We start from the raw sequence: 288358 nt of genomic DNA, 5'->3' as shown, positions 1-288358 counted from the left end.
TCAGCAAGCTTTTCCATTCTGGACACATCCAGCCGCATTACAGCAATGTCAAATATTAACAAGGCTGTGATTGGCCAGGAAAATCACTGTAATAAAAATAAAAATGTCATGGCTCCCGCCCTATTTTAATGGCCAGCATGGGTAAAACAACAGCTACAGGATGCGGCCTCCACCAGTGAGCTTTATCATGGTTGGATATCAAAATAAAGGGAACCCTCCAACTTTTTTTATAAAAAATATTTAAATATTTTTTAAAAAAGGCATAGTGTCCCCCCATTTTTGATAACTAACCACAGTAAAGCAAACAGGTGGGCAATAGTATTATCTGGATGTGAGGAGCCATGAATTTTGGCCCCCTCAGCCTAAAAATACCAGCCCGCAGATGCCCAGAATTGGCACATCACATTAGATGTGCCAAACCTGGTGCTTTACCCAGCTCATGCAATTGCTCTGCAGTTGCAATCAGAGTAATATATGGGGTTAATGACAGCTGTAATTTGTTGAAAAATCACAGCTGGAAACAAGCCCTGAATTAGTAATGGGAGGCATTTATGAGATACCCCCATTACTAATCCTCCAAGTGAAAAGAAATAACACACAAAACAATCGAAGAAAAGATCAGCTGTTGGTGTTGGAGATCAAGCTGAAATGCCGATATGCGAGTGGGATTTCTGAGACCTGGTGCTGCCACAGCAGCTGTGCAAATATGACTGCAGGTAATCGCCATTCATGTAACTGTATTTTTATTATTATATAAATGTATCATTGATTGCCTTACAGCTTGATCTCTAGCAGTAACAGATGATTAAGGCTATGTGCACACACTGCGTTTTTTTGACGCTGCGTTTTTGTGCGTTTTTTAGCGCTAAAAATGCACAGAAACGCAGCATCTTTAAAAAACGCATGAAAAAAGCGTGCGTTTTTACCGCGTTTTGGTGCGTTTTTGGCTGCGTTTTGCTGCGTTTTTGCTCACTGCGTTTTTTCATCAGTGAACACTGCCATTAAAGATTGTTGAAAAAAAAAAAAAAAGGTCTGATGTCATTTCCATCTTACATATGTTCTTCATTCTCCACTAGTGTATGCAGGAGAGCAGACAGCTGCAGAACTACAAGACTCAACATGCTCCATCCAGGACTGTATGCTGGAGGGAGAGTCAGGGGAGCAGACCTACAAGGCTCAGCATACTCCATCCACTAGTGGATGCAGGAGAGCAGACAGCAGCTGCAGAACTACAAGGCTCAGCATCCTCCTTCCAATAGTGTATGCAGGAGAGCAGACAGCAGCTGTCAAACTGCAAGGCTCAGCATCCTCCTTCCAGGACTGTATGCAGGATTTCTTTGCCCCCCCCCCAAACAAAAAAAATGATGTGGGCTTCGTCATATTTTTGTATGCTAGCCAGGTACAGCAGGCAGGTACGGGCTGCCCCCAACCCCCAGCTGCCTATTTGTACCCGGCTGGGAACCAAAAATATAGAAAAGCCCTTTTTTTTATTATTTCATGAATTTCATGAAACAAAAAAAAAAATGATGTGAGCTTCGCCTAATTTTTATGTCCAGCCGGGTACAACTAGGCAGCTGTGGATTGGAATCCACAGTGCAGGGTGCCCATGCTTTCTGGGTTTCTGGGCACCCCCGCTGCGAATTGCAGTCCGCAGCCACCCCAAAAAATGGTGCTTTCATAGAAGCGCCATCTTCTGGCACTGTATCCAACTCTTCAGCTGCCCTGATGCCAGGTGGCTCACTGGGTAATAATGGGGTTAGGGCTAGCTGTATATTATCAGCTGGCCCTAAGCCCGAAATTCATGGTGTCACGCCAATATTAGGCATGGCCACCATGAATTTCTAGTAAAGATAAAAAAACCACAACACACAGAAAAATATTTTTATTAGAAATAAAACACAACACAATTAGTGACTCCATCTTTATTGAAATAATGAACCCCCTCCGCAGTAATCCTGGGTCAAGGGTCCCGCGCCGTTCAATCCGGATCCAATATCATCTGATTGGTTTGCTGGAAGGAAAAGCGATCAGATGATGTGTCAGGTTCAAGTGCCTGAATCACATCACACAGCGGCTGATTGTATAAAAGCCGTTTATACAATCAGCAGATGCATCGGTGCAAAAAAAAAAAAAAACCTCACTTATGTGCTGAATACCGGCAGCTCCTGGAGCGAGTCTGATCCCGTCCGATCGCTGCAGGAGCTGCCGGTAATCAGGGATGAAGTCTCCTGATGCATCCGCTGATAGGTTAAACCGGCCGGCCGCTGGCGTCACCCCGAGACTTACGATCAGCTGATGCGTTAGGTGACTGCATTAGGTGATCCATCGCCAGGTCCAGCATCCTGCAGGCATACGTACCCGGGGAGACTGCACACACCCGGAGTGGCGGTACCGGGAGGAGGAGCTGGGAGCGGGCATGGCACCGGGACCCTGCAGACAGGTGAGTATGACATTTTTTTTTCTACTGTTCACTTTTGTTTTCGCAGCCGCTTCCACCTCCTGCCCGTACATGACGCCGCACGGCAGCAGACATGCACAGGACTGGAGGTGGAAGCGGCGGTGACGGTACCGGGAGGATTTACGCTTCTGTGTTTACTGACAGAAGGAATCCTCTTCCTGTACACGTCACTTTACTACCCACCTCCTGCATTTATAGCTGCGTTTTAGGTCTTAGAAACGCACCAAAACGCACCTATTTGAGTTTCTCATTGCGTCTTTCAACATCCCATTGCACTCAATGGATGAAAAGCGCAGTGAAAAACGCGGGAATAATTGACATGCTGCGTTTTTGTGACACCAAAAACAAAAATGCAGTTGAAAAAAAATGCTGTGTGCAGACAGCAAAAATGAAAACTCATAGACTTTGCTGGGGAAGCAAAGTCATGCAGTTTTCTGAGCAAAAACGCACCCGAAAACTGCGCAAAAACGCTGCGAAAAACGCACTGTGTGAACTTACTTTTAGAGTGATCTATACATGCCCCTTGGCTACACATTGTTTGCACTTTGCACTTTGGTAGTCTTTTGCATATCTGCACTTTGGGTGTTTTGTTTAGATTTTAGGATTTCTTCTTGCAGCTTTTATATATGCCCTTTGACTACATACTGTTTGCACTTTTGCACTTTGTTAAATTCTAGAGCTGCTCAGACTGGCAAAAAAATGGGTCCGGCGGATCACTGCTCAAAAAATCCCCACGATCCGCTCTGGAATCCGGTGCCCTTATAAATCAATGGGTACCAGAATACGGAGAATAAAAATGTTTGTGGGAGGGATAAAGGGTAGGATCACACGCAATATACCCACCTAGGCTGTGTCATGGCGGCAAGCTGCTTTTGGGTCACTGTTTTCCCACCCACCGGCACATTTGATTAGTTGCAGTTAGATACGCGCCCACACTGAGTGGCAGCATGTCAGCTTACTGCAACCAATCACAGGCGCTAGGACGGCCAATGGGCAGGGAAAGTAGTGCAAGTGTCTGCGGGTCAGTATGGTGAGTGTGCATGTAGACAGAAACACATGCAGCCTGCTCCTGTCAGAAGAGTGTAAAGCTGTGTCAGTTATGTAACATCAGACTAGTGCGAATCTGGCATGATATTAGCCAGCACAGCGTGCTGCTCTCTGAACATGAGAGTGCATGTACCTAGAAACACATGCACGCTCCTCTCAGAGTGTGCGGCTGTACCAGTGATGTGATGTCAGACTCGTACAAGTCTTGCATGACATCACACGGCACGGCCTACCGCGCTCTGAACATGAGCGTGCATGTACCTAGAAACACATGCACGCTCCTGTCAGAAGAGTGTGCAGCTATGCTGATGATGCAATGTCAGACTCGTGGAAGTCCCTTGAAAGTGTGACTTTTTTAAATAAATAATTAAAAAAAACTACGTGCAGTCCCCCCTATTTTATGATACCCAGCCAAGATAAAGCTGGCTGGGGTCTGGTGTTCTTAGCCCGCAGCCACCCGGTATTGCCGCATCCATTAGATGTGACAATCCCGGTGCTTTACTGCCACTTCCCAGTGCCCTGGTTCAGTGACAATTGGGGTAATAAGGGGGTAATAACAGCACACAGCTGCTACTAAGCCTTAGGTTAGTGATAGCACAGGCGTCTATGAGATATATGAGATACCTGCATCACTAATCTATAAGTGCCAGTAAATAAACACAAACACTGAGAAAAAATTCTTTATTAGGAAAAAAATACAAAAACAAACCCTACTTCACCACTTTATTAACCCCCAACACCTTGCAGATCCGACGTAATCCACACGATGTCCCATGACGACGCATCCAGCTCTGCTCTATTTCACAGCAAGCAGCCATAGAGAACGACCGCTGGCTGTGAGTGTAGCCTGTGACTGAGCCGTGATGAGCAATGACTGCAGGCCGATGCTGTCATAGGCTGGGGGAGAGTCTGACTGCAACCAATCACAGACGACAGGATGGCCATTGAGCGGTGAAAGCACGGAAAGCTGCAGGAAGTGAATGTGCGGCCCGGAAGAAGTTTGGCACCATGACACCAAGTCTCCGTAAGTATGAAACTCTCACTTAACTCCTGTTTTCTTTATGTTTCAATAAATTTCCCCAGTGCCATATCCAAATCTTGTACCTGATATCCCGGGCCTGTGTCTGGACTCGGGCATTTTTGAAACCGCGCAGATCCCGACTTTTACAGAATTTACTAAATTCTCATGTAATTGCTTTCAGGATATTTTGTTTACTTTTCCAATAGACTATACATTATATACTCTAGTGTTGGTTTATCATTAATATGTATAATTATGCTTAATGATTTCTTGCTGTGCCAGACCCATATCCCATTGTGTTGTCATTATCTCTTGCTCTATATATTTTTAATTTATTAAAGTTAATACTTTATTATTTTTGTTGTGGCTATTTCTTGTAAATTGGTTTCATCATTGGTACTTAATAGCCTTCCATACATACTTAGGGTGATTTATTTCTTGAATTGAGTAATTTACTATGTATACTTTTATATACACCCTTTTTATTGGCAAAAATCGGTTTAAAGCCTGTAGATGTAGCAGAGCTTAGGATCGTCTTTGAATTTCATATGGATTCCATCGTATCTGCAATGGTGCTGGGGGGTTAATAAAGGGGTAAAAGAGGGTGTGTGTATTTAATTTCAAATAAGGGATTTTTTCAGTGTTTGTGTTTCATTGCTTTTCACTTACTACCATAGTAATAAAGGTTTCTCATAGACGCCTCCCATTACTAATTAGGACTTGATGGCAGCTGTGATTTTTTTGACAAATCACATATGTCTTTAACTTCTTATATTACCCCAATTGCCACTGAACCAGGGCAATTGGGTTGAGCTAGGTAAAGCCCTAGGATTGGCACAGCTAATGTAAAGTACCGATTCTGGGCAGCTGCGGGCTTGTAATCTTGGGCTGCAGGCCCAAAATTCATGGCTCCTCCTATCCTGACATTAGAAATGGGGGGATTTTACGCCTTTTTTAAAATTACTTATTTAAATAATACAAAAAATTTAAGGACATGGACAGTGTTTGTGATTCAAACCAATCAGAGACCCTTTCTCAGAGGGTAGTGGTGTGGTCTAACGGCAGCCAATTAGAGATGCCAGTGGAAGGGGAAAGCAGTGAATGTGGATGAGAGATGATTATCGGACCTGGAAGTAGCACTTCAGCTGTGGGGACTCGGTAAGTATGCACTCCTTTAACCCTTCTTTATTTTCTTTCTTTTACAGCTCCACCTACACCATTTTACAACACTTTGGCCTCCCATTGAATTTAATGGATTTGGCTAGAATCGACAATCAGATTGCCTAGGATTGACAATCCAATTGACAATCTCAGGTGGGCTTGACGATCCTGAACGGATCCGATCCTTGGCAGGATCACTCATCTTTACCGAGCACGCTCTGTCATCAATTGTTCCTACATTCAGATTTCTTTTTCACATATAAGTCAGGTTGTATGGATAATATAATTACTAATAATGCTGTTTTCTAGAAAAACCAATAATGATTTCTGTTAGCAGATAGCTGTACACTAAAATACTTACTTTTTAAAAACTGTTCTAACTTCTTGTTTACACAGCAGTATTCAACAGTTTAGTATAACAATGAATATTATGGGTCAAAAACATGCCAAAAGGGCATCATTATAGAACGTGTTTGGTTCTTCTTTTCTTGTAAACAGGCAGATTGTTCTATTGTAAAATAAATAAATATATATATTTCACCAAAGTAGAATAGATGCGTAAAAGAAGAATCAAAGATGACAATGAGCTTCAGGTTTCTTTGAGCTGTAATTGACTAAATAATCTCATTATACTAGCTAGAGATAGTAAACAATAAAGTTGCATGTAGTATATAAACTATAAAATACATTTTCTCTAATAATTCAGTTTTTCCACTAATTGTTTTCTGCAGTTGAGCTCAGGTTTCATTATTAGAATATAACATTTTGGGAAGAAAATGCAGACTAATATTCCAGCACATGAGGTCAGTATGGCGAATATCTCCACAGCCACCATGTATTTCCCCTTGGTGCTCAGATAAGCCGGGATCATGGCAATCCAGACGCTGCAGAACACCAGCATGCTGAAGGTGATGTACTTGGCCTCATTAAAGCTGTCCGGTAATGTCCTCACCATGAAAGCCAGAACAAAGCTCACAGCCGCCAGGAGCCCCAAATAACCCAACATGGAGTAGAACCAGATATCTGAGCCTTCATTACACTCAATTATAATCTTCCCAAGATAAGAGTAGAGATCAGCGTCCTGGTATGGAGGGGATACAAGAAGCCATAAAACACAGATCAGGACTTGGATGGAGGAACATGTCACAATAACATAATAGGAGTATTTGGCTTCCATCCACTTTTTCCAGGAGCTTCCAGGTCTTGTGGCTCTGAATACGATGCAGACCATGATGGTCTTGGCCAAAACAGAAGAGACAGAAACAGAAAAGAAAAATCCAAACGATATTTGTCTCAGTAAACACGTTACATCCACCGGACGACCAAGGAACAAGAAGACACAGAGGAAGCTCAGCAAGATGGAGACCAGGAGGGTGAAGCTCACAATCCGGTTATTGGCCTTAACGAGAGGAGTGTCCCAAAAGAAAATGAATGTTCTTAAAATAATGAGAGTTATAACAGAGAAAAATAAAGAGATGGAAGAAAACACAGAGGTGAGAATGTCTGTCGTATAGGAGAGGAACTCAACCGATTTAGGAATGCACCTCACTTTCTTCTCATCTGGCCATTCATCGTCTGGACACTTGTAGCAATGTTCACTGTCTAAACACGAAAAAAAGTTACAAGGGGCAAGCATAATGAAAGAAACGAAAGTATGGGATAATACATGATAAAATCATTCAGCTTAGTACAGTAATCGGATGGTTCAATAGCTAGAATGCCTGATAAATATCTTACAGCCACAAGCACTTTTGTAATTTGTAGTGCAGGGACTTGCAGTGAAGGAAATGTTGTGTGGCACAAATCGGCATTTCATCATCTAGTTATTGCTAATTGTGTGCTCCAGCTAAAAATTGCTTTTTCATAATCTGAGTTGTCATTTTTGTCTCCATCTAAAAAAATTCTATTTCATTATCTAAATATTGCAAAATCTGTGCTCCAGCTCTAAATTGTCATTTAATCATCTAAATAGCGATTGTTAATTTAGGGATAAGTGACTGACAGGTGTGGGACTAGAGTTGTGAAACAGCAAGTTAAAAGAGGGAAAGAGTACATCGGACATGAGTGGTAAATCCCATGGTCATGGTGGAAGGAGGAACAAGCGTGGTATTCGAGGTGTACGTGTGGTAGGTGCTAAGGTTCCTGAAAGATCTACTGAAAAAACACCGGCTCATCCTAGCCAGAGACAACTCACAACTTTTGATATTGGACGGGTTATTCCACTCTTTTTCTTTAGCCACTGCACAGCTGTACGACTTGTAGATGAGGGCTAGAAAGAGCATGTGCTACAGCGGATGGGAAGCACTGCATCAAGTAGCCTCATTTTCTCTTCCTCCACCTCAACTTCATACGCAGTACAGAACTCAGAGGTGGCATCCCGATTACCCTGTTATCTCCCATGTCATAACTCACCAACTGCCAGATGATCGAGTCTGCAGAGCTTTTCCCACATTCTATTCCATGAGTATCTGAGGTCTTCGCTAACGTTTCCCTGACTCAAGAGGAGGAAAGCATCAGCAGCACCAATGCCCAAAATCTTTATCAGTTGGATCCCAGGTCAGACAAAGTAGTGTCCAAGAAGAATGCAGACACTCATCATAAGACGTTAAGCCCCAGGGGTGGAGGTGATGATGATGAGACTCAGATACCTGAGGAGCATGCATCCTGTACTGTGGTGTCAGGGCAGGAAGAGGAGGAGGGTGACTGTCAGGGGAAGGAATGGGATGATAGAATGGATAATGATGAGGTTGAAGATCCCACTTGGTGTAAACCAAGAGGCACACAGCTGAGTAGCTCCACAGAGAAAGTAGATGAGGATTAGCAAGAAGACAAGGAGGTTATGTTGTTTCTTCCAGCACAAAAACATTGTGATGAAACCATGACAAGCACTCCATTCTCATCTACAACTCTGGCTGTGACCAGCAGATTTTGCGGGTCTGCAGTTCACAGGGGTGGGAAGGACTGCCTAGCCTGGGCCTTTTTTGAGACCGAAAGGATGATCCAATTTATGTTATCTGCCAAATTTGTAAACAACAACGCAGTAGAGCACAAAATTCCAATAATTTGATTACTACATGCATAAACCCGGCATATGTGCAAGAAATGTGTTTCCCTGAGAATCTTACTGCCCTAAAATGCAGCATAGCGGCCCTCACCAACCACCATCCACGTCATCAACCATGTCTGCTGCTTCTTCCTCCTCCATCACCATAGATAGTGTTCTCACACAGGTCTCCAGCCGCAGAACCTCCACTTGTTTACCTGCCACAGTCATGGTGAGTGTGAGCCGTGATCTGTTACAGAAGTGGATACGCCTGGTGTTTTTGCCAAATTTCAGACACTTAAGGCAGCGTTACATGCTATGATTTATCTGACGATATGTCGTCGGGGTCACGGATTCCGTGACGCACATCCATCATTGTTAGCGACGTCGTTGCGTGTGACACATACGAGCGACTCCGAATGATCGCAAATAGGTTGAAAATAGTTGATTGTCGACAAGTCGTTAACTTTCAGAATATTGTTCATCGTTTGGATTGCAGCAGACATATTAGTACGTTTGACACCCTGGCAACGACGAACAACATTAAAGCCATCCGCCTTGATCAAACAATATATCGCTGATCACTGTTGCGTCATTTTTTAGATCATTACGCGTGACCGCTAATAAACGACTTATGTGCGATCTCAGCAAATTGTAACTACGATCTGGGCATGTCACGTCACTCATGAGATCGTCAGATAAATCGTAGCTTGTAACGCCGCCTTTAAGGGGGCTTTACATGCAGCGACATCCCTAGCGATGTCGCTCGTGAAAGCACCCACCCCCGTCATTTGTAAGTCACGGGCAAATCGCTGCCCCTGGGGCACAATATCGCAAGGACCCGTCACACTATACTTACCTTCCTAGCGACGTCGCTATGGGTGGCGAACAGCCTCTTTTCTAAGGTGGCGTTTCGTGCGGCGTCACAGCGACGTCATAGCGACGTCACATGGCAGGCATCCAATAGAAGCAGAGGGGCGGAGAACAGCCGTATGAAAGTCACGCCCACCTCGTTGCTGGAGGATGCAGGTACAGTGTTGTTCGTCGTTCCTGGGGTGTCACACAAAGCAATGCGTGCTACCTCAGGAACGACGAACAACCTGCGTCCTCAACAATCCTATCAGCAATATTTGGGATTTGAACTACGTGGCAACAATCAACGATTAGGTGAGTATTTGTGATTGTTAGCGGTCATTCGTACTTATCACACGCAATGACGTCGCTAACGAGGACGGATGTGCGTCACGAATTCCGTGACCCCAATGACATCTCGTTACCGATGTCGTTGCGTATAACGGGGCCTTTAGTACATCACATCTTTCTCAATCTACCATAACATCTACACCTACACCTCCCCCACAGTCCACCAGTTTGTTGCGTACAACCATCTTATTTCTCGCTGCAAAATGCAAATACATTTATATAATTTATACAATGTCATTTTCTGGATTTTATTTTGGATATTCTATCTCTCACTGTTAAAATTAACCTACCCTTAAAGGGAACCAATCATCAGGATTTTCGTATATAAGCTAAAGCCAGGCGAATTCTCTACATACCTTTAGTGGTCAGCTCAGATGTTTAGGCTTTCAAATCCAAGAAAGTGAAGTTGATAAAATCAACAGCTTCTTGATTGTCATTTGCAACTGAGCAGATAATACATAGGTGGGTAATCAGAAGGATTTCCACCACTCTGCCTGCTGTTCCTCCCTCTCTGTTCACTATGGTATTATACAAACATATCACTTTGCTTAAGGACCTGTGGTGAAGTCATTCCCATGTGACCAGAAGGGGCAGGGCCTCAGCCAACAAAGCTAGATACTAGGTCACATGGGTATGACCTCACACAGGTCCTTCAACAAAGGGAGTAGTTTGTATAATACCATAAAGAATAGAGAGGGAGGAACAACAGGCAGAGGGGCGGGAATCCATCTGAATATCCACCAGAGATTATCTGCTCAGTTGCAAATGCCAATCAAGAAGTTGCTGATTTTTTAAACTTTACTTTCTTGGATTTGAAAACCTAAACATCCGAGCTGACCACTAACTGAATGTAGATAATCTGCCTGATAGTGCCAGTATAGCACTGGCTTTAGCTTACATACGAAAATCCTGGTGATTGGTTCCCGTTAAAATTATAGACTGTTCATGTCTTTGTCAGTGGACAAACTTACAAAATCAGAAGGGATCAATAATTATTTCCTTCACTGTAGCTGAGGTGACAGAACTAATAGTGCCAAGTATATTCATTCATCACTAATCATCTTCCTGATCTGTGACTCCTCAGCAGTGTGTGAAATGGCACAGACATTTCTATTTGCGGGGAGGATGGCGCACTGCATAAAAAGATGTGCAGATTGTTACAATTTGCCAGAATCTTTGACTTTCAGGATATTTAATTTAAATTCAAGTCTCTGTGGATGGATCTGCTCATCTTTATCCTGTACTGATTTGGAGCTTTATCCTATTACATATTTACAAAATGTCTAAATGCCACTAACTACATAATAATAGTAAGACAGATCTTGTATCATAATAATAAGAACGTCTCTAAATACAAACATTTTTAGTTTACTTAAGTGAAATTATTTATTCATGTTAATCTTTTTAGTTATGATATTATTGACCTACCTGAAACATTGGATATTTCTCCTGCAGAACACTGGGCGCAGTCGTTGCAGCAGAATTGGATATGTTTTGGGTAAGCTTTCCGGTATCCAGTAGGACACGCTTCAGTACATTGAGATTGTGGGATCTTTAATAGAGAATGATGCATTATTGAGGCTTATACTGTTGTCTGGATTTAGGATACAAGCCATAAGTAATTCCACATGACTGCAGACTTGTGAATACTTACACCCCATGAATTGTGCACTGTGAGGATTTTTCAGGAGCAAGTGGTCATGTGATAGCAAATATGTGATCTACACACATCTGGCCACATTTTGACTAGATGTATTGGCCTTGCTGATTACATTGAGTGAGGCTGCACACATCTATTTGGCATGTAACCGCATGAAAGCAAGTCCCGTGTGGCCGGCACCGGAGAATGCTCACAGTGAGCGGTGTGCATAGTGTGAGTATTCACAAGTCTGCAGTCACATAGAGTGAATTCAGACTTGAACCCTAAATTCTGGACAATTCCTTTAATAACTGAACAGGAGATAGAATTAATACCTACAAAACTGACCCAGGTTAACTTATAAGATCTGGTTAGTGCTGGAGAATTCACAATTCAATGGTAATATTATCTCCCTTTTCTTGTTTAGTAAAAGAATGGGTAACCAATAATGATGAACAAACCTGTGTATGTTCGAATTCGCTGGGTTTGGCCAGGCTTTAAAAAAAAGTTCACTTTGGGAACCGAATTTGACCCTCACTTGACCCTTGACACCGAACCCCAATATAAGTCAATGGAGACCTGAACTTGTGTACTGTGGTAGGACTGTAAAATGGTCGTAGTAAGGGCTAGGGGGCTGAAAAATGAAGCAATTAGCCTTCAATTAAATGTAGAATAAATAAAAAAATATGACATAGGCTCTAACCAATTTTCAAAAGTCAGCTTGGGTAAAGCAGCAGCTGCAGGAGGAAACCTCAACTATAAGCCTTACCTTGGCTAGTTATCAAAAATAGAGGAGATCCCACAATGTTTTCTTTTTTAATTATTTAAATAAATATTATTAAAAAGGGTGTGGGTTTTATTCTATTGTTGAAAACCAGCCATGGCAAAGTAGAAAGCTGGGGCTGGTATTATAAAGCTTGGAGGGCCCATGGTTATTTGGCCCCTCCCAGAATAAAAAAAATCAGCCCGCAGCCACCACAGAAGTGGCACATATTTTAGATGCTCCAATTCTGGTGCTTTGCCCGGCTTTCTTGATGGTCCTGATGGGGTGGTACACATGTACTGTAAAATCATTGGGGCAGTAGTATTAAATCAATACCCTTTAATTCTCCCAGAATGTAAAGTAAAGGGAAATATGTTAGCAGTATTTCACCCCCGCATCTATTTACATGGGAACTTACTGAGTAATCACCATTTTAATTGATATGCAAATGAGGTTGAATCCTTTGTCATATCAAAGCTGCCTTCTCCAACTTGACTGACAACTGCTATGCTCTGTGTTAGGGAAAAGGAGCTGTCAATCAAGCAGGAAAAGGCAGCTCTGGGTTGGGAACAGAGTGAGAGTGACAAAAGATTCAAATGTACAGTCTCATTTGCATAACAATTGAAAAACACTTTTTTCACAGGAGAGGAGGAACAAACATTAAAGGATTAATTTCCTAAACAATATTCTAACTCAAGGTACAAATTCAAGAGAGTTCTTACAAATCACCCATGAGCGACATCTCTGTCGGTGCAACCCGAAGCAAAGTTCAAACTCATGTATTGGGTTAGAGGATGGAAACCAGGGAGCTCCTGGGTCTCATATCTGTCCAATTGTATCATCGCGCAAAAAGATCTCATTTCTAGGGATGGGCGAACCCCCCGATGTTTGGTGTTCGAGAGACTCGCCAAAAAGTTTTGTAAAGTTCGCGTTCGGGTTCTGATATAACGCAAACTTGTGTCCAAACCCCAAACTTGGACTTTACACTTATGGAATGGGGTGAGGGGGCTGTAAAATAAAGAATTTAGTTAACAATAAACATTGTCATTATACTTACAGGTCCCGCGACGTGTCCTGCAGACTCTGTCTCCCGCCGCTTCTCCTTCTGAGTACGATCATCGCTGTGCCGCCCGGTAACCAAAGGACCTTCCGTGACGTCATAGCATGTGAACAGTCACGTGTGAATTTTGTATTTTCTCATTAGCTACAGACTGCTCACATGGCTATGATGTCATACTAGGTCTTGTTAGTGCATCTCGCCGGGACGCGGTGTTCGCCCAAGCATCACAATTCTTGGTATACTCGTCTAGTGCCGTGTACCGGCAAGATGCTCGGGCACATGCTCGGCTCCCCATTCCTGCATGTCGGCGCTCTTTACAGAGTCAGCCCACATGCAGAGATTGGCTGCCACAGGCGGTGAATCAGGTGATCGGAGATCACTGTTGCTATAGTAACCTGCCAGTCAGGTTACTATGGCAACTGGCAACGGTGGCAGCAGTGACATCACCGCTTACCAACCCGCAGCTTCTGCCCACTCATTGAGTGATTACACAGCATGGGGTAGCAGATGCGTCTTCCTCCCCTTGTGCTGTCTGATATAGCTGTGCTGCATGGGTTGAAGGAGAAAGAAGACAAAAGACAAGGATCGTGGAGGGGTGAGGTAGAGTAATAAACATGGAGTCCCTGAGAGTGTCTGTGTATTTTTTTCTAATAAAGTATTTTTTCTCTGTGTGGTGTCTTTGTTTTAACACTTTATTGGAGATTGCCTGACATTAAGAATCTCTGGCTTAATACCAGCTGGTAAAACAAATCTGGTATTGACCCCTTATTACCCAGCATGCCACCCGGCACCAGGGCCGCTGGAGAGTTGGATACATGGCCAGAAGATGGCGCTTCTATGAACGTGCCATTTTCTGGGGCGGCCCAGAAAGCTTGGGCCTACCTGTGCTGCGGATTTCAATCTCCAGCTGCCTAGTTGTACCTGGCTGGACACAATGTAGCACATGTAGTTTTTTTTTAATTATTTAATGAAATTCATGAAATAATTAAAAAAAGGGCTTCCCTATATTTTTGGTTCTTAGCCGGGTACAAATTGGCAGCTGGGGGTTGGGGGCAGCCGTACCTACCTGCTGTACCTGGCTAGCATACAAAAAGATGGTGAAGCCCACGTCATTTTTTTTTTATATTTTTGGCAAAAAAAAAATTAAAAAAAAGGCTTCCCTGGATTTTCCATTGCCAGTGAAGGTAACACCAATCAGTGGGGGATAGTAGCCAGTAGCTGCTTGGCTTACCCTTAGCTAGCAATACAAAAAAATGCAGCGGGAGCCCACACATTTTTTTTTAATTATTTATTTAAATAAAAAAAATGGGCTTCCCTGTATTTTGATTGTCTGATATCAAAAGACCATGAAGATATAAATAAGGGGGCAATTGAATAAAAAACCTTAAAGAAAAACCCCTAAAACATCATTTTAATATTTACTTAAAAAACAGCATCCCCACAAGTAACAAAACACACAACAGGACAATAATCGCCAATAGTTAACACTTGGCCACTGAAGGAGAGATTCCTCTACCTCCACAAAATGAATGACAATGGGAGGGAACAGGAACGTCTCGGTGGCCTAAGTAAGGCAGAAAATTGTCCAATAATCAATTAACACAGCCCTTCATACATGTCTGATAAAGTATATATGTGTATACTAATATTAGCAGTGCAACAAGGGTATGGTCAATTGGTTACCTAGTCTGGCCCTACCTGGCCGCGAAGGTCGGCACCCTATAACCAGACGCCAATGGCGCCCCCGCTCAACGAAGACTCACCCTTCTTTCCCTCCGCTGTTCTCAGGTGCAGCTGGACTGGGAGAGGGGGGAGTGTGGGGAGGTTGCACTGCAGAAATAATCAAACACAAACAGACACTCAGTATTTAAGGCAAATAGCAAAGAGTAGTAAGAAATTGCTTCACGTTAATCGTTAATCAGGACGATGGGTCACTGGACCCCTGTTTAGACTTCTAATGGAAGCTAAGTGTCACTATGATAATTATGAGTGTGTCGCCCTGGGCAAGCCAGGGGACACAGATAACAACACCACTACACCCCACACTCCAGGTAGGCACATCTGCTAACCAGAAACCCTTGTTGCCTCCCTCCAAGAGTCTGTTGATGCACACCAGGGGGTGGGCCAGGCGGTTGGCTCTGCCCACCAAGGAGCTCACAACTCTGGAGGTAGGAAGTAACCAGGCAGAAAGCTCAGGGAGGAGCTGGAGTGAACATCGAGATAGCCCCGGGCAGGGGAAGAGTGCAGTCTAGCTGAGGGCTAGAGTAAACAACAAGAAGTGAAAGTAAGGAAAGGAAAGTGGAAAAAGGAGGAAAGCAAGAAGTGGAGACAGCGCAGGGAGTGTGCAAAGCCTGAGAGCCCAGCTGTGTGTAGGGCTAGAACAGCAAGGTCAGCGACGGCGGTGACTGTCCGGAGGGGGACCGTTTGGAAGTTCCTGGAAGGACCCCGTTGGCTGTGTGCCCGGTGGTCTGGAGCAGTGTTCCGAAGGACAGTCAGCACCAGGGCAGGGGCCTCTCGGACCCCGGCAAGGCTAGGAGTCGCCCAATTTGCCGAATCCGTCAGTGAAGGGGACGCAGATCCCCCAGCAACAAAGTCCCGATTGACGGCAACAGCCCGACCATTACCGGGGAGACACCGCCACCGCCAAGGCACCAGTTTCCCCAGGGCCAGCGCCTGCGGGCAAAGTGTAGAGCTCCTCCGGCCCAGATTGCAGTCGGGGAGCGGGTAACCGGAGGGAATCCACCGCTACCATCAGTCAAACAGGTGCAAGGAAGAGAGACGTCACCGTCACCTACCGGGAGTGCAGGTGCAGCCGTCTGTGGGACCGTCCTACCAGCCGTTGGTTTACCGTACAAACTGTGTCCGTGTCTCAGGCTGAGTGAGTACCACAGTGCCGCAAGGCACAGCGCTGCCCCCGCGTCCCTGCGCCCTCCAGGCCCTACACTTTACATCTCTTCACCGGGCCCCGGGATCACCAACCCCTACCCACGGAGGGGCAACACAACACCTGGCTGCTCCCATCACCATCCCCGGGACCCCCACACTGAGCAGCGGTGGTGCCATCACCACAACCGTGGGTGGCGTCACGAACTATAATCCCAACAAACACCCCCCTTTCACTCACGGGCGAGGAGTGTCGCTCGAGACACCCCGGGATCCGGCCCGCAGCTCGAGCCACCAGGAGCAACTGCCGGACCCGAGCAGAAGGGGTGAGCGCGGTGTGCTGACACCCTCCTCCCCGCCCGCGACATGAGCACTTGATAATAACTTAATGTGGTTAAATGGACCATGCCTTTTTCATCCTCATTGGTTGCCCCAATTTCTATTTGCCTTCTGTGAAGTGTATGCATTATATCTTCTGTGAAGCAATTTCTTACTACTCTCTTGATACCATGAACTATATGGGCATATCTCGATGTCAGTCCTTATGATTGTGTGGGGTAACTTGTTTACTGCCTTTGGCCCATTTCTATGAGTGTCATTGAGAACTGTGGACAATTGGTGATTTATCTCCTCTAGTCCCCTATGGGAGTATCCTGTTATTCTGATTGAGGATTTTTTGGTGGGATAACGATCCTCTGATACTTTGTATTAATGAATTGTTAATGCACTTCGTGGATGAAATTGGAGTACTGTGTGGTATTGAATTCTATACCATATATATTGAATGACACTGTCCTTTGAGGTATATTATATAACTACATGGTCCATTCAGAACACCATTTTTAACTTAATTTATTGCCTTAAATACTGAGTGTCTGTTTGTGTTTAATTATTTCTGCAGTGCAACCTCCCCACACTCCCCCCTCTCCCAGTCCAGCTGCACCTGAGAACAGCGGAGGGAAAGAAGGGTGAGACTTCGTTGAGCGGGGGCGCCATTGGCGTCTGGTTATAGGGTGCCGACTTTCGCGGCCAGGTAGGGCCAGACTAGGTAACCAATTGACCATACCCTTGTTGCACTGCTAATATTAGTATACACATATATACTTTATCAGACATGTATGAAGGGCTGTGTTAATTGATTATTGGATGATTTTCTGCCTTACTTAGGCCACCGAGACGTTCCTGTTCCCTCCCATTGTCATTCATTTTGTGGAAGTAGAGGAATCTCTCCTTCAGTGGCCAAGTGTTAACTATTGGCGATTATTGTCCTGTTGTGTGTTTTGTTACTTGTGGGGATCCTGTTTTTTAAGTAAATATTAAAATGATGTTTTAGGGGTTTTTCTTTAGGGTTTTTGCTTGTCTGATATCACAGTACTGTAAAAATAAATAAATCATTAAAAAAAATTACATAGCGCTCCGCGGTATTTTTAATTTTCAGCACAGATAAAGCAGATGGCTAGGGGCTGCCACCCCCATCTGCCTGGCGTTAACTTCGCTGGCAATCAAAATGCAGGGAAGCGAATTATTTTTTTTTATTTAAAAGAAATAATTAAAAAAAAAATGTGTGGGCTCCTGCCATATTTTGATCACCAGTCAGGTAAAGCCAAGCAGCTGGGGACTGGGATTCCCGGCAGCCCCTGGAAATGGCGCATTGTTTCTTAGCGCCATTTCCAGGTGCTTTACCCGGATCGTCCAGTGGCCGTGATGACGGTGGCTCGCTGGGTATTAAAGGGCTTAATACCAGCTTTGTATTCTCAGATGGTACTAAGCCCGAAATTCATGGTGTCACGCCAAATTAGACATGGCCACCTCAAACTTTTAGGAAACAGTAAAAAAAACACAACACAGAGAATTTTTTTTATTAGAAATAAAACAAAAAAACATTTAGAGACTCCATCTTTATTCTAAAAAAATCTTTAGTCCGACGTAATCCACAGGGACCTCCATGTCAGCTTCATCACTCTGTACAGTCTTTACACAGTGAGAAGAGCGCAAAGTCAACTCTGCTTCATCTTGTGCACAGACAGTCTATACACAGTTAGAAACAAAACGCAATGTCAACTCTGCTTCATCTTGTGCACAGACAGTGTCTATACAGTGAGAAGCACAGAGAGCCCTGTCAAGTCTGCTGCATCATTCTGCACAGAGCGATGTAGCAGAGCTTACAGTGAGGGGATGATTGCACTTGCGTCTCACATTGCATCACCCCACTCTACTGACAGCAGCACCTCAGCTGTGGAAATACCCGCTGACCCGCTGCCATCGGGCGATTGTGCGCCATGATGTGATGACACTCGCATCACGGCGCACCAGGATCTTTGATGACATCATACTCACGTGACCAGTCTGTAGCCAATGAGATAATACAACATTCACACGTGACTGGTCCCATGGGTATGACATCATGGTTACGGCGGGTCCTTTTAGCCAGAGGTGCTTACCGGGGGGAACAGCAATGATTGGTCAGAAGTGATCGGTCAGACGCAGAAGCACTGGGAGGCGGAGTCTGCAGGACGCGTCGCGGGACCTGTAAGTATGATCATAATATTTTTTTAATGACGTGCTTTTTTTAAACAGCCCCTGGACCCGAGCTGTAAGACAAACGTCCCAGAAAGCTCGTGCTCAGGGTCGTGTGCATGAACACCATGTGTTTGGTACAGACCGCAAACTTTACAGTTTGGGTTTGCCCATCCCTACTCATTTCACATTAATAAATTGAGCTCTCACACCAATTTGACAAAAAAAATAAATAAAAAAAAGTAAATGATTAAAAGAAATACATTTCTTGTTTGGATAAAATTTAGGCTGACCTATACTTGGATGATAGGTCTGTCTTTGACAGTGAGCAGTAAATACACTTACCTTACCTGTCTTCCATTGTATTTTATCATCAAAAACAATTACGAACACTTGTTTTTCATCCAATTGAACATATCCAACATCAACTGTCCGGAATGTATATCCAGATGCTTCTTTCTTGTATATCCAGTTGAGTAGGTAAATAGGAAGAGACAATCCTCCATTCTTATTAAATGTGATATCTTGTCCTGTGTGATCGATGTAACTAACCTTCCTTAGAAATCTCTGTAACTGAGAAAACAAAAAATGTCACAACTCAGGATTATTTACATAAAGGATTTTTTCACAATTGCCTATCACTGTATAGATGCAAAGTGTTAGGGCTCAATCACGCGAGCATATGACACGGGCAAGTGCTGCCCAAAGTTTTACTGGAGACTAGAGATGAGTGAACCTCTCAAGATTCGGTTCGTCAAGCCCACCCGTACAAATGATACGTTTGTTGAACCGAATCTGAATTGCTATCAAACCTTACAGAAATCCATTGGCTTGATTAGGAGGGCAAACCTAAAGAAGAGAAAACACCTTTAGGGGGACAAAAACCTTCCAAAACAACAAAAATATGTTTTACAGTGCAGTACCACTATTTTGACATATCCATTAGCTTCCTAGACTATTGAGATAAGATAAATAGAGATGGATGAGAGACAGGTGTAGGGCTGGTGCTGCCATACCCCTGCCAGTATAGAAAATACACAACTTTGAGACCCAACTTGGAGTCTTAACATTTAGAAAACTTTCAAACAGACAGTAGTACAGTAACTTCAATTACCCCTCCCCATAGTGTCTTTGCACAGAAGGGAGGTACTGTCCATGCAAGACACAGATTGTAGCCCGGAATTCTGCAGCAGCGCATCCAGGATATAGCAGTGCCCTAAAAATTGCTGTTCAACAAGGTTGATCCATGAGAGTGCATATGTAACGTCGCCCAGGTGTGGTGCCACTGTGCTGCCCCGGCGCAGACCGGGTTGCTCGGATCTAGGGTGGTTGTGGCTCAAAGGGACCGGACCCAGGCTCGGCAGACACTCGGATCCTTGAAAGGGGATTATTTACAGGGGAGAATTTTGTGACGCCACCTGCGGGTTGCGGCAATGGGAGTACCATCGCTGCTGGAAGGAGTACCGGGACAGATGGTGAGGAGCAGCAAGGTGTCAGTCCCTCAACAGGTAGGGAAGGCTCTGGCCTCTGGGGTTTTGGTGGATATTTGGGAGCGCAGGGTGCAGGGGAACCAGGGTACTCACTGTGGGTAGTCGTGGTGCAGAATGAGGATTATAAAGCAGACACTCACACTGAGCATAAGCCAAAGACTCTGTGCATCACAGCCTCTACAGGGGAGCCCGTCCAGGTGTCCACTCCCACCGGTGTCACTTGGTAATCCGGAGCCACCTCCGTGCACAAGTTAGTTCACTGTTGTGGCCACGTGGCTTGAAGCTATTGGGGCCCCGCTCACTATATTTTAGTGTAGCTGTGCTCTTGATGGCTGGCACTTGGGATTTTAGTAGGCCGTGTTACTGGAAAGCCATATTTCCCGTGGTGTGCAGTTGCCTTCAATCTCTGAGCTCTTAGGGAAGTTCATAAAGAGACTATCCCTCCCAGGTTAATTACCAGGACGGTGAACCGGCTCCTGACGTAGGGTCATGTACCCCATCATGCTCGGTACCGGTCATTTCTTTTGGGTTTCTGATGCCGACAGTCCTCCTAGACAATGTCCATCACACCCACCCAATGTCACAGCCACCGGTCCCTGACTCCTCTGGTCCCGGACCACCGTCTGTGACCCAACCTTGGTCTAGCTCCCCGGGAGCTACTACTCCAGCTCCTCGCTCTTTGAGGGCTCTCACTACTCTCCTACTTCTTCCCTCCCACCAGTCTGCCTGACCCCTAGGTGGGTAGCCTTAATCTGCTCAACCAACCCACTGGTGTGCCTGACAGGTCATGATGTGAGGTGTGATTGGGATTTGTGCTGATGGTAGTGACACCCATTTCTTAGGAACCTGGAACCACGGGGGGTAGGCTCTGCACCCTGGGTAAGGATCTCAGTACCCTGTGGCACCCTGATATATTCAGGGGCGCCACACCATCACTAGGTTTTCACATTATTGCACATAGCCTTCCCTGGCTCCAGGTTCAGTGGAGGCAGCCATTTATCAAACTCGGCCTGGAAAGTGTTTCACAACTCTGCAGCTATGTCACTGCATTCTCCCATGCATATTAACTTAAGTACTGCCTAATTGTGCTGACTTATACACAGGCCTGGCATTTAAATTTTAAAATTCAACAGATGCATGAGTGACAGCCGTGAACCTCTTGCTCCCAGCAGTCTGTGTTTACTGAGGAAATCATCCAGCCCTTTTTTTTAAAGCTTTTATAGTGTCTGCCATCACTACCTCTTGGGGTAGGGAATTCCACAGTCTGACTGCTCTAACTGTAAAGAACTCTTTCCTATTTAGCTGCCGGACTCACTTTTCTTCCATTCCCAGTGTATGCCCCGTGGTCCTTAGTACAGTCTTTTGAAGAAATAAGTCATGTGCGAGTCCTTTATATTGACCACACATGTATTTATACATATAAAGTACAGACCAAACGTTTGGACATACCTTGATACAAGTAAAATATATCTTTGTACCGTGTTAGCCAGTAGACATACCTTCTCATTCAAAGAGTTTTCTTTATTTTCATGACTCTGAAAATTGTAGATTCACATTGAAGGCATCAAAACTATGAATTAACACATGTGGAATGAAATACTTAACAAAATAGTGTGAAACAATTGAAAATATTTCTTATATTCTAGGTTTTTCAGAGTAGCTACCTTTTGCTTTGATTACTGCTTTGCACACTCTTGTCATTCTCTTGATGAACTTCAAGAGGTAGTCACCGGAAATTGTCTTCCAACAGTCTTGAAGGAGTTCCCAGAGATGCTTAGCACTTGTTGGCCTTTTTGCCTTCACTCTGCGGTCCAGCTCACCCCAAACCATCTCGATTGGGTTCCGGTCTGGTGACTGTGGAGACCAGGTCATCTGGCATAGCACCCCATAACTCTCCTTCTTGGTCAAATAGCCCTTACACAGCCTGGAGCTTTGTTTGGGGTCATTGTCCTGTTGAAAAATAAATGATGGTCCAACTAAACGCAAACCGGATGGAATAACATGCCGCTGCAAGATGCTGTGGTAGTCATGCTGGTTCAGTATGCCTTCGATTTTTAATAAATCCCCAACAGTGTCACAAGCAAAGCACTCTCACACCATCACACCTCCTCCTCCATGCTTCACGGTGGGAACCAGGCATGTAGAGTCCATCCATTCACCTTTTCTGCATCACACAAACACACGGTGGTTGGATCCAAAGATCTCAAATTTGAACTCATGAGACCAAAGCACAGATTTCGACTGGTTTAATATCCATTCCTTGTGTTCTTTAGCCCAAAACAAGTCTCTTCGGCTTGTTGCCTGTCCTTAGCAGTGGTTTCCTAGCAGCTATTTTACCATGAAGGCCTGCTGCACAAAGTCTCCTCTTAACAATTGTTCTAGAGATGTGTCTGCTGCTAGAACTCTGTGTGGCATTGACCTGGTCTCTAACTGAGCTTCTGTTAACCTGCAATTTCTGAGGCTGGTGACTAGGATAAACTTATCCTCCGCAGCAGATCTTCCTTTCCTGGGGCGGTCCTCATGTGAGCCAGTTTCTTTGTAGCGTTTGATGGTTTTTACCACTGCACTTGGGGACACTATCAAAGTTTTCCCAATTTTTCGGCCTGACTGATCTTCATTTCTTAAAGTAATGATGGCCACTCGTTTTACTTTACTTAGCTGCTTTTTTCTTGCCATAACACAAATTTTAACATTCTAATCAGTAGGACTATCAGCTGTGTATCTTTTCTGCACAACACAACTGATGGTCCCAACCCCATTTATAAGGCAAGAAATCCACCTTATTAAACCTGACAGGGCACACCTGTGAAGTGAAAACCATTTCCGGTGACTACCTCTTGAAGCTCATCAAGAGAATGCCAAAAATGTGCAAAGCAGTAAAGAAAGCAAAAGGTGGCTACTTTGAAGAACCTAGAATATAAGATATATTTTCATTTAATTCACATTTTTGTTAAGTATTTCATTCCACATGTGTTAATTCATAGTTTTGAAGTCCTCAATGTGAATCTACAGTTTTCAGAGCCATGAAAATAAAGAAAACGCTTTGAATGAGGTGTGTCCAAATTTTTGGTCTGTACTGTAAATGAGATCTCCTCTGAGATGTATTTTTTCTAAGCTAAACATATCTAACTTTTTCAATCTCTGATCATATGTGAGGCCTTCCATTCCTTGTAGTAATCTAGTTGAGCATCTTTGAACTGATCTAACTTCTAAATGTCCATTTTAAAATATGGAGCCAAAAACTGGATCCCATATTCCAGATGTGGCCTTACAAGTGATTTATAGAGGGGTAACAATACGTTGGGATCACGGGATCTAATCTCTCTTTTTATACATCCTAGAATCTTGTTTGCTTTAGCAGCTGCTGCCTGACATTGAGTGCTGCTGCTCAACTTATTTTTAATAAGAATACCCAAGTCCTTCTTCTATTCTGTAGTCCCGAGTTTACTTCCATTTAATGTATACGCAGCTATAGGATTACTCCGCCCTAGATGCATTACTTTACATTTATCAACATTAAGTCTCATTTTCCAAGTATCTGCCCATTCTGATATCTTATCCAGATCTTTTTGTAATATTGTACTATCAAGGTCAGTTTTTAAAATCCTACATAGTTTGGTGTCATCAGCAAAGACTGACACTTTACTATCAATCCCATCCACAAAGTCATTAATAAAGAAATTAAACAGAATTGGTCCTAGCACAGATCCCTGCGGCACCCCACTGCTGACTATAGCTTACTAAGAGAATGTACCATTTATAACTACTCTTTGTTTTCTATCTTTTAGCCAATTCCTTACCCAGTTGCATATTGTGTCCCCTAGTCCTTGCTTCTGGAGCTTTAGTATAAAGCTATTATGTGGTACAGTATCAAATGCTTTTGCAAAGTCCAAATAAATCACATCAGCTGCATTACGAATATCCAGATTTGCACTTTTCCCCTCATAGAACCCCAACAGATTGGTTAGACATGACTTATCTTTCATGAATCCATGCTGTCTGTCAGTTATTATATTATTTTCTGCAATATATTTTTGCATGTCATCTCTTAAAATGCCCTCAAAAACTTTGGATACTACTGATGTCAGGCTTACTGGACGGTAGTTGCCTGCATCCACCCTTCTACCTTTCTTAAATATTGGTACAACATCAGCAATCCTCCAATCGTGAGGCACCAACCCTGTTACAACCGAGTCTAAAAAGTTGAGATACAGTGGTCTGTCGATTACGGAGCTCAATTCCCTCAATATTCGTGGATGAATGCCATCTGGCACGGGGGATTTGTCAATGTTTAACTTACTCAGACACAGGCGTACTTCTTGTGTTAAATTAATTATATCAGGTGGTGAACTTTGATTTTTCACTTGTTGAATGATCCCTGGAACAGTCAGTTCCTTTGTGAAAACTGATAAGAAGTGCCTATTTAATATCTCAGTCTTTTGTTTGTCCTGCATAACTAACTTGTTAATATATGTTTAGGGGCCGATACTATCCTTTGTTTTCCTTTTGGCATTAATGTATTTATAAAAGATTTTGGGATTTATATTAATGTCATTGGCGATTTTTGTTTCAGTAGCTAGTTTTCCTTGATTGATTTCTTTTTTGCATTTCCTATTGATATCTTTATACTTCTAAAATGCTATTTCTGTATTCTCAGCCGACCCTGACCTTCCCCACCTCCACCCTCCTCCATAGCACTGGCCTTAGCCAGAAAAAGGTCAGGGAGCTCTAAACTCCTCTCCAGGTTTGCAATGCCCCTGAGTGTTGCAAGCTGCATATTTAGATTAGTTACCTTGGCTTCCAAATATGCAACATGCTTGCATCAAGTGCAAACATATTCACCCTCGAACTGCTGCTCAAGGCATGCATACATCTGATCTGACAAGATACACACCTGGTAGCATTGTCCATGGAGCCCCTATTAAATGGGGATAAACAATACAGAAAAAAGTAGAAAAACAAAGAATAAACAATGATAAACTTATAGGGATAACTTCAATCATTTCGATTGTGTCAAACTATGATTTTGTGCTAAACTATGCATTTACCTGCAATCCCCGCACTTCACTGCAGAACCTTGCATGCTCTGCAACCTTGCTTCCTTTGACTGCAATATATAGTTCCACAAGAACTACCAGTAGTTTCCAGAAGTTTCTAGAAACAGGTGTGGCTGCTACTACTAATTAAATCCCGAGACACTTTTTTTTTCTTCACAGTATCACAGAAAAACAGACACCCAATTCCCTAATGAAATTAAACACTTACACAGTTATCACAACTATGATCTTGTGCTAAAACTATGCACTTCCCTGCATACTTCTTCCTCCATTTGTTCCTTGGCTCCTTCACTACCAGTTTGTCTGTTACAATGAACCCGCCTCAGTCGACAGAGTCCATCCTCCCGTGACATCGTCTATGCAACCACTGTCCAGACCTTACAGGAAATGTTAGCCTTTCCTCATCCTAATTTGCCTTCTCCTCTTCCTCTGGAATTATCTCCTCCTCCCGCAGACAATTCAAAGTGTGCTCCAACAGGTAGATGAGAGGAATAGTGATGCTGATGATGGCATCGTCAGTACCAACCATCTTTATAGCCATTTCAAAACTTTGCAGGAGAGTGCAGAGGTCCTTCATCTGTGCCCACGCCACAATTGTGATTTGCCTCACATCCGGACTGTGGTGTCTTAGGCTATGTGTCATGACGTAGTGCACCAGCATTTGCTGCTGTTGCCACAGTCACTGCAACATGTGCAGAGTGGAATTCCAACGTGTCATCACATCTCATATCAGGCGGTTAACCAGAAGGCTGCGTTGGAGTTAGTCTGTTGTTTTTTTCCCCATCTGTCTTACCTTCCCTTGGTGTGTTGTTTTAGTGCAGCAGTGGGAATAGTGATGCTTACCTTGTCACTCACTAGCCATGGTCTCTCAGGGCTTTAGGTTCCTGCTCAGCAACAGGTTTGAAACCTGTGTAGGGACTGTCTAGGAGTACAGGGTACAGCAACCCCTCTGTTTGTTGTGCTTTTACCTCACACCAGACCTTCCCTAAGTCCATGCCATGACATAATAGCCAGCCAAATACATTTTTTGCTGAGCCCACTTGGCTCAGATGGCTGCATTGTCACTCCTGTTGCTGACTCTTTCACAAGAGGTGGTGGAGATGCAATATTACGTGGTGCATCACCTGCAGCATGTGGTGGGCCTGCTAAAGATGGCCTAGTCATAGTCTGAATCAAAGATCATCGTCCCAGACAGGTTTTTTAGGGGGTGTGACAGGTTCAGGATATTTGAGATGCTTGTAAGCTACACTTTAAGCTTCGACCTTGTTTCTCAGGGAGTGAGAAACAGTGAGTGGGGATTTTAGTCTCCCTTTTGCAGGGAGATACCCAGTTTTGGGCATTCTCTCCGCCAACCGATTCTTTGGTGTTATGGTGGGTGGATGAGTTTTTTACGACTCTTGCCCAGGTCTATGGTGATCCTGATGGCATTCCCCTTGCAGAATCTAATCTCCGTAGTCTCCAGCAGGGGGTGCGGCCATCAGAGGAGTATTGCTCAAAGTACTGGACATGGGCCACAGACACCTTATGGAATGATCTGGCTCTCAGGAGTCAGTTTTTCCAGGGTTTCTTTGACTGGCTGAGAGATTCTCTGGTCCAGTATGCTGCTCCAAAGTCATACAAGACCAGTTTGTCCCTAGCTATAAGGGTGGACAGACGACTCAGGGAGAGACCAACTAGGACCCATTTCCCCATAGTTTTCCCTCAGGAGGTACTACAGGTGCATCTGGATAAATTCATGCAGGTTGGGAATGTCTACCCTCATATTAGACAAAACAATCACTGATTGCTCCCACCTGGCCAGAATCATACTCCATACTGATGAGGGGCAATACCCCAAAACAGCTGTCTGTGGATGGATACCTGGCCTTGGTAATTCCCTTGTTATATCTTTAAACTTGTAAAAGAGTTGGATATTGACTAAAAGGACCACTTAATATGGTGGTTATGGTGGTTTCCTAAAAAGAGCCACTTCTTTGCTAGGTCCTTCCTAGAGGGGTATCTGGCTAGTTTTCTGTGTTGAGACTCCTAACAGAGGCTCCACAGACTTTTTTGATTTACCCTCATATTAGGACACTTGGGGTTGCCGTAGGATGGGGTCATGCTTTTACTTTGATTTTAACACTAGAAGTCCCAGAAATTTCGAGCTCCCCCCTGAAGTCCCGAAAGAGGGTCAAATGACCCTTAGTCCAAACTGAATAGAACTATCTAGAAACTAAATGGCTAAACTCAATGGAAAACAACAACCTCCTGTGGTGCGACAGTAATGGTCTTAATTACAGAACAAAAGACGGTGATTATAGGATGTTAGCTAAAATCCTTCAGGTCATTCAACCCGTCTCTGGGTTCCAAAGGTAGAAATGTTAAATGACCCCTCTCTGGGACTTCTAGTGTTAAGGGTCATTATAGAGGGGCTTGTCCATCTATCCCTAAACATGTAACATCTGTAAAAAAGCCGCATTTTCCCTGGTCATAATGAGGAAGGAAACCAGTGTGTGTATGTTTCCTCCATTTTCACCTCTCTACTGGCTAATGTTTTTTGGGTTATAGAGAGGATACCCTTCTGTCATGGGGTTCTTTTCTGATGTCACATGTGGGAGATGGGTGAACAATCCAAAGAACCTTTATTCTATGCAATCCAGAAGGTCAGTAAAATAATCCACCACACAGAGGGTGATGTATTCCATTAATGGGATAAATCTCCAAGTCTCTCTGGGGTACGGACCGTAGCCCCAGCATCACCCACAGATGATAAATTGTCCTGCTCGTCTCTTGTACTCAGACAGACTGAATAATCTCCCAGGTAAGCAGAGAGGTTGTGTGGATTCAAGAACCCCCCCCCCCAGACCTACCCCCCCCCCAGACCTAGATACAGAAACACTGTGCAGGGGTGATTAAACTGCAGACAGGACAATGTACACACAAGGCAACACTCCCAGTATCTGAACATAAACAAACTCACCATATTCCACCATCACAACCTCTCCCCACTTCTGAATAAGTGAGTGCGCCATGAGGTCTACACAGACCTCTGGCCACCTCACTTAACTCCATGTTGCTCAGCTGTTGATAGTCTATGGTTGTTCTATTATGGGCAGTGGTTGCAGAGGTACCTTATGTTGAGCTCCTGGATGCCGCATTCACTGGCACACATCGCAGGTGCAGCGATAATGGGCTACCGACCCTGAGATGCCAGGCCAGTAAAACCTTTGAGTGAGTCTCTTTTCAGTCCTTTTCCTTCCGTGATGCCCAGCCAAGGGGATGTCATGGGCCAGTTGGAGTAGCTGTGCCCTGTACTTCTGGAAGTTGCCTGTTCACCTTGTCTTGGATGTCATTGCCATTGATCTTCATTACAAGATAATATAATCCCTTTTCTCGGGTAAAGCTATCTCCATTATCTACCACATGCCCAGTTTCTGCTCTTAGGGGTGCTTCACACACAGCGAGATCGCTGCCGAGATCGCTGCTGAGTCACGCTTTTTGTGACGCAGCAGTGACCTCATTAGCGATCTCGCTGTGTGTGACACTGAGCAGCAATCTGGCCCCTGCTGCGAGATCGCTGCTCGTTACACACAGCCCTGGTTCGTTTTCTTCAAAGGCGCTCTCCCACTGTGACACACAGATCGCTGTGTGTGACAGCGAGAGAGCGACAAATGAAGCAAGCAGGGAGCAGGAGCCGGCGTCTGACAGCTGAGGTAAGCTGTAACCAGGGTAAACATCGGGTAACCAAGGTGGTTACCCGATATTTACCTTAGTTACCAGCCTCCGCAGCTCTCACGCTCCCTGTGCTGCCGGCTCCGGCTCTCTGCACATGTAGCTGCTGTACACATCGGGTTAATTAACCCGATGTGTACAGCAGCTAGGAGAGCAAGGAGCCAGCGCTAAGCAGTGTGCGCGGCTCCTTGCTCTCTGCACATGTAGCTGCATTACACATCGGGTTAATTAACTCGATGTGTACAGCAGCTAGGAGAGCAAGGAGCCAGCGCTTAGTGTGCGCGGCTCCTTGCTCCCTGCACACACAGCTAAGCGGTGTGCGCTGGTAACTAATGTAAACATCGGGTAACCATACCCGATGTTTACCTTAGTTACCAGTCTCCGCAGCTTCCAGACGGCGGCTCCGTGCAAGCGCAGCGTCGCTTGCACGTCGCTGCTGGCTGGGGGCTGTTCACTGGTCGCTGGTGAGATCTGCCTGTTTGACAGCTCACCAGCGACCATGTAGCGATGCAGCAGCGATCCTGACCAGGTCAGATCGCTGGTCGGATCGCTGCTGCATCGCTAAGTGAGAAGGTACCCTTAGCCTAAGGAATGCCAAGGTAGTGTTACCCTTTGTTTCTCTTTTAAACTCCTCTCTGTCCAAAGACTGTCCGAATTTAGTAGCAGGGGACGGATTGCTTACCCACTCTGATGGGGGTTATGGCAGTTGCTCCCCGGTGAAGTCCTGATGTTGTCGTGCTTGCATGGCTTATAGTCATGTGTGACGGCTCCCACACAATGGCACTGTAACTCTCCAATATTGTTTCTTAGGAGAATATCAGCAGGCAGCCTTCCCTTAACTCCAATCCAGCACAGTTTTTTCCCATAAACATAATCCAAATGCACAGAAGCTTGCGGTATATACAGTATTTTCAAGTCCCTCCCACCAGGACAATGGGGAGCCCAGGGCCCTGGAGTATTGCCTTGGGTCGAACTACACGAGGGTCAGCGACAGTTAGGAATGCCCCTGTGTCTCTAAATCCCAAAACTTTGTATCCATTGTCTAAGACATCCTGCAGGTGGCATTGCTGTTGCCCTGGGTAGCTTGGGGACAAAATGCTGGAGGCCGTATACTCCAGAAGGGGTATCTATGGTGTAGGGGTTGGCGATTCACTCCAGTTAAGGTAGTGGTAGCTCTTCCTCAGAGGAGATGGAGTGCACGAGATGCACCGAACGAGGTGAAGGTGCATTGGGCTCCCTTTGAGTCCTTGCAGGACAATCTGATTGCAGGAGTCCAGGTTGCCCACATCCATAACATCTCCTCTAGTTAATTCCTCCAGGTCATGATTGGAACTGTTGGGACCCAGGATTGTGAGGAATGGTTTTCATCTGCCTGCGGCTGGCTGGAGGGGCAGATATAACTGAAGCAGGTCAGGGTGCAGGAGCAGGCTGTGGTTTATTGTCCAGAAGCCTCATCAATTGTGGTCGGATAGTGAGAGCCTCATCAGCCAGAGCTGCAAACTGTATCCAAGGCACGGCATGTGTTCTCTGACCCAATCCCAAATTTCTGAGGGGCACTTGTAAAGATATTGTTCTATAAGAAATACCTGTATAACATCTTCCACAATGAAGGCATTTTCCGCTTCCAGCCTTCTCCGACATGCCTGGGACATCTTATAAGCATGCATTCTAAACGATCCCTCTGTGGTGCATGGGAGGTCTTTGAACTGTGCCCTATGTGAGTCTGGGGTGATGGCATGGTAATCCAGGATAGTCCGCCTTACAATGTTGTAATCCCGGCCATGCTTCTGTTCAGGAGTCCCAATTACAAACACATCCAGTCAGAGGGGGGAACCTCCATCACTCCATACTGTTGCTCAAAGTCCTTGAAGAAGCCTTCCACATCTCCTGAAGCCTCACCAAATGGCTTGAAGTCTGCCCGGGTAATCCGTACAGGCTCCTGGATTGCTGGGTTTAAACTCCAACTCACATTACTCCCCCTGTAGGACTCTACTGCTTATTGTCTCTGCTGTGCTCGGCGAGCAACCTCCTCTTTATACTCTGTGATACACCTGGGCTCAGAACTGCCATCTCTTATTTGAACCACACTAAATACTGGCTTTTTGGGAAAGGGATCCCCGTCTCCAGTGTTTGTCCATTAAACATCTGGGAGGAAGTGGACTGGCTCGCACCCACCAGTAGATTAATTAAGGCCTCTTTAGTCAGTCCCTGATAGTTCAGGCCCAGATCTCTGACTCTCTCTTGTAGACTGTATGCGGTCCAGTTTCTGTATTCACTCTGTTTGTGGTTCTCCATTAGGCTGCACTCTGCAGATCCCACTAATGGCACCAGTTGTCACGGGCTCCTTCTCCGATATCACACAATCAACAGAGATGGGTGAACAATCCAAAGAACCTTTATTCCATGCAATCCAGAAGGTCGATAAAATAATCCACCACACAGATGGTAAAGTAGTCCAGTAATAGGATAAATGTCCAAATCTCTCTGGGGTGCGGACCGTAGGCCCAGCTTCACCCACAGAGGATAAGTCTTCCTGCTTGTCCCTTGTCCCCAGACAGACTGAATAATCTCCGAGGTAAGCAGAGAGGTTGGGTTAATTCAAGGACCCCCTCCTCCAGACCTAGCAACAGTAACACTGCAGGGGGTGATTAACCTGCAGACAGGATAACACAGAAGGCAACACTCCCAGCATCTGAACATACACAACCCACCAAATCCCACCATCACATCTTCTCACTCCTCAGGTTTACCCTGAGTGTAAGGTCAAAAAGTTTTTTTTTCCATGTTTACCCCTGCGTGTTATTTCATCTAAAAAACTGCCTTCACCTGGCTGTGTGGAGGATGACAATCTGGGTGTACACATTTCTTCCATTACACCGGTCTTATTTTCTGTGGCCCCTGAGCCTAAATCGGAGTTAAGCAGTGTTAGTCTTCCCACTTCTTAGGTCAATCTCAGGCCTTGGTGTCCCCCCTGGAGAGGTGGTGTGAGGAGGGCGGCTGTGATTCCTGAGTGTATGGCTATGCATTTGGGAGATGTTATCTCTGTTGTGGGTCCTTCGGTGAGATTGCCAGTTTCTAAAAATGTGCATTGAAATAAACGTGTGTGTGAATAACCTAGCATGGATGTCCACTGATAACATTATGTGGAAGTGTGCGCCCGGGTCTTGGGGCTCTAGGAGGCTGGGTCCATATAATAAATCTCATATAGGAAAATAGTGTTAAACAAGCAAATGCAAAACAAATATAACTAAGGAAAACCCCAAGAAATATAGTAACACTTAGGATAAATAAATCAAATTTTTATTACAAGAAATTGACATACGAAAAGCAAAAAAGACCCTTAAATTAAATGTAGCACCAAACAAGGTGCTGGAGTGCAAGTAGTGGACTAATTAATAGATAATAATATAAGGCTGTATTCACATTGCTCTGCGGCTGCTTCTGCGTAAAATGAGAAAAACCTTCAATTAAGTGCAGTACCACATAAGTTACTAGATGTCATGTAAAACTCTTGAAGGGTCCTTACCCCCCTGCTTTGCCATCAGCCACAGATCGTCATGACGATTATCTGATCGTCCTGAAAGTTTAGGTATTTATGATTTTGGGTGATGGTAGAGCTGCAGCCAAAGGATGCATAGAAAAGACATCGCTTTGTTCTGTTGGAGGGAAAAACTTCTAAAATAGTTTTTAAGCGCTACGTTAATGCTAGAAAAATTAAAAGCATATTGCCAGAATCCCTGTGGAGCGCTGAACCAAGCGCACCGTTTAACTTCACTGGAAGATCGCTGGTAGCGCAACAAATGAGTATTGGCCAGAAAAATCATGCTAGATGCGTTGTGTTTGGTATCCATGTAAATGTAAAATCGAGAGATAAAATATGACGCTAATATCTTTCACCTGTGTGGCCCAGGGGCAAAGATATGTGAAAAGCTAGAATTTAGGAACTTTGTGACAATCTGGGCACAGCCCACAAGAGACTGTAAAATGAGGTCCCAGAGAGGGGGGTTACCTGAGGGCATAAAAGCAATTAGCTCCTGGATGGGGGGTCAGTGCTGGAAGGCATCAGTAAGTGGTGATGCTGGCCGTCTCTCTACCATCTTCTTCTCTTGGAGACCTTCCCTCCCTAAATTCGGACGTCACATCTATGGCATGAGTTTAGTAAGTTTCACGTTTATACCTTTTATTTTTATGTAACTGTCTATACTGTATTTGTATTGTTCCCTTTTGTAAATTCTTGTATATTTTTATAAACACTGTCTTCTATTTTGGATTAAATATATAAAATTTAATAGCTTCTTTCCTCATGCTTTATATACGAATCCAAAAACCCAAAGGGCCTTATGCTATCTGTAACGGGTGTCCGGACTGCCTGTGAAACGTCCGGTGGTGGCAGCATAATTATTATTGCATAAAATTATTGGAGTACTATCATTAAGGGTACCAAGGTATATATATATTCCATTAGCGGGAATCGGTGATATACTGTATACATTTACCCTTGCTGCGAGACCTCCAATATTTGGCATTTTTAGCTTAGCAGCCTCATTCTGTTCATTGTCCTGCAGTACCAAAAGTGGCCTGCCGGCAAGAAAGGGCGCTAGAGAGTTGTCGTGTTTGTGACAAATCAGCGAACAGCTGCGGAATATCTGAGTGACTCCCCCGGCTGTTCATGACAAATTGGTGGCAGCGGTGTGATATCTGAGTGACTCCCTCGGCTGTTCATGACACTAGAGGGCAATTAGTAGAACAATAAATAGATAATATAAGGCTGAATTCCCATAAGGCCTGTTGCAGATGTCAGTGATTCTGGAACGTATGTGACAGTTTTTAAACGTACCAGAATCACTGACATATGCAGACCCTTTATAATCAATGGGTCTGCGCATACATCGGTGATTTTTCACTGGTCGTGTCTCCGTGCAGCGTACATGCGTCTCCATGTGCTCTTTGTGTCTCACGGATCACACAATGGTGTGATCTGTGAAACACTTACCAGAAAAACACGGATATTGAAAATAAAAAGTATTTTATACTAACCTTCTCCAGCAACGCTTTCTCCGGGCTCTGCTAGCTGCTGCTTCAGAGCCGGCTAATTACTGACATGCATATCCATGTGTGCAGGCACAGCCGACCTGGAAGCAGCTGCAGCTGGGGCAAAACACAGCAGAGCCAAAGAGTTCAGCACCATGGACAGCAGGAGCGTGAGTTTATCTACATGTCCAATAACGTATCTCATTGTATGGATCACTGATTGTACATGGACAACCCATGTGTGCCATGAATCACGGTACATGTAGGGACATATGCATTTTTAACACGTCAGTGAAAAACGTGGCGCACAAAGTCGTTAAACCCCCGTCACACGTACTTACCTTCCGGACGACGTCGCTGTGGGCGATGAACATCCTCTTCCTGAAAGGAGAGGGACGTTTGGCGTCACAGCGATGTCACACAGCGGCCGGCCAATAGAAGCGGAGGGGTGCAGATGAGTGGGACGTAAACATCCCGCCCACCTCCGTCCTTCCGCATTGCCGCTGGGATGCAAGTAAGCTGTGTTCATTGTTCCCGGGGTGTCACACGGAGCGATGTGTGCTACCCCGGGTATGATCAACAACCAACGTAAAGTAGAATAAACGATTTTTTAAAAATGAGTGATGTGTAAACGATTCGCGATTTATAACCGATTTGCGATCGTTTACAGATGCTCGTAGGTGTCACACAGGACGACGTCGCAAACGATGCCGGATGTGCGTCATGAAAACCGTGACCCCAATGACATATCGCACGACAGATCGTCTCGTGAGACGTTCGTATTACTCTGCAGCTGCTACTGCAAAAACATTCAATTAAATGTAGCAACAAACAAGGCGCTAGAGTGCTCACAGGATACTACACAAACTGCCCTTCCGTGCAGTATTCCAAGTCCCTCATGGTTCTGAGTCCCTATCTTATGGTGTTGCCTCCAACAGCAAATCAAATCCTAGATACACACTGCACCACACCCACCAGGCACACCAGTAGACGGCTTGAGTGGAATTGAGTTGCCCACCTGGGGGGGTCAGGGTGGGGAGGTGAGGAGTCTAGTCAGAGTTAGATAGTAATTGGTCAGTGAGAGGAGGTTGGGAGTGATGGCTCCCAAGAGAAGCTGTCTAGGTTGCAGACAGTGGTCTGGACCTAGAGGAGTCGGACTCCCGGTCGTAGGGGATTGCGGCTAGGTGCCTGGAATTGTCAAAGAGGATGGTCTGCAGCAAGGCACTCTCACCGGTCTGAGGAGAACGGAGCCTTTATGATCTGTTCCCACTCATTCCAGAATCGGGGCACTAGGGTTACGAGGGGGATAGGGCCTTCAAAATAAACAACCCAGAAGATCCCAAGCGTGAGCCCTGAGGGCAGGCTCCCACACTTAGCCACAGTGGGGAGCGGGGTCTGGCAAGTTTCAGACTACTGGGCCACCACTTTGATCTTAAACTTAGTGCCGGGAGACAGGTCACGGATCACCAGGCACCACTATTGGGAACGGGACCCGGACCCAGACGAGCTCCCTCAAGCGGCAGCGTACCCTGAGATTTGGTTTACCCGGTTTTCAGCGTCTGCTTATTGACTGAGTGAGTACCTGAATGACCCCTGCATCCCACGGCATCCCACCAAGTCCCAGGGCCTTCCCTTACCCATGGAGGGCAACAACACCTTGCTGCTCCACTCCATCACCCTGTGAACTCGCAACGGCAGCGGCGGTATCCCTTCCTTACCGTACACAACGGGTGGTGTCACGAACTATACCTCCCCTGTAAATAACTTCCCTCCTTTACGTTTAGAAGTGGTCCCGAGCCCCCGGATCCGGAGACCCTCGAGCCACAAGTCATCGCACGGATCCAAGCGGTTCAATCCACTGCAGGGGCGACACAAATATCACTACTACAACCTTCTACAAGAGTAATCCAGTGCCCAGTCAGCAAGATAAAATGCCCCTAGCAATGCTTGCTCGTTAGTGTTGAGCGAGTATGCTTGTCACTACTCGGTACTCGCACGAGTATCACTGTACTCGGGCTACTCGGCGGGGACCGAGTAATCTCGCGATACTCGTGCTGTACTCGTGGTCTTCATCCCTGCATGTTGGCGCTCTTTTGAGAGCCAGCCCTCATGCAGGAATTCAAAGCAAGAAGGCCTGCGGAGACACCATCACATGTTTCTCAACGCTGGCAGGAAACTAGCCAGGTCTTTCACCGGGAAGGAACAACCACGGGAAGGGCAGTCTCCAGTCAAGGAGACCACCTATGCCAAACATGGTATCCATCCACAGACAGCCGTTTCGGGGTATTTGCCCCTCATCAGTGTGGAGTAGGAATCTGGCTAGTGAACGCATTGCCTAGTAAAAGACTATGTGCGCAAGGATGGTTGACCTTAGGGAGATCAACATCCACCACTGCGGAGACACCATCACGTGTTTCTCAACGCAGTGATTCTAGAGCAATGCCCCCTAGGAAATATTCAAAGAAAGAAGGCCTGCGGAGGCACCATCACATGTTTCTCAATGCTGGCAGGAAACTAGCCAGGTCTTTCACCGGGAAGGAACAACCACGGGAAGGGCAGTCTCCAGTCAAGGAGACCACCTATGCCAAACATGGTATCCATCCACAGACAGCCGTTTCGGGGTATTTGCCCCTCATCAGTGTGGAGTAGGAATCTGGCTAGTGGGAGCATTGCCTAGTAAAAGACTATGTGAGCAAGGATGGTTGACCTTAGGGAGATCAACATCCACCACTGCAGAGACACCATCACGTGTTTCTCAACGCAGTGACCGGGAAGGAACAACCACGGGATGGTGTCTCCACAGGCCTTCTTGCTTTGAATATTTCCCAGGGGGCATTGCTCTAGAATCACTGCGTTGAGAAACACGTGATGGTGTCTCCGCAGTGGTGGATGTTGATCTCCCTAAGGTCAACCATCCTTTCTCACTCATGCATGGATTGGCTGGCAGACCACTGCAATGCCACAGCCCTGTTAGTTGTGGCATTGCAGTGATTGGCCGGCCCGTACAGCGTGACCGAGCCTTTATACCGGCGGGCGCGCTGTGCTCTGCACACAGCCATCCAGACAGTCAGTGCAGGGAGAGTGTTGCTGCTTCAGGGAAAGGTTTGCGGCCCTTTATAGCTATTTCCGTAGCAGGGCTGCAAACAGTGTGACCAGAAGTCCTTCATAGGACTATTGTAGTTGTATACAGGCAGGCAGGGTATAGCCAGGTCGGAGTACAGAAGCAGAGTCCTTCTCAGGACTATTGTAGTTGTATACAGGCAGGCAGGGTATAGCCAGGTCGGAGTACAGGAGCAGAGTCCTTCTCAGGACTATTGTTGCTGTATACAGGCAGGGCAGGCAGGATATAGCCAGGTCGGAATACAGGCTAGTGACCAGAAGAGTCCTTCTCAGGACTATTGTAGCTGTATACAGGCAGGCAGGCAGGCAGGGTATATAGCCATTCCTAGTGGTGACCGTATACCAGCCTTCATCACCATATCTGGGGCTGGTGTACACAGTCTAAAACAGTCCTGTTAGTGTCAGACTTCTCAGTAATTGTCGCTCTTAAAAAGCTGTTAGGTTCTTAGTGCGTCCGTGCTTGCATTTAAAAACCGCACGTGTGTGCCTGTCGGTGGCAGCGTACAGGTGCACTTGTGTGTGTTTTGCACAAACTTGGATATAACGCACAAGTCTAGTGAATATAATACACGTCAGTCAGCAGTGTCTGATAGTGTCAAACTTCTCAGTAATTGTCGCTCCTAAAAACCTGTTAGGTTCTTAGTGCGTCCGTGCTTGCATTTAAAAACCGCACGTGTGTGCCTGTCGGTGGCAGCGTACAGGTGCACTTGTGTGCGTTTTGCACAAACTTGGATATAACGCACAAGTCTAGTGAATATAATACACGTCAGTCAGCAGTGTCTGATAGTGTCAAACTTCTCAGTAATTGTCGCTCCTAAAAACCTGTTAGGTTCTTAGTGCGTCCGTGCTTGCATTTAAAAACCGCACGTGTGTGCCTGTCGGTGGCAGCGTACAGGTGCACTTGTGTGCGTTTTGCACAAACTTGGATATAACGCACAAGTCTAGTGAATACACGTCAGCACAGCATTGCAAAATGCGCAAGGGCGTTGGCAAGGAAAAAGGAAGTGGACGTGATGGTGGTGCAGGCAGAGGCCGAGGTCGTGAGCAAGCCCTAATTTCGCCACAACAAAGGGCCCCATCTACTCGCTCGCACGTCCTGTCCCAAATTCTTGGGGACCGCAGCAGTACACCGCTCTTGAACCAAGACCAGTGTCAACAGGTTGTTAGTTGGATAGCGGATAATGCTTCCAGTCAGATTGGCACCACCACAAACACTCTGTCTTCCACACGGTGAAGTGTCAGTAGCCGTGATACTGCACCGCACATTTCAGAACCTGATCCTCCTTCCTACCACCAGGCTGAGTACACGTCCACGGACATTACTGATCCCACACTTGGACACTCGGAAGAGCTGTTCACGTTTCCATTCGCACATTCTGGCCTCTCGCCAGCTCCTGTTGAAGTGGGTCATGAGGAGATCGTATGTACAGATGCCCAAATATTTGAGCAGCCACGTTCTCACGAAGTTGGCAATGTGTCTCAACAAGGGGTGGACGATGATGAGACACAATTGTCAGGAAGTCAGGAGGAGGAGCAGGGTGCGGAAGAGGAAGACGACGTGGTGGATGATCCAGTAACTGACCCAACCTGGCAGGAGGATATGCAGAGCGAGGACAGCAGTGCACAGGGGGGGGAGGCGTAGCATCCCAACAGGCAGTAAGAAGCAGGGTGGTGGCCCCAGGCAGAAGTCAGGCAACCGTTCCCCGGAACAACAACACGACACAAGGTGCCTGTACAAATGTTAGGTCTTCCCGAGTCTGGCAGTTTTTTAAGTTGGCTCCAGATGATTCTTAAAAGGCCATTTGCAACACCTGCCGTGCCAGCATCAGCAGGGGTACCAAAACTAGCAGCCTGACCACCACCAGCATGATTAGGCACATGTCAGCCAAGCACCCGACTTTGTGGGAGGTACAACAGAGTCAAGGAGCAGTGCTTGCTGATGTCACTGCTACATCTTCGCTTGTTGTGCATGCGAGCCAATCCCCTGTCCATGCTGCCTGCGAACAAGCCTCCTCCGGCCCTGCACCTGAAGTTGCCCACGCAGAAATAACACCATCATCAAGCACGTCCTTGTCCCAGCGTAGCGTTCAGTTATCCATTCAGCAAACCTTTGAACGCAGGCGCAAATACACTGCCAACGCCCCACATGCCACAGTTCTAAATGCTAACATTTCGCGACTGCTTGCGCTGGAAATGTTGCCTTTTAGGCTGGTGGAGACAGAAGCATTCCGCGACCTGATGGCGGCAGCTGTCCCACGTTACTCGGTCCCCAGCCGCCACTATTTCTCCCGGTGTGCCGTCCCCGCATTGCATAACCACGTGTCACAAAACATCACACATGCCCTGAACAACGCTGTTTCAGCCAAAGTCCACCTAACCACAGACACGTGGACAAGTGCTTGTGGGCAAGGCCGCTACATCTCGTTGACGGCACACTGGGTTAATATTGTGGAAGCTGGGACCCAGTCTGAGCGAGGGACGGAACACGTCCTTCCCACACCAAGGTTTGCAGGCCCTACCTCAGTCAGGGTTTCACCCACACTCTACAGCTCCGGAATGTCATGCTCCTCAGCCTCATCCTCCTCCTGCGCATCCTCATCCACTTTACCCTCCACACCAGTCCCAAGCTGGAAGCACTGCAGCACTGCCTCGGCGAAGCGGCAACAGGCTGTGCTGAAGCTAATCAGCATAGGTGACAAACCCCACAATGCAGAAGAGGTGTGGACAGCTCTGAAACAGCAGGCAGATCACTGACTCACACCTCTGAACCTAAAGCCAGGAAAGGTCGTGTGTGACAATGGCCGGAACCTGGTGACGGCTTTGAGGCGAGGCCAGCTGACACATGTTTCATGCGTGGCCCATGTGCTCAACCTCGTGGTTCAGCGGTTTCTAAAGTCATACCCAGAGCTGTCTGATCTGCTGGTAAAAGTTCGCCGCCTGTCTGCACATTTTCAAAAGTCACCTACTGCTTCAGCCGGCCTTGCCGGCTTTCAGCGCCGTTTGCATCTTCCGGCTCACAGACTGGTGTGTGATGTCCCCACGCATTGGAATTCAACTCTGCACTTGTTGGTCAGGATATGTGAGCAGAAGAGGGCAGTTGTTGAGTACCTGCATCACCTAAGCCGTCGGGAAATGGGTCAAACTCCACACATAACACCTGAGGAGTGGAGATGGATGTCCGACCTATGTACCATCCTCCAAAACTTTGAGGACTCCACCAAGATGGTGAGTGGGGATGACGCCATTTTTAGCATCACCATACCGCTTCTCTGCCTTCTAAAACGGTCTCTGCTCAAAAACAAACATGATGCATTGCAGGCGGAGCGCGATGAGTTGGAGCAAGAAACAGTAGTGGGTGTGGGTGATAACACACAGCCGAGCCTCGTCTCATCACAATGTGCAGTGGAGGACTATGACGAGGAGGAGGATGAAGACATGGAGCAACTCTCCGGCCAAATTGAGGATATGACATGCACACCAGTCATATCCTCGGTTCAGCGTGGCTGGCCAGAGGACAGGGTAGATGAGGAGGAGGAGGACAGCATGTTCAGTCATCGTGTTGCTGAGGATACTGAAGTACTGACTGTTAAGAGTCTGGCGCACATGGTTGACTTTATGGTAAGCTGCCTGTCTCGTGACCCTCGCGTTAAGAACATCTTGGCCGACAATCATTACTGGTTGGTAACACTGTTAGACCCACGCTACAAGGAGAACTTTATGTCTCTTATTCCCGAGGCGGAGAGGTCAGCCAAAATGCAGCAGTTCCGGATGGCCATAGTCACGGAAGTAGGCAAAGCATTCCCCTCACAAAACGCTAGCGGCATAGGTCAGGAATCAGTGGACAACCAAGGCGCACAGCCGAGAGGGGCACAAGTCCAATCTGCCAGAGGTAGGGGAACAGTCTTTAAGATGTGGGACAGTTTTCTCAGCCCCTCACGTACCACAGCCCCTGAGGTGCGGGGTAGTGCCACAAGAAATCCTAAGTTTGCCCAGATGCTCAAGGAGTACCTTGCAGATCGAACAACTGTACTCCGACATTCATCTGTGCCTTACAATTATTGGGTATCCAAGCTGGACACGTGGCATGAATTGGCTCTCTACGCCTTGGAAGTCCTGGCCTGCCCTGCCGCTAGCGTTTTGTCAGAGCGTGTTTTTAGTGCCGCAGGTGGAATCATTACAGATAAACGCACCCGCCTGTCAACTGAAAATGCTGACAGGCTGACTCTGATCAAGATGAACAAGGGTTGGATTGGGCCAGACTTCACCACACCACCAGCAAATGAGAGCAGAATTTAAAGTTTGTAACGGGAATTTGCCATGTACCTCCACTCACCCATGGGTACACACTTCTGGACTTTGGATAATCGTTGGACTGCTCCTCCTTCTCCTCATGCGCCACCATGATGACCGTTACAATAGTTAGACCGTTGTTTCAGGTATACCCCCAGTGGTAAATTTTTTCGCCCATTCTTTCAGAATGGACATTACAACGACAGGAGACCTCCTTTGCAATGGAAACAATGTTTTGAGGCCCTCATGCACATCTCTATCCAGGGACAATGTGGAGCCTCCCAATTTTTGGCTGTCCTGCCAAAGGGCTATACTACAATAGACCCACTTCCTTACAATGGGCACTTCAGGTTTACAGGCCCTCATGCACGTCTCTATCCAGGGACAATGTGGAGCCTCCCAATTTTTGGCTGTCCTGCCAAAGGGCTATACTACAATAGACCCACTTCCTTACAATGGGCACTTCTGGTTTACAGGCCCTCATGCACGTCTCTATCCAGGGACAATGTGGAGCCTCCCAATTTTTGGCTGTCCTGCCAAAGGGCTATACTACAATAGACCCACTTCCTTACAATGGGCACTTCAGGTTTACAGGCCCTCATGCACGTCTCTATCCAGGGACAATGTGGAGCCTCCCAATTTTTGGCTGCCCTGCCAAAGGGCTATACTACAATAGACCCACTTCCTTACAATGGGCACTTCAGATATACAGGCCCTCATGCACGTCTGTATGCAGGGGCATTGGTGAACCTCACAATTTTGGACTGCCCTGGCAAAGGAAAATACTACAAAGACTCACTTCCTCAAAATGGGCACATTAGACTCAAGAGGCCTTCATGTACGTCTCTTCTCAGGGAGATCGGAGTGCCACACAATGTTTCACGTAAAATCTTTCATGTAATCTCCAAAAGTAACATACACCAGCTCTATCTCACTATTGGGTATGTGCCCTTAACATTTCCGCCATGAAAATTCATTTTGGTGTCATTTTTGAAGGTTTTCTGGTGAGTCCGTAAAAATGGCGTAAAACGCGGACAAAATTGTTCACAGCTGTGACTTTTGAGTGATAAATGCTTCAAAGGGTCTTCCCCATGCTGTTGCCATGTCATTTGAGCACTCTTCTGAGACTTTTGTGACATTTTTAGGGTTTCTACATGCTGCCGGGGGTCATTTCATAAAAATACTCGGGTCTCCCATAGGATAACATTGGGCTCGGTGCTCGGGCCGACTACACGAGTATCTTGGGATGCTCGGCCTGAGCCTCGAGCACCCGAGCTTTTTAGTACTCGCTCATCACTATTGCTCGTCCATGTGTCAGTGGTGAAATGCACCCTGGGAAACACAGAGTTTTCAAAGGAAAAGGTAAATGTAGTCTGTGACAAGATGGTTAGCGCAGCCACAGCTTTATTAGAGAAGTAATGGTGACTGGGCAACTGGTACTGAGGGACTGGAGTGGCAATCAGCTTTCGCAAACCCTCTGTATCCCCCAGTTGGAAAGACAGCACTTCATTGGCCAACAGATTGGATATTGGGAAGTTCAATCTCATAGCTTTGGCATTTCCAGGAAGATACAATCTTTTCTGTGACCATAACTGTGATACCGCTGGCTGGTGTGCTGAGAGAGGGTGGAGTAGGTTATACATGAAAAATTGGGCTATTGCAAGGGAGGTGAAGGCTGAGATGTTATGGTGGATTGCAAAACATGTGATGTGCTCGGTCTGCAAGATTGTTCAAAATTCACTGGCATGTCCACTTCTGTAACAACCAACGGGCTCTCACTCACCCCAATTGTAGTTGCTAAACAAGTACAGGTTCTGCAAGGAACCTGGGTGAGAAATGTTTTGAGGATGACGGAGGAGGAGGAAGCATCATATGTGGTTGATGGGGCATCAGGTGGTTTGGGACACCCACCAGGCCATATGTTAGCATAGTAAGATTCCCAGACAAACATATGTTGCTTGGTCATGTGACGGTTCATGCATTTTGTAGACAAATTATATGAATTTCTTCCTTTACTGAGTTGTTTTTCATAAGGTTTACAGACAATGTGAGTTGGGTCATAAATTCCGGTCGCAAAATGGCCCAAGCTGGGCAACCCTTGCCCCCCATGAGAAATGTAGATCTGCCACCACTGCTGGACACAGGTGAAGAAGCAGTGGTTGCCCTGCTTGCATCACTCCTTGTCTTCCTCCTCCACCTCCTCCTCAGATCCCCACTGTTCCCCCTGTTGATTATACAGCATTAAAATCCTATCCAAAAGCATCATATTTTATTAAAAAAGCATTTTGGAAAAATAAAATAGTCAATCATTACTAGATTTTCCCAAAAATGTTCATGTACATGACCAAGAACACGATAGGAAATGCTAGTACTGAACTTGAAATTGGCAAAAACGAACCGATCAAGTTCACTCATCTTTAGTGTGGAGTCCATTATACTATGAGGAAAATTGTGTTGGGGCCACTAACCTGTGTGAAGTGTTGTATGATGGCCGTTATACTGTTTGGAGGTCTTTTGGGGCCATTATAAAGTGTAAAGCATTGTTTAGGAGACGCTATACTTTAAAAAGGGCCACTATGCTGTAGGGAAAGCAGTGCCAGTGACATATTACACAGGCCTACAAAAAAAATATTGTTTGTAATCATCGCAGGTGACTTTGTCCTTCTTGGAATCAAATTTTTGTCCTGAATTCAAAAATATACACCACGTGCAGAATTATTAAGCACGTTGTGTTTTAGAGCTTTTTTTTTATTATTGATCAACAACTATGTTCTCAATCAACCCAAAAGACTCATAAATATCAAAGCTTAATATTTTTGGCAGTTGGAGTCGGGTTTTTTTTAGATTTGGCTATCTTAGGAGGATCTGTTTGTGCAGGTAACTATTACTGTGCAGAATTATTAGACAACGTAATAAAAACCAAATATATTCTCATCTCACTTGTTTATTTTCACAAGGTAAACCAATATAACTGCACAACATTTAGAAATAAACATTTCTGAAATGCAAAAATAAAATTTTCATCCCAAAGAATGAATAACCAATATAGCCACCTTTCTTTATAATGACATTCAACAGCCTACTATCCATAGATTCTGTCAGTTGCTTGATCTGTTTACGATCAACATTGCGTGCAGCAGCCACCACAGCCTCCAGACACTGTTCCCAGAGGTGAACTGTTTTCCCTCCCTGTAGACCTCACATTTTATGAGGGACCACAGGTTCTCCATGGGGTTCAGGTCAGGTGACCAAGGAAGCCATGTCAATATTTTTTCATCTTTTAGACCTTTACTGGCCAGCCACGCTGTGGAGTAGTTGGATGCATGTGATGGAGCATTGTCCTGCATGAAAATCATATTTTTCTTGAACAATACCGACTTCTTCCTGTACCACTGCTTGAAGAAGTTGTCTTTCAAAAACTGGCAGTAGGTCTGGGAGTAGAGCTTCACTTAATCCTTAACCCAAAAAGGTCCCACAAGTTCATCTTTGATGATACCAGACCATACCAGTACCCACCTCCACCTTGCTGGCGGCTGAGTCGGAGTGGAGCTCTCTGCCGTTTACTGATCCAGCCTCTGGCCCATCAAGAGCCACTCTCATTTCATCAGTCCATAAAACCTTTGAAAAATCAGTCTTAAGTTATTTCTTGGCCGAGTCTTGACGTTTTATCCTATGTTTCTTGTTCAAAGGTGGTGGTTTTTTAGCCTTCCTTACCTTGGCCATGTCCCTGAGTATAGCAAACCTTGTGCTTTTTGATACTCCAGTAACGTTGCAGCTCTGAAATATGGCCAAACTGGTGGCAAATGGCACCTTGGCAGCTTCATGCTTGATTTTCCTCAATTCATGGGCAGTTATTTTGCGCCTTTTTTGCCCAGCACGCTTCTTGCGACCCTGTTGGCTATTTTTCATGAAACGCTTGATTGTTCGGTGATCAGGCTTGAAAAGTTTGGCAATCTCAAGACTGCTGCATCCCTCTGCAAGACATCTCATAATTTTGGACTTTTCAGAGCCTGTCAAATCTCTCTTCTGACCCATTTTGCCAAAGGAAATGAAGTTGCCTAATAATTAAGCACCCCTTATATAGGGTGTTGATGTCATTACACCGCACCCCTCCTCATTACAGAGATGCACATTACCTGAGTTACTTCATTGGTAGTTGGCTCTCGGCCTATACAGCTTCGAGTAGGACAACATGTATAAAAAGTATCATGGGATCAAAATACTCAGTTGCCTAATAATTCTGCACACTGTGTATAAAGTTTTTATGTACGTAGCACATATGCTTCAATGGAGCAGCATCATTATTATAAGGTATAGGAAATATACTGGCGACATTAATAGAACAATAATATAGATATACATATCAGAAAAATATACTTCACCTTACAAAACAGTTTCTACTTAAAATAATTTCACATGCAAAATAGAAACCAAAATATGAGCAGAAATGAAAAGTGTTTTACATTAAACTTACGTTAATACGATTTTTTAGGGTTGTCCCTATACTGTATAACATCCAGCAGTAATCTGCCATCATTTAGTCATTGCTCCATTTCTGTAATGTCCTGATGAAACCACTCGCCTTGTTCATCACTTACATCCCCAAGATTTTGAGGAAAGAAATCTAAATGTAAATGCAAAAAGTGCATTTTCAGAGACATGCGACATCCAAGACACTGGTTGCATTTAGCAGTTCCTCAACATCTTCAACATATTCTGGAGATTTATTTTTTCCTAAGAAATTCTCACAGATTCACTTGAAGCTTTTCCAAGATCTCAATTCCTTATCATTTAGCGTTCCTTCAACCACGTCATCTCTCATCAGCTCTCTGATCTGAGGACCAACAAAGATCCCTTCCTTCAGTTTTGCTGGTGAAATGCTGGAGAATTTCTGTGAAATGTACTGGAACCCTTGTGAATTTGTTGTTGGCTTTCACAAAGTTTTTAATCAATCCCAACTTTTTTATGTAGTGGAGGAAGAAAGATATTTGTTGGAGCAGCTAAAGGATTATGCAGAACATTGTCTGTACCTGGAGTATAGATGTTTCTCTGTCCCCAATCACGAAGAACATAATGCTCTACTGTATTTCTACTGTCCCATAAAGACAAGAAGCAACAATATTTTGTGAAACCTCCTTGCATTCCTATTAGCAGAACAATCACTTTCAAATCTCCACAGATATTACATTAATGATGCTTATAGTGTATAGCATCAAAAACTGCTGACAGATGTTCATAACTTTCCTTTAGATGACATGAGTGAGCAATAGGGTGTTACGAATCGGTGCCGCCATAGCCACAAGCAGCCTGCTGCGGTTCCTGTTGTGCCCAGCCATCGGCTGCCACTTTTGTCTGTGCCTCGGGTCGTCCAGCAGGCTGCTTCCTCCTCCAAGTCTAAGTGTGGAGAGGTGGCTAGTGCACATGTGCATGCTGATTTACCCCAGCCACAGCCTAAGTCCAGTATTTTGCCTAGTGAGCATGCTAAGTCCTCAGTTCAGGCAATTGAGCATGCTCAGGTACTTAGTGCACCAGAGGCTAGGTCTGGTAAGGACCTCACTGGGCATGTCCGTGAGGTGGCAGGCTCTGATAGGCCGACACACATCCGGTGTCCTGATGATGTGGCCACTCCGGACTGGCTCGCGGAGGCCTGCCCCATGACACGGTACCTCACCATTGGTCGTCAGACGATGACTGGTGAGGTATTTGGGGCGTGGCAGCCATGAGATCATCAGTGACGTGGCGGTTCCGGATTGGCCGCTGGTGATGTTGATGATGACATGGCACTCCGCTATTAGACCCTGGAGGTTCCATTGTGGTCCACCTTGGGTTTGGGGCGGACCCAGGTTATAAAAGAGGCTGCAGACAATATGGAGGTGCGCAGTCTTCTCATATGCTTGTTGTGAGCACACCTCCATGTATAGAACCTATTGCGGCATAAGCCTTTAATTGGAAGCAGTAGGTAGGGTTAGGCGTCCGGTGCTTTTCACGCCAAGACACTCATGGCTCAGCACGTTAGGGTCAGGTGCCAGGCTTCCACCTCCTACAATCCAGTACTGATAGTGCAGCCCAGTGGAGTTAACTGGGCTGCGGCTGCTGGGCCACCTGTCCGGTTGCGCCCCCTACGCACATAGACAGCGTACCCTAGGACATCTGTGGCATGAACAGGGAGTTCCTGGGCTGGGTGTGCGCACCCTGTTCCCCTCGTATTGGCTTCCCATGACCACCTGGCCTGACGTGTCCTGCTCACACATGGCCAGTCGAGAGGTGACCAGAAACACTAAGTGGGGGACCGCTTGGTCTGATGTGTCCTACACATATGGCCAACAGGGCGCTTTCGCGGCGGTCTTCCGGTCAATGCTACCTGGTCACCACCTGGCCTGACATGTTCCCTGCACACGTGGTTGGTGTAGCACCAGGTACACTAAAACGCTAACTAGGTTGTCGTCCGGTCTGACATGTCCCTACACACGTGACCAGTTATCTCAGAGCCACCCATCTCTGTATTCTCCGCCTAACCTTCGGGTGGGGTTGCCAGCAGCTCCTTTGTCATCAGGAGCACGGTGGGCCCCGACTGGCGATTGGGATATTTACCACCTTATCCTGATCTGCCAGTCCACCCATAACATAGGGATTGATGGTTTCTTATTTCCATTGTGAAGCAACACTGCTTTCAAACTTGTCTGGGTTGAATCAATAAACAAGCGCCAATCTGCAACAAAATACTCTTGATTCAGTTCTTCAAAGAGGCCATTCACATTGTTACAGTACACCATTGGTCCATCAACTGTGAAAAATTGTGCTAAAGTGTTACTTCTGTTTCTGTAATAACACACTTTGACATCATCATGAAGAAGTTTCTTCTGTTTCAACCTAGATGTAAGAAGTTCAGCTTAATCTTTTAACAATGTAAGGTCTCTGATGAGCTCATTTAATTCATGTGGAGTAAAGCATTCTGGCTGCTCCATCAGGTACATACTCATCTTGACTTGAGGTCTCCATGTCTTCGCCAGTAGCTTCAGCTCCATAGTCTTCATATTCTACTTCATTTTCATACAATTCAGACAATGGTGGTACAGGAACTGGCAAGGTGCCATCATGCGGAACTGGCCGAATCGCAGATTCAAGTTCAGGGAAATTCATCTTGTTTGTTCTTTGTAGAAAAGCCCCTCAGTTTGACAAAACAAAAGTAGCAGTCATCACTATGATTTTTGGGTTCTCTACAAATCATGGGAACAGCAAATGGCATATCCACTTACCTCATATTCAACCAGTCACGAAGGCCATTTGAACAACTTGAGCATATCACATGAGGAGCCCAGCATATAATCTGAGGGGCCCAGCAAATCCCATGAGGAGCTCAGAATACATTAAAAATGCAGAAATAAAGTACAGTCATATGAAAAAGTTTGGTCACCCCTATTTATGTTAACCTTTTTTCTTTATAACAATTTGGGTTTTTGCAACAGCTATTTCAGTTTCATATATCTAATAACTGATGGACTGAGTAATATTTCTGAATTGAAATGAGGTTTATTGTACTAACAGAAAATGTGCAATCCGCATTTAAACACTTGCTAAACACCGGGAATCTTGTTAAAGTTGAGGGTCGCATGGATTCAACTCAGTATCAGCAGATTCTTGACAATAATGTGCAAGAATCAGTGACGAAGTTGAAGTTACACAGGGGATGGATATTTCAGCAAGACAATGATCCAAAACACCGCTCCAAATCTACTCAGGCATTCATGCAGAAGAACAATTACAATGTTCTGGAATGGCCATCCCAGTCCCCAGACCTGAATATCATTGAACATCTGTGGGATGATTTGAAGCGGCTGTCCATGCTCGGCGACCATCAAACTTAACTGAACTGGAATTATTTTGTAAACAGGAATGGTCAAATCTACCTTCATCCAGGATCCAGGAACTCATTAAAAGCTACAGGAAGCGACTAGAGGCTGTTATTTTTGCAAAAGGAGAATCTACAAAATATTAATGTCACTTTTATGTTGAGGTGCCCATACTTTTGCACCGGTCAAATTTAGTTTAAATGCAGATTGCACATTTTCTGTTAGTACAATAAACCTCATTTCAATCCAGAAATATTACTCAGTCCATCAGTTATTAGATATATGAAACTGAAATAGCTGTTGCAAAAACCCAAATTGTTATAAAGAAAAAAGGTTAACATTATTAGGGGTGCCCAAACTTTTTCATATGACTATACAAAAAAAAAATCACCTTTTTATCCAATTTATTAAGCCACCAAAGACTCAGGTCCGACATAATCCACACAATGTCCCACGACGATCCCAGCTCTGCTACATACTGAAGTCGCAGCACGCGAATACAGTACTCAATGGAACTGGTCACTACAGCTTCAGGCAAAGATTAATTGAGCTTCAGTTGTGAGTGGTGAATGTCACTAATTTTCTCTTCACTCACAGCTGGAGTTTGCCACAGCATACCAGCTGTGAACACAGATAAACTTACCTCAGGTGAACTGACTGAACTCAGGGACCTCCCCTCAGGTGAACTAAGTTTAAACAGACCTGCATCTCCAGGGAGAAAACTGCATTATTTTTGCCAAGAGATGCAGACTTGGTGCTGAAATTTATACACCAAATTCCTGCACTAATACTGCATCTCCTGGCATAAAACTGCATCAAAATGTGATGAGGTATTGATGCGATTTTTTGCAGGAAATGCTGATTTGGTAAAGGAATTTGGTGGAATTTGGTAAAGGAATTCTTCATAGGAGATTCAAATAGGAGAACAACTTGCAAGTGGCCACCTTAAATACCTTTTCTCATGATTGAATACACCTGCCTATGAAGTTCAAAGCTCAATGAGGTTACAAAACTAATTTAGTGCTTTAGTAAGTCAGTAAAAAGTAGTTAGGAGTATTCAACTCAAGAAATTGATAAGGGTGCCCATACTTTTGAACCGGTCAAATTTTGTTTAAACGCGGATTGCACATTTTCTGTTAGTACAATAAACCTCATTTCAATCCAGAAATAATAATAATAATAAAGTTTATTTACCTAGCGCCAACATATTCAACAGCACTTTACAATCCGGTGGGGGTTGTATAGACAAATACAAAACAAAATAGCACATAATTCAACACCTACAGTAGGAATGAGGGCCCTGCTCGAAAGTTTACAATCTATGGGGAAATGGGGGACACAAAAGGTGAAGGACACTTGTAGATCTGGCTGGCTATTGTTATGCTAGTTAATTAGTTACATATAAAGATGAATGATCTGGTCATTAGACAGTAACCTTTTGGGTGCCCTTATGTGCTATTGGTTGTATGTAGGATGTGAGGACAGAAATAGGAGAGAGAAGGTTATGAGTAGCATTTAGACGGTGGGACGAGGGACAGTTAGGTTAGTAAGTTATTATGATAAGCTTGTCTGAAGAGATGTGTTTTTAATGTACGCTTAAAAACTTGGGGCTGGATATTAGTCGCATTCTTTGGGGTAGTGCATTCCAGAAAACTGGCGTGGCATGAGAAAAGTCTTGGAGACAGAGGTGTAAGGTTCGTATTATGGAGGATGTTAGTCTAAGATCATTTGCGGAACGAAAGGGACGGGTAGGATGGTAGACAGAGATGAGGGATGAGATATATGGTGGTGCAGAGCTGTGGAGAGCTTTGTGGGTGAGGGATAGGAGTTTGTATTGTATTCTGTAGCTGATAGGTAGCCAGAGTAGTGACTGGCACAAGGTGGAGGCATCGGTGAAGCGGCTGGACAGGAATATGACTCTGGCAGCTGCATTCAAGATGGATTGGAGAGGGGAGAGTTTGGTCCGAGGGAGACCAATCAATAAAGAGTTGCAGTAATCTAGGCGGGAATGAATAAGAGTGACTGTAAGGGTTTTTGCAGTTTCCAAAGTAAGAAATGGTCGGATTCTGGAGATGTTTTTTAGATGTAAGCGACATGTGCGAGTGAGTGATTGTATACGGGGAATGAAGGAGAGTTGTGAGTCAAATATGACCCCAAGACAGCGAGCATGCTGATTGGGAATAATGATTGAATCATCGAAAGTAATTGAGATGTCGGGTGTAGATTGGTTGGTAGAGGGAGGAAACACAAGAAACTCAGTATTGGAGAGATTCAGTTTCAGATAGAGGGAGGACATGCTTTGAGAGACAGCAGACAGACAATCCCTGGTATTTTGTAACAAAGCAGGGGTGATGATTGGAGATGATGTATATAATTGGGTGTCATCAGCATAGAAATGGTATTGGAAACCGAATCGGCTGATGGTTTGTCCAATAGGGGCGGTGTATAGAGAAAAAAGAAGAGGGCCCAAGACTGAGCCTTGAGGAACCCCGAAGGTGAGGGGGAGAGGAGTGGAGTAAGAGCCAGCAAAGGAAACAGTGAAGGAGCGGTCAGAGAGATACAATTAGGTCCAGAAATATTTGGACAGTGACACAATTTTTGCGAGTTGGGCTCTGCATGCCACCACATTGGATTTGAAATGAAACCTCTACAACAGAATTCAAGTGCAGATTGTAACGTTTAATTTGAAGGTTTGAACAAAAATATCTGATAGAAATTGTAGGAATTGTACACATTTCTTTACAAACACTCCACATTTTAGGAGGTCAAAAGTAATTGGACAAATAAACCAAACCCAAACAAAATATTTTTATTTTCAATATTTTGTTGCGAATCCTTTGGAGGCAATCACTGCCTTAAGTCTGGAACCCATGGACATCACCAAACGCTGGGTTTCCTCCATCTTAATGCTTTGCCAGGCCTTTACAGCCGCAGCCTTCAGGTCTTGCTTGTTTGTGGGTCTTTCCGTCTTAAGTCTGGATTTGAGCAAGTGAAATGCATGCTCAATTGGGTTAAGATCTGGTGATTGACTTGGCCATTGCAGAATGTTCCACTTTTTTGCACTCATGAACTCCTGGGTAGCTTTGGCTGTATGTTTGGGGTCATTGTCCATCTGTACTATGAAGCGCCGTCCGATCAACTTTGCGGCATTTGGCTGAATCTGGGCTGAAAGTATATCCCGGTACACTTCAGAATTCATCCGGCTACTCTTGTCTGCTGTTATGTCATCAATAAACACAAGTGACCCAGTGCCATTGAAAGCCATGCATGCCCATGCCATCACGTTGCCTCCACCATGTTTTACAGAGGATGTGGTGTGCCTTGGATAATGTGCCGTTCCCTTTCTTCTCCAAACTTTTTTCTTCCCATCATTCTGGTACAGGTTGATCTTGGTCTCATCTGTCCATAGAATACTTTTCCAGAACTGAGCTGGCTTCATGAGGTGTTTTTCAGCAAATTTAACTCTGGCCTGTCTATTTTTGGAATTGATGAATGGTTTGCATCTAGATGTGAACCCTTTGTATTTACTTTCATGGAGTCTTCTCTTTACTGTTGACTTAGAGACAGATACACCTACTTCACTGAGAGTGTTCTGGACTTCAGTTGATGTTGTGAACGGGTTCTTCTTCACCAAAGAAAGTATGCGGCAATCATCCACCACTGTTGTCATCCGTGGACGCCCAGGCCTTTTTGAGTTCCCAAGCTCACCAGTCAATTCCTTTTTTCTCAGCATGTACCCGACTGTTGATTTTGCTACTCCAAGCATGTCTGCTATCTCTCTGATGGATTGTTTCTTTTTTTTCAGCCTCAGGATGTTCTGCTTCACCTCAATTGAGAGTTCCTTAGACCGCATGTTGTCTGGTCACAGCAACAGCTTCCAAATGCAAAACCACACACCTGTAATCAACCCCAGACCTTTTAACTACTTCATTGATTACAGGTTAACGAGGGAGACGCCTTCAGAGTTAATTGCAGCCCTTAGAGTCCCTTGTCCAATTACTTTTGGTCCCTTGAAAAAGAGGAGGCTATGCTTTACAGAGCTATGATTCCTAAACCCTTTCTCCGATTTGGATGTGAAAACTCTCATATTGCAGCTGGGAGTGTGCACTTTCAGCCCATATTATATATATAATTATATTTCTGAACATGTTTTTGTAAACAGCTAAAATAACAAAACTTGTGTCACTGTCCAAATATTTCTGGACCTAACTGTAGGAGGAGAACCAGGCGAGAGCCGTGTCCTTGAGGCAAATAGAGCAGAACATGGTGAGGAGAAGTTGGTGATCCACAGTGTCAAAAGCAGCTGAGAGATCCAAGAGAAGCAATAGGGAATAGTGGCCTTTAGATTTTGCTGTTAATAGATCATTTGAGACTTTGGTGAGGGCCGTTTCGGTGGAGTGTAAAGAGCGGAAACCAGATTGAGAGGGATCAAGAAGTGAGTTTTCAGATAAATAGTGGATTAGCCGAGAGTGGACCAAGCGTTGAAGAAGCTTAGAGATAAAGGGAAGGTTAGAGACTGGTCTGTAGTTAGCAGCACAGTTCTGATTGAGGGAAGATTTTTTTAAGTAGAGGGGTTATGATGGCATGTTTGAATGATGAAGAAAAGATACCTGATGAAAGAGAGAGGTTAAACATTTTGGGTAGATAGGTAGTGACAGCTGGGCAGAGAGCCTGAAGGAGATGTGAGGGAAGAGGGTCACTGGTGCATGTTGTTGGGCGGGAAGAGGCAAGGAGACGCGTCACTTATTCTTCTGTGACAGTCCATCAGTTATTAAATATATGAAACTGAAATAGCTGTTGCAAAAACCCAAATTGTTATAAAGAAAAAGGTTAACATTAATAGGGGTGCCCAAACGTTTTCATATAAAAATAGAGAACCCCGACACACAAAAATTGAAAGAGTCTTGTAAACTTGAAATTTTTATTTAATTTTATTTAACGTTTCGGCGAATGCCTTTTTCAAAACTAAATAAAGAGAAAATAAAGACATATGCAAATGTCAGTACCATAAATACATAAGATATTATAAGTCATATCCATATAACAATTATTTAAATTACATCATATATACCTAATTCAGCCGGAAACAGGAAAATTGTTTTATCCTGTGAAGTATATCATTGAACTTCGCTTAGAATTATCTAGAAAAGAGGCCCATATATTAGATACAGAAAAAGAAAAATTGCATAAATCCGCCAAAAAAAAGGAACATGCACTTGAAACATACCTAATCAAAATCTCCCCAAAAAGACTTTGTATAACGGGGTATAATGTTCACATATGTGATTTATCTATGGGACAAAAATATAACTTTTAAGCCACATATAGAAATGTAACAAAAAGAATGCATCTGCATGAATTTCCACTTTTGCCACTTGAGGTAACATAATGCGTTTATTGTTACATGCAGATGCATTCTTTTTGTTACATTTCTATATGTGGCTTAAAATTTATATTTTTGTCCCATAGATAAATCACATATGTGAACATTATACCCGTTATACAAAGTCTTTTTGGGGAGATTTTGATTAGGTATGTTTCAAGTGCATGTTCCTTTTTTTTGGCGGATTTATGCAATTTTTCTTTTTCTGTATCTAATATATGGGCCTCTTTTCTAGATAATTCTAAGCGAAGTTCAATGATATACTTCACAGGATAAAACAATTTTCCTGTTTCAGGCTGAATTAGGTATATATGATGTAATTTAAATAATTGTTATATGGATATGACTTATAATATCTTATGTATTTATGGTACTGACATTTGCATATGTCTTTATTTTCTCTTTATTTAGTTTTGAAAAAAGCATTCGCCGAAACGTTAAATAAAATTAAATAAAAATTTTAACTTTACAAGACTCTTTCAACTTTTGTGTGCCGGGGTTCTCTATTTTTATGTAATTGATGTTTTCCCCTGAGCACCTTACTCAGTGAGCCGGGCTTTCACTCAACTGTCCAAACTTTTTCATATGACTGTATTTTATTTCAAGTAAAGGATTTTTTCGGTGTTTGTGTTTTATTTTGCTTTACTTGCAGGGTTAGCAATGGGGGAGTCTCATAGGCGCCTCCTATCACTAATGTATGGCTCTATGGCAGCTGTCGTTTGTTGACAGATCATAGATATCAATGACCCCATTTATTACCTCACTTGCCACCGCACCTGACAATTCTCGGCGGCTGCAGGCAGATAGTTTTAGGCTGGGGACGGCAAATAACAATTGGCCTCCCCAGCCTGAGAAAACTAGCCCTCACCTGTCGGTTTCGTCTTGGCTAAGTATTTTATTTACACCACTGGACCCAGATAGAGTGTGTGATTCCAACCAATCACAGATGCTGGCACAAAGGGTTGGGGCGGGGTCTTTATTTATTTATTCATTCACTCCATTAGGGGACCCAGACAGCTTCTGTGATGGCAGCTAATCAGAGATGTTGGCACTCTGGTAGTCTTACTATTTATTGATAAGGCACCCCCGCTCACTGTAAACTCTCCCTAAAATACACCAATGATGCACGCACCTAGAGTTAATAAATAGGACTTTTTAAAAAAAAAAAAAAGTCATAGGAAAAAGTCCTTGCTCAATGATGCACACACATAGGGCTAATTTCTTAATACCATGTATTGCCCCCTCTATCATTAATGACAGCTTGAAGTCTTTTGTGGTAGTTGTGGATGAGGCTCTTTTTTGCAGATGGTAAAGCTGCCCATTCCTCTTGGCAAAAAGCCTCCAGTTCCTGTAAATTCCTGGGCTTTCTTGCATGAACTGCATGCTTGAGTTCTCCCCACAGAACTCTTTTCTATGACATGATATTTGATATTACCTCTAGCAACAAAAATATTTCCCAAGTTGTGAATGTGTATAAGATGTAATTAGCGGACTCGGAAGCAGTGTGACAGCCATAATTGCGGAGACTAGTAACTAATTCTCTCATCAAACATTTGTCAACCCCCCCCCGATCCTCCCACTCATCATACTTCACCACTATGCTAGTCAAAGTCAATAATGTAGAAGAAAAGCATTAGTGTAATCACGAACAGTTACCGAACATTGCAGATATTTTAATAAAATGTCCGGGCTTCCGAAAACAAATCTGAATGGACAAGACACATGCTTTTTTCAAACAAGTTTGCTACTGAAGACAAGCAAACTAAGGAAATGGATTACTGAAACTATGTTCTGTAGTCTGATGAGATCAAGATAAACTTATTTGGCTGAGATGGTGTCAAGCATCTAGAGTGGCAACCACGTGAGGAGGACAAAGACAAGTGTGTCCTGCCCACAGTCAGGCATGGTGAAGAGTGTCATAGTTTGGGACTGAATTAATGCTGCTTGGTGTGGTGAGCTCCAGTTCATTGAGGTAACCATAAATGCCATAATATCCTTTGACATAGTGAAGCAGAGCATGATCCTTTTATTTTATATTCTAACCTGATATCGATCCCAAACACCTCCAATATCACCATTGCCTCACTAAAGAAACTGAGGTTAAAGGTGGCAGACCTAAACCCTATATAGCATTTGTGGGGCCTCCTCAAATGTAAGGTGGAGGAGTGCAGGGTTTCTAACATCCAGCAGGTCCATGATATCATCATGGAGCTGGAAGAGGATCTGTTGCGCCCCTGAGGCTTCAGGCACCACAGGGTAATGCATCCCTATTAGTGTGTAGTACTTATCCCGGGTTCTGGGAAGGTCTCTACCGGTTTACACTAACACAAACATACAGTAACACTGGGTTGCCCTCCCCAATGGGAATTGGGCAAGGGTGAGATCACAGTAGGGAGTCACTACAGCGGTGGGTTTACAGGACACCTCCGCACCAGGGGCTCCCCAGATCCACTTGACTGTGGACTCAGGGTCAAGGAGGAGCAACCACCAGGGGGAGTCAGGAGCACACAGTGGGAAGAGCAGGTTGACCTAGTGAGAGAAGTAAACCAGCCGGTGGCAGAGGCTTGGGGCAGCAGCTTGGAACACACAACACAAAGGTAGAACAGCTCCAGACACAAAGCAGATTGGGCGTGCCACAGACGGCTCTGTGGGCCAAGGCGTTCAACACAGTAGTTAAGGAGAAGCAGGCGGCTGCTTTCACAGGACCGGCGCTGTCGGGATACAGAATCCTAGGGCAGATACACTTCAATTTGCCTACAAACTGTGAAAGGGTTGCAGGGAAAGGCTAAAACAGTCAACGGACCCTTCCCACGAGTCTGCAGCAAGTAGCATATAGGATCTGGGGTTGACGACTGGCCCCATAACAGAACCACGCTATCAGCATACAGAACAGGAAACTTTACTGACACCGGGACCCTCAAGTGCTTCACGCTACGGGGGTCCGATACTTAGCACATCAAAGGAAGAGAGGGCTCACAGGCTGACACACACACCGGACTTGACCTTTCATAGGTCCGGGATCTGGATGCTGGAGCCCATCGTGGCAGAGAATGATACCATGGGCAGCATCTGAAAGACTTGTGAGTAAAAAGACCTGAAACCACAGCCTCTTTCTCTGCCTCTCCTTTACCGGCGCCGTCGCCCAGCACCAAGGCGCCAATGGGGACTACCACCACTCCCGTCCTGCATCATCCTCCCCGGGGTAATCCCACTCTGCCTGTGGGGAGCGACATGATCCCGGCTGAACCTCAACACCTGCCCCAGCAAAAGTGACCCTGCAGCGGTGGTTCATCCCTGGCCACTTACCATAGGTGGCGTCATCATCATCCTAATAGACTTTCCTCACCATCACCCCCGTCCTCCACCACCGACTACAACCCTCATCCTCCATTTCTGCCTCCTGTCCACTGCCATATTTCCCTTCCTTTACACCTCGGGGGTAACAAAACTGGGTCGAGCCACCCCATGATGATACAGAGGATCTGCACCCCCAGACCGGCTATGAGTAGGCTAAAAACACCTGCCCCGTGGGGCGCTACAGATACAGTGGCTCCTGTGAAGCTCTAGTGAAGTCCATGCCCAAGAACGTTAAAACAAAAAATTCATACACTGTACACAATTTAGCCATTTTCACTTACAGCTGTACTCACTTTTGTTGTCAGTAGTTTAGACATTAATGAATGTGTGTTGGGTTATTTAGATGGCACACCAGATTTACACTGTTATACAAGATGTATACTGATTACTGTACATTGTGGCAAAGTGTCAGATCTTCAGTGTTGACCCGTGAAAAAATGTAAAATAGGGATGATCGATACCTCAAATATTCGGCTACGCCCATATTCGACGAATAGGTCGCTGCAATTCAACTATTTGTGAATATTCGATGCGCAATGTAAGTCTATTGGAAACCAAAATAGTTGCTATTCGGCAACTATTCGGGTTTCCCATAGACTTACATTGCGCATCGAATATTCACATAACGGCGACCTATTTGGCAAATATTCGCAAAGTCGAATATTGGCGAATATTTGTGATATTCGATCATCTTTAGTAAAAATATTTACAGAAATGTGAGGGGTGCACTCACTTTTGTGATATGCTGTTTCTCATGAACATTTTGACTGTTAACACTGGAAGTCCCAGAGAGGGGTCATTTAACATTTCCACCTTTGGAACCCAGAGATGGGTCGAATGAGCTGAAGGATTTTAGCCAACATCCTATAATCACCATATTTGGTGATTATTGGATGTTGGCCATCACCGTCTTATGGTGATGGCCACATGTACAAATGAAAGGATGCTAATTGGAGCCATCAGAGTTGTCAATTTGGACTAAGGGTCATTTGACCCTCTTTCGGGACTTCAGGGGTGAGCTCGAAATTTCTGGGACTTCTAGTGTTAAAGCCCCTTTATTATAATCACTCCAATATTTTTTTTCTCATTATGACTTACCTTTCCTCTAAATCCATTAGTTCTTTCTCCATTGTTTATCCCTTTTGTAGTGATCATCATTTCCCTTAGAGCATGGGCCAATATATAGACGGCTGTGTAGATTTGGTAAAAGGTTGGATTCGTTAATCTGGCTATTTGTGATGTGATGGGATAACTTCCTCCCGTACAGTTTCTGACTTCTATTGTATAGACCTTTTCAAACATAAATTGTTTGTTTTCATTTGGAATAAAACAGGCAAAATAAAAATACAGAATATCCTCCAGTATTGGGTCATTCGGACGGTTCGTTACATCTGTGGAGTCTAGAAAACTCTCCAGATCAGGAATGTATTGGCCTACATGTGTTAAGATCAAGCTGCAGTTAATTGCTTGCAAAATGTCAGCTCCCATATGAAACGCAGAAGACCAAGACTCATGCAGGATGAAGGTGATGTTTTCTCTAAGAAATGCCAAATTTTGTAAAAAACCATAATGTAAATGGAATTTACCGCAGATGATTATGACTCTGGCGTTAGAATTCTGAATGATATTTAGCTTTTCTGAATTAATGGACCAATCCGAGCTCAGCTGTATAATAAATGCAACACAGACTTTATGAACATTCAGTTGTCTTCTCAATTTTTCTGCTTCTGCTTCTCCACTGTTATCAAACGGTGTAAGAATCCCAACCCAGTCCCATTTGTAATGCACCATGAGACCTGAAATTGCCATATATCGAACATCTTCATGCTGAGTAGTTGTAAAAAATGTCCTGTAAAGGTCATTTGTCCTTGATAATTGATCAGGGTCATTGTAACTGATCTACACCAAAAAAAATGAAATGCAGAAAATGTAAAGACTGCAAATAACATGCATAATACGAGAGTTTCCAAGCAGTAAATGCACAAACATAGAGAAGACAACTTGGTAATTCGTCACCTGAGTTATAAACCATTACGGTACGGGCGCAGCACCACTGGTGGAATGTGTTGTCACTAAAGAGGGCTTTACACGCTGCGATATCGGTACCGATATCGCTAGCGAGCGTACCTGCCCCCGTCGGTTGTGCGTCACCGGCAAATTGCTGCCCATGGCGCACAACATTGCTTACACCCAGGGCCGTATTTGCCACTAGGCACCCGTGGTCCCGTGCCTAGGGCGGCACGTTGCGGGGGGCGGCACTTTCTGGCAGCAAAAAAAATATATAAATTTTTTTTTTTTTTTTTTTACATCCCCGCTCCCCATCCCTCCCTCCGTTACACTCGGCCGTGTTCGGGGGGGGGGGGGTTGAGAGGAGAGGCGCGCACTTCTGTCTATTTAAATACATGGCGGGCGCCAGGCATAGTGAGCTGATTAACCCCGGAAGTTCCATCGCCTGCACTTCCGGGGTCAGAGGCGCGCGGGCGCGACAATCAGCTCACTGCCCCGTGCTGCAGCGTCTAATGCTGCAGACGACACACGCCGCGGAGGAGGACGCGTCTGCAGCTGGAGCAAGCCAGAAGAGGATAATCACCAGAGCAGGGAAGCCGGCAGCGGAGCAGGTAAGGCAGAGCCTAGAATGTATGGGCACCTTAAAGGTTAGTTGATGATCGTTGCGATGCCTCTTTTTGTCCACTATAATCATGCAAGGGGAGGCTGGGGGGAGAGAGGCTGAGGCTGGGGGAGGCTGGGAAAAGAGGGAAGCTGGGAAGAGAGAGAGGCTGGGGGGAGGCTGGGAAGAGAGAGAGGCTGGGGGGAGGCTGGGAAGAGAGAGAGGCTGAGGCTGGAGGGAGGCTGGGAAGAGGGAGGCTGAGGCGGGGGGGAGGCTGGGAAGAGAGAGGCTGAGGCTGGGGGGAGGCTGGGAAGAGGGAGGTTGAGGCTGGGGGAGGCTGGGAAGAGAGAGGCTGAGGCTGGGGGGAGGCTGGGAAGAGAGAGGCTGAGGCTGGGGGGAGGCTGGGAAGAGAGAGGCTGAGGCTGGGGGGAGGCTGGGAAGGGAGAGGCTGAGGCTGGGGGGAGGCTGGGAAGAGAGAGGCTGAGGCTGGGGGGAGGCTGGGAAGAGAGAGGCTGAGGCTGGGGGGAGGCTGGGAAGAGAGAGGCTGAGGCTGGGGGGAGGCTGGGAAGAGAGAGGCTGAGGCTGGGGGGAGGCTGGGAAGAGAGAGGCTGAGGCTGGGAGGAGGCTGGGAAGAGAGAGGCTGAGGCTGGGGGAGGCTGGGAAGAGAGAGGCTAAGGCTGGGGGGAGGCTGGGAAAAGAGAGGCTGAGGCTGGGGGGAGGCTGGGAAGAGAGAGAGGCTGGGAAGAGAAAGACGCTGAAGCTGGGGGGTGGCTGGGAAGAGAGAGAGGCTGAGGCTGGGAAGAGAGAGAGGCTGAGGCTGGGGGGAGGCTGGGAAGAGAGAGAGGCTGAGGCTGGGGGGAGGCTGGGAAGAGATGCTGAGGCTGGGGGGAGAGGGGCTGAGGCTGGGGGAGAGAGAGGCTGGGGGGAAAGAGACGCTGAGGCTGGGGGGAGAGAGAGGCTGAGGCTGGGGGGAGAGAGGCTGAGGCTGGGGGGGAGGCTGGGGGGAGAGAGAGGCTGAGGCTGGGGGGAGAGAGAGGCTGAAGCTGGGGGGAGGCTGGGGGGAGAGAGAGGCTGAGGTTGGGGGGGAGGCTGGGGGGAGAGAGAGGCTGAGAGGAGAGAGGCTGATGCTGGGGGGAGAGGAAGGCTGGGGGGGAGGCTGGGGGGAGAGAGAGGCTGAGGCTGGGGGGAGGCTGGGGGGGAGAGAGAGAGGCTGGGAGGAGAGAGGCAGATGCTGGGGAGGCTGGGAGGGGGAGGCTGATGCTGAGGGAAGCTGATGCTGAGGGAGGCTGATGCTGGGGGAGGTTGGGAGGGGGAGGGTGAGGCTTGGAGGAGGGAAACTGATGCTGAGGGAGACTTGGAGGAGGGAGGCTGAGGGAGGAGGGAGGCTGATGCTGGGGGAGGCTGGGAGGAGGGAGGCTGATGCTGGGGGAGGCTAGAAGGAGGGAGGCTGATGCTGGGGGAGGCTGGGAGGAGGGAGGCTGATGCTGGGAGGAGGGAGGCTGATGCTGAGGGAGGTTGAGAGGAGGGAGGCTGATGCTGGGGGAGGCTGGGAGGAGGGAGGCTGAGGCTGGGGGAGGCTGGGAGGAGGGAGGCTGAGGCTGGGGGAGGCTGGGAGGAGGGAGGCTGAGGCTGGGGGAAGCTGATGCTGGGGGAGGCTGGGAGGAGAGAGGCTGATGCTGGGGGAGGCTGGGAGGGAGAAGGTGAGGCTTGGAGGAGGGAGGCTGATGCTGAGGGAGGCTGGGAGGAGGGAGGCTGATGCTGGGGGAAGCTGGGAGGGTGAGGCTTGGAGAAGGGAGGCTGATGCTGAGGGAGGCTGATGCTGAGGGAGGCTGATGCTGGGTGAGGCTGGGAGGAGGGAGGCTGATGCTGGGTGAGGCTGGGAGGAGGGAGGCTGATGCTGGGTGAGGCTGGGAGGAGGGAGGCTGATGCTGGGGGAGGCTGGGAGGAGGGAGGCTGATGCTGGGGGAGGCTTGGAGGAGGGAGGCTGATGCTGGGGGAGGCTGGGAGGAGAGAGGCTGATGCTGGGGGAGGCGGGAGGCTGATGCTGGGGGAGGCTGGGAGGGGGAGGGTGAGGCTTGGAGGAGAAAAACTGATGCTGAGGGAGGCTTGGAGGAGGCAGGCTGATGCTGAGGGAGGAGGGAGGCTGATGCTGGGGGAGGCTGGGAGGAGAGAGGCTGATGCTGGGGGAGGCTGGGAGGAGGGTGGCTGATGCTGGGGGAAGCTGATGCTGGGGGAGGCTGGGAAGAGGGAGGCTGATGCTGGGGGAGGCTGGGAAGAGGGAGGCTGATGCTGGGGGAGGCTGGGAAGAGGGAGGCTGATGCTGGGGGAGGCTGGGAGGAGGGAGGCTGATGTTGGGGGAGGCTGGGAGGAGAGAGGCTGATGCTGGGGGAGGCTGGGAGGGGGAGGCTGATGCTCAGGGAGGCTGGGAGGCTGATGCTGGGGGAGGCTTGGAGGAGGGGGGCTGGAGGCTGGGAGGAGGGAGGCTGATGCTGGGGGAGGCTGGGAGGAGGGAGGCTGATGCTGAGGGAGGCTGGGAGGAGAGAGGCTGATGCTGGGGGAAGCTGGGAGCAGGGAGACTGATGCTGGGGGAGGCTGGGAGGAGAGAGGCTGATGCTGGAGGAGGCTCATGCTGGGGGAGGCTGGGAGGAGAAAGGCTGATGCTGGAGGAGGCTCATGCTGGGGGAGGCTGGGAGGAGAGAGGCTGATGCTGGGGTAAGCTGGGAGCAGGGAGGCTGATGCTGAGGGAGGCTGGGGGGAGAGAGGCTGATGCTGGGGGAGTCTGGGGGGAGAGAGGCTGATGCTGGGGGAGAGGCTGCTGCTGGAGGCGGGGGGAGAGAGGCTGCTGCTGGGGGAATGGGAGAGAGGGGTTAATGCTAGAGACAGAGGACAAGTGTTGAGGGATAGAGCAATGACAATATCGATGGGGGGAGTGTAAGGACTCAGAATAAGAGGGGGGCAGCATTGGGAGCTCATTATGTAGAAGGGGCAGCATGTGTGGGCTCAGTATGGAGTGGAGCAATGTAGGGGAGTCAATATCAAGAGTGGGGTAGTGTGTGTGTGTGTGTGTGTGTGTGTGTGTGTGGGGGGGGGTCTCAGCATAAGCGCTAGTGTGGTGGTCTTAGTATGATGAGTGGGGAAGCATGGAGGTGTCATTATGGAAAAGAGGAAGGCAGCATTAGGAGCTCATGGAGAGGGGCAGCATGCACGGGACACTGTGAGGAGGGGGCAGCATGCATGGGACATTGTGAGGAGGGGGCAGCATGCATGGGACACTTGTCAGGAGGGGGCAGCATGCATGGGACACTGTCAGGAGGGGGCAGCATGCATGGGACACTGTGAGGAGGGGGCAGCATGCATGGGACATTGTGAGGAGGGGGCAGCATGCATGGGACATTGTGAGGAGGGGGCAGCATGCATGGGACACTGTGAGGAGGGGGCAGCATGCATGGGACACTGAGGAGGGGGCAGCATGCATGGGAGATTGTGAGGAGGGGGCAGCATGCATGGGACACTGTGAGGAGGGGGAAGCATGCATGGGACACTGTGAAGAGGGGGCAGCATGCATGGGACACTGTGAGGAGGGGGCAGCATACATGGGACACTGTGAGGAGGGGGCAGCATGCATGGGACACTGTCAGGAGGGGGCAGCATGCATGGGACACTGTGAGGAGGGGGCAGCATGCATGGGACACTGTGAGGAGGGGGCAGCATGCATGGGACACTGTGAGGAGGGGGCAGCATGCATGGGACACTGTGAGGAGGGGGCAGCATGCATGGGACACTGTGAGGAGGGGGCAGCATGCATGGGACACTGTGAGGAGGGGGCAGCATGCATGGGACACTGTGAGGAGGGGGCAGCATGCATGGGACACTGTGAGGAGAGGGCAGCATGCATGGGACACTGTGAGGAGGGGGCAGCATGCATGGGACATTGAGGAGGGGGCAGCATGCATGGGACATTGTGAGGAGGGGGCAGCATGCATGGTACATTGTGAGGAGGGGGCAGCATGCATGGGACATTTTGAGGAGGGGGCAGCATGCATGGGACACTGTGAGGAGGGGGCAGCATGCATGGGACACTGTGAGGAGGGGGCAGCATGCATGGGACACTGTGAGGAGGGGGCAGCATGCATGGGACACTGTGAGGAGGGGGCAGCATGCATGGGACACTGTGAGGAGGGGGCAGCATGATCTGAGGACAATGTGCAGATCATATTTCATAATCGAGGAAGGTGTGGTGAATATAATTTATAAGGGAGGGCAGTGTGACAGTCACAGTATATAAGTGGGGATGGTGGGAATATTTTATACTCATGCTATGTTTTGATGTGCCTGTGGTGATCCCCATTGGGGGGGGGTTAGTGCCCTTCATTTTTCATTGATACTTTTTAAAGTGTTTTACAGAGTAGATCTGCCTTAAACAGATGTCGTGTGCGAAAACTCAGTTTTACGTTGTCAATAAGGGGCGCGACCACTTAAAGTGCCTAGGGCAGCATGAAGGCAAAATACAGCCCTGCTAACACCCATCACACTACTTACCTGCTTAGCGACGTCGCTGTGACCGGCAAACCGCCTCCTTTCCGAGGGGGGCGGTTCGTTCGGCGTCATAGCAATGTCACTAAGTGGCCACTCAATAGCAGAAGAGGGGCGGAGATGAGCGGCCGGAATATGCCGCCCACTTCCTTCCTTCCTCATTGCCGGTGGATGCAGCTACGGTGAGTTTCCTCGTTCCTGCGGTGTCACACATAGCGGTGTGTGCTGCCGCAGAAACGACAAACAACCTCACTACTCACCTGTCAACGATTTTTAGTGTTGGAGCGACCTCTCCAATACCAACAATTTTTACTTCTTTTGCAATCTTTTTAGGTCGCTCAGAGGTGTTACATGCTACGATGTCGCTAACGACGCCGGATGTGCGTCACAAACACCGTGACCCCGACGATATATTGTTAGCAATGTCGCAGCGTGTAAAGCACCCTTAACATTAATCCTGTGCATTTACGGTAAACCTCATTAACTACTTTACCACTGCATCATTAAATGGACCACAGATGTAGGGGCCCCTTTCTGGTACACTAATTGTTGCCCTTGAAATTAACTTTGTGTTATCAATGGTTTCTGTTCCATCCAATGGCCTAACATATTCCATGGGTTTGCCATCTATGAAAACTTGTTATGCCATGCAATGGTCACTATAAGTCTAGAGTCACACGACTGTTTTCTCCACATCCAAGAATAATTAGTCCGATTATACTAATCAGACTCTCAACATCAATTTTTCTCAGAATTGGAGAAACAAAAAACTTTGAAAAGCTGTGAAAAGCAGACTACTCTTGGATGTCATCCTAGTGCAGTCTGATTTGTTTCACGGACCCATAGACTTCAATGTCCAAGTGCCATCCAATTCCTGAAGGCAAATTGTGCATGGTCCGAGAGATCTGAGGAAAACAATTGAATATGTGCACAACTGCATAAAATACCATGAGTATGAGTGCTAGCCATCAACACCACAGATAGCAATTGTCCAATTTATACAAGCATGAGCACAAAACCTAAGGACTGAGCTGAAGTAGCTGTGTAACAAAAACAGGCCAGTCACTATTATAAATGGTGTACATGACTAGTTGTATGTGCAGTACCATGTGGTGTTCCTCATAGTGAAGGAGTAAAGGATGTGCCCCTATATCCATGCTCTAATACTTTATACAAGGTTACCGCATGCTGTGATTTTTTTTTCACACAACCATGAGTAATCAAGAGTGTCACTTAACCTAAAAGTTGGAAGCTTTAAAAATATTATATACAAATAAAAAAAAAATGTCTGCTCCTTTTTCACCTTGCCTAAAAAATTAATATAAAGCGATAAAAAAAGTATATTGTCAGTGACATTATAAAAATGTCTCACCGCTGCCACCAATTTGTCATGACGATCACAAAAAGAATGGATACTTAAGGCATGAACCAACAGCAACTAATACTACTAGAAATGCTCCTCTATCACTGGTAAAAGGAGCGAGGAAGCCTTGGGGTCATGTGCTCATGGGCAATTCACAGCAACTCCTCTCTAGACAAAAAGGGCACTACCAGTTGTCATTTCCTCAGCCACTCCTGTTGGGGGTTACAAGGAACAGTGTCCCGGTATATCCTCTCTTAGTCCAAAAATACCCTCTCCCTGTTGAACTCATAGGTTGGCTTCTCTGTGAAGTTCCTCAACACTTCTAGACTGGCATCTGCATGTAGTGCAGCCTACAACTCCTGACTAGGGGTATCCAGAAGCAACATTAATGTGCCAATCTCACTGGAACCCTCTGGGACCCACTTTGGGTAAGGAACCTGTCCAGTTATTCCCCAGGATGATGTGGGCCCAGAAGCCAGAGTGTTACCTGTGTTCTGTGCATTTGAGGATGAGAGTGCCCATTTAGGCTGTCTCCCATGAGAATAACAACACTTTACCACCATCTTCACAGACTGTGGATAACACTTTACTTTCATCAAGTATTACTTCAGGAACAGTGCTAATCATGGAGCAGCCACCGCAAGCTGTGTCATAGACTTTCATGACACTGAAAATCTGCACATGACCACTTTTCTCAAGGTCCTTGTGCCTGTCCCTGTGACACCTTGGCCTATCAGGTCGTCACAGGGTATTGTGCAATCTGCCCTCCTGTACAATATCCACCTCCTTCTTGGTTATGGGCCCATAACCTTTGGTGTTGAAAATAACAAGTTAATCAAAATCCTAGGAATACTCTGCACCACACCCACCAGACACACCAGTGGCTGACCTGAAGGGAATAGGGTTACCCGCTTGGGGGGTTTGTTAAGGGGAGGTCAGGAGACAGTGAGTGTGTGAAGTGACTCAAGAGGAGAGGTCAGGAGCTAGGCTCCTTGAGACTACTAGGTGGCAGATGTTGGACTGGGCTTGGTAGGAGCTGGACCCCGTTCGCAGGGGATCATGACAAGGGGCACGGACTGTCGAGGAGGACAGCCGGCGGCCTTGTGCCATCACCGGGCAGGGGCCAGGGCACGACGGAGAAGTGGACCCTAAGTCAGGAAGGAGCTTCAGGCATCCTGGCAATTTACCCGACGAGGACGGAGCCTTCAAGGTCCGTGCTCCACTCGCTCCAAAATTGGCGTACTAGCGCAACGAGGGGGATAGGACTTTCCCCATACATAGTCCAGAAAATCCCAAGTGTGAATCCTGAGAGCAAGCTCATCCAGTTAGCCACACTGGTGAGCGGGACCCGATTAGTTCTATGCTAAAAGGACCAGTTAGAAGTAAGGTGCCACGGAAAAGGCCACAGGCTAACAAGCAACACCAATGGGCACAGGATCTAGGCGTGCTCCCTCCCTCCTGCAGCGATATCAAGAACTTTGGTTTACCACGGTTGCCGGTGTCAGCGTTATTGGATTGAGTGAGTGAACCCTTACCATCCCAACGGCATCTCCCTGTCACCTACACCGAGTCCTGCGGCATCCCCCTACCCGTGGAGGGGTTAAACATATGGCTGCCCACACCATCGCCATCGGGTATTCCCAATCCCAGCGGTGATACCCCATCTTACTACGCACCACGGGTGGCATCACAAACTGTCCATACATATCCCCTGTAAATAACCCCCTTTATTACGAGTGGCTGCGCAACCCCGACCCCCGGGTCCGGAGACCCCTCGAGTCACTGCGGATCCGAGCAGCAGCAGGCTGCTGTCTCGGGGGCGGCACATCCCTATCGCCCTTAGCACTGATTCTCACCTCTGGTTGAAAATCCTAAGCAACATCCACCTTAAGAGCGAAATCACTCCCCTGCACAATGAAACACATCATCATGATGCACAACATTGAAATCCACATGAACAACATTTGAATCACATGACTCACTAGATCTAGGAGGGTTTGTCAGGAACATATTGAACAACCAGCCATTCCAGATCAGTCTCCATCAAAACATTTTAGGGAGGTTCTCTGATTTCCACACTTTCCGCAATACCTTCCTGGTATCCCATTCTAGGAAAACCCAGGTCTACTGCAAAGGTCTGTGACATTCACAACCACATTAGGTGAGTGTATATATTTTTTATATACTACTCCTGTCATTTGGTATTACCCTATCAGCGCTTCTTTTTTCTAGTTTTATCATCAGAAGATCTTTCGGCATCCTCATTATAAAATTCAGTGTTACAAGTATGCAAAGGGACTTATATACAAGCCCATGCATTGTGGAAACAAGTCCTGTGAACAGATGAGATTAAAATAGAAGTCTTTGGCCAGAAAAAAGGGCACAGAATTTCAGGAAAAAAAATATCTCGCCAACCATTAGGCATGGGGATGGATCAATCACGTTTGATGCCAACATAACACCATCTGAAAAAAGCTGAAGTTGAAAACAGGATGGCTTCTACAAATGGATAATGATCCTAAACACATACCAAAATCCACAATAGACTACCTCAAATGGTGTCAAGCTGAAGGTTTTACATTGGCCTTCACAGTCCCCTGAACTGAACATCATTGAAAATCTGTGGCTAGACCTCAAAACAGCAGTGGATGGCATGCAAGACGTGCCAGGAATCCCATAGAACTGGAAGATTTTTCATAGGGTCGATGGATAAAAATCTCTCAAGCAAGAACTGAGAGACTCTTGGGTAGCTAAAAAAGCATTTGCAAACATTGATAATCCTCCAAAATGTACATTTTTCTTTCTATTATACTCATTTATTTAACAGATGTTTAACTTACTTTTGAGTAGCCATATATACCCAGTAATTGGGCCATCGAAAACATATCACCTATAAAGGCAGCGACTTCTCCATGTTTTCTGCAGGAATAGTTTGGAACCTCCAATTGTTGTCCAGTCATAATGCTGAGAACATTCTGCACAGATTGTATGGAGTCTCCACATGTATCATACAGATGATAGCCCAGGGTGATATTGGGTAGAAGATCTGATTTCTTGTTAATCTCATCAATAGCAAAGATGAGAGTCATCAGGGTTGCATAGTTCTTCACATTTGGACTGTGGGAATATTCACAGATTGATATATTAATTATGTTTTGTTTCAAATTCCATTGCTTAAAATTCATAGTAAAATTGTCATAATATTTTGGGTTACGTGATTGTTGGAGACTTCACTTAACTTCTTTTTGACCATCAATAAGCATTTAAACAACGATTGATAAAGGGCTTTATTCTTTTTGCCAGTCTAAGGAATAGATGAATAGCACCCCACCCCCTTAGGTGAAAATCCATGGGTGACAGCTGTATATGGAACTGATCGGGGCCAATTAACCACTTACTTACAACATTCAAGTAGTTAAAAGCGGATAAAAAGACCCCTTTGATAGGATCAACCACCCTTAATCACTGGTGCCAATCGCTGCCATGATACACTGAGCCTGTTAGACCCTGCTATGGGACACTGATAGGTCTCGGGATGAGACCAGCCATCAAACAAAAAACAATTGTGTTCTACAGTGAGGCTAAGTGAAAAAGTAAAAAAGTTAAAGAAAATATTTAAAAAAGTTAAAAAAGCAGCGCACAATAATCATAAAAACCTGTTTCATCACTAAAAATGCAGCATTTGTGTTAAAACATAAATGAGCAAAAAAAGCACAAATAATTGTTATTGCCACATCCAAAACAACCTTATATGTTAAACTGTCACACTATTTATCCCATACATCAAAGAATGGAAAAAAAAATTACATAACAAGGCGACATGGAAGAGTATCATTCCCTGCTCCCATCGGTGGAACCGTGACATCATTGCGGGGCACAGATGGGTTGGTATGGCTAAGATGAGGGAACTTGTTCAGTTCACATTAGCCAATTTCAAATTCAGGACAAACATTTCCCTATCTGTTTCTAGGTCGTGTGCCCGAGAACTTTTGGGAAAACCCGATAATGATCGACTATATTTGTTTTGCAGTGCTTTCTAATAACATATGATGATTTTGGATAGGATTGTGGTACTGTATAATGATTGGGGGATGTATTTAATGAATGGAGTGAGTGGGGAGAAATCAGAGGAGCTGCGTACTTTTTTTTTTTCTTAACTTTTTTTGTGGATGTTCCTGTAGCCAATTACGGTGCAGAAAAAATCCACAAGATTCAGACATAAGGGCATGTGTCATTGGCTGCCTACAGTAAGTCACATGTTCCTCTGCATATAAAATGCGGACATGTGTGTCAGTGCCATTTTGTGATGAGGGATGGTGCTGCTGCTGATGCTGCTAACCAGTGAGCTTAGCTTGGGGTTTAATCATAGGTAGTTGAGCTAGATGGGAGAGTGATAGTTTAGAATGAGGACATGCAGTGTAGGGAAAGGTTTGTTTCACATATCGGCATTTCATGATATAAATACTGTGAGGCTGCGCTCACTGAATGTATTGGGGGACACACACTTGGCTGCTATAACTGAAGCTCACAGGAAAACTTTTCTATTTAAAAGTCCAGTTGGTTTATTTAATGCCTCATAAACCACACTTGCAACTTAAAAACAAAAGCCTCTTCTGGCTTAAAGGAACATACACTGTATTATAGTCCATTTAACTAAGGTATCACAAACATTGATTTGGATACAGTCCCTCATATTAGCACATTAGCAACTGACCAGTATACACACATGCCTTTCAAGGTTGTTACCTTCTGTAAAGATTTCGATCAGCTTTTCAGGAGCTTGAGCAGGTCTCCCACAGATTCCTAGGAAGACTGCCCCTCTGAGATCACCAACCGGGAACTGTGACTTGCTCTCAGCCAGGGATGCCGCGGTCAGTCCAAATCCCAGGAGGGATCCAGCTCCCAAAGTGCAGAGCAACCACAGGTTCTATACACCTGGCCTCCAAGCCAGTGACATCATGGGAAACTGCAGCCGGTTCTAATCCACATCGACTCTTTCCAGGGTGCCTCTAGAAGTCAAGTCCTTCCAAGCACCCAGAGACCATGTGACCAAACAGTCTCTTAAATCAGACACCCACAGGTGGAGGTATGTGATTATCCAGACCTGTACAACACACTGGCTATTGTTAAAGGGAACCTGATCCTTAAATGCAGTACCAAGACTTTGTGGAACTACAGGTCCCAGAGTAACATTTTCAGTTTAATATTGCAGGGGACCTTCTCCATTGCGACACATAGTGACCATTTACAACATTTGTGGTCGATACCTCACATAACGTATTACTAAGTGTGAGTGTCTGCTAAAAATTTGCCAATTAACCATCTCAATAGGTACTGCTATTTTCGTAGTGCCTGCTAAAAATTTGCCAATGCAGCCATCTCAATAGGAATTGCTACTTTTTGTGCCTGCTAAAAAAATTTGCCAGTGAACCATCTCAGAAGGTATTGCTACTTTTTACTGCCTGCAAATAATTTGCCAATGAACCATCACAATAGGTATTGCTACTTTTTAGTGCCTGCTAAAAATTTGTCAGTGACTAGGGATGATCAAATACCCTATTATTCGCTCCGCCGAATATCCGACGAATACCTCACCGCTATTCAAGTATTCGCGAATATTCGGCCCCCAATGCAAGTCTATGGGAAAACAGAATAATTTTATGTTCGACCTGTCGGTGAGCTGGGGTGACTGAGGAAGAGACTGAAATGGATGGGAAAAGGCAGAAACATTATGGGCACAGCCTTTAGAAGGTGCTCACTGCATTTCTGTCCCCTCCCGATTCATCCAAGATGACAGGACGCACACTAATGTGCCACCCGCATTCACCCTCTTCCTCTGATTTCTGTCGCATGTGCCATGAGACATGCGACAGAAAACTACTCCCCGGGTCCAGCTAAGTGCCCGCATACACCCCCCGGTGTTTTCCGGTGTTCCCCCACAGTTTTTACCTTTTTGCAGTGCTGATCCCCCGCATCCCTCCTCCTTCACAATGAATGCCATGCGCATGCGTAAAGCGTGGCTGCCAGCTCAGCTCAGCTTCCTGTGTTCCGTGAGAACAGCTGTGGAGCTGCGCTGGCTTCACGCACTCTGCTGCTGTGACCCGGGGAGGGGAGGTGCAGATTCTTTGCACCCACACACCTCACATGGAGGGTCTGCACTCCTAGGAAATGGGGAACACGTTCCCTGAGCATGCCCCCCATATTATAGAAGGTCCAGAGTCGTCATTGGACTTCCAAAATTTGCTTGGACCTGTCCCGCCCACAGCCATGACTCAGTCATGGGTACGGGATTGAAATAGACCAGGTGAGTGCTGCTAAGAGCAGTTCTACTATTCATATGTGAGGCCGTATGGCACATTTTATAAAAATATTTTAGTGTAGGACTGCTTCAAATGAGATTTGCCGTGACGTGGCGAAGCAGCTCAAGAAATTGCAATTTTTTGCCAAAAATCTCAAAATTTTTAAAATAAGTACAGTTTGGAATGTTTAGTGCTGTAGTGCACATTTGGTGCTGCTTTTTTGTTTTTTCTTTATTGAATTGGTCGGTGGTTGACCTCCACCTTGCTTTGCACCCCAATTTGGGATGTATTCCATCTGTCTAGATTTTGGCGGTTGGTGACTGCTCACATTAAGTCATCAGGCTTTGTCCACAGGCTGTTTACTTCATGCAGCATTTGCTTGGACCTGTCCCGCCCACAGCCATGACTCAGTCATGGGTACGGGATTGAAATAGACCAGGTGAGTGCTGCTAAGAGCAGTTCTACTATTCATATGTGAGGCCGTATGGCACATTTTATAATAATATTTTAGTGTAGGACTGCTTCAAATGAGATTTGCCGTGACGTGGCGAGGCAGCTCAAGAAATTGCAATTTTTTGCCAAAAATCTCAAAATTTTTAAAATAAGTACAGTTTGGAATGTTTAGTGCTGTAGTGCACATTTGGTGCTGCTTTTTGTTTTTTCTTCATTGAATTGGTCGGTGGCTGACCTCCACCTTGCTTTGCACCCCAATTTGGGATGTATTCCATCTGTCTAGATTTTGGCGGTTGGTGACTGTTCACATTAAGTCATCAGGCTTTGTCCACAGGCTATTTACTTCATGCAGCATTTGCTTGGACCTGTCCCGCCCACAGCCATGACTCAGTCATGGGTACGGGATTGAAATAGACCAGGTGAGTGCTGCTAAGAGCAGTTCTACTATTCATATGTGAGGCCGTATGGCACATTTTATAAAAATATTTTAGTGTAGGACTGCTTCAAATGAGATTTGCCGTGACGTGGCGAAGCAGCTCAAGAAATTGCAATTTTTTGCCAAAAATCTCAAAATTTTTAAAATAAGTACAGTTTGGAATGTTTAATGCACATTTGGTGCTGCTTTTTTGTTTTTTCTTCAATACAGTACAGTGACAGCGCTCTAACTTCCGGGTCACATGCGCCGGTCACATGACAGCATGTGACCGGCGCTTGTTGCACTGTCACTGTACTGTAGTCACTGTATGGGAGAGCGCCGGATCCGGTAAACCGGCGAAAAGCCGGATGTGTGAAACCGGCCTTAATTAGACACCCACAGGTGGAAGTATGTGATTATCCAGACCTGTACAACACACTGGCTATTGTTAAAGGGAACCTGCTCCTTAAATGCAGTACCAAGACTTTGTGGAACTACAGGTCCCAGAGTAACATTTTCAGTTTAATATTGCAGGGGACCTTCTCCATTGCGACACATAGTGACCATTTACAACATTTGTGGTCGATACCTCACATAACGTATTACTAAGTGTGAGTGTCTGCTAAAAATTTGCCAATTAACCATCTCAAAAGGCACTGCTATTTTTGTAGTGCCTGCTAAAAATTTGCCAATGCAGCCATCTCAATAGGAATTGCTACTTTTTGTGCCTGCTAAAAAAATTTGCCAGTGAACCATCTCAGTAGGTATTGCTACTTTTTACTGCCTGCAAATAATTTGCCAATGAACCATCACAATAGGTATTGCTACTTTTTAGTGCCTGCTAAAAATTTGTCAGTGACTAGGGATGATCAAATACCCTATTATTCGCTCCGCCGAATATCCGACGAATACCTCACCGCTATTCAAGTATTCGCGAATATTCGGCCCCCAATGCAAGTCTATGGGAAAACAGAATAATTTTATGTCCGACCTGTCGGTGAGCTGGGGTGACTGAGGAAGAGACTGAAATGGATGGGAAAAGGCAGAAACATTATGGGCACAGCCTTTAGAAGGTGCTCACTGCATTTCTGTCCCCTCCCGATTCATCCAAGATGACAGGACGCACACTAATGTGCCACCCGCATTCACCCTCTTCCTCTGATTTCTGTCGCATGTGCCATGAGACATGCGACAGAAAACTACTCCCCGGGTCCAGCTAAGTGCCCGCATACACCCCCCGGTGTTTTCCGGTGTTCCCCCACAGTTTTTACCTTTTTGCAGTGCTGATCCCCCGCATCCCTCCTCCTTCACAATGAATGCCATGCGCATGCGTAAAGTGTGGCTGCCAGCTCAGCTCAGCTTCCTGTGTTCCGTGAGAACAGCTGTGGAGCTGCGCTGGCTTCACGCACTCTGCTGCTGTGACCCGGGGAGGGGAGGTGCAGATTCTTTGCACCCACACACCTCACATGGAGGGTCTGCACTCCTAGGAAATGGGGAACACGTTCCCTGAGCATGCCCCCCATATTATAGAAGGTCCAGAGTCGTCATTGGACTTCCAAAATGGATTACAGGAGATTTTTTTTTTCTTTACAATAAATTGGTGAAAGAATGAATGTTTTGGAGAGTGTTTTTTCAATTTTTTTTTTTTTGTCTATTTTTTTCTACTTTTATTACTGACAGAAGATGATGTCGGGTATCTGATAGACGCCATGACATCACAAACTGCTGGGATTGATGTCAGGTGACATTACACATCTGGTATCAACCCCATTTATTACCCCGTTTGCCACCGCATCAGGGCAACAGAATGAGCTGGGGCGAAGCGCCAGGATTGGCGCATATAATGGATGCGCCACTTCTGGGGTGGCTGCGGCCTGCTATTTTTAGGCTGGGAAGGGCCAATAACTATGGTCCTTCCAACCCTGAGAATACCAGACCACAGCTGTTCGCTTTACCTTGGCTGGTGAACCAATTTGGGGGGAACCCCATTTTTTTTTTTATTTAATTATAAATAATTATAAAAAAAGAACCTGGGGCCCCTCCAGATTGGATCCCCAACCAAGGTAAAGCTGCTTTTTCCTAGCTGGCTATCAAGAATGGGGGGGACCCCACGTTGCTTTTTTTTTTTTAAATTATATGTTTTTTTGGCTAAATACAAGGCTAGACACCTTTTAGTGCTACATGAAAGTCACTAAAGAGTGTCAGTTTAGAATATGCAGGGGGGTGGGACATTATGTATGTGTTTGACATCAGTCTGCCTGTATATCTATCTATCCATCTATCTATCATCTATCTATCTAGCTATATCTATCCATCTACCCATTATCTATTTATCTATCTATCTATAGGGTGCTTTACACACTGGAACATCGCTAGCGATGTCGTGCGCGATAACACCCGCCTCCGTCGTTCGTGCGACATTTGGTGATTGCTGCTGTAGCGAACATTATTGCTACGGCAGCGTCACATGCACATACCTTTTCAGCGACGTCGCTGTGACCGCCGAACAATCCCTCCTTCAAGGAGGAGGTGCGTTCGGCGTCATGGCAACATCACTACGGCGTCACTAAGCGGCCGCCCAATAGCAGAGGAGGGCGCGGAGATGAGCAGCCGGAATATCCCACCCATCTTCTTCGTTCCTCATTGCCGGTGGACGCAGGGAAGGAGATGATCGTCGTTCCCACGGCGTCACATACAGTCATATGAAAAAGTTTGGGCACCCCTATTAATGTTAACCTTTTTTCTTTATAACAATTTGGGTTTTTGCTATTTCAGTTTCATATATCTAATAAATGATGGACTGAGTAATTTTTCTGGATTGAAATGAGGTTTATTGTACTAACAGAAAATGTGCAATCCGCATTTAAACAAAATGTGACCGGTGCAAAAGTATGGGCACCCTTATCAATTTCTTGATTTGAACACTCCTAACTACTTTTTACTGACTTATTAAAGCACTAAATTGGTTTTGTAACCTCATTGAGCTTTGAACTTCATAGGCAGGTGTATCCAATAATGAGAAAAGGTATTTAAGGTGGCCACTTGCAAGTTGTTCTCCTATTTGAATCTCCTATGAAGAGTGGCATCATGGGCTCCTCAAAACAACTCTCAAATGATCTGAAAACAAAGATTATTCAACATAGTTGTTCAGGGGAAGGTACAAAAAGTTGTCTCAGAGATTTAAACTGTCAGTTTCCACTGTGAGGAATATAGTAAGGAAATGGAAGACCACAGGTACAGTTCTTGTTAAGCCCAGAAGTGGCAGGCCAAGACAAATATCAGAAAGGCAGAGAAAAAGAATGGTGAGAACAGTCAAAAACAATCCACAGACCACCTCCAAAGACCTGCAGCATCATCTTGCTGCGTATGGTGTCAATGTGCATCGGTCAACAATACAGCGCACGTTGCACAAGGAGAAGCTGTATGGGAGAGTGATGCGAAAGAAGCCATTTCTGCAAGCACGCCACCAACACAGTCGCCTGAGGTATGCAAAAGCACATTTGGACAAGCCAGTTACATTTTGGAAGAAGGTCCTGTGGACTGATGAAAGAAAGATTGAGTTGTTTGGTCACACAAAAAGACGTTATGCATGGAGGCAAAAAAACACGGCATTCCAAGAAAAGCACTTGCTACCCACAGTAAAATTTGGTGATGGTTCCATCATGCTTTGGGGCTGTGTGACCAATGCCGGCATCGGGAATCTTGTTAAAGTTGAGGGTCGCATGGATTCAACTCAGTATCAGCAGATTCTTGACAATAATGTGCAAGAATCATAGTTTCATAGTTTCATAGTTTCATAGTTTTTAAGGTTGAAGGGAGACTCTAAGTCCATCTAGTTCAACCCGTAGCCTAAAATGTTGATCCAGAGGAAGGCAAAAACTCCCCAATGTGTCAAATAAGCTCCAATGGGGAAAAAAATTCCTTCCTGACTCCACATCCGGCAATCAGACTAGTTCCCTGGATCAACACCCTGTCATAAAATCTAATATACATAACTGGTAATATTATATTTTTCAAGAAAGGCATCCAGGCTCTGCTTAAATGTTAGTAGTGAATCACTCATTACAACATCATGCGGCAGAGAGCTCCATAGTCTCACTGCTCGTACAGTAAAGAATCCTCGTCTGTTACCATGATTAAACCTTTTTTCCTCAAGACGTAGCGGATGCCCCCGTGTTCCAGTCGCAGGCCTAGGTGTAAAGAGATCTTTGGAAAGGTCTCTGTACTGTCCCCTCATATGTTTATACATTGTGATTAGATCCCCCCTAAGCCTTTGTTTTTCCAATCTAAATAACCCCAAGTTTAATAACCTGTCTTGGTATTGCAGCCCACCCATTCTTCTAATAATCTTGGTCGCTCTTCTATCTACCTGTAAGATTATGTTATTTATAACCTTCTATACTTTTGCTATCAAGAAAAGCATCCATTCCTCTCTTAAATTCATTCAGTGAGTGTCCATCACCACTTCCCCAGGAAAAGAGTTCCGGAGCCTCACTGCTCTTACCATGAAGAACCCTCTTCTATGCTGATGTAGGAATTTTCTTTCCTCCAATCGAAGAGAATGCCCTTGTTCTTGTCATAGTCCTTGGTACAAACAGATCATGGGAGAGATCTCTATATGGCCCTCTGATATATTTGTACATATTTATTAGGTCTCCCCTAAGTCTTCTCTTTTCTAGAGTAAATAGACCTAATTTTGATAACCTTTCCGTGTATTGTAATGCACCCACTCCATTTTTTATTTTAGTAGTCCGCCTCTGAACCCTTTCAAGTTCAGTAATGTCTTTCTTGAGCACTGGCGCCCAAAATTGCACACAATACTCCAAGTGTGGTCTGACGAGTGATTTGTACAGAGGGAGAATGATGTTTTCATCTCGTGCCCCCAGACCTCTTCTAATGCATCCCATCCCCTAATTGCTTTGGTGGCTGCTGCCTGACACTGGGCACTCCAATTTAGATTCTTATTGACTAAGATGCCTAAGTCTTTTTCCATGTCTGATTTCCCCAGCAGTTTTCCATTTAGTAAGTAATCGTAGCATCTGTTTCTCCTTCCCATGTGCATAACCTTACACTTATCTGTGTTAAACCTCGTTTGCCATTTTTCAGCCCAATTCTCCAATTTACTCAAATCCATCTGTAGTTGCAAACTGTCCTCCTTTGTGTTAACTACCTTACATAGTTTTGTATCATCTGGCCTGTCTATCACATTACTTAACTCCCTTAATACCCGAGGGTGAATGCCATCAGGGCCTGGTGATTTGTCAATTTTAATGTTACTAAGTCGGTTCTGCACTTCTTCCTGGGTTAGGCAGGTCATACTTAATGAAGCATTTACATGATCACTCTGCATTTCCCGTGGCATATGCTTTTCCTGTGTGAACACAGTTGAGAAAAAAGTATTTAAAACATTTGCTTTTCCCACATCGCTTTCTATGATTTTACCCTCATTATTCTTTAAAGGGCCAACACCATCAATTTTAATCTTTTTTCTGTTTATATAATTAAAGAATAGTTTGGGATTTGTTTTGCTTTCCTTAGCAGTGAGTCTCTCAGTTTCTACTTTTGCTAAATGTATTTGTTTTTTTACACATTTTATTTTTTTTCTCTATATCTTTTTAATGCTTCTTCGCTGCCTTCTTGTTTTAGCTTTTTAAATGCCTTTTTCTTATTATTCATTGCCCCTTTTACATCCTTATTTAGCCACATTGGATTTCTCCTGTTCCTAGCCCTCTTATTTCCGTATGGTATGGCTCGCTCGCAGTGGGTGTTTAATACCGATTTAAAAATTTCCCACTTATTTTCTGTGCTCCCATTTTTGAGGACATTGTCCCAATTAATTTGGCGAAGGTCTTCTCTAAGCTGATTAATTTTTGCTTTCCTGAAATTCAGCGTTTTTGTAACCCCCCTCCAAGGCACCTTACTGAAGGACAAGTGGAATTGTATTATATTGTGGTCACTATTCCCGAGGTGCCCATCCGTACGTCTGTTATTCTATCTGGCCTGCTGCTTAAAATTAAGTCCAGAAGGGCTGCCCCTCTATCCGGCCTCCAGAAGGGCTGCCCCTCTATCCGGCCTCCAGAAGGGCTGCCCCTCTATCCGGCCTCCAGAAGGGCTGCCCCTCTATCCGGCCTCCAGAAGGGCTGTCCCTCTATCCGGCCTCCAGAAGGGCTGCCCCTCTAGTTGGGCCCGGCACAAGTTGGGACAGATAATTATCCTTAGTTACTGACAGAAGCCGGTTTCCTTTCTGAGATACGCAGGTTTCAGTTTCCCAGTCTATATCGGGGTAGTTGAAGTCCCCCATAATAATCACCTCATTGTGATTTGCTGCTTTGTCTATTTGTTTCAATAATACATTTTCAGTAGTTTCTGTTATATTTGGTGGCTTATAACAAACCCCCATGAGGATTTTATTAGTTTTCCCTCCTTGTATCTCCACCCATAGAGACTCCACCTCTTCATATCCTTCTTGGATATCTTCTCTTAGTCTGGGCTTTAAACTGGACTTTATATATAGACATACTCCACCCACTGGACTTTATATATAGACAGACTCCACCCCCTGGACTTTATATATAGACAGACTCCACCCCCTTTCCTTTTTTTACGATCCCTCCTAAACAATTCATATCCTTGCAGGTTAGCCGCCCAGTCATAACTGTCATCTAACCATGTCTCAGTTATTCCTACTATGTCGTATTTTTCCTCATACATTACCAGCTCCAGTTCCTCCATCTTATTGGTCAGGCTTCTTGCTTTGGTCAGCATGCAGGAAAGAAGTGACGAAGTTGAAGTTACGCAGGGGATGAATATTTCAGCAAGACAATTATCCAAAACACCGCTCCAAATCTACTCGCGCATTTATGCAGAGGAACAATTACAATGTTCTGGAATGGCCATCCCAGTCCCCAGACCTGAATATCATTGAAAATCTGTGGGATGATGTGAAGCGGCTGTCCATGCTCGGCGACCATCAAACCTAACTGAACTGGAATTGTTTTGTAAACAGGAATTGTCAAATATACCTTCATCCAGGATCCAGGAACTCATTAAAAGCTACAGGAAGCGACTAGATGCTGTTATTTTTGCAAAAGGAGGATCTACAAAATATTAATGTCACTTTTGTGGTGAGGTGCCCATACTTTTGCTCCGGTCAAATTTTGTTTAAATGCAGATTGCACATTTTCTGTTAGTATAATAAACCTCATTTCAATCCAGAAATATTACTCAGTCCATCAGTTATTAGATATATGAAACTGAAATAGCAAAAACCCAAATTGTTATAAAGAAAAAAGGTTAACATTAATAGGGGTGCCCAAACTTTTTCATATGACTGTATAGCGATGTGTGACGCCGCAGGAACAACAAACAACCAGCGGAATGCACCACCAATGATATTATGAAAAGGAACGACGTGTCAACGATCAACGATGTTTGACGTTTTTGCGATCGTTGATCGCCGCTCCTTGGTGTCACACACTGCGATATCACTAACGGTGCCGGATGTGCGTCACTAACGATGTAACCCCGACGATATATCGTTAGCGATGTTGCAGCGTGTAAAGCACTCTTATCTATTAGAATGTAAGCCCGCAAGGGCAGGGCCCTCTTCCCTCTGTGCTAGTCTGTCTATTGTAACTTGTATATGTATTCTGTATGTAACCCAATTCTCATGTACAGCACCATGGAATCAATGGTGCTCTATAAATAAATAATAATAATAAATCTATCCATCTATCTATCCATCTATCTCTCTATCCCTTTATCTATCCATTATCCATCTATGTATCTATCCATCTCTCTATCCATCTCTCTATCCCTCTATCTATCCATTATCTATCTCTCTATCTATCTATCTATCCCTCTATTTTGTTGTGGTGTGGATGGAGGATGGTCCTACCTTTGGATGCTATGATCTCTGGATGCCAGTCTGGAGTCCTCCTGTTGTATGTAGTCTGTCCTTTAACAGTTTTTTCTTAAGTCCTTTAAATCCTCTATTTCCTCGTTTTTCATAAAATTAATCTTTAGTCCAGCTCAATTGAGCTCACTTTCCTCTTCCGCGGAGTTGAATTTTCCAGGTTTTCTCTTACTGTTTGCTCATTACAATGTATAAAGTGATGGAAAACTCAGGAGCTCATCTTCAATGCTGCTTACTCCTATGAATCTATCTATCTATCCCTTTATCCGATAGATAGATAGATAGATAGATAGATAGATAGATAGATAGAGTAATAGATAGAGGGATAGATGTATGAATGAATGGATAGATAATTAGATAGATGGATAGATAGATAATGGATACATACAGTTAGGTCCAGAAATCTTTGGACAGTGACACAATTTTGGCGAGTTGGGCTCTGCATGCCACCACATTGGATTTGAAATGAAACCTCTACAACAGAATTCAAGTGCAGATTGTAACGTTTAATTTGAAGTTTTGAACAAAAATATCTGATAGAAATTGTAGGAATTGTCACATTTCTTTACAAACACTCCACATTTTAGGAGGTCAAAAGTAATTGGACAAATAAACCAAACCCAAACAAAATATTTTTATTTTCAATATTTTGTTGCGAATCCTTTGGAGGCAATCACTGCCTTAAGTCTGGAACCCATGGACATCACCAAACGCTGGGTTTCCTCCTTCTTAATGCTTTGCCAGGCCTTTACAGCCGCAGCCTTCAGGTCTTGCTTGTTTGTGGGTCTTTCCGTCTTAAGTCTGGATTTGAGCAAGTGAAATGCATGCTCAATTGGGTTAAGATCTGGTGATTGACTTGGCCATTGCAGAATGTTCCACTTTTTTGCACTCATGAACTCCTGGGTAGCTTTGGCTGTATGCTTGGGGTCATTGTCCATCTGTACTATGAAGCGCCGTCCGATCAACTTTGCGGCATTTGGCTGAATCTGGGCTGAAAGTATATCCCGGTACACTTCAGAATTCATCCGGCTACTCTTGTCTGCTGTTATGTCATCAATAAACACAAGTGACCCAGTGCCATTGAAAACCATGCATGCCCATGCCATCACGTTGCCTCCACCATGTTTTACAGAGGATGTGGTGTGCCTTGGATCATGTGCCGTTCCCTTTCTTCTCCAAACTTTTTTCTTCCCATCATTCTGGTACAGGTTGATCTTTGTCTCATCTGTCCATAGAATACTTTTCCAGAACTGAGCTGGCTTCATGAGGTGTTTTTCAGCAAATTTAACTCTGGCCTGTCTATTTTTGGAATTGATGAATGGTTTGCATCTAGATGTGAACCCTTTGTATTTACTTTCATGGAGTCTTCTCTTTACTGTTGACTTAGAGACAGATACACCTACTTCACTGAGAGTGTTCTGGACTTCAGTTGATGTTGTGAACGGGTTCTTCTTCACCAAAGAAAGTATGCGGCGATCATCCACCACTGTTGTCATCCATGGACGCCCAGGCCTTTTTGAGTTCCCAAGCTCACCAGTCAATTCCTTTTTTCTCAGAATGTACCCGACTGTTGACTTTGCTACTCCAAGCATGTCTGCTATCTCTCTGATGGATTTTTTCTTTTTTTTCAGCCTCAGGATGTTCTGCTTCACCTCAATTGAGAGTTCCTTAGACCGCATGTTGTCTGGTCACAGCAACAGCTTCCAAATGCAAAACCACACACCTGTAATCAACCCCAGACCTTTTAACTATTTCATTGATTACAGGTTAACGAGGGAGACGCCTTCAGAGTTTATTGCAGCCCTTAGAGTCCCTTGTCCAATTACTTTTGGTCCCTTTAAAAAGAGGAGGCTATGCATTACAGAGCTATGATTCCTAAACCCTTTCTCCGATTTGGATGTGAAAACTCTCATATTGCAGCTGGGAGTGTGCACTTTCAGCCCATATTATATATATAATTGTATTTCTGAACATGTTTTTGTAAACAGCTAAAATAACAAAACTTGTGTCACTGTCCAAATATTTCTGGACCTAACTGTAGATAGAGGGATAAATGGATGGATTGATAGATAATGGATAAATAGATGGATAGATAGATTAGAGTTGAGCACGGTTCGAGTGATTTTGGGGGCTGTTCTAGATCGAACTAGAACTCGAGCTTTTTACTAAAAGTTCGTTAGAACCGTTCTTGAACGTAACTCGAGCTATCAGCAAAAAGCCTAGCTAATTACTAGCTGGCTTTTCACTGTAATCATGTGAGTCACTCCGTGACTCACACTATTATCAAATTTCAGCGTATAGTGTGCGGGACTGCGCGTTCAGATCACTGCTGTTGGGATAATGGTGATCGCAATTTTTTTTTTCTGTTCTTCTTTCCATAAGCACGTGTAGTGGGGCGGGCCAGCATGTCAGCCAATCCCAGACCCACACACAGCTAAGTGGACTTTTTGCCAGAGAAGCAAGGACATGTGTCATACGCTGTCCATGTCACATGTCCTTGCATTATAAAAACGGACATTTTGTTCCAGCACGGCATTATCTGCCTTCTGCGTCTGGGTGTCAGTCACCGCTCACGCAGCTCCTGTCACTGATCCTGCTGTGTACGCTATACACACAGCGTTCTGCAGAATAGGGACCGAAGTTTATTTCAGCCCTTTTAAGGGCTAATTACAGCTGGTTCCGAGCCATAGGTGACAGTCAGGTCCGTGGAAACGCTGTATACAGCTTCAGATAACAGCGTCTGTGTAGCTAAGCTCAGGGAATTCCTTGCTGCATTTCACCATTAGGAGGGATAGAAAGTGAGGCTTCCTTTCCTCTACACTGACCCACAACCCGGCCACTGTACCCTCCTGTCCTTTTTAGCAAAGCCATTTTAATTGCAGAGTGCTGCCAGTTAGTGCCATCCAAAGAGTGGCTGCTGTCCTCCATTATTGTGCCACTTGTGCCAAGCCAGTACCACCACATCTGCATTCTCCCCTCCTGCACATTTTTGCAAAGCCATTTTAACTGAAAAGAGTGCTGCCAGTTAGTGGCATCCAAAAAGTGTCTGTTGGACTTCATTAGTTTCCCACTGGTGCCAAGCAATTTCCAGCACCTCTGCATTGCACCCTCAAGCTCATTTTTATTAAGACATTATAATAGCCAACACTGAGGAAACTTAGTGTCATCCAAAAAGTGGCTGTTGGACTTCATTAGTGTCCCACTGGTGCCAAACTATTTCCAGCACCTCTGCATTGCACACTCAAGCTCATTTTTACTAAGCCATTATAATAGCAAACACTGAGGAAAATTAGGGGCATCCAAAAAGTGGCTGTTGAACTTCATTAGTGTCCCACTGGTGCCAAGCTATTTCCAGTACCTCTGCATTGCACCCTCAAGCTCATTTTTACTAAGCTATTATAATTGCAAACTGTGCTGCCAGTTTAAAGTGAACCTGTCATCAGAAATTTAGCTATAAACCTAAAAGTTCCCCCCTCTGCAGCTCCTGGGCTGCATTCTAGGAAGCTTCCTATAGTTCTTGTGGCCGCTTTTATACCAAAATAAACACTTTGTAAACTTGTACCTTTTCTTATGCAAATTTCGTAAATCGTCCATGGGGGCGGGCTGCCTGGTGTCCGTTGCTGTCCTCCTGACGATTTACGCTGCCCCCGAACGCTGAATTTCAAAGCTCAGGACGCCGCCCCTGGGTGCCCGTGGTCCCGCGCATGCGCTGTTCCACTGTAGCGGTGCCGTGCACTGTGTGCACGTGTGACCGCTGGTGATGCTTTGCGCGGGCACGAGGTTATGGGCGGCGCTGTGAGTGTCATCAGCAAGTGCCGCCCATAACCTCGTGACCGCACTTTCCCCTATTACTCCAGCGTTATGCGCAAGCGCACGCTGGCCAGATGACCGGACGTCACCTCTTTCCCATCCTGCTCAGCAGCAGGTGACGTCCGGTCATCTGGCCAGCGAGCGCTTGCGCATAACGCTGGAGTAATAGGGGAAAGTGCAGTCACGAGGTTATGGGCGGCACTTGTTGATGACACTCACAGCGCCGCCCATAACCTCGTGCCCGCGCAAAGCGTCACCAGCGGTCACACGTGCACACAGTGCACGGCACCGCTACAGTGGAACAGCGCATGCGCGGGACCACGGGCACCAAGGGGCGGCGTCCTGAGCTTTGAAATTCAGCTTTCGGGGGTGGCGTAAATCGGCAGGAGGACAGCAACGGACACCAGGCAGCCCGCCCCCATGGAAGATTTAAGAAATTTGCATAAGAAAAGGTACAAGTTTACAAAGTGTCTATTTTGGTATAAAAGCGGCCACAAGAACTATAGGAAGCTTCCTAGAATGCAGCCCAGGAGCTGCAGAGGGGGGAACTTTTAGCTTTATAGCTAAATTTCTGATGACCGGTTCCCTTTAAGGGCCGTAGTTGCATTGTCAGGGATAGTCTGTGTTGTTTCTTCTACTGCCAATATAGCTAGACAATCTCTGCAATCTACACCACCCCTCAATTTTTACTACCACATTTTAAGTGGACAATCTTGTCGCAATCAAAATGAGTGGCAAAATGACAGATGCTGGTGGAAAGGGGAACAGGCGTGTTGGAAAAGAAAAAAAGTTTGTGTCCGTGGGAAAGGTGGCAAAGCTCCATTAACATCTGCTGAAGATAGGCAATCTTCCATCAAAAGTAAGATGTCTACTACTTTCCGTGGACAATCCGACGTGCTCCCGTTATTACAGACACGAACAACTTAAACAAAGGTAGATGATGCCCAAAAAAAGAACATGCTTGAATGGATCTCAAGTGTTCCAACAAGTGCCCTCTCCTCCACCTCAACTACCGCATCCAAAAAAACACAGTCCTCTGAGTTGTCATCCCAATCACACTTGCTTTCTCCCAGCTCTCAAGTCTCCATCCGCCCTGCACAATATGGTGGAACAGAGATGGCTGAGTCTGCAGAACTGTTCAGGCACACTATAGCCTGGGAATCAGAGGTCTGCTCCCAAGCTACAGTGAGTACAGACCAGGAAATGGTCTGCAGTGATGCCTAGAACCTTTGTGACTCAGATTCAGGCTGTGATGACCAAGTTTCTGAGCATAATGTTGACCCTTTTTCACAAACTGTAACACCTGTTGTTATAAACAATGAGGAACATACTGATGACGATGAGACGCAGATACCAGATTGGGATGACAACTTAAATATTCGGTTAGGGCAGGAAGAGGCTCGTTCTGAGGGTGAGGGGAGTGCAATCACAACGCTTGATGAGGAAGTTCTAGATCCCACCTACTGTCAACCCACAGTCGGGCACTAGAGGAGCTCAACAGTGGCGGTGGAGGAGGATGCAACTGACGACGAAGTTACCTTGCACCTTCCTGGACAGAGGAGGAGTACTGGTTGCACGTCTACAACTGCATCCTCAGCCACCACTCTGCTTCTGAGCACTAGTCGGGGTGACTCAGCAGGTCACATGTCCTCTAAGCCTTGCCTAGCCTGGTCCTTTTTTGACCTTGCAAAGGATCGCCCAAATCATGTGATCTGTAAATTTTGTCGGGAATCTGTTAGTAGAGACAAAAACCTCAGCAGTTTGACAACTTCTTCCATGAATCGTCACATGACTAAATATCATATTTCCCAATGGGAAGCTCACTGTGCTACAATGCGGCCTAGCGGAGCGGACAATCCACCGCCTGCCCCTTCCAGTCTTCCAGTGCATCCGCGCGCTCTTCATCTTCTAGGACTGTGGAGACAGCTGTCACACCTGGTTTTCTATGCACAACTTCTCCCACTGTAACCGCAACAGGCAGTTTGCTTGGTAGGTCGTCAGTTGGTTTGGAAGGGGAAACAAGTGCGTGTGTACAGCTCTCTCAGACATCGATAGCACCAACGTTGGATGAAGGCAACATCATGTCTACGCCTGCACTTTCCTCACAAACCTGCATTTTTCCAGCGACACCCTACTCACCACCGTCTACACACAGCAGCCAGATCTCTGTCCCTCAGATGTGGACAAATAAAAGGCCATTTCCGGCGACCCATGACAAAGCTAAGAGGTTGACTTTATCCCTCTGTAAGCTCTTGGCTACCGAAATAATGCCTTTCTGCCTGGTGGACACACAGGATTTTAGAGACCTTATGTCTGTCGCTGTGCCCCAGTACCAGATGCCCAGTCACCACTACTTCTCTAAGAAAGGTGTGCCTGCGCTACACCAGCATGTCGCACACAACATCACCGCTTCCTTGAGAAACTCTGTGTGTGAACGGGTGCATTTCACCACAGATACTTGGACCAGTAAGCATGAACAGGGACATTACATGTCGCTGACTGGGCACTGGGTAACTATGGTGATAGATGGTGAAGGGTCTGCTGCACAAGTCTTGCCGTCCCCACGACTTGTGTGTCAATCCTCTGTCTGTCCAAGTTCCTCCTCTGCTTCTGCCTCCTCAACCTCGTCTGGGTCCTCCACCTCCGCCCCAAGCCTGCTTGGTCAGGTCACCAGCGTTGTAACTGTGCACAAGGAATCACACACCCCTCATTACTATGCTGGCAGCAGAGCGCAATGGCATCAGGCGGTCTTTATCTTGAAATGTCTTGGAAATAAGAGTCACACAGCATCTGAGTTGTGGGCAGCTCTGGAGACTGAGTTTGGTAAATGGTTGTCTCCACTCAACCTGCAGCCTAGTAAGGCCGTGTGCGACAATGCTGCAAACCTGGGTGCGGCCCTTCGCATGGGCAAGGTGACACACGTGCCTTGTATGCCTTGTTGTCCAGCAATTTTTAACACACTATCCCGGCCTAGATGGCCTTCTGAACAGGGCACGAAAACTGTCTGCTCACTTCCGCCGTTCAACCGCCGCAGCTGAGCGACTTGCATTGCTCCAGAAGTCTTTCGGCCTGCCAGTTCATCGCCTGAAATGCGATGTGCCGACACGCTGGAATTCTACTCTCCACATGTTACAGCGACTGTGGCAGCATCGCCGAGCACTGGTGCAATACGTCATGACGTGTAGCCTGGGGCAACGATATGCAGAGGTGGGGCAGATCACCCTCATGGAGTGGTCTCAGATCAAGGACCTATGCACCCTTCTGCACAGTTTCGACATGGCGACGAAATTGTATAGCGCTGACAATGCCATTATCAGCATGACACTTTCAGTCATTTACATGCTGGAGCACACGCTAAACACTATTCGGAGTCATGGGGTGGGACAACAGAAAGGGGAGGAACTACAGGAGGATTCATATGCACAAGGGACAACAACATCACCAAGGTCCAGACATTCATCATCACCAAGGCGGCAGGCATGGGACCATGGGGGACAGGGATCAACAAGGGTGCATCGTAGCAGGTGAAATGTTGAGGAAGGTGCAGGAGAACATGAAGAAATGAAGGACGAACTGTCCATGGACATGGAAAACTCAGCGGATGAGGGAGACCTTGGTCAAATTTCAGTTGAAAGAGGTTGGGGGGAGATGTCAGAGGAAGAAAGAACGGTTAGCACCTCTATGCCACAATCACAGCGTGGACTTGGTTCGCATGGCTGCGCAAGACACATGAGTGCCTTCTTGTTGCACAACCTCCAACATGACCCTCGTATTGTCAAAATTAGAAGTGATGATGACTACTGGCTTGCCACACTATTAGATCCCCGGTACAAGTCCAAATTTTGTGACATAATTCCAGCCATAGAAAGGGACGCACGTATGCAGGAGTATCAGCAAAAGCTTTTACTCGATCTTAGCTCGGCTTTTCCACCAAACAACCGTGGTGCAGGGAGTGAATCTCCCAGTTGTAACTTGACAAACATGGGACGGTCTCGTCATCTTCAACAGTCTACCCGTAGCAGCAGCACCGTAACTGGTGCTGCTAACAGCAATTTTATTGAATCTTTTCATAATTTTTTTAAACCATCCTTTGCAAGGCCAACAGAGACAACAAGTCTGACACATAGTCAACGGCTGGAGAGGATGATACAGGAGTATCTCCAAATGAACATCGATGCCATTACTTTGCAAATGGAGCCTTGCTCATTTTGGGCTTCAAATCTTGAAAAATTGCCAGAGCTCTCCATTTACGCCTTGGAGATCTTGTCGTGTCCAGCTGCCAGCGTTGTCTCTGAACGTGTCTTCAGTGCTGCTGGGTGTGTGCTGACAGATAAGCGCATGGGTCTGTCCAGTGACAATGTGGACAGACTAATGTTCATCAAGATGAACAAGTCATGGATCCGCAAGGACTTTACTACCCCTGTGTCATCCTGGGGAGAGTAAATGCTTGTGGATTTGGAATGTGCTTGATACAAATCTACCTGTGAAGTGTACAACTGGGGCACAAGTGCTGCCACTGAAGGGGTGTCTGTGTGGCCCAATTTTTGGAAAAAAGGGAGACTCCACGTGGATCAACCCTTACTTGCTCTGTTTTTAAAAAGGGGCCAAAATGAACAAGTCATGGTTCAGCAAAGACTTTGTAACCTACCCCGGTGTCATCCAGGGGACGGTTAAGGATAGCGTATTTTTGAATGTGCTTGATGCAAATCTACCTGTGAAGTGTACAACTGGGGCACAAGTGCTGCCACTGAAGAAGGTGTCTGTGTTGCCCAATTTTTGTAAAAAAGGGAGACTCTGCTTGAAGTAACCCTTGCTGTATTTTTAAAAAGGAGCCAAGATGAACAAGTCATGGTTCAGCAAAGACTTTGCAACCTACCCCGGTGTCCTCCTGGGGACTTTAAGGATGGCGTATTTTTGAATGTGCTTGATGCAAATCTACCTGTGAAGTGTACAACTGGGGCACAAGTGCTGCCACTGAAGGGATGTCTGTGTTGCCCAATTTTTGGAAAAAAAAGGAGACTCCACTTGGAGTAACCCTTGCTTACAGTGTTTCTAAAAATGATCCAAGATGAACAGATCTGGGATCAGCAAATACTTTGCTACCTACCCCGGTGCCATCCTGGGGACGGTTAAGGATGGCATATTTTTGAATGTGCTTGATGCAGATCTACCTTTGAAGTGTACAACTGGGGCACAAGTACTGCCACTGAAATGGTGTCTGTGTGGCCCAATATTTGGAAAAAAGGGAGACTCTGCTTGGAGTAACCCTTGCTGTGTTTTTAAAAAGGAGCCAAGATGAACAAGTCATGGTTCAGCATCGACTTTGCTACCTACCCCGGTGTCATCCTGGGGATGGTTAAGGATGGCGTATTTTTGAATGTGCTTGATGCAAATCTACCTGTGAAGTGTACAACTGGGGCACAAGTGCTGCCATTGAAGGGATGTCTGTGTGGCCCAATTTTTGGAAACAAGGGAGGCTCTGCTTGGAGTAACCCTTTCTGTGTTTTTAAAAAGGAGCCAAGATGAACAAGTCATGGTTCAGCAAAGACTTTGCTACCTACTTTGGTGTCATCCTGGGGACGGTTAAGTATGGCGTATTTTTGAATGTGCTTGATGCAAATCTAGCTGTGAAGTGTACAACTGGGGCACAAGTTCTGCCACTGAAGGGGTGGGTGTGTGTGTGCCCCAATTTTTGGAAAAAAGGGAGACTCCGCTTTGAGTCACCTTGCGGTGTTTTACATCATTTTAGAAGGGCGTGCCATGCCTATATCTGTGTCTCCTCCTCTTTTTCCTTGTCCAGCTCTTTTGTTTTCGCATGAGTATATGTCCTTGTCACTTTCCCATGTGTTTGTGTTGTGTTGTGAATTGTTTGTCCCCTTTTGGACACCTTTGAGGGTGTTTTCTAGGTGTTTTTATGTGTTTGTGTTTGCCTCCCATTGTTTTCTATGGGTTCGAGTGGTTCGCCGAACCGGTTCGCCGAACCGAACTCGAACTAGACCTGCGTTCGACAAACCAAGCTTGAGCCGAACCGCGACCGGTTCGCTCATCTCTAAGATAGATAGATGGATAGATAGAGGGATAGATATGGATAGATAGATAATGGATAAATAGATAGATATATAATGGATAAATATATAGCTAAATAGAGAGATAGATAGAGGGGTAAATGGATGGATAGATAATGTATAAATAGATAGATGGATAGATAGATAATGGATACAAAGATGGATGGATAGATAGATAATGGATAGATAGATAGATAATGGATAGATAGATAATGGATAGATAAAGGAATAGAGAGATAGATAGATAATGGATAGACAGAGAGATAGAGGGATAGATAGATAGATTGATAGATAATGGCTTGAAAGATAGATAGATGAATCCACCCACTATTCCTAGGAGTAAGCATCATTGAAGATGAGCTCCTGAGCTTTCCATCATATTATACCTTGTAATGAGCAAACAGTAAGACAAAACCTGGAAAATTCAACTCCGCGGAAGAGAAAAGTGAGCTGGACTGAGCTGGAGTAAAGAATTTTATGAAAAACGAGGAAATAGAGGATTTAAAGGACATAAGAAAAAAACTGTTGAAGGACAGACTACAAAAAACAGGAGGACTCCAGACTGACACCCAGAGATCTGCACATCCAAAGGTAGGACCATCCTGCATCCACACCACAACCTACAGACAGTGCTGAAATTACATCTCTGAGAAATAAGGATTATAATAAAAATGGAAAATATAAATGTAGAATAAGTAAATGAGCAGGGGCCAGAGCTGGAGACACAGGACAGCAGGGGGTCAGCCATCCTGGAGATCACAGAGCTGGAAACACAGGACAACATGGGGTCAGCCATCCTGGAGATCACAGAGCTGGAGACACAGGACAACATGGGGTCAGCCATTCTGGAGATCACAGAGCTGGAGACACAGGACAACATGGGGTCAGACATCCTGGAGTTCACATACTCTGAAGGGCAGAAAAGCATTCAAGCACAGAGAGCCAAAAAACATGCAAGAATTAGAGAACTTCCAGAGACCCTCTTTGCTGATTTTACCTCTAAAGAGGAAGATAAAAGAAAAAACAATTTATTATTCTTCACAGACCAGCCCTTACCCTAGCACACCGCTCTGTGCAAAAAATATAAGCATACATCCTAGTGCGGCATTAATAAGGGCCGGCAGATCAGAATTAGAAACCAAGAAGAAGACGAAACCAACTCACTGACCATAAATGTGTACAATAATGGCAACATCAGGGTACAGGGGACTGAGGAAAATTTACAGAAAATTGAAGACAGTTTTTCTCAAATTAAACTCCAGGCCCAAAATCACAAAGAACAACAAACCCCAGCAGCCACCACTTATGTCCAATGCCCAAAATCACAAAGAACAACAAACCCCAGCAGCAACCCCTTATGTCCAATGCCAAAAATCACAAAGGACAAAAAACCCCAGCAGCCACCACTTATGTCCAATGCCCAAAATCACAAAGGACAACAAACCCCAGCAGCCACCCTTTATGTCCAATGCCCAAAATCACAAAGAACAACAAACCCCAGCAGCCACCACTTATGTCCCCACCTTTACAGAGACCTCCAGAGACAGAACTGCAGACCCCAACACCTCACACCCCTCACACGAGAGCCTCAGAGACTGTCTATCTCAATTAGAAAGAGACTTTGTACAATTTAAAGAAAAAAGTCAAAAAAACCTTGGTGACAGAAATGCAAATGACCAAGTAATGAATGAGATAAACAAACTGAAATGTGAATACAGGTCAGCTCTGAAGGAAATAAGATGCAAAATGTGTTAACTACATCAAGAAAATGCCCAACTGAGACAGGAGATAACAGAGCTATAGACTCCTGTACACCTGAAGCAGGAGGACATCATGGAAACAGGGAGAAATACAGACAACACAACCTCCACTGGCCAGGAGGAAACTATGTTAACTAGCACCAGCAGTACAGACAACATGGCCTCCACTTGCCAGGACACTGCGATACCAAATAACTCCAACAGTAATGAATGACCCTAAAAATAATATAAGTGAACCACAAACCAGAGAGATAGAAAAGAGAAGAGAACCATCCACCAGCAAAATCTCCAGCACAGACCCCCAACTTCACCCACGTACCCAAAAGCGTGACCTCACAAAGTTTTGATACCATCCTAATAATGGACTCAAATGGGAAGTACCTGAATACACGGCGACTATTCCCAGGAAAAAGGGTCAATAAAATCCACTGTACAACTTTTGACAGGTGACAGCAGTCATCAATAAGCCATGGTTTGCAAGCCCAAATCATATTATCATACACACAGGAACAAACAATGTGCCAGACCAACACCAGCAGATCGCAGGACAACTGATCCAACTAGTAAAGACGACAAAACTAAAATTCCCGGACAGCAAAATCATTCTGTCATTTCTGCTCCCAAGAAAGGTTATATCTAGGCAAACCATCCAGAGCATTAACACGGACCTGACCACAAGAATCAAGGCTGTGCCAGACGTGATCCTGGTACAACACCCCTCCATAAATCACCATCACCATTATGACAACAAGCACCTCAACAACCAAATGTCAGCCTTCTGGCCAAAGAGATGAAGGACATCATACTCAACAGAGACCCCAGGCCTGGACTCCACAGCAACCAAAATCCCATGGAAAGACCCCCAACAATGAAAAGGCAGGAAACCCCAATTTCATCACATGCAGATGTGACGCCCTGGCAAAGCCAGGTTGTCACAGAAAGAGTTAATCCTCCTTGGTAACCTGATCCCACACCAGTGCAGCAGGACAAACCACCACCCCCAGTGTAAGAGCAAAACAGAGCAGGAGGGGAGGGGCTGCAGCAGAGTGTGTGGAGAGAGAGACAGGAGAGGAACCCGGTATTGTAGCTCCCAGGCTGCTACAGAAGCGTGCTCCAAAAGGGCCGGGACAGGCTGTAAGTGAGAAAGGGGCCAGAGGTAGCCGGGGCAGGGTAGCGGCCCGCCAGTACCAAGGGTGACCCGGATCACTGCAGGGGAGTGGACTCCCCGTTCCCGGCTGAGGAGAAAGAAAAAGAGTAGAGAAAGAGGCACCTGGCTGCAGGGAAAGAACAGGGGCTGCTGCACCGTGTGTGGGACACTAATGTGGCGCCCTGGACAAGCCAGGTCATCACAGAACTACACCAACACACCCCACACCCCGGTTAGGCACATCTAGGTCAAACACAAATTCCTTGTTGCCTTCCTCCAGGGGCTGATGTCCACACCAGGGGGTGGGCCAGGCGGTTGGTCCCGCCCACCGAGGAGTTCACAGTCCTGGAGGCGGGAAAAGGAGTCAGTTAGTGGAGAGTTGAGTTTGGAGTTTGGAAGTGGAGGAGTGAAGTGGTAGTGGAGGAATAGTCTGACGGCGTCAGGGTGTGTGGCCCAGACGGTACAGCAAGGTTGGCAGACGGTGGTGACCGTCTGCAGGAGAGGCTGATTCGAGCAAACTGTATGGACCGTGGATGGGCGGTGGCCCAGCAGTACCGGATTGGAGAGTAAAGAGAAGCCAGCACCATCCGGCAGGGCTTACGGACCCCGACCAGGCTAGGAGTCGCCGTTAAACTGTTCAAATCCGTTAGCGAAGGGAACCTCCGGGGTTTCCCAGCAGTCAAGACCCGATTGAAGGCAACAGCTCACACTGTAGAGGGAAACACAGTCACCGCGAAGGCTAAAGTTCCCAGGGCCAGAGCCTGTGGGCAGAAGGGGCTCCTTCAGCATCCATCCAAGCTGGGGAGCGGGTTACCGGTGGGAAGCCATTGGAACCATAACACAACACAGGTGCAGGGAAAGGCAGTCACCATCAACCTACCGGGAGCAGAAACAACCGCAGCCGCTTGTGGGACCCATCCATCCAGCCGTTTGTTTGACCAGAGACTCTGTGTGAATTACTGGCTGAGTGAGTACCACCGTGCCGTGCGGCACAGCGCTGCCCCCGCGACCCTGCACCTCACCAGGCCCCGTAACCCGCCTGCCATCCATCCCTACCCCTCACCGGGCCCCAGGACTACCAACCCCCCTACCCACGGAGGGGAGAACCAACATCCAAGCTGCTCCCTGTCATCGCTCCCGGGATTCCCGTCCAGAGCAGCAGTGGTGTCACAACCTCACCACAACCGTGGGTGGCGTCACGGACAATATTCCTAAACCAAACCACTCCCTTTCACTCACGGGCGAGGAACGCCGCTTGAGTCCCCGGGATCCGGCCCTCCGCTCGAGCCACCACCGAGCAGCAACAGCAGCAGCCAAACCCGAGCAGTGGGTGAGCGCAGCGTCCCCTCCTCCGCCTGCGACACTATCATCCTCCGTACCGAAGGCTGCGGACTCTGGCAGTTTCTGGTTAATTCCTGACTCTTGCAAAGCAAACTGTGAGTAACAACATCCCCCGGTCCAACCGGGCGCACAGCTCTCAGACGGTCTCCATCTCCTCCGTGCACCACCTCACCGGGGTCCCGGGACACCAACACCCTACCCGTGGAGGGAAATCACCACCTTGCTGCCCACCACCATCCCCGGGATCCATTAACCGGCAGCGGCGGTGCTCCGTTACCTCACCGCACACCACGGGTGGCGTCATGGACAATCTCCCTTACCTAATCCCCTTCTTACTGTGGAGCCTGGGATCACAGACCGGGTCACGCCACCGTGATACCCACAGAAGTGACCCCGTGGCCCGGATCTGAGTACCCCTTGTCCCTGGGTGACACACAGACAGAAACAAAGCCCTTCACCCAAAATCGGGCCATCAGAGAAGGAGACCACCATGGAGGGGACAATCAGCCCCTCACAGAGACATGCAGAGCAGAGACATGGAAGAGATTAGAACTTTTTTTAGCACATTGTACAGGAAACTAATGTGACTGGATCAAACTAAACATATCTATAACCAGTCATAAATCCAGTGTGTATTACACAGCCACACTCATTACAAGGTATATACACATGAGGAATATAGAAAAAAAAATGACCTCATTCACAATCAGCAGCTGGAACATCCAAGGCCTGAGCACCTCGGTCTTTGGATGTAAAACAAATGACCCCGACTTTATTCAAAGACTGAAATATATAGATATTCAGATCCTCCTGGAAACATGAACCAGAGCTGAGAATGAATCTCTGGTGCCAATCGGATACAGGGAAATCTCTGTCCCTGCCATGAAAAATAAAAACACCAAACAGGGCCGCTGCTCAGGAGGAATATTGATCTGGTATAAAGAAGAGCTCCACCAGTACATCACACCAGTGAAGAGAGGAGGCAGCCACATATGGATCAGAATCAGGAGCCCCATCCTCACCTCTCAGTCCGATGTCTACCTCTGCACCACCTATATACCACCGCCAGAGTCCCCCTACTTCAATCCAGACAGCTTTGAGATCTTACAAGAAGAAGCCACCCATTATCAGGTCCTGGGCAAAGTTCTCATCTTTGGAGACCGTTTTTTGAACTGAACAGCTCAGTATCAAAATGGATCCGTCAAAAAACGGAAGAAATGGATGGAAAAAAACTGATGCGACTAATCTGTTTTGTCGCCGGATCCGTCGCATCCCTTTTTTCGCCTGATCATGCCTGATGGCAAAAAACTGATGTGTGAAAGCAGCCTAAATGCTGCTAAGAACAGTTCTACTTTTTCAAATGTGAGGCCATATGGCACATTTTAAATATAAATATTTTAGAGTAGGACTGTCCCAAAGAGATTTGCTGTGACGTGGCGGGGTAGCTCTAGAAATTACAATTTTTTTGCCAAGAATCTCAAATTTTAATAATAAGCACAGTTTGGAATTTTTAGTGCAGTAATGCACATTTAGTGCTGGCTTTCTTGTTTTTCCAAGCAGAAAATAATTCCTGCAACTCCGATTAGTAACAAAACAAAAGCTGGTTGATGTCTAAACCTGTCTGTGCAACTCAAAAGCAGCATTTTGCGGAGTGTCTGACTCTGCTGTTTGAACAGCGTCACAAATAATCCTGACTCTCGGTGAGTTTTGAGCTAAACACCGTGTGACAAAGTGTATGGACTGAAACAAACTCCACAGCTTCATATATGCCTATACAAATGTCATGCTCAGCACAGAAGGCCCCTGGCAGTCTGTGTGCGGCTGATAGTCCTCTGAGAATATATCTTACTCATTGCCAAGTGCCAGTCAAAGAGGACAGCTAATGTGATTCACTTCCCCGTCAGTGGTTTTCACTTTATGACTGACCGGTGTAGGCTGCATTGGACATTGTCTAAACACGTATGAAAAGTACAAAAGTGTCATCAATGACGTGGAGAATGTAGAAGTAATTACTTACATTGTGCAAAGTAGTCTTGGGTGGAAGATTTCATAAGTCTGGATATATTCAATTAAATGATTCACAGTGAAGATTCCTCCGATGGTGATGTCTCCTTCCTGGTAATATTCATACTGGAACATCGCCTTGTTGGATGAGAGTCTACAAGGTGAGGGTGGACTTGTGGATGTTCTTCTTCCACAGGATTCTCCGATCAAGAAGAGCAGGTAACATACAGCAGAGACCACATCAGAAATGATGAGGAGTAAATCCATGATTGATCTTCACTTCATCTTCCTGGTATAGTGGCAGCCTCACAGTACAGGCACCAGCACTGCGGCGGTGACCGGCTACGAGCAGAGGGTTATATCCATTTTCTCTGAGTAATTTTCAGTTACAAGATCAAAAAGATAATTTAGGATTTCCAGAAATGTCTGCTGGAGGTTCTATAAGAAGCTGTGGATTTCATCATTCTGTGTCTGCTACTTATTGCAGGATGTTTGTTTTAATCAAAGCTAAATTCAGAAGAGCTTAAAGTTTGCAAAAAACTGTTTGGTAAAGTACAAAGCATGAGAACAATACTACGTAGAATCATATGGTGATCAGAGTTTTAGGGTTTCCTATCATATTGCTGTGTAGGATAGAAAAAGACAAATTCATACCTATCTTCATGAGTAATGATGAGAAGACCCATGGATGTTGGGGTTCGCTGGGTTTAGCTGGATTTTTAAATAAGTTTTGTTTGGGACCCGAACTTCACCCCGGACTCTGAACTCCATACAAGTCTATGGAGACTTGTGTGCTGTAAAATGGTTGTAAAATGGTTGTAATATGAATTAGGGGACTGCAAAAGAAAGTAAAATGTCTGTAATAGCAAAACAACTGTGGTAACATGGGAAGTAAATGAATAAACTAAACATTTTAAGAGTGCTCCCAAAGACTTATTTTACAGATCCCCAAAGAGCAACAATGCTCCAAAAGGCCCCTGAGGAGCCTGTTTTCCCAGTTCACCCACACAGTCAAGATTTTTAGAGTTCCCTCACAGAGCTCCAGTTCTCATAAAGGTCCCTAGAGAGCCTGTATTCCCAGTTCACCCACATAGTGAAGATTGTTAGAGTTCCTTCAAAGAGCAACTCAAAAACACCAACACAGAGACTGTTTTCCCAGTTTAATTATGCAGACAAAATTTTTAGAGTTGCGCCACAACTAAATTTATAAAGATTATATTACGGGGGGACTGGCAGATCAGGACAAGGTGGTAAACATCCCAATCGCCAGTTGAGGCCCACCGTGCTCCAGATAACAAAGGAGCTGCTGGCAACCCGAAGGTTAGGCGGAGGATACCGAGCTGGATGGCTCTGAGATAACCCAGGAAACCTGCAAACTGGTCACGTGTGTAGGCACACGTCAGACCGGACGACCACCCAGTTAGCGTTTTGGTGTACCTGGCGCTACACCAACCATATGTGCAGGGAACACGTCAGGCCGGGTGGTGACCGGAAAACCGCCGTGAAAGCGCCCTGTCGGCCACATGTGTAGGACTTGTCAGGCCGAGCGGTCCTCCGATTAGCATTTCTGGTCACCTCTCGACTGGCCACGTGTGTGAAGGACACATCAGGCCAGGTGGTCACACCAGTAGCATTGACTGGGAAGCCGAGGAAGATAACAGAGTTCACACATCCAACCCAGGAACTCCCAGTTCACACCACAGGGGTCCTGGTGTACGCTGTCTGTGCACGTAGGGGACACAACTGGACAGGTGGCGCAGCAGCCGCAGCCCAGTTAACGCCACTGGGCTGCTACAGCAAGACTGGAACAGAAGGAGGGAAGCACGATGCCTGATCCTGATGTTTTGTCTTGATGGGCACTGTTCTCCTAACCCTACCTACCGCTTCCAAAGGCTTATGCCACAATGGACTCTATACATGGAGGTGTGGTCAGAACAAGCATATGAGAAGACTGCGCACCTCCATGTTGTCTCCAGCCCCTTTTATAACCTGGGTCCCCCCCAAACCCATGGTGGACCACAATGGCACCTCCAGGGTCCAATAGCAGATTGCCATGTCATCAGCGACATCACCAGCGGCCTATCCGGAACTGTCACGTCATTGATGACCTCATGACAGCGATGCCCCAACCACCTCACCAGTCATCGTCTACCACCAATGGTGAGGTGCCAGGTCATAGTGGCGGGTCTCCGAGAGCAAGTCCGGAGTGGCCACGTCATCAGGACACCTGATGCCCTCTGCCCTATCAGAGCCTGCCACCTCACGGACATGCCCAGTGAGGTCCTCACTGGACCTAGCCTCTGATGCACCAAGTGCCTGAGCATGCTCAGTAGCCTGAACAATAGTCTCAGAAATCAGACTATCTGCCTGAGCATGCTCAGTAGGCACAATACAGGACTTAGATACAGCACGATGTCCAAGTACCTGTGCAAAGAGGCTTTCCGCACTAAGTGTAGGAGCATGCTCAGTAGCCTGAACCGAGGACTTGGCCTCAGAAATGGCACTATCAGGCTGAGCATGCTCACATTCACAAATCACCAACACAGTCAAGATTGTTAGAGTTCCCCCACGGAGCAACAATTGTCAAAAAGGCCCCTTATAGCCTATTTTCCCACTTCTCCCACCCAGTAAAGATTGTTAGAATTCTTGCACAGTGCAACAGTTCGCAAAATGGCGGCATACAAAGCCTATTTTTAGTGTTTATCTACAAAACCAAGACTATTAGAGTTCCCCAACAGAGTAACAATTATCAAAAAGGTCCCATACAAAATTTGCTTTTAAAGTTTACCTATACAATCAAGATTCTGAGAATTAAGTAAAAGAGCAGCAATTCTCAAAAAAGCCCCTAAAGAACCTTTAAATAGATATAAAATATAAATCCAGCGCAATCACATGGAATATTAAAAAGTTGTCTTCTTTATTGATAGTTTTTCATAAAATCCAAAAGGTACATGCAGCATAAAAATAAAGGATGCCCAGGTCAGAGCGACGCGTTTCAACAAACTGTCTTAATCATGGTCTCATTTTATGAAAAACTATCAATAAAGAAGACAACTTTTTAATATTCCATGTGATTGCGCTGGATTTATATTTTATATCTATTTGGAGACTTCTGACCATCCGTGCGCTGATCATCCACCACAGGACGATTATGGGACTGCAGCAGGCTTGGTGAGCTGATTTTAGCTATTTTTGCTAAAGAACCTTTGTTCCCAATTTACTGACATAGTAAAAATTGTTTGAATTCCAAAGCAACAATTCTAAAAAAGTATAAAATATAGCATAGACAGATAGGGGAACATATCATAACATAATTTCATCCTGGTGGATTAAATATTGTACCCCAATGAACGGACGTCATAGAATATACTCCAAGGTTTGACTCAAAAAATCGTGTAGAAAACACGTAAAGGAGACTAATTCAGATTAAAATATCAAATTTTATTTAAATAACCAAAAAAGGTAAATTCATTATACACAATGAAAGTATGAGGTAAGTGGATTCAATATTCACCCACCCATCAATGAACCACCAAGGTCAACCCATCATAATATCCAGACCGTAGAAGACAGCCAGTGCAGCAATAATAAAGACACACCATGTGAATGAATAGTCACATGAAATAACAACCGTATATGGACTTACCCATGGTGTAGGAATGGGGAGCCAGACAAAGGTGGTTCAGAGGTGGACAGGCAAATACCCTTCAACCCGGACGCGCGTGTCGCCAAAGCTTCATCAGCGGGGTGCAGGCGAATGGACAATCACACAGTACGATCCTCATTTATAGCAGTAATTGCCCTGAGTACAGGTGCCATTTTCCATGTGTGTGGATTGCCGACATAACAGCGCACGCGCACGGGACGGGGCACCCGGAAGTAGCGTCACCACACGGCAGCTCTCATCCCCGAGGTGCACGTCAGAGGGAATTCCCTCAGTGACGTCACCAGACATGCGCATCGGGAATATTGAGGCCGCCGCGCGGCGACATCCGGAAGCCGCGCCCCGCGCGCACGCGCAGCAGCAGCACCCACACAGAGGGAATGTTTGTTGTAGTGACCGATGTCTGGTATGTACAAGGAATCTGACCTTATAGACATGACAGGAGGAAGAACAGTACAAAGTAAGTAGAGAAATAGAGAAACCAGAGGGAGAGAGCGGGAATATAATGACAAGAGAACATAGAATATTAGAATGCTCAGTCAAAGTATATACCCAATAAAGCTTGACTATAATCAAATTCTCATCATACCATATAAGCCCAAATCTCTCCCTACTATATAGATAAATTGCCATCCATATAAGGATGTATCACACACAGTTAACCAACAAATACACATCTCTGCAAGAAAAATAGACAGAGCATCAATAATAAACCACATAAATACATCAAATTCAGTAGATCCAGAGTTGATGCAGTATATTTGTTATTGCGTTCATTCCCATCAGGGTTCCCATGATGGAGTGGCCATTTATAGTGTGGTCTAGATGGTCCATCCATCCCTCTTGTCAGTCGGTCATCTCCTTATCCATCACCAGCAATCCAGGGCAACAATGAGGAAGATGTACATAGAATTTACTGTTTTTATGAGCTTCCAGCCATGGATTTGCCCCTCCTGATGTCTATTCCACATGTTGATTCCATGTGGAATTATTTATGGTGTTGTAACATGGGGGTGTCTTTGTGAGCAAAATCTGTGATGTATCTGATTGGGATATATAGTATTAAGTTCTCGATATATGGAAGTACTTTATGCAGTGTCGTTCCAGGACTCTTTTTAATTTGTGTTGTCTTATGTATTATTTTAACAGTAAATTCTATGTACATCTTCCTCATTGTTGCCCTGGATTGCTGGTGATGGATAAGGAGATGACCGACTGACAAGAGGGATGGATGGACCATCTAGACCACACTATAAATGGCCACTCCATCATGGGAACCCTGATGGGAATGAACGCAATAACAAATATACTGCATCAACTCTGGATCTACTGAATTTGATGTATTTATGTGGTTTATTATTGATGCTCTGTCTATTTTTCTTGCAGAGATGTGTATTTGTTGGTTAACTGTGTGTGATACATCCTTATATGGATGGCAATTTATCTATATAGTAGGGAGAGATTTGGGCTTATATGGTATGATGAGAATTTGATTATAGTCAAGCTTTATTGGGTATATACTTTGACTGAGCATTCTAATATTCTATGTTCTCTTGTCATTATATTCCCGCTCTCTCCCTCTGGTTTCTCTATTTCTCTACTTACTTTGTACTGTTCTTCCTCCTGTCATGTCTATAAGGTCAGATTCCTTGTACATACCAGACATCGGTCACTACAACAAACATTCCCTCTGTGTGGGTGCTGCTGCTGCGCGTGCGCGCGGGGCGCGGCTTCCGGATGTCACCGCGCGGCGGCCTCAATATTCCCGATGCGCATGTCTGGTGACGTCACTGAGGGAATTCCCTCTGACGTGCGCCTCGGGGATGAGAGCTGCCGAGTGGTGACGCTACTTCCGGGTGCCCCGTCCCGTGCGCGTGCGCTGTTATGTCGGCAATCCACACACATGGAAAATGGCACCTGTACTCAGGGCAATTACTGCTATAAATGAGGATCGTACTGTGTGATTGTCCATTTGCCTGCACCCCGCTGATGAAGCTTTGGCGACACGCGCGTCCGGGTTGAAGGGTATTTGCCTGTCCACCTCTGAACCACCTTTGTCTGGCTCCCCATTCCTACACCATGGGTAAGTCCATATACGGTTGTTATTTGATGTGACTATTCATTCACATGGTGTGTCTTTATTATTGCTGCACTGGCTGTCTTCTACGGTCTGGATATTATGATGGGTTGACCTTGGTGGTTCATTGATGGGTGGGTGAATATTGAATCCACTTACCTCATACTTTCATTGTGTATAATGAATTTACCTTTTTTGGTTATTTAAATAAAATTTGATATTTTAATCTGAATTAGTCTCCTTTACGTGTTTTCTACACGATTTTTTAATTCTAAAAAAGTCTCTTAGGCCTAAAACACACTTCTGCATAAAAAACGTACGTGGGACATGGTCCGTTTTTCGGGTCCGTGTTCCGTTGTTTATGGGTGTTTCTCCGGTATGTTTGTCATCCGTGTGATAGCGTATGCTATCCGTGTGTGCGTGTAAAATGTCCGTGTGTGCGTGTAAAATGTACGTGTATGTGTACGTGGAATGTCCGTGTGTGTGATGTAAAACGTCGTTCATACATGTCGGCTGACAGCAGACAGAGTTGCGCGATGAGAATGAACTCGGGTGAACTTCACCCAACTTCATTGTCATACCGGGGCTCTGTCTGTGTCGCGTACTGATTAGCGGTCACCCGTGAAGGACTCACCGGTGACCGCTAATCCCCTGAGTGACTGAATTGAGCAGCGCGATTAGTGCTGCTTTCACTCAGGTTACCCGCAGCTAGCTGGATCCTCCCCCCGAGACCGCAACTCACCTGTGACTTCATCGTTATGACTCGGGCGACTTGCTGTCACAGGTGGAGGATCCAACGGTGGACGCGAGTAACCTCAGTGACAGCTCAGCTGATCGTGCTACTTACCTCAGTTGCACGTGGAGGTGACAGGGGCGGCGGTGTTCTTCTGTAGCTCCTGTAACCTTCATGTAGCTGAGCTGGAAGCGACGTGGGACCTCCGTGGATTACGCCAGACATGGATGGGTATTTGGGGCATAATAAATTGGTGAACGAGGGTATTTGTTATTGTTTATTATTTCAAATAAAGGATTTTTTCACTGTGTGTGTTTATTAACTTTAACTTGCCGGTTAATCATTGGGGGTGTCTCATAGACGCCTGCAATGATTAATCTTGGAGTTATTGGCAGCTATGGGCTGCCATTAACTCCTTATTACCCCGATTGCCAACGCACCAGGGCAAATCGGAAAGAGCCGGGTAGAGCCCCAGAACTGTCGCATCTATTGTATGCGGCAATTCTGGGCGGCTGCTGGCTGATATTGTTAGGCTGGGGGGCTCTTCATAACGTGGGGCTCCCCATCCTGAGAATACCAGCCTTCAGCCGTATGGCTTTATCTTGGCTGGAATCAAAATTGGGGGGGACCACACGCCGTTTTTTTAATAAATTATTTATTTATTTCACTGCACAGTATAGACCAGCCCACCGGCTGCTGTGATTGGGTGCAGTGAGACAGCTGTCACTCAGCGTGTGGGCGTGTCTCACTGCAACCAATCATAGGCGCCAGTGGGCGGAGGAAGCAAGGAATAGTAGATTGATTAATGAGCGGCCGGCATTTTCAAATGAATTGAAGCTGCGTATTTTCGGCACAGCTGTTCCTCTCCGCGCTGGTGATCGGGGATTGGTAAGTATGAGCCGAGGGAAGAAAAAGACCGAGCGCCAATGTAAGTATGACTGAGAACAGCAGAAAAAAAAATAAGTAGACTGACTTTAATAATAAAGAAAAAAAAAATAGATTGCTCGTTTAAAAACGCACACGGACGAAACGTGCTGAACATGGACATACTCCGTGTGCGGTCCGTGCAGACATGGACCCATAGACTATAGCGGGTCCGTACCTGCGTGCTGCCGGCCAAAAATGGACATGTTGTCCGTGTAGAAAACTGCACACACGTACTTACGACACGGACACACGTTTCGTGTGATTTTACGTGTGTGTGCCATCTACCATAGCGTAACATTGGTCTCCGTGTCTCCGGTACCTGCAAAAACGTACCAAACACGTACCGGAGGCACAGATGTGTATTGCAGGCCTTACAGAGAATGTTTCCCAGTTTTCTTATAGTTCTCTAGATTGTTAGTGTTCCCCCACACAACAACATTCTCAAAAAGGCTCTTACAGAGCCTGTTTTCCCAGTTTACTACATATTAATGATTTTTTTACTTCCCACACAGATTTGCAGTTCTCAAAAAGTCTCCTACAGATCATTTTTTTGAAATTCACCCATGCAGTCAAGATTGCTAAGTTCACTCACACAGCAACACTTGTCAAAAGCCTCCTACAGACTCTGTGTTCCCAGTTCACCCACATTCTCAAGATTGTTATAATTCCCCAACAGTGCAATCAAATCTCAAAAAGGACCCTACAGGCCCTGTTTTCAGAGTTTACCCACACAGCCAAGATTTTTAGATTTCCCCCACAGATTACTAATTCTTAAAAGATCCTGTACACAGCCTGTTTTCGAGTTCACCTACATAGTCAAGATTGTTAGAGTTCCCACAGAGAGCAACAATTCTCAAAAACGCCCCTACAGAGCCTGTATTCATTGTAAATGTGGCACCCCTTAGGCTTTGGTCGCCACAGGGTACTGCACCTCCTTTAAGGTGCAGTGCTTATCCTGGTTCAGGAGGAGGTCGGTACCAGTTTCACACCACATACAAGCATACATTCATCCGGGTTGCCCTCTCCAAAAGGGACCAGGCCAGGGTCAGGTCACAAAAGGGGTCACCACAGTGGTTGGGTCTACAGGACTCTGCCACACTTAGGGGCCTCCTAGATCAACTGGAACTGGGACTCAGGGTCAGGGAGTCACAGCCAATATGGGGAATTAGGAGCCACATACAGCAGTTGGTAGTTCTCCAGTAGGAAGAGGAAGGGAGAGGACATGCTACCGGTAGCTCTGGTGGGACATAGGAGTTACAAGCGGTTGGCGAGGTGAGAGCCTCACGGTTCCCCTGGACCGGCGCCAGGCAGGGTGCAGAGCCCCAGGAAACCACACACTTCAGGTTGTGATCCAAAATCTGCAGGACTGGGAAATTTCAAGTTTTCCTGGCCACACCAAGTTCTCAGGGCAAAGTGGCAAAGAAAGTCCGGGGTCGGGAATACTGCCAAGCCCCACGGCGAGAACCCGTGTCCCCTGCATACAGGATAGAAAGCCACTGTTACAAGCAAAAGGGGTCCCCAAGTAGCTTCAAGCCACGGGGATTAACACACAGGCACAGGAAGGAAGTGCCCACTGACTACCACACTGGCTCTGACCTCCACCGGATTCGGGATCGGCCGAAGCCCATCATGGTAGGTGATAGGGATTTTGCGGACCGCATACTGACTGTGAGTAAAAGACCTGGAACCGCAGCTGCTGACTGAGTCTCTTCCTTACTGGCGCTGCCGCCCTGCGCTTCGGCGCCAATGGCCGTTCCTAAACTGTTACCTCCATCATGCTTCCTGGGACTCGCTCCACCCGCGGGGAGTGAAACCATCTTTGCTGCAACAACATCATCTGCCCCAGAGGACATCAACCACAGCGCGGCTAAATCCCTGGCCGCATACAGTAGGTTGCGTCACGACAAATTACAACTTCCAACATCCCCCTCCAGTCCCCTTTTTATTGTGGACACCTCAGGGCAAGAAACCGGGCTAGGCCACCCGTGACATCCCAGAGACCTGAGACATCACTGCCCGGCGACGAGTACAAGGTAACAACCGAACCCCTTGTCCCCTAGGTGCCACAACTTGGCGTCACAAACAGAATAACGTGACCGTCCTAACAGATACTGTTAGCCTTATGGACTGAGTGCTCAGAGACTGTTTTATTTGAAAAGTTGGCATACAGCGGCCATTACATATCAACAGGTGGCCAAAGTGTGCCTGCCCTTCTTGGGCTGGCGGCAAGAAGTGGCACGAAAATCCAGAGACACACCCCCATGTTGATCTGATGCAAAGGAAAATGAGAAACAATATTGGGAATTGGGGAGCGGGGAACTCTGCCTTACAAAAGAGAGAAGAGTAATGAGACAGGGAGTCAGTCTTGGGACATTGAAGAGAAAAGACGGACAAGTGCCACTGTGGGACCTGGGTGCCAAGAATGGCATATTTAGGCGGCTAAGGGAGCACTCCGGTGTGCCCACTTTTATTCAGCGCAGAATAGTTGGAGGCGGAGATCCGACAGCTAGGCAGGAGGCTGAGGGAGCAGCACCTGGACATCATCCAGCAATGGGAGGCGTTCATGGTGGGTTTGGTGGTGGCACACCGGGCCTATGAAGACCCAAGATGACAGGCCTTGGAGGAGGAAGTGTCGAGCGAGGCGGTAATGACTGCTTGCCCCCGCTCGTAGCAACAGCCCTCAGACCCCACTGACCCATCCACCAAGCCCAGACCACCGCCGCTGACCAGGCCACTGAGGATACCACTGTCTCCCATGTGGCTGCCAATGCCCAACTAACTAGCTGCTGCTAACCAGGCCACCGAGGAACCCGCGGTTTCCCGTCCAGCAACCAAGGAGGCTGGGACGGGAGAGCAGGAGGAGGCCTTACCCTGCTTGAGATGGGGGATTGCTCTTCTCTACCGGACTACCCCATCACCGCATCATCGGGTGTGGAGGGTAGGAGCAACAACACTTGGACAGTATACCAGGCCACGATTTCCCAGCTCGCCTTAGAGGACAAGCGGCGTCAAGAGCGGGAGGTTCGCAACCTGGCAGACAAGCAGCGGCTCTGGAAAGCCAGTTCATCGAATCAGGGACCGCTGCATTAGGGGACTGTCGCAAAGTCTGACCTTGTGAAGTGATGGGGGTTTGTAGCTGAGTCGGGGCTGCGACATGAGATCTTTGTGTCCGGGCGAGACATTGCATCCTGTCTCCGTAATGGTCATCCAGTACGAGACCTGTGCACAGGAGATACGGTGACTATACTAGACACCAGGGAGAGTGGGGCTGGTATGCCCTGGACGTGGAACTGTGCCGCTTGGGAGCAGCTGCTGCAGCCTCAGGGTCCACTCCAGCTGTACCATCTGAGCCAGTCCCCACCATCCAAACACAGCATCGTCAGTGAGCCCAGGATGTGTGCACCCAAACTGGGGAGTGGAGCCAAGGACTGGCAGGTCGGGACTCCCCCAATCAGCAGTAAGCTGCTTTGTTTTTTTTTCTATGTCATTTTCTAGATTTTGTGTGATTATGTTCTGATGTAAAGAACAACCGGGCCGGAACTGTAATTGTAAATAGTTGCACCTGTTGTGCACCCTTCCAGAAGTAAAAAGAGCTTTCCACATCATGCCGAATGCGATTGTTAATTGCTAGTGATGAGCGAGCATGCTTGTTACTACTCGGTACTCGCACGAGTATCACTGTACTCGGTCTACTCGGCGGGGACCGAGTAATCTCGCGATACTCGTGCTGTACTCGTGGTCTTCATTTCTGCATGTTGGCGCTCTTTTGAGAGCCAGCCCTCATGCAGGGATTGGCTGGCAGACCACTGCAATGCCACAGCCCTGTTAGTTGTGGAATTGCAGTGATTGGCCGGCCTGGACAGCGTGACCTAGCCTTTATACCGGCGGGCGCGCTGTGCTCTGCTCACAGCTATCCAGACAGTCAGTGCAGGGAGAGTGTCGCTGCTTCAGGGAAAGGTTTGCGGCCCTTTATAGCTATTTCCGTAGCAGGGCTCCAAACAGTGTGACCAAAAGTCCTTCTCAGGACTATTCTAGTTGTATACAGGCAGGCAGAAAAAACTTACCACTGGGGGTATACCTGAAACAAAGGCCTAACTCTTGTAACGGTCATCATGATGGCGCATGAGGAGAAGGAGGAGCAGTCCAGCGATTAGCCAAAGTCCAGAAGTGTGTTACCATGGGTGAGTGGAGGTACATGGCAAAATCCCGTTACAAACTTTAAATTCCGCTGTCATTTGCTGGTGGTGTGGTGAAGTCTGGCCCAATCCAACCCTTGTTCATCTTGATTAGAGTCAGCCTGTCAGCATTTACAGTTGACAGGCAGGTGCGTTTATCTGTAATGATTCCACCTGCGGCACTAAAAACACGCTCTGACAAAACGCTAGCTGCAGGGCAGGCCAGGACTTCCAAGGCGTAGAGAGCCAATTCATGCCACGTGTCCAGCTTGGATACCCATTAATTGTAAGGCACAGAGGAATGTCAGAGTACAGTTGTTTGATCTGCAAGGTACTCCTTGAGCATCTGGGCAAACTTAGGATTTCTTGTGGCACTACCCCGCACCTCAGGGGCTGTGGTATGTGAGGGGCTGAGAAAACTGTCCCACATCTTAAAGACTGTTCCCCTACCTCTGGCGGATTGGACTTGTGCCCCTCTCGGCTGTACGCCTTGGTTGTCCACTGATTCCTGACCTATGCCGCTATCGTTTTGTGAGGGGAATGCTTTGCCTACTTCCGTGACTATGGCCTTCTGGAACTGCTGCATTTTTCCTGACCTCTCCGCCTCGGGAATAAGAGACATAAAGTTCTCCTTGTAGCGTGGGTCTAACAGTGTTACCAACCAGTAATGATTGTCGGCCAAGATGTTCTTAACGCGAGGGTCACGAGACAGGCAGCTTACCATAAAGTCAGCCATGTGTGCCAGACTCTTAACAGCCATCACTTCAGTATCCTGACCAACACGATGACTGAACATGCTGTCCTCCTCCTCCTCCTCCTCCTCCTCCTCCTCCTCATCATCATCTACCCTGTCCTCTGGCCAGCCACGCTGAACCGAGAATATGACTGCATGTCATATCCTCAATTTGGCCAGAGAGTTGCTCCATGTCTTCATCCTCCTCCTCGTCATAGTCCTCCACTGCACGTTATGATGAGACCAGGCTGGGCTGTGTGTTATCACCCACACCCACTACTGTTTCTTGCTCAAACTCATCGCGCTCCGCCTGCAATGCATCATGGTTGTTTTTTGAGCAGAGACCATTTTAGAAGGCAGAGAAGCGGTATGGTGACGCTAATAATGTCGTCATCGCCGCTCACCATCTTGGTGGAGTCCTCAAAGTTTTGGCGGATGGTACATAGGTCGGACATCCATCTCCACTCCTCAGGTGTTATGTGTGGAGTTTGACCCATTTCCCTACGGCTTAGGTGATGCAGGTACTCAACAACTGCCCTCTTCTGCTCACATATCCTGACCAACATGTGCAGAGTTGAATTCCAACGCGTGGGGACATCACACACCAGTCTGTGAGCCGGAAGATGCAAATGGCGCTGAAAGCCAGCAAGGCCGGCTGAAGCAGTAGGTGACTTTCGAAAATGTGCAGACAGGCGGCGAACTTTTACCAGCAGATCAGACAGCTCTGGGTATGACTTTAGAAACCGCTGAACCACGAGGTTGAGCACATGGGCCACGCATGGAACATGTGTCAGCTGGCCTCGCCTCAAAGCCGGCACCAGGTTCCGGCCATTGTCACACACGACCTTTCCTGGCTTTAGGTTCAGAGGTGTGAGCCAGTGATCTGCCTGCTGTTTCAGAGCTGTCCACACCTCTTCTGCATTGTGGGGTTTGTTGTCACCTATGCAGATTAGCTTCAGCACAGCCTGTTGCCGCTTCGCCGAGGCAGTGCTGCAGTGCTTCTGTGTCGCCCTGGACAAGCCAGGGGCCACAGAGCACAACACTTACACACCCCACACTCCCTGCAGGCATATCATAGTCAAAACACAAAATCCTTGTTGCCTTCCCCAGGGGCTGTTGTCCACACCAGGGGGTGGAGCCAGGCGGTTGGTCTCCACCCACCAAGGAGGAGGGAAAACACAGGCAGTGAGAGTTAAGCTAAGGAAGTTGAAGGAGGAAAGTAGTAGAGAGGAGAAAAGTGACAGCAAAGAGCCTGAAGTTGGTCCGGGTGTGTGGCCCGGACAGGACAGCAAGGTTGGCAGGATGTGGTGACCGTCTGCAGTGGAGGCCGATTGGAGTCTGCCGTAAGGACCGTGGACGGGTGGTGACCCGGCCGTACAGGACCGGTATACAAAGAGAAGCCAGCACCATTGGCAGGGGCCTTTCGGATCCCGGCAAGGCTTGGTGTCGCCGTGAATTTGCCAAATCCGTTAGTGAAGAGGACCTCAGGGTTTCCAAACAGCCAAGTCACGATAGAAGGCAACCGTCCAACCGTGAAGGGGAGACACCGCCACCGCCAAGGGCAACCGTCTCCCAGGGCCAGCGCCTGTGGGCAAAAGGGGCTCCTCCGGCCCATATCCAGGTCGGGGAGCGGGTTACCGGTGGGAAACCATCACTACCAACACTGAACTTAGGTGCAGGGAGAGACAGTCATCACTAACCTGCAGGGAGGAACAACCGCAGCCGTCCGAGGGACCCGTCCATCCAGCCACTTGTTTTACCGTGAACTGTGTCATCATCATTGGGCTGAGTGAGTACCTCCGTGCCGTGCGGCACAGCGCTGCCCCTGCGACCTTGCACCTCATCAGGCCCCGCAACCCGCCTGTCATCCATCTCTACCCCATCACCGGGCCCTGGGACAACCAACCCCCCTACCCACGGCGTGGAGAAATAACAACAAAGCTGCTCCCTGTCACAGGCTCCCAGGATCCCCGTCCAGAGCAGCGGTGGTGTCCACACAATCACCACAACCGTGGATGGCGTCACGGGCAATATCCCCAAAACCCAAACGACCCCTTTTCACTCACGGGCGATGAGCGCCGCTCGAGTCCCCGGGATCCGGCCATCGCTCGAGCCACCGAGCAGCAGCAGCCGTAGAGCAGCGGCAGCCGGACCCGAGCAGTGGGAGAGCGCAGCGTCCCCTCCTCCGCCCGCAACACTTCCAGCTTGGGACTGGTGTGTAGGGTAAAGTGGATGAGGATGCGCAGGAGGAGGAGGAGGCTGAGGAGCATGACATTCCGGAGCTGTAGAGTGTGGGTGAAACCCTGACTGAGGTAGGGCCTGCAAAACTTGGTGTGTGAAGGACGTGTTCCGTCCCTCGCTCAGACTGGGTCCCAGCTTCCACAATATTAACCCAGTGTGACGTCAACGAGATGTAGCGGCCTTGCCCACATGCACTTGTCCACGTGTCTGTGGTTAGGTGGACTTTGGCTGAAACAGCGTTGTTCAGGGCACGTGTGATGTTTTGTGACACATGGTTATGCAATGCGGGGACGGCACACCGGGAGAAATAGTGGCGGCTGGGGACCGAGTAATGTGGGACAGCTGCCACCATCAGGTCTCGAAATGCTTCTGTCTCAACCAGCCTAAAAGGCAACATTTCCAGCGCAAGCAGTCGCGAAATGTTAGCATTTAGAAGTGTGGCATGTGGGTCGTTGGCAGTGTATTTGCGCCTGCGTTCAAAGGTTTGCTGAATGGATAACTGAACGCTGCGCTGGGACAAGGACGTGCTTGATGATGGTGTTATTTCTGCGTGGGCAACTGCAGGTGCAGGGCCGGAGGAGGCTTGTTCTCGGGCAGCATGGACAGGGGATTGGCTCGCATGCACAACAAGCGAAGACGAAGCAGTGACATCAGCAAGCACTGCTCCTTGACTCTGTTGTACATCCCACAAAGTCGGGTGCTTGGCTGACATGTGCCTGATCATGCTGGTGGTGGTCAGGCTGCTAGTTTTGGTACCCCTGCTGATGCTGGCACGGCAGGTGTTGCAAATGGCCTTTTTAGAATCATCTGGAGCCAACTTAAAAAACTGCCAGACTCGGGAAGACCTAACATTTGTACAGGCACCTTGTGTCGTGCTGTTCCGGGGAACAGTTGCCTGACGTCTGCCTGGGGCCACCACCCTGCTTCTTACTGCCTGTTGTGATGCTACGCCTCCCTCCCCCTGTGCACTGCTGTCCTCGCTCTGCATATCCTCCTGCCAGGTTGGGTCAGTTACTGGATCATCCACCACGTCGTCTTCCTCTTCCGCACCCTGCTCCTCCTCCTGACTTCCTGACAATTGTGTCTCATCATCGTCCACCCCTTGTTGAGACACGTTGCCAACTTCATGAGAACGTGGCTGCTCAAATATTTGGGCATCTGTACATACAATCTCGTCATGGCCCACTTCAACAGGAGCTGGCGAGAGGCCAGAATGTGTGAATGGAAACGTGAACGAACAGCTCTTCCGAGTGTCCAAGTGTGGGATCAGTAATGTCCGTGGACGTGTACTCGGCCTGGTGGTAGGAAGGAGGATCAGGTTCTGAAATGTGCGGTGCAGTATCACGGCTACTGACACTTGACCGTGTGGAACACAGAGTGTTTGTGGTGGTGCCAATCTGACTGGAAGCATTATCCGCTATCCAACTAACAACCTGTTGACACTGGTCTTGGTTCAAGAGCGGTGTACTGCTGCGGTCCCCAAGAATTTGGGACAGGACGTGCGAGCGACTAGATGTGGCCCTCTGTTGTGCCGAAATTAGAGCTTGCCCACGACCTCGGCCTCTGCCTGCACCACCATCACGTTCACTTCCTTGTTCCTTGCCAACGCCCTTGCGCATTTTGCAATGCTGTGCTGACGTGTATTCACTAGACTTGTGCGTTATATAATTGTGCTTCTTACTGCCTGTTGGGATGCTACGCCTCCCTCCCCCTGTGCACTGCTGTCCTCGCTCTGCATATCCTCCTGCCAGGTTGGGTCAGTTACTGGATCATCCACCACGTCGTCTTCCTCTTCCGCACCCTGCTCCTCCTCCTGACTTCCTGACAATTGTGTCTCATCATCGTCCACCCCTTGTTGAGACACGTTGCCAACTTCGTGAGAACGTGGCTGCTCAAATATTTGGGCATCTGTACATACGATCGCCTCATGACCCACTTCAACATGAGCTGGCGAGAGGCCAGAATGTGCGAATTGAAACGTGAACAGCTCTTCCGAGTGTCCAAGTGTGGGATCATTAATGTCCGAGGACGTGTACTCAGCCTTGTGGTAGGAAGGAGGATCAGGTTCTGAAATGTGCGGTGCAGTATCACGGCTACTGACACTTGACCGTGTGGAAGACAGAGTGTTTGTGGTGGTGCCAATCTGACTGGAAGCATTATCCGCTATCCAACTAACAACCTGTTGACACTGGTCTTGGTTCAAGAGCGGTGTACTGCTGCGGTCCCCAAGAATTTGGGACAGGACGTGCGAGCGAGTAGATGTGGCCCTTTGTTGTGGCGAAATTAGAGCTTGCACACGACCTCGGTCTCTGCCTGCACCACCATCACGTCCACTTCCTTGTTCATTGACAACGCCCTTGCGCATTTTGCAATGCTGTGCTGATGTGTATTCACTAGACTTGTGCGTTATATCCAAGTTTTTGCAAAACGCACACAAGTGCAGCGGAAAGCTGCCACCAACAGGCACACACGTGCGGTTTTTAAATGCAAGCACGGAGGCACTAAGAACCTAACAGGTCTCTATCCAGGGACAACGTGGAGCCTCCCAATTTTTGGCTGCCCTGCCTAAGGGCTATACTACAATAGACCCACTTCCTTCCAATGGGCACTTCAGGTTTACAGGCCCTCATGCACGTCTCTATCCAGGGACAACGTGGAGCCTCCCAATTTTTGGCTGCCCTGCCTAAGGGCTATACTACAATAGACCCACTTCCTTCCAATGGGCACTTCAGGTTTACAGGCCCTCATGCACGTCTCTATCCAGGGACAACGTGGAGCCTCCCAATTTTTGGCTGCCCTGCCTAAGGGCTATACTACAATAGACCCACTTCCTTACAATGGGCACTTCAGGTTTACAGGCCATCATGCACGTCTGTATGCAGGGGCATTGGTGAACCTCACAATTTTGGACTGCCCTGGCAAAGGAAAATACTACAAAGACTCACTTCCTCAAAATGGGCACATTAGACTCAGAGGCCTTTATGTACGTCTCTTCTCAGGGACATCGGAGTGCCACACAATGTTTTACGTAAAATCTTTCATGTAGTAATCTCAAAAAGTAACATACATTAGCTCTATCTCACTATTGGTTATGTGCCCTTAACATTTCCGCCATGAAAATTCATTTTGGTGTCATTTTGGAAGGTTTTCTGGTGAGTCCGTAAAAATGGCGTAAAACGCGGACTAAATTGTTCACAGCTGTGACTTTTGAGTGATAAATGCTTCAAGGGGTCTTCCCCATGCTGTTGCCATGTCATTTGAGCACTCTTCGGAGACTTTTGTGCCATTTTTAGGGTTTCTCCATGCTGCCGGTGGTCATTTCACAAAAATACTCGGGTCTCCCATAGGATAACATTGGGCTCGTTGCTCGGGCCGAGTACACGAGTATCTTGGGAGGCTCGGCCCGAGCTTCGAGCACCCGAGCTTTTTAGTACTCGCTCATCACTATTAATTGCACTTTTATATGTGAACAAGTTTTATATTGCTGAAAATCGTGATAGTACTGCTTAATGAGTGATTACATGTGAATGATTTTGAAATATGGACATTGATGTGTAGTGTTATATGATATGTTGGAACGTACAGTCATTTGAAAAAGTTTGGGCGCCCCTATTAATGTTAACCTTTTTTCTTTATAACAATTTGGGTTTTTGCTATTTCAGTTTCATATATCTAATAACTGATGGACTGAGTAATATTTCTGGATTGAAATGAGGTTTATTGTACTAACAGAAAATGTGCAATCCGCATTTAAACAAAATTTGACCGCTGCAAAAGTATGGGCACCTCAACATAAAAGTGACATTAATATTTTGTAGACCCTCCTTTTGCAAAAATCATAGGCTCTAGTCGCTTTCTGTAGCTTTTAATGAGTTCCTGGATCCTGGATGAAGGTATTTTTGACCATTCCTGTTTACAAAACAATTCCAGTTCAGTTAAGTTTGATGGTGGCCGAGCATGGACAGCACGCTTCAAATCATCCACAGATTTTCAATGATATTCAGGACTGGGGACTGGGATGGCCATTCCAGAACATTGTAATTGTTCCTCTGCATGAATGCCTGAGTAGATTTGGAGCGGTGTTTTGGATCATTGTCTTGCTGAAATATCCATCCCCTGCGTAACTTCAACTTCATCACTAATTCTTGCACATTATTGTCAAGAATCTGCTGATACTGAGTTGAATCTATGCGACCCTCAACTTTAACAAGATTCCTGGTGCCGGAATTGGCCACACAGCTGCAAAGCATGATGGAACCTCCACCAAATTTTACTGTGGGTCGCAAGTGCTTTTCTGGAATGCCGTGTTTTTTTGCCTCCATGCATAACGCCTTTTTGTGTGACCAAACAACTCAATCTTTGTTTCATCAGTCCACAGGACCTTCTTCCAAAATGTAACTGCCTTGTCCAAATGTGCTTTTGCATACCTCAGGCGACTCTGTTTGTGGCGTGCTTGCAGAAACGGCTTCTTTTGCATCACTCTCCCATACAGCTTCTCCTTGTGCAACATGCGCTGTACTGTTGACCGATGCACATTGACACCATCTGCAGCAAGATGATGCTGCAGGTCTTTGGAGGTGGTCTGTGGATTGTCCTTCACTGTTCTCACCATTCTTCTTCTCTGCCTTTCTGATATTTTTCTTGGCCTGCCACTTCTGGGCTTAACAAGAACTGTACCTGTGTTCTTCCATTTCCTTACTATGTTCCTCACAGTGGAAACTGACAGTTTAAATCTCTGAGACAACTTTTTGTACCTTCGCCTGAACAACTATGTTGAATAGTTTTTGTTTTCAGATCATTTGAGAGTTGTTTTGAGGAGCCCATGATGCCACTCTTCATAGTAGATTCAAATAGGAGAACTACTTGCAAGTGTCCACCTTAAATACCTTTTCTCATGATTGGATACACCTGCCTATGAAGTTCAAAGCTCAATGATGTTACAAAACCAATTTAGTGTTTTAGTAAGTCAGTAAAAAGTAGTTAGGAGGGTTTAAATCAAGAAATTGATAAGGGTGCCCATAGTTTTGCACCGGTCAAATTTAGTTTAAATGCGGATTGCACATTTTCTGTTAGTACAATAAACCTCATTTCAATCCAGAAATATTACTCAGTCCATCAGTTATTAGATATATAAAACTGAAATAGCTGTTGCAAAAATCCAAATTGCTATAAAGAAAAAAGGTTAACATTAATAGGGGTGCCCAAACTTTTTCATATGACTGTACCTCCCATAAAGGGAAGATGGTTAATTTTGTGATGCATCACCAAAAAAAATGTGGTGTACTAACTCTGTTTTATTGCAGCCCAGGAGTGTTGCCATTTGTTGTGGGTGAATGTGGCGCCCCTCTGGCTTTGGTCGCCACAGGGTAATGTACCTCCTTTAAGGTGCAGTGCTTATCCTGGTTCTGAAGGAGGTTGGTACCGGTTTCACACCACACACAACCATACATTCATCCGGGTTGCCCTCTCCAATGGGGACCAGGCCAGGGTTGGGTCACAAAAGGGGTCACCACAGTGGTCGGGTCTATAGGATGCCGCCACACTCCTCGGGGTCAGGATTACTGCCAGGCTCTACGGCAAGGACCCGCGTCACCTGCATATGGGATAGAAAGTCACTGTTAAAAGTAAAAGGGGTCCCCAAGTAGCTTCAAGCCACAGGGATCCAACACAGAGGGACAGGAAGTAAGGGCCCACTGACTACCGCACCGGCTCTGACCTCCACCGGATCCGGGATTGGCCGAAGCCCATCACGGCAGGTGACCAAGACTCTGCGAGCTGTCTACTGACTGAGTAAAAGACCTGGAACTGGAGCCGCTGACTGTGCCTCTTCCTTACCGGGCCACCGCCCTTCGCTTCGGCGCCAACGTCCATTCTCAAACTACCACCTCCATCATCCTCCCTGGGGCCTGCTCCACCTTAGTTCACCTTAGGTCACAGCTAAGGTATTGAGGGAACCCGATCTGTGATGTCAGATGTGGTAACTGACATCACCACTTTCATAGCTGCAGCTACATCAGTGTGTCCCTGATGCCTCAGGGATCGATCACGTTTTATAATGTGACCGCTCACTGCGACCTCTGATGTAGCAGATTTGGGTTTATCATGGGACGTTGTGTCTCTGGATTAAGTCGGACCTGAAGGAGGTTATGGGGGTTAATAATTGGAGAAAGAGGCTGTTTTTTGGGGGGGTTAGCAAAGGATTTTTTTTCCTGTGTTTTGTGTTTCTTTCTTTTGGCTTATAGTGTTAGTAATGATGGGATCACATAGACACCTCCCAATTAGTAACCTCAGGCTTGATGACAGATGTGATTTTCTTTTAACAATTCACAGCTGTTATTAACCCCTTATATTACCCCAATTGTCCCCACACTAATAGATGAGCCAATTTTGGGATACCAGCAGGCTACTATTTTTAGGCTGGGGAGGGCGCACTAACCATGGTGTAACGTCCTGGTGGTGGATTTACTAGGCTGTGCCCAGTGAGGCAACCAGGAGCTAACCCCTATACAGGGACTGTCCGATCACCTCACCAGAGGGCCTAGATGCACGGTAGTCCAAAGGCACCGTGGGTACTTCTTGTTTCAGACAACCCCTGACTTAAAGTACTGTGGGATTCATCCAGGGAAGTCGCATCTGCCTTTTCTCCCCTTTCTGGCCCGTTTGCTGGCAGCGTGGACCAAAGTGGATAGCCGCAGGCTCGATCCTCCTTATGGGCCCCCTCGTTGCTGCTGATGCTCGGACTCTGTGTTGGTTGCGTCCCCACTAATGTTTGTGTGAGACCTAGTTACAATGTGTCTGTGCGTACACACCCTACTCAGCCTTTGGGATTACTGCAGTACTCAGTGGTGCCTGACCAGGTCAGGGGCACCACATTTCTCCTTAGTTATCAACAGCGCGTCCTCGGGCTGCAAAGACAAAAAAACCTTTACTTTTAATACAACACTTCCCACACAGGGAAGGCATTCACATAAAAACATTTAAAACATTATACCAGGTACCATTCTTCACCACCCACCACCCACAAGTCTGTAACCCACCCAAAAACCTCCAGAAGGCAGGTAACCGGTCCTTTTAGTGACCAGGTTTGGGCCAGTTCTATCCCAGCCTTTCCTCCAGTCTTCCTCTCCTGGGGATGGTGGTGTAAGGTAGGCCCCACAAACATGCGTACCTGCTTCCGTGTGGTGGAGAGCCAGGCCCCATTAACAGGTGTGCTCCCTTGTCGTTGGCGAGCCAGGCCCCATAAACTGGCGTGCTCTTGGCTTTTGAACAGCAGGCCCCATCAACAGGCGTGCTTCCTGGTGGTGCAGAGCCAGGCCCCATAAACAGGCGTGTTCTGTGTTGGTACCTCTGGGGTAACTTTATACACTGCAAGAGTTTGTGGTTATAGGCAGTTCATAACCTTATGGTCCATTTTGTTCAAAGTGCACAAAAAACAGGTGCGTAACAGGTGAGTGTCAAAAACAGTTCTCACAAAAGTTCTTGTGGGTACAATTCACTTGAACGTTGAACGTTGCTTAACTTCAAAACATTTTCTGGAAACTCTTTTTACTGAAGAACTTAGACGGACTTCCTTCTCTCACTGGTGCTTGGCACTGCAGTGCTTTGCTCCTGGGAAGTGGTGTCTTGAATGCTTTGGACATCTTGAGCTTCTTTTTGTGCTGTAACTTCATTGGCACCTTGCGTTGTAACTGAGCTTCACCTTGTACTTCATCTTGAGCTTCTGTATCTAGTGCGTCCCCTGGTGGCAGTGACTTTGGGGACCTGGTAACAGCAGTGGGGGTGGAGCTGGGACTTGCCACGGTGTTCTTAGGGCACTGCCTGACATCTAAGGCTACTTTCACACATCAGGTTTTTTCCATCAGGCACAATCCGGAAAAAAACGGGTAAAACGCATGAGGTACCCCATCCGTTTTATCCCCATAGATTTGCATTGTTACCGGATTGTGCCTGATGGCTTTGCGTTGCATCTGTTTTTTTCCGGATGCGGCAAAATAAAGTAAAGTGGTGACCGGAGGCAACGTATCTTGTAACATTTTTTTGTCCGGCAAAAAAAACGCATTGCGCCGCATCCGGCCACTGCGGCGCATTTTTCAATGCATGCCTATGGACGCCGGATGCGGCGCGATGCAGAAAAAACTGCATCCGGCCGCCGCATGCGGTTTCTTCCACTGCGCATGCTCAGTAGCGTGCCGCAACCGGAAAAAAACGGACGGGCCGCATGTAAAAACTTATGTAAAGGATGCAGTGTGTTCGCCACATCCGTTGCATAGGTTTAACAGCCGGATTGAGCCGCACTGCTCAAACCGGATGTGTGAAAGTAGCCTAAGGCATACCAGCTTCTTTCACCCATGTGTCTGGTGTACTCGACGACATCCCCCATATAGAGGTCTCGATCTGGGTGTCCTTGCTGTAGGTGGGACTGGACATCCCGTCTGGAAACAAATATGCCTTCTTTTACTCCAGACTCCACAATAAAGCCATAGCCTATGCGCAGATTAAATTCCTCAACTACCCCAACTTCCTCAACTGTTGGTTGGTGTGGAACCTCTAATCCCACCACTTGCAGGATTTAGCAGACCAATAAATGGATGTCTGGCTCTAGGGACCTGTTCCTCGTGCGTGCTTCATCACCAGAAGTCCACGTACTCGACTCCTTACTGCTCTCTCTCTTCAGGTGTCTTTCAGTCTGACTGTGTAGCAATGTACTCCCCCGCCAGCAGCCACTACACATGCAGGGTCTGACTAGTGTGTTCGCTCTCCAGCGTCTGCACTTCAGACTCAGTTTCCTCCAGCTCCTGTTCCCTTGACTGCCACTGCAACTGTCGTGGGCGGGGAGGGGACGCTGCGCTCACCACGCTCGGGTACGGTGCTGCTGCTGCCTCGCTTGCTGCTCGGTGGCTCGAGCGGTGGGCCAGATCCCTGGGACTCGAGCGGCGCAACTCACCCGTGAGTGAAAAGGGGAATGGATTTGGGGATTTATTGTCCGTGATGCCACCCACGGTTGTGGTGAGGTTGTGACACCAGCGCTGCTCTGGACGGGGATCCCGGGAGCAATGACAGGGAGCAGCTTGGATGTTGTTCTTCCCCTCCGTGGGTAGGGGGGTTGGTTGTCCCGGGGCTCGGTGAGGGAGGGATGGCAGGCGGGTTACGGGGCCTGGTGAGGTGCAGGGTCGCGGGGGCAGCATGGTGCCGCAAGGCACAGTGGTACTCACTCACCCAATGACGAATGCAAAGTCTCCGGTAAAACAAACGGCTGGATGGACGGGTCCCACAGACGGCTGCGGTTGTTCTTCTCCCGGTAGGGTGGTGGTGACTGCCTTTCCCTGCACCTGTGTTATGTTCTCGGTTCTGGTGGCTTCCCACCGGTAACCCGCTCCCCAGCTTGGATGGATGCTGAGGGAGCCCCTGTTGCCCGCAGGCTCTGGCCCTGGGAACTGTAGCCTTGGCGGTGACTGTATTTCCCTTCACGGTTTGAGCTGTTGCCTTCAATCGGGTCTAGACTGCTAGGAAACCCCGGAGGTTCCCTTCGCTAACGGATTTGACCGGTTTTACGGCGACTCCTAGCCTGGTCGGGGTCCGTAAGCCCTGCCGAATGGTGCTGGCTTCTCTTCGCTCCCCGATCCGGTACCAGCAGGACACCGCCCGTCCCCGGTCCTTACGGTTCACGTTAATCAGCCTCTCCTGCAGACGGTCACCACCGTCTGCCAACCTTGCTGTATGTGCCCGGGCCACGCACCCGGACACGGTCAGTCTCTTCCACTGCTACTTCACTTCTCTCCTCAACTGCACTCCTCACTTCAACTCCTTCCTTTTCCCGCCTCCAGGACTGTGAACTCCTCGGTGAGTGGGGCCAACCGCCTGGCTCCACCCCCTGGTGTGGACATCAGCCCCTGGAGGGAGGCAACAAGGATTTTTGTTTGACATAGATGTGCCTAGCCGGGGTGTGGGGTGTGTTGTTGCAGTACCTGTGACGTCCTGGCTTGTCCAGGGCACCACATTCCCCCTTAGTAAAATGCAGACCGTCCGCGGGCTGCCCATCCATCACTGGTTTTATTTTTGTTAACTGCAAAGATAGAAAACGGTAAAACATGTAAAAATATCACAAACATTTTATAACGGTACGGTTTCCGCTCTTCTCCCACCCAAACAACCTGGCCCTGATGCTGCCCCTAAGAAGTGGGCAGCACCCCTTGACCCCAGTCCAGAACCAAGTTGCCCGAGCGGGTACGGTCTCTTTCAGGAGACCCGCGTCCATGGGGACCCCTGAACCCCCAGAGGATCGCCACCGGTTATGGTAGTGGCGAGCCTGGGCCATCCGTTTCCTCCAGGCCCATCCTCCAAAATCAGCCTCTCCGGAGGCGGTAACGGTTTCAAGCCAACATTTATTTACATCCCACTAGTTTGTGATTGCCCTGCCAGTTCTCGGGCTTGTCCGTAAGAAGTTCCTTACGCAACGGTTGCAGAAAGTCCCTACGGGGACTAGTTGCCGGCAACGGCTGGTTCAATCAAAGTTCCAATCAGGTGACATCTTCCGGTAATTCACTTATCATTCAAACTTTTCATCTATATGCTCAACACACAAAGCCCCCTTTAAAGAGAAGTTTCCCTGTACCTAAGTGGGGGTCTGCCTAGGTTGGGACGGGTGGACCTTCGGGGCCCAGTGTCAGTGGTGGCAGGCAGTGGGGCAGAGAGAACAACTAGTTCCTCCTCCCTGCTATCGTGTGGGGCAGGCGGAGGCGTAGGGGAGCTGGGTACAGGTACATCCCTGGGCACTGGCTCATGGTCAATCACTTCCATCACTTCATCATCCACGGGTTGTTGGAACAGTATCACTGGAAGAATCACCGCGCCGTTCTGCGTAGGCCAGTCTGCCGGGAAATCACCCATCATGGTATGGATTACCTCTTTTTCTTTCTCCGCCGGTCTGGGAACTGGAGCTTCAGCGGCTACCCTCAATGGTGGTGGGCATTTCTTTAGATGGTCCCGGGAAACCGTGGCCAAAGTCCTCCCCTGGTCACGGCTGATCTGGTAGGCCTTCGCATTCTCCCATCCAGTGGGCTGTACTACATACGGGGTCTTTTCCCATTGATCATCCAGCTTATGGGTCCTTCTTTTTCGTTTCAGCACTACATCCCCAGGCTGGAAGGGACCGGCAGGCGCCTTCTTGTTGAAGCACTGCTCCTGCTGTGCCCGACTCCGGCACAAGTTCTTTTCAACATATTCCTGGACCTGTCAGTACTGTGCTCTCCGCCGAGTGTCCCATTCAGCTGTCGAAGGGAGTGCTTCTGGTGCTTCCAACCCCATTTCTAGATCCACTGGTAGTCGGCCGGGGCGAGCCCTCATCAGGTATGCTGGAGTGCATTTCGTAGAGCTGGAAGGGATGTTGTTATACATATCGACCAGGTCAGGTAACTTCTCCGGCCACAGGTTCCGCTCTTCCAGCGGTAACGTCTTGAGGAGGCCCAGGACCAAGTGGTTCATCTTTTCACACATGCCATTGGTTTGGGCGTGGTAAGGCGTGGTCCGAATTTTCTTGCAGCCGTACAACTGGCAGAATTCTTGAAATACCTCTGCTTCAAAGGCCGGACCCTGGTCGGTAAGCACCCTCTCGGGGTACCCATGCGGTCGACAGAAATAATCGTGGAACGCTCTAGTGGCGGTACGGCCGGTTAGGTCCTTAACTGGGACAACCACCATGAACCTTGAATAGTGGTCTACAATGGTCAGAGCGTAGGTGTACCCACTGCGGCTGGGGGTGAGCTTTACATGGTCGAGGGCAACCAGCTCCAGCGGTTGATGCATGATGATCGGGTGTAGGGGTGCCTTCTGGCTGGCCTCGTCCTTCCTTCTCAATGCGCAGGGGCCACATTCCCGGCACCAGGCCTCCACGGATTCCCGCATTCCACTCTAATAGAACCGCTCTCTCAACAACATCTCCAGTTTCTTCCACCCGAAGTGCCCAGCACCATCATGGTGTGCTTGCAAGACGGTGGGCACGTTAGCCTGGGGAATCACTAGCTGGCGAACCTTCTCGTGGGTCTTCGGGTTAATCAGCTCATGATACAACTTCCCCGGTACAGCCGGGTCCGTTCTCGCCACAGACGTAGGGCTTCGGCAGGGGCGGCATGGTCTATCCCAGCAGAACCCTGTTCCACCAGGGTCTTGACCAGGAGGATAGCAGGTGCCTGGTCCTGAGCTTCTTGCCACTCCTGACTGGGCAGCGGGTCTAGGTTCACCCGTTATTGATGGACATGCACCTTCTCAGTTAGCGGCCGGTGAAAAGCAGGCAACTCGATCTCTTCGAGGTCATCATCCTCTGGTCCCTCTTCTGACAGGTGGGGCATCCGGGAGAGTATTAACATTGGTACGGTCGGCCTGGTACTTGATTGTGAAATCGTAGCTGGCTAACCTGGCCACCCACCGCTGCTCCAATGCGCCCAGCTTGGCGGTATCTAGATGGGTCAGCGGGTTATTGTCCATGTTGGCGGTGAACTTGGCTGCGGCCAGGTAATGGCGGAACCGCTCGGTGATAGCCCACACCAGTGCTAAGAGCTCAAGCTTGAAAGAGCTGCAGTTCTCAGGATTCCTCTCTGTCGGTCGGAGTTTTCGGCTAGCATAAGCAATCACCTTCTCCCTTCTGTCTTGGACCTGGGATAGAGCAGCCCCCAAGCCCACATTGCTGGCATCGGTATAGAGGATGAATGGGTGGCTGTAGTCGGGGTACGCTAGGATTTCTTCCCCCGGTCAAAGCAGCTCTCAGCTGGCGGAAGGATTCTTCATGCTTTTCTTCCCACACCAATGGGGCTCCTAGGGGTCTACCACCCTTGGTCTGTCCCACGAGGAGGTCTTGCATGGGGGCAGCCATCTTCGTGTACCCCTTAATGAAGCGACGGTAATATCCCACCAGGCCCAGGGACTGCCTCACTTCCCTCACTGTGGTCAGTCTCGGAAAGTCTTGGATGGCAGTGATCTTCTCGGGGTCGGGGGCAACACCTTCTGCACCCACCACATGTCCAAGGTACTGCACTCTGGGCTTCAGCAAATGACACTTTGAGGGTTTCAACTTCATCCCATACTTAGCAAGGGACGCGAACACCTCAGCTAGGTGCTCCAGGTGGGCTTCATACGTCTGTAAGTACACAATCACATCATCCAAGTATAGCAAGATGGTCTCGAAATTTAAGTGCCCCAGACAGCATTCCATCAGCCGTTGGAAGGTTCCGGGGGCATTGCACAGCCCGAACGGCATGCTGTTGAACTCACAGAGTCCCATAGGAGTGGTGAAGGCAGTCTTCTCTCGGTCTTCAGGCGCCACGGCCACCTGCCAGTACCCACAGGTAAGGTCAAGGGTGGAGAAGTAGTTAGCGGTTCTCAGCGCGGCCAGGGACTCTTCAAGACGGGGCAGAGGGTAAGCATCCTTATGCGTTATCTGGTTAATCTTCCGGTAATCCACACATATCCGCATGGTGCCATCCTTCTTCTTAACCAGCACCAACGGAGCGGCCCAGGGACTACAGCTGTCCCTAATAACCCCCACCTCCTTCATTTTCCTCAACATGTCTTTGGCGGATTGGTAGTGTGCGGGGGGAATTGGCCTGTATCTCTCTTTAATAGGGGGGTGTTCACCGGTAGGGATGTGGTGTTGGACCCCTTTAATCTGCCCAAAATCTAGAGGATGTTTGCTAAAAACCCGCTCATACTCCTGTACCACCCTGTATACCCCTTCCTTGTGATGTGTGGGGGTATCATCAGTGCCGACGTGTAGCTCCCGACACCACTCATCTAACTCCCCCAGGGATGGGTGAGAACTGGCAGTGGGCGGTGAGATCGGGGGAATGGCCTCATGGATGGTGTGTGGATCTAGAGTGAGCAACTTGGCAAGGGTAGCGTACCGGGGAAGCCTAACCTCTTCCTCCCAACAGTTCAACACCCGTACGGGCACTCTCCCTTTCTTGATTTCTACCACCACTCGGGCGGCCATTACTGTGGGCCAGTGTTCGGAGGGCATGGGCTCTATCATGGCGGGGTAGTCTCGCCATTGCGGCCCTACCGCTGCCCTACACCAAATCATCATCTCACTCCTGGGAGGCACAATCAAAGGGGCCGCATCCATCACTCTCACTCCTCCAATTTCTCCTCCTGTCGAGTTCACATGCTGGCGATACATCAGGGCCCGGATCTCATGCTGCACAGCTCTCTGTCGGGTCCCCGCCGCTGTGGCAGCCAGCTGCTGCAGTAGGGTCAGCACGTCACTCATACAGTGCTCCATCACATTAGTCCCTAGCACTACCTTCGGGTTATGATCACTGGGTTCATTCATTATCACAATCAAACCCTGGTGTTGCAGCTCAGCTCAATCCACAGTCATAGCCACTTGTTTGTACCCTACTTGGGTCCATGGCAGTCCTTCAGCGGCAATCAGTGTCATACTGCCATCTGGGGGGGCTAGTTCGTCCTTTCCCCAATACCGTTGATACAGTGTGTATGGTATTGTGGTTACCTGAGATCCAGTGCCCAGGAGAGCCATCAGCGGGATGCCGTCCACTGCCAGGGGGATGATGGGCCGGGCTCCGATGTACCGGTCCCACCAGTCGGGGGGGCCACTGGGTTCTACTCCTGAGGATTGGCCCGTGGCCCCAGGGGTTGCTCGTTTAACGGACACCGTCGGGAGTAGTGGCCGGGCTTGCTGCACCTGTAACAAATAGGAGGTCCATACCATGAGTCATTGGTCCTTCTCCGCTGCATCCAGGGGACATCCTCGGGGATGTCGGTGAGCTGCATCTTCCCCGGGGGCTGGGACCTGGTCGGAGGCTGGAGTGCGGCGAGGATCTTGGCGAGGTCCCCATCCATGCGGCGGACTTGGGCAGCCAGTTCCTCCATCACTTCACTTGGGGCTGCAGGTACCGGAGGCGTTGGGAGGGCAGGGGCCACCACGACAGGAGCCGTCTCAGCTGGCCATGGGGCGGCCTCAGGGACTTCCGATGCTGGGGGCTGCAGAGCTTTAATGGCCCGTTCCTTTAACACGGCAAAGTCCACATCAGGGTGTTCTAGGGCCCACAGCCGGAGTTGTTTGTGGTCCTCCGTGGACCTCATCCCCTGTACAAACTGCTCCACTAACATTTTGTTGCTGTCCGCATCGTTGATGGTGTCCACCCGCTTCAGTGTGCGGAGGGTGGTTTGCAGACGCAAGGCGTAATCCCGAATGCTATCCGCGGGCCGTTGCCGGCATTGATAAAACTGCATCCGCAGCTCGGCTTCGGTACGGGTCTCGAAGGCAGTCTGTAACTTCTCAAAGATGGTGGCTACAGAGGACCGGTCCCCCTCGGCCCAAATCTCCGCCTCCTGCTCAGCTGCGCCGGTTAGCTGCCCCAGCACTACCGCTGCACGTTGCTTATCAGTTAGGGGGTACAGTTCTAGTAGCGGGCTAAGCTTCCTCTGGAAGACCTGCAACGCATCAGGTTTCCCATCATACTGTGGCAGCCAGGTACCTCCGGGCACATAGGGCAAGGAGAACGGCATCACCTGAGCGAGAGCTGGGGCCACGGCACCCCCCGCCAGTGCGGCTGGGACCTGGGCAGGTCCATTCCCATCCACGGGTGCCACTGCGGCTGCGACCGCCGCTCCTCCAGCGGCTCCGTCGGGCGCAGACATCTTGTTTCCATCCCCTTAGTCTTTTTCCGGCTCCTCCTCTACAGGGGCGGGGTTTCAGTTTTCACGCCTCCACTGCTCGAGGAGACGCTCGAGCGGGGAATTTTCGCGCCCAAAATGGCGGCTTCTCAAAATTTTCGGCCGGACACCTCCGGCGGTCACAAGGCGCACCTCTACCAGACGACAGAGCGGTAAGATCCTGTTCGTGACGCCAAGTTGTTGCGGGCGGGGAGGGGACGCTGCGCTCACCACGCTCGGGTCCGGTGCTGCTGCTGCCTCGTTTGCTGTTTGGTGGCTCGAGCGGTGGGCCGGATCCCTGGGACTCGAGCGGCGCTCCTCGCCCATGAGTGAAAAGGGGAATGGTTTTGGGGATTTATTGTCCGTGACGCCACCCACGGTTGTGGTGAGGTTGTGACACCACCGCTGCTCTGGACGGGGATCCCGGGAGCGATGACAGGGAGCAGCTTGGATGTTGTTCTTCCCCTCCGTGGGTAGGGGGGTTGGTTGTCCCGGGGCCTGGTGAGGGAGGGATGGCAGGCGGGTTACGGGGCCTGGTGAGGTGCAGGGTCGCGGGGGCAGCGCGGTGCCGCACGGCACAGTGGTACTCACTCAGCCAATGATGAATGCAAAGTCTCCGGTAAAACAAACGGCTGGATGGACGGGTCCCACAGACGGCTGCGGTTGTTCTTCTCCCGGTAGGTTGGTGGTGAATTCCTTTCCCTGCACCTGTGTTATGTTCTCGGTTCTGGTGGCTTCCCACCGGTAACCCGCTCCCCGGCTTGGATGGATGCTGAGGGAGCCCCTTTTGCCCGCAGGCTCTGGCCCTGGGAACTGTAGCCTTGGCTGTGACTGTATTTCCCTTCACGGTTTGAGCTGTTGCCTTCAATCGGGTCTTGACTGCTGGGAAACCCCGAAGGTTCCCTTCGCTAATGGATTTGACCGGTTGTACGGCGACTCCTAGCCTGGTCGGGGTCCGTAAGCCCTGCCGAATGGTGCTGGCTTCTCTTCGCTCCCCGATCCGGTACCGGCGGGCCACCGCCCGTCCCCGGTCCTTACGGTTCACATCAATCAGCCTCTCCTGCAGATGGTCACCACCGTTTTCCAACCTTGCTGTATGTGCCCGGGCCACGCACCCGGACACGGTCAGTCTCCTCCACTGCCACTTCACTTCTCTCCTCAACTGCACTCCTCACTTCAACTCCTTCCTTTTCCCGCCTCCAGGACTGTGAACTCCTTGGTGGGTGGGGCCAACCACCTGGCTACATCCCCTGGTGTGGACATCAGCCCCTGGAGGGAGGCAACAAGGATTTTTGTTTGACCTAGATGTGCCTAGCCGGGGTGTGGGGTACCTGTTGCAGTACCTGTGACGTCCTGGCTTGTCCAGGGCGCCACACAACCACTCGTTTCCAGCTTCTCTACAGCACCACTAGCTGAGATGTGGAGGCCACTCCCCCTCCTGGGTCTACCCAGGGGACCGCTCTAATGTGTGTGTGAGACCTAGTTACTATGTGTCTGTGTGTACACACCCTACTCAGCCTTTGGGATTACCTGTTTGCACTCACCAGCATGGGTGCAGTACTCAGTCGTTCCTGACCAGGTCAGGGGCACCACAACAGCAGTGGCCATGGTGACAAACATAGGGAGCCTGGAGGAGTTCCTGTCACTCTCACCCGCCCATAAACAAGTTGCCACTGAGGGTGCAGGTAGCATGATGGCGGGTCACGCCATTACAGTAGGGAAGCGGTGCTCCTAAACTGGAGGTATGCTGCAGGGTGATGGTGGATGTCGTCCTGCGCAAGTGGGTGCCAGCTTCTCAGAAAATCTGGCTAAAGAGGATAGTTTGGCTCTTGGGGCTAAGGCTGCTGTGCCTGGAGAGCAGAGTGCCCAGCCCACTAAGAAGAACAATAGGTGTTATAGTGGTGATTAGGTTGCTGGTGGAAAGTAAATGTGATGGGTTCTGCTGCCTTCCCATATGGATACGATGAAGGTGAAGGTGACGTGCAACAGCACCTTCTGGATGCCCAGAAGGGTGAAGAATCCATTGATGTAGGGTTAGGAGTGATCTTGTCATCCTTTCGGAGAAATAGACACAGTCTGGCAGCCTTCTAAGATTGAAAGGAAATGAGAGTATGGTCTGTGCCAACATCGGGGCAAGGGGGTTTCTGTAAGAACATACTCGTTCACTGGGTTGGCGATGGCCCATGCATTCTGGATTGTAGAAAGAGGGTGACAAGGAACCTGGTGGATATGGGCTACTGGGAGCCTGATATATTTGCCCTGACACCGCCTTCTTTGATGTCAGTTTAATGTAGCCGGAGGGTATGGAACCCTTCTGGTCGCAATATGAGCTGACTCAGAGATGGGGGTTTGATGTCCAGCTGATCTCCTGCATGAACAGGGAAAATAAAGTGTTTGTTTTGGCTGGTAATGAGTCATTTTCTTGCGCAGACATCATGACCTGGATCAGCTGTTATGGGGAGGGGATCCATGTACCCGATAAGGTGTTTGATGAGTTTGGGTGTTGGTCAGAGGCATGAAACTTTATGGTTAAGTTAAAGGTTTCAGGGAATATAGTTACCCACATTCCCTCTTCGACCGTCTTAGGTAGAGATCGGATCATGATTGACAGGACTTGATTCTCGGCTAACTTGATGCTGACATTTTGTTTTGTTTTTGCAGGAGACCAGATTGTCTGACTCAACATTGTTGAGGAAGGCAAGAAAGGAGTGGTTGCATGCACTCTCCTATTGTCCTCTTGCAGTCAAGCCATATAGTGGGGTGGCGGTTCTTTTTAAAACTGCAAATGTAACATGCCAACAGGTTATTGAGATAAAAATGGGGAGGTGCCTTATTTTAGTTGTGCTCAGGAAGGGACAGGAGATCCTACTCATCAATATTTACGGTACACAATGTAGGTAGGACTGTAAAAGTCTCTTTATGAGGATTAAACTTTTTCTGTTTTGTAGCTGTCAAGTGGTCTTTGGAGGGGACTTCAACAATATCTTGAGGCCCCAGGATAGGGGAGGTTCCATAGACTGGCTGGAATACAATAGCATTGTGCTCAATAGTATAGTTAATGAGGCTCGCCTGGTGGATGTCCACATCAGAAATCACTCAGGTCCCATGGGGTTCACATGCTTGAGAGATAGTCAGTCTAGGACAAGGATAGACAGGTTTTATTTGAAGGTTTTATTTGAAGGAGGAGGCTATCTCTTCACCAATGTCAGTGGTAGAGGTGGAATTTTCCAATCACTGTTTAATTGTGATTTCCTTGAATGTTGCAGAGACCTTCCAGATGGGAAGAATCATGTGGAAGCTAAATTTGTCAATCCTGATGGAAGCCGCTGTGAGAAGGTCTTTTGAGAATTTTCTTCAAGGCCAGGTGCCATTGGTGGACCTTTGTAACAGTGAGTCTGAGTGGTGGGAGATGTTTAAGCTCTGGGGATGAGGTTTCTCCAACATCTCTCCAACCTCAGAAGCCTAAACAGGGAATGTCTGTATCAGAGCCTGAGGAGGAAACTCGAAAACCTTGTCTCAACTGGAGGTCACGGCAAGAAAATCCCCAGAGTGAAATCCTTGCTAAAAAGGTGCCAGGATGATAGGCACACATCTTTGGTTTTTTTAGAGGAATTTCAGGACGTTCCACTCCCCTGACCCTTACAGAAACTGCAAGAAGTCAGTGAATAGTAAGATGGTGTTGGATATGAAGGATGTTACGGGGTCTCTTATAAGGCCCAAATCAGGGATCCTGAAAATTGTCAGATCCTACTACTCTCATCTATTTGGGCGAAAGGATCAGGATCAAGACAAGATATTGACTTTCCTGGCCAAGGCTGCTCCTATTCCAGGAGAACACCCCTCACTTTGTCTTGGTGGAGGAGATAAAAGAAGGGGAAGTCAGGGGTACTTTGCACGCTGCGACATCGCTAGCCGATGGTAGCGATGCCGAGCGCGATAGCACTCGCCCCTGTCGCACATGTGATATCTTGTGATAGCAGCCGTAGCAAACATTATCGCTACGGCAGCTTCACTCGCTCATACCTGCCCTGCGACATCGCTCTGGCCGGCGACCCGCCTCCTTCCTAAGGGGGCGGGTTGTGCGGCGTCACAGCGACGTCACACGGCAGGCGGCCAAAAGAAGAGGAGGGGCGGAGATGAGTGGGATGTAAACATCCCGCCCACCTCTTTCCTTTCACATAGCCGGTGGAGGCAGGTGAGGAGAAGTTCCTCGCTCCTGCGGCTTCATACACAGCGATGTGTGCTGCCGCAGGAACGAGGAAGAACATCATACCTGTTGCTGCAGCGAAATTATGAAAATGACCGACACTAAACAGATCACCGATTTACGACGCTTTTGCGATCGTTTATCGGTGCATCTAGGCTTTACACGTTGCGACGTCGTTACTGGCGCCGGATGTGCGTCACTTTCGATTTAACCCCGACGACATCGCAGTAGCGATGTCGCAACGTGCAAAGTACCCCTTAGACTGGTGATTGTTGGTCTTTGGCCTAAAAGTCACCCGGTAAGGAAGGCTTAACATTTGAGTTCTAAAAGATCTTTAAGGACTCTTTGGACCCCTGCTGATTAATAAGTAGAGATGAGCGATGTTCGAGGTTCACAGTTCGCCAATTTCATGTTCGAGTGATTTTAAGGGGTGTTCGAGCTTGAGCTCGAACTTGAACTTTTTGCTAAAAGCTCGACAGTTCAAGTTACGTTCGAGAACGGTTCAATCACCAAAAGCGTGGCTTTTCACAGCTACAGTGTGGAGGGAGCCATCGCTGGCAGCCTGCGGTAAGCTGGTAACCAAGGTAAATATCGAGTATCCAAGCAAAGCGCTTTGCTTAGTAACCTGATATTTACCCTAGCTACATGTGCACGGAGCCGAAACTTCCCCGCTCGGCTCCACCCCCTCCTTTACTCGGCATGTAGACACACACACACTCACACTCACCTGTCCCCAGACATGCAGTCCCCGGCACTGACGTCCTCAGCGTCACATGGCCCCGCTCGGCTCCACCCACCTCGCACTCTGCCATCTGCACACATGGCCCCGCTCGGCTCCACACATCTCGCACTCTACCGCCCACACACATGGCCCCGCTCGGCTCTACCCACCTCGCATTCTGCCGCCCGCACACATGGCCCCGCTTGGCTCCACCCACCCCGCAATCCGCCGTCCGCACATATTCTCAGAGGCCGACTGTTGTGAGCGATCAACTGACCGCTTTCATATGCCGGCCGCCGGGAGATCATCTGTTCGTTCTCAAAAGACGGCCGACTAATGAGAGTGATCTCTCTTTTACAACGGAGTCTGACAATGAATTCTATTCTTGTCATCCGTATTTCAATGCATCAGTCACAAGCGTCAAGCAACGCATGTGACTGATGCAAAACAACGGAAATGTGAACTTAGCCTTACCTGCGGTGATGAAGTCCTGCCCTCCTAACGTCAGTGCTGTCACTGTCCTCCATTGCCGCCGCTTGTCACATCTCCTCTCGCTGCTGACCCGAGACTGTGACTAGCAGTGACGTCACAGGCACCCGTGATATTTAGTTTGTGAAGGCGGCGGTCATTGAACTCAGTGACAGCTCTGCTATCAGGAGTGCAGCGATCACCGTAGGTAATGTACCTCGCTAAGTTCCTGACAGCAGCACTTGTCATGCCCTGCAGGGGCAGCTCTGCTATCAGGAGTGCAGTGATCACCGCAGGTAATGTGCCTCGCTATCCTCTGACAGCAGCACTTGTCATGCCCTGCAGTGACCTGGTCTGACCTATTGATGTTAGCTGAGGTCACTGCATTGCTCTCCCAGCCAATATGGAACATTCTGTTCTTCATTGACTGGGACATTGACCATGGTATGGATCGTCATGGGAACCCCTTGGATTAGACCAGACCTGGATTTGTTTTTCTTTCTAATAAATTGGTGAAAGAGGGAATGTTTTGGGGAGTAGTTTTCCAAATAAAAATGTGTTTGTTGTCTTTTTTTTTTTTTATTACTGACTGGGTTGGTGATGTCGGGTATCTGATAGACGCCTGACATCACGAACCCCAGGGCTTGATGCCAGGTGACATTACACATCTGGTTTTAACCCCATATATTACCCCGTTTGCCACCGCATCAGGGCAACGGGATGAGCTGGAGCGAAGCACCAGGATTGGCGCATCTAATGGATACGCCACTTCTGTGGCGGCTGCGGCCTGCTATTTTTAGGCTGGGGAGAGTCCAATAAACATGGACCTCCCTAGTCTGAGAATATCAGACCCCAGCTGTCAGATTTACCTTGGCTGGTGATCCAATTTTGGAGGGACCAGCACTTTTTTTTTTTAAAATTATTTATTTAATTTAAAATAACAGCGTGGGGTGCCCTCAGTTTTGGATTACCAGCCAAGGTGAAGATGCCAGCTGTGGTCATCTTTTTTTTAAATGTATTTATTTTTTTGGCTAAATACAAGGCTAAGCACCCCTTAGTGCCACATGAAAGGCACCAAAGGGTGCAAAATTACAAAATGCAGGAGAGTGGGACATTATGTGTCTTTCTGCCATTATAATGACAGAAAAGACTGATATGAAGTGTAGAAGCACAGGAAAATCACCAGAGCGCTCTACGCAGTGAAAAGCAGTAGAAAATGGCACTGGAGTGAACATGTGACCGCCTCATGTAGGTTGAAGGTATGGATCCTGGGTAAGTTTATGTATTTTCCCTCCTTCAGTTTTTTTGCAGTACGCAAAAAAACGGAAGTCAAACGGGTGACATACGGACCGTTTACGGAACAGAAATGGATGCCACATGGATGCATCTGTGAAAAAAACGGACCGTTTTTTGCGGACCGCAAAAACAGATCGGTCGTGTCAATGTAGCCTTATTCTGATCTGCCATTTATAAACAGCAGGCAGAAATAAGTGAATAGCGCCCGCAGCATCAGACAATCTCTGGGGTTTCAGGGAGCAGCTGAGACCCTGGAGATCATGATTCAGGACGTTTTTTCCGGTCCCCGCTTACGTGATCCCTGGTATACACCATATACCGATGATCACATTACAGTAAATGACAGCGACGGTAAAAAATTATTTATCTCCCATCTGGCATGAACAAACATCTCAGATGGGAAATAAATCTCCTCCCTGGGCCCTTTCGGTCCTCCAGTGTCGCCAAAGTGCCCCCCCGACCACCTCCCGGAAATCCAAGATGGCCACGCGCACAGCAGCGCGCCGGCCGCATTCACCCTACTCCTCTGATTTCTGTCGCATGTGCCATGACACATGCAACAAAAAACTCCTCCCCAGGCCCTGCCAGGTCACCCCCTATAAGCCCACCGGTGTTCCCCGGTGTCCCACGGTACCTGTGCAGCGTTGATCCCCCGCGGTCCCCTCCTTCACAATAGACGCTGCCGCATGCACAGAGCGGCTGTCAGCTCAGCTTCCTGTGTTCAGACACAGTGAGTGGTGGTAACCATGCATCTGTAAGCTACTGCAATGCCCTGCTCATGAGGTAAGGAACATAGTTGATCAGGAGAGCTATACTACATTTCCAAATAGAGGTATTTGATTTTATAGTTTCCCTGCTGAACGACTACCAAACATGAGAGTCCGTTATACGCTACAATAAAACACATCTAAATTGCGAGCTCTGTTGTTAAGTATTCATTCAGCTGGATAACTGGACTTAAACAGGTATTCCATCTCCAAGATCCTATCCCCGATATATAGTAGGTGGAATAGCAATAATATCAGCAAATACCAATATTTGGAAATGTTGAAAAGTTCTCCTGATTAAGCATGCCCTTACCTCATGAGCAGGGCATTGCAGCTTTGGTAGCAATAGTTACGACATAGACTCTGCTGCTGTGGACCCGGGGAGAGTGGGTGCAGATTCATTGCACCCACACTCCTCACATGGACGGTCTGCACTCCTAGAAAATGGGGGATAAGTTCCCTGGGCGTGTCCCCCCATATTCTAGACGGTCCAGAGTCGTCGTGGGACCCCCTTATTTTTTTTCCTTACAATAAATTGGGGAAAGAAGGAATGTTTTGGGGAGTGGTTTTTCAAATACATTTTTATTTTGTCTATTTGTTTTGTTAGTACTGACAGTTTGTGATGTCGGGTATCTGATAGACGCCATGACATCACAAACTGCTGGGCCTGATGTTACGTGACCTCACAGCTAGTATCAACCCCATTTATTACCCCGTTTGCCACTACACCAGGGCACGGGATGAGCTGGGGTGAAGCGCCAGCATTGGCGCATCTAGTGGATGCGCCACTTCTGGGGCGCCTGCGGCCTGCTATTTTTAGGCTGTGAAGGGCCAATAACTATAGACCTTCCAACCCTGATATTACCAGACCACAGCTGTCCGCTTTACCTTGGCTGGTGATCCAATTTGAAGGGGGACCCTACTTTTTCTTTGTAATTATTAATATTTATAAAATAATTAAAAAAAAGAGCCTGGGGTGACCTCCACATTGGATCCCCAACCACGATAAAGCTGCCAGCTGTGGTTTTCAGGCTACAGCCGTCTGCTTTACCCTAGCTGGCTATCAAAAATGGGGGGACTCCACGTCATTTTTTTTTTTTAACTATTTTTTTAAATAAAAAAAATTAATGGGCTTCCTTGTATGTTGATTGCCAGCCAAGGTAACGGCAGGCAGATGGGGGTGGCAACCCGTAGCTGTCTGCTTTATCTGTGCTGAGAATCAAAAATACCGCAGAGCACTATGTCATTTTTTTTAATGATTTATTTTTACAGCACTGTGATGTCAGGCAATCAAAATACAGGGAAGCCCATTTTTTTTTAGTTATTTAAATAAATTATTAAAAAAATATATATGGGCTCCCGCTGCATTTTTTGTATTGCTAGCTAAGGGTAATCCAAGCAGCTACTGACTACTAACCACCACTGCTTGGTGTTATCTTCACTGGCAATGGAAAATCCAGGGAAGCATTTTTTCTTTTTTTTGCAAAAAAACTACAAAAAAAATGACGTGAGCTTCGCCATATTTTTGTATACTATCCAGGTACAGCAGGCAGGTATGGCTGCCCCCAGCTGCCTATTTGTACCCGGCTGGGAACTAAAAATATAGGGAAGCCCTTTTTTTTATTATTTCATGAATTTCATGAAATAATTAAAAAAAAACCACGTAGGCTTCGCCCCATTTTTGTGTCCAGCCAGGTACAACTAGGCAGCTGGGGATTGGAATACGCAGCACAAGTTAGCCCGAGGTTTCTGGGCCCCTCTGCAGCGAATTGCAATCTGCAGCCGCCCCAGAAAATGGTGCTTTCATAGAAGCGCATCATCTGGCCGCTGTATCCAACTCTACCAGCAGCCCTGGTGACGGTGGCTCGCTGGGTAATAATGAGTTAATAGTAGCTTTGTTTTACTAGCTAGTATTAAGCCAGAGATTCTTAATGTCAGGCAAGTTTGACCCGGCTATTAAGAATCTCCTATAAAGGGTTAAAAAAAGACACCACACAGAGAAAAAATACTTTAATAGAAATAAATACACAGACACACTTAGAGACTCCATGTTTATTACTCCCTGTCAGCCCTCCACGATCCTGGTCTTCTGTTTTCTTTCTCATTTAACCCATGCAGCTCTACTACATCAGACAGCACTGCATGGGAGGAAGACGCTGCTGCTCCCCGTGCAGTCTTTTCACTCTGTGAGTGATCAGAGGCTGCTGGCTGTAAGCGGTGACGTCACCGCTGACAGACGGGTTACCATAGCAACGGTGCTCCAATCACGTGATTCCCGATGCCGCTATTTACCGACTGTGACAGCTAGTCCCTGCATGTGGCTGACTCTGTAAAGAGCTTCCACATGCAGGAATGGGGAGTCAACCATGCACTAGAGCATTTCACCGGTACACGGACATGCTCAAACGAGCACCGCGTACCGGAGAGGTGCACTGACAGGACCTTGCATGACGTCATAGCCATGTGACCAGTCTGTAGCCAATGAGATAATAGACACGTGACTGGTCACATGCTATTTTGACATCACGATAGGTCCTATCATCAGTGCTGGTTACCGGGAAGATGCAAAGATTATCAAAAGGAAAATCAGCGGGAGACAGAGTGCAGGACGCATCGCGGGGACCTGTAAGTGTTATGGCAATGTTTATTAACTGTATGTGTACATGTATAATGTGTTTTTATGTGTTTGTGATTGCCTCCCATTGTTTTCAATGGGGTTCGAGAGGTTCGTCGAACGGCTCGCCGAACCGAACTCGAGCACGGCCTCCGTTCGACGAACCGAACCGAACTCGAGCCTCTAGAGGCTCGCTCATCTCTATTAATGAGTGTCTTTCCTCAGGCACTGCTAAAGTCAATGAGGAGATCAGCTTTGATTCTTCTGTCCAAGGTTAAGGATCCATCGCACATTTAGAATTGGAGGCCCACAGTACTTCTCAATGTGGACAGAAAGGTTTTTGCTAAGGTGTTTTCAACTGGCTAATACAATTTTCACCATTACTCACTTTGGAGGCTCAGCACTCTGCTGTTCATGGCGGTAACGCTTATAGTGCTGTTCTTGGTGTCTGGAAGGCTGTAGAGCAGGGTAGGGCAAGCCTTTGGAAAAGGGTATATGCTGTCTCTGGATCAGGCAAATGCCTTTGACCAGGTCAGTTACAAATACCTCTGGTCCATTCTGTTGAGTTATTGTCTGCCGTGGGAAGAAAGTGGACTAGCTAAAGGTATTGTATGGAGGGGCTGAGAATTTCCCACTGGTGGATGATTGGATTAGATGACATTTTGTGGGCAGGTCCAGTGTTTGTCAGGATTTTTTTCTATGCCCCTGCTGTATGCATTTGCAATCGACCCCTTTATTAGGAGGATAGATCATGGACCATTGGCAGAGGTACAGGTGGGCAGCCCTGGTACACAAGATGCTATCTTGAGGGTAGTGGTTTATGCTGATGATGTCACAGTCTTCATCTTTTTGGGTGGAGATGCAAACGCAGTGATGTCGGAGGTACAGAGGTACAGTGCTACTCGGAGGCATCCATGTCCAAGGTCAACCAGAGCAAGTGTGAAAGTCTCTGGCTGGGTGAAGAAGTACCTGATTTCAGTTCACAGTCTAAGGGGCACTTTTCACACTACGACATCGCAGGTGCAATGTCGGTGGGGTCAAATCGAAAGTGACGCACATCCGGCGTCGCTCTCGACATCGTAGTGTGTAAATCATTTATGATACGATTAACGAGTGCAAAAGCGTCGTAATCGTATCATTGGTGTAGCGTCGGTCATTTCCATTAATTGGGAAATACTGATGTTACAATGTTGTTCCTCGTTCCTGCGGCAGCACACAGCGCTGTGTGTGAAGCCGCAGGAGCGAGGAACATCTCCTACCTGCATCCTGCGGCTCACGCCGGCTATGCGGAAGGAAGGAGGTGGGCGGGATGTTTACGTCCCGCTCATCTCCACCCCTCCGCTTCTATTGGCTGCTTGCCGTGTGACGTCGCTATGACGCCGCACGACCTGCCCCCTTAATAAGGAGGCGGTTCACCTGCCAGAGCGATGTTGCAGGGCAGGTGAGTGCATATGAAGCAGCCGTAGCGATAATGTTCTCTACAGCAGCTATCACCATGATATCGCAGCTGCTACGGGGGCGGGGACTATCGCGCACGGCATCGCAGCATCGGCTTGCCATATCGTAGTGTGCAAAGTGCCCCTAAGACTCCAAAAATTTGGAAAAGTTTTTCACATAGAATTTGACCAAGGTGATTACCCTGCTAAAAACTGGATGGCAGAATTAAATGTGCCGCCCAGAGCCTGGACCGCTGGAAGGGTTGGACTTTGACCCTGAGGGAAATGGTAAGTCTGTGCAAAGCTTTTCTGCTCCCTTTGCTAATCTATCCAGGCAATGTGTGCATCTTGCCAGAGCCTCTATGGATGCAGGTTTACAGTCTGTTTTTTCAGCTGTTACGGGGAAACAGACTGAACCTAGTCAAGTGCGAAGTTACTTACCGTACAAGGAGACTAGTGGGGTTAAGTATGGTCAACTCCGTCGTGTTGTTTGTGGAATCTTTTTGAAAGTGAACATATTGAACCTCTGGAAAGAGAGGGCTCCTCACTGGATATTCTCCTGCAGGGGTTGGCTTCAGCCCTTCTTCCAGAAATGGGAAACAGGAGGGCATGTGAAGGACTTTTATACATCGCACGGACCTCTCTCAGCTTATGTTACTCCGGTACTGAAGGTAATTTGCCAATGGTGCTTGGTAGTGTGGAGTGATAAGGACCCTGTCAAGAAGGTTACTTGATGAGAGGATCTTGTCAACGCAATTTCAAAAATCTCTGGTCCTCAAGGATTGCCCAAGTCAGGATGTACAGGTGGGATTAAGGTTATCGAGCTCGATGTAAAGCCTGATGTAGAGGAACTCTGAGGACAGGAATTGTTCTCATGAAAGTTTTGCTGCCTCGCTGGAAATTATGGAGCACTTCATGCTTCAATATCCCTTTTAATATAGAGGTTTACAAGAGGGTGGGTGCTTCCATGGGCTGTCCTTGGCTGGCTTGTCTGTCCTACACTGAGTGGGTCTATGGGACAAACAGGGATCTTGGTGGCCAGGACCAGACTACTTTATTCTTAGTTTGTGTAGTGGTTAGGTACTTCACGTGGGATGAACAATATTTAGTATTGACGAGTAGCAAAATCCTCCTGGCAAAAAAAGGTCTATAGTAACATTCTGGATGACCTGGTGAGGGTGCATTCTTTGGAGTATTAATGGCTGATAGCACAGAGAACCTCTCGTCTTTGGTGGATTTTCTTGTTTCAGCTGCACTAGCCTTGTAGTATTCCAACTTCCTGGTGACTGGCAATGTGGATTAGATTAGATGCTTGTTTTAGTGATGTATGTGTAGAGAAGGTTTACAGACAGGGCTGCCACTAGGAATTTCAGGGCCCCATACTGGGAAAAGTTCGGGGCCCCCTTGAGGCTCCACCCCAGCTCCGCCTCCACCCCAGCTCCGCCTCCACCCCACGAATCTTCCACAGTCCCACCGCCACTCTTGGAAAACGTCACTTCTGCACTACAGCCTCACCAATCACACATTAACCCTTTACACTGAACATCGTATCACACACACAGACATCAGATTTTGCTTTGGCCAAAAGATTTTTTTAAGCCTGTCTCCACGACTAGGTAGACTCTTTTGGCCGGGCCCTACTTTACTCTAACTTTTTTTTTTTCCTTTTTAAACTTAACTTCTTTGGTATATATTTTTTGTATATCTATTTTTTTCTTTAAGGGAATGTGTCACAGGTTTTAAAGTAATTGAAACCAAATTGTGATAATGCAGACTTGTGGATTTAGACCTAACAACCCCTTTAGACGGAATCTGTCACCAGGTTTTTAACACCTAATCTGAGCGCAGCATAACATAGGGGAAGAGATCCTGATTCCAGCGATTGTCACTTATTGGGCTGCTTAGTATAGTTTTGATAACATCTCTGGATAATCAGCAGGAGATTATCATTACAGGACTACTTGTCATGCTGCAGGTAGTCCAGCATATTCATGAGTTCTGTATAACTGCTAAATCCTCAGTAGAGAAAACATGGATTTTATCACAATGAAAGCAAACAGCCCAGTAAGTGACACCGCTGGAATCAAGGTATCTGTTTTTACTTTATGCTGCGCTCAGATGAGGAGCAAAAACCTGCTGACAGATTCCCTTTAAGGCTCTTTCAGCAGATAGAAAGAATCATAGATAGATAGATGGATATGTGGCGCCCCTGGGGCTTCAGTCACCACAGGGTACTGCATCTCACTTAAGGTGCAGTACTCATCCTGGATCCAGAGGAGGTCGGTACCAGTTCCACAACACAAACTCATATACACAACCAGGTTGCCCTCCGCATTGGGGACCAGGCTAGGGTCGGGTCTTAAGCTAGTCACCAAACATGGGGGGCGGCCACCCACTAGTGACAGGGAACCGGGGGAGGAGCAGCCACCGGGGGGAGTTAGGAGCTTACAAAACATTAAGAGTGTTCTCCAGCAGGAGAGAACAGGAGTGGGACCGGTGCGGTTCAGGGTGCAGAGCCTTAGGGTGGAACAGACTTCACCTTGTATCACCAGAATCTGCAGGACAGGGGGATTGCAAGTCCCTCTGACCACCACAAGATCCCAGAGCACAGTGCCACATAGGGTCTGGAGTCGTGATTACAGTCAAACCCCACAGCGGCCCCGCGTCACCTACACACGGGACAGGAGCTAACACTACACGAACTGGGGTCCCCAAGCAGCATCAGGACATGGGGATCCATCTGTAAAGGCGCAAGACGGAAGGGCCCATCAACCACCATACCGGCTCTAACCTCCAACGGATCCGGGATCAGCTGGGGCTCATCACGGCTGGAACCACAGCAGCTGATTCAGCCTTTTGATTGCCGTCACCTCGTGCTTCGGCACCAACGGCCACTACTCTCCTCATCATCCTCCCTGGAGCCCCACTCCACCTGTGGGGAGCAGAACCATCCTTGCTGCAACACCATCCGCCCCGGAGGACAGCGATAGCAGCGGCGGCTAATCCCTGGCCACGTACCACAGGTGGCGTCACAAGACTATTATCCTCATCATTCCCCACCATCATCCAAATCCCCTTTTATTGTACACCTCGGTGCCATAAAGCCAGGCAGGGCCACCTGTGACATCCCCCTGACCCGACATCACCGGCCCGGCGACGAGTAACATTTAACCCCTTCCCCGTGGGTGCTACATAGAGATGAGAGACGGATGGACGGTGGGATGGAGGGACGGCGGGACGGAGGGATGGAGGGATGGATAGATGACGGGACGGATAGACGGCGGGACGGGTCTCACAGCAGGTGGGACGGGTCTCACAGCAGGTGGGACGGGTCTCACAGCAGGTGGGATGGGTCTCACAGCAGGTGGGACGGGTCTCACAGCAGGTGGGGGGGTCTCACAGCAGGTGGGGGGGTCTCAAAGCAGATGGGGGGATCTCACAGAAGGTGGCGGTCTCACAGCAGGTGAGGGGTCTCACAGCAGGTGTGGGGGGTCTCACAGCAGGTGGGGGGGTCTCCCAGCAGGCTGGGGGGGTCCCCCAGCAGGTGGGGGGGTCTCACAGCAGGCGGGGGGGTCTCACAGCAGGTGGGGGGTCTCACAGCAGGTGGGGGGTCTCACAGCAGGTGGGGGGGTCTCACAGCAGGTGGGGGTCTCACAGCAGGTGGGGGGGTCTCACAGCAGGTGGGGGGTCTCTCAGCAGGTGGGGGGTCTCACAGCAGGTGGGGGGTCTCACAGCAGGTGGGGGGTCTCACAGCAGGTGGGGGGTCTCACAGCAGGTGGGGGGGTCTCACAGCAGGTTGGGAGTCTCACAGCAGGTGGGGGGGTCTCAAAGCAGGTGGGAGGGGTCTCACAGCAGGTGGGGGGGTCTCACAGAAGGTGGGGAGATCACAGCTGAGGAAGGTGAGAGGTGGGAGAGGGGCAGCGGCTGATGGGGGAGGGGGTGGTAGATGGAGGGGACGCAGCAGATGGGTTCAGTGCTGCTGGATCAAGGGCAGTGACTGCTGCAGCTGGCAGCTGAAGGGTGGGGCTGGGGCAATGGCAGCGGCTGAAAGGAGACAGTGTCTTTAAACTTACCGATCGCTCCCCTCACCTTCCACAGACGCCGGAGTGAAGCTGAGGGGAGTGGTCACCGGCCCCAGATCCACAGTGATTGGAGATATCAGTCACAACGCTGATTTCTCCAATCAGAGCTGGGGACGGGTGAAACTGAGGTCACCCAGCTCCAGCCAATGATTGGTGCTACAGCTGCACTGATCAGGGCTGGATTTTAATGTTACAGCCATTTTCAATAGTTGGAACATTACAGTGGTTGTGATTGGCTGAGCAGCGTTCGTCAGCCAATCGCAGCCTCCTTAGGTCCAGGGACGATAAACCACCCCTCCAGAGGTCAGGAGAGGGCCCCTCCTCCCCGAATTTAAAATGTCTGCAGCGATCACAGCCACCGGGGCCACAATCTCGCCATGACGTACTGGGTAGGTCATGGGTCCTTAAGTACCAGGGAGCTATGACGTACCCAGCACGTTTTCAGGCTCTAGGGGCCCGCACCCGCTTGGGGCCCCTATGCGACTGCAGGTGCTGTCAGTGCAACGTCCCCACCACCTGCCCATGGGGCCCAGTGAGCAGAGAAATGAAAGGGGAGGGGCCCGGGCTGTCAGCGTGTCCAGGCCCCGCCTCCTGCTCACTGCACGGCCAGCCCGCCCTGCGAAGTGTACTGTTAACGCCCCCTGTGCTGGGGCTCGGGGGAGCAGAGGAATGAAAGTGAAGGGGCCTGTCAGCGTGTCCAGGCCCCCCTTCCTGCCTCCTGCTCACCGGGCCCGCTACAGGAGTTCCACTAGTAATGCCCTGATGGCGGCCCTGTTTACAGACATCAAAATTGGGCAAGGTTTCATGTTGTTTTATGACATTTTTAATGGGGTAATAGTTAGGTATGGGGGAGGAGAATCTATATGAAAAAAGCAGGGTGCTTAAGGAAATATGTTTAATATTTTATGTTCTATAGTGGATTGTATTTTATGTTATCGTATTTTGGTCTTTATTTCAGGTTTTGTAAATATTGTTTTATTTATTGAAATATATTTTTCTACAATTGTATAAAATAGTCTTAGTGAGTTTAATTCTTCTGCTTTAATGACCGCACATCATTTTATTTTCATCGTACCTCCCAAACACAGTAATGCCGATAGCAATGATGGCTAAAGCATTACTGTGATTGGCACGCAATCCCGGCATGTTTAGTGGTTGAAAATCAGGTGCCAAACATGTGGGGAGGGGTCTGAAATCTCAGGAGGGGAATTCCAAAATACTTAACGAGCAAAGGATATTACGAATACCTTAATATTTGTGAGAGTAACGAATAGTGCCAAGTATATTCGCTTATCACTACTTATGATGAATTGTCTCTTCAGGAAGGCAGGAGACTAAAGGGTGCTTTACACGCTGCAAAATCGGTAGCGATATATCGTCGGGGTCACGTTGTTAGTGACGCACATCCGACGCCGGTAGAGACATCGCAACGTGTGACACCAAGGAACGACGATCACCGATTGCAAAATCGTTCAATAACGGTGATCGTTGACACGTCGCTCCTTTCCATAATTTCGTTACTGCTGCAGGTACGATGTTTTTTGTCGTTCCTGCGGCAGCAGACATCGCTATGTGTGACACCGCAGGAACAACGAACATCTCCTTACCTTACCAATGAGGAAGGAAGGAGGTGAAGAGACAATTTGAATATTTCCCAGAGGAGCATTGCAGCTATAAGACTCCTCACCACTGACAGCCAGATTGAATTGTCAGTCTCCACAAGGAGAACAGTTTTCCCCTTAGACCCCACTAGAACTTCTCATACAGCCAGATCAGATCTCTTACTTTGCACTGATGAGGGACAATCATCCCGAAACACTGTGTCTGCAAATTGAGGTTCTGATCTGGCATAAATCCTAGGCCATATGAAAAGGCTTGTTAAAGGGCCACTTTTGACTTTTAGGATTGCTACTTCCAATAGGTGGCGCTAGAGTTCATCTCCTTCCTCCCTGAAGAGACAATTTGAATATTTCCCACAGGAGCATTGCAGCTATAAGTCTCACCACTGACAGCCAGACTGGTTTGTGAGAATCTGCAAGGAGAACAGTTTTCCCTTTAGTTAGGATGAATCATTGGTATCAGAAGTAAGAGCATTAAAATCCTCACTGATCCATGCCTAATCAGTTTTTGATAAAAGCAAGGCTTTCTACATTTTTGGTTGACAATTTGGTACACTTAGGAGTGATAATGTAACTTGCCATGTTGAATTTCTTCTTAGACAGTACAATGGAGGCTGGAGAGGACAGTATGCCCATAGCAAAAAGAAAGTTATTTCAAATAGTCAAAATTGCTTGTTCAAGAGATGATAAAGTCAGGGCTATTTTTCAATTTTTTTTTATGTGATTATGATGGGGGAGTGCAGTAGTGGAAAACCCTTTTAAAATCTATGGGCTTTGGACAATCTACTCGATATTCAGACCTCTAAAGAGATGATGCGTCTCAGAAGTGGACATTCATGATGCCAAAAAAATAGGGTCTGGTATAAAGATAATTTTTCCAAAAACATTTTAGCTCTACGTGGATTTGTATTCGATGAGACTCCAGGTGTTTGGAGGAGTTTATTACCCATTTAATCAAAAACAAACTGGTGCTGATTTTATCTTAGGAGATTTAAATTGTAGCAGATTCAACAAGATTGACAAACATTCATAGTGACCACCTTGGGTACCAAATTTGATCTTTCATTTTGCGCCCTCTATATTGTGGATAAGGATAAGGTTGGAGGTGCCACACAGGTCTAACTGGGTGAATAAGCAGGCATCCATGATTCAGTTATAAATAAAGATGAGCGATCCTGATCGACAAAGATCAGAAAATGTTGAAATCGTACAATCTATGGCCGGATCGGATTGAGATCAGACATCTGAACATTTACCGCAAAAGTCGGTGATCTTTCCAAGGATCAGTGATGTTCAAATGGAAAAAACTATCCTCTCCCTGCCCATCACAACCATGTCATGTCATGTCACAATCCCAGTAACATCAGTAGCCAACATGCCTTTGGCATTACCATGTAAGTCAAGCAATCCCTGCATGTGGATTGGTCTAACAGCCTCAAAAACTGCTGGGTGAGGACTTGAGCATATTGTTCGATCACCCAATCAAGTACTCAATTGAGAAACAAGCGTATCCGAGAACCGTGATGCTTGATCGAGTGTCCCGCAGTGCCGAGCACGCTCACTCACCCCCACTTGCTAAATTCAGATAAAAAAAATAACATAATGGTTTCTGTTAGCAGATAGTTGTAAATGAAAACACTTTCACCTTTTAAAAACTGATTTATTTTTTCGTCTACACAGCAGTATTGAATGGTTAAGTATAACAATGAACATTTCAGGTCAAAAGCATGCCAAAAGAGCATTATTATGGAATATGTTTGGCTTTTCATGTATACAAGCAGATTAGTGCATTGTAACAGAAAGGCCAAAAAATATTTATATTTCACCTGCGTAGAACATGCACAAACAAGTATGAAAGATAACAATAAGCTGCAGATTTCTTTGACCTGCAATTGATGAAATAATCTCATTATACTAGCTAGAGATAGTAAACAATAAAGTTGCATGTAGTATATAAACTATAAAATACATTATCTTTAATAATTCAGTTTTTCCACTAATTGTTTTCTGCAGTTGAGCTCAGGTTTCAATATCAGAATATAACATTTTGGGAAGAAAATGCAGACTAATATTCCAGCACATGAGGTCAGTATGGCGAATATCTCCACAGCCACCATGTATTTCCCCTTGGTGCTCAGATAAGCCGGGATCATGGCAATCCAGACGCTGCAGAACACCAGCATGCTGAAGGTGATGTACTTGGCCTCATTAAAGCTGTCCGGTAATGTCCTCACCATGAAAGCCAAAACAAAACTTACAAAGGCCAAAAATCCCAGATAACCCAACATGGAGTAAAAAGCGATCACTGACCCTTCATTACACTGAATTATAATCTTCCCAAGATAAGAGTAGAGGTCAACGTCCTGGTGTGGAGGGGATACGAGAAGCCATGAAACACAGATCAGGACTTGGATGGAGGAACATGTCACAATAACATAATAGGAGTATTTGGCTTCCATCCACTTTTTCCAGGAGCTTCCAGGTCTTGTGGCTCTGAATACGATGCAGACCATGATGGTCTTGGCCAAAACAGAAGAGACAGAAACAGAAAAGAAAAATCCAAACGATATTTGTCTCAGTAAACACGTTACATCCACCGGACGACCAAGGAACAAGAAGACACAGAAGAAGCTCAGCAAGATGGAGACCAGGAGGGTGAAGCTCACAATCCGGTTATTGGCCTTAACGAGAGGAGTGTCCCAAAAGGAAATGAAAGTTCTTATAATAATGAGAGTTATAACAGAGAAAAATAAAGAGATGGAAGAAAACACAGAGGTGAGAATGTCTGTCGTATAGGAGAGGAACTCAACCGATTTAGGAATGCACCTCACTTTCTTCTCATCTGGCCATTCATCGTCTGGACACTTGTAGCAATGTTCACTGTCTAAACACGAAAAAAAAGTTACAGGTGCAAGCATAATGAAAGAAACAAAAGTATGGGATAATACATGATAAAATCATTCAGCTTAGTGCAGTAATCGGATGGTTCAGTTGCTAGAATGCCTTATAACTATCTTAAAACCATTACCATTTTTGTAATTTTCTTTACTATTAAATTCATTATTTTGTTTTATTGTTGTTTTTTTTTTGTTTAATTCTTATGTCTTATGACATTTCTTTATAGGGAAGTCTCAAATGGAAAGTTACAGGAGGATGGCCCCATATCCACCTCTTCCAGCTTCTATCACGCCCACTGGAAAAGATCGTCATCAAGGTGGGGCGCTACAATCAGTGACCCCAGCTTCTGTCACCGCTATCCCCTCATCCTCAATGGCTGTTTGACATGAGTAGCTGTCTTACCTTCTTTGCAAGATTTGTATAAAGTGAATTACTGCTGACCAGCAGATCCCTTTGTGACCACCATGCATACCCAACTTTGCGAGCAACAGTCCTATAATTATAGATGAGCAAATCTGAACAGTAAAGTTTGTACAAAACACAGCCTTGCTCGGGCACACTTAGTGCTCGGCTCAGTATGAAACGCATGCAGTGTGCAGTGTTTGGATGGCTTACACTTGGGGTGAAATCAGCATTATTGGATGTAACATGTCAGTACTCCGATTATTCTGGTTACCTTTTGGGCTTTCTTTTTGCCCTTTTCCAAGATAGCATCCCCTGCTTCATTCCTCTCCATGTGTTTTTTAACCTCCTGCCTTTTTAAACCCCGGTCCAAGCTCCTGTCCTTTGCTTGAGTATTCTTCCTGGTTTCCTACTACTGGTGGTCTCTCAAGTGTCTCCATCTACTCCAGTAAATCCTATGTGATAGTCCTACTGCTGATCATCACATGGTCTGCCACCTTCTGCTCATCTACTATTTCCAGTTGCTGATATCTAGCCCCCGTTTGCGGCTCTTGCCTGACCTCTTGCCTTTGCTCTTGCCTGACCTGCCTTTGCTGACACGTGAGCTAGGTTACTTAATTAAGTCTGTGAGGAAAGAGTTAACCTTTTTCACTGACTTAGAAAATAATAGAAATTCATTCTCCCTGGCAAGACCGAACCAGACTTATTTGCGTAATAAACTATGAGACCAACTTCAAGGACGCAGAATGTTTTGACTTAGAGACGACTGAAAAACATTCTTGTTATGGAAAAAGAAACGTCATAGACTGTTATGGGAGTATAAGTCATTATATTAATTTCTCTTGCTGGGAATATGCAATCCACGCCTTAATGAATGTAAATTAATGAATATGTATGTTGCATAGTTACGCCCTAATCAACTTTGTATAACTTTGTAATGTAAACAATACCAATACACTTTCTATTCGGAGCCGCACATCTCCAGTCTTATGTGTATAACGGCGTTCGCTTGTTTTCATTGAGACGGAGTAGCAGAGGGGGGGTCACCGGTACCCTCTCTGCATTCGGACATCGCTGGCAATAGCTGTGACTTTTAGGTCAACCTAACATTATCTGGCGCCCGAAAAGCAGGGACCCGTGTTTCTAATCCCAGGACGCAGTGGACTATCTTGCCATTCAGAGGAGGAGTGGACCAGACGTGGGGACCAGAAACACCTGGCCAGGTAAGAGTTGAACCTTATTCTTCTCTTTATGCTCCCCACATCTGGTCTCCCCTCTCCTCAACGCGCAAAATGGTACACTGTGAGTAGAAACTGGGTTATTGGCGGGTTTCCACTGAACTCTGAGAGAGCCTTGCCAGCTGATGTTTTCTGTGCCTTGTTTGTTTGTTTCTCTGTGTTTCTCTGCCTCTCCGTGTGTCTGCTCTCCTGCGCTTTACTTCTGTGCTGTTGTCCTTGTTGGTTGTCATAGATCCCATACATCAGTGAGTGTTGAAAGGGAATAGTGTACCTGCTCTGTCCAATGGATGTGATATTCACTGCCCTAGTGTTAGTGGGAATAGCCCTGTTTGCCATTGCTATCGGATATAGAGTGTATCTCTGTTACAAGAAGGGTAACCCAGCGCCATTCAACATTCTCAGCCCCCTCTGAAGTTAGGACACCACCTTTCAGTAGGAATACACATCAAGAATCAGTCTTTTGGGTACTTCCAGGAAAGGTGGTTCTAGACCTCACCTTAGGTAGGAATACAAAAGGAGTTAGTCTCTGAGTATCTCCAGGATAGGTAGGTTTAGTCCAAAGGACGTTCAAGGGTCTAAAAGCTGAAGAAGATAGAAGAAGAAGAATGGGCAACGAATATCAAAAGACAGAAGAGCTGGATGCACCCTGCAACATCTCATTACGTGTTATCATGGCAAAAGAACAGCCAGTCAGTCCAAGGAAGTTTTCAAGACATTTGGATTGAAGGGGAAGGATCAATTGGACCCCAACAAATGGGATACAATAACAGCTACTAGAGCAGGAGTGATAGCAGATAAATCATGGACTGAACTAGTCAGAACTCTTTCTGACATGGCAAAAACAGCCCACGATCAAGGTTGGATATACCATGAAGAATCAGACACATGGGAAGAAGCTGCGAAGAAGGCTAATAAGAATCAGCAGCCTCCTCTGTACCTGTCAGCTACTCCTGGAACAGCTCCAAAAATAGCAGGATCCCCGGAATGGACCTGCACAAACTGTAGCCAACAAAATCCGGACTGGAGTGAAACATGCCTAGCCTGTGCAGCCCCACAGCACAGGCTACAAGCCACAAGCCACAGCACCAGTGCCTCTTTATCCCGTAGTGGAAAGAAGAGCAAAATGCTCCAGACCCGACTAGAAACCCAGTCAGTTTTTCACGTTACCTGAACCAAATACAGGTCTCCTACAGAAGCACTTGGTTGGACATGGAAGGTTTGTGTAGAGTTAAAATGTCTCCCGAACTGTATGCCAAACTCACTGCCCACCTGACAGAACATGCTCCGGACGATACCCGTAATGTGGAATCGGGCCAAGACTTCATGATAAGACTCAGTCTCTTCTGCGCCCAGGAGCAAAGAACTAAAGGCACAATGGGACCAGTGCATCAAGGTCCTGTGGAGAATGTCAGCTTATTTTACTACAGATTGATGCAGTCATTCGCAAATGAAGGGCTGGACTTACAAGCGGGTGCAATACGTCGCCTGATGGTAAGATCCTTCATGGATGGAATACATGCACCTCTGGCAGAAAGATTGAAAGCGTGCTGCCCAGAATGGAGGAACATGGAAGACATAGATCTTCTAGTCAACAAAGCAAGTGGCTTAGAAACCGACGCAAAGGATAAAAGGAGCAACAAGAAAGTTGTCATAGCAGCAGTGGACTGCCAGCCAGAAGGTACAAGAAAGAAGGCTCCGACCTGCTACTATTGTGGAGTCAGAGGACGTGATCAGAGACTGTAGAAAGAAGAAGAGGGACACTCAAAACCGACCCGAGAGTCAGGAGGAGAAGACTGCCTGACTTGCGGCAGCACGGGATAGGGATGCCAGAGGTCCATTTATACATGTCCCCCTTCACATTGGCAACAAGGAAATAAGAGCTTTGGTGGACTCAGGAGCCTCACGCTCCTGAACCCCAGGAACCTAGTGCCTGAAGGATCCATCTCATCTGAAGCTACTGTAGTATCCGGATTTGATGGACAAGCCCAGATAATCCCAATAACACATCCACTGAAGGTGAAACTGGGACCACACATGTTCGTGTCTAAATTCTTAGTGTCCCCCCTGGGTGGAGATGCCCTAGTGGGAGCCGATCTACTATCAAGACTACAAGCTCAGATTGTCTACAATGAAGATGGATCTGCTATCCTGCAAATTCCAAAAGATATCCCAGAAGAAGTCCTGTGCACTCTCCAGATGATAGAAGATCAACCAGAATCTGATGTTACACGTGAAGTAAACACGGATCCAATACTTCTACAAGTTCCTGCAAAACTCTGGTCCACATAAAAAACTGACATCGGCACACTACCCGTGCCCACAGTAAAAGTTTCAGTCGAGCCTGGAATTACGCCACCGCAGCTGAGACAATCCCCCCTCCCGCTACCTCTCGCAGTACATCTACCAGTACGTGGATGATTTACTACTGTGCTTCCCTAGTGAAGAGAAATGCTTACCTTTCTGGCAGAAGTAGGATGCAAAGCAAGCAGAGATAAATGCAGACGGTGGATTCCCAATGCGTCACTACTCATGCAACCGCTGTATGATTGCACAAAGAATGTTCCTTTTTCCCGTACAGAAGAAGCTTGACAAAACTTTCAAAAGCTCAAGGAACTGGTGATTGATGCACCTGCTCTGGCACTACCAAACTATGATCTCACCTTTAATCTGTTCGTAGCAGAGCTTCAAGGATTTGCCGTAGGAGTACTCACCCAGAAGACGGACAAACATCACATAATCGGGTACTACTCCTCTCAACTCGACAACGTCACAAAAGCAGCACCAACCTGTGTCCGTGCTGTTACAGCAGTTTCAAACATACTGCAGAAAGCATCTGAAATCTCACTCGATTTCCCGACTACCATCCTTACCAGCCATGACATCTATGCTGTTCTCAATCAAGTGCAACTGAAACACCTCTCCATGGCAAGACAAGTCAGACTTCAGTGCACGCTGTTGCTACCCCCCAAACATCTCATTTGCTCGAGTTACAAGTCTAAACCTTGCGTATCTGCTGATCTTCACAAGTTTAGAAGGGGGGACAGAAGAGAGTGACAGAAGAGAGGACAGAAGAGAGTGACAAACGTACCAGTGCACCATTTGATCATGATTGTCAGGAACTCATTGAACATGAGGCAAAGCCCCTGCACAATATTTAGACAACACCGCTTACAAATCCAGACTTTGAACTTTTTGTGGATGGTAGCAGATACGCTGATGAAGCAGGCAAGTTCCACACCGGATTTGCAGTAGTGACTCTATATGCAGTCTTAGCCAAACAACCGCTACCTCCACGCATATCTGCTCAAGAAGCAGAACGTCTTGCTCTCATCTGGGCAATTGAGTTTCTGGAAGAACGAACAGCGAACATCTACACGGACTCAGCCTATGCACACGGCATTGTGCACGATTTTGGCACTATCTGGCAGACAAGAGGATTCCTGACAGCAACAGGAAATCCCATCAGGCATGGAGCCTCAGTGAAGAAACTAATGGAAGTAGCCTTGATACCAAAACAGCTAGCAATCATAAAGCTTGCTGCCCACACCAAGGCTCAAACACCCGAGGCAAGGGGAAATCGCTTGGCCGATCAAACAGCAAAACAAGCCGCCTTACTCCCTTTGAAGGAGACGGAAACAGTGTCAATGACGGAGGAAGAAATGCAGAACCTCTTTGAGACACAAGAAAACGCCTCTGAGGAAGAAAAGGCCGGATGGCGGGCCAAGGGGGCAGAAAAGGTGGAGGGGATTTGGCGCCTAAATGGACTTCCCGTCCTGCCACGCAGTTGGTTCCCTGCCATTTTCCAAGTACTCCACTATCCCACACACAGTAGCACAAACTCAATCATGAACCAGATGCAACCATATTGGGTAGCCCCCCGGCTTCAGACAATACGCCTCCCAGAGAATAAAGGATTGTCACATCTGTCAACAACACAATCCAGGCCAGCTAACTAAATCCCTGCAAAGACACATGCCAAAGACGTTTGCCCCATTTCAAAGAGTACAAATAGACTATATACAGTTGCCAAAACATGGCATCTACGAGTTTGTACTTGTCTGTGTAGACCTCTTCTCAGGATGGCCAGAGGCCTACCCTGTCAGCTCAGCCACGGCCCGAATTACAGCAAAGCCTGTGAGCTGGTGCCTCGGTTTGGACTCCCTGAAGTCATAGAGTCAGACCGAGGTACTCATTTCACTGGACAAGTTTTTCAGAACACCTGTGCCCTGGTAGGCATGCAGTCAGCCTTACACACACCTTACCACCCACAGTCATCAGGGAAAGTGGAAAGGTTAAATGGAACTCTAAAGCTCAAACTAGCCAAGGCAGTGGAGGAGACTGGTAGACCATGGACAGAATGTCTCCCCATAGTTCTTTACTCTATAAGGACTACCCCACAGGGAAAGCACAGGCTCTCACCCTTTGAAATACTCTTTGGTAGTGCACCCAGATTAGGATGCTACTTCCCGCAGGAGTTACACCTGCAATGTGATAGCCTAACGTCTTATGTTGTTTCCCTGCAGAAGAGACTAACTGAAACCCATCAAAGGGTCTACTCTTCTCTACCTGATCCTGATGCTGTTCCAGGAACCCACTCCCTAAAGCCTGGTGACCGGGTCTACTTAAAGAAGCACGTGAAAAAGACCCTTGAGCCACGATTCGAAGGGCCTTTGACTGTCCAGCTGACCACTCCAACCTCCGTCAAACTTGAGGGGAGATCGACATGGGTCCATGCCAGCCACTGCAAGAAGGCCTAATACTGCTGATAAGTATTTCTATGTGTACTCCCTTTTTGGGGCCTTCTACACCATGGCAGAATTAATTTGAGACCCATCATGAAGTGTTAGCTGAAAAACTTGAGATCACAGACTGCTGGATATGTACACACGCACTTGTGACAGCCTCTTCCATGCCATACTTAGCCATACCAGTCCCAATAAACAAAGTGTTTCAATGGGGAGGCTGTTACAACAGACTATCAGTGTTCCAAGTGTTACTCTGTTTACTAGTTGCTTATGTAGTGTTCAAGTTGCTAATGGCTTTGTTTTCCCGCTGCTTGAAGCAATGTAGATACAATGATTATTCAGCACCCGTAAGAAATCACTAATATGCCTTTTTCTCTTCTCTACTCTTTCCTCTAGAAATCACCTTGGCGTATCATGATGAGACTCCTATCGAGAGGCATGCAGGCAGTCCTGGGTGACGGATGTGAGACGACACTCCCTGAGCAACCCGCGACTCAGAAAGTATCTGGAGGCTAGCCTGCTTTTCTCTATGGTCCAAAGCTTCTCGATGGCCCCCTGTCCATCAATCACGCCAATAGGGGGGATTGTGAGGAAAGAGTTAACCTTTTTCACTGACTTAGAAAATAATAGAAATTCATTCTCCCTGGCAAGACCGAACCAGACTTATTTGCGTAATAAACTATGAGACCAACTTCAAGGACGCAGAATGTTTTGACTTAGAGACGACTGAAAAACATTCTTGTTATGGAAAAAGAAACGTCATAGACTGTTATGGGAGTATAAGTCATTATATTAATTTCTCTTGCTGGGAATATGCAATCCACGCCTTAATGAATGTAAATTAATGAATATGTATGTTGCATAGTTACGCCCTAATCAACTTTGTATAACTTTGTAATGTAAACAATACCAATACACTTTCTATTCGGAGCCGCACATCTCCAGTCTTATGTGTATAACGGCGTTCGCTTGTTTTCATTGAGACGGAGTAGCAGAGGGGGGGTCACCGGTACCCTCTCTGCATTCGGACATCGCTGGCAATAGCTGTGACTGTTAGGTCAACCTAACAGATGGCTTACACTTGGGGTGAAATCAGCATTATTGGATGTAACATGTCAGTACTCCGATTATTCTGGTTACCTTTTGGGCTTTCTTTTTGCCCTTTTCCAAGATAGCATCCCCTGCTTCATTCCTCTCCATGTGTTTTTTAACCTCCTGCCTTTTTAAACCCCGGTCCAAGCTCCTGTCCTTTGCTTGAGTATTCTTCCTGGTTTCCTACTACTGGTGGTCTCTCAAGTGTCTCCATCTACTCCAGTAAATCCTATGTGATAGTCCTACTGCTGATCATCACATGGTCTGCCACCTTCTGCTCATCTACTATTTCCAGTTGCTGATATCTAGCCCCCGTTTGCGGCTCTTGCCTGACCTGCCTTTGCTGACACGTGAGCTAGGTTACTTAATTAAGTGCTCTGTCGCTTCCACATTTGAATTGATGCAGTAGCAGAGTACAGGACTGCTCTGGACTTTAGTAAACTGCCCTGAATTTGGTTCTGGACTTTATATTCTGCTCTGCGAATGGTTCTGGCCTTTCAGAGACTTCCTTATGTAGCTTTAAAGACTGCACTGCTAAATTATCCAGTGATATTTTCAAGAGACTTTCCCTAAAGGCTTTGTTTGTTATATCCACTGTGTGTTTATGGACCTTATTGTTTTCCTCTGCACTTGTTTTTTATCACCGTGTGTTACAATATGGACTTTATCACCTATACACTGGGTTTCAGTTGTGTCTTTGCTCCATGCAAATAAATTCCTTAGTAATATATTATAATTATGACACAGTGTGTGTAAATTAAAAAAGATGAACAATCTCCTCCCTGTTTGCCCTTGAAGTGCTCTGTCTATGGCTGGCTGCATGCGGACAGAAAGCCGAACTGCCTAATCATTGACTTCTAATGTGGTTCAGGTCAAGTCCGATTCCTGAACTGAACTTTATTTAAATTCGAGCTAAACCCGCCAAACCACCACTGGACCATAGTCAGTTGCTGTTCGGGTCCTTAACTATTAAGGTACCGTCACACTAAGCAACGCTCCAGCGATCCCAGCAGCAACCTGACCTGGCAGGAATCGCTGGAGCGTCGCTACACGGGTTGCTGGTGAGCTGTCAAACAGGCAGATCTCACCAGCAACCAGAGACCAGCCCCCAGCCAGCAGCGACGCGTGGAAGCGGTGCTGCGCTTGGTAACTAAGGTAAATATCGGGTAACCAACCCGATATTTACCTTGGTTATCAGCGCACACCGCTTAGCGCTGGCTCCCTGCACTCCTAGCCAGAGTACACATCGGGTTAATTACCTGATGTGTAGTCTGGCTATGTGTTCAGAGAACAGGGAGCCGGCACTGACAGCGTGACAGCGGCGGACGCTGGTAACGAAGGTAAATATTGGGTAACCAAGGTAAGGGCTTCTTGGTTACCCGATATTTACATTGGTTACCAGCGTCTGCAGAAGCCGGCTCCTGCTCACTGCACATTCAGTTGTTGCTCTGTCGCTGTCACACACAACGATCTGTGCTTCACAGCGGGACAGCTACAACTAAAAAATGGTCCAGGACATTCAGCAACAACCGGCGACCTCACAGCAGGGGCCAGGTTTTTGCTGGATGTCACACACAGAAAAATCACTAGCAACATCGCTGTTACGTCACAAAAGTCGTGCCTCAGCAGCGATGTTGCTAGTGATGTTGCTTAGTGAGACGTGGCCTGTAGTCTCTTTTTTTTACATGTTTGGTATTCATTGCCTGTCTGCCACCCAGTGTTTCCTGTTATCTAATTTGGTCTACCCTATCACCAGGCTGGTGTAAATAATTAAAGCCTCCTCAGACTTTTATTCCCCATTGATGATAATTCTAAAAATGAACCATGCTTGGAACTACAGCCTGTTATTTTTGTGTTTCTATTGGTTTATTTACTGTTGGTTCACCAAATTTTACTCGCCGCCTTCCCCCGATTCCTTAAGGTGGTACGTGGAATCCTTGATGGCTGCTTATGGAGCTATTGGTCCAAGTCATTATCTGAGTTTTCCGGTTAGGGTTGTTTCAGTCTCCACAGGGGCCTTTAGAGACTTTTCAGCTAGGACTCGTCGTCTGTACAAGAACCGGGTGGTTGATGTGTAGTCTTAAGTAAACCTTTATTTTTAGAGAGGAACAAACCTGAGGTTTGGTGTTGGTGTTCATACCGAACAAAGACTTGTTTAGAAAAAAAAAAAGTTTGCGTTTGGAGTTTAGGTGCTTTCCATATGCGAGCACCACTGTGATCGGGTACACTCGGTACTGAGCCCAGTGCGAGCTTATTGCATTGTTTGAATTGCTCTCACTTGAGGTAATAGCAGCATGATCAGATGTAGTGTGTACAAAAAAAGAATAGAAAACTCCCATCCTCCCCCAGAAGTGTACTATGTATGGCATGTGGGCAGAGACTCAAATAGTGACTTCCAGTGGTTCAGGTCAAGTTCAGGTCCCAAAATGAACTGTATCTAAAGTCCGGATGAACCCTCTGATCCAAACTTTAATGGGTCCGCTCATCTCTACTTATTTTACATTAGTTACTGAGGAGACACAGGGATCAGTGGGTGCTTTCGTCCACTAGCCCAGCCGCCTTTAGAAAGACCTATGGACCAGGGATCATTCCAACTGAACACCCAAACCACTTATCCATGGGCAGGACACTACTCAGACAACACAGTGTGCGGGAACCACAATAATTAGACTTAATTAGATCCCCAACAGTCAAAGGCATATAACACAAAACCATGCAATTCACACAATGTAACAGGCAGCAGAGTCTCCCCCTTCCGTCTGCTCACCAGGGGATTAAACTAGATCTAGGGCCACATACCCCAAGCCAGCAGCACCCTGCTTTTGGCAGGCACCCACCGAGAATAGGATAGTGATAAGCGTAGGAAGCTTCACGGGCACTGCAAAGTCTGTAGCCAAGTAACCGTATTGTCCCAACCTGGGTTTCAGCTGACTTCTAGAATCCTTGGTGATGCTCCTGCACAATATAATCCAGCTTGATACCGTAGCTGGCGCCAAAGTGCCTAGGCTGGGTAATGGACTTCTAACCGGGACCAAAGCCCCTAGATTAAAAATATGTAGCCAAAGAACAACCCCTAGTGACTCAAACAGACCCTTTTTATACCTTCCAGGGCACTTATTCCGGGGTATGGTGTCTTACCGGATTGGTGGAATAAGACTGTGCTCTGACTGGGTGGCATTTCAATCTGCATAGCTAATTCTGTAGGATTCTCATCTGAGTTAGGTAGACAGAGAGGCTGGGGGAAGTTACATTAATTTAGCAATCCACATTGTCAAACAATGGGAGGTTCTGAAGGCCCGGGGAACACAATGACTCAACAAACACAAGATAACTCACCACAGGGAACCAGGTCTGGCCAATTAAGAATATTAACCCCTAACTGACAATGTACTGGGCTGTGTGTTCACAGTTACCATGTGTGCATTAATTGTTCACATAACAGGATTAAAGAACCATGTACAATATCATTGGCATTAAAAACCTTCCATTTTTAAACAGCATCAGGCATGGATCAGTGTCGACTGATGGCAATGATTAAATCAGCCACATCATCTGATTTAATGATTGACCATTGTCTATGTCTTACAGTCTTCTGCTGCCAATAGAGCCAATGACCAATGCTCAGTCAGGTATCTACTCTCTGGTCATCATGGTGTACTGCTGGGGTTGCTGTTTCTTGCCCTAAACAGCAAGTTATCTCTTCGCTTACACCATCCTTAATCTCTGTAGTGATACTATATTGGCATAGACACGCCTCACAACTGTTTTATAGTGCTATGCTATTGCCATGGGGTGTGATAAGGTAACTGGGAACACTGGCCCTAAGGCTAGGGTGGCCCTAGCTTTCCCAGTTCCCAAAGATATGGTGATGATGTTTGGGCCGCCTTCCTAACCCTAGCTCCTAAATAGCCCTGGTCTATACCCCCTCTCCTTATCCCCCGTAAAGGGCCAAGACATGAGTGATTTATCCCACACAAATAGACAGATGAGGAAAAACCAGAACCAGAACTCAAAGTCACTGCACACACACATAAGTAAGACAATACAAGCTCAGGAGGGAAAAAAATCAGGCAGGAAATAGATGGATAATGAGAATACTTCAACAACACACTAAATAACAGAAATGAGATCACCAGAACAAGATCTGGTATCACAAATGTAGCTACACTCGGCATGGGGGAACAGGCTCCACCACCTTTTAAAGGGTGGAGGCAACTCTGATAGGTCTCCTGTGACCCTAGCAGCAATCCACAGGCTGGCAGAAATTAAATCCTGCTAGACTGATCACTAAGAATCACACAACTGGTTGACACCTGAGTTTGACTGTGCTACTTAAAAGCATCAGGGTAACCATAGTGTAGCATGTCAAACTCTGCAGTGTGAACAGGTTACGAAGTCGTCATAACACTCAGTGAGTACAGGGCTGAACATCATGTGACAGTACCCCTCCATCTACGAGGGACATCTGGATCCTCGTGACCAGGTCTTAGGATAACGGAGATGGAAAGCCCTAACTAGGCGATCTTCATGGATATACAAAGCTGTCACCCAAGTCCTTTCCTCCAGACCATAACCCTGCCATTGCAGCAGATACTGCAAAGAATGACCAATGACCCAGGGATCAATTATTATTAACACCTCAAACTCCATAGAACCACTATCCAAAACCGGGCGGTGGAAGGGCGAGAAGGGGGGCTCCCAAACCCACAAACATCTTCAATACAGACTTATTAAAAACATTATGGATTTTATACATTGCAGGTAAGGCCAAACAGAAGGACAACGGATTGCTGATGGTAGTATTTCTGAAAAGACTGATGAAACGAGGTCCTAACTTAAGTGAATGTATCTTAGGGTTAATTTTTCCAGTTGATAGTCACACCAAATCACCCATACACAGGTCGAGAGCAGGCACACATCCACAGTCAGCCACATGCTTTTACCTAAATCCCATGCTAAGCAAGTGCTGTTGAACTTTTCTCCATGTAGAGGATAATGCTGAACCGAATTGGTTCACTTTGGGTACCCCAGAAGAGTGACTATTAAGAAAATGTATGTATGTATGTAGGATGTATTAACAGAAGCATACAGTCTAGATCACGTGAAGTCATTATCCCCCTTTACTCCTCTTTGGTCAGACCTCATCTGGAATATTCTGTCCAGTTCTGGGCACCACATTTTGAAAAAAAGACATCAACAAACTGGAGCAAGTTCAGAGAAGAGTGACCAGAATGGTGACTGGTCTGCAAACCATGTCCTATGAGGAACGGTTACAGGATTTAGGATTGTTTAGCTGCAAAAGAGAAGACTGAGAGGTGATTTAGTAGCTGTCTACAAATATCTTAACCCTAGAACGCGCAAGCATAACAATCTACCATAGAAAACAAATGACCTAGCAGGCCTGCGAGGCCCCAGGTATGCGTTCTAGGGTTAAAGGCTGTCACACTGTAGAGGGATCAGTTTTATTCTCATTTTCACAAGGAAACACTAGAAGCAATGGGATGAAATTGATGGTGAAGAGACACAGATTAAATATTAGAAAAAAACGTTTTGACAGTGTATAAGGATAGAAGGGTTGCGGAATTTTTTTTAGATTGTTTATGGCAGTTAGATGTGACAATAGGGATGTGGTGAGGAAGGCCGGGATTAGGAGAGATATCCCCAACAGTGAGGAGAAGCAGTGAGAGTGTTAGTAGGTGGGAGCAGGAGAGGCTGTGAGGTGGACGTGTGTGTCTGGAGACACAGGGTGTAATGTGGAGGAACAGATCTGAGGAGAAGGTGAGATGGGTGGGGAGGATGGAGGGAGAGATAAATAGTTCATGACTGGGTGTAGGGATCAGAGAGTTAAGTAAAAAATGAAGTGTTATAGTGGTGAAACTGAAAAGAAACTCAAACTTTATTTAAAGTGACTATGCATCCAGATACCTTCTGGTCCCTTCCGGCCCAATTCGGCCTAATTCATTATCTGTACACTTATAGATCCACATGCTGACCTTAGGTGCATGTTCTTTCCAAGTTCAGTAACCCTGAGTCTTTTCCCCAAAAGTCAGCGATCTTCTGCTTTGTTCATTTTTTGCCCCCGAACACTGTTCTCATTTATAAAATTGCTTTTTTGATAACATTTTCTTATTTTCTTAAAGATTGTGGTGCTGTCTGATGAATATGGTGGATGTGCAACAAAGTGGAGGAAGTGGAGACTCAAGAGAAGCCATTTGGCTCGCGGTGACATTTTTTTTCTTAACTTTCACGGTGAAGCAAACATCCACAAGGATCAGATACAAGTACTTCTGTGATTGGCTAAGTCACATGTCCGTGTACATGTAAACTGTGGACATGTTGCGTAAGCGCCATTTTATGAATGTGAAACTTTAACCTTTTCCTATCAAATAAATTTTCCTATTCTGGCCATTGAAATCCTAATATAACTGGGAAAAAACGTCAAAACAGAATATTGCAATATGAATGAATTTTAGTAAAATAAATCAACAGGAAATCGATTTATTCACATGTGAATGATAAACAAGGCATGAGTTTGGGTTTTCCTCAGTTACAGTTGAGTTTTTGTAATTTCCCCCCAGGGGGACTCAGGATAGAAAAAGGTTAAGGAAGGTGCTGCTGCTGGTGCTCCCACCAGTGCTGCTAGACATTGAGCTTAGCTAGGGGTTTAATGCTAGGTAGCTAAGATAGTTAGTAGAGCGATAGTTTAGAATAGGGACGTGCAGTGTAGGGAAAGATGTGTGTGTGTGCCACAAATTGTCCCATTTCATGATCGAAATAGAGATTCACAGTTGTAGTGCCTGCTAAAGAGTTGCCAGTGAAGCATCTTAATAGGTATTGCTACAAATTACTGCCTGCTCAAAAGTAAGAAAACACATTTATAGGTATTGCTAGTTAGCAGTGCTTGGCCTAAAAAGTTGCTAGGGAAGTATCTAAAAAAGTGTTCTTGCCAATTTGAATTGCCTGCTCAAAATAATGCAAACATATTTATAGGTATTGCTAGTTAGCAGTGCCTGGCCTGCTGTAAATTTTCTAGGCAACTAGCTAAAAGGTTTTTCTTTGCAATTTTAATTGCCTCCTTACAATTCCGCAGTGAAACACATTTATAGGTATTGTAAGTAGTTGCTGCTGAAAATTTGCTATTGAACAAGGTAAAAAGGTCTTCCTGGCAATTTTTCATCTCTCCACCAAATTACGCAGTCAACCACATTTGTTGGTAGTGGTACTTTTTACTGCATTCAGAATATTGCCAATTCAGGCAGGAAATAAATAATTTATCTTTTGTGTCAGGTGTCTGACAGGTGTAGGCGTAGGTCTGTGAAACATCTGTTTGAAAGGTGAAGGGTACATTAACCATGAGTGGTAAATCATGATGAGGTTGTCGTGCAAGGGGGAATTGTTGGGGTGTTTGAGGTGTACGTGTAAGAAGTTGTGTTAGTCAAAGGTCTATTGAGCAAATGCCAGCTCATCCTATCCTATGAGAAAGGAGAACAACTTCCGTTACTGGACAGCCCACTTCACTAAATTTCTTTGGCAGCCACACATCGCTTTAACTTTGAAATGAGGATCATAAACAGCAGGTGCTAGAGGGGATTGTAAGCACTGCGTCAAGTGGCCTCTCCTCTTCTACCCGCACCTCAACATCACACACAGTTCATTCTGTGAACAGTTCATTAGGTGACACCCTAATTACACTTCTTTGCACCCACATGACAAATCAGCAAACTGACTATGGGTAACAACACATGGGAGAGTCTCAAGAGCTGTTCACACATTTTATCCTATGGGCATCACTGGTCTGGTCCAAAGATTCCCAGTGTGAAGAGGAGATACGAATCTGCCCCAATGCCCAAAATTTTTGTGAGTTGGATCATTTCCAGGACAAAGTAGGGTCCCGGGAGGCTCCCGACCCTCGTCAACTGATATTCCCTTGGGGGTGGAGGTGATGGATATGCAGCTGTGTAACTTAGCATATAAGGAGGAGGAGGAAGCCAAGGAGAATAGGTTGGCAAATCCCAAATTGAGTCTTCATTCATACGAGTATGCAAGGGCAGCAATGCTGCCAAGCTAGATTAAAAATGAGTCACAACAAGTCTGATGATGTTGTTACATTCGATATCAAAAAGATACCCTTTCTTTCTATCTCACACAAGGATATTTTCAACTGTGAAGCGCCCCCAAAAGGCAGGTTGTCTTCACGAAGGTCTGCCCTGCAGGTGCCCTCAAGGCTGCCCCTTGCTAAATGAGCATCGCTCATTTGGAAGGATGCAACTCTATCTGGCAGCTCTCCGACAGCTGACACCCTTTCATCTTTGTGAAGCTCAAGACCATACACACAATCAAATCCATCATATTTTATAAGATCAAGAGAAGGGTTGACTGCTACTTGATCCAAAAGAGTTCTTTTCCATTAAGTTATTGGACCACTGCCATCTTTCCACAGATGTTGTATCCTGAAACAGACAATATCTCTTCTTGGTTGAGAAATTGGTTTACTTGGTCCTATATTGCTTCAAAATTCCTTGTGAGAGGCCTTTTTCTTCATCATACTTGCAGAAACACCTGCATGTGCTGCATCAGCTCTAGATTGCTGAGATGCAGACTTTCCAAATGGAGTCTTAAATCATCTGTCTATGCAAGAACAGCAATGCTGCCAAATTAGGGTGCAAATGAGACACTCTAAATCTGCTGATGTCATTACCATCTACATGAAAAAGATAGCCTTTCTTTCCACTTCACAAAGAGATTTTTCTCCGCTGTGTCTGTCTTCTGGGAGCAAGAGGCCTATAATGGTCACTGTAGCATGTCTTCATTTTTAAAATTCAAATGCTGGTTAACAGCCTGTGTGTTGCATGGACCGTACCGCCCTGCTCTTTAAAAGCCCTATGGGGAGGGGGTAATTGATGCTACTATACAGCTGTCTGTCTGGAGGGATTTTGAATATCCAAACTACTAGATAGGTCTCAAAGTTGTCTCTTGTCTTTACTGGCAGGGGTATGTGAGGACCAGCCCTACACCTGTCTCTCATGCGCCTCTATTTTTCTTATGTCAATACTCTAGAAAGCTAATGGCTATGTCAAAACATTGATGCTGCACTGTAAAACGTATTTTTGCTGTTTTGGAAGCATTTCAATCCACTTAAAGGAGGTTTCTCTGCTTTACTTTTTGCCTCCCATTGAATTCAATAGGATTCAGAAAGGTTTGATATAGGTTCAACAAAAGTATCACTTGTTTTGTTGGACTCGGCGAACCTTGAGAGTGTTACGGGGGGCTGTCTGATAAAAACCTAAAGGAGTATCAGACAGTCAGGGTCCACCGTGCAAAGACTTTGCTGCAGACTATGGCAGAGTGCAATACCTCTGTTAACTCACAGAAGGATATAATAAGTAAGTAAAGCAATTCCTCCCTTACTTGGAGGGTGTGTGGAATGATCTCTGTTAATAATCACAGAGACAAAGGCAATGTGTGCGAAATGGCACCTACCTAGGTCCGCTCTTCTAGTGGTGCAAAAGAGACGAACAGCAGCGTAAGCCGCACAAAGCTCCTACCTGCGTTCGCTCCACTAGTGTGCGAGGACACGAACCACTAGATATGGCACCTGCCTAGGTCCGCTCTTCTAGTGGTGCAAAAGAGACGAACAGCAGCGTAAGCCGCACAAAGCTCCTACCTCTGTTCGCTCCCCTAGTGTGCGAGGATACGAACAACTGCCAGACGCAGTATAAGGAACGTTACCCTAGCGGCAACGTCCACCTACGAGTCGAATCACAAGGCCCAGCCAGACCATGTGCCTCAGGCACCTGCCTATGTCCGCTCCCCTAAGAGGTAAGGATACGGACAGCAGCCGAAGCTGTAAGGTATAAGAACGCTACCCTGCCGGTAGCGCTCACCTAGCATAGACAGAAGAATGCCTAGAGGAACGCGCACAGAGCGTCTACTCTTATGCATGAACCAAGAGGACTGAGCGCCATGCGGCGTGTGTCAGGGTCTTATATAGACTCTGTGCCTCATCCAAGATGGAGGACACCGGAGCCAATCCGCTGCCAGAACGACAGGAGTGACGTCATGCTGGCCTATCACCGAGCAAGGCGTCACAAGCACATGACCAGCGACCAATCGGCATAGAAGGTGTCAGAGACATGTGACCTCGTGTCAGCGATGATGTCACCCGCACATGTGCAATGGCTCCAAGATAGGACTTAGTCTCCAGCGCTCGCACATGTGCAGTAGCAAGAAATCTGGACTTAGTCTCCAGCGCTCGCACATGTGCAGTAGCAAGAAATCTGGACATAGTCTCCAGTGCTCGCAGCAACCGTAACAGAGAGGTTCACTCATCTCTATTAAAGATGTCAAAATTGTATGTTGAACAAAATTCCAATCCTTTGGAGAGCATGAAGATCTGTTCATTTGAGTGGATGTAACTGGAAAGATTCCACATGGGCATCTCTAGTATTTCTGATTGTTATATCTGGGTGGGTTTTTCCTTATTTTTGCAGTGATGCTTGTGTCTACCTCTCTTCCTCCATTTTATTATTCATTTTTGGAGTAGTTGTTTGGTCGTTAGGTGGATGCAAGAATTTTTGTCTTATTCTCTGTGTCACTTGAGGTTGATATTGGAGATGAGTCTGAAAATTCTTCTGGTGTGTTATAGAAGAGTACTCTGAGTTTGCATTATTATCAGAGAAAGTAGCTATTATTTTTTGACAGTAATGTTTTCTCAGAATTGATATACCAATTACAAATCGTATTATTTTGATAGTCCTGTAAGTCCTGTTCATTTTTTTTTCTGTATTAATAGTAATACTGTTCTCCATCTTTCTAAGATTCTCTTTCATTTTATCATGGAGTCTTTGAAACTCTGTCAGATCACACAATTGTGATAAAGTAGTTCTCCACGTAGGGTCTCTAAATTGTCTTTTGTCTGTAGTGACAGGGTTTTGGCAGCAAGAGACCTACACCTGTTGCTCATGCGTCTTTTGATTTTTAAAATGAAAATGCCAACCCACATCCAGTGTGTTGCATGGACCATACTTCCCTGTACAAATACACTATGGGGAATGATGCCACTGTTCTGCTTTTGTCCTGACTGCCTGCATATTTTTTTTTAATCTCAAGACTCTAAGATGGGTCTCCAAGTTGTGTCTTTCCTTTAGTGCTAAGGTTCTGGGAGCAAGAGGCCTAAACCTGTCACTCATGCATCTCTTCATTTTTTTTTTAAATGAAAATTCCAACCCATATCCTGTGTGTAAGTCTATGCAATCAGGCAGTGCTTAAATTAATATGCATTGGAGAACACAGATACACAGCTGCAATGTTGTTGAACACTATCCAGGCCCAGTTTGAACAATGGCTGTATCCACTGAACCTGGGAATAATAATATTAATAGTAATAATAATTATTATTATTATTATAAGTTTATTTTTATAGCGCTAACATATTCTGCAGCACTTTACAACCAGGTAAGGGCTTATACATAAAAAAATAAAACACAATAGCACATAGATCAGCAGCTACAGTAGGAATGGGGGCCCTGCTCAAAAGTTTACAATCTATGAGGAAATAGGGGGACACAAAAGGTAAAGTCTGTTTGTAATATAATAAAGTTTAAGGAAGGACTTATGCTATAACGCTGCAAACTTGGTGTCGGCACAATACCTGAGTGACATCATATGTGCTTGGCATGGCTCTTGTGCTTAACCTGGTTGTGTAGATATCTCTAGGTAACTATTCCTGCCTGCATGTATTGCTGCAGAAGGAACGTTAAACCTGTGCTCACTTTTTGAAATGGAATTTTAAGGCCACATTCTGTGTGTTGCATGGACTATACCTCCCTGCTGTGCAAAGACACTATAGGGAAATAAGGGAGGCAATTGATGCCACTGTCCTGCTGTCTGCCTGAAATGTTTTTAAATTTCAAGACTCCAAGATGGATGTCGAAGTTGTGTCTTGTCTGTACTAGCAGGGGTATGGGAGCACCAGCCCTACATCTGTTTCTTATCAACCTCTATATTTCTTATATCAATAGTCTAGGAAGCTATTGGCTATGGTAAAACAGTGGTGCTGCACTGTAAACATGTTTTTGTCATATGTAAACATATGTCATGCACACAGGCTTCAGAAGGAGGACGAAGATGGCCGAAAGAGGAGGCGCCGGCACCGGAGGACAAAGACGCCCATTTGAGCCACATCCACCACAGCGACTGGTTTAGGTGAGTATTATACACTGTTTTTTATGTTCTACACAGCGGTCTGTCTATAAGAGCCCACTGGTGGTGGCCGCAGCTTATAGGAAAAAACTGGTGACAGGTCCCCTTTAACTTTTTTATAGTTCACCAGAGTTCACAGCAGGGGATTCCCTCAATTCACTGCCAGATTGCCGGAGTAGCAGATTGGGGACATGTCAATCCAGCAGTCAGGTCACCGGAGTTCAGAGCCAGGGGCTACCATGCTGCCCTCTGTAAACTCAGTTGAACTGCTGCTGGATTGCTGGACTGTGGGGTTGCAGGCAATCTGGCACTCAGGACATAGATATTCACAGCCAGGAGATCTCTACTACATTTCTGGACTGCTGTGCCAATGTGTCATGCAATCTGGCAGACTGGCTATCTAGCAGAAAGTTCATTTGAGTTCACTAAGAACAGGGGGTGGCCCTCGTCTGTGTTAAGTGGTGACATCACCCAGTTCACCGGAGTTCACAACAAGGTTCCCCGCTGCCCTCTGTGAACTGCTGCCAGATTGCTGGACCATTGGATTGTGGGACACGGCGGAATAGCAGTCTGGCAATCAGGCAGTCAATTCACTAGAGTTCACAGCCAGCGGCTCCCCTGCTGCTCTCTGTAAATTCAGTTGAACTCGGTGGCGGATTGCCAGACTGTAGCAGACAATCTGACAGTCCAGCAGTCGGCAGTCACAGTTCATACCATATGAGCCCCCATTGTGAAATCTTGTGACATGACTGATGTCACTGCTTCTCACAGCTGTGGGCCTCCCTACTGCTCTCAGTGTGTTCCAGAAGTTGCAGTGACTGATAACGTTTTCTGTCACTGCAGCCTGTGGATGTTGGAGAGCCAAGACCATCATGGGACATTGTTATGAATTACATGAAATCTACAGGGGTGTTTTGGGGGTTTATAAAGGTGTGAGTATTTTTTATTTCAATAGAGGATTTTTCTGTGTTTGTGTTTATTTCTTGTTACTTACAGGTTAGTAATGTAAGTGTCTCAGAGATGCCTCCCCATTACTAACCTATTGCTTGATGGCAGCTGTGATTTTTTTGACAAATCAGTTATCATTCACCCCAAATCTTATCCCAATTGCCCCCTCACCAGGGTAATCAAAATGATTCAGGTAAAGTACCAAAATTGGTGTAGCTAATGTGATGCACCAATTCTAGGCTGGCTGCAGGCTGCTATTTTCAGGATAGGATGGGTCAAATACATGTCTCTTCCCACACCGATAATAGCAACCCCCAGCAATCAGCATTACCTTGGCTGGTTATCAAAAGTGGGGGGACCCTATGCCATTTTTTTATATGATTTAGTTAAATAATTTAAAAATATGGTGTGGGATACCCTCTATTTTTGATTACCAGCCAATGTAAAGCTGACAGATTGGGTTGCAGCCCATAGTTGTCTGTTTTATCAGCGCTGGCTATCAAAAATAGAGCAGGCGCCCAAGCCATTTTTTAAAATTATTTTTTTATTTAATTTTACAATACAATACTACAAAATGATCTGCAACTAATCAGAGACTGCAACACAAAGGGTGGGGTGCATGAATAGTAGTTTTCAGCCAATGAAAAATGCTGGCAGAGATGGTGGGCAGGGGAAGCAGTGAATATTCATAGACATTAATCACTAGGTCCATAAAGTCTGACTGCAATATTTTATTCCAGAAACATTGAGAAACATGCTCTGTATAACTGTCCTGATTTTACCCCCATTTTTATTCCATTTGCAGCCCACTAGCCTTTTTTATGACTATTTTTCAGCACAGAATTTGGGGTTCTCATTGACTTGTATGAGGTTCCTTGTCCAGGGTCAAGTTCGGGTCAGATTCGGATCCCGAATCAAATGTTTTTTTCAAGTCCATGTGGATTTGTTGAACTCAGATTTCCACGGGTCTGCTCATCTGTATTTAATGCCCATAGTTGCTATGGTGCAGTGCACTTTGGAGCTCAAAGAGATGTTGATAGAGAAGCCTATGATAGTATGCATCCCTCTCTGTGAGAAATAATGGTGGCCTATATGGATCAGCAAACTCAAACGATAAAGTATCTCCGACCCAAAAACAGTCGGCGTCTGAGTTCAGTGTTCGTGAACTGTTCATAAGAAGAAATGAGTGAACCGGAAGTTCGGTGTTCGATGTTCACCCCAAACACAGACTAAAAGAAATCAGAGTTCGGATTCAGAGTTCAGGTGCTTTACATTTAAAAAACCCACTTGGGCGAACATTGCTCACGTATGCATATTCCCCAGCCTAGTGCGAGCCACTTGCAGTGTTTGAACGGCGTACACTGGGTGTAATAACAGTATGATCATATCCAGTGTGTACAAAAAAAAATGGAAAATCCCCGCCATCGGAAGTGATCTGTTTATGCTGGCTGCATGTGACCTGAACTGCCCAATTATAACTTTCATTGGGGTTCAGGTCAAGTCGGGGTCTCAAACCAGACTTTATCTAAAGTCCGGATGAACCCACCAAACCAAATTTCCACAGATCGGCTCACCTCTATTTGTATGTTAATAAAGTTTGTTAAAAGGCTGCAGAGCAGCCAATCAACAAGCTTTATTGCATGAGTAAGTTTCCTGTACATTGCTGTGAATCATAAAGTTACAAAAATGACTTAGATCTCGCTTGCTTTTCATAACCAGCACAGGTAAAACAGACAGCTGGGGTAACCCTCAGCTGTCAGCTTTACCTTGGCTGATTATTAAAAATAGAAGGTATCCCACACTGTTTTTTTAATTATTTAAATTTGTTTAAAAAAGAAAAAAATGATATGCGGTCCTCACTATTTTCCATAACCAACTAAGGTAAAGCAGACAGCTGGGGGTTTGTATTATCAGTATGTTGAGTACCTTAGTTACTGGGCCATCCCTAGCCTAAAAATAGCAGCCCTCAGCCACACCAGAATTGGTGCTCCTATTAGAGGAGTCAATTATGGCACTCTACCCGGGTCTTCACTAAAGCCTTGCAATATTGGTAATTGGGGTAATACATTGGGGCTTATGTCATCTGTAAATTTACAGCTGCATGAAGCCCATGGATTAGTTATGGAAAGGCATCACTTAAGTTACTTAACTGGCAAGTAAAAAAATTACAAGAAGCCAACACAGGGATTTTTTTTTAAATGAAGCCTTCCCCCACCCACCCCCATTCACAAATGTATTGCTTCCAAAACAATCCTTTTCATAATCCAAAGAGTAATGTCTTACTAATTTCATCGATTACTATGGAACATCGTTCTGAGAACTTTTTCAGAACAGCTCTCCATAAGTCACTACCCCATGTTCCAAATTATTATGCAAATTGGATTTAAGTGTCCTAGCGATTAATAATGAAACTCATTGATGGGATTATGTCTCAGGGTTCTTGGATCACTGAAATCAATCTCAGATACCTGTGATAATTAGTTTGCCAGGTGAGGCCCAATAAAAGGAAAACTTGATGTTCCACAATATTAAGCAGCCATAGTTTTCAAGTATCATGGGAAAGAAAAAGGATCTCTCTGCTGCCGAAAAGTATCAAAAAGTGCAATGCCTTGGACAAGGGATAAAAACATTAGATATTTCATGAAAACTTAATCGTGATCATCGTACTGTGAAGAGATTTGTGGCTGATTCTGAGCACATACATGTTTGTACAGATAAAGGCAGAATGAGGAAGGTTTCTGCCAGACAAGTCCATCATATTAAGAGAGCAGCAGCTAAAAGCCATTATAAGCCAGCAAACAGATATGTGAAGCTGCTGATGGTTCTGGAGTCCCTCGAGCCTCAAGGTGTAGAATCCATCAGAGGCTCTGGTGCATAAACCTACTATTCGGCCACCTCTAACCAGCACTCACAAGCAGAAACGGTTGCAGTGGGCCTAGGCATACAAGAAGACTAATTTTCAAACAGTCTGCTGGGCATGACTAAGAGTCATCCTTCACACATCCATGTCTCCGGTATTGGGATGTCCCTTTTCACGCAGACAAACTAAGACCCATTAAATTTATGGGCTTGTGCACATGTCCGTGTGCTCTTCATAGCGACAAGTCTGTTTTCTGCCGGCAGGATGGATGTCACATGGACCGCACACTGATGTGATCCATGTCACATCAATGTGGCACATAACAAAGAAAAAACACCAGTCCATTAAAAATAAAATATTTTTTATATTTACCGTTCTCCGACGCTGCTGTTGCTTCCGGGTCCCGCTCATTATGCTCTTGCATATTCACTGCACATCCAGAAGTGTCAGCAGCGATGTGGACAGGTAAGTATACAGGTCATATGAAGAACACACCATGGACACATGGGTGGCCTTACGTACCTTCTCCGTGAATCGTCACACGTTCGTTTAATGCACAGATGTGTGAAAGAGGCCATACTAAGCGAGACATCATTAGCCTGAACTGTGACTCTTCAGCAGTGTGTGAAATGGGTCCATTTTTTTTAGGGGAAGGAGGACGCTCTGTGCAAAATGAATTGCAAACTGTTTAAGTTTCCAGGAAATTTCAGGATATTTAATTTGAATTCAAGTCTCCCTGAATCTATCCAATCATCTCTCTCCTGTTTGGAGTTTTATCCAATGACATTTTCAACAGCTACAATCACAAAATGTCTAAATGCAACAAATCACATAATAATAATAATAATAATAGTAAGACAGATCCTGTATCATAATAGTAAGAACGTCTCTAAGCACAAACATTTTTAGTTAGCTTTAGTCCCTGATTACTTAAGTGAAATTATTTATTCATGTTAATCTTTTTAGTTATGATATTATTGACCTACCTGTAACATTGGATATTTCTCCTGCAGAACACTGGGCGCAGTCGTTGCAGCAGAATTGGATATGTCTTGGGTAAGCTTTCCGGTATCCAGTAGGACACGCTTCAGTACATTGAGATTGTGGGATCTTTAATAGAGAATGATTAATTATCATAATACTGCTCCTTTTCTCTGGAATTTGGATTACTTTAAAATGGTTGTTTGGCCTAAGGGTACAGGTCTTTAGTATTTCCACGTGACTGTACACTTGTGACTACTTACACCACGCGCACTGTGCACTGTGCGTATTTTCCAGGAGCGAGTGGTCATGTGATAGCAAATATGTGAGTTACATACTTCTGGCCACATTCTGACTAGATGACCTTGGCCTTGCCGAATACATTTGCATTGAGTGAGGCTGTGCACATCTATTCAGCACGTGACTGCAGACTTGTGACTACTTACACCCCGTGCACTGTGAATTGTCAGGATTTTCCAGAAGCGAGCAGTCATGTGCTTTACATACTTCTGGCCACATTCTGACTAGATGACCTTGGCCTTGCCGAATACATTTGCATTGAGTGAGGCTGCACTCATCTATTCAGCACGTGACTGCAGACTTGTGACTACTTACACCCCGTGCACTGTGAATTGTCAGGATTTTCCAGAAGCGTGCAGTCATGTGCTTTACACACTTCTGGCCATATTCTGACTAGATGACCTTGGCCTTGCCGAATACATTTGCATTGAGTGAGGCTGCACACATCTATTCAGCACGTGACTGCAGACTTGTGACTACTTACACCCCATGCACTGTGAATTTTCCGGATTTTCCAGAAGCGAGCAGTCATGTGCTTTACACACTTCTGGCCACATTCTGACTAGATGACCTTGGCCTTGCCGAATACATTTGCATTGAATGAGGCTGTGCACATCTATTCGGCACGTGACTGTAGACTTGGGACTACTTACACCACGCACACTGTGCACTGTCAGGATTTTCCAGAAGTGAGTGGTCATGTGCTTTACATACTTCTGGCCACATTCTGACTAGATGACCTTGGCCTTGCCGAATACATTTGCATTGAGTGAGGCTGCACACATCTATTCGGCACTTGACTGCATTTAAGCATGTAACATTGTTGCACTTCTGTTGCCAACATCGGAGAATACTTACAAGTCTGCGGTTACATGGAGTGACTGCAGACTTGAATCCTAAACGCTGAATAATTCCTTTAATATCTGAACAGAAGATAGAAATGATACCTTGAAAATAAGCCTAGATTATTATTTAGGATCTGCTCAGTGCCGGAGCATTTACAATTCAATGGTAATATTATGACACTATTCATGTTCAGGGAAAAGTGGGTAACCACAGAATCACTATACACATGAACAGTAAAATCATTGGGTAGTAGAATTGAATCAATAATCTTTAAAGTGAACCTGTCAGGTGCATTATGCAGCCAGATCCACAAACAGTTCTAGGTGTATATTGCTAACCGTCCCTTTATCTAGCAGCATATATAAAGACATCTATAGAAAAAGTATTTCTTCAGCGCTCTATTGGGAGACCCAGACGATTGGGGTATAGCTACTGCCCTCTGGAGGCCACACAAAGCACTACATTAAAAGTGCAAGGCCCCTCCCCCTCTGGCTATACCCCCCCCGTGGTATCACGGGTTCTCCAGTTTTTAGCTTTGTGTGCGAAGGAGGTCAGACATCCATGCATAGCTCCACAGATTTTAGTCAGCAGTAGCTGCTGACTATTTCGGATGGAAGAAAAGAGGACACATATAGTGTTCCCAGCATGCTCCCTTCTCACCCCTGGATGGTGTTGTAAGGTTGAGGTACCTATTGCTGGTACAGGGCTGGAGCCTGACATGCTGTTTTTCCTTCCACATCCCCTGGTAGGGCTCTGTGGAAGTGGGATCCTGCCGGCCTCTCAGCTCTGACGCCGGGCTCCATCCACAGACCCATTAGAACCTGATGGAGACGGAGCAGGAGTACGATCAGGGACAGGCCCTGCATCATACAGGTACTCTGTGTCCCCGGCAGGCACAGACACACTCCGGGCTGGCTGGGTGTTGTAGTGCGCCGGGGACCGCAACGTGGAGTTGGTGTCCCTACAGATTACTGGGGGACTTTTTGTGTATGGGAACGCAGCGCCGACCCCCTCTGGACCGGGCGGCGCTGCTGTGACTTGTGGTGCGCCGGGGATCCGCCGTCCGCGCTTTTACGGCGGCGGCGGTTATAAATTTAGTCCCCGGCTTTTTGGGCCTAGGACGCCGGCAGCTCCGATTCGTTCCCGCCCCCACCCTGTCAATCAGGGTAGGGGAGAGACGCTGTTCGCTAGCAGCGACGAGGGCTGGAGCCTGATTTACATGCTCCAGCCCTCTCACTTGGCACAGAGGGAAGCAGGCTTCCCGCTCTTGGCCAGGAACGCCCAGGGCCCGCCCCCCTTCCTCTCTCGAGACGCCGGCAGCCATTACATGCATGCCTGGCTGGAGGAAGGACGCAAGGCTCTGGGAGACCTGGACTAGGGGCTATCTGGCGACCACACACCCGCTTTTTTAAGCGGGCGGTAAGCGATTTTTCTGTGCTGGTCCCTCTAGTGCCTCACTGTGTATCAGTGTACTGTGTACAGATATATAGATATTGTATTTCTTGCACTGTGAGGTCGCTTCTGGCTGCATATCCCAGATCGCTCTGTGGAAGCAGCAACATGTCATCCTCAAAACGCAAGGCGGCCAAGGCAAAAAGGGCTGTGTATACTGCGTGTGCTGCATGTGGGGCTAATCTACCAGCAGGCTCCGATGACCCCCATTGTGTGCAATGCTCCGACCCGGTGCTGCTTCGCCAGCCGGAGTCAGGAGAGGTAGCGACCCAGGCTGAGACGCTTGTAGGTTCTGCCCCGGTGACAGGGACAGACTTTGCAGTTTTTGCAGATAATATGTCTGTGTCTATGGCAAAAATCCTTGAAACCTTGCAATCTATGCATGGGGCTCAGTCTTTGGGCACGGTGAGGCCTCTGTCCTCAGGTCCCCCTTACTTGGAATGTATCCAGCCCACAGGGGGGTCCCCGGCTTCACAGGCCGAGGTTTATGACTCAGATGATAGCCCCAGCCACCCTAAGCGAGCTCGCTGGGAAAGACCCTCGACGTCTTCACACTGCTCAGGGTCTCAGCGCAATCAGTCTCCCTGTGATGTGTCTGATGAGAGTGATCAGGAATCCACTCCTGGAACCCCTCTCAACCTGGATACCCCTGATGGGGATGCCATGGTAAACGACCTTATCTCAGCCATCAATAGGCTGTTGGATATTTCTCCCCCAGCCCCTTCAGCAGAAGAGGCGGCTGCGGAGCAGGAGAAGTTTCGTTTCCTTTATCCCAAGCGTAAATTGAGTGCTTTGTTAGATCACTCTGACTTCAGAGAATCAATCCAGAAGCACGACGCTCACCCAGAAAGGCGTTTCTCTATACGATCTAAAGATACGCGTTTCCCTTTCCCCCCTGAGGTGGTCAAGCGCTGGACACAGTGTCCAAAGGTAGACCCCCCGATTTCCAAACTTGCAGCTAGATCCATAGTTGCAGTGGAGGATGGCGCTTCACTTAAAGATGCCAATGACAGACAGATGGACCTTTGGTTAAAATCTGTCTATGAAGCCATCGGCGCGTCGTTTGCTCCGGCATTCGCAGCCGTATGGGCACTCCAGGCTATTTCAGCTGGCTTAGCAAAAGTGGATGCTATCATGCATCCAGCAGTGCCGCAAGTGGCGCACCTTACCACGCAGATGTCGGCGTTTGCGTCTTACGCTATCAATGCGGTCCTAGAATCTACCAGTCGCACCTCAATGGCGTCCGCCAATTCGGTAGTTTTGCGCAGAGCCTTGTGGTTAAAGGACTGGAAAGCAGATGCTGGTTCCAAAAAATGTTTAACCAGTTTGCCTTTGTCTAGAGAGAGACTGTTTGGCGAGCCATTGGCTGACATCATTAAGCAGTCCAAGGGTAAAGACTCCTCTTTACCACAACCCAGAACATCCAAACCTCAGCAGAAAAAGTGGCAGCAGAGGTTTCAGTCCTTTCGAGGTTCGGGCAAGACACCATTTACCTCGTCCAAAGGGACTCAGAGGACGCAAAGAAACTCAGATTCGTGGCGGACTCACACACGCCCCAAGAAAGCAAATGGAGGTACCGCTTCCAAAGCGGCTACCTCATGACTTCCAGCCCCCTCCCTCCGCATCGCCGGTCGGGGGCAGGCTCTCCCGCTTTTCCGGCATTTGGATGTCACAGGTCAAAGACCGGTGGGTGACGGACATTTTGTCTCGCGGGTACAGAATCGAGTTCAATTCTCGTCCTCCAGCTCGGTTCTTCAGAACCTCCCCACATCCAGACCGAGCAGATGCTCTGCTGCAGGCGGTGGATTCCCTAAAAGCGGAAGGAGTGGTGATCCCAGTCCCTCCTCAGGAACAAGGGCAGGGGTTTTACTCCAATCTCTTTGTGGTTCCAAAAAAGGACGGCTCGTTCCGTCCTGTTCTGGACCTAAAACGGCTCAACAAACATGTGCACGCCAGGAGGTTCCGGATGGAAACCCTCCGCTCTGTCATTGCCTCAATGTCCAGAGGAGACTTCCTTGCCTCAATAGACATCAAAGATGCTTATCTCCACGTGCCAATTGCTACAGAACATCAACGTTTTCTACGTTTTGTGATAGGAGACGACCATTTTCAGTTCGTAGCTCTTCCATTTGGTCTGGCGACAGCCCCACGGGTCTTCACCAAGGTCATGGCGGCGGTGGTAGCAGTCTTGCACTCTCAGGGACACTCGGTGATCCCTTACCTAGACGACTTATTGGTCAAAGCTCCCTCTCAGGAGGCATGTCAGCTCAGCCTGAATGCTACGCTGGAGACTCTACAGTCTTTCGGATGGATCATCAACTTTCCAAAGTCGATCCTATCACCGACTCAGTCACTAACGTATCTTGGCATGGAGTTTCATACTCTAGCAGCGATAGTGAAGCTGCCGCTGAACAAGCAGCGGTCACTACAGACAGGGGTGCAATCTCTCCTGCTGGGGAGTGCCGGACGTCGACCTAATGGCATCCCGGCACAACAACAAGGTCCCGGCATTCATGGCGAGGTCGCGCGATCAAAGAGCTCTGGCGGCAGACGCCTTGGTTCAAGATTGGTCGCAGTTTCAGCTCCCTTACGTGTTTCCGCCTCTGGCGCTCTTGCCCAGAGTGCTACGCAAGATCAGATCCGAGTGCAGCCGCATCATACTCGTCGCTCCAAACTGGCCGAGGAGGTCGTGGTATCCGGATCTGTGGCATCTCACGATCGGTCGACCGTGGTCACTGCCAAACCGACCAGACTTACTGTCCCAAGGGCCGTTTTTCCATCAGAATTCTGCGGCCCTGAACCTGACTGTGTGGCCATTGAGTCCTGGATCCTAGCATCTGCAGGATTATCTCAAGGAGTCGTTGCCACAATGAGACAAGCTAGAAAGTCGAATTCTGCTAAGATCTACCACAGAACGTGGAAGATTTTCTTATCCTGGTGCTCGGCTCAGGGAGTGTCTCCCTGGCCATTTGCATTACCCAAGTTTCTTTCCTTCCTGCAATCGGGGTTAGAAAAGGGCTTGTCGCTCAGCTCCCTTAAAGGGCAAGTTTCGGCACTATCCGTGTTTTTTCAGAAGCGTCTAGCACGTCTGTCTAAGGTGCGCACGTTCCTGCAGGGGGTCTGTCATATTGTGCCCCCGTACAAGCGACCGTTAGATCCATGGGATCTGAACAGGGTACTAGTTGCTCTCCAGAAGCCGCCCTTCGAGCCTCTGAAGGAAGTTTCCTTTTCTCGGCTGTCGCAGAAAGTGGCGTTTCTTGTTGCGATCACATCGCTTCGGCGAGTGTCTGAGCTGGCAGCTCTGTCATCCAAGGCTCCCTTCCTGGTGTTCCACCAGGACAAGGTTGTGCTGCGCCCCATTCCGGAGTTTCTCCCTAAGGTCGTATCCTCTTTTCATCTTAATCAGGATATTTCCTTGCCTTCTTTTTGCCCTCATCCGGTTCACCGGTATGAAAAGGACTTACGTTTGCTAGATCTGGTGAGAGCACTCAGAATCTACATTTCCCGCACGGCGCCCATACGCCGTGCCGATGCACTTTTCGTCCTTGTCGCTGGTCCGCGCAAGGGGTTGCAGGCTTCTAAAGCCACCCTGGCTCGATGGATCAAAGAACCAATTCTAGAGGCCTACCGTTCTGCGGGGCTTCCGGTTCCTTCAGGGCTAAAAGCCCACTCAACCAGAGCCGTGGGTGCGTCCTGGGCATTACGTCACCAGGCTTCGGCTCAACAGGTGTGCCAGGCAGCTACCTGGTCCAGTCTGCACACTTTCACCAAGCATTATCAGGTGCATACCTATGCTTCGGCGGATGCCAGCTTAGGTAGAAGAGTCCTGCAGGCGGCAGTGACACCCCCGTAGGGGAGGGCTGTTTTGCAGCTCTAACATGAGGTATTTCTTTACCCACCCAGGGACAGCTTTTGGACGTCCCAATCGTCTGGGTCTCCCAATAGAGCGCTGAAGAAGAAGGGAATTTTGTTACTTACCGTAAATTCCTTTTCTTCTAGCTCTTATTGGGAGACCCAGCACCCGCCCTGTTGTCCTTCGGGATGTTTTTTTGTTGTTTGCGGGTACACATGTTGTTCATGTTGAACGGTTTTTCAGTTCTCCGATGTTATTCGGAGTTAATTTGTTTAAACCAGTTATTGGCTTCCTCCTTCTTGCTTTGGCACTAAAACTGGAGAACCCGTGATACCACGGGGGGGGTATAGCCAGAGGGGGAGGGGCCTTGCACTTTTAATGTAGTGCTTTGTGTGGCCTCCAGAGGGCAGTAGCTATACCCCAATCGTCTGGGTCTCCCAATAAGAGCTAGAAGAAAAGGAATTTACGGTAAGTAACAAAATTCCCTTCTTCTAATGTTCCTTTATAATATGCTAATGAGCGCAGGGACTAGTCACAGGGGTGTTAGTTCCTGCGCTCATTCTTCCCTCTTAGTATGTTAGCACACCCACAGGGCCTGCTAACATGCCATTCAATGCCCACTGCCCAGTGTAATCATTGGCAGTGACGCGTGTACCTGTGTACATTTCACTGCCTCACAACTCTGAGCACAGGGTCAGTGCGCATGATCAGAAGTACAATACCTATAAAACTGCACTAGAATGACTCAAAACAAAATTGTAAACAAAATTCATTTTTATTAAAAATAAAAGTAATAAAGTTGCACAGCAGAATAATATGAAAAAGTTAGTAAGTGGCACATATACAGTACAGACCAAAAGTTTGGACACACCTTCTCATTCAAAAAGTTTTCTTTATTTTCATGACTCTGAAAATTGTAGATTAACATTGAAGGCATCAAAACTATGAAGTAACACATGTGGAATGAAATACTTAACAAAAAAGTGTGAAACAACTGAAAATATGTCTTATATTCTAGGTTCTTCAAAGTAGCCACCTTTTGCTTTCATTACTGCTTTGCACACTCTTGGCATTCTCTTGATGAGCTTCAAGAGGTAGTCACTGGAAATGGTTCTCACTTCACAGGTGTGCCCTGTCAGGTTTAATAAGTGGGATTTCTTACCTTATAAATGAGGTTGGGACCATCAGTTGTGTTGTGCAGAAGTCTGGTGGATGCACAGCTGATAGTCCTATTGAATAGACTGTTAGAATTTGTATTATGGCAAGAAAAAAGCAGCTACGTAAAGAAAAATGAGTGGCCATCATTATATTAGAAAATGAAGGTCATTCAGTCTGAAAAATTGGGAAAACTTTGAAAGTGTCCCCAAGTGCAGTGGCAAAAACCATCAAACGCTACAAAGAAACTGGCTCACATCAGGACCGCTCCAGGAAAGGAAGACCAAGAGTCAGCTCTGCTGCGGAGGATAAGTTTATTTGAGTCACCAGCCTCAGAAATCCTAGGTTAACTGCAGCTCATATAAGAGATCAGGTCAATGCCACAAAGAGTTCTAGCAGAAGACACATCTCTAGAACAACTAAGAGGAGACTTTGTGCAGCAGGCCTTCATGGTAAAATAGCTGCTAGGAAACCTCTGCTAAGGAAAGGCAACAAGCAGAAGAGACTTGTTTGGGCTACAGAACACAAGGAATGGACATTAGACCAGTGGAAATCTGTGCTTTGGTCTGATGAGTCCAAATTTGAAATCTTTGGATCCAACCACCGTGTCTTTGTGCAAAGCAGAAAAGGTGCCTACATGCCTAGTTCCCACCGTGAAGCATTGAGGAGGAGATTGAAGGCATACTGAACCAGCATGGCTACCACAGCATCTTGCAGCGGCATGCTATTCCAGCCGGTTTGTGTTTAGTTGTACCATCATTTATTTTTCAACAGGACAATGACCTCATACACACCTCCAGGCTGTGTAAGACCTATTTGAGTAAGAATGAGAGTGATGGGGTGCTACACCAGAAGACCTGGCCTCCACAGTCACCAGACCTGAACACAATCGAGATGGTTTGGGGTGAGCTGGACCGTAGAGTGAAGGCAAAAGGGTCAACAAGTGCTAAGCATCTCTGGGAACTCCTTCAAGACTCAAGACTGTTGGAAGACCATTTCCAGTGACTACCTCTTGAAGCTGATCAAGAGAATGCCAAGAGTGTGCAAAGCAGTAATCAAAGCAAAAGGCGGCTACATTGAAGAACCTAGAATATAAGACATATTTTCAGTTGTTTCACACTTTTTTGTTAAGTATTTCATTAAACATGTTTTAATTCATAGTTTTGATGCCTTCAATTGAGCGAGCGAGGTGCTGAACTAAAGTAAAGTGCTGAATTTAAGATAAGTGCATAGTTTCAACACAATTACATAGTGGTGATAACTGTAATTGTTGAATTTCATTAGGGGATTGTGTGTCTGTTTGTGATTCTGTGAAAAGGGAAAAAAAAAAAAGTTAGTCTTGTGATTTAATTAGTAGGATTAGTCACACCTGTTTCTAGAAGCTTCCAGCAGCTTCTGATAGTCATTGTACATCTATATAAACCAGCCAGTACTAGCGAGGTGCTGAGCGAGCGAGGTGCTGAACTAAAGTAAAGTGCTGAATTTAAGATAAGTGCATAGTTTCAACACAATTACATAGTGGTGATAACTGTAATTGTTGAATTTCATTAGGGGATTGTGTGTCTGTTTGTGATTCTGTGAAAAGGGAAAAAAAAAAAGTTAGTCTTGTGATTTAATTAGTAGGATTAGTCACACCTGTTTCTAGAAGCTTCCAGCAGCTTCTGATAGTCATTGTACATCTATATAAACCAGCCAGTACTAGTGAGGTGCTGAGCGAGCGAGGTGCTGAACTAAAGTAAAGTGCTGAATTTAAGATAAGTGCATAGTTTCAACACAATTACATAGTGGTGATAACTGTAATTGTTGAATTTCATTAGGGGATTGTGTGTCTGTTTGTGATTCTGTGAAAAGAGAAAAAAAAAAAAGTTAGTCTTGTGATTTAATTAGTAGGATTAGTCACACCTGTTTCTAGAAGCTTCCAGCAGCTTCTGATAGTCATTGTACATCTATATAAACCAGCCAGTACTAGCGAGGTGCTGAGCGAGCGAGGTGCTGAACTAAAGTAAAGTGCTGAATTTAAGATAAGTGCATAGTTTCAACACAATTACATAGTGGTGATAACTGTAATTGTTGAATTTCATTAGGGGATTGTGTGTCTGTTTGTGATTCTGTGAAAAGGGAAAAAAAAAAAAAGTGCTGAATTTAAGATAAGTGCATAGTTTCAACACAATTACATAGTTTGACACAAGAACATAGTTTGAATTTATCCTTATACGTTTCCCATTGGGTTTCTTTAGTTTTTTTCTCTTTGTTTTTCTACTTTACTGTTGATCCCCATTTGATAGGTGCTCCATGGACAATGCTACCAGGTGTGTATCTTGTCAGATGTATGCATGCCTTGAGCAGCCGCTCGAGGGTGACTATGTCTGCACTAGATGCGAGCATGTTGCGTATTTGGAAGCCAAGGTAACTGATCTAAATAAGCAGCTTGCAACACTAAGGGGCATTGCAAACCTGGAGAGGAGTTTAGAGCTCACTGAGCTTTCTCTTGCTGGGGCCAGTGCTATGGAGGAGGGTGGAAGTGGGGAAGATCAGGACCCAGAGGTAGGTAGCTGGGTAACAGTTAGAAGAAGAGGTAGGGGGAAAAGTGTCAGGGAGCCTAGTCCTGACCTGGCACAACCTAGTAAATATGCCTGTTTGGCTGATATTAGGAATGAAGGGCCTGGACTAGGGTCACTACAGCAGGATGTTGCTCCTAGCAACCAGGAAAACAACTGCTGTAGGAAGGAGGGAAATAGGAGTGCAGCAAAGCCCAGACAGATGTTGGTGGTAGGGGACTCTATAATTAGGCGGACAGACAGGGTCATCTGTCGCCGAGACCGTGATTGCCGAACAGTGTGTTGTCTGCCGGGTGCTCGGGTTCGGCATATTGTGGATCGGATAGACAGATTGCTGGGTGGGGCTGGGGAAAACCCAGCGGTCATGGTGCACATTGGTACTAATGACAAAGTTAGAGGCAGGTGGAAGGTCCTTAAAAATGATTACAGGGAACTAGGAGAGAAGCTGAAGTCCAGGACCTCCAAGGTGGTGTTTTCAGAAATACTACCGGTGCCACGAGCGTCACTAGAAAGACAGCGGGAGCTTAGGGAGATAAATATGTGGCTTAGAAATTGGTGCAGGAAGGAAGGGTTCGGGTTCATGGAGAACTGGGCCGACTTCTCAGTCGGCTACAGGCTCTACGGTAGGGACGGGCTGCACCTCAATGGGGAAGGTGCAGCTGTGCTGGGGGAGAAAATGGTCAGACGGATGGAGGAGCTTTTAAACTAGGATCGGGGGGGAGGGAGGGTAGTGGAGCAAATAAGGGGATAGATAGAGCAGATAGAGACAGGGAGACGGTAGGGGTCAATGAAGGATTAGGGGGGGATGGGACATACAAGGAACATAGGGAGGCTAGGAGTAATAAAGGTGTTAATAGGATTAAATGTCTACTGGCAAATGCAAGAAGTCTTGCAAACAAAATGAATGAATTGGAGACTCTTATGTCAACCATGGATTATGATGTGGTGGGCATTACGGAAACCTGGCTGGATGAAAGCCATGACTGGGTGATAAACATACAGGGTTATAGTACATTTAGGAAGGACAGGAAAGGCCAAAAAGGTGGTGGGGTGTGTATATTTATCAAATCTCACCTAAAACCTGTGTTGTATGATGACATTGAGGGGAACAGCAACAATGTAGAGTCAGTATGGGTAAATGTACATGGGGAGGGGAATAATGGAAAAATGCTAATTGGAGTTTGCTATAAGCCTCCTAACATACCTGAACAAATAGAGGGTGAAATGCTGGAACAAATTGAAAAGGCAGCTAATAATAATAATCGGGTTCTTATTATGGGGGATTTCAACTATCCAGACATACAGTGGGACATAGAATCTTCTGGTTCTGTTAAAAGCTGTAAGTTCTTATCTACCATTCAAGACCATTTCCTCTCTCAGATGGTAGGTGAACCGACCAGGGGAGATAATTTGCTAGATCTGGTCCTGTCAAATAGACCGGATACAATTTCAGATCTACAGGTCCGGGAGCACTTGGGCACCAGCGATCATAATATGGTAAGCTTCGACATAATATTCAATAGAACATTTCAAAGGGGGAATGCTAAAACCTGGAATTTTAGGAAAGCTGATTTCAACAAATTAAGGGAAGAGCTTAAATGTGTAGATTGGGAAAGAGTCATGGTAACTGGGGATACTGAACATAAATGGGGTAAGTTTAAGGATATACTGCTAGAGTCCTGTAAAAAGCTTATACCCTCTGGTAATAAAATGTCCAGGAATAAAAAGAAACCACTATGGATAAATAAGACTGTACAAAGTATAATAAAACAAAAACAAAGGGCGTTTAAAATCTTAAAGGCTGAGAATACAGAAATAGCATTGCAGGAGTAAAAAGATATCAATAGGCAATGCAAAAAAGAAATCAAACAAGCAAAACTAGCTACTGAAACAAAAATCGCCAATGACATTAAAATAAATCCCAAAATCCTTTATAAATACATTAATGCCAAAAGGAAAACAAAGGATAGTATCGGCCCCTTAAAATATAATACCAAGTTAGTTATAGAGGACAAACAAAAGACTGAGATATTAAATAGGCATTCCTCATCTGTATTCACCAAGGAACTGACTGTACCAGGGATCATTCAACAAGTGAAAAATCAAAGTCCACCACCCGATATAATTAATTTAACACAAGATGAAGTACGCCTACGTCTGAGTAAATTAAACATTGACAAATCCCCAGGGCCAGATGGCATTCATCCACGAATATTGAGGGAATTGAGCTCCGTAATCGACAGACCGCTGTATCTCATCTTTTTAGACTCACTTGTAACGGGGTTGGTGCCTCAGGATTGGAGGATTGCTGATGTGGTACCGATATTTAAGAAAGGTAAGAGGGTAGATCCAGGCAACTACCGTCCAGTAAGCCTGACATCAGTAGTATGCAAAGTTTTTGAGGGCATTTTAAGGGATGACATGCAAAAATATATTGCAGAAAATAATATGATAACTGACAAACAGCATGGATTCATGAAAGATAAGTCGTGTCTAACCAACCTGTTGGGGTTCTATGAGGGGGTAAGTTCAAACCTGGATATTGGTAATGCAGCTGATGTGATTTATTTGGACTTTGCAAAGGCATTTGATACTGTACCACATAATAGCCTTATACTAAAGCTCCAGAAGCAAGGACTAGGGGACACAATATGCAACTGGGTAAGGAATTGGCTAAAAGATAGGAAACAAAGAGTAGTCATAAATGGTACATTCTCTAAATGGGCTATAGTCAGCAGTGGGGTGCCGCAGGGATCTGTGCTTGGACCGATTCTTTTTACTCTCTTTATTAATGACCTTGTGGATGGGATTGATAGTACAGTGTCAGTCTTTGCCGATGACACCAAACTATGTAGGATATTAAAAACTGACCTGGATAGTACAATATTACAAAAAGATCTGGATAAGATGTCAGAATGGGCGGATACTTGGCAAATGAGATTTAATGTTGATAAATGTAAAGTAATGCACCTAGGACGGAGTAATCCTATAGCTGCGTATACATTAAATGGAAGTAAACTCGGGACTACAGAACAGGAGAAGGACTTGGGTATTCTCATTACAAATAAGCTGAGCAGCAGCACTCAATGTCAAGCAGCAGCTGCTAAAGCAAACAAGATTTTAGGGTGTATAAAAAGAGAGATTAGATCCCGTGATCCCAACGTATTGTTACCCCTCTATAAATCACTTGTAAGGCCACATCTGGAATACGGGATCCAGTTTTGGGCTCCACATTTTAAAAAGGACATTCAGAAGTTAGAGTCAGTTCAAAGGCGGGCAACTAGACTATTACAAGGAATGGAAGGCCTCCCATATGATGACAGGTTGAAAAAGTTAGATATGTTTAGCTTAGAAAAAAGACGTCTCAGAGGAGATCTCATTTATATGTATAAATACATGTGTGGTCAATATAAAGGACTGGCACATGACTTATTTCTTCCAAAAACAATACTAAGGACCAGGGGGCACTCACTGCGAGTGGAAGAAAAGCGATTCCGACACCTAAATAGGAAAGGGTTCTTTACAGTTAGAGTGGTCAGACTGTGGAATGCCGACCACAAGAGGTAGTAATGGCAGATACTATAACAGCTTTTAAAAAAGGGCTGGATGATTTCCTCAGTACACAAAACATTGTTGGTTATAAATGACTTAGTGACTAAATGTAGAACTGGTGGAGGAAGGTTGAACTAGATGGACCTAGGTCTTTTTTCAACCTAAGTAACTATGTAACTATGTAATGTGAATCTACAATTTTCAGAGTCATGAAAATAAAGAAAAGTCTTTGAATGAGAAGGTGTGTCCAAACTTTTGGTCTGTACTGTATATCTCTCATTTCAAAAAATATGTACACCTGTCTGTGTGCCGCCACTGCAGTGGCCGAACCGCTTGGATCCGGGGGGGGGTGATTACTTGTGGTTCGAGGGTTTCTGGACCCGGGGGTCTGGGGCCACTCTCAAATGTGAAGAAGGGGGAATTATTTACATGGGAGATATAGGTCGTGATGCCACCCGTGGTGTACGGTAACGGGGAGTACCGTCGCTTCTGGTCGGAGTACTCGGCGTGATGGAATAGGGCAGCCAGATGACGTTAGCCTCCACGAGCAGGAAAGGCCCCGGGACTCTGGATGGAGGGGGTTTTTAGGGGAGCGCAGACACGCTGGAAGCAGGGGGTTATCAGGTACTCACTCAGAAGGAAAGCAGATGCTGACAACGTAGTAAACCAAGTCTCTGGGTGCCGCTGCCCTCTTAGGGGAGCTCGTCCGGGTATCTTTCCCCTGCAGTACTGCCTGATGGTCCGGAGCCTGCCTCCGTGCACAAATTTTAGTAGTGTCCAAGTGGCCCGTAAGCTTGAAGCTGTCTGGGCCACGCTCCCCACTTTTTGAGTAAAAGAGCTGTGCTCGCAGGAGCTCACGCTTGGGATTTCAGTGGACTGCTTTGTTTGGAAAGCTCTATCCCCCTCGTTGCGCTAATGCCCCCGATCTCTGCGCTTTTTGGGGACAGTCCATAAAGGCCCTATCCTCGGCAGGTTAATTGAAGGGTTGCTTGAAGCCTCTTCCCGACCTAGGGTCCAGTACCCCGCTGTGCTTTCGGTCCAAGACCGGCTATTGTATTTACTGCTGACCGTCCTCCGAGACTAAGTCAGGCACCCAAACAATAGGATAAAGAGTTGCACACCAGTTACAATGTATAGGGGAATAATGAAAAGCAAAACTGCAATGGGAATACTAGACTGAAAAATACAATGGCCTACTTGAAAAAAGTGAAAAACATCAAAATGGTATATGCATAACTGCTATGAATAGGATAAGAGAGATGTTTAGCCATTGTATTGATCAATGCAAAGGAGCCTAAAAACCAAACGCCAAGGTAATCTCTATTTTTGGGGTCCCTAACTTATGTGAACCTCACCTGCAGTTAAAATGCTTGCTCTGTATGGGAAGGAAAGGACCAAGCTATATATGGGAAATAAGAAACATGGCTATGGGTGGGGCAGGGTTCTCAGACAGAAAATGCATACTAATTAAAGAATGTACATCTGGAACACCTATGGTGTGAACAGGGTGCAAGACTCAAAAATATACAACTAAACAATAGGATAAAGAGTTGCACACCAGTTACAGTTCCCCTATACATTATGAAATAAGACCCATAGCCATGTGTCATCTTTCACATATATAGCTTGGTCCTTTTCTGTTACGAGGGGGACCAGGGGAAGCGTGCCAAGATGGGGAATGGACAGCTTCCGCCGGTCAAGGTCCACTGTGCGGTGTAAGGGACCGCTGCTATGGTGGGTGAAGAGTGAGCGGGTTGCTGCTAGCGATCGTCTGGAATGTCACAGACGATCTATGTACACCGGTCTGCCCTAACCCGTGAGGGTTGTATGGCAGGGATCACACGGCTCGGTGTACCTGTTGCACGGGGAAGCACAGAGGTGCCCACGCACGTGTGCCAGTGGAAGTCACGAGAATATGGCACGAGGGTAGCACAGAGGTGCCCACGCACGTGTGCTTTCGATAACCAGGTGAGTCCGGTGGAGACTCGAGGAGCTCACCTGGAACAGGAACACGGCCTGTCAAAGGAGCTACTGCCGGAGCAGCAAGGCAGGGACACGGCCTGCAAACCAGCTGCTGCCTAAGCAGCAAGGGCCAAGCCCACAGAAGACGATAATGCCTGAGCAGTGGCGTGGCAGCACGCTGCCAGACATCCAAACATAGAAGGACGGTCGCGCGCCGCCATGATGGCAGGAGGAGCTTTTAAGGAGGTGTAGCTCCAGCCAAGGGCGGGCGCGAGGCGGAGATGACGGATTTGACCCAATCAGGATCCACGACATCCCAGCCTGGCCAGTCAGGATTCACCACGTCACCAGCCTTGTCATCAAGCCGTGTGACGTCAGTGGGCGAATCAGGATCCACCAAGCATAGCACATGCTCACCCTTCTGCCTCTGGGAAATAGAGGCGGGATCCTCGGTCTCATAATGTGTAGAGATAACGGGAGTCTCACTGCTTCCCTGAACAGCAAACCTCTGCACATTGCGCAACCTCACAGACCTTCGAGGCTGCTGAGCAGGAGGAGCTGCGGCAGGCAAGGAATGGGAGACCGCCTCATCTCTTGCAACAGGAGTACCACTAGGTGTCACTCTCGTGCTGCCTCTCTGAGGAGGTTTCTCCTGCACTCTGCGCAGTCTGGCAGACCTTCGGCGCTGTTGAGCAGGAGCGCTCGTGGCAGGCAAGGAGACTGTCTCATTCCTTGCCACAGGAGAGCCACGAGGTGTAACATTACCCCCCCGTCTAGGCCCCCCCCCTGCCCGTGCTCGAAGGCCGCTATCAACCCCGGGGCGCGGATATGATCCTCCAACTCCCAGGATCTATGCTCCGGACCACGACCGGCCCACTCCACGAGGTAGTACCTCTTGCCCTGTATGACTTTTGTCTCCACAATTTTTGCCACCTCAGGGTCGTCGGACGGGGAGTCTGTTTGAGCCGGCAGGGACCCCGAGAATTTATTAAGTCGTACGGGTTTCAGGAGGGACACGTGAAAGGTGTTGGCTATAGCCCAGCGTGGAGGGAGCTGGAGTCGGTATGCCACCGGGTTTACCTGCTGTAGTACCTTAAACGGACCCAGATACCTAGGGGCGAATTTGGCTGCCTGTACCCGTAGGTTAACATTCTTAGAGGACAGCCATACTAGGTCACCAGGGGCGAAGGATGGTGCAGGGCGACGGCGGACATCAGCCGTTGTCACCATCCGGTCTTTAGCCCTCTTAAGAGCCTCTTGGGTGTCATCCCAGATCTCCCGGGCCTTGGTCGCCCAATCCTCCACTCTAGTATCGGGTGACGTAATGGGCATCGGAACCGGGATTCTGGGATGTTGTCCGTTATTGAGTAGGAACGGAGTCTGGCCAGAGGATTCATGGACCGAATTGTTAATGGCAAATTCGGCCCAAGGAAGGAGGTTAGCCCAGTTGTCGTGATGCGTGGAGATAAAATGGCGGAGGTAAGTTACCAAGGTTTGATTAGTCCTCTCCACTAGTCCATTGGTCTCGGGATGGTATGCGGAGGAGATGTTCAGCTCTATCTGCAGGAGCTTACAGAGCTCTCTCCAGAAGCGAGACGCGAACTGGGGACCCCGGTCGCTCACCACCTTGTCAGGCATGCCATGCAACCTAAATACATGCCGAATGAACAAGGTGGCGAGAGCACGTGACGTCGGGAGTCGTGGGAGAGGCACCAAGTGGACCATTTTAGAGAAGTGGTCCGTGATGACCCATACGACCTTGTGCCCTGCTGACTTGGGCAGATCTCCCAGGAAGTCCATCCCTACCACTTCCCAGGGACGATCCGGCACTGGCAGTGGGTGAAGAAGACCTGCCGGTCTCTGCCGAGACGGCTTATTCCGAGCACACGACATACAGGCTCCCACATACTCCTGTACGTCCTGGGGTAGTCTCGGCCACCAATAATGCCTGGTCACCAGGTCTCTGGTCCTTTTGACCCCAAAGTGACCCCCGACCTTGGAGGCATGGGCCCACGATAGCACCTCGTTCCGTAGTTCAGGGGGAACGAGGGTTTTGCCAGGTGGCACCTGGTCCAAAGAAGTGGGAGTGACCATCCTCAAGCTGTCCGGGGGTAGTATAAGACGAGGCTCCTCCTCGTCCTCCTCCAACACAACCATACAACGTGACAAGGCATCGGCCCGTACGTTCTTCTCACCGGCCAGGTGGCGGATAATAAAGCGGAACCGGGAGAAGAATAAAGACCAACGGGCCTGCCTTGGGTTCAGGCGTTGTGCTGTCTGGAGGTATGTGAGGTTTTTGTGGTCAGAATATACCTCAAATGGATGCTTCGCACCCTCCAGGAGATGCCGCCATTCCTGGAATGCTAGTTTCATCGCCAGTAACTCCCTATCCCCTATGGAGTAGTTCCTCTCGGCCGGAGAAAAGGTCTTGGAGAAAAAGAAACAAGGATGCTTCCTTCCTCGTTCGTTTTTCTGGTACAGGACTGCACCTGCACCGACCGAAGAGGCGTCTACCTCCAGTAGGAAGGGTTTGGAGATGTCTGGACGATGAAGGATGGGAGCTCTGGAGAAGTGAGTTTTGAGAGAGTGAAATGCCTCTACCGTTTCTCGTGTCCATGCTTTGGGATTAGCGCCCTTGCGGGTAAGGGCAATGATGGGTGCTGCCACCGTCGAGAAGTTGGGAATGAACTGGCGATAATAATTGATAAACCCCAAGAATCGCTGGATCGCCTTCAGCGAGCGGGGCTCAGGCCAGTTCATCACTGTCTCCAACTTCCCCGGATCCATTGCTAACCCCTGACTGGACACGATGTACCCCAGGAACGGCAAGGATTCCCGTTCAAAAACGCACTTTTCCAGCTTAGCATATAGCGAATGGGTGCGGAGCCTCTTAAGTACTCGGATGACATCCCTCCGATGGGTGGTAAGATCGGGTGAGAAGATAAGAATGTCATCCAGGTATGCAACCACGGAAAGATACAAATCCCGGAAAATGTCATTCACAAAGTCTTGAAATACGGCGGGGGCATTGCAGAGTCCGAAGGGCATTACTAGATACTCGTAGTGACCGTCCCTGGTGTTAAAGGCGGTCTTCCACTCATCGCCCTTTCGGACTCGCACTAGATTATACGCCCCGCGTAGATCCAGCTTTGTGAAGACTTTTGCCCCGCGGAATCGATCAAATAGCTCAGTAATGAGGGACAAAGGGTATTTGTTCTTGATCGTGATTGCATTTAATCCCCTGTATTCGATACAAGGGCGCAGATCCCCTTCCTTCTTCTGCACAAAAAAGAACCCTGCACCAGCCGGTGAAATAGACTTGCGAATGAACCCCTTCGCCAGGCTGTCCTGAATATATTTGGACATAGCCTCCGTCTCTGGAGCAGAGAGTGGATACACTCTGCCCCTAGGGGGCTCGGAGCCTGGCTTCAGGTCTATTCGGCAATCATATGGCCGGTGGGGAGGAAGAGTATCTGCGGCCCTTTTTGAAAAGACATCCCTATAGGCCTCATAAGGTGTCGGTAAACCCGGCCCCCCTGTATTCTCTGAGGACCCAACCGACCTAATGGTAGCGGGTGGTTCGGTAGTCACGAGGTGCTCTCTACAGGATCCTGCCCAGGATGAGATCTCCCCTGTTGCCCAGTTGAGTATAGGAGCATGCTGTCTCAACCAGGGAAGGCCCAGTAGGATCTCATCCGTCCCCCTGGAAGCACCAGGAAGGACACCTGCTCATGGTGTCCCGGTGGTACATCCATCCTGAGAGGGATAGTGATCTGGGTGATAGGATCGAGTAGTATGGACCCGTCGACTACCCGGACCCTGAGTGGCTTGGGCAACAGAACCAGGGGAACTGAGTATCGGGTTGCCAGGGAGGTCGAGATAAAATTGCCTTCAGCGCCTGAGTCCAAGCAAGCCAGGGCAGAGAAGAGAGTAGTGCCGAACTGCAACTGGGCGCTGATAGTCAACCTAGAGGGAGAGGTAGCGTCTAGAGTCCCCCCTCTGATAGAAACTAGACGCTGTCTTTTCCCGACGGTTTGGGACATCGGGTAGCTATGTGTCCCCTCTGCCCACAGGAAAAGCAGATGACACCAGACCGAGAACCTGGGGTAGAGGAGACTGCTTTGGACACCTCCATTGACTCTACGGAGTCGCCTACAGAGCTGGCTGGGAGACCTGTCTGGTGAAAAACGGAAGCCAGACGCTTTTTAGGCCTTGAGGACGTGGGTACTGAAGAGACCTCGAGCCTCCGCTCCGCCTGGCGGATGTCTATGCGAGAGGCAACCACAATCAAGGACTCTAAAGTAGCAGGCACCTCACGCGTGGCCAGTGCGTCTTTGACGAACCCCGCCAGGCCCTCCCAGAACACAGGGACAAGGACCTTATCCGGCCAGTCCAGCTCTGCGGCAAGTGTCCTAAAGTGTACGGCAAAGTCCCCGACTGAAGCGGACCCTTGCCGAAGTCGTAGGAGGCGCAGCGCAGAGTCGTGGGTGACTTGAGGCCCGAGGAACACCATTCTCATGGCCCCAAGATAGGCTGCTAAGTTATTCACCACCCGATCTCCGCGCTCCCACAACGGCGTGGACCACTTCAGCGCTCTGCCTGTGAGCAGGGACTGGACGAAGGCTACCTTCGCCTTCTCGGTAGCGTAAAGAGTCGCGGACAGCTCTAAGTAGGTGATGACCTGGTTTATAAAGCCACGGCACTCGGAGCTGTCCCCGCTAAAGCGCTCTGGAAGCGCAAGGCGAGGAGACCTTCCGCCCAATATCACAGCCTGGGTAGCCGCCTGGGTGGCGACTGTCGTCAGAGTAGTCTTGTCGGAGGAAGACTGCTCCACTGCTGCCAATCGTGATTCCAACTGCTGCACATAACGCAGCAACTGCTGCTGCTCTTCAGCCATAGCCAGACCTTTGGCGCGACCGTAATGTTACGAGGGGGACCCGGGGAAGCGTGCCAAGATGGGGAATGGACAGCTTCCGCCGGTCAAGGTCCACTGTGCGGTGTAAGGGACCGCTGCTATGGTGGGTGAAGAGTGAGCGGGTTGCTGCTAGCGATCGTCTGGAATGTCACAGACGATCTATGTACACCGGTCTGCCCTAACCCGTGAGGGTTGTATGGCAGGGATCACACGGCTCGGTGTACCTGTTGCACGGGGAAGCACAGAGGTGCCCACGCACGTGTGCCAGTGGAAGTCACGAGAATATGGCACGAGGGTAGCACAGAGGTGCCCACGCACGTGTGCTTTCGATAACCAGGTGAGTCCGGTGGAGACTCGAGGAGCTCACCTGGAACAGGAACACGGCCTGTCAAAGGAGCTACTGCCGGAGCAGCAAGGCAGGGACACGGCCTGCAAACCAGCTGCTGCCTAAGCAGCAAGGGCCAAGCCCACAGAAGACGATAATGCCTGAGCAGTGGCGTGGCAGCACGCTGCCAGACATCCAAACATAGAAGGACGGTCGCGCGCCGCCATGATGGCAGGAGGAGCTTTTAAGGAGGTGTAGCTCCAGCCAAGGGCGGGCGCGAGGCGGAGATGACGGATTTGACCCAATCAGGATCCACGACATCCCAGCCTGGCCAGTCAGGATTCACCACGTCACCAGCCTTGTCATCAAGCCGTGTGACGTCAGTGGGCGAATCAGGATCCACCAAGCATAGCACATGCTCACCCTCCTGCCTCTGGGAAATAGAGGCGGGATCCTCGGTCTCATAATGTGTAGAGATAACGGGAGTCTCACTGCTTCCCTGAACAGCAAACCTCTGCACATTGCGCAACCTCACAGACCTTCGAGGCTGCTGAGCAGGAGGAGCTGCGGCAGGCAAGGAATGGGAGACCGCCTCATCTCTTGCAACAGGAGTACCACTAGGTGTCACTCTCGTGCTGCCTCTCTGAGGAGGTTTCTCCTGCACTCTGCGCAGTCTGGCAGACCTTCGGCGCTGTTGAGCAGGAGCGCTCGTGGCAGGCAAGGAGACTGTCTCATTCCTTGCCACAGGAGAGCCACGAGGTGTAACACTTTTCTTCCCGTACAGAGCAAGTTTTTTAACTGCAGGTGAGGTCACACATAGGTTAGGGACCCCAAAAATAGAGATTACCTTGGCGCTTGGGTTTGGGGCTCCTTTGCATTGATCAATACAATGGCTAAACATCTCTCATTCCTATTATTCAGAGCAGTTATGCAGATACCATTTTCATGTTTTTCACTTTTTTCAGATAGTCTATTGTATTTTTCAGTCTAGCATTCCCATAGCAGTTATGCTTTTCATTTTTCCCCTATACATTGTGACTGGTGTGCACCTCTTTATCCTATTGTTTAGTTGTATATTTTTGAGTCTTGCACCTTGTTCACACCATGGTGTTCCAGACGTACATTCTTTAATAAGTCAGGCTGTCAGAGTTCCGGGATTTCCAGGTTTCTTTTGAAAGAGCTTGCCCTTTGTTAACATGGAGTTTTCTGTTCTGTTGCCCTACTTCCTGTCCATCTGTTTAAAAGGCCGCCCCTAAGCTTAGTCCAGTGCCTGAGTATACTGCTTGCTGTGTACTCCTGCTTTGCTGCTCTTGGTTCCTGATTGATATTTGGATCCTCTTGAAAAACAACCGACACCGTCTCTGGACTTCACCTGGTCTCATCAAGCTGTGCCCGGACTCCGTCTGCCGTCTTTGGTCAGCACTTCTGCCCGGTTCCTTCCGGTTCGTAACCACTCTGGACTCTCATCTTGTACGGACATTTTTGGACTATACCTATTGCCCTTTGTGTCCCGGCTGCTGCGCATTTAGGCCTTCTGGGGTGATTGCCAGACAGTCCCTGTATAGGGGTTCGCTCTTGGTGGTCTCCCTGGGGGAGTCCGGTGCGTGGTCCCGGGAATTCCCTTTCGCTCCGACCCTGGAAGGTATTTCTTGTGTTTATGTTCTGCTGTGTTTTTGTTCCGTTTATGTACATATTGTTGATTACATCTTATAAACATCTTTTGCACCAAGAACTCGTCTCTGGTTGTCATTGCCCTAACGCAATCGAAATCCTCAGTACATACAATAGTATTACTTTATACTCAGGCCCCAAAAGGATTTCGCTGGGGCAATGACTGAGACACGAGTAGATCAGCTGTTTTCCATGATTAACTCCTTGCAGCAGGAGATGGAGGTGGTGCAAACTAAGCTTAGTGATGTGGAGGCACAGCTGGGCCATGATCATCAGGTACTGGGTCCGGCTATTCAGGATTTGCAAACCAGAGTGGAGGCTCAGGAAGCCGCCCCCACTACGTCCGTATCAGCTGCCGGTATGCCTAGGTTACCCCCATTTCGTTTCAGTGGTGATCGTAGTCAGTTTCGTGGATTTGTTAACCAGTGTATACTGTTTTTTGATGTACATGCTGATTATTACCGTTCTGACCGGTCAAAAGTGTTATGTATAACTAGAAGGTGGCCCGATTCTACGCATCGGGTATTCTAGAATTTACGTATTGTGTAGTTCATGTATGATTTTTGTTATATATATATATAGATGTTGTTGTGTGTAGTTACCAAGTGTTTGTGTAGGGCGCTGTACATGTTCTGGGTGTTGTCTGGGTGTGATGGGGGTGAGAGCGGTGTTTGTGTGTTGCGTTGTTTGTGGAGCGCTGTGTGTGTTGCGCGGTTTGTGTGGGTGTGGTGTGTTTTCGGGGGAGGTATGTTTTGTGCAATGTGCGTGTTGTGCGGTATGTGCGTATATTTGTGTGTGCAGCGTTGTCTGTGTGTGTGGGTGTCTGTGTAGGGCAGTTGTTTGTGGTTCCCAGTGTGTGTTGTGCAGTGCGCGCTCGCGCGTATGTGTGTGTGTGTGTTGGGGGGAGGTGTGCACTTCCCATCGTGCTCCATCCCCCATGCAGCGCACTCCCCATCGTGCTCCATCCCCCATGCAGCGCACTCCCCATCGTGCTCCATCTCCCATCCTGCGCACTCCCAAACGTGCTCCATCCGCCATGCTGCGCACTCCCAAACGTGCTCCATCTGCCATGCAGCGCACTCCCCATCGTGCTCCATCCGCCATGCTGCGCACTCCCCATCGTGCTCCATCCGCCATGCTGCGCACTCCCCATCGTGCTCCATCTCCCATGCTGCGCACTCCCAAACGTGCTCCATCCGCCATGCTGCACACTCCCAAACGTGCTCCATCCGCCATGCTGCGCACTCCCAAACGTGCTCCATCCCCTATGCTGCGCACCCCCCATCGTGCTCCATCTCCCATGCTGCGCACTCCCAAACGTGCTCCATTCGCCATGCTGCGCACTCCCAAACGTGCTCCATTCGCCATGCTGCGCACTCCCAAACGTGCTCCATTTGCCATGCTGCGCACTCCCAAACGTGCTCCATCCGCCATGCTGCGCACTCCCCATCGTGCTCCATCCGCCATGCTGCGCACTCCCCATCGTGCTCCATCCGCCATGCTGCGCACTCCCAAACGTGGTCCATCCGCCATGCTGCGCACTCCCAAACGTGCTCCATCAGCCATACTCCGCACTCCCCATCGTGCTGCATCCTCCATGCTGCGCACTCCCAAACGTGCTCCATCCGCCATACTCCGCACTCCCCATCGTGCTGCATCCCCCCATGCTGCGCATTTCCAAACGTGCTCCATCCGCCATGCTGCGCACTCCCAAACGTGCTCCATCCGCCATGCTGCGCACTCCCAAACGTGCTCCATCCGCCATGCTGCGCACTCCCAAACGTGCTCCATCCGCCATGCTGCGCACTCCCAAAGGTGCTCCATCCGCCATGCTGCGCCAGCATCAGCCTCTCCGTCTCCAGCATCAGCCTCCCCATCCCAGCCTTCCCCAGGTTCAGCCTCTCTCCTCTCAGCCTCCTCCAGCACGCCGTGCTCCTCTGCCGACACTCACAGATCCGATCGCATACACTCACACACACACCCACCCGATCGCATACACTCACACCCACCCGATCGCATACACTCACACCCACCCGATCGCATACACTCACACCCACCCGATCGCATACACTCACACCCACCCGATCGCATACACACACCCGATCGCATACACTCACACGATCGCATACACTCACACACAAAGACACACACACTGACGATATTGCACATACGCGCTGATACTCACAACATCCGGGGATATCACATGCTTCTGGCCATGTGATCCCCCGGCAGGTCCTGGAAGCTCACAACAGCACAGTATCGCCGCCGAGAAGCAAGCGATATCCCAGGATGTTGTGAGTATTTGGATGCGATGTGATGTGTGAGTGTGATCTGATTTGTGTGTGTGTGCTGTTATGTGTGTGTATGTTCCGCAGCTGCAGGACCTTGATGTGTGGATGCGATGTGATGTGTGCGTGAGGTGTGTGTGAGAGTGAGTGTGAGCCGGTGTACACTGGTAACTATGATACACATCGGGTAACTAAGGGACCTTAGTTACCCGATGTTTATAATGGTTACCAGCTTTCACGGCCTCCGTCAAGATCCCAGCATCGCAAGGTTATGTCTGGCGCTGCCGGGATCCTGACGGAGCCGGTGTAGAAGCAAGCGATATCCCAGCATGTTGTGATGAGTGAGTGTGATCTGATGTGTGTGTGTGTGTGTACTCACCTGGGAGTCGGAGCTCCGTGTCAGTTGGGCCAGAGCGAGCGTGCATTGCGTGAGGGGGGCGGGGCCTGCAGAGAGCCGGGGCGAGAGGCCAATCCGTGTGGGGGGCGGGGCCATGGCGAGCCCAGCGGCCAATCGGCTTTGTGTCACCATAAGGACACAATTTCGGAGCATGACAGACAGACAGACAGATAGACAGATAGACAGACAGAATAAGGCAATTATATATATAGATCATGTTGTTAACCTCCCGAGCACTGGCTTGGGCTAATCCTATGATAAAGAATCGTGATATCCGTTTAAATCACCTGGATGACTTTCTAACAGCAATGGCGCAAATGTTTGATGATCCGAATCGCCGTGCTACCGCTGAATCGGCTCTCCTTTCCTTACGTCAGGGAAAGCGGTCTGTCGTAGAATACGCCACTGAGTTCAAAAGGTTAGTGGTAGACACCGACTGGGGAAACAATGCGTTATTGTCAGTTTTCAGAAAAGGTTTGTCCGGTACCATCAAGGACGAGTTAGCTCGTTCCGAATCTCCAGGGGATTTTGAACTGTTTCTCCAACACTGTGTGTGTATCGATACCCGCTTGACGGAACGTAGACAGGAAAAATGGGCAGCTGTGAACCGGGTAACCAACTTTGCGTTTCCTTCCAGAGAACCCGCTCTCAGGACGCCACGGGAGGCCGAGGATGTTCCTATGCAAGTGGACTCTCTACAAAAGCGAGAGACCAACGAACGTCGTGAACACCGGCTCCGTGAGCGTTTGTGTTTCTATTGCGGTCAATCAGACCATTTTCTGATTGACTGCCCGAAACGTCCAAATCGCCCAAATAAGGTATTGGCAGCCATGGCAGAGTGTGACAACACGGACGCAGAGTCCGATATCTCTGAGGCAAGTGGACACCTGGATGCGGTATTTCCCTTGACTGTAATGTCAACTTCATCTAAGGACTCAGAAGGGAAATACACCCATTGCTCGCTTCCCATTCAGATACGGTGGGAGGGACAGTTAATTCCTACATCTGCTATGATAGACTCTGGGGCAGGGGGAAATTTCATGGACTCTTCTTTTGCCAGGAAACACGGTATCCAGACTCAACAAAGATCCTCACCGGTTACCATGGAGACGGTAGACGGATCTCCATTAGTTTCTGGACCAGTTGATCGGGAAACAGTACCCCTAGAATGTGTGATGAAGCCAGGTCAGCAGGAGACCCTTGTTTTCATGATGATTTCTTCTCCCCATTTTCCGATAATTTTAGGAATTCCGTGGCTGCGGTCTACAAATCCAGTCATCGATTGGGAGACTAAAGAAATATCCTTCCCACCGCAGAGTGGTCCGACCATTAGTCCAACTGTACCGGTTCCAGTAACACCGAATGCGGAGGGCACTGTACAGGTACCTGTTCTACCCCCGGTATATCATGACTTCGCTGATATATGCGACAAAAGAAAAGCAGATCGGCTTCCCCCGCATAGACCGTATGATTGTCCCATAGACTTACTCCCAGGGGCAGAGATCCCGTTTGGTCATGTCTACCCGTTGGCGGCACCTGAGTTAGAAGCACTAAAAGATTACATCGATGAAAGTCTAGCCAAGGGATTTATTCGACCTTCTACCTCACCAGCAGGGGCACCCATCTTTTTTGTGAAAAAGAAAGAGGGGACTCTGAGACCTTGTATCGACTACCGGGAACTAAATAAGATAACCATCCGGAACCGGTATCCGTTACCGTTGATTCCCGAACTATTGGAGAGAGTCCAACAGGCAAAGATATTCACTAAATTGGATCTCCGTGGGGCATATAATCTACTCCACATACGTCCCGGAGACGAGTGGAAGACAGCGTTCAGATGTCGGTATGGACATTATGAGTATTTAGTGATGCCGTTTGGACTTTGTAACGCTCCTGCGGCTTTCCAACACCTAGTCAACGATATTTTTAGGGATATAATGGACCAGTTCATGGTGATTTACCTGGATGATATCTTGATCTTTTCTGATTCCCTACAGGAACACCAGGAGCACGTAAAGACAGTACTTGCCCGACTGAGGGATAACCACCTGTATATTAAACTGGAGAAGTGCGAATTCCATTGCTCAAAAATACAATTTTTAGGATATGTCATCTCTCCTCAGGGACTGAACATGGAGTCTGGCAAGATACAAGCAATTCTAGACTGGCCGGAACTGGGAAACATCAAGGAGGTACAACGCTTTGTCGGTTTTGCCAACTTTTACAGACGCTTTATCCGTAACTTTTCAGAGATCGTCCGTCCTATTACTCTGTTAACCAAGAAAGGACAGAAGTTTGTGTGGTCCGCCCAGGCCCAGGAAGCTTTCAATCGTCTCAAGGTTTGTTTCACCTCAGCACCAATACTAATACACCCGAATCCCGCACTCCCCTTTATTGTGGAAGTCGACGCTTCCGATTATGCATTAGGGGCTATCCTTTCCCAAAGAACTGGGGACAAGAGTCTCTTGCATCCGTGTGCTTTCTTTTCTCGCCGGTTGTCCCCTGCAGAAAGGAACTATGACATTGCGGACAAGGAATTGTTGGCGATTATTGCAGCTTTTAAGGAATGGAGACACCACTTACAGGGAGCAGCGCAGCAAGTGATAGTTCTCACAGACCATCGTAACCTGGAATTCCTTAAATCTGCCAGGTGCCTGTCTCCACGGCAAGCCCGTTGGAGCTTGTTCCTTAACCAGTTCAATTTTATCGTTACATACCGTCCAGGTTCACGTAATGGGAAAGCCGATGCCTTGTCCCGAATCCACGCCATGGACTCCGTGCCTGGAACCCCGTCTCAGACCGTGTTATCTGATGCCAATTTCGTTGGAGTAATCCAGGACCAGGACTTGTGGAAGGACATCAAGCAGGCCTATGATGGTGACGTATTTCTTGCTGCCCCCCCGAATGATGTGACTCTTGTCCTTCGGAATGGTGTGTGGTTGAGAGAGCGACGTATTTATGTCCCGGAGGCTGTAAGACTTCGGGTTCTCAAATTGGTCCATGACTCCGTGTTGGCAGGTCATAGGGGGGTACAGAAGACGCAGGAATTTCTGAGTCGTTTTTTCTGGTGGCCAACCTGTTTAAAGGATGTGAAAGACTATGTCCACTCATGTGTGGTTTGTGCCCGGTGCAAGGTCCCTCGTGTGGCTCCTACGGGACTCCTTCAACCGTTACCCATTCCATCTCGCCCTTGGGGATCCATCTCAATGGATTTTATTGTGGAATTGCCAGTCTCAGGCGGTAACAATACCATTTTAGTGGTGGTGGATCGGTTGACCAAAGCTGCTCACTTTATTCCATGTACCGGTCTTCCCTCAGCCGCAGAGACAGTGGATTTGGTTATCCAGAATGTATTTTGATTGCATGGGGTACCAGATGAGATCATCTCTGACCGGGGCGTGCAGTTCACGTCTAAATTCTGGAAGGGGTTTTGTTCGGCACTCCGTATTGATGTCTGTTTGTCTTCTGCATACCATCCTCAGACAAATGGGCAAACCGAACGGACTAATCAAACCCTGGAGCAGTACCTACGCTGTTATGTCAGCCATCTGCAGGATGATTGGTTGAAGCTGCTTCCTTTGGCGGAGTTCTCATATAACAACACTCAGAGCAGCTCCACTAAGGTAACGCCCTTTTTCGCTAACTTGGGTTACCATCCGAATGTTTTGCCTAGGTCACCGGTGGCGGTCTCGGTGCCAGCGGTGGAGGACAGAGTGACGGAGCTACGACAGAATCTGGAGGTTTTGAAGGATTCTTTGGCTTCGGCTCAGGAGCGTTACAAGAAGTCGGCAGACACTCACCGGAAACAGGCACCCATGTATAAGGTAGGGGACTCGGTGTGGTTATCCACCAAAAATCTGAAATTGGGTGTTCCTTCGCAGAAGCTGGGGCAGAAATTCATCGGTCCGTTTAAGATCACCGGGATCGTGAGCCCTGTGGCCTGTCGGCTGAGGTTGCCGCACCATTTGAAGGTACACCCGGTCTTTCATGTTTCTCTACTCAAACCTGTCTCCCCTAACACGTTTCATGGTCGTATCGTGCCTCCTCCTCCGCCTGTGATGGTTGACGGCCAGGAGCAGTTCGTGGTTGAGGACATTATTGACTCCCGGCTCCATCGGCATCGGCTTCAGTATCTGGTACGTTGGCAGGGGTACTCCCCCCGAGGACGATTCCTGTGAACCTGTGGGTAACATTCGAGCGCCCCGGAAGGTTGCTCAGTTTCATCGATGGTACCCGGACAAGCCAGGCCCTGATCCGTCCTGAGGCCGTTTCTGGGGGGGGAGTACTGTCAGAGTTCTGGGATTTCCAGGTTTCTTTTGAAAGAGCTTGCCCTTTGTTAACATGGAGTTTTCTGTTCTGTTGCCCTACTTCCTGTCCATCTGTTTAAAAGGCCGCCCCTAAGCTTAGTCCAGTGCCTGAGTATACTGCTTGCTGTGTACTCTTGCTTTGCTGCTCTTGGTTCCTGATTGATATTTGGATCCTCTTGAAAAACAACCGACACCGTCTCTGGACTTCACCTGGTCTCATCAAGCTGTGCCCGGACTCCGTCTGCCGTCTTTGGTCAGCACTTCTGCTCGGTTCCTTCCGGTTCGTAACCACTCTGGACTCTCATCTTGTACGGACATTTTTGGACTATACCTATTGCCCTTTGTGTCCCGGCTGCTGCGCATTTAGGCCTTCTGGGGTGATTGCCAGACAGTCCCTGTATAGGGGTTCGCTCTTGGTGGTCTCCCTGGGGGAGTCCGGTGCGTGGCCCCGGGAATTCCCCTTCGCTCCGATCCTGGAAGGTATTTCCTGTGTTTTATGTTCTACTGTGTTTTTGTTCCGTTTATGTACATATTGTTGGTTACATCTTATAAACATCTTTTGCACCAAGAACTTGTCTCTGGTTGTCATTGCCCTAACGCAATCGAAATCCTCAGTACATACAATAGTATTACACAGGCACCCAGTCACAATATCCCGCGACCGGGTCTTCGACTTCTCCTGGTCTAGACCATGGTCTACAACCCAATCTTCTCCTCCCCGGGAGCCACACGCTCCCTCCTAGCTCCTCACTTGTCGAAAGCTACCACTGAACTGACTTGTCACCTCCCACCTCCCTGCCTGACCCCTTGGTGGGCGGCCCTATTCCAGCTCAGCAGCCCACTGGTGTGCCTGACCGGGTGTGGTGTGAGGTGTGATTGAGATTTTTGGATGTTGATGGAGGCAGTGCTGCAAGTTGGGAACCCAGAACCAAGAGGGGCTGAGTCCTGCACTAAGAATAAAGAGCGTGCAGTACCCTGTGACGACCTGACTAGTGCAGGGGCGTCACATCTGTATAGGTTATACATAAAAAAAAAAGTGTCACCAATTGACACCAAAAAGATACAATATATAATATATAGCCCTATATCATTATCACCAGATTACGAGATGAAAAAAGAATTGGCATATATTAAATGTGCCACAATATAATAATGTACAGAAAAAACTTCATTCATGTAAGGATGACAAAGGCATAATATAATAGCAATGTGGAAAAGGTGAAATTAAGATGGCAAATGGATATGATCTGATATAAATCAGGAAGTATATTGTGAAGACCTGATAGTAAACAAATAACTAGTATACCGCAGTGCTACATATTAACAAAGCCTTACCACTGGGATACCCTGATGCGTTTCGCCGTGGCTTTCTCCAAGGGCCTAACGCATCAGGGTGTTTCAAGTTTTTTTTCTGTACATTATTATATTGTGGCACATTTAATATCTGGCAGTTCTTTTTTCATCTCATAATCTGGTGATAATGATATAGGGCTATATATTATATACTGTAACTTTTTGGTGTCAATTGGTGACACTTTTTTTTATGTATAACATATACAGATGTGGCACCCCTGAGGCTCAGTCGCCACAGGGAATTGCGTCTGGTTCAAGTTGTATTTCTCTCCCTACTGAGAAGAGGTAAATCGCTGGTTTCTGCCACTCACAGAACATCTAGCATCACCACATACAGGAAGCCAGACTACGGGTCGGCACCATAGCATGGGTAATCCCCCAGCACTGCTGAATCCTTCCTGAGGTTGGGGCTGCTCTCAGTTAGTAGATAGACAAACAGTTTCCCTTTTAGTGAGAGAACAGTCTGAGACAACGAATGAGCGACAGGTCCCCTGGGGGGGGTGCTACACTCAGCTCCCCTCAGGGGGACCACCCAGGATGCATGCCTTAGAGCTATCTCGGGGAAAGAGGAGAAAGTGCAAGAACATCATGGGAAAAGGCCGAGAGACAGAGGTGACCGGTGGAGATGGTGAGACACAGAGGAGACATGGCAGCTGGGGGGGGAGCTTAGCAGCTTCCAAACTGCCAGCGCAGTCGGGGTGCAGAACCCTCAGTTGGGGAAACCTTCATGAACTCTAACAAATCTGCAGGAATTGGGGATTTCATGTCCCATCGCCCACCACCCACTTTCCAAAAGCACAGTGACATATATGATCTGGGGTCGGGTTTACACCCAGGCCCCACAGCGAGGACCCGCGTCACCTGCATACGGCATGGGACACTTAACACAGACAGCTGAATCCCCAAATGGCTTCAGGCCACAGAGAGCTGTGAGTCAGCGCAAGGACGAAGGTCTCACACATTTCCACAGACACCGGTGATTGCCTCCGAACCACCCGGGACTGGCTGGAGTCCATCCATGGCAGCAGAAAACGGCACCTCCAGGGAGCTTTCGGAACTGTGAGTAATTGGAACTTTGAACCGCAGCCCCCTGTGTCGTCTTTCTCATTGCCGGCGCCGCTGACCCGTGATTCGGTGCCATCAGCCGCCCCCATCGTCCTCCCTGGGGCTCCCTCTACCTTTGGGGAGCTGGACTATCTGTGCTGCGTTAACATCAGCCCCAGAGGAGAGCGACATCTCGCAGCGGCGGCTAATTCCTGGCCGCACACAACGGGTGGAGCTGCAAAGCATCCCCATCCAGGAAAAGTTGCAGGAGGGGTTGGTGGCCAAGACCCCAGTCACCGCTGCAACCAGTGACGCCTTCCAGGGATCCTTCGCCCTCCTTTCATCCCCCCTTTACACCGGACACCCTTGCACCTGTCTTTACATGTAGGTTAGGCAGGGATTAGCAATATGCCCCCAGATTTGCTTGTGGTTCTGAGTGCATGTTGCACCTGACAGATTCACTATAATTCTCCCACAATAAAAACTAAATGAGAGTCTGTCAGCACTGCAGCTTTTCACCCCTCCCCAAAACTACAGTATTTATATGTGCAAGTAACTCCCACAATATCTTTACATGACCTGTCTGTTTATCACTTGCTGAGAATTGATATGCAAATGATGTTGTATGTCTGAAGCCTTTGTTAAATCAAGGACGCCTTCCACAGCTTGGCTGACAGCATCTGTCAGTCAAGCAGGAAAAGGCAGCTCTTAGTGGGGAAAAGAGTTAGGCCGGCGTCACATGGTACGATCTATTGTGCGATCGCACGAGCGATCGTACCCACCCCCATCGTTTGTGCGTCACGGGCAATTAATTGCCCGTGGTGCACAAAGTCGTTAACTCTCTCTTACACGCACTTACCTCCCAGACAACGTCGCTGTGGGCAGCGAACATCCTCTTCCTGAAGGGGATGGGATGTTCGGCATCACAACAACGTCACACAGCAGCCGTCCAAAAGAAGCGGAGGGGCAGAGATGAGTGGGACGTAACATCCCGCCCAGCTCCTTCCTTCCGCATTGCCGGCAGGACGCAGGTAAGCTGTGTTTGTCGTTCCCGGGGTGTCACACGGAGCGATGTGTGCTGCCTTGGGAATGATGAAGAACCGGAGCACAGAAGGAGAAACAACATTTTGAAAATGAACGACGTTTCTACGAGCAAAGATAAGGTGAGTATTTTTGCTCGTTCAAAGTCGTTCGTAGCTGTCACACGCTATGATATGTCTAATGATGCCGGATGTGCGTCACGGAATCCGTGACCCCGACGACATATCGCCCGGTGTATCGTAGGATGTGACGCTGGCCTTAGAGTGAAGGAAGCTTCAGATCTACATTCACATAAGTGTGAAAACCTGCTGACAGTCTCCCTTTAAGTCCTATTTACACTGAAAGATTATGGTCACTGAAAATTCCAGAATGACAGCTGTATTTTCATTCTTTGTGTTGTCCACTTGTGCACTGATCCTATAATAAGCTCTTGTAAAATCTGGCAAATTAAGGATTAACACATCTACATTGCTACAGGACCAGAAACAGCATCAGTACATGAACACATAACACTGGGGAACAAAATTTGTGTTGCATCCACAAAAACACTTGTTCTTACTTAATTTGAGTGTGCTGAGCTCAAATTAATTTTTCTCTGTAAGGTACAGTTTTTTTTGCAATTCAAGATTTTAGGTTTTCATCTTACTGTACAAATTTCAACATTTAGTTTAACATAATGAAGTAGAATGTCGTCTTGGGCATCACCTTGGTGAAAATGTAATAATGTAATGCAGTAAATACAGTAATACACTAAAAGATATATATTTTCATCAGAATTTGTTTACAATTTTGAAATAGAACATATTAAAACACTTATTTTTATCATAAAATTTGCACAAAACTTATTTAAATTGTATTCAGGCAAAAATTTGCATTTGTAGCTCATGTGTGTGTGTGTGTACATGTTGAGGACAATCTCATTTGATGCTCCAGCAGTAGTCTGCCATAATATTTTTGTCCCACTGTCCCTGATAATGCTCTTATATCATCTTCAGAACTTGATGAAAGCGTTCTCCCTGCTCATCACCAACAGCTCCAAGAGTTTTGGGAAACTTATAAAGGCCAACAGCATCCTTTGAACCAGAAGTTCATAGTTTTCTGCTTTTTTGTTGCCAAGAAAGTTCTTTGTAACTGCCACAAAAGACTGCCATGCTGCTTTCTCCTCCTTATTTATCTTCTTTGCAAATTCGTCATTGCGTATGACAGTTTGAATTTGAGGTCCATAGAATACACCTGCTTTTATCTTCTCAAAAGACAAGGTAAGAAAAGCAGAAATAATATGTTGAAAGCATTGGCTTTCTCTATTCAAAGCACAAACAAACTGCTTCATTAAACTAAGTTTGATGTGAAGTATGAGAAAAATGATCCTGTCTCGATCAACTACAGGTTCATTCACAATATTTTTGCATCCCTACTTCCAGAGCTTCACGTTTTGGCAACTCTTACTGTGTCCAGTGTTTTTCCCTTGCTCGGTTGTCCCACAAACACAGAAAACAAGGATCGTTTGAGAATCCTCTCTGTTGTCCTAGGAGGAGATTTACCATTTTAAGATCTACCCAAATGATCCAATTATGTTTTTCATACTTCAGGAAGTCAAGGATATTTTTTATGTCATTATAATCTCCTCACAGATGAGTTGAATAACCAATTGAAACCGCTGCATAAATATTACTGTTATGTAGGAGAAGACATTTCAGACTCCATTTAGAGCTGTCAAGAAATAGCCGCCATTCTGTTGGACAGTAAGTGGTAACACCTAGCTGACTGAGAAGACTACTGATATCATGACAGGAAACAATGTGTTTGTCTTTGGAAAAAAAAAGCCACAAAAATCTGTTCATGCTTCCTGAAATGGGAAACTTTTGCTGACCGGTGAAGAACATTCTTTTCATGAAGCCTAAAGGCTAAAAACTATACTGCTTTCTTTGATAGGCCCAAATCTCTTACTATGTCATTCAATTCGGGTTGGGTAAACTGCTTAGGGGTTAATGACTGCTTGTATCAGAAGAAGACCTTTCAGATTCTACATTAATTTCCTCATGCTTCTTATCAAAATACATTTGGTCACCATGTTCACTTTCTTCGTCCTTACAAGAAATAAAACCATTGAAAACTGGAAGCGGGAGTGTCTCAGAGTGTGGGATAGGTCGTATTGCTGAAGGAATATTTGGATATCCAATCATATGACATATTTTCTTGCTGATGCCCTTTTTGTATGGATCAGACAGAAATAAGTCACTGCTGTGGTCCTTAGATTAACACCAAACCATGGGAAAACCAAAAGGAATTCCTTTGCTTTTTTCTTTTGTCCAGTCCCGAAGCATTTCCTCACAATTATGACACAATATAAGGAGCCCAATTTTTGTCTTGAATCTCCAAGGGGAACTTGAATATAAGCAATATGTGCACGTGTCACAAAATATGAAATATTGCACCTTTGACGTTGACATGTATAACAGCCACATATATAACAGAAGGTGTCAGGACTATTCTTACATTTACGCCTACTCGAGGAAGCCATGATTCAATAAAAAAACAAAATAGGAGGCTGTTTTTATCAGATAACCAAAACGTGATGACAGGTCCTCTTTAATTGCCTTGTGGTTATGTTGAATCCAAGAATTGTTGCCCTTTAACTCAAATTTAAAAACCAAGACATGACATAAACTTAAACAAAAAAATATTAAAATAGGTAAAAAACTAGAGAATGCACCAAAAAAACATATTTCTGATTTGGAATCTGTGATGCAGAAATATATAGAAATAGTTCTAAAACCTCATGCACCAGAAAATGAAAAAAAAATTGTTGCCCAGTGATCAGAACCACTATCAGTACATGAATACATCACCAGAACCACTAGTAGTTCAGGAATATATCCCCTTAAACATTATCAGCTCAGGAATAAATCACTAGGATCATCAGCAGTATATCTTTCCATTTCATGTGCTAATCTACTTTCCCACCTTTGAACTGACTCTAAATTCCCCAATTAATTTTAAAATGTGGAGCCCAAAAGTGGATCACATATTCAGGTGAGGCCTTATAAGTATTTTATAGAGGCTAATTGTATATTTATATCAAAGCATATTATCTCTCTTTTTATACAACCAAAAAATCTTGTTTGCTTTTGTATCTGCTGCCTGACATTGAGTAAAGATGAGCAAACCTTTCAAAGTTTGGTTCACTGTTCTTCACTGAGCTTTCAGGTGTTTGCCGAGCTGGTCGACGAACAGATCGACAAACATGCCAAACCCACTGAATTCAATTGGAGGCCAAACTTTTGTATCGTAAAATAGTGTAAGGGGGCTGTAAAAGAAAGAAAATAAAGAAGGACATACTTACCTAGTCTCAAGCACGGATGTAACTACTCCTGTGGCTGTAACTGCTCCTGTAGCTGTACTAGGGCCACTGATTATCCCTCATACATATTCACTTCTTTTGTCACCCACGTGTCTCTGATTGGCTTCAGTCAGACCACAGATCCAAACAGCATCTGTGATTGGTTAGAATTGCAGAACCTATCATGGTAAATAATAAATAAATCAAAAATAAAATTGTGGTAGGGCCCCTATCTTTGGATACCAGCACAGATAAATCCCACAGCTAAAGGCTGCACCTCTCAGCCAGGTGCTTATCTTGACTGTGTATTAAAAAAACAGGAAAAACATGCAGCTTTTTAAAAAAATATTTAAAAAAATAATTTAAAAAAAATGTTGTGCAGTCCCCCAAAATTTTAATACCCAGCCAAGATAAAGCCCGATAGCTGGGGAATTTTCAGGTTGAGGAGATCCATAGTTATTGTCCCCCAGCCTAAAAATAGTAGCCTGCAGCCACCCAGGATTGCCGCATCCATTGGATGTGACAGTCCTTGCACTTTACCCTTCTCTTCCTGATTGCCCTGGTGCAGTGGCAATCTGGGTAATAAGGATTAATAGCAGCTCACTGCTGCCACTAAGCAATAGATTAGTTTTGAAAAGCATCTATGAGACCCATTATTACTAATCTGTAAGGGAAAGTAAATAAACACAAACACCAAAAACATTTTTATTTGAAATAAAATCCACCCTCTTTCACTACTTTATTAACCTCAAAACAACCAAGTCCTAAGTAATCCAAACGAAGTCCCATGGCAATTCCAGCTCTGCTACATCTGAAATGACAGGGAGTGGCCATCGAACATGAGTGATCAGCAATCAGCAGAGCAGTGACATCACTCAGGTTAGTTGCAGCTCACCTGTGTCCACAGGATATCTGACCTCAGGGGACCTCATGAACTCAGTGACTGCACCTCAGGTGAGGTCACTAAGTTCACAGTCCTGCATCATCTGACAGAAAACTGTTTTTCTTTTGCCAAAAGCGATGGAGATTTGGTGCTTAAATTTCTTCATCATATTCCTGTACCCAATCTACACCTCCTAGCAAAAAATGCATCAAAACACCATGCAATTTTGATGCAATTTTGATGCATTTTTTTTGCCAAAAGGTGTAGATTTGGTGCAGGAATAAGGTGTAAAAACTTCAGCACAAAATCTGCATTTCTCAGTAAAAAAAAATGCACAAAAAATGTTTTTCCCACCATTTCAATGCAGTTTTCTGCCAGGAGGTGCAAATTTGCTGTTGAAATCTGATGATCTGATGCAGACATTTGAGCACAACAACCGTTTTTGTGCATTCTTTTGCCAAGAGATGCAGATTTTGTGCTGAAGTTTTTACACCATATTCCTGCACCCAATCTACACCTCCTGGCAAAAAATACATCATAACCGCGGGTGTTATGATGCGGGTTCGATGTGAGTTTTTTTACAGGAGGTATACATTGAGTGCAGTAATATGATGAAAAATCTCAGCACCAAAACTGTATCTTGTAAAAAAAAAATGCAGTTTTCTGCCAGGAAATGCAGGTCTGAGGTGAGGTCACTGAGTTCATTGAGGTCCCCTGAAGTTATGTTACCTGTGGTCACAGGTGAAAAACAATGGGAACCTCCAGCTTTGGCCACAACTAACCTGAGTGATTTCAATGCTGATAGCTTGGGCTCAGTTTCTGCTTTACGTCCACAGCGCGTGGTCATGTTCTATGGCCACACGCTGTCACTTCAGATGCTCCTTGGTCTTTGAGTTAATAAAGTGGTAAGAGTGTTATTTTGTATTTTATTTCAAAGAAATAATTTTTGGGGTGTTATTGTTTATATCTTTTCCCTTGCAAATTATTAATGAGAAGGCTCATAGACACCTTTACTAATTTAGGGCTTAGTGACAGCTGTGAACTGTTATTAACCCCTTATTACCCCAATTGCCACCGCACCAGGGCAATTAGGAAAAGCTGGGTAAAGTTCTGGGGTTGTCGCATCTAATGGATGCGCCAATCCTGGGCGGCTGCAGGTTATTATTTTTAGGTTGAGGGAGCCCAATAAGCATGGGTCTTCCCAACCTGAGACTACCAGCCCCTAGCTGCTGGCTTTATCATTATTGGGTATTAAAATTGGGGGAGGCTGCGCAATTTTTTAAAAATGATTTATTTATATATTTAAAAAAGCTGCAATTGATTTCTTCTATCTTGATACACAGCCAAGATGAGCACACTGCTTGGGGCCAGAGCCTTAGGTGTGGGCTTTAACTGTGCTTGTGTCAATCAATGGGGAAACCCTAAGCCAATTTTTAAAATGTATTTTATACCATGATATATACTCGCAGAAAGCGTTTGGGATTCGAACCAATCACATATGCTGTCTCGGGGCGAGGTATGACTGCAGCCAATCAAAGATGCTAGTGGGCGGGTAAAGCAGTGAATATGCATGAGAGATAATCAGTAGACTTAGAAGTGCAGCTACATCAGGTGTTACTGTTGTGGGGAGAGTCAGTAAAACGGTTAAAGCAGGACATACAAACTATCTTTTTCTTTTTTTTACAGTGATTTACCTTGCCAATCACAGGCATGCCAATACTTGACATTGCTGTGAGGGGGCTCGGAGTGGATTTTCGGCAAATGAACACTTAGCGAACATCTGCATCTTTAGAGTAGTGTTGGGTAACTGGCCAAGGCTTGTACCGACTCTCATACCGGTGAACGCGAACTAAATAGGGTTGCTAACCTCTAACATTGAGTATTGCTCCTTAACTTATTGATAACCAGAATGCAGTCCTTTTCTTTTTCTATAATTCTGAGAATATATCGTACGTGTCACACGCAACGACGTCGCTAACGAGACCGGATGTGCGTCACGAAATCCGTAACCTCAACGACATCTCGTTAGCGATGTCATTGCGTGTAAAGCACCCTTAAGTCCAAATCCCCATATTGGGTTGGAGGCTTGAAACCAGGGAGCTCTTTGGTCTCATATCTGTCCAATTCGATCATGGGGCACAAAGATCTCAAGTCACATTAAGAAATTGAGCTCTCACACCGATTTTACAAAATCACTAAATAAGAAAAGCAAATTATTAACAAAATACGTTTCTTGCTTGGATAATATTTCGGCTGACTTCCACTTCTTCAATGATAGGTCTGTCTTTGAAAGTGAAAAATAAATAAACTTACCTTACCTGTCTTCCATTGTATTCCAGTGTTCCTAACAGATAGAGATGCTTTGTCTTCAAATTGAATATGACCAATAGTAAGTGACTCAAATGTATTTCCAGATGCTTCTGTGTTAAATATCCAGTTATATAAGGACATGGGAAAAGACAATTCTCCATCCTTATTAAATGAGATGTTTTGTCCTGTGTGATCGATGTAGCTAACCTTCCTTAGAAATCTCTGTAACTGAGAAAATAAAATGTCACAATTGAGGATTCTTTACATAAAGGATTTTTCCACATTTATCTATCATTGTATACATGCTAAGTGTTAGGGCTCAATCACACGAGTATATGACTCTGGTGAGTGCAATCCGGTGTTTTATCAGAGTGCACTATGACCATTGTTATACTATGGGGCCACAAAGATCAGTGATTGTTTCTCATTTCAATTCGGCATTAAAAAGTAAATTGCAGTTAAGTGGAGAGTGCCTCAAAATAGGATCACGTGAACTCATACAAGTTTATGGTGGGATGGAAAACATGGAGCTGTTCTGATGTCATCCGAGTGCAGTCCGATATACACTGACACAGACAATGGAGAAGATGGAGTTAAGTTCTTCTTTTTCTTCTCACCTGTGATCAGGGCCGCCATCAGGGCATTACTACTGTGCCTGGTGTAGGGGGCCCGGTGAAGAGAGGGGGCCCGGCCAGGCCCGGGGTAAATGCTTATCTTTATTAAGCCCCCGGCAGGACGGGCCCCTTCTCTTCACCAGGCTACAGTCATAGCAGCAGCAGAGGGGCCCCGCAGTGTCGCTTCACTACCAGACATGACTAATTTGTATGCGAAGGGGCAGCACATGCAAATTAGCCATGTGCTGGAGTGGAGGAAGAGTGATTAAAGCAGAGCAGGACACGGCATCACTGAGCCGTGCAGCAGGAGGTGAGGTCATCACTCTGAGACCTCATTACACTCCTGCAACAGCGGTGGAGGTGGTGAGGACGCAGTAGCCAGCGGGGACAGGTAAGCTCTGTGAGCCTAAGACGATCGCCGGGGAGCCCGCTGATCTCTGCTGGGGAGGCGCTGATCTCTACCAGGGCCCTCTGATCTTCGCTGGGGGGGCGCTAATCTCTGCCCATGGCCGCCCGCCAACTGCAGGCCCGCCGACCCCAGTCCCTGTATTGCTTCAGCTAGATCAGGCATGGGGAACCTCCACCCCGTGGTTTCCTGCCTCCCTCTGTTGTGAGCCTCCTGCCTCCCTCTGCTGTGAGCCTCCTGCCTCTCTGCTGTGTGCCTCCTACCTCTCTGCTGTTAGCCTCTTGCCTCTCTGCTGTGAGCCTCCTGCCTCCCTTCTGTGAGCCTCCTGCCTCTCTACTGTGAGCCTCCTGCCTCCCTTTTGTGAGCCTCCTGCCTCCCTGCTGTGAGCCTCCTACCACCCTTGCAGTGCTGTGTGCCACCCTCCAGTGCTGTCTGTGCTCCCTCAGTCCTGTTAACTTCCACCAGTCCTGTTTGTGCCCCTCTAGTACTATGATCCGGAACCATGGAAGACAACCATAAATCATTGGTAAAAGGTGACAAGAGCATTGGCAACTAAGATGGCCGCCATCCCCTTACTAACCATCACAACTAGAAGTAGCCGAGGGGTGAACTAACATCCTGTGCACCGCGATCCCAGCCGGAGAACTAGCTATCCTAAAGGAAGGAAAGATGAATAACTCTGCCTCAGAAAATAGATAAAGAATAGCAAACCCCCCCACATTCAAAAACTGTGGTGATATAGGAAAACACAATACACAGATAGATGATAGGATTAGCAAAAGGTGAGGCCCTACTGACTAAATAGGACAGGACAGGAAAGGGACTGATGGTGGCCAGAGAAAAACCCTGCAAAAATCCAACAACCTGATAGTACAAAAAAGCCCTCAGATTGCTAGATCTGAACTCCGTCCTATACCAGGCGCTCTTGTCATACCAATGAACAGAAAGCAGGAACCATTACAAATTCAAGAAGCAACAAACACATAGACTTATAGGAGCAATACTCCAAACATAGCTGCAGGGAGCTTTCCAGCTAAGCAACTGAGAGGGAAGATCCCTACATGCAAATAAACTGAAAACAACCAAAGCAAATGACAAACTCAGATAAGAACTAAAGAGAGCAAACAAAAATAAAGAGCCAATCACTTATCTGGGGTAGATGTGGTCTGGAGCAGGATGAAGCAGGCTGGTGAACAAAGAACAACTGACATCCAGCATAGCCTGCTGTCAGACCAGGGTTTAAATAAGCAGAGAGTTAGCAATGGAAACGCCCATTGCTCAACACACCTGGTCTCTGTCCAAACCATTCGTGGCCACAAGAGGGAGCCTCACAGCAGCCAAAGCATAACTGACATTCACAACAGTACCCCCCTTTGAGAAGGGGTCACCGAACCCTCACCAATGCTACCGGGTCACTCAGGAGGAGCATGATGGAAGGCGCGAACCAACCTGTCCGCATGAATGTCAGAAGCCACAACCCAAGAAATATCCTCCTGCCCATAACCCTTTCATTTCACAAGGTACTGAAGCTGTCGCCTACTGCGACGGGAATCCAGAATTTTTTCAACCTCATACTCCAGATCCCCTTGTACCAAAACAGGGTCAGGAGGCGCTGCTGCAGGAACTGTTGGCTCCACATGTTTCTTCAACAAGGACTTATGGAAGACATTGTGAATCTTAAATGACACAGGCAGAGTCAAACAGAAAGATACAGGGTTGATAATCTCCGAAATCTTATAAGGTCCAATAAATCTGGGCTTAAATTTAGGAGATGGAACTCTCATAGGAATATTTTTAGAGGACAACCACACCGTGTCCCCCACTTTAAAACAGGGGACCAACAGTCCGACGCCGGTTGGCAAACTTTTGGGCAGTTTCTTGGGACTGAAACAATTTATCCACTATCTGCCCCCAAATCTGCTGCATTCTGTGTACCACTGAATCCACCCCTGGACAGTCAGACGCCTCAAGCTGCCCCGGGAGGAACCTGGGGTGATACCCAAAATTGCAGAAAAAGGGGGACACCAATGTGGTAGAGCTAGCTCTATTGTTAAGGGCAAATTCCGCCAAAGGCAAAAGCGAAACCCAGTCATCCTGATCCGCAGAAACAAAACACCGTAAATAGGTCTCCAGGGTCTGGTTAGCCCTTTCAGTCTGACCGTTGGTCTGAGGATGAAACGCCGAGGAGTAAGACAGCTGAACACCCATTTTGGAACAAAAAATCCTCCAAAATCTGGATACAAAATGCACCCCTCTGTCAGAAACAATGTTTTCGGGAATACCATGCAAACGAACAACATGTTGGAAAAACAAAGGCACCAACTCTGATGAAGACGGCAACTTAGACAGGGGAACCAAGTGGACCATCTTGGAGAATCTATCACAGATCACCCAAGTCACAGTCATTTTCTGAGAGATGGGAAGCTCTGAAATAAAATCCATAGAGATGTGCGTCCAGGGTTTCTTAGGTACCGGCAAAGGCAATAAAAGCCCACTAGAACGTAATCAATAGGGCTTGGACCTAGAACAAACTCCACACGACTGCACAAAATGACGGATATCCCGGGACAGGGAAGGCCACCAAAAAGAGCATCTCACAAGATCTTGAGTACCAAAAATGCCAGGATGACCCGCCAAAAACAGAGCAATGAACCTCAGAGACAACTCGGTTTCTCCATTGGTCCGGGACAAACAGTTTTCCCGTAGGACATCTCTCAGGTTTATCCCTCTGAAATTCCGCCAGTGCCAACTGCAGAACAGGCGAAATGGCCGAGAAAACGACACTATCATTCAGGATAGTAGGCGGCTCGACAACCTTCAAAGAGTCAGCACAGAAACTCCTGGAAAGGGCATCAGCCTTAACATTCTTGGTGCCTGAGAAAGAAAAAAAAAAGAGACCACAACATTAAACCGGGTAAAAAACAAAGCCCACCTGGCCTGCCGAGGATTCAACCTCTTGGCAGATTCCAGATAGGTAAGATTCTTGTGGTCCGTAAGCACCACAACTTGATGTCTAGCCCCCTCCAACCAATGTCTCCACTCTTCAAATGCCCACTTCATAGCCAATATTTCCCAGTTCCCCACATTATAATTCCATTCAGAAGGAGCAAACTTCCGAGAGAAAAAGGCACAGGGCTTAAGTTTACCCGAAGTAGCGTCTCGTTGAGACAGAACAGTTCCTGCTTCGATCTCCCCCCCACATTCAAAGACTGCGGTGATATAGGAAAATACAATACACAGATGATAGGATTAGCAAAAGGTGAGGCCCTACTGACTAAATAGGACAGGACAAGAACGGGATTGATGGTGGCCAGAGAAAAACCCTGCAAAAATCCAACAACCTCATAGTGCAAAAAAAGCCCTCAGATCGCTAGATCTGAACTCCGTCCTATAGCAGGCGTCCTTGTCATACCACTGAAAAGAAAGCAGGAACCATTACAAATTCAAGAAGCAACAAACACAAGGACTTATAGGAGCAATACTCCAAACATAGCTGCAGGGAGCTTCCCAGCTAAACAACTGAGAGGGAAGATCTCTGCATGCAAATACACTGAAAACAACCAAAGCAAATGACAAACTCAGATAAGAACAAAAAGAACCAAACAAAAATTAAGAGCCAATCACTTATCTGGGGTAGATGTGGTCTGGAGCAGGATGAAGCAGGCTGGTGAACAAAGAACAACTGACATCCGGCATAGCCTGCTATCAGACCAGGGTTTAAATAAGCAGAGAGTTAGCAATGGAAACGCCCATGGCTCAACACACCTGGTCTCTGTCCAAACCATTTCTGGCCACAAGAGGGAGTCTCACAGCAGCCAAAGCATAACTGACATTCACAACACTCTAGTGTTGTCTGTGCCACCGCCAGTGCGGTCTGTGCCTAGCAGTACTGTCCGAGCCCCAGCCCATCCTGTGATGTATATATATGCCCCCAGTGTCTCCTGCTGTGATGTGTGTGTATATGTCTCCAGCCCCTCCTGTAATATATACATATGCGCTCAGCTCCTCCTGTGATGTATGTGCCTTCAGCATCTCCTACATGATGTATATGATTTACCAATCTGTTGACTGCGCTCCAGACCAAGACAAACTTGGAAAAGCAGTTGTGAGAAGTAACATGATCAATATCACCGAACATCAAGCCGCACCAAAATGAAGCAGCTCCAGCTACCACAGTAAGGGTTAATTAATCAATTAACCAAATATATTAGGGTAATTTTCAAGCTGATAATTTTTTGCGGCCCCCGAAGTTCAGTAGACATTTCCAAATGGCTCCCGGCAGAAAAAAGGTTCCCCACCCCTGGTCTAGATGCACGGGAGGGTGCTGAAATGCATCATAGCTCACTGTTTAGAGAAGACACCATGCGATGTGGGAGCTGGGGAGGGTGAGCAAAATGTTTTTTTGGGGGTTTTCTTGCAGCAGAAAAAATATGCCAGGAGGCCCCCAGAATGGGACATATATACCGGTAGGAGGACATATTGACCAAGAGAGGCAGAAACCAGGCTGGGAATATATATACCCGCATGCGCCCAAAAGGGGGATAAATAATAATAATAATAATTGCAATATGTATATATATGGGTGGGGGCGGAGCTGAGGTGGAGCCTGGGCGGAGTCCAAAGGGGCCCCGAAAATTTTGTCAGTATGGGGCCCTGAAATTCCTAGTTGCGGCCCTGCCTGTGATACAATTTTTATATGCGACATACTCGGATTTCAGTATAATGACGTTCGGTTCACGTTTGCAGTAGAGTTTCATCCAAATGCCTTTAGCATAACTAGCCTTGTCCTCTCTCATAGGAGAACCAATGGTTGTGGCCCTTAATCTGCCAGGGGGCATCACCATTGTGGCCCTTACTAATCAGGATCACCAGCATCTAAGAAGCAGCAGTAGACACATCGTCATTCTATACGACTGAAAGGGGAACGGTCAAGTGATGATGCAGCAATTAGAACAAATAAAACTTAAAAATCAAAGCTTATGAAGGTTAATTAATATGGATGATCGAATGCCTCAAATATTCATCTTTGAGAATATTTGCCGAATAGGTCGCCGCTGTTCGACTATTCGCGAATATTCGATGCGCATTGTAAGTTGTGGTGCCCCCATGCCACGGCGGCTCGCCCTCGCTGTTCCTAACTACCTGATTGAATAGCCACCACCAAGATGCAAAAGTGCAAAGTGCAATAAAATCAGCACATTAATGCCAGACACAGCAACATTTATACAGAAAAAATGAAGATTTCAGGCCAACATATGTAGTTAATGTAGATCAATGGTTATATCCCAAGTTTTGGGACAATACACAGTGTCAATGAGTTCGTACCGGCAGCAACCCCCCCTAATCAAGTATTAAATAGATATAGTAGAAGAAGTAAACGGTACTAAGGACTAACTATATTGTCCGTATATTTGATACGCACACAAAAACTGTTGTAACTGTGTGTTTTAGAGATATCATAAGGAGCAAATATAGAAAATAGACAGTGCTCCACAAGGTATGATATCCTAATAACACACCTTACATCCTTTAACAGTTTATCAATGTAGTAGAAGGGGTTAGAAATTTATTAATAATGTCCGTGAAATTGATGGACACAACAGGACAATTACTACTATGTATTATAGATACCAAGAGGTATAAAACACGCCATAACTAGTGATCCACTGGGTATCCTGCATTTAGTTGGTAATCCTCCTGGACTACTATAATATGATTAGTTACCAGGATTCTCCATTCTTAAATACACATAGTGAAGCTGTGTCCGGTGTAGCATATAAATTCTCCCATCGTTCACCCAACGCGTTTCCCCCCACTGGTAACTGGGGTTCATCAGGGGAATTGAACTGTGGACAGCTGTTGCATTTAAAAATTCATACAATGCAACCTTAGAACAAATAGATGCCCAGTCACAATATCCCGTAGGGCTGAGTCCCATAAGTGCAGGAGATAAGGAGTTCCCTGCTAGTGCTGCTACTTAAAACAATTGAAAGCCGGGTCAAGATATCCCTTAAGGTTGGTTCAGATTAGTGCAGGAGATAAGAAGTTCCTGCTGCTCCTGTTGCTGACCAATTTCAAATTCGGTATGAGCCTTAGCATATTTATTCAGGCTCGGTAACCCTGAGCACTTTCCCTAAAAGTCAGCGAAGTTCTGTTTTGTTAGGTTTCTGCTCCTGAACAGTGGCTGTGTTTCAAAAACTGCTTTTGTAATATCGTTCTCTGCTTTTGTATAGGATTGTGGAGCTGTCTGATGTGGGGATGTGTAAAATTAATCGAGGAGGCGGTGACTTTGGACCGAGAAAAGCCTTTTGGCTTATGGCACCATTTTATTTCTGGATGTTGATGCAGCCAATCACAGCACAGCAAACATCCACAAGGTTCAGACACAAGGGCTTCTGTGATTTGCTGTCTAAGTCACATGTCCGTCTGCATAAAAATTGTAGACATGTGGCATCTGCGCCATTTTGTGAATGTGAAACATTAAGGAAGGTGCTGCCTCCAGTGCTTCTTGACAGTTAGCTTATAATGGGGTTTAATGTTAGGTAGTCGAGAAAGGAGAGTGGTAGTTTAGAATAGGGACCTACAGTGTAGGGAAAGGTGTGTGCCACAAATCTGTATTTCATGATACAAATAGGGATTGTTACTTGTGAGTGTCTGCTAAAGAGTTGCCAGTGAAGCATTTAAATAGATATTGCTACGTATTGCTGCCTGCTCCAAATTACGCAGTCAAACATATTTATAGGTATTGTTACTTAATAGTGTCTGGCTTAAAAATGTTGTTAGGGAGGTATCTAAAAAGTGGTTCTGGATATTTTATTTGCCTGCTCAAAATTCTGCAAACACTTTTATAGGTATTGTTACTTATAAGTGCCTGGCCTAACAAAAAAATGCTGGGGAGGTGTGTTAAAAGTGTTTCTTTGCAATTTTATTTTCCTGCTAAAATCTCTGCAGTTATAGGTATTGATACTTATTAGTGTCTGGCCTAAAAAAGTTGCTAGGGAAGTATGCAAAAAATATTTCTTGGTAATTTTAATTGCCTGCTCAAAATTCCACAGTGAAATACATTTATAGGTATTGTTATCGGAGGCTGCTGAAAGTGTCTGCACCAAATTACGCAATGAACAACATTTGTAGTTATTGGTACTTTTTATTACCTTTACAATATTATTAAATCAGGCAGCAAAAAATTATTTGTCTTTTGTGTCAGGTGTCTGACAGGTGTGAGTGAGTGAGGGTAAATCAGACTAGGTTATTATGGAAGGGGGAATAGGCAGGGCATTAGTGGTGTGTGTGGGAAGTTTTGTCAGTCAAAGCTCTAGTGAGCAAACACTGGCTCATCCTATCCCAAGAGAAATGAGAGCAACTGCCGTTACTGGACAGCTTACTCCAATAGATTTTTTTGGCAGCCGCACATCGCTTCAACTTTGAAATTAGTCTGATAAACAGCTGGTGCTAGAGTGGATGGCAAGTGTTGCATTGAGTTCCCTCTCCTACTCTTCCTGCACTTCAACGTCATACATAGTTCATGACCAGCTGAGGGAGGATTCTCCGGTCATGATATCTGTGTTACCAAACCCCTTAACCTCTAAGAATAACACACGGACTGCATGCGACTTGGTTCAAAATGGCCACAGCAGCCTTTTATTGCCTATTGTTTACAAACTAACACCTTAGGGATACCGTCCAACGGGCGACCCCAAACAACAACATAAAGGTAACAATAGACAATAACATTTACAAGATCCCCCCGGGGCAGGCCCAGTCCAGTAACTACTACTCCCCATGTCCCTGGCCGCAACACAACGACCCAGAGACGAGGTGCCAATCACCCACGGATTGACCCCCACACTTTTGCAGAACCCCGTGCCTGCCACACCCCGGAACCGAGAGCCACCATACCAAGACAATGACTCCCGGTCCGGCCACCAATCACTTCCAAACCTCTGGACCAGACCTACCCTCCCACCACAGGACAGGCCACGTGACACCTTACGTGACCTAGACCCGCCACACACCAAAAGCACGCTCCACACCATCCTGCAGGCCCAACATCCACAAATCCACACCGATATCATTAAGGTGCACACCATCACCCCTCCGAAATCGCCAATCTGCCGGCTCTAACTCCCTGTGTCGTACCACAATCCCACCGTTCCTGGTCACGAACCGAGCAACCACCCGATTCACCTGGGCCGTGGCCTTATTAACCTTCTCCACCGACCGAGCCCCCTCCATGCCAACCTGGTCACTATGTCGGACCATACCACCAACAAACCAGGGTATGGTTTCCACAACAGTAGTAGATCAATCTTGATATCACGGATCAGATCCCGCGACGCCCGGGTACCAAGATCATTACCCCCCACGTGTAGCACCAACACATCCGAGGGCCGCTCAACCTTACAATGAAATCGAAATTCCGGGACCACCCTGCACCACTCCATGCCCCGAACGCCGATCCACCGAATAGTCGCCTGTGCACGATCCAAACCCAGCTGCCGACCATTCAGGCGAACCTCAGCCCGACGGGCCCCCCAAAATACGAAGGAATGCCCCGAGATCCAGATCAGGCACTTCCCTTCAACAAAATAAACAGAACAAAATTCAAACCAATAACATCACAACCACCAACCAACCAGCAACACCCCCGTCGTAAAATCACCCACCCGTAACCAAATTACCACGTTACTACAACAACTGCGGTCTCACATACCGCTGAAAACAAGAAGATTCCCCATCTACCAATACGCTTTACCACCTCATCTCCAAGCCCCCAACGAGCTGCCTCTGTAGCTGCACCAATCCGAAATGAATGCGACCCGAATTCTTCTGGGCGCACCCCCGCATTATGTAAACTGCGCCGCAGAAGCTCCACAAACTGGAACCTTGATAAGAAAGACCCATTCAAATGCCGCAACAACGGACCCGGTAAGCCCCCCCTCACAGCCACAAATCTCTCGACCAAACGCACAGGGCACAATTCCTCGCCCGGAACCGCATATAACACCACCAACCTACCACGACCCAGCTGATCCGTCTTTGACCGCCGAATTCGGCACTCCACCTGACTACCGCTCACTCGCACACCCTCCAGCATTAAACCGCCACACACCACGCTGGACGTGCTTACCAGCTCACTGATCCTGAAAGCCCCATAAAAGGCAAGGCAAAAAGCTGTGGTAAACAAAACTGTCTCGTAGGCCGACTCACAAATGTCCCTCAGGCCACCTACCATCCGTCTCAACAAACCAAACAATACAGGACGCCTCTTGTCCCTCACCCGTACTCCACGACGAAAACCCCGCAAAGCCTGGCGAACCCGAAAATCATGGGAAACATCACACTCCCCTCTCATTTTCAACCAAAACGCCACCGCCGACACCCGATGTGCCACTGCTGACGCCGATCACCCAGCCGAGAAATCCGTACTCACCAACGACAGCAAAGCCACCAAGTAATCCACGCTCACCCCACCAAACATCAGACTCAACAACTCCTCCCATTCAGCCCACACCTTAGCATACCGTCACCAGGTCACCTCGGTCACCGAGCTCCCAATCAAGTCTGAAATCACCGCCTCACCAGAGCCCACATCTCCACGGGACATTCCACTCCAACTTCTTCCGCCCACGGCAACAGCGCCCGAAACCTGCCGAACTGAAAACGAGACAAAGCGTCAGCCACCTCGTTGTCAACTCCCGGAACGTGCTGTGCCACCACCTACACATTCAACTGCAGACATCTCAACACTAAATGCCGCAAATACACCACCACCGGCTCCGACTTAGCAGACAAGTTGTTTATCGCGTGCACCACTGCCTGGTTATCGCAATGAAAACACACCTTTCTTCCGACAAAATGCGACCCCCATAGTTCCACCACCACCACAATGGGGAACAGCTCCAACAGAGCCAAATTCCGAATCAAACCACTATTCTGGCAAGCCTGCGGCCACTGCCCTACGCACCAATGACCTCGACATACCGCTCCGAACCCGGCCGCGTCCGTGAACAGCTGCAACACCCCGTTAGACGCCACCTTCTCCATCATCAAAGCACGACCGTTAAATTGCTGCAAAAATTGATCCCATACTCCCAGGTCGTCCTTGATCACCTTCGTGATTCGCACGAAATACGACGGCAACCTCACACTAGCCGTCGCCGCTGCCAAGCGTCGCGCAAATACTCCACCCATCGGTATGATTCTGCAAGCAAAATTCAATTTCCCCAGCAAGGCCTGCACCATCTTAAGCCGCACCTTCTTTGCCGCTTTCACCCCCGCCACCGCAGCCCTCAAATCACGCACCTTCCCCTCCGGCAGCCTGCATTCCATAGCAATGGAATCAATCTCAATCCCCAAAAACACATCACTGGCACCGGGCCTTCCGTCTTCTCAGGAGCCAAAGGAATTCCGAATCTGGCCGCGACGTTTTGCAATGCAAATAACAAACCTGCACAAACCATCGAACCCGCCGGCCCGACACACAGGAAATCGTCCAAATAATGAATAATGGACGTAAGCCCGGACACATCCCGAACCACCCATTCAACAAACGAACTAAACGTCTCGAAGTGCGAACACGAAATGGAACAGCCCATCGGCAAACACCGATCAACATAATAACTGCCATTCCACCAGCAACCTAACAAATGCTGACTATCTGGATTAACCGGCAACAACCGAAACGCCGCTTCAACATCTGCCTTCGCCATCAATGCACCCCGACCCGCCGCCCTGACCAAGTCCAACGCCTTATTGAACGACACATAATACACCGCCGATAACTCCGGCGCAATGCCATCATTCACCGATAACCCTTCCGGGTAAGACAAATGATGAATAAGCCGAAATTTGTTCTGCTCTTTCTTCGGTACCACCCCCAGCGGCGAAACCACCAAAGTCAAACAAGGCGGGGCGTCATAAGGACCACCCATCCTGCCCAAAGCCACCTCCTTTTTCAGCTTTTCATCCACCACTTCCGGATGATCCCTAGCAGAACGCAAATTACGATACGGCGGAACCGATGCACTAACAACCGACGGAATACGAAAACCATCAGAAAAACCAAAACGTAACAACACCGCAGCCTCCACGTCCGGGTACCTATTTAAAAACGGAACCATCACTTCTACCTTAACCGGCGTCATCCCTCTTACCAGCCCCATCACTAGCCTTTCCTTTCCCCTTTTTAAAACACTTGGAAAGGCTATGTCCTCCCCCACATCCGGAGCATTCATGCTTAAAACGGCACGCCGCTCCAAACCTGCACTGCCCTTCATTGTATTGCCAGCAGAAACCTCTCTTGAGGTTTGCCGGGGACCCGGCCCCCAGACCCCCGGCACCCCCCCGAAAGGGCTGAGCCGGTGCCGCCATCAGCCGCATCCATAAGGAAATATCCTTATAGTCCCACCGCATATCCGGCCGCAGCGCCTTCCGTTGTCGGAACTGCTCGTCGTAACGCGGCCACGCCAGCCCGCCGTATACCCGATAAGCCTCCCCTATCGCATCCATGGAACCGAACAAAGCCGAACAATGCTCCGGCTCCTTCTCCCCGACCACGCTCGCCAAGATCGCAAACGCCTGTAACCAGTTAGCAAAAGTCCGAGGAATCAGCCTATAACGGCGTTTTTTTTTTTGTTTTTTTTTTTCCCTCGTCCTTTTCCTTTTTGGAGTCGCTCGGCTGAACCCTATCCAAATTAAATTTTTCCATGGGGAGCAGAGAAAATATCTCTACATATTCCCCTTTCCAAATTTTTTCCCGCACCTCCTTCTTTAAGTGGGCCCCCAGCAGGCCCTCAAAACAAACATAAACCTCACTTTTAGCCCTATCATCCAAACGCACCACTTCGTCCTCCTTCTCCTTTTCTGTCTCCTTACCCCCCGCCTCACTCCTCCCACCCGTCGCTGCACCTGCTCCATCCTGCACTTCCGCCGACGCAACCCCCCGCCCCGCCGGTCCGATCCACGCAGCTGCCGGCGCCTGCGCCCTTTCCCCCACCGCCCCAGAAGCCGCCGCCAGCCCCTGTAATAGCCCCAACAATTGGCTCCACACTGTAAATACACCGGGTGCTGCCGTAACCGCAGCCACCCCCCCTCCCCCGGAACCCCCCCAGCGCAGCCCCTACCGCCTCCGCGGCCATCTCACCCGACCGTAGCTCAGGATCCCCCGAGCTCTCCACCTCGCTGTCCTTCTCTGCGACGAGATTCTCTACTTCCTCCTGGCCGCTGGCCGCATCTTCCATCCGACATCCGGGGGCGCCGCCGCAGCACCCCCCCACCACGACCGCCAGACCGGGCCGCCGCGTGGGCAGAATCATCCCCGCTCCGTCTCTTGCCCCGGGGCGACAACCCAGGAGACCGTCCTGTCCCCTGCGCCGGCCCCCGGGTCTCGATCTCTTGCGCCCGCGCCCACCCCCTCGCCGACTGCTAGGGGGCTCTGGACGCGGACGGATAGACGCCCGTCTCTGGATCCCAGCTGTCGCCGCCTCTGGCCCTCCTGGGCTCTTGCAGGCCTTCTCACGCCGGGTCCTCCCGCTCCCACAGGAGACCGCCACATCCGGGGGCTGCACAGCGGTCCTGAGTGACCTGGCGTGCGCCGCAGGGCTCACGCCGTCACTCCTGCTCGTTGCCGCACCAGGGTCAGGCACCATAGACCCCCCCCGGTGCTGGACCTACCGCCGCTCGCAGCCCCACGGTCCCCCGCCGACTGCAGGGGGATCTACCGGCCTCTCTCCCGCGCCGAGCGCGCCCCCGGCCAGGAGCCGCTGGCTTCTCTGTAACTCCAGCCCGGAGGCCGGGACCGGAAGTAGGCCCCGCACTGGCCCCTCCCACCTCCCGACCGCCGGCGCTGGACCGCAGATTCTTCCCGCTGTGAGCGGCAGCCCGACTCTGCTGCTGCCGCTCTGCCCGCTGCGGAGGGTCCCTGGAGGGGCTCTGGCATCTCCTCCTCGCCCCCCCCCGCACCCGGGGAATACCTGCGGGGGGGGCCGCGACTGGCGCCCACTGCCGCTGGGGGGACGAGGGGCAAGCGCCGACGGGTTAACCCCCGGCAGCCCGGAGGTGGGTCTGCACTACCAGGGGCCCGTGCGCTGCAACTGCTGCCCGGATCATCTTCTGGAGCTCCTGGAGGTCCGCCATGGAGGATGTGTGGATCACTCGGCGTCCGGAAGCAGAAAAGGAGGTAACTCCTTCAACCCCCAGACCAGACTAACCCTTTCCCTACTCCTCCTCTTCCTCCCCGGCTAAACCAACCCACCATGCCATATTAGGTTTACCTACAATGTCCCTATTAACCCCATCACTCCCTACCTCCCCCTTGGTCATGTCGCCCCTCCCCCCAAGGGGTCCGTGGCTTTCTTTCCAAAAAGGTGCCACCCCAATTACACTTGTTTGCACCCACGTGAAAATCGTCAATTCACAAACTGACTGTGGGGAACCACACATTGGTGAGTCTGCAGAGCTGTTCACACATTCTGTCCCATAGCATCACAGGTTTGCTCCAAAGATTCCCAGGCTGTTGAGGAGCAAATCATCTGCACTGAGTTGGATCCTTGCCCAGAAAAATAATGTTCCAAGCAGAATCCCGAATCTCATCAACTGATAACCTCTGGAGGTGGAGGTGATGAGACTCAGATACCTGAGGTGCACGCGTACTGTCCTGTGATGTCAGGTCAGGAAGAGGAGGAATGAGACAACGTAGAGCCTGGTGATGTAGTTATAGATCTCACTTGGTGTGCACCCAAAGACATGCAGCTGTGTAGCTCAGCAGATGAGGAGGAGCAGGAAGCCGAGGAGGTTACATTGGCAATTCCCAAATGAAGTCTTCATTCATCTGTGCATGCAAAGGCAGCAATGCTGACAAACTAGGGTGAAAATGAGTCACTTCAAGACTGATGATGTTGTTAGTCTGCATGAAAAAGATACCCGTTCTTTCCACATCACAAGCACAGTGATTTTTATCTGTAGTTCCAGTCTTCTGGGAGCAAGGGGTCTATGCCTGTCTGTCATAAATCTCTTCATTTTTAACATTTAAATGCAAAGCCACATCCTGTGTGTTGCATGGACCATACCTCTCTGCTGTGCAAAGACACTCTGGTGAAACATGGAGGGGGCAATCGATGTCACTTTCCTGCTGTCTGCCTAAAATGTTTTTAAATATTTCTGTCTGTCTATTTAAATTAAAATTTAAATGCCAAGCCCCATCCTGTGTGTAAAGCCAGCTTTACACGTTGCAATTTTGCATACGATATCCTATGCGATTTGCAATGCCCCCATCGTATGTGTGGCACGTTCAATTTGTTGAATGTGCCGCACATACGATTAACGCCCGTCACACATACTTACCTTCCATACGACCTCGATGTGGGCAGCGATCGTCCGCTTCCTGGAGTGGGAGGGACGTTCGGCGTCACATCGTCGTCACATGGCAGGCGGCCAATAGATGCGGAGGGGCGGAGCTGAGCGGGACGTAAACATCTCGCCCACCTCCTTCCTTCCGCATTTTTGGCGACGGCCGCAGGATGCAGGTAAGATCTGTTCATCGTTCCCGGGGTGTTACACACTGCGATGTGCGGTGCCCCGGGTACGATGAACAATCTGACATTCAATCCATGAGGAATGAACGACGTGCGTGCAATGAACGTTTTACCGTTCAATCGCACGTAGCTGTTACACACTGCAATGTACCTTACAATGCCGGATGTGCGTCACTTACGATGTGACCCCGCCGACACATGGTAAAATACATTGCAGCGTGTAAAGCCAGCTTAAGTCAACACAATTAGACAGTGCTTAAATTAATATGCATCAGAGAACGCAGTGACAGAGCTGCAGAGTTGTGAAACACAGGCCGAGTTCGATAAATGGCTGTCTCCACTAAACATGGAGACAGGGAAGGCCATGTGCGATTAAGATGCAATCTTAGTGGCGGCAGCACAGCTGGGTAACAGCACATATGCACTGCATGGATGAACCTCGTTGTACAGCAATTTCAAGGGCATTATTATGTCCTGGATGTGCTTCTGCAGAAGGCAAGGTCAGTGTGTGATCACTTATTAAAATTCAAATACCGGCCCACAGCCTGTGTGTTGCGTGGACCGCACCTCCCTGCTCTTTTAAGGCCCTATGAGGAGGGGGCAATTGATGCTACTGCACCGCTGTGTGCCTGAAAGGTTTTTAAATGTTAAGACACCAAGATGGGTCTCCAAGTTGTGTCTTTTGGCTAGTGCCAGTCTTCTGGGAGCAAGAGGCCTACACCGGGCACAAAGTATGTCTTCATTTTTAAAATTAAAATGCCAGGCCACATCCTGTGTGTTGCATGGACCGTACCTCACAGCTTTTAAGTTCCTATGAGGAGGTGGGCAATTTACGCTACTGTACTGCTGTCTGCCTAAAAGGATTTTGAATGTCGAGACTACAACGTGGGTTTCTAAGTTTTGTCTTGTGGGTAATGCCAGTCTTCTGAGAACAAGAGGCCTAGACCTGACAGTCAGGCACATACTAGAAATAGGCCCGATGCTATCACATTGGGAGTCCGGTGGAATAAACATCTGTTTATGCTTAGTGGTGCTGACAGGAGCAGTGGTGAGTAGGGCTGGTGGCATACAGATCTGGTGAGAGGGGCTGGGGGCACACAGATCTGGTGGGGGGGACTGGGGGGCACGAAGATCTGGTGGGGGGGCTGGAGGCATACAGATCTGGTGGGGGGGCTGGAGGCATACAGATCTGGTGGGGGGGCTGGATGCATAAAGATTTGGTGGGGGCTGGAGGCATACAGATCTGGTGGGGGGGCTTGAGGCATACAGATCTGGTGGGGGGCTGGAGGCATACAGATCTGGTTGGGGGAAGCTGGGGGCATACAGATCTGGTGGGGGGAGCTGGAGGCATACAGATCTGGTGAGGGAGCTGGGGGCATACAGATCTGGTGGGGGGGGCTAGGGGCATACAGATCTGGTGAAGAGGGCTGGGAGCATACAGATCTGGTGGGGGGAGTTGGGGAATACAGATCTAGTGAGGGGGTGGGGGCATACAGATCTAATGGGGGGCTGGAGGCATACAGATCTGGTGGGGGGCCTGGTGGCATACAGGTCTGGTGGGAGGGCACACAGATCTGGTGGGGGGAGCTGAGGGCATACAGATCTGGTGTGGAAGGCTGGGGGCATACAGATCTGGTGGGTGCATACATATCTGGGGGGAGGGGCTGGGGGCATATAGATCTGGTGGGGTGAGTTGGGGGCATACAGATCTGGTGGGGAGAGCTGGGGGCAAACAGATCAGGTAGGGAGAGCTTAGGGCATATAGATCTAGTGGGAAGCTAGGGGCATACAGATCTGGTGGGGGGCTGGGGGCATACAGATATGGTGGGGGGTGAGGCATAAAGATCTGGTGGGGGGCTGGAGGCATACAGATCTGGTGGGGGGCTGGAGGCATACAGATCTGGTGGGGGTCTGGAAGCATACAGATCTGGTAGGGGGGCTGGAGGCATACAGATCTGGTAGGGGAGCTAAGGGCATACAGATCTGGTGGGGGGGCTTGAGGCATACAGATCTGGTGGGGGGCTAGATGCATACAGATCTGGTGGGGGGCTGGGGGCATACAGATCTGGTGGGAGGGGCTGGGGGCATACAGATCTGGTTGGGGGGACTGGAGGCATACAGATCTGGTGGGGTGAGTTGGGGGCATACAGATCTTGTGGGGGGGCTGGGGGCATACAGATATGGTGGGGGGTGAGCCATAAAGATCTGGTGGGGGGCTGGAGACATACAGATCTGGTGGGGGGCTGGAGGCATACAGATCTGGTGGGGGGCTGGAAGCATACAGATCTAGTGGGGGGGGCTGGAGGCATACAGATCTGGTAGGGGGGCTGGAGGCATACAGATCTGGTGGGGGGGCTTGAGGCACACAGATCTGGTGGAGGCGCTGGGGGCATACAGATCTGGTGGGGGGCTGGGGCATACAGATCTGGTGGGGGGGGCAGGGGGCATATAGATCTGGTGGGGGGCTTGGGGCATACAGATCTCGTGAGGGGTTGGAGGCATACAGATCTGGTGGGGGGGCTGGAGGCATACAGATCAAGTGGGGGGTGGAGGCATACAGTTCTGGTGGGTGGGCTGGGGCCATACTGATCTGGTGGGGGGGCTGGTGGCATACAGATCTTATCAGGGGGGCTGGGGGCATAGAGATCTGGTGAAGTGGCTGATGTCCTCTGCAGTAATGAGCACATTGTGCTCCTGCTGGTTCCCTTCTGTCCCCTATTATGCCGTGTCTCACCTGTCCTCCGTGCCCGTGGAGCCTCCAGCTGCAGCACAGACTTCTCCGTATATATAAATAAATAAAAAAAAATTGTTTATTTATTTTATTTTTAATCAACTTGCACACAGTATGCAGACATTTGCATTTATATTTCTGGAATGTGTAAATTTTTATTTAAATAAATACAAAGTAAAAGAAAAAGTATATGTAATAAAATATAGATTGTGGCTTGTACATCTTATAAATGGAAGTCCGCTTTCTCAACGACACAAGCCTTGGTTTCTGTGTTTTTTTTTTAATAATAATTTTGGGACAAAGGAGAATTAATCATTTATGAAAATAGATAATTAAAATTTGTGTTTTATTTCATTTTTTCCTCCCCTTGCTCACATACGGTAGCTATAATGTTATTTTTTCTTATTTTTCTGTTAGACATTTCAGTATAGAGCAGAAGGGGTTAATCCAGCGCTGCAGGCAAATGAGGACGAGATATGGATTCCTTGACTTTGGTTTTTTTGTCTAGGAATCCACATCTTGTTCCTGGTTACTGGCAGTGCAGGATTAACCCTTTCTCCTCCACCCTCAGAGTCCTATTACCATGCGTGGCTGCGCACAGCTGGCTTTATGTCATTATAGTAGTTGCGTCTCATAAATCTATTCTTCTGAATTATTGTTGTTTCTCCTTGGATAAGTCCTTATTTCTACCCCTTCTTACTCCAGTTTCCTTTTCTGTTTATTTTTCTGTTCACATAGACAAACAGTCATGGCCAAAAGTGTTGGCACCCTTGAAATTGCTACCGAAACTGAAGTATTTGTACAAGAAAATTCTTGAAGTTACACATTTTGTTATTCACATGCTTATTTCCTTTGTGTGTAATGGAACAACACACACACAAAAAAAAATAAAAAAATTTGGTCATAATTTCACACAAAGTCCCAAAAATGGGCCAGATAATTTTTTTGCCAGCCTTAGCTTAATATTTAGTTACACTCACTTTGGAATAAATCCCTTCCATCAGTCGCCTCCTATACCCGTCCACAAGCTTCTTCCTCTTCTCACTTGGAATCTCGGACGCTTCTTTATAAACATCTCCAGGTCTCTCATATCTGAAGGCGTCTTTTCTTCTCTTCTCCCAACAGCAATGTTCAGATCTCTCCACGGGTGTTTAAGGAGATTTAGATCTGGACTCATTGCTTCCACTCCAGAACTCTTAAGCATTTTGTTTCCATCCATTTCTGGGGGCTTGTTGTAGTATGTTTGCAGTCATTGTCCTTCTGGAAGACCCATAACCTAGGACTGACACCCAGCTTTCTAGCACTGGGCACTATAATGAAAATCAAAATCCTTTGGTAATCTTCAGATTTCATGGTGCCTCACACACAGTCAAGGCCCCCAGTGCCAGAGGCAGCAAGACAATCCCAACCTCTCTGACCTCCAGCATACGTGACTGTAGGTGCTGTGTTCTTTTCTTTGAAGGACTCATCCTTTTTGGTAAATAGAAGAATGATGTGCTTTACCAAAAAGCTCTATCTTGGGCTCATCTATTCACAAGACGTTTTCCCAAAAGGATTTTGGTTACTCACGTACATGTTGGCAAACTGCAAGGTAGCTTTTAAAGTCTCTGTGTCAGCAGTGGGGTCCTCCTGGGTCTTCAGCCATAGTACTTTATTTAATTCAAATGTTGACAAATAGTTTATGCTGGTGTCGCGGGCGGGGAGAACGCTGCCACTGCTGCGCTCTTGCTAACGCTCGGGTCCGGTGCTGCTGCGGCTGCTGCTCGGTGGCTCGAGCGATGGGCCGGATCCGGGGACTCGAGCCGCGCCCCTCACCTGTGAGTGAAAGGTGTGATTGGTTTCGGGGATTTAGTCCGTGACGCCATCCACGGGTTGTGGTGAAGATGGGCACCACCGCTGCTGGTGAAGGGGATCCCGGGAGTGATGGTATGGAGCAGCTGGGATGTTGTTTTCCCCTTCCGTGGGTAGGGGTCGGTGGTCCCGGGGCCCGGTGATGTAACGGAGCGACAGAGTTGGTGAGGTGCAGGGTTGCAGGGACAGCGCGGCGCTGTGCCGGATGGCATGAGTGTACTCACTCAGTAAGAAATGTACAAAGTCCTCGGTAAACCAAACGGCTGGATGGACGGGTCCCACAGCCGGCTGCAGTGTCTCTCCCCGGACAGGTGATGGCGGCTGTCTTTCCCTGCACCTTGGTGTTCTCGTTTGACTACGATGGATTCCCAACGGTAGTCCGCTCCCCGGTGTATGGGTGCCGGAGGAGCCCGTTTGCCCGCAGGCGCTGGCCCTTGGGTCTCTAGCCTTAGGCAGTAGCTGTTACCCTCACGGTGTGGGCGGTTGCCTTCTATCGGGACTTTTGCTGTTAGGAAACCCCTGGGGTTCTGGTCACACTCGGATTTGACTGTTGTAGGCGGCTCCAAGCCTAGCCGGGGTCCGATGGCCCTGCCTGTGTGTGCTGGCTTCACTTCGCTCCCCGGTCGGTACCGGCGGACCGTCGCCCAACCCCGGTCCTACGGTTCCGTGTTGCTCCACCACTCCTGCAGATGGCCACCACCATCTGCCAACCTTGCTGTCAGTGCCTGGGCCACAAACTCAGACACCCAGTGTTCACTCCTCTCACTTCAAACTCCTAGACTAAACTGTCACTTTTCCCGCCTCCAGGCCTGTGAACTCCTCGGTGGGCGGGGCCAACCACTTGGCTCCGCCCACCTGGTGTGGACATCAGACCCTGGAGGGAGGCAACAAGGGTTTTGTGTTTGGCTGGTGTCCCTGTCTAACGGGGGTGGGGTGTTTGTGTGTTATCTGTGACGACCTGGCTAGGCCAGGGTGCCATATTCCCCCTTGGTGAAATGCAGACCATCCGCGGGCTGCCCATTCATCACCAGTTTTATTTTTTTTCAAAACTGTAAAAACATAAATAACATGTCAACATTTCAAACATTTAGGATTTTGTTGTGAGAACACTTAAACGTTGCACATATAAACAAAAACATTTTTACTGACGGACGGACGGATGTCTTCCACTCTCCCACCCAAGCAACCTAGCTCTGATGCTGCCCCTAAGAAGTGGGCAGCACCCCTTGACCCCAGTCCAGGTTCAGGCTGCCCGAGCGGCAACGGGTACGGTAACGTGCACCCGGCTGTCACTTCAGGGGACCCCACATCCTTGGGGGGCCCCTGACCCCCGGAGGATGGCCACCGGTCCTGGTGGTGGCCGGGCCCCAGCTTGCTCTGCTGCGGGCCCTTCCTCCAATCTGCCTCTCCAGAGGCGGCTCTGACAGAAAATCACCCCTCAACTTATTTACATGCCCACAAGTACGTGGGTGGCCTGCCAGTTCTCGGCCATGTCCATGAGTAGTCTCTCATGCAGGTTGTAAACACATAAAGTCCCTCCAGGGACAATTTGCCGGCAGCGGCCGGAATAATCATGTAGACAATCAGATGAAGGACACGGTTGATTAATGTGGAGGAGGGGGCTGGGGCCGCATCTGCTCACCACGGCTCTAACTCTGCTTAACGTTCAGGGCGAACCAGCCCCTCTCCCCGCAGTGGCGAGTGTAAGTCACCAGGTCGCCTGGCAACAAATCGCGACCTGGATGGCCCGTGGGGAGGTGAGAATTGACATCGCGGCGGGCCACAAATACTTCGGCTTCCAGGCCCGGCTCGTAGATGAAGCCGAACCCCCTCCGTTGGTCAAACTGCCGGACTTGGCCCTCGTACACCGGGCCCCGCACCCGAAAGGTGGCATGGCGGAGTGCATCCTTCTCTCAGATCACCCTCGCCATCACTTCGGCCCTCTGCTGCTCCCTGGCGGCAATCTCCCGGCCCAACGGGTTCAGTTCCCTGTCCCAATAAGGGGCGTTGGCAGACCCCTGCGCTCGGGTCGGGCCCCACTGGACCGCGCCCACACCGGCCACTACCGGTTCTCTTTCGTGGGGGTCCTGTGGTGTTGTGGCCTGTACTGCTGCTTGGCAGTGGCGGCCTGGCGCAGCCTCAGCCGAAGCGGGGAATTCAGGGTCAGTTAGCCTCACCGGTTGGTCCTTCGGGCTGCCAGCGGCCAGTTCTTCCACGGCTGGGCAGACTGCCGGGACGGTCTCAGGTGCGGCCACTTCCGGGGTCGACGGCTTCTCATCGCAGATGGCTACTTCCCATGGGGCCTTCCACGGTAACGGGAGGGACTCAGGCCATTCCTGAACAACGCCCCAAGGCCGGTCCTCTAGGGCGGACGGGTTGGCTTCCGCTACCGGTGTTGGGGGTAGGGGACCGAGTGGAGGGGTGACAGCAACAGGAATGGGTGAGCGGGCACAGGCTGGGCCCCTCAGCCGCAGCGGCCGGTCCTTCTCGGACATAGGGGCGAGGGTCGCTTACCCACTACTCCAACTCTGCCTCCACCTCGCGTCTCCGCACGGCCGCCGCCACTTCCTCCATCTCAGCCACCCAGCGCTCCATCAAGAACCAGACCTGGGCTTGAAGGCGGCAGTACATCTGTGCGGTCCGGGCTTTCACCCACGCCGCTGTTCCTGGCGTGGGCTCATGGACTTCCGCGGTGCCGGACGGACAAGACATCATGCGTGGCCATGTTACAGGAACTAATTGTTTGCAGAATCCTGGCGTCCCCGCTTTTATAGCCTCGGCTACATTAGGCAGACACACACCTGCCCCCCCTTGGTTCTCTTCAGCACTTCTGTTTGTTGGGGGCGGGGCTTCGCGTTCGCGCCTTCCCTGCTCGAAGAAGACGCTCGACCGGGAGATTTTTGCACCAAAGATGGCGGAACTTCAAATTTTTCGCCCGAACGCCGCTGGCGGGGACTGCAGGGCGCACTTCTACCAGTAGGTAGATGAGTTCAATCCTGTTCGCAGACGCCAAGTTGTCGCGGGCGGGAGGACGCCGCCGCTGCTGCTCTCTCTTGCTAACGCTAGGGTCCGGCGCTGCTGCGGCTGCTGCTCGGTGGCTTGAGCGATGGGCCGGATCCAGGGACTCGAGTGGCGCCCCTCGCCCGTGAGTGAAAGGGGTGATTGGTTTGGGGGATTTTGTCCGTGACGCCACCCACGGGTTGTGGTGAAGATGGGCACCACCGCTGCTGGTGACGGGGATCCCGGGAGCGATGGTATGGAGCAGCTGGGATGCTGTTTTCCCCCTCCGTGGGTAGGGGTCGGTGGTCCCGGGGCCCGGTGAAGTAACGGAGCGACAGGGTTGGTGAGGTGCAGGGTTGCAGGGACAGCGCGGCGCGGTGCCGGATGGCACGGGTGTACTCACTCAGTAAGAAATGTACAAAGTCCTTGGTAAACCAAACGGCTGGATGGATGGGTCCCGCAGCTGGCTTCAGTGTCTCTCCCCGGACAGGTGATGGCGGCTGTCTTTCCCTGCACCTTGGTGTTCTCGTTTGACTACGATGGATTCCCAATGGTAGTCCGCTTCCCGGTGTATGGGTGCCGTAGGAGCCCGTTTGCCCGCAGGCGCTGGCCCTTGGGTCTCTAGCCTTAGGCGGTAGCTGTTTTCCTCACGGTGTGGGCGGTTGCCTTCTATCGGGACTTTTGCTGTTAGGAAACCCCTGGGGTTCCGGTCACACTCGGATTTGGCTGTTGACGGCAGCTCCAAGCCTAGCCGGGGTCCGATGGCCCTGCCTGTGTGTGCTGGCTTCACTTCGCTCCCCGGTCGGTAACGGCGGGCCGTCGCCCGACCCCGGTCCTATGGTTCCGCATTGCTCCACCACTCCTGCAGACGGCCACCACCGTCTGCCAACCTTGCTGTCAGTGCCTGGGCCACAAACCCAGACACCCAGTGTTCACTCCTCTCACTTCAAACTCCTAGACTAAACTGTCACTTTTCCCGCCACCAGGCCTGTGAACTCCTTGGTGGTCGGGGTCAACTGCTTGGCTCCGCCCCACCTGGTGTGGACATCAGACCCTGGAGGGAAGCAACAAGGGTTTTGTGTTTGGCTGGTGTCCCTGTCTAACGGGGGTGGGGTGTTTGTGTGTTATCTGTGACGACCTGGCTAGGCCAGGGCGCCACACTGGCACTGATGCAACCGGAGCTTCCAGGACAACTTGAATTTTTTGGAACCTGATTGGAGCAGCTTATTCATTTGTACTATCTTGCAATACAATACATCCAGGGAGATTCACTAAAGTGTCATGATTGTAAACTTCTTCATTACGTTGCACACTGTAGACAAAGATATGTTAAGATCCCTCGAGATGGACTTTTACTCTTGAGATTTTTTTCAACAATTTTCATTCTCAGGTTCTCAGACAATTCTCTTCTCTTTCTGCTCTTCATGTTTAGTGTGACACAAATTCTTCTCACCTGCCCTCCATTTCCTCAGTATCCTCTTACTGGCTTCTTACGTACTACAGCCACGAGTCCCCTCGATCATCTAGGCAAGTACAGGGGGCCACCACTGCAAAACATTCAACTGACGTAACATGCTATCGGCAGCTGCGGCCCTATGTTCTGACTGAGATCATCGAGGAGTCTATGCGCCTTCGGTCTGAGTGTTTAAGACCCCTTGGCTGGAGACCTTGATAATGGCATAAGGGCAGCAGCAATCAGTGTGCACAGTAACTAACCTGACTCTCTGTTGACCCTACTGCAGTCTGGCGTCGAGTTTAGTTTTCTTACAGGTGAACATTTGGTGCTGAAATCTAGTGCAGACATTTCAGCACCAAATTTACACCTCCTGGAAAGAAATGCACCAAAACGGTGTCAAAACCATTTTCATGCATTTTTTTTTCCAACAAATGACGATTTGATGCTGAACTTATTTCAACATATTTCTGCAGCCAATCTACACCTCCTGTCAAAATATGGCAACATCACCATATCGCATGGGGTAGTAATTAGAGTTGAGCGCGGTTCGCGGTTCGCGGTTCTCCAGTTCGCAGTTCGAGTGATTTTGGGGGCTGTTCTAGATCGAACTAGAACTCGAGCTTTTTTGCAATAGCTCGATAGTTCTAGATACGTTCGAGAACGGTTCTAGCAGCAAAAACCAGCTAATTCCTAGCTGGCTTTCCGCTATAATAGTGTAAGTCACTCTGTGGCTCACACTATTATGAAATTTCAGTGTATAGTGTGCGGGAACAGCGCATTCAGATCACTGCTGTTTGGATAATGGCGATCGCCATTTTTTTTTTTTTCCCTGTCTTCCTTCCCTAAGCACGCGCGTGTAATGGGGAGGGCTAGCATGTCAGCCAATCCCAGACACACACACAGCTAAGTGGACTTTTAGCCAGAGAAGCAACGGCATGTGTGATAGGATGTCCATGTCACATGTCCCTGCATTATAAAAACGAGTATCTGCCTGTCTGGACGCCATTATCTCTTCTGCGTCCTTGGTGTCAGACATCACTGGCGCAGCTCCTATCGCCGATACAGCTGTATACGCTCCATACACAGGGCTGTACAGCTTAGGGATAGCACTTTCTATCAGTCCTTTTAAGGGCTCATACCGGCAGGGTCAGAGCCATAGGTGACAGGTCCTAAAAACAGAGTTTAACAGCTACACAAGATGACAGCGTCTGTGTAGCTAAGGTCAGGGATTTACTCAATGCATTTCCCCATTAGGAGGGATAGAAAGGCAGGTTTCCTTTCCTCTACCCAGAGACCCACAACCCTGCCACTGTACCCTCCTGCCCTTTGCACACTCCAACTCATTGTTACTAACCCATTATACTAGCAAACACTGAGTGAACTTAGTGGCATCCTAAACGTGGCTATTGGACTTCTGTATAGTCCCAGTAGTGCACAGATATTTGCAGCACGTCTGCCTGCATTGCACACTCAAACTCATTATAACTAAGCCATTATACTAGCAAACACTGAGTGAACTTAGTGGCATCCTAAAAGTGGCTGTTGGACTTCTGTATAGTCCCAGTAGTGCAAAGATATTTGCAGCACGTCTGCCTGCATTGCACACTCCAACTCATTGTTACTAAGCCATTAAACTAGCAATTGATGCTGCCAGTTTAAGGGCCGTAGTTGCATTGTCAGGGATATTTATTCTTTATTATTCTGCTGTTAATAAAGCTAGACCACCGCTGCAATCTACACCACCTCTCAATTTTTACTACCACATTTTCAGTGCACAATCTTGTCGCATTCAACATGAGTGGCAAAATGACAGATGCTGGTGGAAAGGGGAAGAGGCGTGGTGGAAAAGGAAAAAAAGGGTTTGTCCGTGGGGAAGGTGGCAAAGCTCCATTAACATCTGCTGAAGACAGACTATCTACCAGCAAAAGTAAGATGTCTACTACTTACCGTGGACAATCCGATGTGCTCCCTTTTTTACGGACGCGAACAACAGGAACAAAGGTAGATGATGGCCAAAAAATGAAAATGCTTGACTGGATCTCAAGTGGTCCAACAAGTGCCCTCTCAGCCACCTCAAGTACCACATCCAAAAAACACCAGTCCTCTGAGTTGTCATCCCAATCAAACTTGCTTTCTCCCAGCTCTGAAGTCTCCATCAGCCCTGCACAGTATGGTGGAACTGAGATGGCTGAGTCTGCAGAGCTGTTCAGTCACACTATAGCCTGGGAATCAGAGGTCTGCTCCCAAGCTACAGTGAGTACAGACCAGGAAATAGTCTGCAGTGATGCCCAGAACCTTTGTGACTCTGATTCAGGCCGTGAGGACCAAGTTTCTGAGCATAATGTTGACCCTTTGTCACAAACTGTAACACCTGTGGTTATAGACAATGAGGAACATATTGATGACGATGAGACGCAGATACCAGATTGGGATGACAACTTAAATATTCGGTCAGGGCAAGAAGAGGCTCGGTCTAAAGGGGGAGGGGAGTGCAAACACAACAATTGATGATGAAGTTCTAGATCCAACCTACTGTCAACCCCCAGTCAGGCACTCGAGGAGGTCAACAGAGGCGGTGGAGGAGGATGCAACCGACGACGAAGTTACCTTGCGCCTTCCTGGACAGAGTCGGAGCACTGGTAGCACGTCTACAACTGCATCATCAGCCACCACTCTGCCTCTGAGCACTAGTCGGGGGGGCTCAGCAGGTCGCATGCCCTCTAAACCTTGCCTAGCCTGGTCCTTTTTTGACATAGAAAAAGATCGCCCAAATTATGTGATGTGTAAAATTTGTCGTGATTCTGTTAGTAGAGGGCAAAACCTCAGCAGTTTGACAACTTCTTCCATGAATCGTCACATGAATAAATATCATAGGCCCCAGTGGGAAGTTCACCGTGCTGCAATGCGGCCTAGCGGAGCGAACCATCCACGGCCTGCCCCTTCCAGTGCATCCGCGCGCTCTTCATCTTCTAGGACTGTGGGGACAGCTGTCACACCTGTTTTTCCACGCACAACTTCCACCACTGTAACCGCAACAGGCAGTTTGCCTGGTAGGTCGTCAGTTGGTTTGGAAGGGGAAACAAGTGAGTGTGAACAGCTCTCTCAGTCATCGATAGCACCAACGTTGGATGAAGGCAACATCATGTCTCCGCCTGCACTTTCCTCACAAACCTGCATTTTGCCAGGGACACCCTACTCAACACCGTCTACACACAGCAGCCAGATCTCTGTCCCTCAGATGTGGTCAAATAAAAGGCCACTTCCTGCGACCCATGACAAAGCTAAGAGGTTGACTCTATCCCTCTGTAAGCTGTTGGCTACCGAAATGCTGCCTTTCCGCCTAGTGGACACACAGGATTTTAGAGACCTTATGTCTCTCGCTGTGCCCCAGTACCAGATGCCTAGTCGCCACTACTTCTCTAAGAAAGGTGTGCCCGCGCTACACCAGCATGTCGCACACAACATCACCACTTCCTTGAGAAACTCTGTGTGTGAACGGGTGCATTTCACCACCGATACTTGGACCAGTAAGCATGGACAGGGACGTTACATGTCGCTGACTGGGCACTTTGTAACTATGGTGATAGATGGTGAAGGGTCTGCTGCACAAGTCTTGCCGTCCCCACGACTTGTGTGTCAATCCTCTGTCTGTCCAAGTTCCGCCACTGCTTCTGCCTCCTCCACCTCATCTGTGTCCTCCACCTCCGCCCCAAGCCTGCCTGGTCAGGCCACCAGCGTTCTCACTGCGCAGAAGGAATCACGCACCCCTCATTACTATGCTGGCAGCAGAGCGCAACGTCATCAGGCGGTCTTTAGCTTGACATGTCTTGGGAATAAGAGTCACACAGCTGAGGAGTTGTGGTCAGCTCTGCGGTCAGAGTTTAATAAATGGTTGTCTCCACTCAACCTGCAGCCTGGTAAGGCCGTGTGCGACAATGCTGCAAACCTGGGTGCGGCCCTTCGCCTGGGCAAGGTGACACACGTACCTTGTATGGCTCACGTGTTGAACCTTGTTGTCCAGCAATTTTTAACACACTATCCCGGCCTAGATGGCCTTCTGACCAGGGCACGAAAACTGTCTGCTCACTTCCGCCGTTCAAGCGCCGCAGCTAAGCGACTTGCATCGCTCCAGAAGTCTTTCGGCCTGCCGGTTCATCGCCTGAAATGCGATGTGCCGACACGCTGGAATTCGACTCTCCACATGTTACAGCGACTGTGGCAGCACCGCCGAGCCCTGGTGCAATACGTCATGACGTATAGCCTGGGCCAACGAGATGCAGAGGTGGGGCAGATCACCCTGATGGAGTGGTCTCAGATCAAGGACCTATGCACCCTTCTGCACAGTTTCGACATGGCGACGAATATGTTTAGCGCTCACAATGCCATTATCAGCATGACAATTCCAGTCATTTACATGCTGGAGCACACGCTAAACACTATTCGGAGTCAGGGGGTGGGACAACAGGAAGGGGATGAACTACAGGAGGATTCATATGCGCAAGACACAACAACATCACCAAGGTCCAGACGTTCATCATCACCAAGGCGCCAGGCATGGGACCATGGGGGACCTCGTATTGTCAAAATTAGAAGTGATGATGACTACTGGCTTGCCACACTATTAGATCCCTGGTACAAGTCCAAATTTTGTGACATAATTCCAGCCATAGAAAGGGACGCACGTATGCAGGAGTATCAGCAGAAGCTGTTACTCGATCTTAGCTCGGCTTTTCCACCAAACAACCGTGCAGGTGGAGGGAGTGAATCTCCCAGTTGTAACTTGACAAACATGGGACGGTCTCGTCATCTTCAACAGTCTACCCGTACCAGTAGGACTGTATCTGGTGCTGGTAACAGCAATTTTATGGAATATTTTCATAATTTTTTAGACCGTCCTTTGCAAGGCCACCAGAGACAACAAGTCTGACACATAGTCAACGGCTGGAGAGGATGATACAGGAGTATCTCCAAATGAACATCGATGCCATGACTTTGCAAATGGAGCCTTGCTCATTTTGGGCTTAACCCCTTCAGCCCCCAGCCTGTTTTCACCTTAAAGCCCCAGCCATTTTTTGCAATTTTGACCAGTGTCACTTTCACAGGTTATAACTCTGGAACACTTCAACGGATCCTGGCGATTCTGAGATTGTTTTTTTCGTGACATATTGTACTTCATGTCAGTTGTAAATTTAGGCAGATATGTTTTGCGTTTATTTGTGAAAATTTCGGAAGTTTGGCGAAAATTTTGAAAATTTTGCAATTTTCAAAATTTGAAATTTTATGCCCATAAATCTGAGAGATATGTCACACAAAAAAGTTACTAAACAACATTTCCCACATGTCTACTTTACACCAGCGCAATTTTTGAAAAAAAAAAAATTTCCGTTAGGAAGTTAGAAGGGTTCAAAGTTCATCACCAATTTCTCATTTTTCCAACAAAATTTACAAAAAAAAATTTTTTAGGTACCACATCACATTTGGAGTGATTTGAGAAACCTAGGCGACAGAAAATACCCAAAAGTGACCCAATTCTAAAATCTGCACCCTTTACTCTGCTCAAAACCACATCCAAGAAGTTTATTAACCCTTTAGGAGCTTCACAGCAACCAAAGCAATGTAGACGAAAAAATGAAAATTTTACTTTTTTAACACAAAAATGTTACTTTAGCCATAAAAATTAGTATTTTCACAAGGGTATCAGGAAAAATGCATCATAAAATGTATCGTGCATTTTTTCCTGAGTACGCAGATACCCCATATGTGGTGGTAATCAAATGTTTGAGCACACAGCAGGACTCGGAAGGCAAGGAGCGCCATTTGAATTTTTGAGTGCAAAATTAGCTGCACTCATTAGCGGACACCATGTCGGGTTTGAAGACCCCCTGAGGTGCCTAAACAATGGAGCTCCCCCACAAATGACCATATTTTGGAAACTAGAGCCCTCAAATATTTTTTCTAGATGTTTGATGTGCACTTTGAACCCCTGGGGGCTTCACAGAAGTTTATAACGTTGAGCCGTGAAAAGAAAATTTTTTTTTTTTACCATAAAACTGTTGCTTCAACCAGGTAGCTTTTTTTATCACAAGGGTATCAGGAAAAAATGCACCATAAAATGTATTGTGCATTTTCTCCTGAGTACGCAGATACCCCATATGTGGTGGTTATCAAATGTTTGGGCACACAGCAGGACTCTGAAGGCAAGGAGCGCCATTTGAATTTTTGAGTGCAAAATTAGCTGCACTCATTAGCGGACGCCATGCCGGGTTTGAAGACTCCCCGAGGTGCCTAAACAATGGAGCTCCCCCATAAGTGACCCCATTTTGGAAACTAGAGCCCTCAAATATTTTTTCTAGATGTTTGATGTGCACTTTGAACCCCTGGGGGCTTCACAGAAGTTTATAACGTTGAGTCGTGAAAAGAAAAAAAAATTTTTTACCACAAAACTGTTGCTTCAACCAGGTAGCTTTTTTTATCACAAGGGTAGCAGGAAAAAATGCACCATAAAATGTATTGTGCATTTTCTCCTGAGTACGCAGATACCCCATATGTGGTGGAAATCAAATGTTTGGGCGCACGGCAGGACTCGGAAGGCAAGGAGCGCCATTTCACAGCAAAATTGGTTGGAATTATTAGCGGGCGCCATGTTGCGTTTGGAGACCCCCCTGAAGTGCCTAAACAATGGAGCTCCCCCACAATTGACCCCATTTTGGAAACTAGACCCCTCATGGAATTTATCTAGCTGTTTAGTGAGCACTTTGAACCCCTGGAGGCTTCACAAACGTTTGTAATGTTCAGCCGTGAAAATATTTTATTCTTTTTTTTACCACAAAATTGTTTTTTCAAACAGGTAGCTTTTTTTTCCATAAGGGTATCAGGAAAAAATGCACCATAAAATGTATTGTGCAATTTCTCCTGAGTACGACGATACCTCATATGTGGTGGAAATCAATTGTTTGTGCGTACGGCGGGGCTCAGAAGAGAAGGAGCGCCATTTCACAGTAAAATTGATTGGAATTATTAGCAGACGCCATGTTTCATTTGGAGACCCCCTGAGGTGCCTAAACAATGGAGCTCCCCCACATGTGATCCCATTTTGGAAACTAGACCCCCCCCATACAAAAAAAATTAGTTTGGCGAAATAAAAAATACAGACATCAGTAAAAAAAAAATAAAAAATGAGCGCCTGCCACTATGCACGAGTCTTGCATCGCATCATCCGCTCCTGTCTGGAAGCGAGCAACTGCGCTGGATAATGCGATGCAAGAGGGCACAGCAGCGGATGGAGGGGCGGCAGATGAGAAAGGGCGCAGCAGATGGTGGCTGGGAAAAGGCGCAGCGGATGGAGGAGCGGCAAAGGATGGGAAAAGGCGCAGCAGATGGAGGAGCGGCAGAGGATGGGAAAAGGCGCAGCGGATGGAGGAGCGGCAGATGAGAAAAGGCGCAGCGGATGGAGGAGCGGCAGATGAGAAAAGGCGCAGCGGATGGAGGAGCGGCAAATGAGAAAAGGCGCAGCGCATGGAGGAGCCGCAGATGAGAAAAGGCGCAGCGGATGGAGGAGCGGCAGATGAGAAAAGGCGAAGCGGATGGAGGATGGGAAAGGGCGCAGCGGATGGAGGAGCGGCGGAGGATGGGGGGTGGGAGGTGAGATTGGGGATAGCTACCTTACAGGATGGATCTAGGCAGCAGGATCACAGCAGACAGAAAAGGCAGCAGATGAAGGAGGGTGAAAAGGATGGGAGAGAGCAGGCAGCAGATCAGGGAGGGGGGCAGAGTCTGATGGGAGAGAGCGATGGCACATGGAGGGGGGGAAGGCAGCACATGGAGGGAGGGGGGGGGAGGCAGCACATGGAGGGAGGGGGGGGAGGCAGCACATGGAGGGAGGGGGGAGAGGAGGCAGCACATGGAGGGAGGGGGGAGAGGACGCAGCACATGGAGGGAGGGGGGAGGGGAGGCAGCACATGGAGGGAGGGGGGAGGGGAGGCAGCACATGGAGGGAGGGGGGAGGGGAGGCAGCACATGGAGGGAGGGGGGAGAGGAGGCAGCACATGGAGGGAGGGGGGAGAGGACGCAGCACATGGAGGGAGGGGGGAGAGGAGGCAGCACATGGAGGGAGGGGGGAGAGGAGGCAGCACATGGAGGGAGGGGGGAGGCAGCACATGGAGGGGAGGCAGCACATGGAGGGGAGGCAGCACATGGAGGGGGGGAGGGGAGGCAGCACATGGAGAAGGGGAGGGGAGGCAGCACATGGAGGGGGGAAGGGGAGGCAGCACATGGAAGGCGGCAGCCGATTAGGTGCAGTGGCAGCCGATGGAGGCGGCGGCCGATCGGGTGCAGCGGCGGCTGAAAAAGGTGGGTGCGACTGAAAGGGGACGGTGGCGGCGGGGACAGCGGTGTGTAAAGCGGCGTGGCAGGCAGGGACAGTGGCGGGAATAGCGGCGTGGCGGGCAGGGACAGTGGCGGGAATAGCGGCGTGGCGGGCAGGGACAGCGGCGGGAATAGCGGCGTGGCGGGCAGGGACAGCGGCGGGAATAGCGGCGTGGCGGGCAGGGACAGCGGCGGGAACAGCGGCGTGGCGGGCAGGGACAGCGGCGGGAACAGCGGCGTGGCAGGCAGGGACAGCGGCGGGAACAGCGGCGTGGCGGGAAGCATCGGTGGATCGTGGGGAGCAGCGGTGGATCGTGGGGAGCAGCGGTGGATCGGCGGGCAGTAGCGGTGGATCGGCGGGCAGCAGCGGTGGATCGGCGGGCAGCAGCGGTGGATGGGCGGGCAGCAGCGGTGGATGGGCGGGCAGCAGCGGTGGATCGGCGGGCAGCAGCGGTGGATCGGCGGGGGAGCAGCGGTGGATCGGCGGGGAGCAGCGGTGGATTGGCGGGGAGCAGCGGTGGATCGGGGGGGGCTATAACTTACCGATGGGCACCTACAGCGACCGCTCTCATCAGCTTTCACGGACGGAGTGAAGCTGAAGGTAGCGGTCACATACAGGTCACCGGCACAAGATCCACAGTGATTGGGAGAGATCGGTCACAAGGCCGGTCTCTCCAATCAGAGCTGGGGGCGGGTGAAACAAAGTTCACCCAGCTCCAGCCAGTCATCAGTGCTACAGCAGCACTGATTATGGCTGGATTTCAATGTGTCAGCCATTTTCAATGGCTGACACATTACAGTGACTGTAATTGGCTGAGCGGCGTTTGTCAGCCAATCACAGCCTCTGTAGGTTCGGGGAGGAGACACCACCCCTCCTGAGGTCAGGCAGAGGTCCCCTCCTTCCCGAATCTACCGTTTAATTAAACAAATTTCACTCCCCGGGGCTCCGGGACCGCGATTTCGCCATGACGTACTGAGTACGTCATGGGTCGTTTAGCACCATGTCACCATGACGTACTCAGTACGTCAAAGGTCATTAAGGGGTTAAAATCTAGAAAAATGGCCAGAGCTCTCCAGTTACGACTTGGAGATTTTGTCGTGTCCAGCTGCCAGCGTTGTCTCTGAACGTGTCTTCAGTGCTGCTGGGTGTGTGCTGACAGATAAGCGCAGGCGTCTGTCCAGTGACAATGTGGACAGACTAACGTTCATCAAAATGAACAACTCATGGATCCACCAGGAATTTACTACCCCTGTGTCATCCTGGGGAGAGTAAATGCTTGTGGATTTTGAATGTGCTTGATGCAAATCTAGCTGTGAAGTGCACAACTAGGGCACAAATGCTGCCACTGAATGGGTGGGTGTGTGTGGGGCACAATTTTTGGAAAAAGGGACACTCCGCTTGGAGTAACCCTTGCTTACATAGTTTTAAAAAATGATCCAAGATGCATACAGCTGGGATCAGGAAAGACTTTGCTACCTACCCCGGTGTCATCCTGGGGACGGTTAAGTATGGCGTATTTTTGAATGTGCTTGATGCAAATCTAGCTGTAAAGTGTACAACTGGGGCACAAGGGCTGCCACTGAAGGGGTGTCTGTGTGGCCCAATTTTTGTAAAAAAGGGAGACTCCGTTTGGAGTCACCTTGCGGTGTTTTACATGATTTTAGAAGGGCATGCCATGCCTATATCTGTGTCTCGTCCTCTTTTTCCTCGTAACACTGTTTTGTTTTCGCATGAGAATTTGTCCTTGTCACTTTCCCATGTGTTTGTGTTGTTGTGAGTTGTTTGTCACCTTTTGGACACCTTTGATGGTGTTTTCTAGGTGTTTTTATGTGTTTGTGATTGCCTGCCATTGTTTCCTATGCAGTTCGAGTTCGGTTCGTCGAACGTTCGACGAACCGAACTCGAACGGGAGCTCCATTCGGCGAACCAACCTCGAGCCAAACCGCGACCGGTTCGCTCATCTCTAGTAATAATGTAATTTTGTTTTGTTTTTTTTGTTTTTTTTTGCCAGGAGGTGTAGATTTATGTGGCGCCTTGCTGGAGCCATGGACTCAGGATCAGTGAAACAGGTGAATAGAGGCAACTGCCCACAAAGCAGGAACCTGTACCCCACAACCCTTTAACCCCTATACAGGGATTTGGAATTACGACAGGGCCCAGGTGATCACTGCTCGCAAAAGATTGCAGTCCTGAGAAGAGCAGTAACCAGGCAGGGTCAAATCCAGAAGGTAAAATAGGGATAAAAATCATCAGGCAGGAGAGTGGTCAGATATCAAGCTAAGGGTCAAAACCGAAACTAGCAGAAAAGTACAGAAACGGCAGGCAGAAGAGTAGTCAAGTAGTCAAGCTAAGGTCAATATATGGGAATACAAACAAACAGCAAGGCACCAGAGACTAGCAGGGATTTACTGGACTATATCTGGCACCTGCCAGCAGAATGGAGAAAGCATAAGAGGGGTGTGGTGCCTTCCCATTGGCCCCAGCTGAAAGGTAGCTACTCAGCCAGAAGGCACACACCACCAAAGTCAACCAGTAGTACTGCAGGTTCTAGTGAAACCCAGCCTAATAGATGAGCGGAGCCTGTGCCCAGCAGAGCAACTGACTGTTCCCCCAGTGGTGATGTGGTGGTGTCTGGTGATTGAAGTAGAAGTCGACTTCGGTGGAGATGTGATAAATAGGAGCAGGAATATGGTGTAAAAATCTTAGCACCAAATCTGAATCTCAGTTTTCTGCCAGGAGATTTAAGTCTGTGAACTCAGTTTAATGAAGTCACCAGAGGTCAAGTTCCCAAAGGTCACAGGAAGAGGACAGTGGGAACCTCCAACTGTGGTCGCAAATTACCTGATTAACGTCCTCGTTGATCGCTGTGGCTCAGTCTCTGCCTGAAATCCACAGCAGGTGGTCATTTTTCTACGGCTGCATGCTTGCATGCTGTGCCTTCAGATGTAGCAGACCTGGAATCGTATTGAGACCCTGTGTGGATGACATCAGACCTGGGTGTTTTGCGAGTTCGTAAATTGGTGAAAGAAGGTGTTTTTTTTTATTTTATTTCAAATTAAGGAGTAATTGAGGACTTCTGAGCAAAGTGTTTGGTAAGCCGAGCCCTAACGAACTGTTCAAGGCTTGTAACAAATCTAAAACTGGTGAACGTGAACTAAGGAGGTTTGCTCATCTCTATTAAGGATATGTCATAAACATTTTTAATATTAAAACATCTTTATTATAATTATTCCAATCATTTTGATATTATTATGAATTACCTTTCCTTTAAATCCATTAGTTCTAGATCCATCATAAATCCTTCCTGTACTGATCATCATTTCCCTTAGAGCATGGGCCAATATATACACTGCAGTATACACATGGTAGAAGGTTGGATACTTTGATCTCGCTAACGCTGATGTGATGGGATATCTTCCTCCTGAACAGTTTTGGACTATTTCATAAAGACTTTGAAAAACTAAATATTTGTGTTTATTTGGAATAAAACAGGCGAAATAATAATACAGAATATCCTCCAATATTGGGTCATTAGGACGGTTTGTTACAGCTATAGAGTGTAGAAAACTCTCCAGACCAGGAATTTCCTGTTCCCTCTGTGAAACAATCAAGCTGCAGTTAATTGCCTGTAAAAATTGGTCTCCTAGATGAAACGCAGAAGACCAAGACTCATGCAGGATGAAGGTGATATTTTCTCTAAGAAATTTCAAATCTTTTAAAAAACTGTAATGTAAGTAGAATTTACCGCAGATTATTATGACTCTGGCGTTAGATTTCTGGATCATATTTAGCTTTTTCGAATTACTGAACCAATCCGAGCTCAGCTGTATAATAAATGCAACACAGACTCCAAACATATTCAGGTGTTTTCTCAGTTTTTCTGCTTCTGCTTCTCCAGTGTTATCAACCGGTGTAAGAATCCCAACCCAGTCCCAATTGTAATTTGTCACGATAAGTGTAATTATTTTGTATCGGAAGTCATCATGCTTAGTAGTTGTAAAAAATGTCCTGTAAAGGTCACTATTTCTTGTTAATGGATCGACATCTTCATAGCTGATCTACACAAAAATATGTAATAATGAAAATGTAAAAATTCTAAATAAATGCAACATTGACTTTGTGTTTAAACAGTAAATGTACAAACATATCAAAGACAACTTGATAATTTGTCACCTGAGTTATAAACCATTATAGAGGAAATATTAGAACCACTCTTCAGAATTTTTGAAAATTCTTGGAGAACAGGAGAAGTTACAGAAGACTGGAGAAGAGCAAATGTTGTCCCAATCTTGAAAAAGGGGAAGAAGGTGGAGCCAGGGAACTACAGGCCTGTGAGCCTGACTTCCATACCAGGAAAGATCTTTGAACAAATTATTAAACAACATTTATGCAAGTACCTGGATGAGAATGAAGTGATTACCCAGAGCCAGCATGGGTTTGTAACTAATAAGTCATGTCAGACTAACGTAATCTCCTTCTATGACAGAATCACTGACTGGGTGGATCAGGGAAATGCAGTAGATATAGTATATCTTGACCTCAGCAAAGCATTTGACAAAGTATCTCATACAATCCTTATTGAAAAAATTACCAAGTGTGGAATGGACAAGGCAACTGTTAGTTGTATGCGTAACTGGCTTAGTGATCGGAGTCAAAGAGTGGTCATAAATGGCTGCACATCCAGTTGGAAAACTGTCTCAAGTGGGGTACTACAGAGCTCTGTCCTGGGCCCCGTGTTGTTCTACATCTTCATTAATGATTTAGATGAAGGAATTATGGGTAAACTGATTAAATTTGCTGATGACACAAACCTAAGAGGAATAGCTAATACTAGAGAAGACAGGGAGAGGATTCAACAAGATCTAACCAAGCTGGAACAATGGGCAGCAACTAATAGAAAGGTTTATAACAGGGAAAAATGCAAAGTCATACATCTTGGCAGGAATAATGAAAAGAGCATATACGGCATGGGAGGAATAGAGCTATCCAATAGCATGTGTGAAAAAGACGTAGGTATACTAATAGATCACAGACTGCACAGGAGTCAACAGTGTGATACAGCAGCAAAAAAGGCAAACACCATTCTAGGATGTATTAACAGAAGCATACAGTCTAGATCACATGAATTCATTATCCCCCTTTACTCTTCTTTGGTCAGACCTCATCTGGAATATTCTGTCCAGTTCTGGCAACCACATTTTAAAAAAGATATCAACAAACTTGAGCAAGTTCAGAGAAGAGTGACCAGAATGGTGACTGGTCTGCAAACCATGTCCTATAGGAATGGTTACAGGATTTAGGATTGTTTAGCTTGCAAAAGAGAAGACTGAGAGGAGACTTAATAGCTGTCTACAAATATCTTAAAGGCTTTCACACTGTAGAGGGATCAGTTTTATTCTCATTTTCACAAGGAAGACTAGAAGCAATGGGATGAAACTGATGGGGAGGAGACACAGATTAGATATTAGAAAAAACTTTTTGACAGTGAGGGTGATCAACGAGTGGAACAGGCGGCCACGAGAGGTTGAGTTCTTTTTCAGTGGAAGTTTTTAAAAAGAGGTTGGACAGACATCTGTCTGGGATGATTTAGTGAACCCTGCTTTTAGCAGGGGGTTGGACTAAATGACCCAGGAGGTCCATTCCAACTGTAATATTCTCTGATTCTATGACTCTATGATTCTATGGTATGGGCGCAGCAGCTGAGCCTGCACCACTGGAGTCAGTACAAGGCTAAAGTCATACAACTGTTTTCTCCATGTCCAAGAAAAACAATCTGATAATACTAATCAGACGCTGATCAGAATCCGTTTTTCCCCGAGCTGGGGAGAAAATAAATATTTTTCAATTTTTTCAAATCTGTAAGTTTGTGAAAATCAGACCACACATGGAATTCATTGAAGTGTGGTCCCATTTTCTCATCCAGATGTTGAAGAGAGGGAAAACATGTCCTCTCTTTGCTGTCTACGGAAATCACTGACAGTTGAGGGGTACCTGGCTGTGAGCAGGTGACATCACTGACTTCACTGGAAGTCACACCAGGGATCCCATGGTGGTTCTCATTTTTAGTCTCTTTTTACCCTCAACTCTCCCTCCCTCTTTCCCCTCTCCATCCCCTCCTGGTCCTATTGTAAATTAGATCTTGCCAGTGTTTATATATATATATATATATATATATATATATATATATATATATATATATTTATATATATATTTATATATTATATACTGTGTGCAGACTTATTAGGCAAATGAGTATTTTGGTCACATGATCATTTTTATACATGTTGCCCTACTCCAAGCTGTATAGGCTTGAGAGCCAACTACCAATTAAGTAAATCAGGTGATGTGCATCTCTGTAATGAGGAGGGGTGCGGTGTAATGACATCACTACCCTATATAGTGGGGGGCATACTTTTTAGGCAACTTCTTTTCCTTTGGCAAAATGGATCAGAAGAGAGATTTGACGGGCTCTGAAAAGTCCACAGTTGTGAATGTCTTGCAGAGGGATGCAGCAGTCTTGAAATTGCCAAAATTTTGAAGCGTGATCACTGAACAATCAAGCGTTTCATGGCAAATAGCCAACAGGGTCGCAAGAAGCGTGTTGGGCAAAAAAAGGTGCAAAATAACTGCCCATGAAATGAGGAAAATCAAGCGTGAAGCTGCCAAGTTGCCATTTGCCACCAGTTTGGCCATATTTCAGAGCTGCAACGTTGCTGGAGTATCAAAAAGCACAAGGTGTGCCATACTCAGGGACATGGCCAAGGTAAGGAAGGCTGAAAGACCACCACTTCTGAACAAGAAACAAGATAAAATGTCAAGACTGGGCAAAGAAATATCTGAAGACTGATTTTTCAAAAGTTTTATGGACTGATGAAATGAGACTGACTCTTGATGGGCCAGATGGATGGGCCAGAGGCTGGATCAGTAAAGGGCAGAGAGCTCCACTCCGACTCAGACGCCAGCAAGGTGGAGGTGGGGTACTGGTATGGGCAGGTATCATCAAAGATGAACTTGTGGGACATTTTCGGGTTGAGGATGGAGTGATGCTCAACTCACAGACCTACTGCCAGTTTCTGGAAGACAACTTCTTCAAGAAGTGGTACAGGAAGAAGTCGGTATTGTTCAAGAAAAACGTGATTTTTATGCAGGACAGTGCTCCATCACATGCATCCAACTACTCCACAGCGTGGCTGGCCAGTAAAGGTCTAAAAGAGGAAAAAATAATGACATGACCGCCTTGTTCACCTGATCTGAACCCCATAGAGAACCTGTGGTCCCTCATAAAATGTAAGATCTACAGGGAGGGAAAACAGTACACCTCTGGGAACAATGTCCGGAGGCTGTGGTGGCTGCTGCATGCAATTTTGATCGTAAACAGATCAAGCAACTGACAGAATCTATGGATAGTCGGCTGCTAAGTGTCATCATAAAGAAAGGTGGCGATATTGGGCACTCATTTTAGCCACTAACCTCTCTGCTCTTTTAAAGCCCTCTGGGGATGGGAGAAATTGGTGATACTGTACTGCTGTCTGCCTTAAAGGTTTTTAAATGTTGAGACTACAAGATAGGTGACAAAGTCGTGTATTATGGGTAGTGCCAGTCTTCTGGGAGCAAGAGGCCTACAGCCTCTGTGTTACATGGACCGTATCCCCTAGCTCTTTTAATGCCCTATAGGGAGTGGGGGAATTGAAAATACTGTACTGCTGTCTGCCTGAAAGGTTTTTAAATCTCAACACTCTAAGTCAGTTTTCAATATTCTCTTTTGACTGAAGTTTCCGTGGTCTGGAGCAAGAGGCCTACACCTGTCTGTCATCTTAAGGCCACTTTACACACAGAGATAAATCTTTGGCGGATCTGTGGTTGCAATTAAATCATGGACATATTGTTCCATTTGTACACAGCCACAAACCAGGCACTGATTCTCCACAATTTCACTGCAACCACAGACCTGCCGCAGATTTATCTCTGTGTGTAAAGTGGCCTTTACTGTCTCTACTGAAGGTAGAAATGCTGGTTCAGGTCTTGTACCTTGGCTCGTTCCATGCTGCCATGTTCCTTTGTGGGGCTCATTGTAGTATGTGCAAATTATTGCCACTTTTTCTGTTACCTGATTTTAATTTTTGGAAATGTATTGATACAAGTAGGGTCTCCAAATTGTCTATTGTCTATGGTGCCAGTGGTACGGGAGCACCAGCCCTACGTCTGTCTTATGTTGCTGTCTCTGGTAAAGGTAGAAACCTTGGTTCAGGCCTTGTTCCAGGGCTGGTTCCACGCAGCCATGTTGCTTAGTTGGCCTATTTGATTAAGAAAGAAACTGAGGTGGAAGGTGCTGTTCTTTCCGAGCATGTCCAGACTTAAACCCTATAGAACATTGGTGGGGCCTCCTCAAAAAGTAGATGGAGAAGTGCAATGTCTCTAATATCCACCAGCTCGTGATGCGTTAATGGAGGATGGAAGAGGATTGATTGGCTCCCATAAAGCTCTAGTGAACTCCATGCTTTAGAGAGTTAAGGCAGTGCTGGAAAATAATGGTGACCACACAAATGTTTACACTTTGGGCACAATTTGGCCATTTTCAATTATTGGTGTGCTCACTTTTGCTTCCAGTGGTTTAGATATTATTGGCTATGTAGTGAGTTATTTAGAGGGCACCAAATTTACACTCTTACACCAGCTGTACATTGACTACTGTACACTGTATAAAAGAGTATTATCTTTAGTGTTGTCCCATGAAAAATTATAATTTTTTTTTTTAAAAATGTGAGGGGTTTATTCACATTTGTGATATACTATATATGTTTTATTCTAGTTCAATAAAGCTCATCTGTCTTAGAGAGGTTTTTACACTTCTTTTTTGGAGTTTGTTTGTATTTAACATGTTGGTATGAGTCAGGATTCAGGAAGTCTCTCATCATAAGATGATTATAAGTTACATAATTGAGGACATAGAGTGGCAGGCAAAAGTTTGAGCACCCCCTTTGCATAAATTTAAAGATGAAATATTTCCTTGATATTTTAGGCAAAATGTTTTTCACTTTTTTTTCATTTTAAAAATTACAAAAAGGAAATGGGCTGATACAAACGTTTGGGCACCCTTTGAGATTTGTGTGCTCAGAGAACTTTGACCAATGTATCAGACCTTAATTAGCCTTTCAGGGTTATGGCTTGTTCTCTTTCATCGTTGGGAAAGGCCAGGTAATGCAAATTGCGCAGCTTTATAAAAACCCGGCTTCTTCTAACTTTGTGCCAAAACACAGCTGCCATGCGTTGTTCTAAGCAGCTGCCTAGCACTCTGAAAATGAAAATAGTGGAGGTCCAAACAGCAGAAGTTATAAGAAGATAACAAGCGTTTTCAAGTTTCACTTTCCTCTATACTAAATATAATTAAAAAAAATTATAATTACTTACCAGTAATTGGATTTTTCACTTTTCATTTTGGCACCTCTTAGCAGCCCAAGTGTTTTTATAGTATGAGGAGGTAACTGTTTTATTAATGCATATATATATATATATATATATATATATATATATATATATATATATATATATATATATATATATATATATATATATATATATATTTATATATACATATATACTTTACAAACAAAAATTAGGGGTACATCGCCCATAAATTGGAATAGAAAAATGTGTTAGAAAGGAGCTGTCACCAAGATTAAGGGAGGGAATTAGCACAGTGCTGTAACGGTTCTGGAAAGTCTAATTACCGATAAGTAATTATCTTTTCCATCACCATGACAGTTCCATACGTTAGAGAATAAAATAGAATAATTCTCTAGTGTGGGACCAAAGCTGATATTACCTGCCTTCCAAAGGCAAGGCATGAAAGACCCAAATCCAGCCGGTAGTGTTTTAAGAACGTGGAAGGGGAGAACCAAACTGCAGCCTTGCAGATTTGTTCCACCGAGGCATTAGCCCTTTCCACCCAGGAGGTTGCTATGGCTCTAGTGGAATGAGCCTTAATGCTGTGAGGAGGGGTTTGACCCAAGGCACAGTTTGCTAGGGAGCTGCCTATCCCAACCCACCTAGCAATAGTGCGTTTGGTTGCTTGTTCAGCTTTATTAGCTCGCTGGAATGTAAGAAACATAGCTGGGGATTTCTGCCATGGTTCTGTTACCCTCAGGTATTCTATCATGCATCTTCTAACATTGAGGGAGTGAAAAGTTAGTTTCCCTTGGGGTTTCAAGACATTTTCAAAAGGAAGGTGGAATTATCTCCTAGTTCCTGTGGAATTTTGAATTTACTTTATGCCAGAAAGCTGAGTCAGCTTTTAGAATTACCCTGAAGAGATAGGCTCAAAGGGTGATTTGGTAAGAGCATTTAGCACTAAATATATATCCCAAAGGGCTAACTCTTTGGACCTTAAGGGTCTAGAAGAGAAGGATGCTCTAATGAATCTCCGGATCCATGGGTGATCCACAATTTTCTGGTTGAATAGCACTCTCAGGGATGAGACCTGTACTTTCAGAGTGGTGGTGAATAGACCCTTCTGGAGGCCCTTTTGCAAGAACTCCAGAACTTCCCTTAGGGAAATCTGCTGGTTTTGGGTGGTCAGATCCCATCCTTAAAATTCTAAGAATTTTACCCCAATTGTTACATATTTAACTGATGGCACTTTTTTGCTGCTTGACAGCATGTTAGAGACTGAGTTTTCAGAAAACCCATTGGCTAAGAGTAGTCACCTCTCAATTTCCACACTGCCAGACGTAGTCCCTGAACCTGAGGGTGAAGGATGAGTCTCTGAGATAGAAAGTTGGTGATGTCAGGGAGTATGCAAGGGTCTGATACTAACATGCGCCTGATCCACATGAACCACGGTCTCTTTGAACAGAATTGTGCAATCAGAATGACTCTGGCTTTGTTTTCCCATATTTTCTTGAGTACTGCTGTGATCAGATGGAACGGGGAAAAGCGTAGGCCAGCTGAAATTTCTGGAGGAGGGCATCTACCTCGTTTGGTAATTCTCGTGGATCCAAGGAGAAGAATTTCCTCACTTAGCTATTTTGTCTGGTGGCGAATAGATCTATTTATGGCCATCCCCAGTCTGTGCAGATTTGCTTGAAGACCTTTTGATTCAAGGTCCATTACCTGACAACATATCGGCTTAGGAAGTTGGCCACCATGTTTTCCGCACCCTTTATGTGTCAACCGGTTAAGAATGAAAAGTTCATTTCCACTAGCTGGAATACCCTTCCTGCCTCCTCCATAAGGGACTTGGACTTGGTTTCACCAGCGTGAGTTAGATATACCACCATTGCCCTGTTGTCAGACATCATGATCATGTCCTTCCCTGTCACTTGACTTAAAGTTTGTTGGATGACGTGTCTTAGAGCCGCCAGTTCCTTTAGATTGGAAGATCCGATTCTTATGGTGGGGTCCCAACCCCACTGGAAGACAAGATCTTACAAGTGAGCACCACAGCCTGTGGGACTTGCATCCGTGGTAATCACAATTGGTTGTTTCAGTGTCCAAGGAACCCCTTTTTCCAGACTGATCATGCTTAGCCACCAACCCAGAGACTTTATCACATTCGTGTTTAGTTGAAATTTGAGATTTAGATTGTCTAGGTTTGCTGTCTATAGAGGTAATATCTGCCATTGAAGTTCCCTCATGTGTAGTTGTGCCCACTGAACCACTTGAATTGTAGCCGCCAGAAAGACTAACAGACATAGTATCTCTTACAGAGTTGATCTGTCTTGTACAAGTTTATTTAATTTTTTCTCTGCCCATTGGGAGAGAAGAGCTTCAATCTTCCACCCACCTCTTGACTGGTCTCATTGTTGTTGCCTGGGATTCCTCCTAGAGGGAGAATAATTGCAAAAAAATCCCTTTCTATCCTAATCCTTCCAGGAGTGCCCTTCTCTTGGCTGTCTTCTGTTCAGCCCCTTCTATGTCCTCTCTTCCCTGAGCCATGAAAGGACCTTCGGAACCTTTGGAAGGGGGGAAGATGGAATTATTTTTCTTGTCTGTAACCTTCTCCAGAATTTCATCTAAGGCTGGTCCGAACTAGAATGCTCCCTGACATGGGATAAAGCACAGCTTTACCTTGGACTGGAATTCTGCTGCCCAATTTTTGAACCATATGGTTAAATTTCTTTTTTCACTGTAGCTTTAACCTGGTCTTTAATCAGGGATTTAATTTCCTGAAAGATTGAGGAGGATTCTTCTGCTACTGTCTTCTCAATGCAAGAACGACACTGTTTCTTATTATATTCCCTGTCTAGATTTCTCTTGCAAAAGGCACATTCCTTATTTTTGTTTTGTATGTCGCCTTCCTAGCTTAAAACAAATGACAATAATGAGGCTATCAGTATGGTATCACAGAGTAGGCACTCGCCCCTCCTTTATCCTGTAACTACCACGTTAAGAGGGTGTTTCGGGCCCTCTATGTCAATGCATGGCATTGTGTGATTTTCCATGGTCAGCACCATACCACGTGTCCAAGTCTACAGGTGACAGGGCGCAACCAGTTGTGTCACTTTAAATATTATATGCCTGGGGCATGGTACGTGCGGATCCTCCATTCTGCTTCTGAACTCGGAAGTGCTAGGATACCATACTCCCTGGCGTGTGACATCTCATCCAGCTGGAAATGCCTGGGGATCCTGTGTGCAGGCGTACACGCTGGACATGCCGCCTTCTGGCCCAGAACTCCAGCATGGAGCAGTCGCCGACACTGTCTGCATTGGTAGCAGTGCATTCCAGGAGAGATCCGGCCTCCCCTCATAGAAAGCAGTCTCCGAATCCATCCCCAGGCTCCATGGTGACAGCGAGGGAGACACAGGTATGCCGGAAAAAAACTTCCCCGGGAAGCACCATTCATACACTACAGTTCAAAAGTTTAGGGTCACTAAGATATTTCCTTATTTTTGAAAGAAAAGCACATTTTTTTCAATGAAGCAAACATTAAATTAAACAGAAATCCCCTCTATAAATTGTTAATGTAATAAATGACTATTCAGCTGCAAACTTCTGGTTTTGAATGCAATATCTACATAGGTGTATAGAGGCCCAATTCCAACAACCACCGCTCCAGTGTTCTAATGGTACATTGTGTTTGCTAACTTTTTTAGAAAGCTAATGGATGTTTAGAAATCCCTTGAAAACCATTGTGCAAGTATGTTAGCACAGCTGAAAACAGTTTTTCTGATTAGAGAAACTATAAAACTGACCTTCCTTTGAGCTAGTTGAGAATCGGGAGCATTACATTTGTTGGTTCCATTAACTCTCAAAAAACTAAGAAAAAGAGAACTTTCATGTGAAACTCGACAGTCTATTCTTGTTCTGAGAAACTGCAAGAAACTGAAGATTTCCTACAACGGTGTGTACTACTCCCTTCAGAAGAGAGCACAAACAGGCTGTAACCAGAGTAGAAAGAGAAGTAGGAGTCTGCGCTGCACAACTGAGCAACAAGACAAGGACATTACAGTCTCTAGTGTGAGGAATGGATGCCTGACAGGTCCTCAACTGACAGCTTCATTAAATAGTACCCGCAAAATGCAAGTGTCAACATCTACAGTGAAGAGGCGACTCCGGGATGCCGGCCTTCAGTGTAGAATAGCAAAGAAAAAGCCATATCTGAGAGTGGCTAATAAAAGGAAAAGACTAATATGGGCAAAAAAACACAAACATTGGACAGAGGAAGATTGGAAAAAAGTGTTATGGACAGACAAATCGAAGTTTCAGGTGTTTGGATCACACAGAAGAACATTTGTGAGATGCAGAACAACTTAAAAGATGCTGGAAGAGTGCCTCATGCCATCTGTCAAGCATGATGGAGGTAATGTGATGGTCTGGGGTTGCTTTGGTGCTGGTGCTGATAAAGTGGGAGATTTGTACAATGTAAAAGGGATTTTGAATAAGAAAGGCTATCACTCCATTTTGCAAAGCCATGCCATACCATGTGGACAGCGCTTGATTGGAGCCAATTTCATCCTACAACTGACCCAAAGCACACCTCCAAATTATGCATGAACTATTTAGGGAAGAAGCAGGAGCTGGTATCTATCTGCAATGGAGTGGCCCAGTCACCAGACCTCAACCCTATAGAGCTGTTGTGGAAGCAGCTTCACCGTATGAAACGCAAAAAGTGCCCATCAAGCCAATTCAACTTGTGGGAGGGGGGGAGCATGGGGTGAAATATCTCCAGATTACTTCCGCAAATTACCAGCTAGAATGCCAAAGGTCTGCAAAGCTGGAATTGCTGCAAAGGGGCATTCTGTGCCGAAAGCAAAGTGTGAGAAAATTATTATTTCACGTAAAAATCATTATTTCTAACCTCGTCAATGTCTGGATGATATTTTCTATTCATTATGCAACTTATTTCATAAATAAAAGTGTGATTTTTCATGGAAAAGACGACATTTTCTGGGTGACCACAAACTTTTGAACGGTGGTGTAGGTATCCGCTCCTAGATACAGGGAACACACTGGGGCTACAGAAAGGTGCTGCCCTTTTTATGTCTGTAAGTTTCTGGTTTCTGGGGGCGGACACTCTTGCGCACAGTGCTGTCATGGCGAAGGGAAAATGGCAGTTATGAAACAATGGAGGTCAAGAAAAGGTCTGGAAGACAAGCAAAATTTTTATGAGAGCTGCTCGTAGGATTGCTAGAGAAACAAATTGAAACCCCTGTCTAACTGCAAAAGACCTTTAGCATTAGATTTAGCTTACTTTGCAGTTGTGTTACGTTTTTCTACTGTTCAGAGACACATGCACAAATATGGCCTTTAAGGAAGAATCATCAGAAGAAAAAAATCTCCTGCATCATACAAATGCAAAAGAACATCGGAACAAGCCTGATGTATTTTGTAAACAAGTCCTATGGACTGATGAGGTTAAGAAAGATCTCTTTTGCCACAATGATTAAAGGTATGTGTGGTGAAAACAGCAAGTTGTCTCTTCAGTGAGGAAGTTGAAAAACTCTAGTGCCACTTATTGGAGGTAGCAATCCTAAGAGTCAAAAGTGACATGAGCCTTGTCATAAGACTTAGGATTTATGCCAGATCAGAATCTCAGTTTGCAGACTTTGTGTTTCGTGATTGTTGTCCCTTGTTAGTGCAAAGTATGAGATCTGATCTGGCTGTATGAGAGGCTTGATGAAAAAGGGGCAAGGAAATTCAGGAAAAGAATATCTCACAACCATTAAGCATGGGGGTAGATAAATCATGTTTGATGCAAATATAGCACCATAAAAATGCTGAGGTTGAAAAGAGGATGGCTCCTACAAATGGATAATAATCCTTAAAAGCCACAATAAACAACCCCAAAAGGCGCAAGCTGAAGGGTTTACAATGTTCCTCACAGTCCTCTGATCTAAACATCTTTGATAATCTGTGGCTAGATCTAAAAAGAGCAGAGCATGCAAGATGAGCCTGGAATCTCATAGAACTGGAAGACAGCTCAAATGAAGAGCATTGCATGCAAGGCTAGCCAGAAATCTCACAGAACTGGAAGACCTTTCCAATCAAAAATGTATGAAAATCTCTTAAACAAGATGTGATAATTAGCAAAGGGGTGCTACTAGGTTCTAACCACGTCCTTTTCTGCTAATGTAACCTCTTCACACCCTTGGATTTACATATTTGTTCCAGAAAGTACTTACTAACTTAGGACGTGTATGTAAATCAATGTAATCACGAGGGGACTGGCGCTGTATCTGGTGGAATCCCCACCCGGGACTCAGCTTTCCCAACAGATGAGCCCTGTCTTCACAACCAAGGATAATCCCTGCACCATCATTGGCTGCTTAATCCCTTAAATGTTGTGATAGATATCAATAGCGGCATTAAAGGCATTGGGAGAGGGATTGCGGTCCCTCTCCACTCCAATAGATGCCCCGCACTGTAAACATGAGGGCCTGATTGTTGCCATGGTAACCTGAGGTTGCGATGATGACCTTTGAGTCAACTGACTATGGGAAGCCTCAGTGACTATGTCTGCAGCACTGTACTCTTGTAAAAATGAAAGATTTAGGGTTAAAGCAACATCTTTGTGATAACATTTTATATTTTTACGGCTCAATGTTATGAAATGTTGTTAAGAACGTGGGTGTTCAAGGTGGTCATCAAACACCTATATAAATTCCTTAAGAGGTCTCATCTCCAAAATGGGGTCACTTGTTTGGGAGCTCCCCTGTTTAGGCACATCATGGGCTCTCCAAATGCTGTCCGCTATCTATTCCTGACAATTTTGTGCTCTAAAATTCAAATGGCGCTCTTTCCCTTCCGAGCCCTGCCATGCATCCAGACAGTAGATTTCCACAACATATTGGGTACCAGCGTACTCATGTGAAATTTGACAACAAATTGCATTTTCTCTTGTTTTCCTTGTAAAAATTCAAAATTTGAGTCTAAAAAAACATTTTTGTAGGAAAAAGAAAAATGTTCATATTTTCCTTACACATTCCTTTAGTTCCTTTGAAGCACCTTAAAGGTTAAAAGGTTAACATACTTCTTTTATGTGGTTTTGAGAAATGTGAGGGGTGCAGTTTTTAGAATGGTGTCCCATTTGGGTATTTTTTGTCTTGTAGGCCTCTTAAAGTAATTTCAAATGTTATGTGGTCTCTAAAAAAAATGGCTTTATAAATTTAGTTGGAAAAATGAGAAATTTCTGATAAATTTTGAACTTTTCTAACTCCTCCAAAAAATCTTGTTTCAAAAATTGCACTGATGCAAAGAAAACATGTGGGAAATGTTATGTATTATCTATTTTGTCTGATCTAAATCTTTAATTTAAGGATATAAATATTCAAAGTTTGAAAATTGCAAAATTTTCAAAATTTTGGCCAAATTTTCGACTTTGTTCAAATATTAGCGCAAAAAATATTGTCCTATATTTGGTAATAACATGAAGTCCAGTATGTCATGAAAAAAACAGTCTCAGAACCACTAGGATCTGTTAAAGGATTCCAGAATTATGATCTGGCATTAATCCTATGGCAAGGCTCATTAAAGGGACACATTTGACTTTTAGGATTGCTACCTCCATTAGGTAGCAGTAGAGTTCATCTCCTTCCTGCCTGAATTTCCCAGAGGAGCATTGCAGCTATAAGTTTACTCATTAGGCTGGACTTACATGAGTGTATGGCATCCGATGCGAGATCATCAGATCGATAGTGATATGCTAATGACCCCTGGCTCAGGCTCTGCTACGAGCGTGAGACGAGTGTCATGCGACTGTATCCCGATCTTGCAATCGGGTCACAGCTGTGAAGCTGCGGACAGGCGCTGCAGAGGAGAGGGTGGGGTTAATCTCCATATCTCCTCCATTGTCAGCCTGTGTGTATATCACACTGCACTGGGATAACATCCGAGTGCAGTCATATGACCAGGCTCATTAAAGGGCCACTGTTTGACTTTTATGCGGGCTTCACACGAGACGATCTATCGTGCAATTGCACGAGCGATTGTCCCCGCCCCCTTCGTTTGTGCATCACGGGCAATTAGTTGCCCGTGGCGCACAAAGTTGTTAACCCCCTGTCACACGTACTTACCTCCCTTCCTGAAGGGGGAGGAATGTTCGGCGTCACAGCGACGTCACACAGCGGCCGGCCAATAGAAGCGGAGGGGCGGAGATGAGCGGGACGTAACATCCCACCCATCTCCTTCCTTCCGCATGGCCAGCGGAAAGCAGGTAAGCTTTGTTCATCGTTCCCGGGGTGTCACATGGAGCGATGTGTGCTGCCTTGGGAACAATGAACAACCGGACATTCGATTTTTTGAAAATGAACGACGTGTCAATGATGATGGAGAAGGTGAGTATTTCTGCTCGTTCACCGTCGCACGTAGCTGTCACACGCTACGATATATCAGACGATGCCGGATGTGCGTCACTACCGACGTGACCCCGACGACATATCACCCGATATATCGTACCGTGTGACGCCCGCATTAGGTTTGCTACTTCCAATAGGTGGCACTACAGTTCATCTATTTCCTTCCTGAAGAGGCACTTTGCAACCTCATAACGTCACACTGGTCAGAATTGAAAAAAATTGGCCGGGTCATGACAGTGAAAACAGGCTGATTGGTAAAGGGATGAAAAAAGGAAAATATGAAAATATTTTTTGGCTAAAATATAAAGGAAGCGAGCCATTTTTATCTTTGTTGGACTTTTAGAAATTATTTCATCTTCAACTTGCTTTAACTGTTCTAAATAACAGTTATTTTGACCAAGGTGCCCAAACTCTTGCATGCCACTGTAAAAGCATAGATACAATTGTATTTTCCCTTTCAGAAATGTAATCCTCCAAAAGTTGCATTTTTCTTTCTATTATACTCATTTATTTAACAGATATTTAACTTACTTTTGAGTAGCCATAAATTCCCAGTAATTGGGCCATTGAAAATGTATCACCTATAAAGGCAGCGACTTCTCCATGTTTTCTGCAGGAATAGTTTGGAACCTCCAATTGTTGTCCAGTCATAATGCTCAGAACATTCTGCACAGATTGTATGGAGTCTCCACATGTATCATACAGATGATAGCCCAGGGTGATATTGGGAAGAAGATCTGACTCATTGTTAATCTCATCAACAGCAAAGATGAAAGTCATCAGGTCTGCGTAGTTCTTCACATTTGGACTGTGGGATATTCACATATTAATATGTTAATTACATTTTGTTTCGTATTCCATTTTTTTTTTTTTTTAAATCCATACAAGAGTCTTAATATTTAAGGTTACATGATTGTTGTAAACTTCACTTAATGACTAGAGGTGAGCGATGTTCGAGGTTCGAGGTTCACCAATTTCATGTTCGAGTGATTTTGGGGGGTGCTCGAGATCGAACTCGAACGCGAGCTTTTTGGTAAAAGCTCGATTTGCTCGAGTTACGTTCAAGAACGGCTCGATCAGCAAAAAGCCTAGCTAGTTACTAGCTGGCTTTTCACTGTAAAAGTGTGAGTCACTGTGATTCACACTATTATCAAATTTCAGCGTATAGTGTGCAGGGGGATGCGGTTTAGATCTGTGCTGTTGGGAGAATGGCGATAGCCATTTTTTTTTTTTTCCTAAGCGCGCGTGCAGTGGGGCAGGCCAGGATGTCAGCCAATCACAGACACACACACAGGTAAGTGGATTTTTGCCAGACAAGCAAGGGCATGTGTCATAGGCTGTGAATTTCCCATATCCTTGCCTTATAAATACGGCAATTTTCCCTCACGCCGCCATTATCTGCCTTCTGCGTGTGGGTGACAGTCACCGCTCACGCTGCCGCCGTCGATCCTGCTGTGTGCAAAAGTAGACATAGTGCAAGCTACACGGCGCTGTAGGGATTAGGGAGGGACTGCAGGCTATTTCAACCCTTTTCAGGGCTGATTTCAAGGTGTTCAGAGCCAAAGCTGCTAGGCAGGTCCATGCAAACGCTGTGTACAGCTTTAGATAACAGCATCTGTTTACCTCCGCTCAGGAAATTCCTTGCTGCATTTCATCATTAGGAGGGATAGAAAGTGAGGCTTCCTTTCCTGTCCACTGACCCACAGAACCCGGGCACTGTACCCTCCTGCACATTTTTGCTACGCTATTTTTATAGCAAACAGTGCTGAAACTTAGTGGCATCCAAGCAGTGTCTGCTATACTAACTTAGTGTCCCACTGGTGCCAAGCAAGTTCTACCACCTCTGCATTCTACCCCCCTTGCCATCTTTGCTACTCTATTTTTATAGCAAACAGTGCTGAAACTTAGTGGCATCCAAGCAGTGTCTGCTATACTAACTTAGTGTCCCACTGGTGCCAAGCAAGTTCTACCACCTCTGCATTCTACCCCCCTTGCCATCTTTGCTACTCTATTTTTATAGCAAACAGTGCTGAAACTTAGTGGCATCCAAGCAGTGTCTGCTATACTAACTTAGTGTCCCACTGGTGCCAAGCAAGTTCTACCACCTCTGCATTCTACCCCCCTTGCCATCTTTGCTACTCTATTTTTATAGCAAACAGTGCTGAAACTTAGTTGCATCCAAACAGTGTCTGCTATACTAACTTAGTGTCCCACTGGTGCCAAGCAAGTTCCACCACCTCTGCATCCTACCCTCCTGGCCATTTTTGCTACGCTATTTTTTTTTTTTTTAAATCAGGTTCATTTTTATTTAACAGAAAAATTATACAACACATAAAATAAATTCCCAACATAGAAATATCACAGAAAGGGGAAAAACCTTTAGTCAATAAGAAAAACCACACAAATAACATAATAAACAATGCACCCGCAGTCCACGTCTCATTTCAATATGGGTCTCAAAGTGCATATTATTTCCCAATATATTCTCCATAGAATAGCTTACCCAGCATCATTATGACATTATATATATACACATATATATACACATATATATATACATACATACACACACACACACATATACATGCACACACATATACATACACACATATTCCAGCAGTACGCATATCACCCTATTTGAGGAAATTTGTTAACCGGTCAGAAGGAGAAGGACCTGGTCGCTCGCACTGTCCTGCAGTAACGCCGAGGAGGGAAGGCCTGGGGTTTCCAACCATGCCCCCCAGATCTTATAGAACTTTTTCAATGCATTTCTTTTAAGGTATACTCCTCTCTCCAGTCGAAGTATAGCGTTTACTCTTTCCCTAAAATCTCCAATGACCGGAGGCGCTGGGTCCAACCAGTGGTAGGCCAACAGTTTCCTAGCCTGGTACAAGAGACGTGTAATACCGACCATTACCGGCGAACTCAAGTCCACCCCCCCTTCCAGTAGACCCAGGCTACATATAATAGGTCTTGGCTGTAGACGGATATTGAAAACTTGTCTAACCAATTCTAGTACTGCCCTCCAGTAATCTTCAATGTTCCCACAGGACCACATCATATGCATCAGATTAGCACCCTCCTGCCCGCACCTAGGACACAGATCATCCATCCTAACTCCCATCTTATGCAATAGACTAGGTGTCCTATATACTCTATGCAACAGGAATAGCTGTGACAGTCGTTGGCCTTCAGATACAGCAAGGCTTGGAGTCTGAGACAGGACCTCACCCCACTGTTCCTCTGTCATAGGGCCTAGGTCCCGCTCCCACTTCTCTCTAGCCTTGCTACGCTATTTTTATAGCAAACAGTGCTGAAACTTAGTGGCATCCAAACAGTGTCTTCTATACTAACTTAAGGGGGCTTTACACGGTAGCGATATCGCTAGCAATTTGTAGCGATAGCGAGCGTGTAAGTACCCGCCCCCGTCGCGCATGCGATTGTTTGTGATCGCTACCGTAGCGAACATTATCACTACGGCAGCGTCACACATACTTAGCTGGTCGTCGTCGTCGCTGTGACTGCCGAACAATCCCTCCTTCAAGGGGGAGGGACGTTCGGCATCACAGCGACGTCACCACAACGTCACTAAGCGGCCGGCCAATCAAAGCGGAGGGGCGGAGATGAGCAGGACGTAACATCCCGCCCACCTCCTTCCTTCCGCATTGTGGCCCGCGGCAGGTAAGGAGACGTTCCTCACTCCTGCGGTGTCACACACAGCGATGTGTGCTGCCGCATGAGCAATGAACCACCTAGATAAACAACCCTTACCGATTTTTGAGTTTGGGACGACCTCTCCATGGTGAACGATTTTCACCCTTTTTGAGGTCGCTGGTCAGTGTCACACGCTGCAATATCGTCAATGACGCCGGATGTGCGTCACTAACAACTTGACCCCGACGACAAAACATTAACGATATCGTAGCGTGTAAAGCCCCCTTTAGTGTCTCACTGGTGCCAAGCAAGTTCCACCACCTCTGCATTCTACCCTCCTGGCCATTTTTGATATGCTATTTTTATAGCAAACATTGCTGAAACTTAGTGGCATCCCAACAGTGTCTGCTATACTAACTTAGTTTCCACTGGTGCCAAGCAAGTTCCACCACCTCTGCATTCTACCCTTCTGGCCATTTTTGCTACACAATTTTTATAGCAAAGAGTGCTGAAACTTAGTGGCATGCAAACAATGTCTGCTATACTAACTTAGTGTCCCACTGGTGCCAAGCAAGTTCCACCACCTCTGCATTCTACTCTCCTGGCCATTTTTGCTACGCGGTTTTTATAGCAAACAGTGCTTCCAGTTTTAGGGCCATAGTTGCATTATCAGGGATAGTCAGTGTTGGTTCTTCATCTGTCAATATAACTAGACCACCTCTGCAATCTACTCCACCTCTCAATGTTTGCTACCACATGTTAAGTGGCCAATCTTGTTGCTAACAAAATGATTGGCAAAATGACAGATGCTGGTGGAAAGGGGAACAGGCGTGTTGGAAAAGGAAAAAAAGTTTGTGTCTGTGGGGAAGGTGGGAAAGCTACATTAACATCTGCTAAAGATAGGCCATCTTTTAGCAAAAGTAGGATGTCTACTACTTTCCGTGGACAATCCGATGTGCTCCCTTTTTTACGGAACCGAACAACTGTAACAAAGGTAGATGATGCACAAAAAAAGAACATGCTTGAATGGATCTCAAGTGCTCCAACAAGTGGTCTCTCTTCCACCTCAACTTCAACATCCAAAAAACAACAGTCCTTTGAGTTGTTATCCCAATCGCACTTGCTTTCTCCCAGCTCTCAAGTCTCCACTCGCACTGCAGAGTATGGTGTAACAGACATGGCTGAGTCTGCAGAGCTGTTCATTCACAATATAGCCTGGGAATCAGAGGTCTGCTCCCAAGCTACAGTGAGTACAGACCAGGAAATGGTCTGCAGTGATGCCCAGAAGCTTTGTGATTCTGATTTAGGCACAAACGACCAAGTTTTTGAGCATAAGGTAGACCCTCATTCCCAAACTGTAACACCTGTTGGTGGAGACATTGAGGAACATACTGATGACGATGAGATGCAGATACCAGATTGGGATGACATCTTAACTATTCAGTCAGGGCAGGAAGAGGTTAGGTCTGAGGTCGAGGGGAGTGCAAACACAACGCTTGATGATGAAGTTCTAGATCCCACTTACTGTCAACCCACAGTCAGGCACTCGAGGAGGTAACCAGAGGCGGTGGAGGAGGATGCAACTGACGACGAAGTTACCTTGCGCCTTCCTGGACAGAGGAGGAGTACTGGTAGCACGTCTACAACTGCATCCTCAGCCACCACTCTGCCTCTGAGCACAAGTCGGGGTGGCTCTGCAGGTCACATGGCCTCTAAGCCTTGCCTAGTCTTGTCCTTTTTGACCTTGCAAAGGATCTCCCAAATCATGTGATTTGTAAAATTTGTCGGCAATCTATAAGTAGAGGCAAAAACCTCACCAGTTTGGCAACTTCTTCCATGAATCATAACATGAATAACAAGCATAAGTCCCAGTGGAAAGCTCACCGTGCTGAAATGCGGCCTAGCGGAGCGGGCCAACCAACGTCAGTAGGGCCCAGTTTTTGGGAAAAAGGGAGACTCTGCTTGAAGTCCCCTTGCTGTGTTTTTAAAAATAATCCAAGATGAACAAGTCTTGTTTCAGCAAGGACTTTGCTACCTACTACGGTGTCATCCCGGAGACAGTTAAGGCTGGCGTATTTTGGAATGTGCTTGATGCAAATGTACCTGTCAATTTTGCAACTGGGGCACAAGTGATGCCACTTAAGTGGTGTCTGTGGGGCCCAATTTTTGGAAAAAAGGGAGACTCTGCTTGGAGTCCCCTTGCTTGCTGTGTTTTACATAATTTTAGAAGGGCATGACATGCCTATATCTGTGTCTCCTTTTCTTTTTCCTCGTCCAGCTGTTTTGTTTTCTCATGAGTATATGTCCTTGTCAGTTTCCCATGTGTTTGTGTTGTCTTGTGAGTTGTTTGTCACCTTTTGGACACCTTTGAAGGTGTTTTCTAGGTGTTTTTATGTGTTTGTGATTGCCTCCCATTGTTTTCTATGGGGTTCGAGAGGTTCGTCGAACGGCTCGCCGAACCGAACTCGAACGCGGCCTCCGTTCGACGAACCGAGTCAAACTCGAGCCTCTAGAGGTTCGCTCATCTCTATTAATGACCACCAATATGCATTAAAACAGCAGTCATTAGAGTGTGTTATTCCTTACTGCCATTTTAAAATGTAAAGAATAAACGAATAGCGCTCCCACTCTCATGGGCAAAAATTACGTGAGAGATATACTAACCTCTTAATTACTGCTGTTGCATGGTTAAAAACGATAAAAAAAATCCACTTAGCTAGAGTTGATTCACCTTAAAGGAGCCTTTAAGAGAACCTTTAAGGCTTCTGGAGTTCCCAGCTGTTAGGTCATCTGAAGGCTGTGAATGGCATGAACCTTAAAGACTTCTTTAAATGCTCCTTTGATTGAGCCTTTAAGGTTCTGTGATGCCCCTGGACTATCGGGTCGTCAAAGGGTATTGCACAACCTATCCTCTCGTGCATTATTCCACCTCCCTCTTGGTTCTGGGTCCCTATCTTGCTAGTGTTGCCTCCAACAGCAAATCAAATCCTAGATGCACCCTGAACCACACCCACCAGGCACATAAGTAGACGGCTTGAGTGGAATAGAGTTGCCCACCTGGGGGTTTAGGGAGGGGAGGTGAGGAGTGTATTCAGTGAGGAGTTAATAGTTGGTGAGTGAGGAGTGAGGAACCCCTCAAGCTGTGAGAAGCTCAGAGGAGGTTGAGAGTAGTGGCTCCCAAGACAAGCTGTTTAGGTTGCAGATGGTGGTCTGGAGCTAGAGGAGTCGGACCCTCGGTTGCAGGGGATTGTGGCAAGGTGCCTTGACCTGTCGAGGAGGATGGCCACCAGCCCAGCACTATCACCGGTCCGGGACTGAAGGAAAAATGGGGTACACGGACCCTAGGTTGGGAAGAAGTGTCAGGCAACCCGACAAATCACCTGAGGAGAACGGAGCCTTTATGATCTGTTCCCACACGCTCCAGAATCGGGGAATTACACAACGAGGGGGATAGGACATTCCAACCCAAAACGGTCCAGAAAATCCCAAGCATGAGCCCTAAGAGCAAGCTCCCACACTTAGCCACAGTGGGGAGGGGGGCCCGGCAAGTTTCAGACTTCTGGGCCACCACATTGAAGTTAAACTTATTGCCAGGAGGCAGGTCACGGATCACCAGGCAACACTATAGGGGACGGGATCCGGACGAGCTCCCCTCAGCAGCAGCGGACAATCAGTGCCAGGTTTGTGGCTGTGTACAAATGGAACAATATATCCATGATTTCACTGCAACCACAGATCTGCCAAAGATTTATCTGTGTGTGTGACAGGGCCTTTAGTCCCAGTGTCGGTTGATGACCTGATGGCTTCTTTTCCCTGCCCCTTTCTCAAGTTGGTGGGTCACACCATGAGGCCCGTCCGGTTTTTGCCGCTTGCGGCAGGCTACTGAGCATGCGCAGTGGAAAAATCCGCATGCAGCGGACATAGGCATGCATTGCAAATCGCGCCGCATCGGCCGGATGCGGCGCGATGCGTTTTTTTTTGCAGACAGTACCGCGTGATCAGAATGAAGTCGGATGAACTTCACCCGACTTCATTGTGATCGCGCGGCTCTGTGCGTGTGCCGTGGCTTGATTTGCGGTCACACGTGAAGGACTCACCAGTGATCGCAAATCAACTGAGTGACTGCAGTGATCCGCGCGATCAGCTGTGCTTTCATTGAGGTTACTCGCGGCCACAGCTGCAGTCCTCCACCTGAGAGCGGTGGCCGCGAGTAACCACAGTGACAGTGCAGCTGATCGCGCGACTCACTTCAGTTGCAGGATGGAGCTCACAGGAGCAGCGGTGTTCTACTGCCGCTCCGGTCAGCTTTCGATGTAGCAGAGCTGGAAGCGTCGGGGGACCTTGCGTGGATTACGTCGGACCTGGAGGTGTTTCTGAGGGGCAAATAAAGTGGTGAAACAGGGTGTTTTTTTGTCTTTCATTACAAATAAATTATTTTTTGGATGTGTGTGTTTATGTACTTTAACTTACAGGTTCATCATGGAAGGTATCTCGGGGAGACGCATGCCATGATTAACCTAGGACTTAGTGGCAGCTATGGGCTGCTGCCATTAACTCCTTATTACCTCATTTGCCACCGCACCAGGGCAATTCGGGATGAGCCGGTAAAGTCCCGGGACTGCCGCATCTAATGCATGCGGCAATTCCAGGCGGCTGCTGGCTGATATTGTTAGGCTGGGGAGATCCTCATAACGTGGCTTTACCCTGGCTGGTATCCAAATTAGGGGGGACCGCACGTCGTTTTTTTTCATTTATTTATTTATTTTTTTTACTGCTCGATATAGACACTCCCACCGGCGGCTGTGATTGGTTGCAGTGAGACAGCTGTCACTCAGCGTGTGGGCGTGTCTGACTGCAACCAATCATAGGCGCCGATGAGCAGGGAAAGCAGGGAATACGTGATGGATTAATGAGCGGCCGGCATTTTCAAAAGAGAAGAGGCCGCCGCAGCGAGAACGCCGTGCAGCGCCGCGCCGGTGATCGTGGATCGGTGAGTATGAGAGAGGGGGGGAGAGGGAGAGACTGACATGGACAGAGAGAGAGACTGAAAGACCTGACTTTGTTATGTTAAATAAAAACATGTGGACGTAATAATAATGCAATGCTAGCGAACGGCTTCACATTTTGGCAGCGATTTTCTACAACTCATTGATTTCAATGGGTGTAGAACGCAGCCAAAAATGGCAAAAACAACTGACATGCTGCTTCTTTAAATGCATGGTTTTTGCCACAAAATATGCAAATTAATCGCAGCATTTAGAAGCGCAAAGTGCGGTCTGAAAATCACCATTTTCCATTGACTTTGCTGGAAAATCAAAACGCATGCCTTTTGGCATGAAAAACGTGCTTCTCAAAACGGACCTAAAAAGCACCTAAAACACAGGTGGAAACGCAAAGTGCAGTCTCAGCCTAAATGAACATAAATGAGCTTTAATGAGTTTTGGGGGTTGGACTTGTGTTTGCCTAGTCTGAACGAACACGCCCAGGCTTGTACCAAACCTGAGATTTGCAAGCCTTTATTGAACAGGTTCGCTCATCTCTATTCAAGATCCTGAAGTAGGTAGCAAGGCAACAGGTTAAGAAGGGGTAAGGGAAAAGTGTCAAGAAGCCTAGTCCTGACTTGGCACAACCTAGTAAATCTGCCTGTTTGGCTGATATTGGGGATGTAGGGCCAGGAGAAAGATCACTACAATGGGACATTGCACCTAGCAAAAAGGAATATTACTGCTGTAAGAAGGCGGGAAATAGGAGACCAGGAAAGGTCAGACAGGGTTCTCATGTTTGGTATATTGTAGATTGGATAGAAATATTGCTAGGTGGGGCTGGGGAAGGTGCCCTGACACCAGAGTGCAAGAAACCTTCTGCACATCCACGGACCTACCAGACCCACAGTGGACACTGTGCTACATAACAGTCTTGTACTGAAGCTCCAGAAGCAAGGACTAGGGGAAACTATAGACAGATGGGTAAGGAATGGGCTAAAACATAGGAAACAGTGAGCATTCATAAATTGTACATTCTCTAAATGGGCTATAGTCAGCAGTGGGGAACGCGGGGATCTGTGCTAGGACCAATTCTTTTTAATCTTTGTTAATGACCTTGTGGATGGCATTGAAAGTAAAGGGTCAGTCTTTGCTGATGACACCAAACTATGTAGGATATTAAAAATGGAAGTTGATAGTACAAGATGATCTGGTGTCAGAATGGGCAGATACTTGGCAAATGAGATTTAATGTTGATAAATGTAAAGTAATGCATCTAGGACAGAATAATCCTATAGCTGTGTATACATTAAATGGTAGTAAACTCGGGAATACAGAACAGGAGAAGGACTTGGGTATTCGCATTACAAATAAGCTGAGCAGCAGCACTCAATGTCAGGCAGCAGCTGCTAAAGCAAAGATGATTTTAGGGCGTATAAAAAGAGAGATTAGGTCCCGTGATCCCAACGTATTGTTACCCCTCTATAAATCACTTGTAAGGCCACATCTAGAATATGACTCCTGTTGCTATTGTAAGGGGTGGGCAGACCCCTTACAAAGAGTTGCAGTTCTCCTCTGAATGCTGATGTTATTTAATAAAAATGTTTTATTGTTATTGCACTGTTTTAGTGGGTTTCCCATAGTGGCCGGGTGGGACGGCTGTCACCACAGAAACAGGGTAGAGGAGAGGAGGAGCCGGCAGGAGAAAGGGGAGGGAGGAAAAAAATTTGTTTAGGAGAAAGTTTTTAGTCAGAGGCAGTCGAGTCCGGGACAGGAGAGAAGAAACAGATAGGGGCAGAGTGTGGGAGCTGGGTGAGCAGGAAAGCAAGAGAAAATAAGAGAAGGATCATCCTCAAGTGTGAAGCAGTATTGGTGTGGGTCCAGTCTGTGTAGCCGGAGTGGGAGCCAGGTGAAGTGGATTAGCCGGGCACATCCCCACTAGAGGAGTCATCCGGAACAGTTTTTTCCCTAGCAAAAGTGTGAAGTCATCTGATGTGTTTTGCCTCTGCGATGAAGAAGTGTTCAATAAACTTGCCTGCTGGTTCAATGGATTTATGTCTGCAGAGTCTCTGTATAACTGACCGCGTAACCTGCACCACCACACTCTGCCCCATCAAACCATCTCCTGTTCTTAAAGTGACGGCGGAGCCAGGGGTAAGCCTGAGAGAAGAAGGGGCCATGACTACAATCCCCGAGGCACCCCTGGCACCCCGTTACATGTGGCGTAGTCGGCAGGATCCGGATTATCTGCAGGGGATCCCAGTCCAAGAAGATGGAGACCAAGTGGTGCCTAGGGCACAGGATCCGGACTATATGCGAAGGTTCCCGATCCCATGGTGGGAAGAAGAAGTGGTGCCTAAGGCGTTGGACCGGGCACAAGATGGCGGCAAGATGGCCGCCGTCTTCATGAACACTGAGAGCGCGCGAAGAATTGGCGCCAAAAGAAGAGTATGGGGCTGGCCAGTGAAGAAGAAAAAGTACGGAGTACTCCGCCCAAAGAGGGGAGGTGCTGGCCCCAGGATGCTGACAAAGATATGTGAAGTGGGCGGTGTTACAGGAAGAAAGAAGAGCCGCCTTGGCCGGGTTGATGTGATGTGTGAGACTGGGGGTGGAGTGTACCCAAGAGCGGGAAAAGAAGGCCCGCCTCCACCTTCCCCAGCATCTCCACTGTCCCCGACGCCATTGCAAGAGATGCCAACGCAGAGACTAACTCCGAGCAAAATGGAGATTCCAAGAAAACAGCCTGCTGCAGTGGGCACGCTGGGAGCAACCAGCATGGGGAGAGGACGCCCGAAGCAGACTGCAGACGTGGAAGGACTTGCCCTTGCTTTACCGGATGTGCCCGAAGGACCGGAGCGGCCTACAAAAGTAACCTGGGTCACCACCTGGGATGCCGCGACCGGTGAGACCTCGACTGAAGTCCGGGCCACCTACACGGCGCAGCTACAGCCGGGAAACAAAGTCTTGGGAACTCCATACCAGTGCCCGGAGATGTTCCCGCCAGTCGCGGTGGGATCAACAACTCACCCAGCAGTTCCGGCCCTGGAAGAGCAACCTGTCCAGGAGCTTGAAGAGGACGAATGGGGATTCTTTTGGGACCCGGTGAAGCCGTCACCCCTGACTCAGCGGAAGTCCCCATCGCCTGAGCCCGATCCGGTGCAGGAGAGATTACTGGCTGAGACCGTGGCCCGCGAGATAATGGCCGGTCCCCTCAGCGACGAATTTGAACAGCAGTGCACTGTAGGCACCGTAATCAAATTTAACCAAAAAGAAGGCTATGGATTTATTGACGATGAAGAGTCCGGAGACCACTTTTTCTACAACCGGGTGAACCTGGACACTGAGGGCTTACCACAACGCCTTCATACTCTATACCCGAGAGAAAAGGTGAAATTCCGGAGGGAAGAGGGATGCCGGGGCCTATTTGCCGTAGGCGTGACCCGGATGCCCACTACACAGGAGGCTGCACAGTGGCAGCAAGAAATCGAGTGGGAGGAGTGCCAATACCGGAGACGTTCCCAAAAGAGACCGGTGCTGGCTGAAACTTCCCGGCCGAAAAACACACTGGCGGTAGTGCCCGAAGTCAAGACCGGACTTGGTGCTGACCCCGAGAAGGGAACACCGGCGGTGGCAATTCACCAGAGTCTAGTCACACACCCGGTGATCGTGGTGGGCAGTCCCCAGCCGTCCCGTACAGCGACCCCATCACCCCCGTCGGGGGTTGAAGAGGCAAAACCGGAGACAGAGGCGCCAGAACCAACCGTCAACTACGAACCATTCCGGAGGCTGCGTCGCTTGCCCGGTCAGTCCCTTTCAGATTATGTGAGGGCTCAGCGGGCCGAATGGCAGCGCGCTTACCATCCCGAGTGACCTGTTACGACCGGAGGGAATGGACATGTTCTTGTTGAGTACCGGCATTGTTAACAGAGCCGGAAAAGTTCTACAGTTTGCAACCTGTTCAAGCTACGAGCCCGGTAGGAGCCTGACGCTGGACTGAGCCAGAGGCTCCCTCCGCGTTGTTAAAGAAGATTTTGTTGTTGGATGCTCCTATCTACCAAGACCGGGAGTGTTGTGACAACCTCCGGGCAGAAGAACCTGCAAAGACCGGGAGTGCCTGCTGAGGGTCTCCGGGCACACCATCTACTAAGACCGGGAGCTCCCAGGAGGGACTCCGGGCGCCAGACTGGTGCGCCCCTAAAGTGTGCCTTGATGCGAATCTGTTTAAAGTTTTTTATAAAAATGACGTTGATGCTGAAATGTTGTTTTAAGTTCATGCCTTGCCGGGAGGCTTAGGCTTAAAGAGGGGAGGTATGTAAGGGGTGGGCAGACCCCTTACAAGGAGGTGCAGTTCTCCTCTGAATGCTGATGTTATTTAATAAAAATGTTTTACTGTTATTGCACTGTTTTAGTGGGTTTCCCCTAGTGGCCGGGTGGGATGGCTGTCACCACAGAAACAGGGTAGAGGAGAGGAGGAGCCGGCAGGAGAAAGGGGAGGGAGGAAAAGAGTTGGTTTAGGAGAAAGTTTTTAGTCAGAGGCAGTCGAGTCCGGGACGGGAGAGAAGAAACAGATAGGGGCAGAGTGTGGGAGCTGGGTGAGCAGGAAAGCAAGAGAAAAGAAGAGAAGGATCATCCTCAAGTGTGAAGCAGTATTGGTGTGGGTCCAGTCTGTGTAGCCGGAGTGGGAGCCAGGTGAAGTGGATTAGCCGGGCACATCCCCACTAGAGGAGTCATCCGGAACAGTTTTTTCCCTAGCAAAAGTGTGAAGTCATCTGATGTGTTTTGCCTCTGCGATGAAGAAGTGTTCAATAAACTTGCCTGCTGGTTCAATGGATTTATGTCTGCAAAGTCTCTGTATAACTGACCGCGTAACCTGCACCACCACACTCTGCCCCATCAAACCATCTCCTGTTCTTAAAGTGACGGCGGAGCCAGGGGTAAGCCTGAGAGAAGAAGGGGCCATGACTACAATCCCCGAGGCACCCCTGGCACCCCGTTACATGTGGCATAGTCGGCAGGATACGGATTATCTGCAGGGGATCCCAGTCCAAGAAGATGGAGACCAAGTGGTGCCTAGGGCACAGGATCCGGACTATATGCGAAGATTCCCGATCCCATGGTGGGAAGAAGAAGTGGTGCCTAAGGCGTTGGACCGGGCACAAGATGGCGGCAAGATGGCCGCCGTCTTCATGAACACTGAGAGCGCGCGAAGAATTGGCGCCAAAAGAAGAGTCTGGGGCTGGCCAGTGCAGAAGAAAAAGTACGGAGTACTCCGCCCAAAGAGGGGAGGTGCTAGCCCCAGGATGCTGACAAAGATATGTGAAGTGGGCGGTGTTACAGGAAGAAAGAAGAGCTGCCTTGGCCGGGTTGATGTGATGTGTGAGACTGGGGGTGGAGTGTACCCAAGAGCGGGAAAAGAAGGCCCGCCTCCACCTTCCCCAGCATCTCCACTGTCCCCGACGCCATTGCAAGAGACGCCAACGCAGAGACTAACTCCGAGCAAAATGGAGATTCCAAGAAAACAGCCTGCTGCAGTGGGCACGCTGGGAGCAACCAGCATGGGGAGAGGACGCCCGAAGCAGACTGCAGACGTGGAAGGACTTGCCCTTGCTTTACCGGATGTGCCCGAAGGACCGGAGCGGCCTACAAAAGTAACCTGGGTCACCACCTGGGATGCCGTGACCGGTGAGACCTCGACTGAAGTCCGGGCCACCTACACGGCGCAGCTACAGCCGGGAAACAAAGTCCTGGGAACTCCATACCAGTGCCCGGAGATGTTCCCGCCAGTCGCGGTGGGATCAACAACTCACCCAGCAGTTCCGGCCCTGGAAGAGCAACCTGTCCGGGAGCTTGAAGAGGACGAGTGGGGATTCTTTTGGGACCCGGTGAAGCCGTCACCCCTGACTCAGCGGAAGTCCCCATCGCCTGAGCCCGATCCGGTGCAGGAGAGATTACTGGCTGAGACCGTGGCCCGCGAGATAATGGCCGGTCCCCTCAGCGACGAATTTGAACAGCAGTGCACTGTAGGCACCGTAATCAAATTTAACCAAAAAGAAGGCTATGGATTTATTGAAGATGAAGAGTCCGGAGACCACTTTTTCTACAACCGGGTGAACCTGGACACTGAGGGCTTACCACAACGCCTTCATACTCTATACCCGAGAGAAAAGGTGAAATTCCGGAGGGAAGAGGGATGCCGGGGCCTATTTGCCGTAGGCGTGACCCGGATGCCCACTACACAGGAGGCTGCACAGTGGCAGCAAGAAATCGAGTGGGAGGAGTGCCAATACCGGAGACGTTCCCAAAAGAGACCGGTGCTGGCTGAAACTTCCCGGCCGAAAAACACACTGGCGGTAGTGCCCGAAGTCAAGACCGGACTGGGTGCTGACCCCGAGAAGGGAACACCGGCGGTGGCAATTCACCAGAGTCTAGTCACACACCCGGTGATCGTGGTGGGCAGTCCCCAGTCGTCCCGTACAGCGACTTCATCACCCCCGTTGGGGATTGAAGAGGCAAAACCGGAGACAGAGGCGCCAGAACCAACCGTCAACTACGAACCATTCCGGAGGCTGCGTCGCTTGCCCGGTCAGTCCCTTTCAGATTATGTGAGGGCTCAGCGGGCCGAATGGCAGCGCGCTTACCATCCCGAGTGACCTGTTACGACCGGAGGGAATGGACATGTTCTTGTTGAGTACCGGCATTGTTAACAGAGCCGGAAAAGTTCTACAGTTTGCAACCTGTTCAAGCTACGAGCCCGGTAGGAGCCTGACGCTGGACTGAGCCAGAGGCTCCCTCCGCGTTGTTAAAGAAGATTTTGTTGTTGGATGCTCCTATCTACCAAGACCGGGAGTGTTGTGACAACCTCCGGGCAGAAGAACCTGCAAAGACCGGGATTGCTTGCTGAGGGTCTCCGGGCACACCATCTACTAAGACCGGGAGCTCCCAGGAGGGACTCCGGGCGCCAGACTGGTGCGCCCCTAAAGTGTGCCTTGATGCGAATCTGTTTAAAGTTTTTTATAAAAATGACGTTGATGCTGAAATGTTGTTTTAAGTTCATGCCTTGCCGGGAGGCTTAGGCTTAAAGAGGGGAGGTATGTAAGGGGTGGGCAGACCCCTTACAAAGATGTGCAGTTCTCCTCTGAATGCTGATGTTATTTAATAAAAATGTTTTATTGTTATTGCACTGTTTTAGTGGGTTTCCCCTAGTGGCCGGGTGGGACGGCTGTCACCACAGAAACAGGGTAGAGGAGAGGAGGAGCCGGCAGGAGAAAGGGGAGGGAGGAAAAGAGTTGGTTTAGGAGAAAGTTTTTAGTCAGAGGCAGTCGAGTCCGGGACAGGAGAGAAGAAACAGATAGGGGCAGAGTGTGGGAGCTGGGTGAGCAGGAAAGCAAGAGAAAAGAAGAGAAGGATCATCCTCAAGTGTGAAGCAGTATTGGTGTGGGTCCAGTCTGTGTATGCGGAGTGGGAGCCAGGTGAAGTGGATTAGCCGGGCACATCCCCACCAGAGGAGTCATCCGGAACAGTTTTTTCCCTAGCAAAAGTGGGAAGTCATCTGATGTGTTTTGCCTCTGCGATGAAGAAGTGTTCAATAAACTTCTCTGCTGGTTCAATGGATTTATGTCTGCAGAGTCTCTGTATAACTGACCGCGTAACCTGCACCACCACACTCTTCCCCATCAAACCATCTCCTGTTCTTAAAGTGATGGCGGAGCCAGGGGTAAACCTGAGAGAAGAAGGGGCCATGACTACAATCCCCGAGGCACCCCTGGCACCCCGTTACACTATCATGACGTATTTCCTGTTAGAGCCGACAGAGCACCGGCTCCAACAGGAACACTGGATTTCTGCTGATCAGAGCTGTGAAGCTCTGATCAACAGAAATGAACAAGCGATCAGACTGCTGATGCTTATAGTCTCCTATGGGGACTAATTAGATAAAAACAAATCCTTAAGGTTCAAATCAATCCCCATTTACCCCATTAAAAATTAAACAATAAAAAGATAAATATATACACACATTTGGAATTGCCGCGTTCAGAAATGCCTGATCCATAAAAAATATAATACCAATTAACCTGAACGGTATATGGCGTAGCGGCAAAAAGAATTCCAAACGCCAAAATGACATTTTTTTTGTCGTCGCAAATTTTACGCAAAATGCAATAACAGGTAACCAAAGTGGTACATCTGCACAAAAATCGTACCATTAAAAAACGTCAGCTCAAGACGCAAAACATCAGCTGTCATTTAAGGGGTACTTTACACGCTGCGACATTGCTAGCATTTGCTAGCAATGTTGAGCGCGATAGTACCCGCCCCCATCGTACGTGCGACATTTGGTGCTCGCTGGCGTAGCGAACATTATCGCTACGGCAGCGTCACACGCACATACCTTGTCAGCGATGTCGCTTTGACTGCCGAACAATCCCTCCCTTAAGGAGGAGGTGCGTTCGGCATCATAGTAACGTCACTGCGACGTCACTAAGTGGCCGGCCAATAAAAGCGGAGGGGCGGAGATGAGCGGAACATAACATCCCGCTCAGCTCCTTCCTTCCGCATTGCCGGTGGACGCAGGTAAGGAGATATTCGTCGCTCCTGCGGGAGTCTCACACAGCGATGTGTGGTGCCGCAGGAACGACAAAATACATTGTATCTGTGGCAGCAGCAACGATATTAAGGAAAGGAGCGACGTGTCAACGAGCAACGATTTTGAACGATTTTTCGATCGTTGATCGTCGCTCATTGGTGTCACACGCTGCGATGTCGCTGCCGGATGTGCGTCACTAACGACGTGACCCCGACGATATATCGGTAGCGATGTTGCAGCGTGTAAAGCCCCCTTTAGCCATAGATCCCAAATAATGAGAACGCTATGGGTCGTGGAAAATGGTTCAAAAAGTGCACCACTTTTTTGGACAAGCTTGTGAATTTTTTTTCACCCCTTAGATAAAAGTAAACCTATACATGTTTGGTACCTTCAAACTTATACTGACCTCAGGCATCACAGCAAAACTTCAGTTTTACCATATAGTGAACATAGTGAATAAAATACCCCCAAGCGTACAATCGCACTTTTTTTGCAATTTTTCCTCACTTGGAATTTTTTTGCTGTTTTCCAGTACAATATATGGTAAAGTGCATGGTTTAATTCAAAAGTGCAACTCGTCCCACAAAAAAACAAGCCCTTATATGGCAAGACTGACAAGAAAATAAAAAAGTTAAGGCTCTTGGAAGAAGGGGAGCGAAAAACAAAAACTAAAAAAAAAAATTGTCTTATCCTTAGGGGATTTAAAACCAAGCCCTCATACACCTTTATTGACGAAAAGAAAAACGTTTGGGCTTTTTGAAGAGGTTGAGAAAAAGAGATAAACTGAAAAATTTCTAGGAGTTAAAGTAATTTTCCTAAGTTAATTTAATCAATGGATCATAATAATAATAATAATAATAATAATAATAATAATAATAACAATAATAATAATAATAATAATTAGCATAAAAAGATTTGTTTAAAAAAGTGTTCTTGTGCTGAGAAAATCTCATATATGTGCCCCTGCTGTGTACTGTGTAATATCTGTGTCTGACCGCACATGATATGGTCTGATCACACCACAGCTCCTTGGCCGGGGAGGACGTAAAAGAGAGAATACTGGAATACAGATCCCCAAATTGGGATCACAGCGGATTCTTTTTGTGAGGTAAAATATTTTCCAATTTTTGTAAAAAAAATGTTTTACCTCAAAGAAATAATTTTTGGGGATCTCATGATTTAATGTCTGTAAGTTTTTTTTTCCTCTCCAGCCTAGTAGCTGTGGTGTGATCAGACCATGTCCTCTACGGTCAGAAACGGCCATTACACAGTACACAGCAGGGGCACATAAATAGGATTATCTCAGCACAGGAACATTTTTTTTAACACATCCAATTGTGGAAATTATTATTATTCCAAGATCTATTGATTAAAATGAGACAACACCTTTGTACTAATCTGCTCATTTTTATTAGAGATGTTATACGCCACTCAATATCATAATTACATGTATCTTGGTCAGCACATATCGTATATCCTCATCTCTGACATTCAAAACAGGTTGTAGTAGTCAGGTTGATAACATACCGGTCCTAACCAAAGTAGTCCTAATCTAGCATGTAGCATTTTTACATGTTCTCCTCATTGTTGCACTCAGAAATGCTCCTTCAGAAATCGACCTGCTGAATATTCAACTAAATTAGAAAGCCCAAACTATTCTTCTTCCATCAGCGCGTTTCTGGGCCATAGAGCACACACAGCAACAACGATCATCATGATGTGTGAGGACAGGATTTATCAGACCTGGCCACAATCTTTCATGGCTCTACAATCCTCTTCTAACCCTCACATTTCCATCACAGGTTGTCTGATCCAGGCCTGTTGCCTCCACAATCACCCAGATCCTTACTTTTGCCCATTTTTTTTCTTCCAACACATTTATGCTTTTGTCTTGCCTTAGGACTTATTAAGATCACAGTCCGAGTATTAAGCTAAGTGTACGGACTGGCCATAGGTCCTGAAACAAACTCAACAGCTTCATATATGTCTATGAAAATGTTAAGCTCAGCTCAGAAGGCCCCTGGCAGTCTGTGTGCGGCTGATAGTCCTTGGAGAACCCTACACAGCTGTAAGACATAAAACAGTCTAATATATCTCACTCATTGCCAAGTGCCAGTGAAAGAAGATAGTTAATGTAATTCACTTCCCCGTCAGTGGTTTTCACTTTATGACTGACCGGTATAGGCTACATTCGACATTGGGTAACATGTATGAAAAGTACAAAAGTATCATCAATGACATGGAGAATGTAGGAGTAATTACTTACATTGTGCAAAGTAGTCTTGGGTGGAATACCTCATAAGACTGAAGTCCACCAGTGAAAGAATTCACAGAGAAGATTCCTCCGATGGTGATGTCTCCTTCCTGGTAATATTCATACTGGAACATCACATTGTTGGATGAGAGTCTACAAGGTGAGGATGGACTTGTGGATGTTCTTCTTCCACAGGATTCTGCGGTGAGGAAGAGCAGGTAACATACAGCAGAGACCACATCAGAAATGATGAGAAGTAAAGCCATGATTGATCTTCACATCAGCTTTCTGCCATAGTGACAGCCTCACAAGACAGGCACCAGCACTGCGGCAGAGACCGGCTACGAGCAGAGGGTTATATCCATTTTCACTGGGTAATTTACAGTTACAAGATCACAGAGATAATTTAAGGTTTCCACAAATGTCTGCTGGAGGTTCAATAAGAAGCTGTGGATTTCATCATTCAGTGTCTGTTACCTATTGCAGGATGTTTGTTTTAATCAAAAATAACATTAGAAAAGTTTTGAAAAGTACAAAGTTATAGAACGATACTCTATGATACGACGTGTAGAGATGAGCGAACCTCAGGTTCTGTGTTCATACCAAACACTGACTTTAAAATAAACATCACAGTTCAGGTTCAGAGTTTGATCGGCTCGCACAGGGGGTAACAACAGAGCTACTGGATGCAGCGTGCATCCCAAAAAATATCCCTCTCACCTGCCCCCTGAAGTGCCTGTGTAAACGCTACATATCGTCCTGAAAGTGATAGATAAATAAATATATATATATATATATATATATATATATATATATATACACACACAGTACAGACCAAAAGTTTGGTCACACCTTCTCATTCAAAAGGTTTTCTTTATTTTCATGACTGAGAATTGTAGATTCACATTGAAGGCATCAAAACTATGACTTAACACATGTGGAATGAAATACCACCAGTATCAACCTTTTGCTTTGATTACTGCTTTGCTCACTCTTGGCATTCTCTTGATGAGCTTCAAGAGGTAGTCACCGGAAATGGTTTTCCAACAATCTTGAAGGAGTTCCCAGAGATGCTTAGCACTTGTTGGCCCTTTTGCCTTCACTCTGCAGTCCAGCTCACCCCAAACCATCTCGATTGGGTTCAGGTCTGGTGACTGTGGAGGCCAGGTCATCTGGCGTAGCACCCCATTACTCTCCGTCTTAGTCAAATAGCCCTTACACAGCCTGGAGGTGTGTTTGGGGTCATTGTCCTGTTGAAAAATAAATGATGGTCCAACTAAACGCAAACCGGATGGAATAGCATGCCGCGGCAAGATGCTGTGGTAGTGATGCTGGTTCAGTATGCCTTCAATTTTGAATAAATCCCCAACAGTGTAACCAGCAAAGCACCCCCACACCATCACACCTCCTCCACCATGCTTCACGGTGGGAACCAGGCATGTAGAGTCCATCCATTCACCTTTTCTGCGTCACGCAAAGATACGTGCTTTTATCCAAAGATCTCAAATTTGCACTCATCAGACCAAAGCACAGATTTCCACTGGTCTAATGTCAATTCTTTGTGTTATTTAGCCCAAACAAGTCTCTTCTGCTTGTTGCCTGTCCTTAGCAGTGGTTTCCTAGCAGCTATATTACCATGAAGGCTGCTGCACAAAGTCTCCTCATAACAGTTGTTCTAGAGATGTGTCTGCTGCTAGAACTCTGTGTGGCATTGACCTGGTCTCTAATCTGAGCTGCTGTTAACCTGCGATTTCTGAGGCTGGTGACTTGGATAAACTTATCCTCCACAGCAGGGGTGACTCTTGTTCTTCCCATCCTGGGGCGGTCCTCATGAGAGCTAGTTTCTTTGAAGCGTTTGATGGTTTTTGCCACTGCACTTGGGGACACTATCAAAGTTTTCCCAATTTTTCGGACTGACTGACTTTCATTTCTTAAAGTAATGATGGCCACTCGTTTTTCTTTACTTAGCTGCTTTTTTCTTGCCATAATACTAATTCTAACAGTCTATTCAGTTGGATTATCAGCTGTGTATCCACCAGACATCTGCACAACTCAACTGATGGTCCCAACCCCATTTATAAGGCAAGAAATCCCACTTATTAAACCTGACAGGGCACACCTGTGATGTGAAAACCATTTCCGGTGACTACCTCTTGAAGCTCATCAAGAAAATGCCAAGAGTGTGCAAAGCAATAATCAAAGCAAAAGGTGGCTACTTTGAAGAACCTAGAATATAAGACATATTTTCAGTTGTTTCACACTTTTTTGTTAAGTATTTCATTCCACATGTGTTAATTCATAGTTTTGATGCCTTCAATGTGAATCTACAAGTTTCAAAGTCATGAAAATAAAGAAAACTCTTTGAATGAGAAGGTGTGTCCAAACTTTTTGTCTGAACTGTGTATGTATATATTTATATATATATATATATATATATATATATATATATATATATATACAAACATACACTGGAGATCAAAATTAGAGAACAATGTCTGACCACTTGCTTTTTTCAGAAATAAAGACAGGACGGAGTCCACAGCTGAGCCATGGGCAAAGTAACTCATGACTGACTTCGGAGGGCACCGAGGGGTTAACCTGGAGAAGAAAAGAAGTCCGGGCTTGTGGGGGGCAAAGTTTAAGGGGTACATAGAATCAAGAAGTGGGGTTGCAGGCTATCATTCGGCATGTGTAGCCACCAGGACAAGGTCCCACCCTCCCGCCCTTGTGCATGTGTGTGGGTTGCTGGGGTTGCTATATTGCATATAATAACTGTTATTGTCATTTCAGAAGGCGTTGGTGAGGGGGGTTCTTGGAGTTGGTGGTAAAATGGTGGTTGGGGGTTATACGTCAGGTGGACAGTAACCCCCATTCTTTTTCCTTTGGAATGGTAATTATCTGGCAGACTTTGGGGCTCTCCAGGGTGGAGTCCCCTGAGAGTCGGTGTTAGGGAAATGTTTTTCGGTAAGTGATGTCCCTGAGCTGGTGTCCCTGAGCGGTGTTGCGACTGGGGGTAATACCGGATGGTTTACCAATGTTATGGGAATGTCCGCCAGATTGTTTGGAGCTCCAAGAACCCTCCTTGCTTAAAGAAAGTATTTATTGTTTGTTTATGTAATAAAGGCCGATTTGGCCAATTTATCCAAGCAGGTGTCCTGTGTTTATTAGAGGGGAATTTCTGGGGAAAGGAAAAAGGTATGGTGGTGGGAAGGAGTTTTGGTTAAAGACAGGGAGGAAGCATCTACAATAGTGCAGTCATGTAACCTACGTTAATGACCATTTGAAGGTTTTGTGTAAGGGGTGTACCATGCCACTAGAACTGGGTAAGGGGTGCACCATGCCACTAGAGCAGGGTAAGGGGTGTACCATGCCACTAGAGCAGGGTAAGGGGTGCACCATGCCACTAGAGCAGGATAAGGGGCGCACCATGCCACTAGTACAGGGTAAGGGGTACACCATGCCACTAGAACAGGGTAAGGGGTGCACCATGCCACTAGAGCAGGATAAGGGGCACACCATGCCACTAAAACAGGGTAAGGGGTGCACCATGCCACTAGAACAGAGTAAGGGGTGCACCATGCCACTAGAACAGGGTAAGGGGTGCACCATGCCACTAGAGCAGGATAAGGGGCGCACCATGCCACTAAAACAGGGTAAGGGGTGCACCATGCCACTAGAACAGAGTAAGGGGTGCACCATGCCACTAGATCAGGGTAAGGGGTGCGCTGTGCCACTAGAACAGGGTAAGGGGTGCACCATGCCACTAGAACAGGGTAAGGGGTGCACCATGCCACTAGAACAGGGTAAGGAGTGCACCATGCCACTACAGCAGGGTAAGGGATGCACTATGCCACTAGAACAGGGTAAGGGGTGCACCATGCCACTAGAACAGTGTTTTACCAAACATCCATAGTTTATCAACATAAAACCTATATTTTAGCCAAAATGTGATGTTGATAATTAGAGAACAGCAATGACTGTATCACAGAGAAAGATGACATCACTAGTCACTCACACTCCTCTGGGGGGATTTTGGTCCACTCTTCTTCCAGTCTCTTCCACAGTTCATTGACTGTTATTTGTTTCCTGGCCCTAACTTTGTCATTAAGGATTCTCCAGAAATTTTCTCTTGGGTGTAGATCAGGAATCTGGACGTCCATTTCATTGTTTCGATGTTTTCTGTTTCAAGGAACTGAGTTAACGTTTTGCTGTGTGACAGGTCGCATTGTCCTTCATGAAAACTGCTCGCTGATTGAGTGATGGACACAAGTAAGGATTTGGATTAACTCTGCCATGTACCTGTATAAGAAGTCCAACTCCTGCTGCAGAAAACATTCCTCCAACCATGACACTTCCTCCACCGCCTTCTACTGACTTCTTAACACACTTTGGGTTCAGTCTTTCCCCTAGTTTGTCAATGAACATATTGTTTCCCATCATACACAAATAAATTAAACTTACTTTCATCACTAAAATTAAATGTAGACACTTCTCCTCTGACTTCAAAACTTAATGTGACGCCCCTGAACTAGTCAGGGTGTCACAGGGTACTGCACTCCTTTCTTCTCTTTGTGCAGGACTCAACCCTCCATGGTTCTGGGATCCTAAACATTGGTTTTGCTCGATCAGCATCCAAATCCTAGCCACACCTCACACCACACTCTGTCAGGCACACCAGTAGGCGGTTTAGCTGGAACAGGGCCACTCGCCTAGGGGTCAGGCAGGCTGGTGGGAGGGAGGAAGTCAGTGAGAGGAAGTGGAGAGCAAAGCTTAGTGAGTTGGGAAGTAGCTCCCAAAGAGTGAGGAGCTGGGAATTGGAGCTGTCTGGGGACTTTTGGCTAGGTCACAGGCGGTGGCCTGGGACCGAATGAGTCGGAGACCCGGTCACAGGGTATTGGAGAAGGGTGCCCGGTTTAGTTTTGGAGAATGGCCAGCACCGGAGTACCTAGTAACCGAACTGGGACGAGCACGGCAGGGTACTGGACCCTAGATCAGGGAGTAGCTTCACGCAACCTGATAATTAACCTGTGGAGGATAGTCACTTTATGAACTTTCCCCAAGAGCTCAGAGATCGAAGGCACCAACACAAAGAGGGGAATAGGGATTTCCAGCTTATGCGGCCCACTGAAATCCCAAGTTTCAGCCATCAAGAGCACAGTTTCCCTGCTTAACAGTGGGGAGTGGGACCCCGACAGCTTCAAGCAGACGGGTCACTCAGAACATCTAAAATACAGTGCATGGAGGCAAGGTACAGACCATCAGCAATACCATCGGGAGTGGACTCCCGGACAAGCTCCCCTGAAGTGGCAGCGGCACCCAGAGACTTGGTTTACTACTGTGTCAGAGTCTGCTTTCTGGTCGCATCTATACCAATAATGCCTGAGTGAGTATGCTGTCCTCCCGTGCTTCTAACCTTCACCACGCTCCCCTACACCTCCACCATCTAGCATCCCAGGACCTCCCCACCCGTGGAGGGAACGTCATCTGGCTGGCTCACTCCATCTCCCTGGGGTACTCCCATCGACAGTGGCGGTAGTCTCCTTACCACGAACCACGGGTGGTGTCACAAACTCTCCCCTTGTAAATAGCCCCCTTTTCATTTAAAGTGGCCGTGAGCTCCCGGGTCCGGAGACCCTCGAGCCATGGTAACCCCCGTATCCGAGTGGTTCGACCACTGCAGGGGCGGCACACATGCTCCTCACAAAAGATGAGTCAAGCCTTTTGATTGTTTCTGCTAATGAAAGGCTTGGTCACTGTAGAGTGGGTTCTCAGTCCAAATGTCACACGGAAGAAGTTCCGTGTGGCTTATGTCTATCATTGCCCCTGCAATGTATGTCACACTGCCCTGCCCAGCCCTGCAGTGACTCACACAGCAGTGTGCAAGCAGCTGCGGAATGACAAGCACCGACATCAGGAGGTTAGCTTAGATCATTACCAGCTGTGATGATCTCCGCTGAACTCGTGATGTCAGCGCTCAACGTCAGTGCTCGTC

The 288358-nt window shown here is 47.2% G+C and overlaps 2 protein-coding genes across 2 annotated transcripts; both read right to left on the bottom strand.

The window, feature by feature from the left end:
- Positions 1–6381: 6381 nt before the first annotated feature.
- Positions 6382–98064, bottom strand: LOC142301259 (vomeronasal type-2 receptor 26-like). Its single transcript, XM_075342573.1, has 6 exons — positions 97811–98064; positions 69429–69705; positions 59183–59983; positions 19141–19368; positions 11362–11485; positions 6382–7289 (listed from the first exon to the last, which is right to left on the bottom strand). Exons 1-6 carry the CDS (start codon positions 98062–98064, stop codon positions 6382–6384), a joined length of 2592 nt encoding a protein of 863 aa, XP_075198688.1.
- Positions 98065–147199: 49135 nt separating this feature from the next.
- On the bottom strand, positions 147200–282632 carry LOC142299917 (vomeronasal type-2 receptor 26-like). Its single transcript, XM_075341893.1, has 9 exons — positions 282379–282632; positions 263424–263700; positions 256308–256505; positions 248358–249155; positions 212144–212368; positions 206639–206850; positions 172594–172717; positions 148055–148107; positions 147200–147941 (listed from the first exon to the last, which is right to left on the bottom strand). Exons 1-9 carry the CDS (start codon positions 282630–282632, stop codon positions 147200–147202), a joined length of 2883 nt encoding a protein of 960 aa, XP_075198008.1.
- Between the last annotated feature and the right edge of the window lie 5726 nt (positions 282633–288358).

Source organism: Anomaloglossus baeobatrachus, chromosome 1, assembly GCF_048569485.1.
Source record: "Anomaloglossus baeobatrachus isolate aAnoBae1 chromosome 1, aAnoBae1.hap1, whole genome shotgun sequence".
NCBI lineage: Eukaryota > Metazoa > Chordata > Amphibia > Anura > Aromobatidae > Anomaloglossus > Anomaloglossus baeobatrachus.
The sequence above is the reverse complement of the archived record's forward strand: the minus strand, read 5'-3'. Positions and strand labels throughout refer to the sequence as shown.

Bases quoted from the DNA above. Each gene is read 5' to 3' on its own strand.
- LOC142301259 (XM_075342573.1), bottom strand. From the start codon at position 98,064: ATGGATTTACTCCTCATCATTTCTGATGTGGTCTCTGCTGTATGTTAC. The intron at 11,486-19,140 runs GTAAGTGTATTT...TCTCTATTAAAG, and splicing joins TACAATGGAAGACAGGTAAG to ATCCCACAATCTCAATGTAC. The intron at 7,290-11,361 runs GTAGGTCAATAA...TTTCGTGTTTAG, and splicing joins AGAAATATCCAATGTTTCAG to ACAGTGAACATTGCTACAAG.
- LOC142299917 (XM_075341893.1), bottom strand. From the start codon at position 282,632: ATGGCTTTACTTCTCATCATTTCTGATGTGGTCTCTGCTGTATGTTAC. The intron at 263,701-282,378 runs GTAAGTAATTAC...AATATCCCACAG, and splicing joins CCAAGACTACTTTGCACAAT to TCCAAATGTGAAGAACTACG. The intron at 249,156-256,307 runs GTATTCCAGCTA...ATTTTTGTGTAG, and splicing joins TTATGGAGGAGGCAGGAAGG to ATCAGCTATGAAGATGTCGA.